Source organism: Cyrtonyx montezumae, unplaced genomic scaffold, assembly GCF_038088225.1.
Source record: "Cyrtonyx montezumae isolate F1298 unplaced genomic scaffold, pur_monq_1.0 scaffold_21, whole genome shotgun sequence".
Lineage (NCBI taxonomy): Eukaryota > Metazoa > Chordata > Aves > Galliformes > Odontophoridae > Cyrtonyx > Cyrtonyx montezumae.
Window position 1 is genome coordinate 6,248,593 of NW_027071948.1, and position 234,974 is coordinate 6,483,566.

General features: G+C 54.6%; 13 protein-coding genes across 33 annotated transcripts; 9 read left to right on the forward strand and 4 right to left on the reverse strand.

The window, feature by feature from the left end:
* The first annotated feature begins 4,739 nt into the window (after positions 1-4,739).
* On the forward strand, positions 4,740-13,194 carry PHC2 (polyhomeotic homolog 2). 3 transcript variants are annotated; one of them, XM_065738211.1, is made up of 15 exons: positions 4,740-4,826; positions 7,010-7,195; positions 7,385-7,543; positions 7,615-7,692; positions 7,764-7,925; positions 8,889-8,993; positions 9,063-9,276; positions 9,640-9,962; positions 10,405-10,513; positions 11,061-11,263; positions 11,342-11,471; positions 11,548-11,665; positions 11,747-11,882; positions 11,955-12,261; positions 12,355-13,194. In XM_065738211.1, the coding sequence occupies exons 2-15, from the start codon at positions 7,052-7,054 to the stop codon at positions 12,507-12,509; spliced, it is 2,343 nt and encodes a 780-aa protein (XP_065594283.1). In that variant the 5' UTR covers positions 4,740-4,826; positions 7,010-7,051; the 3' UTR covers positions 12,510-13,194. The 3 variants fall into 3 exon arrangements, with proteins under 3 accessions (XP_065594283.1, XP_065594285.1, XP_065594284.1); XM_065738213.1 differs by having other exon boundaries at positions 12,012-12,261; XM_065738212.1 differs by having other exon boundaries at positions 11,551-11,665.
* Positions 13,195-14,837: 1,643 nt separating this feature from the next.
* On the reverse strand, positions 14,838-24,519 carry ZNF362 (zinc finger protein 362). Of its 5 annotated transcripts, none has more exons than XM_065738215.1 (9): positions 24,450-24,519; positions 22,470-22,554; positions 17,023-17,086; positions 16,679-16,925; positions 16,228-16,543; positions 15,894-16,118; positions 15,499-15,577; positions 15,209-15,367; positions 14,838-15,119 (listed from the first exon to the last, which is right to left on the reverse strand). In XM_065738215.1, the coding sequence occupies exons 1-9, from the start codon at positions 24,457-24,459 to the stop codon at positions 15,003-15,005; spliced, it is 1,302 nt and encodes a 433-aa protein (XP_065594287.1). In that variant the 5' UTR covers positions 24,460-24,519; the 3' UTR covers positions 14,838-15,002. The 5 variants fall into 5 exon arrangements, with proteins under 5 accessions (XP_065594287.1, XP_065594288.1, XP_065594290.1 ...); XM_065738216.1 differs by having other exon boundaries at positions 22,470-22,688; positions 24,450-24,494; XM_065738218.1 differs by lacking the exon at positions 24,450-24,519 and adding an exon at positions 23,496-23,557.
* An 11,748-nt stretch (positions 24,520-36,267) lies between these two features.
* LOC136049739 (E3 ubiquitin-protein ligase TRIM62) lies at positions 36,268-39,383 on the forward strand. Its single transcript, XM_065738220.1, has 6 exons — positions 36,268-36,378; positions 36,915-37,349; positions 38,003-38,098; positions 38,215-38,471; positions 38,538-38,653; positions 38,735-39,383. Exons 2-6 carry the CDS (start codon positions 36,942-36,944, stop codon positions 39,283-39,285), a joined length of 1,428 nt encoding a protein of 475 aa, XP_065594292.1. The 5' UTR covers positions 36,268-36,378; positions 36,915-36,941; the 3' UTR covers positions 39,286-39,383.
* Positions 39,384-39,764: 381 nt separating this feature from the next.
* SVBP (small vasohibin binding protein) lies at positions 39,765-40,886 on the forward strand. Its single transcript, XM_065738223.1, has 2 exons — positions 39,765-39,950; positions 40,031-40,886. The coding sequence occupies exons 1-2, from the start codon at positions 39,834-39,836 to the stop codon at positions 40,115-40,117; spliced, it is 204 nt and encodes a 67-aa protein (XP_065594295.1). The 5' UTR covers positions 39,765-39,833; the 3' UTR covers positions 40,118-40,886.
* Positions 40,887-40,888: 2 nt separating this feature from the next.
* TMEM269 (transmembrane protein 269) lies at positions 40,889-43,875 on the reverse strand. 2 transcript variants are annotated; one of them, XM_065738222.1, is made up of 7 exons: positions 43,824-43,848; positions 42,841-42,885; positions 42,234-42,381; positions 42,066-42,163; positions 41,850-41,993; positions 41,581-41,781; positions 40,889-41,457 (listed from the first exon to the last, which is right to left on the reverse strand). In XM_065738222.1, exons 1-7 carry the CDS (start codon positions 43,846-43,848, stop codon positions 41,348-41,350), a joined length of 771 nt encoding a protein of 256 aa, XP_065594294.1. In that variant the 3' UTR covers positions 40,889-41,347. The 2 variants fall into 2 exon arrangements, with proteins under 2 accessions (XP_065594294.1, XP_065594293.1); XM_065738221.1 differs by lacking the exon at positions 42,841-42,885 and having other exon boundaries at positions 43,824-43,875.
* Positions 43,876-45,215: 1,340 nt separating this feature from the next.
* CELA3B (chymotrypsin like elastase 3B) lies at positions 45,216-47,894 on the reverse strand. Its single transcript, XM_065738253.1, has 8 exons — positions 47,824-47,894; positions 47,662-47,741; positions 47,160-47,257; positions 46,892-47,026; positions 46,677-46,813; positions 45,982-46,127; positions 45,751-45,903; positions 45,216-45,286 (listed from the first exon to the last, which is right to left on the reverse strand). The coding sequence occupies exons 1-8, from the start codon at positions 47,861-47,863 to the stop codon at positions 45,266-45,268; spliced, it is 810 nt and encodes a 269-aa protein (XP_065594325.1). The 5' UTR covers positions 47,864-47,894; the 3' UTR covers positions 45,216-45,265.
* A 982-nt stretch (positions 47,895-48,876) lies between these two features.
* HSPG2 (heparan sulfate proteoglycan 2) lies at positions 48,877-77,818 on the forward strand. Its single transcript, XM_065738246.1, is given in 92 exon segments — positions 48,877-48,946; positions 51,109-51,250; positions 51,324-51,407; positions 51,535-51,594; positions 51,704-51,813; positions 51,893-51,951; positions 52,432-52,592; positions 52,737-52,871; positions 52,874-53,086; positions 53,155-53,274; positions 53,340-53,471; positions 53,559-53,703; positions 53,822-53,973; positions 54,053-54,199; positions 54,269-54,432; positions 54,507-54,683; positions 54,770-54,966; positions 55,048-55,195; positions 55,267-55,394; positions 55,476-55,562; positions 55,645-55,703; positions 55,770-55,837; positions 56,002-56,142; positions 56,241-56,417; positions 56,486-56,665; positions 56,742-56,860; positions 56,939-57,050; positions 57,122-57,235; positions 57,325-57,452; positions 57,537-57,614; positions 57,696-57,745; positions 57,833-57,921; positions 57,998-58,138; positions 58,220-58,411; positions 59,128-59,220; positions 59,291-59,371; positions 59,457-59,687; positions 59,798-59,911; positions 60,003-60,130; positions 60,195-60,281; positions 61,024-61,255; positions 61,441-61,546; positions 61,622-61,722; positions 62,200-62,380; positions 62,545-62,604; positions 62,764-62,886; positions 62,968-63,108; positions 63,198-63,340; positions 63,416-63,551; positions 63,655-63,800; positions 63,878-64,016; positions 64,102-64,262; positions 64,509-64,647; positions 64,764-64,915; positions 65,049-65,187; positions 65,273-65,424; positions 65,511-65,649; positions 65,730-65,881; positions 65,981-66,119; positions 66,200-66,351; positions 66,433-66,571; positions 66,659-66,810; positions 66,885-67,023; positions 67,109-67,252; positions 67,326-67,460; positions 68,024-68,205; positions 68,282-68,474; positions 68,552-68,731; positions 69,683-69,943; positions 70,017-70,194; positions 70,276-70,373; positions 71,111-71,377; positions 71,458-71,570; positions 71,653-71,800; positions 71,869-71,985; positions 72,225-72,309; positions 72,387-72,531; positions 72,603-72,702; positions 72,781-72,890; positions 72,968-73,076; positions 73,175-73,273; positions 73,955-74,176; positions 74,591-74,823; positions 74,901-75,078; positions 75,181-75,303; positions 75,377-75,430; positions 75,533-75,608; positions 76,218-76,296; positions 76,383-76,444; positions 76,523-76,606; positions 76,672-76,775; positions 77,344-77,818. Coding segments are annotated over 92 exon segments (12,297 nt in total). The 5' UTR covers positions 48,877-48,898; the 3' UTR covers positions 77,508-77,818.
* A 526-nt stretch (positions 77,819-78,344) lies between these two features.
* USP48 (ubiquitin specific peptidase 48) lies at positions 78,345-102,414 on the forward strand. Of its 3 annotated transcripts, none has more exons than XM_065738227.1 (27): positions 78,345-78,522; positions 79,069-79,189; positions 79,363-79,513; positions 80,656-80,783; positions 82,223-82,347; positions 82,672-82,780; positions 84,019-84,152; positions 84,377-84,459; positions 84,737-84,916; positions 86,938-87,060; positions 88,975-89,124; positions 91,255-91,455; positions 92,658-92,772; positions 92,910-93,040; positions 94,331-94,402; positions 95,809-95,933; positions 96,084-96,206; positions 96,820-96,881; positions 97,358-97,468; positions 98,081-98,208; positions 98,411-98,517; positions 99,741-99,845; positions 100,413-100,565; positions 100,798-100,923; positions 101,152-101,200; positions 101,422-101,448; positions 101,552-102,414. In XM_065738227.1, exons 1-27 carry the CDS (start codon positions 78,389-78,391, stop codon positions 101,572-101,574), a joined length of 3,096 nt encoding a protein of 1,031 aa, XP_065594299.1. In that variant the 5' UTR covers positions 78,345-78,388; the 3' UTR covers positions 101,575-102,414. The 3 variants fall into 3 exon arrangements, with proteins under 3 accessions (XP_065594299.1, XP_065594300.1, XP_065594298.1); XM_065738226.1 differs by having other exon boundaries at positions 78,346-78,522; positions 86,935-87,060; XM_065738228.1 differs by lacking the exon at positions 99,741-99,845 and having other exon boundaries at positions 86,935-87,060.
* A 1,925-nt stretch (positions 102,415-104,339) lies between these two features.
* RAP1GAP (RAP1 GTPase activating protein) lies at positions 104,340-109,612 on the forward strand. Its single transcript, XM_065738225.1, is given in 19 exon segments — positions 104,340-104,403; positions 104,525-104,571; positions 104,652-104,690; positions 104,770-104,955; positions 105,418-105,512; positions 105,590-105,668; positions 105,748-105,801; positions 105,903-105,986; positions 106,057-106,157; positions 106,243-106,372; positions 106,611-106,838; positions 106,911-106,997; positions 107,078-107,212; positions 107,914-108,019; positions 108,022-108,157; positions 108,223-108,297; positions 109,062-109,339; positions 109,410-109,465; positions 109,548-109,612. Coding segments are annotated over 18 exon segments (1,917 nt in total). The 5' UTR covers positions 104,340-104,403; positions 104,525-104,532; the 3' UTR covers positions 109,557-109,612.
* On the forward strand, positions 109,557-110,259 carry LOC136049785 (uncharacterized; the record flags this gene model as incomplete). Its single annotated transcript, XM_065738279.1, is given in 6 exon segments — positions 109,557-109,611; positions 109,614-109,918; positions 109,921-109,966; positions 109,969-109,994; positions 109,997-110,102; positions 110,105-110,259. Coding segments are annotated over 6 exon segments (693 nt in total), but the record flags the coding sequence as incomplete, so codon positions are not given.
* Positions 110,260-111,378: 1,119 nt separating this feature from the next.
* Positions 111,379-118,970, reverse strand: ALPL (alkaline phosphatase, biomineralization associated). The gene is made up of 12 exons (XM_065738229.1): positions 118,897-118,970; positions 118,002-118,102; positions 117,802-117,921; positions 117,572-117,687; positions 116,298-116,472; positions 116,049-116,224; positions 113,788-113,931; positions 113,635-113,704; positions 112,536-112,670; positions 112,141-112,332; positions 111,945-112,064; positions 111,379-111,845 (listed from the first exon to the last, which is right to left on the reverse strand). Exons 2-12 carry the CDS (start codon positions 118,060-118,062, stop codon positions 111,577-111,579), a joined length of 1,578 nt encoding a protein of 525 aa, XP_065594301.1. The 5' UTR covers positions 118,063-118,102; positions 118,897-118,970; the 3' UTR covers positions 111,379-111,576.
* A 776-nt stretch (positions 118,971-119,746) lies between these two features.
* Positions 119,747-127,752, forward strand: ECE1 (endothelin converting enzyme 1). 3 transcript variants are annotated; one of them, XM_065738232.1, is made up of 18 exons: positions 119,747-119,856; positions 120,373-120,459; positions 121,465-121,600; positions 122,222-122,434; positions 123,229-123,353; positions 123,442-123,657; positions 123,790-123,981; positions 124,499-124,641; positions 124,720-124,834; positions 125,053-125,160; positions 125,327-125,425; positions 125,512-125,589; positions 125,979-126,082; positions 126,301-126,411; positions 126,547-126,614; positions 126,693-126,883; positions 126,969-127,064; positions 127,300-127,752. In XM_065738232.1, exons 1-18 carry the CDS (start codon positions 119,854-119,856, stop codon positions 127,474-127,476), a joined length of 2,262 nt encoding a protein of 753 aa, XP_065594304.1. In that variant the 5' UTR covers positions 119,747-119,853; the 3' UTR covers positions 127,477-127,752. The 3 variants fall into 3 exon arrangements, with proteins under 3 accessions (XP_065594304.1, XP_065594303.1, XP_065594302.1); XM_065738231.1 differs by having other exon boundaries at positions 119,839-119,856; positions 125,053-125,163; XM_065738230.1 differs by lacking the exon at positions 119,747-119,856 and adding an exon at positions 120,046-120,084 and having other exon boundaries at positions 125,053-125,163.
* Positions 127,753-130,688: 2,936 nt separating this feature from the next.
* On the forward strand, positions 130,689-227,430 carry EIF4G3 (eukaryotic translation initiation factor 4 gamma 3). Of its 10 annotated transcripts, none has more exons than XM_065738237.1 (35): positions 130,689-131,264; positions 152,007-152,082; positions 158,394-158,537; positions 171,831-171,926; positions 176,360-176,392; positions 185,073-185,252; positions 185,684-185,798; positions 187,912-188,012; positions 188,989-189,111; positions 190,659-190,746; positions 193,012-193,839; positions 195,044-195,132; positions 196,244-196,493; positions 197,543-197,700; positions 198,835-198,960; positions 199,898-200,008; positions 203,325-203,495; positions 204,458-204,655; positions 205,364-205,510; positions 205,795-206,031; positions 208,029-208,133; positions 209,066-209,198; positions 210,248-210,342; positions 211,226-211,319; positions 213,048-213,165; positions 214,235-214,458; positions 215,803-215,918; positions 217,437-217,609; positions 219,677-219,802; positions 220,723-220,804; positions 222,615-222,713; positions 223,636-223,782; positions 224,706-224,787; positions 226,272-226,418; positions 226,939-227,430. In XM_065738237.1, exons 1-35 carry the CDS (start codon positions 131,074-131,076, stop codon positions 227,118-227,120), a joined length of 5,385 nt encoding a protein of 1,794 aa, XP_065594309.1. In that variant the 5' UTR covers positions 130,689-131,073; the 3' UTR covers positions 227,121-227,430. The 10 variants fall into 10 exon arrangements, with proteins under 10 accessions (XP_065594309.1, XP_065594314.1, XP_065594311.1 ...); XM_065738242.1 differs by having other exon boundaries at positions 190,662-190,746; XM_065738239.1 differs by having other exon boundaries at positions 158,409-158,537.
* Positions 227,431-234,974: the final 7,544 nt, after the last annotated feature.

The following is a 234,974-nucleotide window of genomic DNA, read 5'->3' on the forward strand; positions in this document are numbered from 1 at the left end:
AGCACCCAACCCTGCTACAAGCCCTCTGCCAGCCTGTTCCAAGCCCCTGTGAGCAATGCCATGGGCTGGAGGGAATGGGAGGAAAATAATGCTCTGGAGCCTCCAGAAATTTGCTGCATTGGATAGCAAAACCTCATTGCTCTTGGGAAGAGCTTTATTAATAGCCAAGCTTGCACACGGCCACAGATACTTGCACAGATGCAATTTAGATCGATCTGCAGTGAGGCTGGGTGCTCTTGAACAATTGAACTGACAAATCTTCCCAGCTCTGATGCAAAACAGTGTCATTGTCCCAGCACAGGGAGCTGGGAACATCTTAGGGATGCTTGGGAAAGGCTGCTGGCCGCTGAGGATTCAGCCTATCTGATGGTTTTGCATGCCAGAGCAGCCCCTGTGCCCACGGTGGCCAGCCTGCTCTACAGGGCAATGCACCGAAACCAGGGGCTGGGATCAGGCTTCTTGGGACTTGCTAAATTGTGGTGCTTCAGTCAAAAGATCAGGACAAAGACTGATGGAGGCCTCTGCAAGCTCACTGAAAGCCCATTGCAAACCCATTGCAAACCCAACGTAAATCCATTGCCACCCCAATGCACAGGTGTGTTGCTATCAGTTCCCTGCAACCCACACTGTTGCAGAAGACATCCAAGACCCAGCTCACCAATCTGCATCTCTGCTTGAATTGCCTTTAATTAAAGCTTTTCTTTTTATATGACCGCTACTGCCAGGGCACCAGATCTGCCCTTTCTCTGTGTGAGCTTTGCCCAATAGGATCCAGGCTGCACAAACAACATGGACCAGCCAAGGACCTGGCCAGAAGTTTGTCAAATCCAAAGTAATTTAAAAAATAATGAAGGAGAGGAGGGCAGAGCAGGAGGATGAAGATCCCTGCCTGCTGTACAGCTGTGCTCCTGCTGCCAGATGTTGGAAGAACAATGAAGAAAGAGAAAATAAAACCTGCTCTTTCGGCATCCCACCGCTTGCTCAACTTCAGCCCAACCCAGCCAGGTCAGCAGAGCCCACCGACAGCCTCGCCAGCCCTCGTTAGGGCTCATTAACGAAGCGTCAGTCTCGCCGCGGCTGTGGGGGCTGCGGGCCCGAGCTGTCAGTGCCCATTAGGAGCTGGGTCCTGCAAGCTGGGAACGGGATGGGGCTGGGAGGATCAAAGGCGGTGGGTGTCCGGCTCCAGTGGGGCAGAATAATTTAATAGAGAGGCTTACCCGGGTTTTTTACACTATACTTTTTTCTTTGCTCTTACCAGTGCTGATTCTGCCTGTAAATCTCTGCTGCAGCCCCTCTGCTGCCCTCCTTCTTCCCAGCTGCACCACGGGGCAAAAACATTACAATTTTTGTTTCCACTTTGACTTGTAATCGTTGGTAAAACCCACATCTTTACTTCCAGTGCACCTAAAGCCCGCTGCTTGCTGGCTGGGGAATGGCAAGCATGGGGACTGCAGGCAGCAAGCAGCAGGACCACAGCCCCACAACCCCATTCCTACAAGCCTCTTTCCAGCACGCAAGCCCCTACCCAGTGTTGGTGCCCATTCCCCAGCACTGCAGCCTCGGGGTGTTGACATGCACCAATGCCAAGTGCCCTGCCACGCGCACAGAATCGTCCCGAGGAGCGCCTGGCTCATCCTGCTTCCACGTGCTGGACAAAATTCACACTGCAGCAGCCAGGCTTCGTCTGACACGATGCAGTTCCTGCCACCTCGCTGCATAACCCGACAGTGCACAGGGTCACGTATCGGATCAACCATGAGCAAACGAGAGCTGTTTGCTCCAATGTGGGCTTGTGGATACTCACAGCAAAGAGAAGAGGGGGCAGTGATTAATGCGGGTAAAAGAAGGCTTTGATTGCAGTGAGATTAACACATCACTCCAAAGAAGGTCTACGCCACTAAGCTTGGAGTGGTTTGGGATGGTGAGCGGGGCTGGACCAGGGGCTGGAGCTGACACCAAGTGGATGGAAGCTGAAAGTTCTGCTCAGAGACAGCTGACAGGAGGTTTGAGTTAAAAGACTGTGAGAAAACTCCCCAGCTGTCCACAGCACTCACAGCCCACCAAAGTCGTGCAAAAATTTCCTTAAAAAAGAAAAAAAACCCAACCAACCAAGCTGTGGCCATGCTGAGCCCTGAGGGCGAGCTCTCCTCTCCCACAGCACATCCCACAGCCATCACAACCACGCATGGGGTTGGAGCACCCCACAAAAAAACTCCCAGGGGGGGCTTTTCTCAGCGCCCAGCCCCGCTGAGTCCTTTCAGAGCCGGCGTTTGCCTAACTCCCCCCAGAAGCTCCAAACCCCGGCGGGATATCCGCTCCCTCAGCCTCCTGCCGGGACCCAGCACAAGCCAGGGACGGAGGCGTCGATGCTGCGTCACCAAGAGATTTCCTTTGGAAAACTACCTGCATCCAAGGAGCAGCAATACAACAAGTCCAAAATGCGACACGGCACACTTGCATAACCCAGCCGTCCCCATCTCTTGCTCTGCCATCCCTGGACCCTTCCCAGCAGCCTTCCCTGGGGGTGATGTTTTGGGGACATGTGGGCTGACGCTGCTTTGGGGGATGCCACTAGCACCCACTGCAGTGCTCACGGGGGAAGAATTTGGGAGCAATTTGATCCAGAAAAGAAGTCAGGGGAAACACAATCCCTAGGAGAAAACAACTTGGGAATATATCTCCCAGGACTCACGAGGGGAGGGGAGGGCTTTGGGAGTCAGACAGCACTCTTAAAGCGGGACACATGGTGCTCAATGGAACCGGGATGCGGCATCCCTGCTGCACCCCACATCGGGGCAGGCACGGGGGCACCCCAGGATGCTCGCAGGAAGCTCGGACCACCCAAAAGGGCTTTTTGTCCCCCGTCAGAGCTGACACGCCGCCTGCGATGCTGCCGGGCAGCGGGATGCCGCGGGCCCACCCAGGGGCTGCAGGTAGGCGGATGTGAGGCAGCTCCGGCAGCGGCCCCCGCTCACATCACCAAATATCCGGCCCCATTGTTCGCGGGGATGCGCCGCGTCCGTGCTTTGTTCCCCCCGGCACCCGCGCGCCTTTGTGTCCGCACAAATATTTGTGCCCTCGGAGCCCACGCGCGGGGCGGCGGGAGGGGACGCGCAGCTCCGAGCGGCCCCGAAACGCGTCCGGAGGGAAATTTCCAAGTGGAAACCCAACCCTCGGCGCGTCCCGGGCTGAATGGCCGCCCCGCTGGGTGCAGACAATGAGCGTTTGGGCTTTCAAGCCGATCCCGCCCGGCTCCCCGGTGCGAGCAGGGAGACGGCACCAGGAGCAAGGCCTGGCCCGGTGCTGGGCTCCGTGCTAAGCCTGGTGCTAGGCCTGCTGCTGCCCTTGCTGCTCGGTCCTGCGCTGGACCTGACGCTGGCCTTGGTGTGCCTTTGAGCACAGGGCCGCATCTCCATGCTGCCCTGCACGCGGGGGTGTTCGTCACGGGGATGGCACCGCAAAGCACAGCGGCGGGGACGGCGGCCGTGGTGCGAGGACAAGAGGGAGGCCTGCAGCTACGCCAAGCACAAGCTGGCTCCTGAGGGATGCCGTCCCCGTGCCTGTCACAGTGCGGCCATTGGCTTCCCGTCCTCATGTCCATGCTGACCCCACGAGTCATCTCCTTTGTGGGCTGAAAAGCGTGCAGTTTGGAACACGCGCTGCTAGGAGACTATGGCAGGCATGCCCATAGTGTGTCCCGTGGCGGCTGCACCCACTGCCCAGCGATAATTGCTGTCTCCTTGTATGGGAAAGGGAGCCAAAAAAGGGAAAAATGAAATACGCTCAGCCCCACTCAGCAGACTCCATCGTAGGGCGGCCACTGCCCCCTGGCGGCTGCAGCCACACAGCCCCACTGCGAGGCCCTGTCCCTCCAACCCGGGGCAACTCTATCCCGAAGCCCAGAGGGTTGGTACTGTGTCCCCACACGTGGCTGGCACTGCTGTCAGCGCACCAAGGGGACGCCACAGTCACAGCCAATCCCGCGAGCCCCCCCTGCAAGCCCTCGTGCTGCCCAGCTGCGAAATCCCAGGTACTTCCCGCAAACCCACGCATCTCGCACGTGCACACCTACAGGTCCCCTCTGCAAACCCACGTGCAAATCCTCCAGCCCCGCATGCAAATCCCGGGGTCCCATCGCACATCCAGGAGCACTTCGGTTGCACGCATTGCTCGTGGCCTTTGAGACTCAGCGGGTCCAGGGCAGCCTTGTTTTCTGCAGACTTGCCGCATGCGCCCCATCTTCTGCAAGCTCGCCACGTGCCCCCTGCTCTTTGCACCCCACCTCTTCCACTCCTCCCCTTGGCACCCCGCTTTCTGTAGGGCTGCTACGTGCGCCCGTCTCTTTGCACACCAGCTCCTCGTGCCCCGCTCCCCACAAGCCCACCCACCCAGCATCCCCCCCCACCTCCCCCCGCCGCGCCCTATGGGGTCGCCGCTCCCGTTTCCGGCCCCGCCCCCTCGCGGGGCAGCGCGCGGGCAGCCCCGCCCCCCGTCGCCATGGCGCCCGGCCCTCCCCCCCCTCCCCCCTCCGCCCCGTTGCTATAGCGAACGGGAGCCGCCGGTGCGGGGGGCGTGTCCGACGGGCCGGCCCGCTCTCCGATTGGCCAGGAGGCGCACGTGACGAGCGGCGGAATGCAAATGAGCGATGGCCGCGCCGCCGCCTGAGGGAGCGCCGCGCCGCCCCGGCGGGAGGGCGGCAAGCCACGCCCCTCCGCGCTGACCACGCCCCTCTCCGGTAGCCCCGCCCCGCCCCGCCGGCCCGCGCGGCCGCAACCCCGGGAGGCGCCTCCGTCATGGCCGGCGGGAGCCGGGCCGCGGGGCCGCAGGTACGGAGCGCCGAGCCCCGCCGCTTTGTCTGGGCCGCGGGGGGGGTGGGGGGGGGGCGGGCCGCGCACGCGTGCGGGTGTCGGTTGTCCGCGCGTCCCGGCGGCCGTGCCTCAGTTTCCCCGTCGCCGCGGGGGGAAGTGGGAGGAGGGGGCTGGGGATGGACGCACCGAGCTCTGCCGCGCGCCCGTCCCCTTCCCCGCGCTCCTTCCGCCCCGGGCGGGGGCTCGGCCCGGCCCCGCGCGGCCGCTCCACGTGCGGCGGTGGGAGAACCGAGGGCCGCCCCGTGGGGCACCGCGCGCCGCTCGGCCCCGCGTGGGGTTGGAGGGCACGGAGCCCCGCGGCGTCCCTGTCCCACACCCGACGGGGACGAGCGGGGACCGACGGGGACGCTCCTCGCCACGCTCTCTGCTCCGCCGTGGCCCCACGCGCGAGGTCGCCCCGATGCACACAGCGATGTCACAGCGCAGCTCCCGGAGAAAGCCACGGCCCACGCGTCCGACCCCTGCGGCGCCAAGACCGGAGCACGGCGGACGTCACGGCCACGCCGCGGGCACGCAGCCACCGGCGGGGACTTCGGGAGCCACCTCCGGCGTGGCACTCCGCCGTCCCACCTGCCGCCCCGAGCGCGCCCCGTCCCGCGCTGGCACAGCAGCGCCCTCCAGGGACGTGACCCCGCGGCCTCCTGCCACCGGCACGGGGGCATCGCGCTGCCACGGCCCCCTGTGCTGCGTTTGTCCCTGCAAAACTGTGACCTGGCCACCAGGCTCACCTGGCGTGGCCACCAAGACCACCCGCTGTGGGCACCGTGGCTGCTGTCCATGGTGGAGCGCCCGACGCTGCTGTCCCTGGTGCTGGCGGTGGCACCCACCGTGGTGGCACCCGCCGTGGTGGCACAGGGCCTCGGCTCTCTTGCCGGTTATCGGAAGCCCATGGGAGCATGGGAGGCCGCAGAGCCATCGGGTGCTGGGGGCTGTGTCCTGGAGTGTGGGCACAGCCCTTGCTGGGAGTGTGGTGATGGCAGCTGTAGTGGTGGCAGCAGTGCTCCTGTGACCCTCCTGTGGCACCCAGCACTTGCCCCTCCATCCCTGTCCTCCTGTTCCTCTGTCCTTCCCTCTCACCCTTCAGCCCTTTCCTTGCACCCTTCCCTTAGGCCCTTTCCTCTTCCCGTCCATCCTGTTTTCCTCCCTACACTCCCTTCTTTCAGTCCTTCCTTCTGTCCATCTTTCCTTCCCCTTTATTCATATCCCAGTTCTTTCTGTCCATCCTCTCTCCTTCCTTTTATATTTCTGTCCATCCTTCCACACCTCTGCTTCCATCCCTGCCCTCTCTTTCTTCATCCCTTTCCTACTTACTTCCATCCATCCTTTCATCCCTCTGGTTCCTTTTATCCCTCCTTGTATATTTTTCCATCCGTCCATCCATTCTTCTCTCATTCCCCCTCTGCTTTCCTGTTCACTTCTGTTCATCTTTCCCTTCTTCTTGTCCCTTTCATCTTTTGCATCTGTCTTTCCATCTGTTCTCCTTCCCTCCCTTTGTCCTTCCATCCTTCTGTCCATCCTTCTATTTCTTCATTTGCTCTGTCTTTCTGTCTCCCCTTTGTCTTTTGCCCCTTCCCTAATTCATTCAGTTTGTCCTTCTGCTCATCCTGTGCTTATATCTTTCAGTCTTACTTCTTTGGTTCTGTTCTTTCCCTACTTATTCCTGTCCTCTGTCCCTTTGTCATTTCTATCTGTCCCCTCATTCCTTCCATCTGTTCCACCTTCCCTTCCTTCCTCTTTTCCAACCTCCTTCATCTTTTTTCTACCTTCATCCACCTTTATTCCACCCATCCCTCTATCTACCCCTTCTGTACTTGTGTCCCTATCTATCTTTCCATTCTTCCCTCCTGCCCTTTGTCCCTTCCAATTTCCTTCCTTCCCTCCCTTCAATCCTTTACCTCCTTCTGCTGTTGCTGGCTGCGCTTCTCATCCATCATTCTGTCCATCCTGCTTCCTTCCATCCTTCTCTTCCTCCCCTCACACTTCCCTTCCCTTCCCTTCCCTTCCCTTCCCTTCCCTTCCCTTCGGCACTGTGCACTGAGCATAGGGAGCAGTGGTCCGGGGGCACGCAGGGCTGCTCCCATCTTCCACCCTTGTGCCCCCCACCCCGTGGGACCCCCGACCCACCTCCGCACTCTCCCCAGCTCTAGGCCGCCCCAGCCGCCCTGCGTGGCCCTGCCACCGCCATGGAGAACGAGCAGCTCCCGGCACCTCCTCCCTCCAGCAGTGCTGGTGGCACCGGCACGACGCCCAGCAGCACCGGCACCGCGCGCCCGCCCGCCCCACAGATCTCCGTCTACAGCGGCATTCCCGACCGCCAGACCGTCCAGGTATGGCCGTGCTGCGCTACCCCTGACCCTAAGGATGGGGGTGGGGGGGGTACTTGGCTCTTCCCTTGGGTTTAGAACAGCAGCGCTGCATGCATCGGGAGGCTCTGGATAAAGGGTGAGGTGGAGCAGTTTGGGGTACCGGGCTGGCTGTGGGGTATTGCGTCCCACGTTCCCGCTGCTGCCCCGCAGGTGATCCAGCAGGCCCTGCACCGGCAGCCCAACACAGCAGCACAGTACCTGCAGCAGATGTACGCCGCGCAGCAGCAGCACCTGATGCTGCAGACAGCCGCGCTGCAGCAGCAGCACCTCACCAGCGCCCAGCTCCAGAGCCTGGCGGCCGTGCAGCAGGTACACCCCCCCAGGGTCACCCCCAGCTGCCGCAGTGCGATGCACACATAACGCTTTGCTCCCATTCCCAGGCCAGCCTGGCAGCCAACAGGCAGAGCGGCCCCTCGGGCAGCAATGGCACGCAGCCGGCACCGGTGCAGCAGCCCACGGTGAGTCCCTGGCTCCCCAGGAGCACCCCGCTGCCCCCACCCTGGCCCCAAAACCCTCCGTCCCGTTGCAGATCAACCTGGCCACGTCGCCAGCGGCCGCACAGCTCCTGAACCGGGCACAGAGTGTCAACCCCGGGGCGTCGGGCATCGCGCAGCAAGCCGTCCTGCTGGGCAACGCCGCCTCGCCCGCCCTCACTGCCAGCCAGGCACAGATGTACCTGCGGGCACAGATGGTAAGAGGCACCCGGCCCCACGGTGCTGTGGGGCAGCTGGGAGCAGATGGGTGGCTGTCGCTCTGCAGCAAGGTGGCCCAGACCCACAGGAAGCAGATGCTATAGGGTTTCTTTTGCCCCACAGCCTATAGGGTACCCATCACTATACTGTGTTGGATGTATGACAAACCCTACAGCGGAGCAATGGACAACTAGAAAACCTATGGGTTCTGTAGGGTCTGTCACCTGGCTGTGGGGCAGCCAGGCCCTGTAGGGTGAGCCTGAGCTCACAGGGGGGCCCTTTGTGCTGCTGGGGGGTGCCAGGTCCCCCAGGTTGCCCATCGCTCCACCACGGGGTGAGCAGACCCAAAGGGTGTCCATCATCTGTCTGTGAGGTGCAAGGCCCCTGAGGGAACACCTGACCCCAAAGGGTGAATATTGCCCTATTTTGAGGTGCCTAGGCCTTGTGGAGTGCCCACACCCCACAGGCTACCCACACACTGCTCTGGGGTCCTTGGACCCTATAGGGTGCCAACTGTCCCCACCCTGGGAGTGGCTATATGGGGTGTCCATCCAATGGGCTGTGTGAGCTTCAGAGGGTGTCCCCACCCAGCAGGCGGTACCCAGACCTCAAGAGATGGCCAGATCTATAGGGTGCCCCTTACCCTCATTGCTGGGGACCCATCCCAGGAGGGTACCTTCTGCTAGGGCAGGGGGGTGCTGGGACTTACGGGACACCTATGCTCTATGGAGTGTTCCTCACAGCACTGGAGATGCCCAGATCCCATAGGAAGCCCCTGCTCTGCTACGGAGTGCCCAGACCCCGCAAGGTCACTGAAGGGACAGGGGACAGCAGCACTGAGCAGGGACAAGGGCAAGGGTCCCACATGCCCCACACTTTTGCCATTGCATAAGGACATGGGGGGATGTTCGGGATGCCCCCCACACCCCTCAGGGACACACACTGCCATTCTCTCCCCCTAGCTCATCTTCACACCCACGGGCCCTGTCAGCACCGTCCGGCCTGAGAGCCCTGCACCTGTCCCACCACCGGCCCCACCGCCCGCCCCACCACCCGCCACCCCCCAGGTGAGCCCCCCCTGCTCCCCACACCTCCCCCCCCACCCCCCCCGCCCCACTGACCTGCTGCCATTGCAGGTGCACAGCCTGGCGCTGCGCCCCGCCGGCCCCCACCTCCCTGCCCTCGCCATGAAGCCCCCTGGCAGCACCCCACGGGTTGGGCCCCCACGGGCCCCCCCACCCGAGAACCCCAGTGATCACCTCAAAAAGGCTGAGGGCCCCGATGCCCGCACCCATCCCCTGGCCCGCACTGCTGCTGCCCCTGCTGCCGCCCACCCGCTCGTCACCCCAGGTAAGGCACTGTGCTGGGGGGGGGGGAGCTGGGACACCACTAGGTGCTGCAAGGGCAGCAGGCATTCACTCTGAAACCTAATGATGGCCCACCCCAGTTTCCTGGGCACCCCGTCTGTACTGGGGATCTATACAAGCCCGAGTGCCAGCGCTGGTGGGGCAGAGGGGGAGGAGGTTCCTCCTCGTGGTTCAGCTCTGGAAGCTGTTGGGGTGAGCCAACCTCAGGGTGCTGCTGTTGCCCCTGTGGGATAGCCTCACCCCAGTCACCAGTGAATGCTGCCAGGTTGAGGAGCACCCTCACTGGGAGGGAGCTCAGGGTGGCACTGCTAACGAAGCCCCTCACCCTTGTCACCCCCCTCCTCAGCCTACACCCCACTGCAGCCGCCCCAGTTCCTGCAGCAGCCGCCGAAGCCAATGCAGCAGCAGCAGCAGTTCGTCATCCAGCAGCAGCAGCAGCAGCAGCAGCTGGCACCCCGCGTGCAGCCCCCCCCAGGCCCGGCTGCCCCCCAGCTCCAGCCGCTGCCCCCTGCCAGCCCCGGCCCAGCCCCCCCACCCAAAGCAGGAGCCCCCCATGGCACAGGGGCCGAGGGTGCAGCCCCCAACGGGCACCCCGGCTGCTACGGAGCACCCCGCAAGTTCCAGCACGCCTCCGCCGTCATCCTGCAGCTGCAGCCCGCCGGCAGCACGGTGAGGGCCCCCCCGCCCCGCAGAGCAGGGCAGCGTGCATGGGGCCACCTGTGTGCACGCGGGTGGGCGTGCATGTCAGCTCCGTGCACACCTGCCACCGGTGTGCCAGGTGCACGTGTGTGTGCATGCACGTCTCAGCTATGCACGTGGGTGTTGCATGCGTGCACGGCCTGTGCCTGCTGCGTGTGCGATGCGCGTGGCCCACGCACCTGGACCGCGTTTGCACGCGCGTACGTGGCTCACGCACAGGCACGCGAGCGCCTGTCTGCTGCCTACACGTGCACATCTCCACCCGTCCCACACACGCGTGCAGCAGCGGCAGCACCGCCCGACCCGGGCACCTGCGTGCACACGCGTGTGCCTCACGCGGACGCCCCGGCCCCGCGCACCCCCGCCCACGTACGGTGTGTGTTGGGGTGCGCTGACGCCGTCCCCGCCGCAGCCGCCGTTGGGTGCCGCAGAGTCCGCCCGCCGGGACGCGCCTCCCGCCGCCAGGAGCCCGCCCGGCCCCGGCCCCGAAGCGCCTCAGGAGGAGCGCGGCCCCGCGCACGGTAAGCGCGGGAAACTGAGGCACGCGCGGCCACGCCACGCCCCTCCCCTCAAGGCCACGCCCTCTCGCCCTGCGCCGCGCCTTCGCGCCGAGGCCCCGCCCACATGGCGGAGCGCGCACGCGCGGCCGCGGCCAATGAGAGCGCGGGGCGTGGTCGTCGCCCGGCCCCGCCCCGCCCCGCGCAGCCGCCGCCGCCGCCCCGGCCCGGCCCGGCCCCGCTCCGCCTTTGTCCCCGCTCCGCCGCCGCCGCCGCCTTTGTCCCCGCCATGGGACCGCCGCGCCGCTGAGCGCCGCCGGTGAGTGCGCTCCGACCCGCTCCGGCCCGGCCCGGTGGGCGCTGACCTCACTTCCGCATCCGCCCCCGGCCCGGAGCCGCCGCGGCCCGGTCAGGTGAGGCCGGCGGGGCCTAGCGCGGCCTAGGGAGGAATGGCGCGGCCTAGCGGGCCCGCTGCTGCGGCCTGGCGGGGCGGGGGGCGGCGGGGGCGGGCGGCGTCGCGTGGAAGCTGACGGTTCCCTCCCCCTCCCCCCCCCCACTCCCACGTCCGCAGAGCCGGGCGCGGAGCGCGTGGATGCGCCGCCCGCCGCCCCCGCCCCCGGCATGACCTCGGGCAGCGGCAGCGCTGCCTCCACCGTCGCCGGCGCCGCTCCGCACAATGGTGAGAACAAACCGCCGCAGGCCGTGGTAAAGCCGCAGATCCTCACGCACGTGATCGAGGGCTTCGTCATCCAGGAGGGCGCCGAGCCCTTCCCGGTACGTGGGTGTGGGTGTGGGTGTCCTTGTCCCTTCCCCCCCCGCCGCCCCCGGCCCCACTGACGCTGCCACCCGCAGGTGGGCCGCTCCTCGCTGCTGGTGGGGGGCCTGAAGCCGCAGTATGCGCAGGAGCTGCTGGCGGAGCGCGCCCCACAGCACGACAACACCACCACCACCGACTCCGAGATGGAGGAGCCGTACCTGCAAGGTGAGGGGGGGCACCCCACGGTGGGACCCCGTGAGGACTTCACCCCTCCCCGGCTCAGCGCCCGCTGCTCTCTCAGCAGAGTCCAAAGAGGAGGGGGCCCCCCCGAAGCTGAAGTGTGAGCTCTGCGGCCGCGTCGACTTCGCCTACAAGTTCAAGCGCTCCAAGCGCTTCTGCTCCATGGCGTGTGCCAAGAGGTACCAGGGCCCGACCCCCTGTCCTGTGCCCCTCCCCAGCCCCGCTCTCACCCCTCCCCCCCCACCCACTGCTGCCCGCAGGTACAACGTGGGCTGCACCAAGCGCGTGGGGCTGTTCCACCCCGACCGCAGCAAGCTGCAGAAGCCTGGAGGTCCCCCCCACGGCCGCCGCCGCGCCTGCAAAGTGCCCACGCTCAGCAAGGACACCAAGAAGCAGGTGAGGAGGGGGTGTGGGTCCACCCCGTGGGGTGTAGCGGGGCCGGTGCTGCCCGGTGGCTCTGTCCTGCAGACGCCGGTGTCCCTCCCACCGGGTTCGGGGCCGCTCTCGGTGACCGCATCGCTGCAGCTCAACCACAGCCAGGAGGACTCGAGCCGCTGCTCGGACAACTCGAGCTACGAGGAGCCGCTGTCACCCATCTCGGCCAGCTCGTCCGCCTCCCGCCGGCGCCAGGCTGAGCGCGACCTGGAGCTGCGTGACATGGAGCTGCCCGACATGCATGTTCGGGAGCTGGCGGGCATCGGGCACCGCTTCCTGCCCAGCGAGCCCAGCAAGTGGAACGTGGAGGACGTCTACGAGTTCATCCGCTCGCTGCCGGGTGAGGAGCGGCAGGTTGTGCTGTGCAGGGCTCTGTCAGCTCAGGGCCGTGCTGAGCGTGTCAGTGTCGCGTTCCCCCCCACCCCCCCCGCAGGCTGCCAGGAGATCGCAGAGGAGTTCCGCGCGCAGGAGATCGACGGGCAGGCGCTGCTGCTGCTGAAGGAGGACCACCTGATGAGCACCATGAACATCAAACTGGGGCCGGCCCTCAAGATCTACGCCCGCATCAGCATGCTCAAGGACTCCTAGAGCCGCGCCGCCGGCTCACGTGGACGCTCCCGCCGGGTGGGGAGGGGGGAGGGGGCATAGACCCGCGCCCCCCCCCCCCACCTCAGCCCTGCCTGTCCCGGTTGGGGGAGGGGGGACACCCATCACTGAGCACAAACAGCCCCGGGGCGGCCCCCCCTCGGCTGCGGGGTGTGTACATATAGCCCATAGCGATAGCGGCCCCACTCCGGCAGGGAGCCCCCCCGGCACAGCACGGCGCGGCGGGGAGCAGCAGGACGGTTGCCTTAATGCGTGGCCCCGCTGGGGTCGGCTGCCCACCCCGGGGTCGGGGGGACGTGGGGGGGTGCCTGCCGGGATGGCACTGCCCCCAGTGGGGCTGCTCCAGGGGCACCTCAGTTAAAGGACGGAGGCGGTGGGGGCTCAGTCCCCCTGGCAGGTAAGGACCCCCCCCCAGCCCACACCGCTGCCGCCGACCGCTGCCACGGTCTTTCTAAGAAAAGGAGGAAAAAAGAAAAAAAAAGGAAAAAACACAGAAACCACAACCCCTTTTTTTTCCCTGTTTTTGTTTCTAATAAACACTGAAAAAGAAAACTGATCCCCCCTCCTCCTCACCCCAATGCTTTGCCTCCTCCTCACACCCCCATCCTGGGTAAAACAAGGCACAGCACAGGGACAGCGTCGTGGCTCAGGGCTTTGTGTCACTTCCCATCCCACCTCCCCCCCCCAGTCCCACAGAGCTTGGCTGCTATGTCCTGCTGGTGGCCGCCCCGGGGGGGGGAACACCTTTTGTTCCCTTTTTGACCCCCAACCCTGGTGGCATCCCGAACAGAGATGGCACTGAGGGGCAGTGAGGTCCCCTGTGCCCCCACTGTCCCTGTGCTGCCCCTGCCTGGGGGGGGCCAAAAGCTGCAGCGAGGGGCACAGGGATGGTGTCCATGGCCACGGTGGGGTGACCCTGAAGCTGACGTGTCCCTGGGGATGGTGGCCATGGGGACAGTCCCGAGCTGGTGGCTGCTGTGTGGTGGCCCCAGCACGGTGTCCTCGGAGGTGGTGGTGGCCACAGTGATGTGGCCTCAGAGGGTCTGAGTGTCCCCCAGAGCTGGTGCTGGTACCCATGCCACTGCCCCAGCAGCGCCTTTGTCCCTACAGCACCAGAGCTGCTGCCTTCCCCACTTCAGCAGCCACCATCCCCACATTGGAGGGGCTTTGGGGCCACCCCCCACCCCCCAGTTCCAGGTGCCACCTTTGTCACCGAGCAGCCCCACAGCCCTCCCGCCATCCCCACGTCCCCGCTGCAGTGGCACCACACAGAGCCCAGCTTTTGTTTCCTTTTCTTTTATTCTTTCTTTTTTTTTTTCTTCCCCGAAATGGGCGCTGCTTTGCGGGGACGGACGGGGGGAGGGGGGGGGAGGGGGTCCCGCTGCTTTCCAACCGCCAGCAAACACCTCCCCCCCCACCCCCCCCGCCGGCTTCTCTATGAGCCACAATGCAAGACAGTGGGGAGGGGAGGTGTCTTTTTTTTTCCTTTTTCTCCTTTTTTAATAAGGTAATCGCTAGCTCTAGGGACGCGTGGCCTGGATTTCCATCGAGGAAAATAAAAAAAAGGCCCCAAATGGGGCAGGGGGGAACACTAAGGAGGGGGGGGTGTTAACAGTGTGTATAAGAGGCGTATTTACACGGTATTAACATGCTGACAAAAAAGGTTACAATATTGAGTATTGTACAACACCGAGTGGGAAAGGAGGAGCCAGGGGCAGGATGGGGGGGGGGCAATGAAGAGGGGGGGAGGGAAGGCTTGGGGAGCTCAAATTAATAAACAGAAGGTAATAAACACCCTGGCAAAACAATGAGTTAAGGCTTAAAAAGTGTATAAAAAAATAACACAGTTAATATCCAAAACGGAACCGAAGAGTACATAATATAGATGAGTTTCTGTGGAGTCCGTCCGCGGGGAGCGGGGCCCCCCCGGCTCTGTACACGGGGCTATGTACACACAGAGGCACGCGGACCCCCGGAGCTTCCCCTGCTGCTCCCGGTGACGCAGTCCGGTGTGGGGGAGTGAACCCAGAGGGGAAAACGTCCTTAAAAACCAAACGCAACCAAACGGAGCGGCACCCCCCCCCCAAACCCCCCCCCACACTCTCTCCCCTCAAAGCCCCATCTGGCACAGTCCTTTGGGGGGGGGGGGGGGAGGGGGTCCGGCGCCCGGCGTGCTCCGTTTTGTCTGATTTTGTTTCTGTGTTAGCAGCACCAACTTCTTGGCCAATAAATATATATATATATTTGTATCCAAAATGAGAGGAGGCGAAGGGCGGGGGTTGGGGGGGCTGAGTGAAGGATAACCCCCCCCTCCCACACGCTCCCCCCAGCGAAAACTGCAGAGATTCAAAGTGCTCTGAAACCGTCTTTGGATGTCACCAAACCTGCAGCCCCTCCCAGGGTGGGGGGGGCCGGGCCGGGGGGGGCTGACACGGTGCCACCCCCCCGACAGCAGCGGGGCGGGACAGAGCCCGCTTAGATGAGCGAGATCCGCACGGGGATGCCGGGGGACTCGGTCCTTTGAGGCGAGTGCTGGCTGACGAGGTGCTCCACCACGGTGTGTTTGGACATGTGCTTCATCAGGTACGTCTCCTGCGGGGCAGAGGGACAGAGGGTGAGCAGCGGGGCCTTTGGGGGGGGGGGGGCTGCACCGTGCCGTGCCCCCAGTGCCCTCCTCTCACCGAGGTATAGGCACGGCCGCACATGCTGCAGCAGTACGCCTTGGCGTGCTTGATGGCGTGCGCTGAGAGGTGGATCTGCAGCGAGGCCGAGTCCGTGTAGGCCCGGTAGCAGTTCGGGCACTTGTAGGGCTTGTCCTTGTTGTGCTGCCGCTGGTGAGACTGCCAGAGAGCGGCACGGGGCCGGGTTAGGGGACACGGGACTCAGGAGAGCCCCTAGCCCTCCCCGCTTTGCTCCCCAGGGGGTTTGGAGCTCCGTGCCCCCCCCCCGCTGTCACCCAGGCACTGCTGACCTGGAGGTTGGAGAGTTGTGTGAATGCCTTCTCGCAGCCGGGGTGCGGGCACTTGTAGGGTCTGTCACCGGTGTGGATTCTGTGCAGGACGTGCGTACAGTGGGAGGGAAATGCGTCAGGCACCGACCCCAGCAAAGCTGGGAACCCTCACAGCCCCAGGCCCTGCAAGGCCCCCAGCACCCACACAGCCAGCAAACTCAGCAGAAACCAAAGATGGGACCAGAGACAGCCACGCACACAGACAGCATCCACTTATGGGGCACAGGAGACCCAGAAGAGCTGCGTGGGGTGGAGACACAGCCGGAGAAGGACGAGGGGAGGAAGGCGGCATGAGGTGCTGAGTGGACACCCCACCCCACTGGGGACCCCCAACCCCACACAGCCCCTCCCGGCACCTGGTGTGCTGCTGGAGGTGGGACAGCTGGCGGAAGGACTTCTCGCAGTAGGAGCAGTGGTAGGGCTTCACGCCCAGGTGGATGCGCAGGTGCTGGGCCAGGTAGGAGGCATTGGCGAAGGATTTGGAGCAGTGGGGGCACTTGTGGGGTTTGGCCTCTGTGTGCGACTTGGAGTGGATCTGCATCTCTGACTTGGTGAAGAACGTCAAGGGGCAGACCTTACACCTGCGGGGAGAGCCCGTGGGGCTGGGCTGGGGCAGGAGGCCTCGCAGCACCCCACTGCCACCCCCCAATCTGCAGCAGAGCCTCAGCCCGGCTCCAGGCACCTGCTTACCTGTACGTCTTGCCCTCTTTGGCCGTCTCCCCTGAGGCCAGGATGGGGTAGGGAACCACGAGGACGGGCGGCCCCGAAGGGTTTTCCGCCTTGATCTTCTTGCGGCCCCGCTCTGCCTTGGGGGCCCCCAGCAAGCTGTGGCCTTGGATTGTCTTTATGGAGTCGAGGAGGGGCGGGCTGGTGATTCCTGAGATAAGGGTGGGCGAGGAGGCGATGAGGCGGCTCTGGCTGGTGGAGGTGGGCGTGGAAGGGGTGGTGGTGCCCGTGCTGGACTCAGAGGTGCTGACCGTGGGCGCACGGGACGCCAGGCCCAAACCTGGCAGCAGAGACAGGCAGGCATCAGTGGGGCACACGCTGCTCACCCCACGCCCTCCCCCTACACTTGAACGATCCACGGGGAGCAGGACACAAAGCAGAGCCCCCAGAACCCCCCCGAAGCTGATGGTGGTACCTGTGACGGTGCTGGTGGCCGGCCGAGCGTGCAGGGCCACGTCGGGCTGCGGCACCGCCTGCGGGTGGAGGCCTGGCACCTGCTGCAGCTTAGGGAGGGACATGATGGACTGGCTGCTTTCAGCAGGTGATGGGGGCACCAGGAGGGGCTGCTGGGAGGCCACAGAGGTGGGGGGCAAGTGTGGGGGCCGGATCTTCTCTGCCATCAGCTGCTCCTTGATTTTGTTGATCAGGACGAGGTTGTCCAGCTGGCAGGGAAGAAGGAAGACAGAGGGTAAGAGGTGTCCCTGTTCTGTCCTCCCCTGTGCCCGTCTGTGCTCCCTCCTCCCCAAGCACTCCTCTTACCTGGCTGGGCATGGTGGGGGGAGGCGGCCAGAAGTAGGGGTTGTTGAAGCGAGGCTCCGCCATCCTGCGGGGAGAGACGGGCGGTTATGGGGGCAGCATCCCGGCAGCCCCCCCAACCCCCCTGTGGGGCTGTGCAACAGCTCTCCCCATGGGAGGGAGCCCCCAGGGCCCACCCTGGGGCTGAGCCACACCGACAGCAACACGGCAACCTCCAGGCGATGGTTTCCTAGAAAACCTTCCAGGAGAAGATGGAGCAAGGAAGAGAGCATGCGGCCCCAGGGCAGCTCCCTTCCACGCAGAGCTGACTGCTGCTGGAACCACAGCACCTGCCCAGGGCTCCCCATGTCACCCACGGGCTCCCACGCGCCCACAGGTATTGCTGCTGCTCCCCAGCACCTCGGGGAAGGCTGTGAGGACAGGACGGCACGGCGCGAGCACGGCAGCGACGCACAGAGCCCGAGGAGCCCCAGAAAGGGCACCTGCAGCGACCGCAGGCGGCTCGGCGCTCACTGCAGGACCAGCCCGGCTCACAGCACGGCCGCGGGATTGATGGAGACGCTGAATACTTTGGAAAAATGGATTAAAAAAATCCATCTTCACTTAATAGGAAACATCTGAACGGGGATGGCAAGAAAATGACGACAGCAGAGCAGCCCGACATCAGCATCGCAGTCAGAGCCGGAGCGCTGAGGCACAAAGCACTCCCAATTCCTCCCTGCCCCACGCACCCAGTGCTGACATGTTCAGGCAGTGCTGCTGCTTTGGCTGCACCCTGAGCTCGGAGCAGGCCGGGACCTCACCGTGTCCACGTGTGGCTCCACGGGAAGGAAGGAGCTCCTCAGCAGCTTCCCCAGCTCGCTGGGTGACAGAGCTGCAGGGAGGTGACCTCCATTTGGAACAGAAACCAGGCCACGGCGGGAGAAAGCAGAGCGGCACAGACCCATCCCCGCCACAGCCGGCACCGGGAGGAACCAGGCACGAGATCGGCGCAGGCTGCCCGCGGGACGCTGCTGGAAAGGAGGGCAGGGAGCTTGGGGACAGCAAGGCACAGAGCGGGACCGACCCACCCACAAGGCATGTGGGGATGTGACCACAGCACGGGATGGTAGTGGCCACGTGGCAGCATGTGGTGCGGAGTGGCTTCAGGTCCTGGAAACAGCAGCCCTGCCCAGGGACCTGGAGCTGAGAGCAGGATGGGAGCTGCTCATCAGGAGCCTCACAGAGGACCATCCCGGACTGCTCGGGGCACTCAGAACGAAGCAGACTGGATCACAGTACCCCCAGGTGTCACTTCTGAGCATTCACCTCTCTTGTGCTGGCAGAGCCGTGCACAGGGGACCCCATCCTGCACCAGTCTGTGCCAGTAAATGCTGTCAGAGGAGACAACTCACTGCTTAATGTGCCTGTACCAAGGCTCCAAGCCTTCTGACACCCCTAGGTGGGGTTCTCCTACCACTGCCAAGACCCCAAACCCACCTCCACAGCCCTGAACCCCACCACCATGGCTTGAACCCGAGCATCATGGCCTGAATCCCACCAGCATCACAGCCTGAATCCCACCACCACAGCCAGAACCCTACTATCACAGCCAGAAATCCTACCACAATGGCCTGAATCCATGCACTACCACAGCATGAACCCCACCATTATGGCCTGAAACCCACTGCCATGGCCTGAATCCTACCACCATCACAGCCCAAATCCCACTGTCATGGCCCAAGCTTCACCACAGGTTGAATCCCACCATCACAGCCTGAAACCCACCGCCACGGCCAGAATGCCACTACCATGGCCTGAGCTCCACCATCAAACCTGAATCCCACCATCACAGCTTGAATCTTACCACCATGACCTGAACCCCACCAACATCACAGCTCCAACCCCACCACCTTGGCCCAAGCTCCACCACCACAGCCTGGATCCCACCATCACAGCTTGAATCCTACCACCATGGCCCTGAATCCCACCTTCATGGCCTGACGCCTACCACCACAGACCAAATCTCACCACCATGGCCCAAGCTCCATCATCACAACCCACATTCTACCACCATGGCCTGAGCTCCACCACCAGGGCTCAGCCAGTGGCTGTCCCGCAGCGTGGGAAGCTGCAGTGCCCCTTCGATCCTTGCCTGGCCAGACTGGGAAAACAGGAAGCCAGAGCTATGATTAGAAAAGGTTTTTTGGAGCCAACCCAGCGAGCCGCTCCTCTGCCCTCGCAGCAGGTGCCCCGTGCCCTCTGTCCCCCCACCATCCCAGACCACGCAAAGCTCTCACTGCCCCATCTGCTCAAAGAAATGGAAGCTCCCAGCACAGCCTGCAGCTGCCACGGGGGGTGGAGGGGGAGCACGACCTGCTGCAGCTCCCCATCCCGCTCCACCTGAGGAGGTCTTATCTAACAGCAAGGCTGCCACAGCATTTGGAGCACTGCAAAGCTGCCCAGAATAAAGGGAAAAGAAACAGTGGAGGTGCCAAAAAAATCCCTGCTCCTGTCCCAGCTTATTTTTATAAATTGTGCAGTGTTTCATCTGGAGCAAGGGGGGGACTGCTCCCCCCTTCCCAGGGCTGCACTTGGACGGCTGGGGGAGGGGGTAGGAGGGGATATAAAGCAGATGGAAAAACACACAAACTCCCTTTTCCTAAGATTCTCAGCTAACTATGAAAAATGGAAGCTGACACACGGCAAAAAAAAAAAAAAAAGGAAAAAGAAAAAAGGAAAAAAAATCCATTAAAATGGAAATGATGAAGGGTGGGGAAATGCCGCAGCGCTCCTCCCCCCGGCTCCTCAGGGCACGCGTGGACGGATGCGTGCCCACGGGGCCGGCAGCGAGTGGAGGAGGTGCCAACCACGGAGGACAGGGCCGCCCAGGAGGGCTCCACCAGCGGGCACAGCTGGAGTGCCCAGGAGGGGAAGGAAGCGGAGGGAGGTGGGAAGAGCAAGCAGCGGATGCGCGGGGAAGGGAGAGGCGTCGTGGCGGAGCGAGGCCCGGCGCCGCGTGGAAGGGGAGGGGTGTGCAGGCGGCTGCAGCGAGGCCCGGCGCAGACAAGACATGGTGCACGCCGTGTTTGGTACTCACAGGCTGGCCTCAGAAGCCAGATGGCCGCAGCTGCCTGGGGAGACGTGTCGATGAGGCTCCAGATTGATGGAGGTAGATGATGGCACAGGTGGGTACGAGCGCCAGGCCCCGGAGCTCACTATAGCCTTCCAACTTCCTACCAAACTGCCGCTAAGTCAAGCTACAGTTCTCTAGGGAACGTCTCTACTTTGGCAGCCCTCTCTGTCTCGCCTTCGCTGAAATAAAAAGAAACAAGAGATTCTTTTCACGGACACGGCACGGCACCGCTGCGACAAGGGTCAGCTCCCAGGGACCGGTGCCGCTTCGGCCCTCAGGGTGGCCAGGCCGGCAAGTGGCCACAGGGCCACCTGGCACCAGGTAGGGCTGCAAACGGGGCGTGGGGAGGCAGGGAGGGGATGGGGAGAGCCGAGAGGCATGCCTCGGAACCGCGGGGGTGCCAGCGGCCAAGCGAGAAGCCAGCCCTCCACCAGCACAGCCTTGCTCTCCCAAGCAGGGACCCCGGGTGACAGGCGTCGATCAGGAGCAAGCCGGGCACCGAGCAGCAAGCACGAGACCCCAGAGCCTCAGAGCGCAGCAGGCAGAGCAAAGGGCCTGGTGTCCCCAGCTGTCCCCGAGCTCAGGGTGCTCACCGCCATCAGAGCACCCTTAGGAAAGGACACGGGGACGTGGCACCAGCACTGCCGTGCCACCCACTGCCCCTCGTCCCCTTTCATTTGCCGGCGCTCCATCTGTTCTCAGCCACACAGGTCCGCCCGCATCCTGCCACACTTTCCCCCAGAAGCACAAGGCCACAGTGCTGCCATGGGAAGGGGCTGCACCATCCCCACCACACAGCCAGCGCCAGCCAGAACCCAATCCACGTCTCCACGAGCAGCCCCCGCCTGCAGCAGTGGCTTTTTGGGAGAAACCAAGGGCCCGACTGCAAAATCCCCAGCCCAGGGCCTCTGGGTGGTAAGCAGCAGCATCAAAGCTGCCCGCGTGCTGCCGTGCTGTGCCCGGGCGGGCTCCCCGCGCCGCAACACGCCGTCCCACTGCCAGCCCCAGGGACCGTCCCGCGTGGGCCCTGCACCCACGGCCCCGGCTCAGCTTTTCCTCAGCAGGAAGAATTCACCCTAAGGCAGAAGGCAGCAGAAGGAACGTGAGCTGGGGAAGCAGAAATAACACACGTGAAACCCGGGGCAGGAGGCTCAGAAATCCCCGTTCCAGAGGAACGGGCTCGAGGGATCGTGTGCCAGAAGAATTCACCCAAGATGGAACCAATTAAACCCCACGTTTCCGCCCCCCGAAGGGCTCTAACTGGTGTTTCTCATTCAGATTTCCTTCCCCGAGCAAAATCAACTAAAAGCCAACAGTGGCTGGAGCAGAAAGCCCATCCCAACGGGGCCAGGGGTGCAGGAGGGGGCCCCAAGGAGGGGGGGTGCGAGGAGGGATGCGTGCCTGCACCCCATGGGTCTGCCCTGGGAATGGAGTCGGACCCCCACATTCTGCCTTCAGGGCCCCAAATCCCAGAATAGCCCACAGTGCACGAGGAGAGCACAGAATCCCAAACAGAGGAACACGGGGCTCTGCTGCCCAGGGTGGGGTCCCCAGCACAGGGGGCTTCTGCAGCCGCCCCGCAGCCAGAGGGGTGAAGCAAGCACTGCAAAGAGGACAGGGAGAGCGGGGCCAGAGGAGCCACGAAGGGAACCTGCTCTGTCTAGAGCCATCCTGGAGACCAGCATGGGGGGCAGGCGGGATAGGCCGCCCGGCTCACAGCCTCCAAAGATGGGTCACAGCTGTGCCCTATGGAAGCCAGCAGAGACCCCAAAGCCACACTGTTGGAGCCCCACCACCAGCAGTGCCCACCTGCCTGGGCAGAGGGACGAGCAGTACTGCAGGCCCAGCAGTGACATCGCAACAGAGACAGCGGGCACCAAACCCCCAGCACCCCACAATGCCACGTGCCATCCTGGCACCCACACGGCAAAGCGGAGCCACACTCAGAGCCGGGCACCGTGACAGCGCGGCCGCAAAGCAGAGCTGTGCCCCAGGGCCAGGAGAGGAGCAGCAAGCGGTCCCCCCCTTCCCCCCGTCCCAGCCCCACTGCCCCGACCCCCACATGCAGCTGTCACAACACCGGCCAGCCGCCGCAATCGGGGGAGAATGGGATTCCTGGGGGAGAACGGAGCACTGAGCGCAGAGAAACGCGTGGACTGCCGGCCCTGGGAGAGGGGATGGGGACCGGGCTCATGCTGCGAGCAGGACCCCGATGAACAGTGGGCTGGGCCCGGTGTCCCCTCCCCACACCCCCGGGCAGGTGACCCGGCCGGCAGCCCCCACTGCCCGGTGCCGGAGCGCAGCTCGCTTCCCTCGAGAGCGCCGGTGTGCCCACCTCTGAGAGTACTGGCGTTGCTTCCCCTTATCCGCGTCCATCTCCAGATCTAGCTGGGAACCGGTGCCGCACGCGGGGCGTTTCTCTACGGGGGGACAAGGAGGACAACTTCACACACCCCGAAAAACACAGACACGCGAGCTGCGGGAGCGGCCGAGCGGAGGAACAAAAGCGGAGTGGCTCCCACCGACCCAACCCGTGGGAACGTAGGGCTTTTTCCTGAAAGCAGACAAAAAGAAAAGCCGTGTTTTCATCCCGGGGTGCCCCGGTTCGCCCCGACGTGGGGGAGGCCGGCGGGGCCCGCAGCCATCCATCCCGCGGACTGCACGCCGGGAGGGGGCCCAAAACTTTTCCCTCGCCTCTCAAACCCCGCTCCCGTGGGCTCAGGGCCGGGAGCAGAGCCCGTCCCCACGCAGCGCATCCCACGGCGCGGGAGGGAGGAAAAAGGCCGAGGAACGGATCCGGGGCCAAACCGCAGTTCGCCGCCGGCGCGGTCGGGGATTACGGACGCATAAATACGGATGCGCGCATCCCCACGCTACGGCACGGCCGAACCCACGCGTGCAGGCGGACACCGAGCTCTCCGGGCACCGCCGCCGTGGAAATGCGGGTCCCCCCCCCCAAAACGTTCCTGCCGAAGCGCCATGCAAAATATATCCCCCCCCTTCCCAAAAACTCCTCGCCACCTCTCCCCTCCCGGCTCTGTTAAACCTAAAAAATATATATATGTGGTTAGCAGGGAGGGAATGAAATGAAGGGAAAAGGGAAAAAGGAGAGGAGTGAGGGGGGGGATAAATAAATCAAGCAGGCAGCAGCCCCCCAGCACACACACACACACACACCACCGCCACCCCCTGCGGACTGAAAGCCCCCCATCAACAAAAAACAGAAATAAGAAAAAATAATAATAAAAAGAAAAAAAAAAGAGGAAAGAAAGCAGCTGTAGCAGGGAAGGGGGGGGGGGGTGGCATGAAATGAAATAAAAAAAAAGAGAGGAAGAGAAAAAGCGACGGAGGGAGAAGCGACCAAGAGAAAGGCAGCCGAGCCCCCACGCAGCATCCGCTGCTCCTCGCCGAGCACCGCGCACGGATGGGTCCGTTCGGCTGCAATTAACTTTTCCATCAGACCCTCCAGAGGGAGAAAAAGAGAAAATCCAGCAAAGCGGGCATCTTCCTGGCTGCCCCCCCCCCTTCCTCCTCCTTCCTCCTCCTCCTCCTCCTCCTCCGGGGCTGGGAGGGATGGGGGGGGCACACGCAGAGGGGTGCCCCCCCCCTGGGGGGGGGGGGGGTTGGTGGTGGTGAGAGAAGAGGTGGGGGGGGGAAGAAATAGAAAGGGGAAAAAAGGGAAAAGGAAAAAAAAAAAGCAAAAACACGAAAAGCACAACACGAGAGAACAGCGAAGTTGGGCGCGGAGTGAAGTTGCTCCTGCCCGGGGGGGGCGGGGGGGGTCCTCCGCAGACAAAAAGGCCGAAGGGAGGGGGGTGGGGAGGGGGGGATGGGGATGGGGGGGGCGGCCCCCGCTCCGTGCCCCTCCGCCGCCTCTCCACATTCTCAGACGGTTTTATTAAAATTCGCAGACAAAAGGAAAACAAAAATGGCAGCCCGGCTTATTTTTAAAGCGCGGGGAGGACGGGGGGACGCCATGTTCTGCAGATCCGCGGTTACGGGGAGAAAGAAAGAAAATAATAATAATTAAAAAAAAAAGAAAAGAAGAAAAAAAATTAAAGGGGAAGAAAATTAAAAAAAAAAAGGAAAAGAAAGAATAATCTCGAGGAGGAACGCGGCAGCACCGCCCTGCCCCCCCCTCCCCCCCACCCACAACCGCTGTTTACCGGAGCTCGTACCGGGGAGGGGGGGGGGGTACTATTATTTTTTGAATGCGGGAGGAGAGGTGAAAGGGGGGGGGGGGGAGTGGGGAGCAGGGGGGGAGGGGGGAAGAGGAGGGAAAGAAGGAGGAAAAAAAAAAAGACACTTCCTATACCAACAGCCATGCTCCCGCGTCCCTCCGCCGCCGCACCGAGAAAATGGGCGCCCCCGCGCCGTCCGCCCGCCCCCGCGCCTCCGCCCCCGCCCAACCACGGCCCGGGCCGGGCAGCACCGGGCTCCCCCCCCCCCCCCGCCCCGACCCGCCCCCCGGCACGGCGCGGCGCCACGGCGGACTGAGGGGGGGGAGCGGGGCGGCCTCCGGTTCTCCTATGCCCGGACTCCGTGTCCCACAGTCCCCCCCAGCACCCCCCAGTTCCGCTCAGTACCCCTCTCAGAGCCCCCTAGTCCTCCCCCCTCCAGGGCTGCCCCCACCCCCCTGTCCCAACTCCCCTCACTCCTGAGGACCCTCAGCCCCAATCCGGGGCTGTATTTGGATTGGGAAGGTCCCCCCAGGGACCGGGTCCCCGACCCCCACGTTGCTTTCCCAGCCCCCCAAACGTGTCCCGCAGAGGAGCGGGGTGCTCCGTTCCCCCCGCCCCGCTGCGTTATGGGGCGGCTGTGCCACCCCCCCCCAGCCGCTCTCTCCAGACTAAACAAACCGGGCCCCGCAGCCCCTCTGCTCCGAGCGCTCAGCTCACGGTCTCTCCCCTCGGGGTCGTGCACGAAGAGGAGGAGCGGGCCGTGGTGGTGCTCCCGACCCTATTTAGCACATGTGGGTGCCCTGCACCATGCCCCGAAGCACGCCGAGCCCTTCTCCCCGCTCCGGGGGCCGCAGGGGTCGGAGGGCCCGTGCTTTTCTGCGGGAGGGAGCAAAGCGGAGGGGTTCCCACTGTGCTCCGCAGTGCCGTGGCCTCACACCCCCCATCCATCCCTCGAGGGCCGCAGGGTGATGGGGCAGTGCTGTGGTGCTGCTGCAGCCGGTCTGCTTCCTCAGCACCTCCGCGTCCCATCTGTGTCCCCACCGCTCTTCTTGCACGGCCTGGGATCACCCGCTCCCCGCATCCCCACGTTCAACGCTGCCCAACGTTTTCCCATCTTGGGCCGTCCCCACATCCAAATTGCCACCCCACAATGACTCAACTCATCCCGAGCTCCCGGTCCAGATGTCTGCTCCCAGCAGCTCCTGCAGCAGTGGTGGGGCGGGAGATGGGGACATTTGGGACTGTCCCCACCCCCCCTGTGGCCGCCGGCGTCCCTTTGTCCCCTGCCACCCCCTGGCTCCAAGTTCCCGTCCATCTCCATATGCAGGAGGCACTTCGGGCACTGCTTTCACATTCTGCCCCATAGATGTGGGGCTTCTGTCTGTGCCACACCCCCGGGGGTCTGTGGGTGGATGGAGGACACCCAGACCAGCAAGTGGGGACATGGCCGTGGGGCAGGCGGGGCCGTGTGGCCATGGGGCAGGCCAGCCAGCAGACATCTCCTGGGGATGCTGCATTTTGCAGAGGCTGCAGGAGCTCTCCCAGCCGTGCATTGGGTGGATTCACACGTGCCCCCCCCCCCCCTCGCAGGGACCCCCATCCGCCCTGGTGGAGCTGCAGGTCCTGGGGCTCTGCATGCCCACCTCCCATCCCTGAGCTGCAAAATGGCACCGCGGAGAGGAAGCGGAGCTGGCTGCAAAGCTCACGCTCACGAGGAGGTGTTCAAAGGCTCTTCTGCCCCCGGGGCAGATCCGACCGCAATTAAAAGGGAAGGAAGGCAGGGAGCGCGGAGATGCCGCCTTCGCCATAAATCAGCTCTGCGGGCGCTGGGGCGGCAGCTCCGCTCCACCTGCTCTGCCCGGCGGCACTGGGAACGGCCGCAGCTTTCCCGGGGATGGGAGGTGGGAGATGGGGCACGGGGCGGAGCTGCGTGGGGCGGCCACGGCGGGCACAGATGGTCCTGAGCTCGCACACGATGCCCACGGGCACGGCCCGGGACTGCGCGGAGCTGAGCAGCGGCCGCACTGCGATGCAGCCTGGGGAACTGTGCGGGAAAAGAGGTGGACAAAGGCTGCGGAGGATTAGGGTTGGGGTTAGTAAGGTTGGGGGTAGGGTAATGGTAAGGGTTGGGATTATAGTTAGGGGTAGAGTTAGGGTTGGGGAGTGGATAAGGTTTGGAGTTACCGTTAGGGTTAGGGATAGCAATAGGGTTGGGATTAGGGTTGGGGTTAAGGCTAGGTTTGGGGTTAGGGATAGGAATAGGTTTGGGATTAGGGTTGGAGTTGGGGTTTGGTTTTAGGATTAGGGTTGGCATTAAGGCTAGAGTAAGGTTAAGGGCTTTGGTTAGCATAGGGTTAGGGATATGGTTAAGTTAGGGTTAGGGTATGGTTTTAGGTTTATGGTTCCATTTTATCTTTGTGTTTTGGTTTGGGGTTTATGTTGGGGTTATTGTTTTAGGCTTAGGGTACAGACTGGGGTTAGGTTAGAGTTACCATAGTGCTAGGGTTATTGTCATTTTTCATTTTGGGTTAGGGTTATGGTTAGAGTTAGGGTTATTGTAAGGTTATGGCTAGGGTTAGGTTTACTGTTGGGATTAAATTTGTGGTTAGGTTTAGGGTCAGGGTAAGGGTTAGGGTTACCGATAGGATTAGGTTTAGGGTTAGGGTTTGGTTACTGTTACAGTTAGGGTTTATGTTGGGCTAGGGTTGGTTTTAGGCTTAAGGTTTGGGTTTACATTTAGGGTTCAGGTTGGTGTTCGTGTTGTTCTCAGGGGTTTGGTTGGGGTTCAGGTTAGGGTTAGGATTAGATACTGGGTTAGGGTTAGGGTAGAGTAACAGTTTGGGTTAGAGTAGGATTAGGTTAGGGTTAAGGTTAGGGTTAGGCTTAGGGTTAGGGTGAGGTTGAGGGTTTGGGTAAGGGTTAGGGTTAGTGTTGGATTTAGGGTAAGTGTTAGGGTTAGATTTAATGGTTATGGTTAGGGTTAATGTTAAGTTTAGGTTATGGTTTTGGTAAGGGATAGGGTATGGGTTAGGATAAGGTTTAGGATTATGGTTAGGGTTAGCTTTGTACTTTGTGTTCAGGCTGGGGTTGGTGTTAGGGTAGTGTTAGGGTTAGGTTATGTGTTAGGGTTTGGGTTAATGGTTAGGGTTATGTTTAGGTTATGATTCCGGATAGGGTTAGGCTTAGCATTAGGGTAATGGTTAGGGCTAGGTTTTAGGCTAGGGTTACAGCTAGGGTTAGGGTTATGGCTAGGGTTAGGGTAATGTTTAGGTCATGGTTTGGGGGATAGGGTTAGGGTTAGGGGTTGGTAAAGGGAAGGGTTAGGATTAGGGTTAGAGTTAGGACTAGGGTAAGAGTTGGGGGATAGGGAAGGGTTAGGGTTAGGGAAGGGTAAGGATAAGAGTTAGGGTTATGGAAAGGGTTAGCTTAGGGATAAGATTAGAGTTGTGGTTAGGATTAGGGTTTTTGTTAGGGTTAAAGGAGGATAAGGATAAGGGTTAGAGTTAGGCTAGGGTTAGCATAAGGGTTAGGGTTAGGTTAAGGGTTAGGGTTAGGGTACGTGTTGGGTTAGGGTTATAGTTAGGGTCAGGATTAGGTCTAGGTTTGAGGTTAGGGTTAGTGTTGTATTTAGTGTTAGGGTTCAGGTTGCAGTTAGGGTTCTGGATAGTTTAGTGTTAGAATTAGGGTTAGGGTTAGGCTTAGGGTTGTATTTATTGTTAGGGTCCAGCTTAGGGTTAGGGTAAGTGTTGGGTTGAGGGTAGAGTTAGGGTTAGTGTAGGGGTTAGGGTTAAAGGTTACAGTTGCGATTAGCATTAGTGATAGGTTACGGTTAGGGTTAGGGATAGGGTTAGTTTTAGGGTTATGGTTAGCGTAAGGGTTGAACTTAGGGTGGGGTTGGGGTTAGGATAAGGGTTAGGGTTGGGTTTAGGGTTACTTTAAGGGTCAAGGTCAGGGTCAAGTTCAGGGTCAGCGTCAGGGTTAGGGTTATGATCAGTGTTAGGGTTATGGATAGGTTCAGTTTTAGGGTTAGGGTTAGTGTTAGGGATAATGGTTAGGGTTAATGCTTATGGTAAGGGTTAGGGTTAGGTTTCGTATTAGGATTAGGGTTAGGGTTTTGGTCAGGGTTAGGGCTTAGGTAAGGGTTACAATAATGGTTAGGGTTAGGTTTGGGTTAGGGATAGGATTATTTTATGTTATGGTTTTGTATAGGGTTAGAGTTAGGGTTAGGGTTTGGATTAGGGTTAGGATTAGGGTAAGGGTTGAGGATAGGGTAGTGTTAGGGTTAGAGTAAGAGGGTGAGGGTTAATGGTTATGTCTAGGCTTAGTGTTAAGGTTAGATTTTAGGTCGGGGTTGGGTTAAGGGTTAGGGTTGGGTTAGGGTATGGGTATGTGTAAGGGTTAATTTTAGTGTTAGGATTGCGGTTAGTTAGAGTTAGGGTTAGTGTTAGGATTTTGTTTAGGTTATGGTTTGGGATACGGTTACGGTTAGGGGAGGGTAAATGTAAGAGTTAGCGTTAGGTTATGGTTATGGTTAGGATAAGGAATAGGGATAGGGTTAGGGTTAGGTTAAGGGTTAGGGTTTGGGTCAGGGTTAGGTTCAGTGTTGTGGTTAGCTTTAGTATTGTGTTAGGGTTCAGGTTTGACTTAGGGTGTCATGGTTTTATGAATGTTGGTATTGATATTCCACATCATAACACCACGTAGTGCACTGAGAGTTAAAGAGCTGCAGCTCTGTGGATCTTCGATAGTTATGGGGATACCTGTCTGAGAAGAGAACTACGTTCCCCAGAGGGATTTGTGTTGCTTTGTATTTTTACGTATTTCTGCTCAGAGGGAAAGATAAAAACTGTTTGGTTGTCATGAGACACTCTCTTTTCCTTTGAGGATCTACCCAGCAGTGGGTGCTGGCTGCTGTCTCGCTTTCAGCATTAGCGTAAGGCCTTTGGTTTACTGGACACTCTCTCTTGCTCATTTTGTTTGATTTATTAGCTTCAATTACAATTATATTGCATTATATTGTGTTCTTTTTCTTTTCGATATCTTATTCAGTAAATTAGCTTTCCTCCTCAGATTGTTGCCGCTGTTTTGTTCCTAGGCCCATCTCCCTTTTCCCTTTCCCCCTCTCCCTTTCCTGGGGTGTGGGTCTGTGAGTCTCCCGCACCAATCGTCACAGAACCGGGCCGAACCTGCCCGTAAACCGTTGACATTTTTCGGGTTGATCTCCAAAGGAAAGAGAGAGTCTTCAAACTGAGAGGCAGAGTCTCCAAACTGAGAGGCAGAATCTCCAGGTCGAGAAAGAGTACCTCCTAATCAGGAAAGAGAATCTCAAGACCTGGCAGGACTGTGTCTGAGCTGAGAAAGAAAGCCTCCAAACTGAAAGGGAAGATCTCCAAGCAGAGAGAAAGTATCTCCAGTCCGAGTGAGACATCCTCCAATCTGAGGGAGACGCCCTCCAGTCTCAACAAGACAGACTCCGAGCCGTGCTATGATCACTGAGACTCACCAACCTGATCAACCACCGGTGACGCCAGAATCAATGTCAGTTGCCCCTGTAAGAGCATGGAAAATGAAGAGCCTCAGCTCCCTTAGAAGAGAAGACAGAGGAGGAGAAGAAAGTAGAGGAATCAGACACTGTAAGAGAAGAGGAAAGAAGAGGTCCAGAGGAGTGGTTCCAAGCTCTAGGGTTTCTAGTAGGAGGGATGAGACTCCCAGCAAGATCATGGTCACCAACGCCTAGGAGTGCAATGAGTCCTGATAGAGCAAGAGATGAGAGAGAGATTGTTACCATTACTACTCAGCCTCTGAAAATGAATGAAATTCAAGGTTTGAGAAAAGACTTTACACGTCACTCAAATGAACCTACTGTCACCTGGTTACTACGCTGTTGGGACAGTGGGGCCAACAGTGTGTGGCTAGATGGTAGCAAAGCTCAACAGTTGGGTAGCATTGCCAGGGACTCTGCCATTGACAGAGGCATTCGTACATGCCACAATAGACCCTTCACTCTCTGCAAGCAGATGCTGATAGCCATGAAAGAAAAATACTCCTTCAGAGATGATCTGATGCCTGAGAAAAAGAAATGGACTGCTACAGAAAAGGGTATCCATTATTTGAGAGAATATGCTGTGGAGGAAGTGTTACATGACCCCACATTCATTCATGACAAACCATGACAGTTGTGGAAAGGGTTAGGGTTAGAGTCAGGGGTTTGGTTAGGGTTTTATTTACTGTCAGGGTTCAGGTTGCAGTTAGGGTTGTGGTTAGGGTTAGGTAAAGGGCTAGGGGTGTAGGGTTTGTGTTAGGTTTACTTTTAGGGTAGGGTAAGGGAAAGGGAAGGGTTAGGGTAAGGGCAAGGGTTTGGGTTTAGAGTAGGGTTGGGGTTAGGGTTAGGGTTGCTGTCAGGGTTTGCGTTAGTGTTAGGGTTCGGGTTTGGTTTATGGTTGGTTTTAGGTTTATGGTTCCATTTTATCTTTATGTTTTGGTTTGGGGTTTATGTTGGGGTTATTGTTTTAGGCTTAGGGTACAGACTGGGGTTAGGTTAGAGTTACCATAGTGCTAGGGTTATTGTCATTTTTCATTTTGGGTTAGGGTTATGGTTAGAGTTAGGGTTATTGTAAGGTTATGGCTAGGGTTAGGTTTACTGTTGGGATTAAATTTGTGGTTAGGGTTAGGGTCAGGGTAAGGGTTAGGGTTAGGATTAGGGCTAGGGTTAGAGTTAGGGTTAGGATAGGGTTAGTGTTATGGTTAGGGTTGGAATAATGTATTTTGGTATTCATTGTATTTGGGTTAGGCTTCACACTGGGGTTACTGTTAAGGTAAAGTATGGGGTTGGGATTAGGTTTAGTGTTCAGGTTTAAGGTTTGGTTTCTGCTCTGGGGTTTATTTTCTGGTTAGGTTTTTAATTGGGTTTCTGTTCAGGGTTAGAGTTAGGGTTGGTGTTGGGGTTTGAGTTATGGTTGTTTTAGGGTTAGGGTTTGGGTTGGTGTTAAGGTTGCGGTTAAGGTTGTGGTTAGGATTGGGTTTAAGGTTGTAGCTAGGGTTAGGCTTCAGGTTTTGGTTAGGTTTAGGGTTAGGTTTAGGGTTGGGTTTATGTTTAGGGTTTGGGTTTAAGTTTAGGTTTTGGGTTGTGGCTTGTATTAGGATTAGGGTTTTGGTTGGGCTTCAGGTTAGGTTGAGGGTTAGTGCTGGAGTTGGGGTTAGATTTACAGTAAGGTTAGGGTTAGATTTACAATTGGGATTAAGTTCGGGGTTAGGGTTAGGATTAGTTTTAGGGTTAGGGTTTGCATTTGGTGTAAGGGCAGGGCTTGGTTTAGAGTTTTGATTGGGGTAATTGTAGGGGTAGGATTGATTAGGATTAAGGTTGTTCATAGGGACTGGTCTGGGGAAGTTTGCCAGGAAAGCAGTGTGGCATGGAAGTTACATGGGAAAACCCAGCTGCGCAGTCAACCTCCCATGTCCCTAAGCAGTCGCCCTTCCAGGTTGGCCATGAGAACCACGTTGAGCCCTTTGGTGCTGGGCAGCCCTGCTTTGTCCCAACCGGTGGCAGTAGCAGGCACCAAACGGAAATCCTCTGGGAAGTGCCTCCATCCATCCTAACCTCCTTTTTTTTCCTTTTATTTGCAAGAAATCTCTCTGTTTCGAACAAGTGGGGCTGGAGAGTGAGCGCTGGGCTGAGTCCGGCAGCAGAGCCATCAACCTGCACGGACAGTCCCTGCCCCATAGAGCACTCCCTGCAACGCCCCACGAGAACTTGTGCAAGAGGCAAATAATCCCAGCAGGCAGTGGTGAGGGCTGGAACAAGTCGGTGCAGCACTTCCCGAGGTGTTTCCCAAGCGGGGGACGCACATGAGCTCACAGGCAATGACTCACGGGCGTCCGCGTGAGCGCGAGGGTGGGTGGGCAGTGCCGGAGGTGGGAGCGTGGAAGTGCCGCGGCGTGGGTTCCTCACCCTGGCACTGATGGGGTGAAAGCACTCGGCCCAAAAGCACTGAGAACTGTGTGTGTGTCCCTGCAGCTGCTGGCTGGGGACTCGCAGAGGTTTGGGGCGATTGGGTGAAAGAAGGCGGCTGTGCGCTTGTTTCCCTTCTCCCCCTGTAAGTGGGCGGGACATTTGGTTATAATTAGGCAACGAGTTAATTAGGATTAATTAGTTAATGTTTGCAAAGCACTTAGGCGATGAAAAGCGCCAGCGCAGCGAGGCTTTGTGCCTCCTGGAGGGCTGTGGGATTCCCGGGCACGTTCCTGGAGACCCCGGGTGCCCCGGGGCAAAACCCCTGACATCCCAACCCACAAAGAGAAGAGCCCACAGCTGCACAGAGCAGCAACGGGACCGCATCCTGCTCCGATGGCAGCAGCACAGCGGCTCTCGAAGCACAGTGCAGGAACAAGCAGGTCCCCAAACCCAGGTGGTGTGGGCTCATCCAGCATCCCCCGTGCTGCCCGTGCCCTGACCCACCCCGGGAATATCTTGGCTTTGCAGCACCGTGGGAAGGAGAGCCCCAAAACTTCACCTGCCCCAAGCACGCAGCTCCCAGCCCCGCACATCTGTCTGGTGAAGCTGGAACCTGCTGTGCTGCTGGGAGCCGGCCTGTCCCAGCCTGCCCTCCCCGCCTGCACCCCCAGCAGCACCCTTTGAACCAGCAGGGAAAATTCCAGCGGTTTGGGGGCCTCCCTTCCTGACGGTGTCCTCCGGGCATGGCACACTGTGCAAGGCACGCGGCACAGAACTGAGCGCTCGTGCAACCCACAGTGATGCTTCCCAGCTCACGCACACTCCGCTCCCTCCCAGGGGTGACTCAGTTTCTGATGGCCCCTTCCAGCCATAACCCTACCTCTAACCAAACCAAATCCGAACCCTAACCCTGATCCTAACCCTAATTGTAACCCTAACACCAAACCAAACCCTAACCCCAATCTCAAACCTAACCCCAACCTAACCCTAATCCTAACCCCAACCCTAACACAGATTCCTGGTCCCTCCTCTTCCTCACCAGCTCCCAGATGCAGAAGAACGTGACCCAAAAAAGCAGGGGATGCATGCTCTCGACTCACCGACTGCAGCATGTGCCTGCCTGCTGCTCACATGAGGGTTAGCAGGAGATAACGAAGCCAATTTAACAATTAACTGGGATTAATTTCCCTGTTTGCCCTAACACACGCCCTGATGTGCAGTTTCCTTTCATCCTCGCAGCCCCAGTCTCACCCAAAACAAGGCTCCGGCAGGGAGCACTTCCCTTCCTGTGGCACTAATGAAGGTGGCTAATGAGCAGTGGGGCGTGCACAGGGGGAACCCTGCTCCTGATGGAGCTTCAGTGGATGACCCTGCAGCCTCTGTGGCATCTCCTGGTCATCCCATAGTGTTCCATCAGCAGAAGTTCCGCGTTGCCCAAGTTTCTTAGTCCAGTCCCTATGATTACCTATAACCAACTATTATGCTACCCCTGAAGGTATCACTAACCCTAAACATATCACAGACCCTAACCCTGAACCCAGCAGTCTTGTGACAACCCTCAGCCATCCTGGTTCCTCATGGGCTCATGCCTACATTGGTCAAGTTTCCCTATCTGGACTCTATGAAGAATCCTTAACAAAATAATTAACCAAACCCATACTCTAAGCTTTACCCTAACCCTAACACCAAGTCTAACTGTAACCCTAACCCTAAAACCCTAACTCTAAAACCCTAACTCTAACCTTAATCCTAAACCTTATCTTAAGCCTAACAGAAAACCTAAACTTTAACTCTAAACCTAATCAACTTTAATCCCAACCAACCCCAAACCTAACCCTAACATTAATGCTAAGCCTAACCCAAAACTAAACCCTAAGCCTAACCTTAATCCAAATCCAACCTCTAACCCAAGCCCAAATCAAAACCCCTAAGACAAACCCAAACCCTAAGACTAAACCCAAACACTCACCCTTAACATAAGATGAATGCTAACCCTGAACCTAACGAGCTCTAACCCTAACCAACCTCAACCCAAACCCTTACACTTAAACCAACCTTAGCACCTAACCCTAACCCTAACCATATCACAAACCTTAACCCCACAGCCCACAAACCTGCAGCATCCTATGTGTTCATGGGCTCAGATTCTGCACTGATCAAGTTTCCCAGGCATGTCCCTATGATTTACCCCATAAACAAACCCCACTTGGCTGAGGGTAAAGTGCTGCCTGTAGGTTTGGGGGGAACACAGGTGGTGCCCATTGGTCTGGGGTTCCTCCCCTGGGTGCTGATGGGGAAACTGAGTCAGGGGAAGATAGAGGACAGGGGTCAATGAAACACCCAAATCCAACCCCAAACCCACAGTGCTGCTGCTGGGTCCAGCCCACAACAGGCAGTGCATTTGGGGTTGGCTTGGAGTTGGGGTTGGGGCTGAGGTTAGGTTTGGAGTTGGGGTTGGGATAGGGGTTGGAGCTGGGATTGGAGTTTGGGGTCAGGGTTGGGATTGCAGTTGGGGTTGGAAGACTGAGGCTGGGATTGGGGTTAGAGTTGGAGTTGGGGTTGGGGCTGAGATTGAGGTTGTGGTTAGGGTTGGGGTTGGAGTTGGATTTGGGGCTGGGATTAGGGTTAGGGTTGGGATTGGGATTAGGGTTAGGATTGGGATTGGGGTTGGAGTTGGGGTTAGGGTAAGGGTTAGGGTTAGGATTGAGGTAGGGGTAAGGGTTTGGGTGGGGATTATGGTTGAGCTTTGGGTAACAGTTTGGATTTGGGTTAGGGTTAAGGTTAGTGTTGGGGTTAGGGTTGAATCTGGGGTAGGTGTAATGCAGGTACGATGCCAGCCGGGCCACCCCTTCCCCGCCCCGCCGGCTCTTTGATGATTTAATTCCAAATTTCTCCCATCCCCAGCAGGTCCTGGCAGGACGAGCAGCCCTGCATTCCTCCCGCAGAAACACGGGCAGAAATAACAAACCCCTGTGGTCGGGGTTTTTTTTTTTCCCTCTCTGCTTTTCCAGCCTTCGGGGCCGTCCTCCCACCCGGGCAGGAACAAAGCGGGCGGTCATTCCGCCTATGGGGGGGGCTGGGGGAAGCTCAGTGCTGCCGTGTTGGTGTTGGCTGCCGGCCAGCTGTGGGGCGGCTTTGTGCTGCCCCCGAGTGTCCCCGTCCTTCCTCCCATGGGGTGGGGGACACAGGAAGGGGAGACGCCCCCGGTACACCCCCATCGTTGTTTGGGGACAATGCTTCGGTTTAGGGATGATGTTGAATGTTGGGGGCGAGGATTCGGTGTAGGGACAACACAGAGTTTTGGAATGATGTGGAATTTGGGGATGTCGCTGCATAATAATGCTTCGTTTCAGGAATGATGCTAAATCTGGGCACAATTATTTGGGTTAGGGATGATGCGGACAATCCAGAATTTGGGGACATTGCTTCCGTTTAGGGACGAATTTGGGGTCAGTATTGTATTTGGAATCACTGCTTCAGTTTAGGGACAGCACTGAACGTGGGGACCGTATTGAACTTGGGGACAATGCTGAATTGGGGCACAACTCTGAATTAGGGGGCTGTGCAGAATTAAGGGGGTGACACCTGCGCTGCTAGGACGCCGGCGGCCGAGCTCCTCAGCGCTGCGCCAGTGCTCCCCCCCCTGCCGCCCACCGCCCGTCCCCTGTGTCTTGTCAGGGATAATAACACGGCGGGGGAGAGCTCGGGACCGGCGGAGGGAGGGAGGGGGCGCGGCCCCTTTAAGAGCTCCCCCCGCCGGGCGGTGGTACGCGCCGCAGGGCCGCGCCGCGCGGGGGACAATGGGGCGGGGCGGTACCACTGTGGCTGCGAGCGGGGGGGGGGGAGAGGGGAAGGCAGGAAGTGCGGCGCGTCCCCGCCCCCTTCTCCTCGCCCACCCCCCGCCCGGCGCGGCGGGGAGCGGTGTGTGCGGCGGCGGCGGGTCCGCTCAACCCGGGCACGGCAGTGGGCAGCGGCAGCGGCGGCGGCTGCGGCGGGGTGAGGCCTCGAACCCGGGCCCTGAAGGCGGCGGGGCGCGGAGCCGGGGGCGGGATTCGAACCCGGTCCGTCCGGGTGCGGCCTCAGCGCTGGGTGCCCCCACTGCAGCCCCGCGGGTAACAGCAGCCCGACCCCCAGCATCCCCTAACCTCTCCGTATCCCCGAATTCCCCCGCGTCCCCAGTACCAGCCTCAGCCCTTCCGTATGCCCCTGACGCCCATCCCACCTATTGTATCCTCATCCCCAGCATACCCCCCATCAGCCTCAACCCCCCAAATCCCCCCCGTTCCCCACCCTCACATCCCTCTGCCCCCAGCATCACCCTCAACAACTTCGGCTCTCCTGTATCACCCTGACCCTCCGCCCCCCTTACCTCCCAGCATCTCCAGTACCAACCTCAGTCCCCCCGTATCCCTCTGACCTCCAGCATCACCCACATCTAATTCAGCTCCCCCATCACCCTGAACTCCACCCTCCATATCCTCTCACCCCCAGTCTCCCCATTGCATCCTGACCCTCAGCCACCTCATATCACCCTGACCCCCACTCCCTTACCAAACTGTCCTGCTAATTTCAGCCTCTCCCCCAGCCCTCCCATTTTCATCCCGCCCCCCTTGCAGCGCTCTCACCCCTTCGATCCCCCCTTTTGCAGCCCAGCTGCCCCCCTGCAGGCCCAGCCATGGCCTGCAGCCTGAAGGACGAGCTGCTGTGCTCCATCTGCCTCAGCATCTACCAGGACCCGGTGAGCTTCGGCTGCGAGCACTACTTCTGCCGCCGCTGCATCACAGAGCACTGGGTGCGCCAGGAGCCGCAGGGTGCCCGCGACTGCCCCGAGTGCCGCCGCACCTTCACTGAGCCCACACTGGCCCCCAGCCTGAAGCTGGCCAACATCGTGGAGCGCTACAGCGCCTTCCCCCTGGACGCCATCCTGGGGGCTCAGCGCAGCCCCTTCCCCTGCAAGGACCACGAGAAGGTGAAGCTCTTCTGCCTCACTGACCGCGCTGTCATCTGCTTCTTCTGTGATGAGCCAGCCATGCACGAGCAGCACCAGGTCACCAACGTGGACGATGCCTTTGAGGAGCTGCAGGTGGGTGTTCATCTGTTTGTTCCTGGACATCCACCCCCCCGACTCCCACTGTCTGGGATGCTCTGTCCGTCCATCTGTGTGCACTGTGCAGCACAGTGTCTGTCTGTCCATGTGCAGGACAGCCAGAGCTCTCTCTGCTTGTTTGCATGTGGCTCTGGGGTGCTGCTCCTGATACAAGCCCACTGTCTATCCCCACAAGCGCAGTCTGCTCCTCTGTGCATCCATCCATCCACACCATGTGGCCATCCACCCACCTGTCTGTCTGCCTGACCCTCCACCCACATGTGTCTCTGCTGGGCTGTCCCTGAGGATTGATGACCAGAACCCCTCCTGCCCCACACAGGACCCCACCTCACAGCAGCACCAAGTCCATTCCATCCCCAAACCCACTGTGCTGGGGCAGCTTTTTGCCATGTGCTGACCCTCACGGGCTCCTATCATCGCAGTGCCAGCTTAGACCCCAATAGATATCTATGGAGCTGCCCCACAGCTCTCCCAGCACTTCAGCATCGCGCTGCTGGTGGCTGGGAGCAGAGCACTGCCTGAGTGTGGGGCGTGCACAAAGCTTTGCATTTTCCCCACACCCCTTGGAACGTTGCTGCTGTGTGGTGGGGCTGGGGTTGAGCACAGGGTCAGAGCGTGCTGTGTTGCAGCGGGAGCTGAAGGAGCAGCTGCAGGGTCTGCAGGAGAGCGAGCGAGGCCACACCGAGGCCCTGCACCTCCTCAAGCGGCAGCTGGCTGACACCAAGGTAGGAGCTAGTCTGTGGGGACGTGCCCCAAATCCCTTCCCCTGCTCCCTCCCCACACACACTGCTGGGATGCTGACAGACCCACTGAGGCCCAGCCGTGCCCCACACCTCCTCAGTCGTCGGCCAAAAGCCTGCGGGCCACCATCGGGGAGGCCTTCGAGCGGCTGCACCGGCTGCTGCGGGAGCGGCAGAAGGCGATGCTGGAGGAGCTGGAGGCGGACACGGCACGGACACTGACCGACATCGAGCAGAAGATCCAGCGCTACAGCCAGCAGCTGCGCAAGGTGCAGGAGGGCAGCCAGATCCTGCAGGAGCGCCTGGCCGAGGCTGACAAGCACGCCTTCCTGGCCGGCGTCGCGTCCCTGTCCGAGAGGTGGGTGGGCTCCGGGGGCCCGGGGGTGCCCGCAGAGCTCTGTGCCCATTGCTGCCCATCCCGCAGGCTGAAGGGGAAGATTCACGAGACCAACCTGACCTATGAGGACTTCCCCACCTCCAAGTACATGGGGCCGCTGCAGTACACCATATGGAAGTCTCTCTTTCAGGACATCCACCCAGGTAAGCGTGAGGCTGGTGGGGGTCAGGAGGGGCACACTGTGCTCCCCACACCTGGGGGTGCTGATGCCCGCCCTTCCTCAGTGCCCGCAGCGCTGACGCTGGATCCTGGCACGGCCCACCAGCGCCTCATCCTCTCTGATGACTGCACCATCGTGGCCTATGGCAACCTGCACCCGCAGCCACTGCAGGACTCGCCGCGCCGCTTCGACGTGGAGGTGTCAGTGCTGGGCACACAGGCGTTTGGCGGTGGCGTGCACTACTGGGAGGTGGTGGTGTCCGAGAAGACGCAGTGGATGATCGGGCTGGCGCACGAGGCCGTCACCCGCAAGGGCAGCATCCAGATCCAGCCCAGCCGTGGCTTCTACTGCATCGTCATGCACGACGGGAACCAGTACAGCGCCTGCACCGAGCCCTGGACGCGGCTCAATGTCAAGAGCAAGCTGGAAAAGGTGGGCGTCTTCCTGGACTACGACAAGGGGCTGCTCATCTTCTACAACGCCGACGACATGTCCTGGCTCTACACCTTCCGGGAGAAGTTCCCCGGGAAGCTGTGCTCCTACTTCAGCCCCGGGCAGAGCCACGCCAACGGGAAGAACGTCCAACCACTGCGCATCAACACTGTCCGCATCTAGCGGGACCCCGCGGGGTGGTGGCAGGGGGACGGGGCCGCATCCCTGCCCGCGGGGTGCAGCCGACTTTGGGTACTGGGCACGGCATGGCTGGCATCCCCATCCTGGCTGGAGTCCCCGTCCTGTGCTTCCACGCGGCCCCGCGGGTCCGGCCCTGCTCCGGCCGCTGCAATAAAAGGTGCATTTGGAGGCGAGGGGCCGCGAGGTGCGGTATGCTGTGCCGTGCTGCCCTGTGCCGCACCGCGGCATGGTGCCGAGGGGCACGGGGCGTGCAGAGGTGCCGGACGGGGCAGGCGTGGCCCAGCAGGGCTGGCACACGGGGGTACGGGAGTTCGGGGCGCGATGTGCGCCGTGCACGCGCAGCTGCGGCGGTCCGGGCGGGGCTGCCCGTGCCGCTCTCCTCCCGCCCGCCGGGGGGCGCTGTGGCACCGCGAGCGCTCTATCCTCCCGCTCTCGCCGGTCGCGCACGCGCAGAAGCGGGGCCGGGCCGCCGCCATCTTGCAGCGGGCCGCTCCCCGCCGGTCGCGGCGCCGGGCCGGGCCGGGCCGGGCATGGAACCGAGCGGGGCCCGCAAGGAGCGGCCGAAGGGCCGCGAACCGGCGGCGCGCATGGAGAAGGCCAAGCAGCGGTCGGCCCAGCAGGAGCTGAAGCAGCGGCAGCGCGCGGAGGTGAGCCGGGCGGGCCGAGCCGGGGCCTCAGGCGGCGCCTCGCGCTGCGCCTCAGCGCGGTGTGCCTCCATCCCCCGCAGATCTACGCGCTGAACCGCGTGATGACGGAGCTCGAGCAGCGGCAGTTCGACGCTTTCTGCAAGCAGATGCAGGCCGGCGCCGAGTGAGGGCCGGGTCAGCACGGAGCGGCTCAGGGCGGCCGTTCCCAGCTCGGTGTCTGCGCCTTCGCCCTGATCGACGCCTCCTCTCCGTCGTTCCCTTCTTGCTTTCCTTTTACCTCCTTTTTTTTTTTTCTAAATAAAAGCGGCGGTCGTTCCGCCTCCCTCCGAACGCACGCCTTCCCCCGGGGCCGCAGAGCAGCCCGAGCCCTCCCTGCAGTGCGGGGCTCTGCGCCAGAGCAGCTGCAGCCGGCGGCCGCCCGCCCCACGCCGCACCCCGCGGGCCCTCCGCCTGTTTACAGCAGCCGTATCTCTGGGGCTCTCGGGGTCTTTGTGTCCGCCCGCAGCTGCTGGCACTGCAGGATCTCCTGGGGCCGTGGAGCCGCTGATCTGCTCCGCTTCCTCTGCTGCTCGCCGAGGTCTGACCTTCGCTTCCTCCCCCCGCCCACACGCCCCGCTCTCGGCCGCGGGCAGCTCGCCGCTGTTGTGCAGCTTTTTTATTTCCAGAGAGTTCAGCCCGTGGGTTTCAGGTTCCACTTTTCCCTTCCACATTCCTTCCTCCCTCCCACACCTCATCAGCCGGGCGCAGAAAGGAAGAAAGAACACGTTTCAGATGTTATTTCCCTATGGTGACGTGTCAGAAATAAATACCGGGGCACTCAGGGCCGTGTTTTGCAAGGAAGAGGGGCACCCTCAGGTGTGATCGGTGGCCGTCTCCCAACCCTCCCTGGGCTGCCTGCAGCAGGGGCTGCTTCCTCCTCGTGGTGAGGATTTGGGCGCCCTCGCAATAAATTACTATGTACAATGGGAATGCATTGGTTGCACCGCCATCGCCGTCCGCGTCCCAGCTGGTGGGACTGGCACCCGGGGAGTGGTACCCCGGGAAGGGGGCTGAGCTCTGGTGCAGGGCTGTTGTTCTTCTGGCTGGGATACGGGTGTGCAGGGCAGGTTGGAGCCCGGCCTGGGTTCTGCTGGCTCCAGGAGTTCCCCTCTGCGGGAGCTCAGCTGTTTTCTAAGCAGGCTCCACCACAGTAGGAAACCTTCTGGGGCTGTAGTGCTGCGCCTGCTGGGTTTGGAGTCTGCTGCTTTGGCTGTCCTCCACAGGAAGAGATGATGAAGATGGGGGGGGTGAGACAGCCCGGCGCTGGCACCAGAGAGTGAGGCAGAGGAGAGCTTTACTATGCATTAAGTGGAGGTTAAGGTGGAGCGGTCCTCTCCGGGGCTGCTGTCACTTGGCCCTTAGGTTTTGCAGCTCCAGATGGCAAAGGGGAATATGATGTACGACACCGACCAGGCGAGGAAGTAGATGGGAGCAACCGTTGTAGGTGAGAACAGGACAGCAGCGATGCCTGCAGGGGGTACCATCAGCGCTCAGGGCGGAGCGGTGCGCCCACACCTCCCTGGGTCGCTGCTCCAGGGGAGGGCTGAGCACCCTCTGCGAAAGCAGAATGCATTTTCCCACTGCTCCTTACCTCCGGCGTAGATCGCCTTCTTCCAGCTCTGTGACTCCAGCACCTTGTCGTGGGGGTAGAAGCCGCGGTCCACCATGAAGAGGGCCGTGGCGATGGCAGCAACGCGCAGCAGCGTGACGTGGCCGCCCGTCAGCAGGAAGGTGCTGGCCAGCAGCGAGGAGGCATAGGGGCACGGCAAGCCCCGGTAGGTGAAGGGGATCCCTGCAGGGTGCCACGCACTCAGCTCGGAGCCCAGCGGGGTGCCCAGCCCCATGAGCCCCGAGCCTTACCGCTGGAGAAGAAGCAGAGGCGGGCGAAGACGGCCAGCACGTAGGCGATGGCCAGCAGCCCATCCAGCACGCCGCGCGGCTGCAGCAGTAGTGCCGTGGCCAGCCCAAAGGATGTGAAGTCGGCGAAGTCATCCAGCTTGGCTCCTGCGGGAGGTGAGTGGGTGAGGGGCGGCCGGCGGCCGGCAACCCCGGCCCATCCCCGGCCCTCGGGCTCACCCAGCGCTGAGCAGGCGTTGAGCTGCCGGGCGACGGCTCCGTCGGCCAAATCGAGCAGGAAACCCAGCAGCAGCAGCCAGCAGGAGCAGTGGTACTGCCTGTGGGGGAGAGAGCTGTCAGCCCCGGGCCGCTTTCCCTGCCTGCCCCCTCGGTCTGTGTGTCCCCCACCTGTTGAGGCTGCAGAGGATGGACGAGAGCCCCACGATCAGGTTTGCCATGGAGAGAGCGTTGGCCGCATTTTTCCGGATGAACTCCAGCGCCTGCGCCCGCCCCGCTCGCCTGCTCAGGAACAGCTTCTTGGCGTACTGGAAGACACCTGTGGGGCACCAAGACGCCGGTCAGGGGCACAGGTTGGGGCCGGAAGCTGTTTAAGCGCCCGAGGTAGCAGGTCGGTGCTGGGGGCCGGGCCCCCTCTGTCCCCCTCCGGCTCTGGGAAGGGGACGGTGGAGGGTTGTGGGCAGGAGGGTTCGCGCAGCGCTTTCCCCCTCCTCCTCCTCCTGCTCCTGCACTGCTCCCCAGACCGGGTTGTGCAAGCCCCTGCCTCTGTCCGCCCGCGGGAGGCGAAGGAGAAAGTAAAACGCTTCCAAAATAACAAAAAATAACAACAAAAAAAAAAGAGAAAACCAAACAAACAAAGAAACAAAAAAAAGCCGAACCCAAGCTCAGAATAAAAGCCAACCCCAGTGTTAAGCTCTATTGATCTTATATACCTATAGGGCTACGCTTTAGAGAAAGTGTTTAGGGTCATGTCCTACTAGTGTGTTTTGCACCCTGCCTTTGCCGTGGTCCCAAAGCCAGGCAAGCTGGTGAGATCCTTCATCTGAAAGAAAACAGCACGTCAGAGCACAACAAGAGCCACAACCGCTCCCCCCCGCCGCCCCGGCATGGCCGGGTCCCCGCGCTCCCTCCTGCAGGAAGGAAATATTCCACATATTCCTCTTTTCTGAGCGGGGTGGGGGTGCTGCTGCCAATGACCTTTGGCCACCCCACCCCGGGCCACACTGCTGCGGTTTGGGGCCAGGCAGGTGTGTATGGAAAAACACCCTGAGGAGGCAGGCAGGGGGAGGTTCCTCACCCCTGGCCCCTTTTTTTCTGCAAGAAACAGCGTTTTGGGGGCACTCAGCCCTTGGGTCACACCATGCCCCTCCATGGGGCCGAGTGCTCTTAGAGTTTGGGCTCTCCCCGTGCTGTGGGGAGGGGAAAAATGGGTAAAAAGCGGCACTCTGGGGTCTGACCGAAGTGGCTGCAGGTCCGAAGTGGAGCAGTGCCCAGTGCACAGCACCGAGTTCTGCAGCATCACAATGCCGCACAGTGCCATACCCAGTCCTGGTGCTCCCAGCCCCAAAGGCACACATATATGTGTGGGGGAGGAGTGGGGTTCAGCCCCACTGCCAGCAGTGCTCTTTATTACTGTTTCTGGGGGAAAAAAGCCCTGGGTTTGTCTCTTTCCGCATTGTCCCCGTGTGTGTTAGGGTCACCTGCTCCGAGCAGGGAGTTCGGGGGCAGGTTAGCACGAAGGCGGAGCAGGCTCAGCTCTCACTTCTCTCCGTCCCCTGTCTGCAGTGCTGCAGTGCACCCAACCGTGCACAGAGCAGCTCTGCGCCGTCGCCCGAACAGCTGCACCCCCACCACCCCACCTCTGCAAGCCTCACCCCACCAGCGTCTCCCGGGAAACCCCCAAACACCCCAACCGGCCGTTTTCCAAAGGGAAGCCTTGCGCCGGGCCAGGGGACGTCGCGGCATCAAAGCAGAACTTACCGACCGGCGGTGACACCATCCACATGGCTGCGGCGTGGGGAAACTGAGGTAGCGGCCGAGCGGGCGCAGGGTGCACGGTGGCGACACCGCGTTATATAGGGACGGGCTTTGCCGGGAACGGGCTGAGTCACCCGTGGGGGTGGGTCCGGCCAGAGGACACGGGGGTTTTTGGAGGCGGCTGGCACCATGGCGAGGGAGGGGCCGCCCGGGGCTGCACGGCCGCGTGCCCGTGCCAGGCTCACAGTGTCCACGCCAGCCTCGCAGGAGCTGTGCCAGGCCCTGCAGCGCCTGTGCCAGGATCAAAGTTCCCAAGCCAGGCTCATGGTGTGCATACCAGCCCCACGCTGCCCTTGCCAGGCTCTCAGCGCCCATGCCAAGCGTGCAGCACCCATGCCAAGTTTGCACCACCCATGGCAGTCTCACAGCACCCATAACAGCCTCGCGCCAGCTGTGCCAGCCTTGCAGAACTTTGCACCACCCATAGCAGCCTCGCAGCACCCACATCAGCCGTGCAGCATTCATGCCAGGCTCACAGCACCCATTCCAGCTGCCCCCTGCCCAGCCCACCCACCTGTCCCAGCCTCGTACGGGCGGCACCGCTTGCACAAGGGTGTCACGAGCTGGGCTGGCCTCAGCAGCCAGAGCAAAGGGCCCCCCTGGGGAGCAAAGGTCCCCTGCACGATCACAGGGGCCCATAAAACCCTGCAGCCCCACGCCTGCAGTGGGACGTGATGGGGATTTTCCACTGGGCTCAGGGTGGCCCCGTCCCCGCAGGGATGTGGGGCTCCAATGGGATGGGGTGGGATGGGGGGGAGCGGGGGCCCCATGTGTGCCGGGCACCGTCAAAGGGCCCTTTGTTCCCGGTCACGCGCTGTGGATGGTGGTTGCGAGGATACGGCCGGGCCGGGAGGGCAGGAGGCGAGAGCCGGGCACGGAGCTGCTGCCACGGCCATGTGAACAGACCGGGACACTGAGAGGGGACCCCTCCCCATGGCATAGGAGCACCTCGGGGCGCCTGTTCCATAGGGCCCAGGTGTCGGGTGCACGTTCCTGTGGCACTTTCTGGGGCAACCACCCCCACGGCTTCAGGTGCCTTCGGGTAGAGGTTGGAGCCCATCACTGTGGCATCGGAGCACCTCGTGCCCACCCCCACGTTATCTGGACATCTCTGGGTGCCCACTCCCATGGCACCGCAGGACCGTGAGGGGACCCTTCCCACGATGCATGGCATTCTCATGTGCCCACCCCCGCGGTGCCGCCGCACTGCCTGTGCCCGCTGTGCCAGTGCCATCTGCTGGCAATGCGGCCGCTCTCACCTGGTGCGTGCCCAGCAGTGCACCATGTGTGCCCCCCCCACTCTCCCTCCAGCACATGGGACACGCAGTGCCAGCTCTGCAGGTTTATTTGCATGCTGTGACACAGGGAGGTCGCTGCTGCCCCTCTCAGCTGTTGTTCGCTATGGTCTGGGAGAGAGAAGTGGCTCAGGGGGAGCTCGGCAGCTTGGCACCCCGATATCAGAGCATCATGGCACCCTGGTACCCCAACACCTCAGCAGCCCAGCAGCCCTGGCACTGGGACACCCCTGTGTCTTGGCACACTGGTACCCCAACACCCTGACACCTTGACACCTTGGTACTCTGACAAACCAGTGTTCCAGCATTCTCACATCTCAGAACCCCAACACCTCAATATCCCAACTCCCCAGCATTCCAACACCCCAGCACCCCAGTGCCCTAGCACCCCAGCAGCCCACTCCCTCAGCAGCCCAACTCACCAGCATCCCAACGTGCCAACATTCCAATGTGCCAGCATCCCATCACACCAACACCCCAGCACCCCAGCCCCCTGGCACCCCGGTACCCCACTCCCTGCCTGTTCCACCATCCCCACACCCCAACACCCCACCATCCCAGCACACAGTGTCTACCTCAGCAATCCAGTCCTCAAAGGCAGAGACACGGGTGAAGACAGTGGGCTTCTTAGGAGTGTCACAGCCCAGTGCAGACACAAAGCTGGCGATGCCGTGCACCTCCCAGTGCCCATCCTCAGCCTGGCAGTTCAGGGGGCCGCCTGAGTCGCCCTGGGGACAGGATGGGGGTCAGGATGGTTTGGGGTGCTCCAACCCCCTTGTGGCGGTTGTGTGCAGCACAGCACTCACATTGCAGCCAGCCTGCTCAGCACCACCAGCACAGATCATCGTGGTGCGGATGGAAAGACTGCCCCACCAGTCAGGCTGTGTGCACTGCTCGTGGTCCACCACGGGCATCAGAGCATCCTGAAGTTTGTCTGGCAATGGTCCTCCCGCTGGCAATAGGGACTGCGTTAGGGACCTTGGTGGACAACACTGTACCCAGCATCCTGCTCACCAGCCTCAGCCATCCCACATCTATTCCATGTCTATCTGTGCCCACTCATCCATCCATCCATCCATCCATCCATCCATCCATCCATCCATCCCATGTCCATTGCATATTCATCCCACACAGAATCACAGAATTGCAGGGGTTGGAAGGGACCTCAAGAGATCGAGTCCAACCCTCCTGCTAAAGCAGGTTCCCTACAATAGGTGGCACAGGTTGGCATCCAGACGGGTCTTGAATATCTCCATAGGAGACTCCACAACCTCTCTAGGTAACCTGTTCCAGTGGTCCGTCACCCTTACCATAAAGGTACCATATAAATACGCAACCATCCTTCCTTCCTTCCTTCCTTCCATCCATCCATCCATCCCACATCCCTCCATCCCGAATCCATCCATCCATCCTTTCCCCTCCCAAACCAGCCTCCCACTGTTCCCTCCACGCCCCATCCCCTCCCCTCTCCCTCCGCCCCTCCCCCCGTCCCGGCACGCACTGCTCAGCCGCCCCCATCCGCTCAGGTAGCAGGGGTATCCGTTGGGCAGCACGGTGCCTGCAGGCGGCAGCCTCCCCGTCTGCACGTGGTTGTTGAGCACGGCGTTGCTGCGCAGCTTCAGCAGGGCGATGTCATTGCTGCGTGCAGGGACACGTGTCGGGAGGGTGAGGTCCCCCGCTGGGGACAGCAGCCCCGCGCCGCGGGGCCCCACTCACCCACAGGCCACGCAGTAGCTTCTCCACTTGGGGTGCACGAAGATGTCATCAGCGGTGACGGGGATGCGCTGCTCAGGGCCTTCGGTGGAGCTCATGTCGTACTCGCCCAGCACCACCTCGTAGGTGAGCGTGGAGCTGCCGAGGGGACAGCGCGCCCACTGATGCATGGGGCTGCCCATCCCGCCCCATAACAACCTCTGTGCACCCTCAGCCCCTCAGCGCTGCACCCCACCCCCCCCTGCGCCCCACCCTGCGGCGCACGGCTCACGAGATGCAGTGTGCGGCCGTCATCACCCAGTTGGGTGTGATGAGGGTTCCCCCGCAGGTGTGCCGGAAGGTTCCATCGCGTTCATACTGCAGTGAGATCTGCAAGGCCGTGGGGTCAGCGTGGTGCCCCCATCCCTGACCCCTAAACAACCCTAACCCAAACCCTAACGATAGCCCTAGGCCTGACTCTAACCATAACCCCAACCCGAAGCAGAACTATGCAGTGATAACCCCAACCATAACTGTAGGCCTAATTCTGAGCCTAGTCCTCACCATAACCCCAACCCCAACCCTGACACTAACCCTAACCCTAATCCTAACCCAACACCAGCCCCAACTCGAACAGTAACCCTAAGCCCAACCCCAACCCCAACCCCAGCTCCAACCCTGACACTAACCCCAACACTAATCCCAACAACTACCCCAATGCTAAGCCCAACCTTAACCCTAACCCTAATCCTAAACCTAACCCCAACCCCAACCCATCCCCCCACACCGCTCACCTGCCATGGCCAGTTGTATGGCAGCGCATCCTGCCCGTTCACCACGCGTGAGCTGTCCGGCAGCACGGCAGCACGGCAGCCTGCACAAAGGGCGATTGTCAACGGGGGGGGGGGCACCCGGACCCCAAAGTGGAGACGACAGCGGTTCTGGGGGCAGCTTACCTCCGGCCAGCAGCAGCACGGGGATGAGGAGCACCAGCATCGTGCTCAGGGCTCGGCCAGGTGGCACGGGGTGCCTGCCGGCCTTAAATCCCCCCCTTATCGGGACCCTCCCCGGCCCAAGGCCGCCCCTGGGAGCGGGCAGCCGGTGCCCAGCTGGGTGGTGTGGGGTGGCCCTATGGGGTCGGGGCTGCGAGCTGTCCCTGTGGGCACAGTGCTGGAAGGGGCGGGGGGGCGGGGATGGTGTGCCAGCACCCCGTGGGGGGCACAGCGGGGTGCTACCCCATGGGAGCCGTGCAGGTGTGGGGCCGGGGTTAACCATTAACGCCCAGCCTTGGGGGGGGGCATGCACGGATGTGGGGGCCGTCACCGCCCCCACGCAGTCCCTGCACAGCCTCTTCCTGCACCCCCATGGCCCCATCTATCCAATGTGCTGCCCCACAGCCCCCATAGCTGCCCCCTCTGAGCACCAGCAGTGCTCCCCCCCGTGCTCTTGTCACCCCCACACCCTCATAGCCCCCCATGTCCCCTACCGTCCCTACGTCCCTTGCACACCCACAGCTCTAAGCAGAGCTCTATGCAGTGCTCCTGTGCCCCCCTCGGTACCCCACATAGAGGAGCTGTGGGTCGATAGGTTGTGGGGGTGACAAGAGCGGGGGGGGGTGGGGGGCACACCTATGGGTGCTGCAGGGCAGTGCATAGGGGAGATGGGGCGGCAGGGTTGCATGAAGGGGCAGCATCTGCGACGGCCCCACTGCGCCCCACAGCTCCGGGGCCGCCCTCCCGCCCCCCGGTGTCCTCATGGGCAGTTGCCCCAGCGGTGTCCCCTCGTTCCCCCCCCCCCCCACGCGCGGGGGTGGACCCCCACGCAGATCCGCGCGTGTCGGTGCCGCCGGGCGTCCCCACGCGGCCCCGCTCCCGGAGATGCCCCCATGTGACCCCGGCGCGCCGACCCCACGCTCCCACCCCGTGCCCCGTTTCCCCGTGGGCGCGTTTCCCGCCGGCCCCGCCCAGAGGCACAGCGCGGCGGGGCGGAGCGGGGCCGGGGCGCGGAGCGGGGCCGGAGCGGAGCGGGGCGATGGGGCGGCCGGTGCCCGCCGCGCTGCTGCTGCTCGCGGCGCTCGGAGTGAGTCGGGGGGCGGCACCGGGGGCGGGGGGGGGAAGGGAGAGGGGGGCGAGCACCGTCCCGTCCCGTAGTTGGGGTCCGGGGGGAGGGAGGGGATGGAGTCCCGCGTGGGCCGGGAGCGGCGCGGTCCCGGGGAGGAGGTGGGGTCCCCGCTGGGGTCCCGTCCCGTTTAGGAACGGGGGTCTGGCGTCTCCCCCACGTGACCCTCCGCGGGTGGCGGTGGGGTGGGGGGTGTCTCGCTGTTTTTGGGGCGCTGCCCCCCCCACCCCCCACACTCTCTTAAGTCGCACCCACTCTATATTTACCGGGTGACGGCGGAATGCAAAAATAGCGCTCCCGAAATACGCCCGGCGGGCTCTGTGGGGGGGTCCCGTCGGGTGGGGGGGGCACAAAGGCGCTGTGGGTCGCCCGCCACCCCCCCCACCCCGTGTCTGTGCGTGCTGGGGGGGAGGTGTGGGGCTGGGACGGTGCCCGGGGCGGCGGAGAACAGAGCGCCTTTCTGCTCGGGGCCATGCTGGCACGGCCCCCCCCGCGTGGGGATGGGGGGGGCACACGGGGGGGTTCGCTCATATGGCCAAAGAAGGCCCGGCCGGGCCGCGCGGGCGCGGGGGGGCCCGAATCGGGATAAATTAGGCAATGCCGAGCGGGGAGGAATGCACCCCCCCCTTTCCCCCCCCCCCCGACGCCGTTACCCCCCCACAGTGTCCCCGGCCGAGCGCTCCCACCCGCAGCTGTTTCGCCCCCATATCGCTGGGGGGGCGGCGGGGGGGGTCACGCAGCTGTTGGTCCCCCCAGGGGCGTCCCGTCCAGCTGTGCACTGCCCCCCCCCTCGGCCCTCGGGAGGAAGCGGTGCGGGGAGGGACAGAGGGGGGAACACCAGCTCTTGGCCTTGGGGAAACAATGGGGCCGGGGGGGGGGCGGCTATTAATAACCCCCCCCCCCCCCCCCCCGGTTATTATTCCCGGCCCCTCCAGGCTGGGCCTTCCTGTGCTGCGTCACCCCCGCTTCCTCCTCTTCCTCGCCACGCAGGGGGGGCCAGGCTGAGGGGGTAGTGGGGGGGGGGACCCTCCCCCCCCTTTGGGGCGTCGAGCGGAGCCGCACGTGGCGCCGGCGGACGTGACAGCGGGGTGGTGCTTCCTCCTCTTCCTCTTCCTCCTCTCCTGCTCCCCCAGGCCCGGCCGCGGCTCCGGGCGGGATTGTGGGATGGCAGATGGAAAATGTGAGCGGCGGTGTCCGGCCGGGCGGGAGCCCGGACCCGCTTCCGGAAACCCGAGAGGGGACACGGCCCTCCCGACCCCCCCCCCCCCCCCCCCGCGCCCTGCTGGCGTCTGTCCCCACCGCCCGGCAGCTGGGGGGGGGGGGCAGCTCCCACCTATGGGGGCACAGTGCACTGTGCCCCGACGCAGTGCGTGCGCGGGGAGCTGCAGCAGAGCACCCGCAGCTCAGTTCATGCATGGGCACACGGACGGGAGCAGCCCTCCAACCTGGTGCGTGCAGGCAAAGCCTCATGCCTCAGTTTCCCCGGCTGCACCCCCCACCCCCCCCCCCACAGGTTATTTTGGGGTGCCGCCGTCTGGGCCACATGGGGGCGGGGGGGGGCATACACATCCATTGTGTGGGTAAATCCCACCCCCCCGGGCCCCGCGCAGTGCCCGCTTAATCCACCCGCTGTTGTTTGCACAGCAAAGTGCTGCCCCGACGGATTCCTCCCGGGCACTGTGTGTGTGTGAGGGGGGGGGCTCGCTGCCCCGCTGGCTCTGCTGGGTGCACACACACACACACACACACACACACACACACACACACACACACACACACACACACACACGCGTGTGCGTGGGGTTGTGCCCGCTTGGTGTCGGATGCAGCGGTGCCGGCACAGATGCAGTGTGTGCAGCCCCGCGGTGCCGGGTGCAGGAATGCGGTGGTGGGCGGCGATGAGCTCATCCCCCCCCACCCCTTCCCACCCCCCCCCCATCACCCGCCGTGACCGCAGCGCACAGCTATGCAGCCTGGCCCGGCCGGCAGCGGGGGGAGCACGGTGATGGGGGAGCACGGTGATGGGGGAGCACGGTGATGGGGGAGCACGGTGATAGGGGGAGCACGGTGATGGGGGGGTAGCATGGTGACGTGGCTCAGTGCTGACGGCCGTGCCCCCCCAGGTGTGCCACGGCGCGCGGGGCCCGGCTGAGAGCTCCTTCCCCGAGGACACGGTGTCCGACCATGTGGGTGGCACGTGGCGCCGGCGCTACTACGCGCAGCTCTCCGACGATGAGGACCTGCTGGCGGATGAGGCGTCCGCGGGTAACGCTGGGTGGGGGGGGGGGGGGCACGGGGCTGTGCGTCCCCCAGGCGCTGAGCGCGGCCCTTTTTGCAGATGGCAGCGGGGAGATCGGCAGCGGGGACCTGGCGCAAGTGGCCGAGGGAGCCCCGGTGCCCGGTGTGCAGCTGGCACCCACCGGTAAGGGGACTCTGCTGGGTGACACCGCCGCGTGACACCGCCATGCTGCGCCACGCTCACGCTCTGTTTTCCATCCTCTCCGCTTTCCTTCCTCCTCTCCTCCTCTTCCTCTTCCCCTCGGCCGCAGCAGCCGTGCCCCCCCCGGCGGGCATGGTGGTGGCTGAGCCCGAGGATGACCCCCCACTCAGTAAGTGTCGCTTTGGGGCTCTTATTCTTTCTCGTGGCAGTGTTGGGGCTGGTTGCCATGAGGGGGTGTTTTTTGGGATGCTGACCCCCACCCCACGTTCCCCCTGTAGTTTATTTCCGGGCACTGGTGAACTTCACCCGCAGCATTGACTTCAGCCCCAGCCTGGAGGACCCCAACTCGGCGGAGTTTCGTGAGGTGTCCGAGGCCGTAGTGGACACGGTGAGGGGCTGGGGGGCTTTGGGGTTGGGGGGCACCTGGAGGGGGGCATGATGTGACCCTGCATCTCTCCCCTTAACAGCTGGAGTCAGAGTACTACAAGATCCCTGGGGAGCAGATGGTCAGCGTAGTGTTCATCAAGTGAGTGGGGGCATAGGGGGAGCTTGAGGGAGGGGGGGGTTGGGTTTTATGGGCATATTTGGGGTGCAGAGGAGGTTTGTGGGTGCGGGGCAGTCTGGGGAGCAGGATGCTTGGGGAGTGTGGGGGAGGTTTGGGGCGCTGGGGCAGTTGGAGGATGGATGGGAAGGTTTGGGGTGCAGAGAAGAACTGGGGGTGATAGGTAATCTGGGTGCAAGGGATGTTAGGGGAGATGGGAAAATTGGGGGTGATGAAGGGGTTTTGGGGTGCTGGGATGGTTGGAAATGATGGGGAGTTTTGGGGCACGGGGAGGACTGTGGGTATGGGTTGGTCAGGGGGTTGGGGTATTGAGGGGATGGGGTGGTTTGGGAGGGATGCAACGTTTCGGGGAGGTGTGGATTGCTGAGGGATGTGGGGGTGTAGGTGACACGGGGGGATTTGTTGGGGCCACGTGGGGCCGTGGTGCTGACCCTGTGACCGCAGGGAGCTGGAGGGCAGCGTGTTCGTGGAACTGGACGTGGGCTCAGAGGGCAATGGGGACGAGGAGCAGATCGGTGCTGTGCTGCGCAGCGTGGTGACCGCCGGCTCCATCGCCTCCTACATCACCTCACCCATCGGCTTCCAGTTCCGGCGCCTGGGGGCCGGTGAGTCGGGGGGGGAACCCCCATAACCGGAGGGCATAGCACACCAACACGCCTTGAGCCCCCCCCTTTGCCGTCGTCGCTCTGCGGCGTCTGCGTGTCGCCCAAATCTGGGGACCCTGTGCCCTGACTGCTTTCCCCCCGCAGTGACCCCACACCTGCGCCCCTGCACCCCCCTGGAGTTCCCGTGTGGCAGCGGCGAATGCATCTCCAGTGAATACCGCTGCGACCGCCGCCCCGACTGCCACGACGCGTCGGACGAGCAGGGCTGCGCCGAGCCCCCCCCCCCCCAGCACCGTGCCCCCCAGCACGGCACGCCCCGCTGCCACCACCCGGCCCCTGCTCACCGCCCCCCCCCGGCACCCGCCGCCCCCCACCGCCGCCCCACGGCTGCCGCCCCGCTGAGACCGCCTGCGCCGACGGGCGCTGCGTGCCACGCGATTACCTCTGCGATGGAGAGCGCGACTGCGCCGACGGCAGCGATGAGGAGGGCTGCGGTGAGTGCTTGGGGCGTGGGGATGGTGGCGGTGGTCCTGCGGCACTGACCCCCCCCCCGGCCCCACAGGCACCCCGTCTCCCTGCGAGCCCAACGAGTTCAAGTGCCGCAACGGGCACTGCGCACTGAAGCTGTGGCGATGCGATGGTGACAACGACTGCGGGGATGGCTCAGATGAGAGCGGCTGCCGTGAGTGTGGGGTGGGACGTGGGGCCGCGGGGCGTGGCGATGCCTGACAGCCCGTGACCCCACAGCCACCAAGGTGCCCGGCATGCCCTGCGGCCCCGACCAGTTCAGCTGCGTGGTCAGCGGTGCCTGCATCCCCGCCAGCTATCACTGCGATGAGGAGCCCGACTGCCCCGACCGCTCCGACGAGGTCGGCTGCAGTAAGTGGCACCTGGAGACGCCGTGGCACGGTGCCGGGATGGGGTGATGCCACATGGGGGGGTGACACGCGTTTCCCCCCCCCGCAGTGCCGCCGCAGGTGGTGACACCGCCGCAGGAGTCGGTGCGGGCGGTGCCGGGGCAGACGGTGAGCTTCACCTGCGCGGCCACCGGAGTGCCCACCCCCATCATCACCTGGCGCCTCAACTGGGGCAGCATCCCGGCCAGCCGCAGGTGGGCGGGGCTATGCCGAAGGGGGCGGGGTTTTGTCGGATTGGGGTGTGGTCTGTGTTGGGCGGGGCTTCTGCTGGGGGCGGGGCCGGGGTGGGCGGTGCACTGATCCTTCCCGCAGGGTTTCCATCGTGAGCGAGGGCGGGCAGGGCACGCTGACCATCCGGGACGTGAAGGAAGCCGATCAGGGCGCCTACACCTGCGAGGCCATCAACAGCCGTGGCATGGTCTTCGGCATCCCCGACAGCGTCCTCACCGTCACCCCGCGCCCTGGTGAGCGTCCCTGGATGCTGTCACCACCCCATGCAGTTCCATCCCTGAGCCCTCGGCCGCATCCCACCCTTTCCCGCAGGTCCCTGCCCTGAGGATCACTTCCAGGTGACGGGCACGTCCCGCTGCCTGCCCTGCTTCTGCTTCGGTGTCACCTCCTCCTGCCACGCCACCGCCCGCCACCGCCACCGCATTCAGCTGAGCTTCGATCGCCCCGATGACTTCAAGGGTGAGCGATGGGGATGGAGGGGCAGGGCACGGGGTTTGGGGGTGCGCGGGGCTGAGTCTCTCCCTGCAGGTGTCAATGTGACGGTGCCATCGGCCCCATCCGTACCGGCACTGTCGGCCACCCAGCTGCACGTGGACATGGCCACCGAGGAGTTCCAGCTCTTGGACCTGTCTCGACGCTTCCTGGCCCTCGACGCCTTCTGGGCCCTGCCAGCCCAATTCCTGGGTGACAAGGTGACCAGTGTGGGACAGCGGAGGGGCTGGGGGGCATCCCGTTGCCACCGCTGACCCCGTGCTTCTGCTGCCAGGTGGATGCCTACGGGGGAGTGCTGAGCTATGGTGTGCGCTATCGGCTGGGCCGCGGGCCCCCTGAGCCAGCTCCACGCCCTGACGTGCTGCTGCGGGGCCACGGCCGCCAGCTCCAGGCACGCACCATGGCCACCCAGCCTGATGTCCTCAACCGCCGCCGCATCCCCTTCACTGAGGTGGGTGAGATGGGGATAGGTGCCAACCGGCACCAGTGGTGGCAGATGGCACTCCTTGGTGACGTCGGTGTCACCATCCCTGGCAGGACAACTGGGAGGATGAGACGGGCACACCAGTGAGCCGGGAGCTGCTGCTGATGGTGCTGCAGAGGCTGGAGGGCATCTTGGTGCGGGCGGTGTACGACGGGCGCATGGCCAGTGTGGGGCTCAGCGATGTGGCCATGGATGTCACCGGCCCCAGGGACACTGGCTTGGAACCCGCTGGGGACGTTGAGGAGTGCAGGTGATGGGCAGTGGCAAAGCAGTGCTCCCACAGGTGTAGTGCCACCACTGTGGTGCCACTGTCACACCGCTGTGTCCCCAGGTGCCCTGTGGGCTACACAGGGCTGTCGTGCCAGCGGTGTGCCACCAACTTCGAGCGGGTGCTGCAGGGCCCCTATCTGGGGACGTGCTCTGGCTGCAGCTGCCATGGCCACTCCAGCACCTGCGACCAGGTCTATGGGCACTGCCTGGTGAGGATGGGGACGTGGGGGCAGTGGCTTGGCTATGGGATGGTGCTGCTAAGCCCTGTGCTGCTCCCCAGAACTGCCAGCACAACACTGAGGGTCCCCAGTGCGAGAAGTGCAAGCCCGGCTTCTTTGGTGATGCCACGCAGGGCACGGCCACCGCTTGCCGCCCCTGCCCCTGCCCCTACACCGAGCCGGCCCGCAGGTGGGTGCTGCCCTACAGGGGGCCCAGTGCCACATCCTGGCCCCATGTCACCATCCCCACGTCACCATCCTCTCACTGCAGGTTCTCTGAGTCGTGCTTCTTGGACACGGATGGCCAGGCCACCTGTGATGCCTGTGCTCCTGGCTACGCCGGTCGTCGCTGTGAGAGGTGTGTGTGCAGTGTGGGAGCAGAGCACCACATGGGAGCAAGTGCACCCCGGCTTCCTCCCACCACCCCATGTCCCCCACAGGTGTGCCCCGGGCTATGAGGGAGACCCCATCCAGCCTGGTGGCAAGTGCACCCGCATTGGTGAGTGTCCCCCCAGCCCCTCTGTCCCCTCTGTCTCTGCCCACCCTCACCCTCCTCTCACTGCAGGCCAGGAGCTTGTCAAGTGTGATGCACGTGGGGGCAAGGACGCGGTGGGTGGCACGTGCCGCTGCAAGGTGGGTGTCTGCCTGCCCCAGCCCCTCGGCACCCAACCCTGACCCCCATTGGACCCACTCCGTTTCCCCCCACACCCAATCCAGTCCCCTCAGCACCCTCTGTAGCACCCAGCTTCCCCATCCCCATGGCCACCAGTTTCCCAATGCCTGTCCCCCTCCCGCAGCCCAACGTGACGGGGCGACAGTGTGACGAGTGTGCCGTGGGGACGTTCCACCTGAGTGATGCCAACCCCGATGGCTGCCTCAAGTGCTTCTGCATGGGCGTCTCGCGGCAGTGTGCAAGCTCCTCCTGGAGCCGTGACCAGGTAGCCCGTGCTGTGCCACGGCGTGCCGTGCCGTGATGCTCTGTGCCACGCTGTGCTCCAGTGTGGGTGCCCCTGTCCTTGTCCTCCTGCGTCCACAGGTCCGTGTCACCTCCGAGGAGGTGGCACCGCTGCACCTGGCCAACCTGGCGGGCACGAGGACAGCGATCAAGGGCTCACGCTTCGCCGCCCCGGGAGAGCTCATCTTCTCAGACTTCCACACGCTGCCTCGTGACATCTACTTCTGGGTGCTGCCCACATCCTTCACCGGAGATAAGGTGCTGCAGCAGGGACAGGGGGACTGCGGGGTGCCCCCCGAACCCGGCTGAGCCCCGTCCCTGTGCAGGTGACATCGTATGGGGGTGAGCTGAAGTACACAGTGACACACCGTGCTCCGGCAGGCGCCCAGCTGCTGCAGCAGCAGCCCGACGTCCTGCTGCAGGGCAACGGCATCTCCCTCAAGTACTTCTCCGATGCCAGCCCTGCGCCCAGTGTCCCCACCACCATCACCGTGCCCTTCCGTGAGGTGAGAGCCGATGTCCTCCTGGGGTGGGTGTGGGGGCTCCGGGGGCATGTGGGTCACCGCGGGGCTGTGCCGGCAGCACGCCTGGCGCAGGGCGGATGGGCGCGATGCCACCCGGGAGCACCTCCTGATGGCCCTGGCCGACATCGACGTCCTTATGATCCGTGCATCCTACTCAGATCAGCCAACAGAGAGCAGGTAGCGGGGCAGGTGACACTGCCTGGGGATGGGGGATGTGCAGGAAGGGTGGTGGGCACATCCTGTCTCACCCTACAGGCTCACCGATGTCCGTCTGGACGTGGCTGTGCCCCATGCCACTGGCCGGCCACCGGCATTGGAGGTGGAAGACTGCACCTGCCCCCCTGGTTACCGTGGCCCCTCGTGCCAGGTGAGCCCCCCCACCGTCCCCGCGGCCCTGGGGACGCAGCTGGTGGCCCACACCTGTCCCTGTCCCCGCAGGACTGCGACGTGGGCTACTCACGCAGCACCAGCGGGCTCTACCTGGGCACCTGTGAGCGCTGTCAGTGCCATGGGCACGCCACTGAGTGCCACCCCGAGACCGGCGAGTGCCAGGTGAGCGCAGTGCTCTTGTGGGGATGGTGTGGTGGACAGGGCAGGGACCCTTCCCTTGTGCCACCATCATACTCTCCCCACCATACCAGGGCTGCCGGGACCACACGGAGGGTGCTCAGTGTGACAGGTGCCAACCTGGCTATTACGGTGATGCCACCCGTGGGACTCCAGGCGACTGCCAGCCCTGCCCGTGCCACGGGCCCCGTACTGACAGCCAGTAGGTGCCCCCCAGTCCCCTCCATGTCCCCAGGGCTGCCAGCTGGGGCTCACCCGTGTGAGCCTGTCCTCCTGTCCCATGTAGGAGCTGCTTTGAGGACACGGACGGGCAGCCCACGTGCAGTGCCTGTGCTCCAGGACACACCGGGCGGCGCTGCGAGAGGTGTGGGGGACGGTGGTGGTGAGGGGGCACGTGGGGGTATTGAGGACCCCTCTCACCATCTTATTTTCTCCTTCCTCAAAGGTGCTTGCCTGGCTATGTGGGGGACCCATTGCGGGGAGAACCGTGCCGAGGTGAGCCTTGGGGAGGGGAAAACACGGTGTGCCTGTGCCAATGCTGGGAGCCCTGGTTAACCTCTTTCCCCACCCCATCACCCCCAGAGCCAGGGGCTGCTGGTGGCCAGTGCCAGTGTGACACGCAGGGCAGCACCAGCGAGCAGTGCAGTGCCAGTGGGCTGTGCCAGTGCAAGGTGAGCTGCATCCCCGCAGTGAGCACTGTGCCCCCATCACGATGGGGATGACAGCATCACCTGCCCCATCCCACAGGCCAACGTGGAGGGCCCACGCTGTGCCAGCTGCCGCCCCCACCACTTCCACCTGAGTGCCGAGAACCCGGCGGGCTGCCTGCCCTGCTTCTGCATGGGCATCGTGCAGCATTGCACCAGCACCTCCTACTCCCGTGACACAGTGAGTCCCCATCCCCACAGCTCCCTGTGGTCCCTGCCATCCCCCAGGGTCCCTGAGGCACTCAGTCACCCCATCCCACAGGTGAGCACTCCGTTCTCTGCTGGGAGCTGGCAGGGCTTCGTGCTGGTGAACCGGCAGCGCAGCACCCGCGTGGCCACCGGCTTCAGTGTGGAGATGGGCACCCAGGGGCCCCAGCTCACCTATGGGCGCTTTGCAGAGCTGTCCCCCGAGTCCTACTATTGGCAGCTACCCCAGCCCTACCTGGGTGACAAGGTAACAGCCTGTGGGTGTCCCCACCCTGAGGCTGGTGGGGTCCTCTGGCCCCAGCTCAGCTGTGGTGAGGCCTCCCAAGTGCCTCCTCCTCCCTCCTTCCTTTTCTTTCCTTCTTTCTCTACCTCTTCTGTTTTCACTTTTTTTTCTCATTTTGCTCTTTTCTCTACCTTTTTTCTTTTCTTTATCTTCTACATCTTTTCCGTTTTCTCCTTTCCTATTCCCTTTTTCTCCTTTTCTTTCCCTTTCCTCTTTCTGATTTGCTTTTCTGTTTTCTTTTCTACCTTCCTTCTATTCTGATTCCCTTTGTTTCCTTTTTTCTCCTTCCTTCTTTCTTTTTCCTTTCCGCTTTTCTCCTTTCTCATTTTTCCTTTCTCCTTTTTTTTATCCTTCTTCCTTTTTCCTTTCTCTCTTTTGTTTCTCCTTACTATTTAATTCCTCCCTCCATTTTTCCCTTTCCCCCCTATTTTTTCTTTTTTTTTCTCTTTTCCTCCTTTTCCCCTTTTTCCTTTCTCCTTGTTCTCTTTTTCCTTTTCACTTTTTCCCTCCCATTTCCATGTCCTCTTTTCCTTCCCTTTCCCCCTCTCCCTTCCCACACCCCACTTCCCCACACCCCTTTCTCGGTGGAAGCCCCCGATTCCCCCCTCCCTGCTGCCCTGAGTGGTGGTCCACACTTGCACCAGGCCCCCCAGTTCCCACCACCCCTTTCCCACCCACAGGTGGGCTCCTACGGAGGGCGGCTCCGCTACACCCTGACCTACACCCCAGGGGGCCGGGGGGGTCCCCTGCCTGATGTCGACATCCAGATCACGGTCAGTAGATAATTATGGGAGATGGGAGATGTTTGGCAGCAGGATGTGCTGACCCCCCCTTCACGCACAGGGCAATGACATCACGCTGGTGGCCTACCAGCCCGAACTGCCGCCCCGCACACCACGTGCCTTCGAGATCATTTTCCGGGAGGTAGGAAAACTGGGCTCACTTGGTCCTCATCCTTCAGGGGGGGTGCCGAGGCGATGCCCCCCCTGACATCACCCCGTGCCCTCAGCACCACTGGCAGCGGCCGGACGGGCAGCCAGCCACACGGGAGCACCTGATGATGGCACTGGCTGACCTCGACGAGATCCTCATCCGTGCCACCTACACCAGCAGCACAGCCTGGGCTGCCATAGCTGCCCTCAGCATGGACACGGCTGTGCCCCCCCGGCCTGGCCTGCCCCCAGCACCAGAGGTGGAGGAGTGCCGGTGCCCACCGGGCTATCGTGGCCTGTCCTGCCAGGTGAGCTGGGCCCACAGGTCCTGTGGGTCCAGACTGCCCTGCCCTGCCCTGCCCTGCCTGCAGCCTGATATGTGGCCACAGCACTGACCCTGTCTTCCTCCACCCCACAGGACTGTGCCCCTGGCTACACACGCACCGGGGGCGGTCTGTACCTGGGGCACTGCGAGCTCTGCGAGTGCAACGGCCACTCCGACAGCTGCCACCCCGAGAGTGGTCTCTGCTCCGTGAGTTGGGAGGGCTGCTGGCAGCACGCAGCACTTAGGGGTGTTGGGGGCACCTCCCAGCACCATCCCCCCGCTGCCCTGTGCCCCACAGAGCTGCCTGCACAACACGGCGGGGGACTTCTGTGAGCAGTGCGCGCCCGGCTTCTACGGGGATGCCACCGCTGGCACTCCTGAGGACTGCCAGCCCTGCGCCTGCCCGCTGCTGCACCCCGAGAACCAGTGAGTGCTGGGGGCTGTGGGCACGGGGAGGGGACGGCCCCATGCTGCCCTCTCGTCCCTGCAGGTTCTCCAGGACCTGTGAGAGCTTGGGAGGTGGTGGGTACCGCTGCACCGCCTGCGCACCGGGATACACCGGGCAGTACTGCGAGCGGTGAGTAGCACCGGGGCATCCCGTGGGCCCACCTTAATATACCCACCCCTGTGTCCTCGCCCTGAAGTACCCACTCTGATATCTGCACCTCGGTGTACTTGATATGCTCACATTTATGTCATCGTCCCAGTATTCCCACCCCAACAAGCAACCTGGACGTCCCCACCCCCTATCCACACCCTGATGTCTCCACTTGATTGTTCTCACCTCAGTGTGTTCACAGTATATTCTATGTTCATGTCCTCACCTCAGTCTCTCCACCCCAAAATACCCATCCCAATGTCATGATCCAGATATAATCACCCCAAATCCCCATCCCAATATCTCTTCCATATTCTCATCCCTGCATCCCCACCTGAACATTTACACCCCGATATCATCACTCCAATCCAGTCTCTCTCCTGTATCCCAACCCCTGTGTCCGCACTCCAACATCCACACCCCAATGGCCCCACCTCAGTATCTTCACCCCAATTATACACAGCCTGACATTGCTGTATCCTCACCGCAGCATCCTCACTTTGATTTCTCAACCCAGTATCATTACCCCTTGTCCCTGCCCCAGCCTCCTACCCCAGTACGGTCACATCCTCACCTGAGTATCCCTTACCCCATCGTCTCCATCCTGATTTCCCTCCCCCATATCCCCACACTAACATCCTTTTCTCAACACTGTCATACCCTCACCCCCGTATCCCCATCCCACTATCATCCCCTGCATCCTCCCTTCATGTCCCTGCAGGTGTGCTCCAGGCTACACAGGAGACCCCAGCGTGCGGGGCCAGACCTGCATCCCGCTGGGCTCGCCGTCCCTGCTCGCTGTCCGCGTCCACCCTCCACGCACGGCAGTGCCGCAGGGCAGCGCGGTCACACTGCGGTGCCAGGCCAGCGGGGAGCCCCCCTTCTACTACCACTGGTCCCGGGAGGATGGGCGGCCTCTGCCCAGCAGTGCCCAGAGCCAGCGGCAAGGCAAGGTCCTGGGATGGGGACAGGGGTGGAGGCAGGGGTGGGGACAAGGGACTGGGACAGGGGTGGGTACTGTGGGGAGCAGAGACGAGAGACTGAAGGGAATGGGACAGGGATAAGGCAGGGGTGGGGATGACAAGAAGAGATGAGGGTGGGGACGTGGGAGTCTCACCCACCCCGTGCCCCAGGTGAGGAGCTGCACTTTGCCAGCATCCAGCCTTCAGAGGCCGGTGTCTACGTCTGCTCCTGCCGCAACCTGCAGCACAGCAACAGCAGCCGCGCCGAGGTCATCGTCACCGGTACGGCACGGCAGGCGGCGGTGGTGACGGGGGATGAGGATGGGGATGGGGCTCAGACCTCCTGTCTGTGCACAGAGACCCCCACCAAGCCCATCACCGTCACTGTGGAGGAGAAGAGGGTGCAGAGAGTGAAGCCTGGGGCTGATGTCACCTTCATCTGCACAGCCAAGAGCAAGGTGAGCAGGGGGGGTGGGCATCCACGGGAGCCCAATGGGTCTCAAAGGGGACGTGGGCACCTGTGAGTGCTCTATGGGTCATTTGGGACATATGCGCACCCCTGGGTGCTGTCTGGGCCATTCGTGCCTTTGTGGGTGCCCATGTCACCATACAGCCACCCTTGGGCACCCACATGGCCACAGGGGACACACAGACACCCCTGGGTGCCTACCTGGACCCAGGGTTCATGGACACCCCTGAGTGTCTTCCAGGCCATAATGGTCCCAAAGAAGCCCCTGCACCCCCTTACAGCAGTGTATGGCGCACAGTCACCTCTGGGTGTCTACGTGGGGGTGGGAACACATTTAAGTGCCCATCTATCCCCATGTGGGTCCCCATGGTGCCATGCAGGCACACAGACACCCCTAGGTGCCCATTCAACTGTGTGGGTCCCACAAGCACCCTTGGGTGCCTCCTCACCCCCTGTCCTTTCTCAGTCCCCTGCCTACACCCTGGTTTGGACACGGCAGAACCACGGGACACTGCCATCACGTGCCATGGACTTCAACGGCATCCTCACCATCCGCAACGTGCAGCCCGAGGATGCCGGTGTCTACGTGTGCACCGGCTCCAATATGCTGGACATGGATGAGGGCACAGCCACGCTCTACGTCCAAGGTGTGCTCCCCTCCCCAAGCCCTGGGAGGCACCTCCCAACGGTCAGGGGCTGAGCAGGGCGAACCCCAAGCATCATTAGGGTGAAAACTCCTCCTGGGAAAGCTGGAACCCAGATGCTGGGATAATGGGCCCCACCAAACTTAAACCTGAACTTCCCTTCGCAGCCCCCTCTAAGACCCAGATGTTTTATGGACCTGTTGAGTTTATGGAGGGGCACAGACCTGGTAAGTGACCACAGGGGGACCCGTTCGGGGCCACGCACACCCCCCTGCCTGCTGCACGCCAGGCTACACCGCTTACCCCACACCACGCCATTGCTCTGCTTTGTGGCACACTCTGGGGGGCACTGGCACACCCTGAGCCCCTGCCACGTGTCACCACAGCTGCCACCACCACCGCTCCCACCGCCAGCGTGGAGCCGGCGCAGCTGAGCGTGGCACCAGGGCAGCCAGCCGAGTTCCGCTGCGTGGCCACCGGCAGCCCTGCACCCACCCTCGAGTGGCTCGGTAGGTGCCCACCACGCGTGGGGACGTGGGGACAGGGCTGGGGGATGCAGTGGGGCTGACGTGGTGCCTGTGTCCCTGCAGGTGCGCTGCCACCGCGGGCAGTTGTCCAGGGCGGGACGCTGCGGTTCAGCGCTGTGGAGCCGTCTGATGAGGGGCACTACGCGTGCCGTGCACGCAGCAGCGCCGGGCAGGACATGGCACGGGGTTACCTCCACGTGCAAGGTGAGCGTTGCACCCCGATGTCCCCAGTGTCCCCTGTTGTCCTTGTTGTCCCCATCTCAGTGCTGGCACTGAAGCCGTGCTGCCCACAGGTGCTGATGAGCCGCGGGTGCAGGTTAGCCCGGAGCGGACGGAGGTGCAGGAGGGCTCGACGGTGCGGCTGTACTGCCGCGTGTCCGGGTCACCCGCTGCCACCATCTCCTGGGAGAAGCAGGGTGGCACCCTGCCGCCGCAGGTGAGCTGGCTGCAGCACCCATAGGTGCTCTGGTGGCATGCCCGAGGCGCCGCTCACCCTGTCCCCATGCTGCAGTCCCGCTCTGAGCGCACTGACATCGCCACACTGCTCATCCCCTCCATCACTGTCGCTGACGGTGGCATCTACTTCTGCGTGGGCTCTAGCGCTGCCGGCACGGCCCGTGCCAGCATTGAGGTGGTGGTGGTGCCAGGTAAGGCTTGGGGATGCAGCTTTGGGGATGCCATAGGGGTTGAGGACAGTTTTGGTGTGCCCTGCGTGCCTGCTGCTCCTACAGCCTGCCTCGATTCCTGTAGGAGCTGCACCACCTGTGCGCATTGAGTCCTCGTCACCTTCTGTGACAGAGGGACAGACCCTGGACCTCGACTGCGTGGTGGCAGGATCTGGCCACGTCACCGTCACCTGGTACAAGCGCGGTGGCTCCCTGCCCGCAGGCCACCAGGTGGGACACAGGGAGCAGAAGGTCTCCCCAAATCCTGCCCTGTGCTCCTCTCTCTGACACTGACATGTCCCCTCCAGGTATCAGGGTCCCGTCTCCGTGTTCCCCACGTCACCGTGGCGGATTCGGGCGAGTATGTGTGCCGGGCAAGTTCAGGGACCAGTGTTCGGGAGGCATCTGTCATTGTCACTGTTGTGTCCAGTTCTGGTTTGTCCTATGGTGAGGCTGGGCTCTGCATTGTGGGTGCCCATGGGTGGCCCCAGGTGTCACACCATCATCCAGCCATCACTCCCTCCCCCTCCAGGCCCACTGGCCTCAGGTGGCCAGGCTCCCGTCAGGATTGAGGCATCCTCCTCCACCGTGGCCGAAGGACAGACCCTGGACCTCAACTGTGTCATTGCCAGCCCCTCGCAGGCCACCGTCACCTGGTACAAGCGTGGCGGGTCCCTGCCTGCCAGGCACCAGGTAGGGCACAAGGGAGAGTCTGCCCCAGGGTGGGAAAGGTTGGAAATGATTCACATCCCTTGCGAGCTCAGTTATTACTGTGCAAGCCCAGGTGGCCTCTTGAAGCCCCAGCAGCCCCATGCAGGATGTCCCCCTGTCCCCCTGCAGCCCCATGCAGGATGTCCCCCTGTCCCCCCGCAGCCCCATGCAGGATGTCCCCCTGTCCCCCCGCAGCCCCATGCAGGATGTCCCCCTGTCCCCCCACAGGTCTCTGGCTCCCGGCTGCGCCTGCTGCTGGTGACAGTGGCCGACTCGGGCGAGTACGTGTGCCGTGTGAGCAGCGGGGCCACCACCAAGGAAGCCAGCGTCATGGTGACGATCCAGCCCAGCGGGGCCGGCTCCTACCGTGAGTGGGCACTGTGGGCTGTCCCCATGTGCTGCAGCACTGAGCTGGCTCTCATGTGTTCCTGCCAGCAGGGCTCAGCTGTGGTCACAGTGTCACCCTCCTGTCTCTGTCCCCAGCCTCGGGTGGCACGACACCGCTGCGCATCGAGTCCTTGTCCTCCACTGTCACTGAGGGACAGACCCTGGACCTCAACTGTGTCATCGCCAGCCCTGCACAAGCCACTGTCACCTGGTACAAACGCGGCGGGTCCCTGCCAGCCAGGCACCAGGTAGGAGTTGCATAGGGGACACACCCAGGGTGTGATGGTTGGGTTTGACCTGTGGTTCCATGCAAGCCCGGATTTCCTCATGTAAGCCCGAACAGCCCCACGTGGAGTTCAGTGTCCCCCTGTCCCCCCGCAGGTCTCTGGCTCCCTGCTGCGCCTGCTGCATGTGACACTGGCCGACTCGGGTGAGTATGTGTGCCGTGTGAGCAGCGGGGCCACCACCAAGGAAGCCAGCATCATGGTGACAATCCAGCCCAGCAGGGGCAGCTCCTATCGTGAGTGGGGGCTGGAAAGGGATGGGGACGTGGGACCATGTCATTCCGTGTCCCCAAGGGGTGACTGTGCTGCCCTCATCCCCAGCCTCTGGTGTCACACCCCCGGTACGCATCGAGTCCTCATCATCCTCTGTGTCTGAGGGACAGACTCTGGACCTTGACTGCATTGTGGCCAGCCCAGGCCAGGCCACTGTCACCTGGTACAAGCGCGGTGGGTCCCTGCCAGCCAAGCACCAGGTAGGTGGAAATGTCAGGGGAGCATTTTGAGGCAGAAAGAGGGGTTTTAGGGTGTCGAGGTGTTCATCTGGTGTGTGTTCCCCCAGGTCTCGGGCACCCGTCTGCGCATCCCCCAGGTGTCAGCGGGCGATTCGGGCGAGTACGTGTGCCGGGTGACCACGGGCAGCGTCACACATGAGACATCCCTCATTGTTACCATCCAGACCGGTGCTGGCTCCTCATATGGTACTGGGAATGGGGACTGGGAGGGGACACGAGGGCGTGACTAGGGGGTGGCTGCACCCACTGACCCCACTGCTCCCCAGCTGTGGGCGTCACGCCACCTGTGAGGATTGAGACTTCATCTGCCTCCGTCACGGAGGGACAGACCCTGGACCTCAACTGCATGGTGGCCGGGCAGGGCCACCCCCAAGTCACATGGTACCGGCGCGGTGGGGCTCTGCCCCCCAACAGCCAGGTAGGGTGCAAGGGCCTGGTGTCGGATCAAGGGCTCAGCCCCACACCCCGTGCTGTCACTGCTCACTGGCACTGATGTGTCCCTGCTGTGTCCAAACAGGTGTCAGGCACCCACCTGCGCCTCGCCCAGGTGTCCGTGGCCGATTCGGGCGAGTACGTGTGCCGGGTCACCCTGGGGACGGCCACGCAGGAGGCTTCTGTCATCGTCACCGTGCCGAGCAGTGCTGGCACCTACTACTGTGAGTGCAAGTGAGAGGGAAGCACTTGGGGACAGATGTGTGCCACCACGGTGCTGAATGCCCCCGTTCCCTGTCCCCAGCCCCTGGAGCCTCCCAGCCTGTGCACATTGAATCCTCGTCCTCTGCCATCGCCGAGGGACAGACCCTTGACCTCAACTGCGTGGTGGCAGGATCTGGTCCCACTACTGTCACGTGGTACAAGCGTGGCGGCTCCCTGCCTGCCGGCCACCAGGTAGAGCATGGGGAGCTGGGGGTCACCTCAAAATCCCGCCCTACTCTCTGGTACTGACATGTCCCCATGTGCCCCCAACAGGTGTCAGGCACCCGCCTGCGCATCCCCCAGGTGTCAGCGGCCGATTCGGGTGAATACGTGTGCCGGGTGACCACGGGAGGTGTCACGCAGGAGACATCCCTCGTTGTCACCATTGATGATGGTGCCAGCCCCTCCCACCGTGAGTGCCACACTCTGGATGGGGACGTGGGCATCATGCTGGTCCCTGGTGCTGAGAGGGACCTTACCCTTAACTCTGCTCACGCAGCCTCCGGTGTTACGCCGCCTGTCCACATCAAGTCCTCAGCATCCTCTGTCACTGAGGGACAGACCCTGGACCTTGACTGCGTGGTGGCCGGCCAGGGCCAGGCCACCTTCACCTGGTACAAGCGCGGCGGGTCCCTCCCAGCCAAGCACCAGGTAGGTGGAGATGTGGCAGGGCACAGGCTGGTGACCCCACGTGTCCAGCTGATGCCACTCCCTGCCCCCCCCAGATGTCAGGGTCCCGCCTGAGGCTCTCACAGCTCTCTGTGACCGATTCGGGCGAGTATGTGTGCCGGGCAGACTTGGGCAGCACCTCCCGCGAGGCCACTGTCGTCGTCACTGTCACCTCACGTGACAGCTCCAGCTACCGTGAGTGCAGCCACAAGAGCGCCGGTGCCCGGAGCAGTGCGGGTGCCAGGGGCAGTGTGGGTGACCCTGTCCCTTGTCCCCACAGGCCTGCAGAGCCCCATCATCTCCATCGACCCGCACAGCATGGCCGTGGCCCCGGGCGAGGATGCCACCTTTAAGTGCCGCATCCACGATGGTGCCCGGCCCATCAATGTCACCTGGCGGATGGGGCCAGGCCAACACCTCCAAGGTACAGTGCTCCCTTGGGTGGCCCAGCCATGGTCCCCGTGGTGGCCCAGGCACTGAACCTTTCTCTTCCCCAGACAATGTGAAGATCAGTGCCAATGGTTCTGTCATTTCCATCACTGGTGCCCACGTGGGCAACCAGGGTGCATACCACTGCGTGGCCTCCAACCGCTTCGGCGTTGCCAGCAGCGTCGTTAACCTCCTGGTGCAAGGTACGAGTTGGCTGCGTGTCCCCATCTCTGTCCCCACCTCCTCCTCATGCTCCAGGTGCTCCCAGTGTGGTGGTGTCCCTTTGTCCCCATGTTGCTGTCCTCCACATACTCCAGCTGCCCCCAGGATGGTCATGGTGTCTCCATCCCCACTCTGATGTGTCTGTCTCCATGCTGATGTCTTCTTTTTGCCACCCTGGGGTGGTGGTGTCTTCATCCCCTTACAGCTGTGGTGCCTGAAGGGTGGTAGTGACCCTGTCCCACTCCGGGATGTTTTCCAGATGCTTCTGGGGTGGTGGTGTCCCCATCCCTATGCTGACATGCTTATCAAGTGTCAGGTGCCCATGGAGTGGTGGTGTCCATGTCCCCATGCAGATATTCTTCAGATATCTTGGGGTCCCCTGGGGTCCCTGTACCTCCACCTCCATCCCTGTGATGTTCTCCACGTGCTTTAACTGCCTCTGGAGTAGCAGTGTCCCCGTGCCCATGCTGATGTCCTCCAGGTGCCCCTCAAGTGGTGTTGTCCCCACACCCATCCCCACACTGACACCTTCCCCTTTCTCCAGGTGCCCCCACAGTGTCGGTGATGCCCCCAGGCCCTGTGACAGTGAAGGAGGGCAAATCTCTCAGCCTGGAGTGCCTGGGCCGGGGTGAGCCACGGCCACTGGTGCGCTGGAGCAGGCTGGGCTCAAGGCAGAAGGTGGATCACCAGACACTGCTGCACATGGACAGCCAGGCCGTGCTGCAGGTGAGTGGGAGATCCCAGGGTGCTGTGTACTCCAGAACATCTCAGGTGCTCACTATCCACTCTCTACCCTCTCCAGCTCTCACCAGCCAAACCGGAGCATGCCGGCACCTACATCTGCACAGCACAGAGCGCCCTGGGTTCAGCACAAGCCCGTGTGGATGTCAGTGTGGAGACAGCAGAGAGGCATCCCGGGGCCCCCAGGGTCACCGCACCGCCCACTGTCACAGTGGTGGCTGGGGACACCGCCACGCTGTACTGCTCTGCCACAGGTATGGCATGGGGACGGCCTCCGTGGGCACCTGCCTGAATGCCCTGCTCCAGATGACACACGGTGACATGCCCACAGGCGAGCCGGAGCCCAGGATCGAGTGGTCAAAGCTGCGGGCACCGCTGCCCTGGCAGCACCGCGTGGTGAATGGCACCCTGGTGATCCCCCGCGCCGCACAGCAGGACTCAGGCCAGTACATCTGCAATGCCAGCAGCCCCGCAGGCTTCACTGAGGTCTTCGTCACCCTTGATGTGGAGAGTAAGGGGCTGCGGTCGGTGCAGTGCGGGCCCACCTCCGTCACCCACCCGCCCTTTGCTGTTCCCTCTCCATTTGTCCATCCCTCACAGCTCTGCTCACGTCCTTCCCCGTCACTTCCTACTCTCCTCTCACATGTAGTTCCATCCTCACTCATCCATCCCAGCATTTACTGTCTTCCCCAGCTCCTTGTGGGCATCTTCATCCATCCGCTTCTCCTTGATGTTTGCGTTGCTTTGCCCATCTCTGCACACATCGTCTCTCTGTGCTCACGCTGCCCTCCATCCACTGTTCACAGAGGCACCTGTTTCTCAGCCATCCAGCACTCATCCCTGCTGACAGCTCTTTCTGGTTCTGCACACGCTCTTCCATCCGTACACAACTCGTGAAGCTGTCCTCACTCATCCGTCCTGGCACTCAGCCACATGCATGTCCATCTCTACTCACACTGCTCCATCTATCTTTTCCTTGTGGATCCATTCTTTAACTCTCATCTGCACACTCCTCTTTTGCTGCTCACTACTCCATCCATCCCTTCACTCATCCTTGTCCCATCCATCTCTTGTCCTTCTCAGCTGGCGCTCCATCCGTCCTTTTCTCTTAGAGGTGTATGTAACGCATCTATCCAAGCACTTACCACTGCACACATCCACCTTCCTCCACAGCCCTTCCTTGGAGATCCATCCACCTCTTCTCCCTTCCCTGTGCACATCTCTCTTTCCCCCACCCATCCCCTTCTCTCATTTACATCCCAGCACCCATCCCCACCCACATCCACCTTCACCCACGCCCCTCCATCCATCCCCTCCTCTCACATTCACCCACCCCTCCCCCATCCCAGCACAGCTCCATCCCCAACCCACCCACACCCTCCCACTGCTGCTCTTCGTGCCCCACTCGCTGACACCTCCATCCCCATCCCATTCTCACCACACTCACGGCCCCGTTCCGCAGCCCCACCTTACGCCACGAGCCTTCCTGAGGACAGCACAGTGCGTGCGGGCGACGCGGTGCAGCTGCAGTGCCTGGCCCATGGCACCCCACCACTGCTCTATGCCTGGGACAAGCTCAATGGCAGCCTGTCCCCCCGCGCCGTGCCCCGTGCCGGCCTCCTGCGCATCAGTCCGGTGCTGCCCGCCGACGCCGGCACCTATCGCTGCCTGGTCACCAACCGCGTGGGCACCGCCGAGACCTTGGCCCGCGTCGCTGTCCACGGTGAGTGCCCAGGTGCCCCGTGATGTGCTGGGGATGCCCTCCGTGCCGGGTGTCACCTTTACATCCCGTGCAGGTGGCGGTGATGGCGGCAGTCCCCTGGTGGTGCGGGTGACACCGGGGAGCCTGGTGAAAGGGGTGGGCGGCACGGCCGAGTTCGCCTGCGCTGTGTCCGACCCACGGGCGCACCTTGAGTGGCTGAAGGCCGACGGGGAGCTGCCCCACCAGCACAGCGTGCGGGACGGGGTGCTGCGGTAAGGCGGTGCGGGGCAGCGTGGGGTGTGGGCAGTGCCCCGTGGGTCCCACACCTGAACGTGTCTCCTGTGTCCCCGCAGGATCCCGGAGCTGACGCAAACAGCGCAGGGGGTGTACGTGTGCCGGGCCCGCTCTCCAGGCGGGCAGGCGGAGGACAGGGCCACGCTTACCGTGCAGGGTAGGAGCCCGCCGAGCTGACCCTGCAGACAGCAGCACCTCATTACCCCTGAGCCCATGCTGACCCCAGGCCCATTGACCCCAGTGCTTCTCCTTGCCCTGAACACATGGGCACCTGCTGAGCCTGCCTCACTTTCCCACAGGCTCCCTGGTCCCCTCATCATCACCCCAGGCCCCTGGGTACCCTTGTTTTCTCCCTGTAGGCACCCTCATACCCCAACCCTTCTGCATGCTGCTGGCACTCTGGTTCCCCTTATTTTCCCCATGCCCTCTGATACCCTGGTACACCCAGTTTCTCCCCGTGCTCCACAGCATCCTGGTTCCTCTGCCTCTGCATGCCTACAGGCATCACAGTATCTCTGTTTCTTCCCACAGTCACCCTGATGTAGACCTATTTCTTCCCATTCCCCTTTGCACCCCACTGTTCTCCAATCTCTCACTGTTGTCCTCAGGCACCTCAGTGCCCCCCATCTCCCCCCACCCATGCACACCTTGGTACCCCCCCATCTCTCCCATGAACACCTGTGGGTCCCCCAATGCCCCCTGTCTCTCCCTATGCCCACAGGCACCCTGGTACCCCCCCCTATTTCCCCATCTCCATGAGTACCCCCAAACCCCTCATCTCCCTGTACCACTGGGCACTTCTCCCAATTTCTCACCTTGCTGGTTGCCTCCCCAAATCACACAATGCTTCTCCATGCTCAGGATCACCCCAAAACCATCCCTTTCTCCCCCAAGCTCTGCCCAGGGCCCTGATTAACATCCGGACGGCGGTGCAGACAGTGCTGGTGGGCACAGAGGTGGAGCTGGAGTGCCTAGGGCTGGGTGAGCCACAGCCCCATGTCACCTGGAGCAAAGTGGGGGGCCGGATCCGCCCGGGGGTGCTGGTTCGTGCTGGTACCCTGACCTTCGAGCGGGTGGAGCGTGTGGATGCAGGGCAGTACCGCTGCACTGCCACCAACCCCGTGGGCACCGTGCAGTCCCACGTCATCCTCCACGTGCAGGGTGAGTGCAGACAGGGACTCGGAGTGGGGATGGTGTCCCTAATCCCGGCACTGGGAGGTGACAGCTCTGTCTGTCCACAGCTGCCCCACACATCGCCGGGCAGCCAGAGGTGAAGGAGGTGTCGGTGGGCTCGGCAGCTGTCCTGCCCTGCTTGGCATCTGGCTTCCCTGTGCCAGAGATCAGCTGGAGCAAGGTGAGCAGGGATGTGCAGGCATGGGGCTGTGGGAAGGCGGGGATGGGTGTCCCATGGGTGCTGAGCCCTGCTGTCCTCACAGCTGGAGGGGGAGCTGCCGGAAGGGGCGCGGGTGGAGGGCGCGGCCCTGATGCTGCCGGCTGTGCGCCTCGAGGATGCTGGTGTCTATGCCTGTGCTGCCAGCAACCGCCGCGGCCAGGAGACGGCCTTCTACGTGCTGAAGGTGCGAGGTGAGTACCAGACAGATGGGCTGGGGGGCACTGTGTCCCCATCCCCGCTGAGCCCCATGTCCCCGCAGAGCGCCTGGTGCCTTACTTCACGCAGACGCCCCGCTCCTTCCTGCCGCTGCCCACCATCAAGGATGCCTACAAGACCTTCGAGATCCAGATCACCTTCCGGCCCGACGCTGCTGATGGTGAGCGCTGCCGGGGCCCTCTGGCCCCCCAAGCCCAAGTGCTCCACAGTGGCCTGCTCTCATTCCTTCTCTCTCCTCCTCCGTCTGTCTGTCCTCCTTTCCATCTTTCTTCCTCCTGTAGCTCTCATCCTGTACTCAGGTGAGCACCCACCCTGGGGACTTTCATGTTTCCCACTCCCCAGGGTGCATTAGGGCCACCCTGCACGGCGGCCGTGCTCACCCCACTGTGTCCCCCATAGGGATGCTCCTGTACAACGGGCAGCGCAAGAGCAGCGGCGCCGACTTTATCTCCTTCGGGCTGGTGGGCGGGCGCCCTGAGTTCAGGTGAGAACACAGTAAGGTGCTGCCAGACGGAGGGGCAGCACCCCCCTCACCCCATATATGTCCCCATTTGATGGTAGGTTCGATGCTGGCTCTGGCATGGCCACCATCCGGGACCCGACGCCCCTGCACCTGGGCAAGTACCACACCGTGCGCCTCTTCCGCAACCTGACGCGTGGCTCGCTGCAGGTGGATGGGCATCCCCCCGTGAATGGCACTTCTCAGGTACAGGGTGCGGGCACCCCATGGCTGTGGGGCGATTTGGGGCGGCCGTGCCCACACACCTGTCCCTGCAGGGCAAGTTCCAAGGGCTGGACCTGAACGAGGAGCTGTACCTCGGGGGGTACCCTGATTACACTGTTGTGGCCAAGACAGGGCTGAGCCGCGGCTTTGTGGGTATGCAGTGGGACGGGGGGTGCAAAGGGGACAGCACTGGGGACGGGGCTGAACGTGTCCCCTTGCTGTGTCCCACAGGCTGCGTGCGCCAGCTGCGCATCCAAAACGAGGAGGTGGCCTTCGGGGAGCTGGACCTGCAGGCGCACGGTGTCTCCAACTGTCCCACGTGCCAGGACCAGCCCTGCCAGGTGAGGCCGGGCACAACGCGTGCTGTCCCCTCCCGTGGGTCCCGTTCCTGGTGCTCATCCATGTCCCCCATTCACAGAATGGTGGCATCTGCGAGGACGCAGAGAGCAGCACCTACATCTGCCGCTGTCCCCACGGCTTCACCGGCAGCAACTGCGAGTACTCACAGGCCCTGCACTGCCACCCAGGTGGGTGCCTGCTCCTCAGGGGGTGTCACCTGCTGCCCTCTGGGTGCAGGGACTAGCGGGGCTCATTGCCTGTCTGTATCCCCCCTGTCCCCATGCAGAGGCGTGCGGGCCCGATGCCACCTGCATCAGCCAGCCGGACGGGCAGGGATACAGCTGCCGCTGCCACCTGGGCAAGTCCGGGGAGAGGTGCACTGAAGGTGGGCACGGCGAGGAATGGGGTGGGACAACACCAGGGACAGGGGCGTGGGGCTGGGACCCTTCTGGGAATGTGCATCGGGAGGGGAACACCCTGGAGACGGGGGCATGGGGAGTAGGAAGAACAACTTGAGGACATGGACATGGGAATGGGGATGAGAATGACTTTGGGGACAAGGGCAAGGAGCTGGGACTCCATGGGGACACAGGTGTGGGGCATGGGGATGACAATGGGGAGACAGGTATTGGGGTGGGGATGACACAGGCATGGAGCTGGGACCTCCCTGGGGACAGAGGCGTGGGGCTGGGGATAACCTCAGAGACAGGGACATGGGGATGAGGTGACCCTGGGGACACAGGCATGCATGGAGATGACTCTGGGGGAACAAACAGGGGGATGAGACCCCCCTGGGGACATGAGTCTGGGGCAGGAACATTGAGATGGAGATAACCCCAGGGATATGGACATGGTGTTGGGATCAGCCTGGTGACACAGGCAGGGTGGAAACAGCAAACTAGTTGCCACCTGGGGATGCGTTCATCATGGACACAGTGGGGATGGGGAACTGGGGACCATCTTGGGGACACAAAAATGGGGCTGGGTACCACTCTGGGAAATGGGGATGGTGGAGTCAGGGGAGAGGGGCACCACAGGAAGAGGTGCTGAGGTGTGGGTGCTGCAGGTGAGGCCGTGAGCGTGCCGTCCTTCGACGAGGTGGGTGCCTTCGTCTCGTACCCACCTCTGACCAATGTGCACCATGAGCTGCGTGTGGAGGCCGAGTTCCTGCCGCGTGCACCCGACGGACTGCTGCTCTTCAGTGCTGGCAAAGCTTCTCCAGTTGAGGACTTCGTCGCCCTCGCCATGGTCAGCGGCCACCTTGAGTTCCACTATGAGCTGGGCTCAGGTAGGCTGGCACGGCACAGCGGGGCCCAGTGTAACCAAAGGAGCTCTGATGTCACTGTGTGGGTCCTGACCTGGCTAGGGTGGCCTGGCATCGCTGGGGTTCCCAAGCAATATGGGGTTCCTTGGTGTCAGTGGGGTCCCCAGGAATCACTGATGTCACTGAGGATCCCAAGCATTACTGCCCCCCCTGCAGCATCAACTGGGTTTCTTGGTGTCACTCAGGTCCCTGGGCTCTGCCAGATTCCCCTAATGTCGCCAAGGAACTTTAGCATCTCTGGGGGGATCCCCAAGCATCATCCAGGGCATCTCTCAGATCCCCAAGCACCACCAGGGTCCCCAAGCAGCTCTGGTGCCCCCTGGCCTCCCTTGGGGTGATAGTGATGCCGAGTCATGGCATCATCCTGCCACCCTGCAGGCACAGCAGTGCTGCGGAGTGTCGAGCCGGTGGCACTGGGCCGCTGGCACCGGGTGACAGCCGAGCGGGTGCACAAGGACGGGACGATGACGGTGGACGGTGGCGCTCCGGTGCAGCGCTCCTCACCCGGCAAGAGCCAGGGACTCAACCTGCGCAGCCCGCTCTACCTTGGAGGCGTGGAGCCCCCCCTGCAGCCCCCCACCAATGCCTCCTTCCAGGGGTGCATCGGCGAGGTGAGCACCCCAGGCACCCTGGTGTGGGGTATCCTGGCTGTGGGGTGCCCTGAGTTAATCCCCTGTGTCCGGCGCAGGTCTCCATCAACGGGAAGAAGGTGGATCTGTCCTACAGCTTCCTGCGCAGCCGGGGCGTGGGGCAGTGCAGGCAGAGCTCACCCTGCCTCCATGCACCGTGCCTGCACGGCGGCCGCTGCCTGCCCCTGCCCAGTGGCAGCCCACCCTTCCGCTGCCTCTGCAGTCCTGGCTTCAGTGGTGAGCGCCGTGGGGCTGGGTGTGTGCATGCCGTGTGCGTGGGTGTGGAGGTGCTGGGACCCCACGTGCCCACATCACCATGTGCCACCACCATGTACCCAGGGCCGCGCTGCGAGCAGGTGTCCGACCAGTGCCTGGAGCACAACCCCTGCCTGCATGGTGGCACCTGCAAGGACAACGGCTGCATCTGTCCTGAGGGCTACGCTGGCCCCTACTGCCAGCATGGTGAGCTGGGGGCGTGGGGACATGGGGACACGTGGGGATGTGCCACCGGTCCCCATCGCCCACTTTCCTGCAGGTGTGGCGCTGTCAGAGCTGGATCAGGACTGGCAGGAGGGCAGCGGTGGCAGTGGTACGCTCCCCAGAGTGCTGTGCAGCTGTTTTCCCCTGTTTGCACCCAATCCTGCTGCTGGGGATGTGCTCAGCAGTGCCTCCTCACCCCATTTCCCCGCAGACACCCCCGGGCAGTTCAGCGCCGCATTCCATGGGGACTCCTACCTGGCCCTGCCTGGCCACCTCTTCCCCCGTGGGTGAGTGACAGCTGGGACAGGGACCCCTGCAGCTTTGCAGCCCCATTGCATCGCAGCGTTATACCCTTCCCACTGCACAGCACCTTTCCTGTGGCACTGCACCCACAGAGGGTGCTGCACCCCTTTCCTGCAGCATTGCACCCGTTGCTGCATTGGACCTTTCTCCTGGTGCTGCACCCATCCCAGCACTGCGTCCTTCCCAGCACGCTGTACCCTTGCCACCACATTGCAGCATTGCCCCTTTCCTGTGGCATTGCACCTCTCAAGGCTGCTGCACTCTCCTGCAGCATTATGGTGCTGCATCCCTTCCTGCAGCACCACAGCCATGGTGACTTTGCACCCCTCCTGCCGTGTTGCACCTGTTGTACACACATTGCATTCTTAAACCCATTGCTCTGTTGTACCTACTGCATCCTTGTACTCATTGCATTCTTGCACCCAGTGCATTCTTGTTTCCATTGCATTCTTGCACCCACTATGTTGTACCTGCTGCATTCTTTAGTCCATTGCATTTCTGCACCCTTTGTTTCTTGTTCCCACTGCATTCTTGCACCCATGGTGATGCGCTCTCCCAGGCTCTGCACCCATGGCTGACCCCTCTCGTTGCAGCGCCCCGGATTTGCAGGACACCATCGAGCTGGAGCTGAGGACAAGCAGCACTGAGGGGCTGTTGCTGTGGCATGGGGCGGTGAGCGGGGACACAGCCAGGGCATCCGGCCCCGGGGAGGGGACAGGGTTGTCCCCATCCCGCTCACGGCCCCGATATACCCACAGGAGAGTGGCAAAGCCAAAGACTTCGTGGGGCTGGGCCTGAAGGATGGGCACCTGGTGTTCAGGTGAGGGGGGGTACAGGCGTGTCCCTTGGGGTCCCACGCCACCTGCGTGTCCTTGTGCTCAGCCCTGTGTCCCTGCAGTTACCAGCTGGGCAGCGGTGAGGCCACCATCATCTCTGAAGACCCTGTCAATGACGGCGAGTGGCACCATGTGACAGCAGCCAGGTGGGGTTGGGACCCAGTGGTGTGGGGGTTGGGTTTGGGACACAGACGCTGATGCTGCCCCACAGGCAGGGTCGGCGCGGGTGGCTGCAGGTGGACGGGGAGGAGCTGGTGCTCGGAGAGTCCCCAGGAACCAATGTGATGGCCAACACGCAGGGCAACGTCTACGTTGGTACGGGGATGTGGGAAGAGGGGTGCAGGGCATGGGGTGGGACGTGGCACGAGATGGGACATGATATGGGACACGGGATGGGGTACTTGGTGGAGCATGGGATGTGAGATGGGGTGGGACATGGAGTGGGACGTGGGACATAGTGGGCACACCACAAACAGGACAGGATATGTGATGGGACATAGTGGGGTATGGTGGAGGGAGGACATCGACTGTACGTGGTAGGACATGGTGTAGGTACAGGATGGGACATGATGGGACACACAGGGTTTAGCACAGATGGGGGATGGGGTGTGATGAGGCACTGGAGACCATGGGACAGGACACGAATTGAATGCAAGATTTTACATGGTGTGGCATGGAATGGGACATGGGATATGGGAGGGGTCATACGATGAGGTATGATATGGGACATGGGACAGGACAAGAGAGGGGACATGGAAAGGAGATGCATGGTGCTGGGACGTGACATGGGACGTGGGACAGGACGTGGGAAGCAGACCTGTGTGGGGACTGGGGTGCCATGTCCGCATGTTCCCACACTCACGTGTTCCCCCCCTTCCTGCAGGCGGTGCCCCAGACCCCCGCGGCCTCACAGCCGGCAAGTTCCTCACTGGTGTGTCGGGATGCGTGCGGGGCCTGGTGCTGGCGCCCGCGGGGACCCCTCGGCACCCCACTGACCTGCGGCACGGCGCAGTGGGGGGCTCTGCTGTCGCCCCCTGCCCCTCCTAGCCCCCCTCTCCCCCCCACACAGCCTGGGGGACAAGTTTTGCCGGGTTTATTGTTATTTTTCCAAAAAGCCACGAGAAGACGGTGCTTCGCTGCCCTGGGATGGCTCCGGGGAGGCCAGGACCCCACAACAATGTTTACACCCCCCCTCCCCACTCCTGACCCAAGCCACGCTGGGGCAGCCAGGCCGCTCAGGTGCCTCCTGGGGTGGCATCTGGGTGGGGGGCGCAAGGGACAATCCTGGGTGCTGGCGGGGGCAGCGGGCCCCCCCAGCACCCCCGTGCTGGGACACCCATTAAAGGAGAGAGAACGAGCGTGGGGGCTGTGTGTGGCTACGATCCAAAATCAGGGAAGAACAGAGCACAGGGCTGGAGGTCATGGTGGGGGGGGGAGGAAGAAGCTGGTGCTCTGGGCGGGATATGGAGGTGTGGGGTTGGTAAACGGACACTGGGAGGTGTGGGTATGGGGTTGAATATGTGGGGGCGTCTGGAGCAGGTGCTTGGGGTGTGGGGAGTTGTATGGATCGGGTCAGGGGGCGAAGACATGAGGAATCGGGACAGGCGGATGCAGCAGCACGGGAGGATCTGGAGAGATTGGGTATAGGGCCTCGGGGAGCGCGGACGTGAAGGTGTGAGGGGGTACAGACGGGGGGCTCTGGGACGACTGGGTGCGGGAATGCCGCGCGCAGGGCCCGGGCCGGAGTGGAACACCGGCCGGAAGTAGGCCCCGCCGGAAGCAGACCCCATCGGAAGTAGGCCCTGCCCGTCATGTCGCGCGGGATGTGATGTCAGCACCTCGCGCCGCGTCGGGCGTCACCGCGTCGTCACGGGCACTGACGGCGGCTGCGGGAGGGGCCGGGCCGGGCCGGGCCGGGGGCGGCGGCGATGGCGCCGCGGCTGCAGTTGGAGAAGGCGGCCTGGCGTTGGACCGAGACAGTGCCGCCTGAGGCGGTGACGCAGGAGCACATCGAGGCGGCCTACCGCGTCGGGCTGGAGCCCTGCCAGCGCGGCGCCTGCCGGTACGGCTGGGCCCGGCCCGAGCTCCCGAGCCCGGGCTTCGTTCCTTCCCCTCCCCCGCTCCGGGGTCCCTCCTCCTCCTCTTCCTCCTTCTCCTCCTCCTCTTCTTCTTCCTCCCCCTCCCCCTACCGGTGCTGGGTGGCAGCCGCCCTCCGCCATTTCGGGGCCGTGGCCGTCCCTCAGCTCCCCCCGTTGCCTCCCACACCTCCCGGTGTTCTCTCTCGCATTATCACCGGAGATGAGAGGGTCTCTCTCCCTGTCTGCGCCCGGATACAAGGACCCTGCAGTGGTGGGAGCCTGGCACTCCTCCCTGGGACCCCCCCCCTTTTGCTCTCTCCAACTCTCAGCCTACCCCTGGGACTCCCTTTCCATCCTCTCCCCATGAGATTCCCCAGTTCTCCCCCAGCCCTGTGTTCTGGGGAGGTGTGGGATGCTGTGAGTCCCCACTGTTGTCCCCACAGTCACTTTCTCTCTCCCTCCCCCCCCTAAAAACCGAGGGGCTCTGTCCCTTCAGCGGGTGACGGATGGCCCTGGTGATGGTCCTACAGGAGGAACTGCCGGGGGAACCCCAACTGCCTGGTGGGCATTGGGGAGCACATCTGGCTGGGTGAGATCGACGAGAACAGCTTCCACAACATTGACGATCCCAACTGTGAGCGCCGCAAGAAGGTACAGCCTGCCCCCTGCCCCAGGGCGAGGCGGGGGTCACACCTCCTTGTCCTGCCTGTCCAGCCATTAGTGGGATGCGTGGTGCTGCTGCGCTGCTCCCACCCCAACTGCTGCATTTCCACTCGCTCCTCGGCAGCGCCGAGTGACAACTATTGCTTTCTCTCTCACGCCAGAACGCCTTTGTGGGCTTAACGAACCTCGGTGCCACGTGCTACGTGAACACTTTCTTGCAGATGTGGTTTCTTAATCTGGAGCTCCGGCAAGCCCTCTACTTATGTTCCAGCAATGAGCATGCAGCCGGAGAGGGCATCCCCAAAGATGAAGGTCAGTGGTAGCTTGTTACAGCATTTTATTTTCTTTTTTTTTGCTGTGAATGAAGTGGTCTTCCTCGTTTTCCTCTAAAATCTGGTGTTGTAGACTTTGAGAATGAATTTACGGTGTGAATTGATGGCTGATGCTACAGCTGTTGGTTCCATCTCTGTGTGACTCTTCAAATCCTTCACTCTACTTTTTAGGAGCAAATCAGGTTAAACCATCCTTTATCATTTCTTCTATCACAGTGGTTGGATTTTGCTGAAAACTTGCTTGGGGTTTCTAGTCTGAAAGCTGTGCTCGGTGCCAAGAGAGGCAAGGATTTAGGTGCCAGGTGCAAGGGGCTGTGGTGCTGCACCTTCCCCATGGTGCCATGCTGGAGGTGTGCTCTGAGCTGCCGTTTTTGTGGTACTTAGTAGACAGCATCTTTCTGTTTGGTTTAAGCTGTTTCCTGACAGCTTGTGTTGGGTGCTGTGGGATGTTTGGCCTTCGCTGGGTGGTCATCCAGCAACAGCTCAGCACTGACTGCTCTGCTCACTGCCCCTTCTCACACTGAGCTGGGGAAAAAAACTGTGAGGAGAGATGTAGAACTTATGAGTTGAAGTAAGAACTCTTTACTAAGGCAGAAAAGGAAGAAGGAAATGACTGTAATGATATTTTAAAAGGCATTTATAGAACAAGTGGCGCACAAGGCAGCTGCTCATCACCCACTGACCGATGCCCTGAGCAGTGGCTGCCACTCCAGCCTCAGTCTTCTAGTTCCCCATAATGCCATTTTTTATGGAATATCCCTTTGGCCATGTTAGGTCGACTGTCCTGGTTCTGTCCCTCTCAGCATCTTGTGCACTCAAACCCTCTTGTTTGCCGGGCAGAGCGAGCAGCTGAAAAGTCCTTGGCACTATGCAGCACTGCTCAGCAACAGCTGAAACATTAGGATGTTATCAGCATTGTTTTTGTCATAAGCATAGCACTGTACCATACTATGGAGAAGATGAACTCTGTCCCAGCTGAAACCAGGACACAGCTGTCATCACTGATATTAACTACTTCAGATCTCATGATGGTTTAAAACAGCTCTACTGAAGTGTCATTTTCAGTTGTTCTTTATACAGGTAACTTGTACAACTTATCTTTTTTGTTTTTTTTTTAAATAGACTATGAGCCTCAGACAATCTGTGAACATCTGCAGTATTTGTTTGCCTTGCTGCAGAACAGCAAAAGACGATACATAGATCCCTCTGGGTTTGTCAAAGCACTGGGCTTGGATACAGGCCAGCAGCAGGTAGGCTTGAGCGGTGCCTGCAGTTACCTTCTCTAAAGATGCGTGCAACTGCCCTTTTAGGTGTTATTTGAACATCTCCAAGCTGGGATCTGCTGCTCAGCTTCACTTGTGCAAACACAAAGGGAGAAGTGCTCCAGGGCCTTCCTGTCTGGGAGGGTGAAGGAGGAGCAATGGGACCAGCACATTAGCACCTGCTTCAGAAGCACTGAGTGTGCTGCAGGATGAGTGTGTTTCCCAGGTTGTTTCCCAGGGCTTTGTGATGCAGAGCTCCTCGGGGACCTGAGGCTCCTGTGGAATGAGAGCTGAGGTCCTGCATGAGTCTGTGAGCAGAGAACTTGCTTTTGGGAGAGGTGAGCACCACACAGGGCTGTTGTGGAAGCTGAAGAGGACAGAAGAGAATGGCTTGAAAATGAGGTTTGAGAAGGAAAGGAGGACAGCTGGGATAAGAGCTGGAATGTGGGCACGTGTTGCCTTGGGAGGATGAAAGAGGGGAAAGTTGCTCCTCATCCCTGGGAAGGACGTGGCTGTTAGTGACCAGTGAGATTAAAGGCTAGCCAAGTGCCACGTGCAGTTGTGACAGTGGTAGGAACCAGAGAGAGGAGCTGTGGGACCATGGCAGGCACAGCACCGAGAGGAGAGGAGAGGATAGTGGGCTGGGGTTTGGTGCTGAGGGCAGGTTGAGCATGAGAGGTGAAAGCCTGCTTGTTTTCTGCAGGAGAGAGCAGGGGAAAGCAGTGCAAAAAAGGAGGGGAGTGACAGCGCAGAAAGCAGGCTGCTAGGGGGGAGAGGGATGCCCTGAGGTGTGTGCAGCAGCTGCTGGGCCTTGCAGGAGGAAGGGAGCAAAGCTACAGGGCAGCTTCTCAGTTTTATTTTCCCCATGTTACTCAATGCAGGCAGCTTGTATTGTGTGCTGAGGCTTTGAATAATGAGCATTAACAGTTCTGCAGGAGTGGCGGGCTGGAGAGATTGACTCCCACCTAGCCACGCTGGGGCAGGGAATGATTAATGCTCTGCGAGCTGCTCCTGCGTCCCCTTCAGAGCCGCTGTGATCTAGCAGGGCAGAGCAACGTGCAGTGTCTCCACAGCTGGGCAGCAGGAGCCAATGTTGACACACCAGGTGGAGCCACAAAGGGATTGACGCCGTTAACGAGCCGCTGTTTTCCATTCAGAAGCCTCCAAGCTGCGGGGCAGAAGTCAAAGCCACCCTAAGCTGCTGGCCCAGAGCCAGCCTCACTCCCGCTGTGCTCTCGCGCTGGGGGCCTTGTGCTCCTTTTAGGCAAATTCCTCATCTTTAGTTCTCCCGACTGGTCTCTTTCTATTCAGGGCACGCTGAAGTCTCTGTGCAGTCTGTGTGGAGGGCTCTGTAATTTGCAGTAAATTAGCAGTGATTGTGCTTTGTGCTGTGGCGTATTGTTAAAAGCCTTGGCTTTCTGTTTCAGGATGCCCAGGAATTTTCCAAGCTGTTCATGTCTCTGCTGGAGGATACTTTATCCAAACAAAAAAATCCAGACGTTCGAAACATTGTTCAAAAACAGTTCTGTGGAGAGTACGCATATGTCACAGTGTAAGTATGTGGTCCTTGGGAAGAAACGTTTAAACGTTTCAAGAGAATATGAGGAGAAATGTCCCTCCTAACAGCCGGAGCAGGCAGGTAAGCTGCCAAAATGCTGTGTAGGAGGCTTTTAGAGTTGTATGCAGGTGCTCCAGGTTTTCCTGGTAGGTGCTGTTATCCTGCATGCACCATCCTTCAGTGGTACCGCATCAGCTCTGACTTTGGTTTTTGTGCTGTTACAGAGCTGCATGGGGAGGGTTACTGGTGGCTGGGGAGTTGCAGCACACCACCTGGTGAACTTGTCTCACACATTTGTGTTTTTCTTTATTATTCTAGCTGCAACCAGTGTGGCAGGGAGTCCAAACTTGTGTCTAAGTTTTATGAGCTGGAGTTAAACATCCAAGGGCACAAGCAGCTGACAGACTGCATAACGGAGTTTCTCAAGGTATGGGCTCGTTGGTTTGTGAGCTGTGCTGTTCTTAGCGACGTGTTCCCATTCCTTCCATCAGCTAACAGCTTCTGAGGTCGGTATGGGCAGCTGGAGCTGAGGTGCCTCAGTGAGATGAATGCAGAAGGGAATGCTTTCCTGTGAACCCAGAAAGCGAGGACCCAGTCTTGCACTCCAAGGCAGGGAGCAAGGAGTGGCTCTGGGCAGGATTGCTGCACATGGGCGTGTAACAGCTTTAAGAAGCACTTGGAAGCTGTGTGTTTAGTCAAAATGCCATCCTGGGAAGGCTGGGAAAAAGCCCCCAAGCTTAGCCAGGAGTACCTGCATGCTTTGTCATGGATAGCATTGGGAGAATGGCTGCTTGTTGTGTTTTCTATATGGGTGCTCATCTGCATAGCAACGGAAGGCATTCCCTACTCTAAAACATGCTCTCAAAAATACTAGCAAGGCCCCAGAATAGCTGGGGAACAGCTGCAAGTGCTCTTCATTTGACTTGAAAATCTGCTGGGGTCGATGGTTGCCATCCTGTTAAAAGCTTGAGGCTTGGGTGCAATTATGAACCTGAGGGCAGAGCTAACCTGCAGCATGATGCTGCTGTGCTGACTGGTTGCTCTGCTTCTTTAAGGTGTGCTGGGAAAAACAACAGCTTTGTGTGTGCACATGAAGGGGCAACTGCTTGCAGAGGGCAGTGCTGCTGCCTTGACGTGGGGAGCTTCCATCTGTCTGGTCCTCCTTGCAATGAAATAGTTGGAGTTAGAGTTCTGAGGCCTTAGCTCTGCCCAGGCACAGACTTTCCTTTCCCTGGCTGATGTGTGTTTTGCTGAGCCCAGAGGACTGTGGTTTCCATTCTAAAATGTGGCTGTACATTAACTTGGTCTGCGTGATCTTGTAAAAGGACAAATCCGTTGTTTTCTTTCTCCTTAGCCCTCGTGGTATTAAACCAACTTGATGCACTTTGGTCAAGTGGAGAGCAAACCTGGTAGCCTTGTTGGCAACGTTAGAGATTTAAAGTGACAACAGTCTGCTATGACTGTGCTGTAAAGTGCCCTTGTTAGCTCAGAGGATTGCAAATTTCCAACCTGTAGATTAGTTTGGAAGGCATCTGTGTGTAGGCTTAAATGTTTAAATGTTCAAGTGCTTTCCAGTCTCACTTGGGCTCAGGGGCTGGCTTCAGGGTAACCTGTTCTCAAGATCTTTCTTTCTGCTCACCCCTCTCCCCCCCTTCCCCTGCTCAGGAAGAAAAACTAGAAGGGGACAATCGTTATTTTTGCGAAACTTGTCAGAGTAAGCAGAATGCCACAAGGAAGATCAGGCTGCTAAGTCTTCCATGCACACTCAACCTGCAGCTGATGCGTTTCGTGTTTGACAGGTAAGCCTCTTTCTGGAGTGCATGCTGTAAAGGCAGCAGTGCCTTGAGTGCTTGGAAGCCCTCTGGAAAGCCATCTGCTCTTCTCTTTCTGTGTTGGTTTGAGATGTTGAGGGTTGAGTGCGTGCATGAGCTTCTTTTGGGATACTTGGTGGGCTTCAAGGGATGTGATGTGAACTGTTATTGTTGTCCCCTGAACTGAAGCTTGGCTGTTTGCCTTTGCACAGACAAACTGGCCATAAGAAAAAGCTCAACACCTACATAGGCTTCTCTGAACTGCTTGACATGGAACCTTTTATGGAACAAAAAAGTGAGTAGCACGCTGTGGTAGTTGTCAGTTACCTCTGCCTCTCAACAAACAAGAGGAGATCTTGTCCAAATTTGCTTTTAGCTGGGGAATTTGTCCAGAGCTGTTGGAAGCCTGAGCAGCAGCTATCTGTCCAGCTGAGCAGCTTCAGGAGCTCTAGCTAGTGGAATGGAGAGGGGCTTGGAGAGAAAGCTAGGTGCAGCCTTTGCACACTGCTCTGCAAAAGGCTTTAATGCTAGGAAAGAAAGCAAGGGCTAAATAACTGCTGTTTTCTTCCCAGATGGTGTCTACGTATACGAGCTGAGTGCTGTGCTCATACACAGAGGTGTGAGTGCATACTCTGGGCACTACATTGCCCATGTGAAGGACCCACAGACAGGAGAGTGGTACAAATTCAACGACGAAGACATCGAGAAGATGGAGGGGAAGAAACTGCAGCTGGGGATTGAGGAAGATTTAGGTAAAACCTTTAAGTTGTGAGTGCCTTTTTAAAATAACTCTTTTCACAGAGGCTGAATGCTGTGGAGGCCCTGATACACTCGTAAAAGCAAAAGAGCTCCTACACGTGCTGTCACATTTTAGGGGTAACATGTGAAACAGCACTTCTGTTAATTGCTGCTGAGTGTTTACACATGCCTCGTGATCTTTCCCTTTCCTCTAGTATTTCTCTTGCTGCCACATGGCAGATAACACTCTGATAAGCCAGGTGCTATCAGGGTGGAGCAGCTGCTTCCTTGGCCAGTGTGCAGGAGGAGGCTGGGGAGCAGATAACAGTGTGACTTTCAGTTTCCTTAATGTGTTTTCATTTCTGCCATGTTGTTTCATTCTTTGGCTCTATTAGGAGGCAGCAAAGAGTCTTCACACAAATCTCAGTCAAAAAAAAATCCAAGATAGCCCTCTTCAGTTTGCACTTCTTTCTTTTCCTTCTGTTCTGCTGCTGTCACCTTACCCTGTGCTATTGTCCTCCTACAGTGCCACTAACCCATTCCCAAAACACTCTCCCACCTGAATGCTTCTGTTGCACTGTGTTTCCAGTGCCAATCATTGGACTTGATGAAACACTGCCTTTTTAAAAAGCATTCTTAAACAACAGCTGAATGGAAATAGGCCCTTAGATTTATTCACGTTCCAAAGCCTGAGCACAGCCGTGGGATGTTAGCTGGCCTGTCCTCCTGCCTCCCATGCAACACCTGCGTGATGCCACTTTATTTTCAGCTCTAGGTAGTAAACACCTTCTTGCATTTCGTCATGGTGTGCATCATTGCAGGCTGCCACCAGAGCAGCTTTGTCATCCTGTTTATGTTTGACTGTGCTCTCTCAAGCCAATTGTGAAGCTGGCTAGACATCTAGTGGTGTATGGGGGGAAAATGAGCCCTGAGAGGCAATAAAAGGTTCTAAGCCTTTTCTCTTTAACCTCACAAGTTACCCAGAGGAGCAGAATAAGATGCAGATGACCTGCTGTGGCCTTGATCCTGTAAGGGGCTGTACTTAACCGCAAGGGAGTGTTCTTGCTGAAGCACGGGGCTGCTTGGGTGGAAGCAAAGCATGTCTGGAAGCTTCTGCAGAATCACCAAGTGTTAAGCAAAATAGGAAAGTGCTGATTTCATTTGTCTACTTCAAGCAAAACTGGAATTTAAGAGTTGTCTTCATTACAAATGCATGCAGCAGCGGGAGGAGGTTGGCAGTGCAGAGCAGAGATCTCTTGTAGGGACAGTCCTGAGGCCTGGCCTTGCTCATGGGAGCAACGCAAAATACTTGGAGAAAATGCAAAATAAAGACCATTTTGGAAGTCCCCTGGATGGTGTAGCAGATGTATGAGATTTTTCTCCAGGATTTGGGAGAAAAACAAAACAACACTTCTTAAAAACTATTTCAATATTTAGTTTATAGTTTGACCTACAGAGGTTTGGGATTTTTTAGTTTGTTTGTTTTTGTGTTAGTGCACAAGCTGGATTTTGAATCTGTATCTTTTTTAGATAAGCATGCTTCCTTGCCTGGCAGTCTGGAAGCAGTCACTCTTGCAACATGAGCTTGCATCATACAACAGCTGCTCCCAGATGAGCATTTGCACAGCTGCTCTCTTCACCAGAACTGCCCAGCAGAATGGTCCCTGTGCTGATTTTTACATCCATGGTCATGTGCAAGTAGATCTCTTCCCTTAGGATGTGACCCTGTTCTTCGGTGTCAGGACACCAGCACTAACAGCAGGAGGCAGAGGAGGAATGTTTGTGCAAGAGCTGCTTTTGGCTTGACAGGGCCAGGCTGGGGAGAGAAGAAAGCCTCTCTGATGGAGGGTGGTTTACAGCAGGGCGCTAATTTAGTCCCTCTAGCTGTCCTGCTTCCAGGAATGCTGGAAGGAATTGGGCTTGCTTTGGGCTAAAGGTCAGGCTGGCACCAGCCGGGTGGCCAACTCAGCCCGTTAAAGGAGAGTGCATGAGCAAGCTCATGTATTCACTGTGTTCTGCTTCTGTGCCACAGCAGAGCCTTCCAAGTCTCAGACCCGTAAACCTAAATGTGGGAAAGGGACGCACTGTTCGCGCAACGCTTACATGCTGGTGTACAGGCTGCAGACCCGGGAGAAGTCGCTGACAGTGGAAGTACCAGGTAAGGGAGCACACTCCCAGCCTCTCCAGCTCTTCTCCCAGAGCACATCCCTGCTCGGGGCTGTGCTCGAAGGACCTTTTGCTGTCTGGCACTGCACAGTGACTTGCTGTCACAACGTTGGTCACGTGCAGCAAAATCTTTGGACTTCCCTGGCACTTGGATCATGTGAACCTGGTAACATCATCTCGGCCTGCTGGGGCACGTGACCCAGGGGTGTCCTCTGGGAGGGGGTCAGGAGGAGGTGATGTCCCACTCGGGTTGACTGTCAGCAGGGCACACAATGTGTTAAAGGGGAGTAGTGCTGGCAGGTGGCAAGTGTCTTCTACAAGTGCTTAATCTCTGCCAGATCTGAATTGATGGCATAAAACCCAGAGGCTGTGAGCCTTCAGCGAGAGTTCTGTGCGAGCACGTTTGTGACTCGCTCTAGAATTACCGGGGGTGGCAGAAACCCCTGTAGATTTGCCCTGTGGAGTTAACGATGCTCAGTGTTTGTGTGCTACTCGATGTTAATTAGGCCTCTGGTGCTGGTGAGGCTGCAGGTGTGCTCCTCCTGCTCCCTATTCTGTCCTGTTGGAGGTGTTGCTTCCCCTCAGAGCCGAGCTATGTGTCAGCATCTGGTGTCATTGGGTGCAGGGGTGGGGGCTGCTGGTGAGGGTTGAGCTGTACAGCTTTCTCTAACCCCTTCAGGACCCTCCCTCCCTGCTTCCCCCCCCCAACACTTTAACTTTTCAGCCCCCCCGCTCCCCCACCATTCCAACCTCAAAGCCCACCCTCCAGGCCTCGCAGCTTGGTCCTCGTTTGTGCCTCAGAGCAGCCTTTCAGCCTCTTTGCTGAGCTCTTTTAGGCTCTGTTCCCTCCTACCCTTCTGCCCAAAACAATACTCGGCGGAGCTTCCCCACCCAACTCTGAATTCCTGAGTAGCCCTGTGGTTGCCTTTGTTTCACATGGAGGCGTGCCAGGTACATGGAGCAAAGGGCAGCCATCAAGCCTGGTGGTTTTGGAGTGGCTTCATGCAACTGCGAATTCAAGGCATGTTGCTTTGATGCCATTAAAAACTGCTGTTCCAGCATGGCAGAGGAATGCAGCCTGGCTCCCCAGCTCTGACCTGAGGACAAGCAGGTTGGGCTGATGACTTGTAGTGCAGTGTTTTCCCAAGGCAGGTGCTGTGCTCTCTGGCTACACAGGTGTTGGTGTTTCTGAAATATTATAGCTCTTCAAACTAATTCTAAATGGGAAAAGGCTTCAGATAAGCCATCCAGTGCCCCTCTTTCAGACTAGCATTCCAAGGGAAGCACTTTATCTTTCTCCATGCCAAGTTTTTTGTTTGTTTGTTTTTGGTTTTTTTTCAGTTGGTAACAGCAGAAGTTCCCATTACTTCCACCTCTGTGGCAAGGTGAAGGTCTGCCCCACATATCTCTGATCTCATCAGGGCTCTGTGCCCTTGTGTTTGCAGCACAGGGCCTGCAGGTACACCTGTGGGATGAGAAGCTCTCATTTCTGCCCCAAGAGCTGCTGCTCCTTGGCAGGCTGAGGAGCTGCTTGGCAGCAGGCAGGGCAGTGCCTGGGGCCGGTACTGCCGCAGTGTTCGCAGCCTCTGCACTTCGCGCGGCCGCCAGCACTCGGCGTTGGCTGCTCAGCAAACAGAGAGCTTCTGCAACACAGCCCTGGGTAAATGATTTCCTTGGGTGCTTTGAGCCCTGCAGGACAGCTGCATTTAATCATCTACTGCCATAACTATCGCAGAGAGCAATGTCCATGCATTTCGCTTTCAGAAAGACCTGATACATCTGCAGCCTCGGGGGAATTCTTAGCCTTAATTGTCCCCAGACAACTGATGGTGGTGGGGCTAATGACTGTCACTGGCATTTCTCCTCGAGGTGACAGGTGGCTGTTTCTTCTTCCCTTTACCCACAGCTTTCCTGCAGGAGCTGGTGGAACGAGATAACTGCAAGTTTGAGGAGTGGTGCAACGAAATGGCCGAGATGCGCAAACAGAGCGTGGCCAGGGGCAAAATCAAGCACGAAGAGGTGAAGGAGCTCTACCAAAGGTTACCTGCTGAAGCTGGTCTGTAAGACATTGTGGTAGTCTTTTGTAGTCGCCCCTTGCTAAGATTAGTGGTGCTGTGTAATTAACCTGCAGCCTGGCCCTGTGGGCTGAGTGCTTTGCTGCAGGCAGCTGCTGCGGCCCTCTCTGAGAGGAAGGCGATTGCTGCCTGTTGTTGCTGTGTGCATGCTTAGAATTTGCTTCCCTTCACTTGTTTATCTGCCTTAACTTATTTTTCTCCCTTTTTGCTCATTCTAATGGCCTTTGGCATTGCTAATTCCCTTCTTGCTCTATCTCCATCATTCTCCTGTGCACTTCTATGCATTGTGACTGCTTGCTTCTGCCTGATGAGCAGCTCATCTTGTTAGAGCTCAGTGGTATCGAGGCAGAATAACTGCCCAGTCTCCAATTGCCAACTCATGTCAAGCTGTGGTGCTGTTGGTCTAAATTAACCTGCAGGTAGCAGGGTACAGGAATGCTTGGCCTCCAGCAGAAAACAATTTGATTTATCATTGCTGAGGCTTTGAAGCTGCGTGCCTGAGCTTCGTAGCCTGTCTGATGAGTGACTGAGGTTAATCCTTTCCTCCTGCTCCCTGCATCTTGTTGCCTTAGCATGTCTGAGCACCAGGATCCTTATCCCCTGCTGCCTTTCTCTCCTGTCTTCCTCAAAGCAAGCGTGCAGGAGCTTGCTGTCTGCCCAGTGTGGGGGAATTCCCACCACTCTGAGTCTCCTAAAAACTCCCAGTGATTGGAATTAAAGACTTCCAGATGTTTGTGTGGCCTGTTAGACAGTTTGGGTTGTTTTTAGCTTTTAGCTTACTCGGTGCTCAGAAGCAGCAGTGAGATTTAAAGAGCTGAGCAGCAGACTTTGGCCAAGGACTTAAATCTCTCCCCTGCTCAGTCTGTGAGCCCAAGCTGGGAACATTGGAGCATAACTCACGAACCAGGGGGTGTCACAGCTCAGCTGCAAGGCTGAGGGGTATTAAAATGTCACCCATAAATCAAAGCTGCGGTGGATGGTCGTGATGGAGGTATGAATGTGCCATGAGTCACCATTAGAAAGGAGCAACGAGCTCAGCCTTGGTGTGTTTTTGTTCCCTTCAGAAGCAACAGAATAGCTTGCTCTTAATGTTCCTAAGATGATAAAGGAATAAAGCTCAGCTCCTCTGCTCCTGCTTTAAGGTGCTGCCCTGGGGGCAGTGCTGCCCTTGCTGCTGTCACAGCCTGAGTGGGGCAGTGCTACACAGAGCTGCTGCAGACCCCGTCCCTCAGGAGCTCAGCTTCTCCCTGCAGCTGTGCAGACACATTTTCTGCCAGCTTTGTAGAGCCTGCCCCAGGAAATATAAAAGAAAAGCCCGTCCTTTCCAGGGGAGGAGGCTTTCATCCCAAACTAGCAAAGCCTTTCTGACAGCGCTGCAATTCTCAGGAGGTCACGGCTGTGTAGTTCAGCAGCATTGCGTAAGATGGAAACACTGCTGCTGGATCCTGCAAGAGAGAGGGTTTGACACCAGGGCTCACAAGGACCCAGCAAAGGTTTGAGGGCCAAGTATTCTGCTGAAGCTTCTCTGTTGTTGCTCCTTGGTGTGAAATGATGGATGTGTGTTAATTTGAAGCAGGCAGAAGCACTGAGATGAGCTGCATAGCTGTGCTTGCATTTCCACGTAACCTCAGCAAGCAGCTCCACAATGCACCACTCTTAACATAGCTGTACATGGTGTGTGCATCACCGGGGGTCTCAAGGTGGAGATGCAGGGATTTCCATCTCACAGCTTGTACCAACCTGACCCACTGCTGACCCGAACCCTGGCTCTGTGTGAGATGCTTCCCCTTGAGCAGACAGGAGTGAGCATGCTGCTCTGCTTCAACAAAAAGAAATCATGTTTGGACTAAAAAATTTGACCAAGTTACCACTTGCACTGTCAATCTCTTCCGTCTCTCTGGGCCAGAGTGGTAGGAGCAACCCAGAGGGCTGGGCACAGGAGCTGTGTCAGATGTTTGCCAACTTGTACTGCAGAGATATAACCAACTGCCATAGCCTGTTCATTTGTGAAAGCACCATTGAATATCAGAGTAATTATAAAATGCCATCTGCTGTATCACATGGTGGCTGACATGTATGGGCTTGTTTCTCTCCGTGGTTTTCCCGCCCAGGTTCTCCATACGACTTCATCTCTCTGGAATGGCTGCAGAAGTGGCTGGATGAGTCCACTCCTCCCAAACCCATAGACAACACAGCGTGCCTGTGCTCGCATGGGAAGCTGCATCCCGACAAGATATGCATAATGAAGAGGATATCCGAGTACGTGGCTGACTACTTCTACAGGAGATATGGCGGGGGACCCAGGCTGAACGGTGAGATGTCTGGCTTGCAGGTCCCCCCTTCTGCTCCTGGTGTGCTGAGCATGTGCTCGAGCTTTGCTCTGGTCCCAGGCCCTCTTTGGGCCATCCTTTATTACCATAACTTTATTTCTGTGCTGCTATTTCCGAGTGCTTTGTTTTTGTTTTTTTTTCTTAAATCACTTAATTATATTAGCATTCAAACAAATGCAGTTAGTCTGATTGCATGGCTGGTTTCAGGCCTGAGTCCTGCTCTGCCTATGGAGTACTGTGCACAGACAAATTCCTGAGAAAGCAACTCAGCTGATTCTGTGAAATAGCACAGCTTGCATGTGTAACCCCTCAGAGACTTCAGAATGATTTTTAAAGCCTGATAAAATGGCTGCCCCTCCCTTCCCCCAGCCTGTCCCGGGCTGCCTCATTCTCTGGGAACATGCACCTGTCAGTGAATGTGCTGGTGCTGCACATGTCTGCCATGCGTGTGATTCGTGGGGAGGGCTGGCCTCTGCAGTATCTGGGCATCTCTGAACTGAGCTCCAGGCTTAGTTTCTTTTATAAAGGAGCTCAATAGCTCCCACTGAGACCAGATTAGCTCGGCTCCTGTCAGGCACTTACAGGGAAGAAATGCAACCAGCAGAACATCCAGTGATGCAGGCAGGTCTTATGAAAACAGGGCAACCTTTATCAGTCAGCTGGAAGGTCACCTGCAGCTTCCTCACTGAAGATGATGGAGAGGGAAGGATCTGGGTGTGACCCTCTGGCTTCCCCTGCTCCTTTCCCAAGGTGTAAGCCCAGATGCAGGGCTGCTCCTGGTCCAGCACAGCATTATAGGAGGTTTGGAGCTTTTATTTGCTGATAGCTGGCTGGGTGGCTGGGAGCCCTCTCATCCCATGAGGGCACCTTGGTCTGTACAGCACCTTCATGCCACAGAAGTGCAGTGACGTGGCCTCAGGCCCCTACTTTCTGTCTCCCACATCTACATGTCTCTGTGAGCTCTCACAGCTTTTCCTGCATTCTGGTACCAGGGAGCTGGTGGAACAAACAACACCTCAGCTGAGGAGTTTTACCATAGCAGTGAACTTGCTTACGTACCACATCTCAGGTCATGATGCAGGGTGACCAGCACATGCCTTCCTTCTCTGAGCTCTCAAATCAGCTAGGTGCTCAGCTGTGTGTGCTGGAGTGTAACACTGTGTTTCTTTTATCCCCATTGCCAGTCAAAGCACTTTGCAAGGACTGTGTGGTAGAAAGGTGTCGAGTCCTACGTCTGAAAAACCAGCTAAACGAAGACTATAAAACGGTCACCAACTTGCTGAAGATAACAGTCAAGGGGTATGTGAGTCCTGGTGCCTTCAGATGTTGTCAGAGATGGTTTTTAGCAGTGCTAACCGATGTGTAAGGTTTTCTTCCCCCAAGTTTTTACTGTTGGGGCTGTGATTTGCATCGCTGACGCTGCTGTCTCCCCACAGGAGTGATGGGTTTTGGGTTGGAAAGGCGTCCTTGCGGAGCTGGCGTCAGTTGGCTCTGGAACAATTAAATGAGCAAGGTGAAGACACAGAGCACAGCAATGGAAAACTGAATGGAAATGCACCAAACAAAGGTAGTTCTGCTGCTGTGGAGCTCCACCAGCTCTGACTGATCCCTCCTAACAAAAGACCTGTCAGGTGTTCCGGCGTGTGGTGTTTTACTTCCCTTTTATGAGCAGGGAGGGAAGGCACTTCGGGTGGTTTGATATCACACAGCCTTAATTTCAGGAGCTTTTTATTTGATAAGTTTCAAAACTGCTGGGTGATCTTCGTACCCAGAGAAGAAGATGAGGTAATAAGTAGTTGTACACAGCTCTGTAAAATTACCGCCCCAGACACATGATCTTTTCATCTACTTTTATCTGAATGAAAGTGCAGAGGGGGAGGAAGAAACATGAAAATTATCTTGGGGATGTTTACTGCAAAGGCCTACGGATGAAACAGCACAGCTGGTAGAGCAGCCCTGGCAAAACACTGCTTAGGAAAAAAAACACCATGAATTGGATTCTCTTCTATCCCTGTATCATTCGTTTGTGACGACGTGTGGGATTTATTTGCCTTCTGTTCTCGAAACCCTTAGAAATTGGATTCCTTTTGAACTTTTTTTCTTTCATAACTGAGGGCAAGGAGCTTATTTGGGTTGAAGTGGAGATGATCAGCTAATTGCATTGATCTTGGGCTGGAGGGTTCTGAGAACATCAGATACCGCAGCGATGCTATCTGCTGCTGTTGGGGCTGGTGGCATCATTGAGAAAAGGGCACTTCTCTTCCCTGCGTCAGCAGCTGTTGCTGTCCCACATGCTCCCGCAGGGGTCACCTTGCTTTCAGAGCTGGTTGCACCTCCCAGAAGTGCACTGTAACTGCTCACGAGCCGGCTTGCTCCTTAGCTGCATTGCTTCAAACTGTTACATTGCTGTTTTTTCTGTTTCTCCTGCTTGATGGTCAGTGCTTCTGTCTGTAGAGCTGCAGTTCTGAGCTCCGGTGTAGCAGTTCTCACACTGGGTGGGTGTCAAAGTGCAGAGCAGAGGAGGCCATGCTGTGGTGCTCCGCTCTCGCCTGGAGGTTTGGGTTAGCTCTGAGCAGTGAACCCCTGCAATGCTGCAGCTGGAACAGATGCACCCTTTGTTGTCTCACAAAGGCTGCTCTTGTACTCCATGCACTTCAAAGCACTCCTACATGCCACGCAGCCTGGCCTGCAGGCACACAAAGCCCATGTGTTGGAGAATAACAGAATAACGCTTCCCAGGTTTCCCTAGATTGAGAGTTCTGCTGAAGGGAAAGCAGCATCCTTCCCCCAAAGGTTTCCCCTGTCTTGCAGAGAGAAACTGTGCCATCTTCTTATTTTTATTTTTATTTTTAATTAGATGAATCAAATGAAGATAAGAGAGAGGAGGAAGAAGAGTTAAATTTTAATGAAGACATTGTATGCCCACATGGTAAGTCTGTGGGGGCTGGAGTTGAACATTTCTGTTGTTGCCCACTGCTCCAGATGTTAACCTCCTAGCCTGGGAGCAGCATGAGCAGAGCAGTTACCACAGAAGCGTGTTTTTATTCTCATTTTCACATGTTTCTTGACATTTCAAAACTCGGAGCAAGTGGTGCAAAGGACACAAGCACAGTCCAACCTCTAGGGAAGAACCTGGGTGCTGCATGGGGCTGCAGCAGCACTCAGAACAGTGGGAGATTCTAGAGAAAGAAAACGGCATCAGATCGTTCTCTGTTAGGAGCTCAGCCCAGGAGCACATACCCAACAACTGTAGAAGCTCTGTTGTTTCTGTTTGCAGCTGGGGCACCCAGGCATACTGATTCCCCCACCTGCTGTGCTTTGGTGTCCATTTACATCAGGCTGTGACCTGATGTTGGCTGTTGTGCTCGGTTAGCTGCGCTGCTGTTTGGGTCGTGTTGCTTGTCCGACGTGCCCGTGTTCTGCTGGAGGCTCCTGCTGGCAGGCATTGTCAATTAGCAGCACAACTCCCGTCATTAGGGCTAATCAAGGCTGTAGGGTAATGGCTTGATAAAGCCGGGCGTTGAAGCACTGTCTTGCTACCTGCTTTTCAGAGAGCATAGCTCCAGATTTCCAGTGCAGCAAAGCTGTTGCTGGCAGACAGGAGCACAGTGCGGCAGTGGAGCACTCAATGCAGGCAGGCAGTGTGGAAGCAGGCTGCTGGGGCTGTGCAAGGGTTAGGATGCTGAGTTGCTCATTGGCCTGATACTTTGTGCCATAGTGGGGCATGTGGGAAATCGGAGGGTACCTGCCTGGTTGCGTTTCACCTGCTGGAGGTAATCTTTGGTTCCTCGTGGAGAACAGCCCTCCTATCTCTGCACGCTTCAGGCATTCCTCTGGAGTGTGTGGGCTGAGGTGTGGTGCAGGTATTTGAGCCTGAGTTAATTGCAGGTTGTGAGGTGCACAGGGCAGCTGAGGTTGCGTAGCAGTGATTCTGTTTGCTGGGGGTGCAGGAACTGTGCCACGGGACATGGGTTTGTCTGCAGCCTGCAGAATGGTCACTGTGAAATCACAGCCCCGTAGCTGTGGCCAGAGAGCAGAGCCCAGTGCCCGCATTGGGTGGTCCTTGCTCCTGCAGGCATCTCCCCTCCCAGCCTCCCCATGGGCTCTATTCATCCACTGTTTTAGGCCCTGAAACCGAAATGTGAATTCAAGTCTTTGTTTTTTTGTTTGTCGGAGCAGGGAAGTGATCCCTGAGTGACTTTGTGTATTGGGCTCTTTTTGCTGACACGAATGCCTTCCCCCACTCTGATACCTGGTAATCTTCTCAATCTGGTTTGGGCTGCAGCACGCTGCTGAGCACAGCAGGGCACAGCCCTTCTGCCCCTCTCCCTGCAGGTGACCTGTGCATATCTGAGAATGACAGGAGGGTGGTGTCGAAGGAAGCCTGGAAGAAGCTCAAGCAGTATTTCCCAAAGGCTCCCGAGTTCCCAAATAACAAAGAGTGCTGTTCCCAATGCAAGGTATCTGAATTGCAAACATTACCCTTCTGCTGGCTGTAAATACATGGCCACGTGTCTGGTTTCCTCTTCAACACTCCCCAGTGCAGTGGGGAGAAACAGAGTCAGCTCTGAATAGCTGCTAGGAAATGAAGCAGCAACTGTTTTGTGCAGATTTTGGAGCGGGAAGGAGAAGAAAATGAAGCTCTGCACAAGATGATGGCTAGTGAGCAGAAGACATCCCTCCAGAATCTGTTCCACGACAAGTGCCGGCCTTGCCTGGGCAGCTGGCCACAGGTAGGGGACGGGGGGGGGGGGTTGGGGCTGGAGGCTGTATCTCTGCTTAGCTGCTCAGGCACTGAGACCCTGCGCTAGGGACGTGGGAGTCCTCGTGTGCCAGCACAGATGTTGCTGGCCTGGAGTCAGCCAGACAAGCAGGGATGGTATTTCTCAATGGTTACATCCATCTGTGGAAGTACTGACCCAGTGCAGCCCTGCTGAGCTTGTTCTGAAAGTGGGGGCAGGTGGGGTGATCTCCCCCCATGCTCGGCTATGCAGAGGGATCTGCTTCGAGCCTGAGTCCGTGCAGTGGCACTTGGCCACAGAAACTCCAGTGCCAGAGAGCTGTTCTAGGGAAACAACCGTTTCCTGCTATGAATTAGAGGTAATTGGATCTAAAGCTGAATTAACTTTGTAATAAACACAAGATTAGTAATGTAAGTGCTCGGTACTTCGTCTCAGATTATTTTACTTGGCTTTCCCAGTGCACTTGGATGGAGTTGTCATGGTAAAAATGCTGAGGTCTCAAAGAGAACGTGTGCTGCAGAAAAAGCTGAACAGTCATTGCCTCTCTACTGTTGGGTTAATTAACAGAAGGTTGTGGTTTTTTTTTTTTTCCCTTCCCTTCCAGGAGACAGATGAGCTGTATATCGTTTCACAGTTCTTTGTAGAAGAATGGAGGAAATTTGTCAGGTAACTGGCCTGAGCTCTTTGGTGCTTTGTGTTTGGTTTCGGGGGCTACAGGTGGTGACTTTGCTTTGAGTCAGTGTTGCCCAGAGCTGCATGCGTGGAAACAAGGAAGCTGATCCTGCAGGACTTGGACCCTGCACTCGTAGCAATTGTAATACATTGTGAGAATCTGAATTTCCTTGTTTACCATGCCTTAACCAGATGGTCAGATTAGATAGTAACCTGATTAGTTTTTTCATCTGCCTGAAGCTGTATCCCAGGCAGAGGTCACCACTTGGTCCTGTTGCTGTGAGATGCAGTGGGGCAGGAGCATGGGTTTGCAGTGCACGGGAGCTCTGGTTCCGTGTTGGTGGCAGTTCTGCACTCCCCATTGGAATGCCACCTGCATGTACCCACTTGCCATTTCCTTTTCTTGCTGCCTGCAGGCTTGTGCTTCCTTGCTGTCCATGCCATAACCTCCTGTTTCTTTGCCCAAGCAGGAGGCCGACGCGGTGCAGCCCTGTCTCCTCGGTAGGGAACAGTGCTCTGCTCTGCCCCCACGGGGGCCTCATGTTCACCTATGCTTCCATGACCAAAGAAGACTCCAAGCTGTGAGTTCCTTCTCCTCTCACCTCTGCCTTGCCCTGCAAGCCCCGGGGAGCTTCTCAAAGCTCACTGAGCTGCAGTGATGCAGGAGCACGTGCTCCCCCTGAACAAAGGGAGCACAGCTGCTTCCTCAGGCGTACCTTAGCGTACATCTCCATGCAGGGCGAGACCCAAATTGTCCAAGGTTGCTAGCTCAGGAAAAAAGAGCTTACTTAAGCTTGGCTAGTTCCTAACAATAGCCGACCCAGAGCCTGACTGTGGATCGCAGCATCGAGCTGCTGAAGCTTTGCTTTCCCTGAGAGTTTCCCCTGGAGCGCTGGGCGTCGGGCTGGAGTTCATGCTCCACAGCCTTGCTTCTGCAGCGAGGCAGAACTAACAGCAGCAGATCTTCCACTTCTCTCCCCTCCGGCCGTGTGCTGGGCATGGCTGGAGCTCAGCAGCATCACTAAGGACACGCTGCTGTGCCCCCATTACCTTGAGCACACCAACCCTTGTGTAGCTGGGGCTGTGGGTGGGTTCTGCTGCTTCTGTTGCCTTAGCAGACTGGAAGGAAGAGGGGAGGATATCGCAGCTCGGTGTTCCCGTGACATGAAGCACGTTCTTGTTTCTTTGCACAGTATAGCTCTCATATGGCCCAGTGAGTGGGAGAGGATTCAAAAACTCTTCGTGGTGGATCATGTCATCAAAATCACCCGCATGCAAGCTGCCGGGCAGCCCGAGGGAGCACTGTACAGCTCTGAGCCCCGTGAGTGAGCTTTCCCTGCCGCATCTCTCCTTGGTGCTGCCAGTACCTGGCTCTGCTCAGACAGATCTCTGCAGCTCCTGTGGAGCTCGGCGGGCGCCCCTGGTGCCATGAGTTTGTGAGGAGAGGCACCAGGCAGGTACACGCGCTCAGTGTCTCCAAGGAGCTGAAGCAATTAAATGCCTTTTCCTTTGTGCCTCCCCAGAACTCTGTCCAGAATGCAGAGAAGGGCTGTTATGCCAACAGCAGCGGGACTTGCGTGAGTACACCCAAGCAACCATCTACATCCATAAAGTGGTGGATAATAAAAAGGTACGGATCTCTCCCTTGGCCCTCTCTCATCCCGGTGCTGTTTCCTTGTTCAGAAGCTGCCCCAGCTGAGAGCCCACGTGGCCAGATGAGTGGCTGTCTGCAGGCAGGGCCAGGCGGCTTACAGGCTTCTGTGCTGATCTCTTTCTCCCTCCCAGCCCTGTTCTGGGGGAGCTGAGATGGAACCTGGAGAGGTCTGAGCTCAGCCAGCAGAGCAGAGCGCAGTGCGTGGTCTGGAGCCAGGGCTGTGGCTTTGCAGCCTGCCTGGGGGCTGGATCCCAGCACCGTGCTTGGCTCTGTTGCGGAGGAGGGCTCTTTGTCATGGTGCTGGACAGGGCTGTGAGAACAGGCAGCTATTCTTTGTCTGGCAGCTGGGGCTGGCGGAGGGGGTGAGAGCTGGCACGCTGCTGCCTCATTGGTGGGGCACTGCCCCCAGCAGCACTCAGAGCCACTGCTGCCCTCCTGCCAGCCACTGCTGCCCTCCTGCCAGCTCTCCCTCACGGTCAGGAAACCACAGCCCCGTGCAGTCAGCATAGAGCAGCACTGCTGGAATCCAGAGCACCCTGGGGACGATTGGTGCTGGACAGTTGGGAGCTGCAATCTTGAACCCCAAGCGCATGGATGGGGAAGGGAGCTGTGAGGCAGCGGGGGGGCGGAGCACAGCTGGGCTCCCTGCAGACCCCGGTGTGAGCACCCAGCAGGGTGAATGAGGAGCGCGTTGCATTCTGTACATTGGTGTCAATTATTTAGATTCCGTTTACTTAGGAGCTGCAGCCCACGAGTAATGGTGGTGAGTGCCTCTTGTTGGGCTGCTGCAGGGACGGATAAGTGTATAATTTACAGATAATACTCCTTTCTCTGGGTTAGGGCTTTCGTAATACACTTAGTTGAGTGGAGGAGCAGCCAGCTAATGGGAAGGAAATCAGCGTGGGCCCCTGAGACGTTCCCTTTGCCTGGAGAGGTCTGTAGCTGCAGGAAGCAGGATGTCCCCGCAGTGGGGTTTGCTTGGCAGCCAACAGCTGCAGTCCAGCAGAGCAGCTCGAGAGCTGTGTCTTCTCCTGGGCCCGGTCCCCATGGCTCAGTGCAGCTGGGGGCACATGGAGCAGATCCCTGTATTTCTCTAGCTTGGTTCATTTGATCAAGGTGGCATCCTTGAAGTGTTGAAAGCTGTTTGCTGTGATGTGACAGTCTGGGTTAGTTACAGAGAATGATTTTTATGACTTCAGGTAATGAAGGACGCTGCTCCAGAGCTGAACGTGAGCAGCTCAGAAGCTGAAGAGGAAAGGGAGGAAAACAAGCCAGAGGGGGAGCAAGACCCAGATTTTAACCAGGTAGAGATCAAAACACTGCAAGGTTCCTCTGCTCTGCACCAGCCTCTTGAGTCAGCGTGGTGGAACAGCCCTCCTCTGTTTTCATCTTGTGGGACAAAGCGGGAGAGCAGCAATGCCTCAGGTGTCCCATCCTAATGCACGGTTTTGTCTCCATTTGCATTACTGAAGCCAGTTTTGTGCCTGCACTCTTTGGTTTTAAAGCCAGCAAAGTCAGAGGCCTGTGCTCAGAGACCTGCACACTCCCAAGCATCGGTCGCTCGGTGTCAGGGTCACCCCAAGTCCTCTTAATACCAGTGAAGGGACACACTGGGGGCTGTGCCCCCCAGCAGCAGGGCACTGTTGGCAGTGTCTTGTGGTGCAGGTGGTGCTCTTTTTTAGAGAAGGGATCGCTGCAGCATCGAGGTAAGGTCTGTGCTGGTGCTATAGGAGCAGGAATTGAGGTTCCTTTGGTCGTCTCGACGGCATTACGTGTGTCAGGTGATCCCCAGGCAGTGCTGCAGCCTGGGAGGGAGCTGGTGCTGTGCAGTCCCCGTGGCCACGCTCATCACTCCTGGCTCTTGCTTTCAGAGCAATGGTGGTGCGAAGCGCCAGAAGCTTTCACACCAGAGCTACATCTACCAAAAGCAAGGCATCCGGCGGAGCACCCGGCACCGGAAGGTCAGGGGGGAGAAAGCACTGCTCGTTTCTGCTAACCAGACACTGAAAGAGCTGAAAATACAGGTAAGGCAGTTCTGCTGCAAGAAACGTGTGTTCTCAAATAAAAAAAAACAAAACAAAAAAACCTTGAAGTTAATAGTGAGGAGAGTGCAGCTGGGAGGAGATGGAGGGAAGAGTTTAAATCCCCAGTGGCAGCAGAGGCATGTGTTTGTGTGCTGCACGCAGTGTTTTTGTGTAGCTCAGCAGAATGTTTTTCCTCCACACAAAATCAGCCTGTCTCATTGTGTTGGCACAGATCATGCATGCATTTTCAGTTGCTCCCTTCGACCAGAACTTGTCGATTGATGGGAAGATGCTGAGCGACGACACGGCGACGCTGGGCAGCCTGGGTGTCATCCCCGAGTCCGTCATTCTGCTCAAGGTGAGGAGGGAGGAAGGGACGCAGCGAGCTGAACTGGGGTTTTGTTCCATGAACAGGACACATAATAGCTGCCTCCCTCCCTCCCCCCCTTACTCGTGCCCACCCTGGCCCGCTTTGCTGAGCTCCTCCCTGAGAGCTCTGGCCCTTTTTGGGGAAGGAAGAGCCTCCTTAAGGAGCACGACCCCGTGCAGCTCTGCCGGGCACCAACCTGTCTGCTTTGCTTTCCAGGCTGATGAGCCAATTGCGGATTACGCAGCGATGGACGATGTGATGCAAGGTGAGGGGGGGACCCCCGTGTGCTGCAGTGGGGGGTTGGGATTTGGGGGCCTGCGTTGCTGCCTCTGGTGGGGGGATGTAGGGGTAGCTGAATAGGGTTGCTTTGGCTTGGGGTTGAAACGTGAGGGGAAAACAGAGATGCTGAAGCTTTCGTGTGGCTGTTGGCTGGAGGTACGGCTGAGTGCCGCTTCTAACGTGATGCCTCTCTCGTTCTGTCCCCAGTTTGTATGCCTGAAGAAGGATTTAAAGGTGAGAATCTTCCCCCCCACACCTCCTTTTTCTGAAGCCCACGCTGACTTGTGCTGTGCCTTGCCGGCACTGTAACTGTTGGTGCTTGTCTCCTTGCCCCCAGGCACTGGCTTACTCGGACACTGATGGCTTTACAAGCGCTGGCAGACCAGAAAGGAAGAGGGTGTGACATGGCAGGGCATTTAAAGAGAAGGTGGATAAGGGACTGAACTCTTGACTCTTCCAGAAGGCAGAAACCCATTCTGAAATGACTGCCCCCAAAATGCCTTATGTCAAAGCAGATTGCACTGACGGACATCCTGACTTCAAGAGAATGCTCCCCATTTTATATTTAATAAAGCAACAGTAGGGTTGGAAAGCATAGCAGCAGAGGCAGCCTGAGCTGTGTGCGGGCACGTGTTTCCAGCGGGGGTATCGTCTGTCCCAGAAGGAGCTGTGGTGCAGTAGATCAAAACCACCTCGATCTGTTCTCCGCTAACTCTTTAGGCGTACTCTGCTTCCAGCTCGTGCCGTCTTTGATCCACTTTTTCAGTACAGCATGAAAGTAAAGAAATTGTTCGTTGTGAGGAATGTCTTGGTCCATTTCTCCGTGCTGTGAGCCCTGTGCTCCTGGGCCGGGCTGCCCTCCCCGCGCCGCTCACCTTCGCAGCTTCACTTCCAGCCGTGGCCGTACGGTCTCTCTCTGTGAACTGTGTTTTTAGAAATGTGGGCTGTTTTAATTATTTTTGATAACATCTCTCTCTGGTCCGTTACTGCCAAGAGCGCTCCCCCCGTCGCTTCGGACCCCTGGGGCTGTGTCAGCCCCACTCCCCATGCCAGAGGTTTTCCCTCTGTTCTTGTTTTCAGGAATGCACTAATTAATTTTTTACATCTCCAGCTCCCAGAAGCGATCTCCCCCTCTCCCCAGTTGCGTGTTTGTAGCAGGAACTAGTGTACCACTTCCAGACTGTAAAAAGAGGGGGGAGGGGGGGGGGAAAGGGGCACTGTTGAGGTATCTTCATAATAAAGTTAGACGTTTCCTGTTCTGCCTGAGGTTCGTGTCTGCTGCTCGGTGTGCCCGCCTCTGCCCTGTGCAGGTTCTCCCTGTGCTGGGAATGGTGCAGCTGTTGGCACCCCCTGTGCTCCCGTGCCCCTGGCAGCCCTTCCCCAGTGGATGCAGTGCTGGCTCGGGATGTGGGACTGAGCTGCCCCTGCCAGTGATGCTTGGGCAGCTGTGGGGCTGAGCTCTCTGTTCCTGTTGGCACTGGGCCCTGGGAGCCCTCCCCTTGGTGCTGGCACCTGGTGCCCTGCAGCCTATGCCAGCCTGTCCCTGAGCCCCCGTGTCCCTCCTGCATCCCCCGTTGCCACCACTGGTGCTGTAGAGGGGTCCTTGGGACGCCCACAGTATGGGGGCACGGGGGTGCGCAGAGGTGGACTTTGGGCTCCAGGGATGGATGGACTGATGGAACCGCTCAGGACAGCAGGGATGGGAAGTTGAATGGTTGGAGGGACAGACAGGTGCACTCACTTCGGACACCATGGATATATGGATCCACTCTGGACACCGGAGATGAGAGGTTGGATGGGTGGAAAGACAGGAAGGCAAACTGCACACCAGGAGTGAGAGGATATGAATGGACAGATGGATCGACTCTGGGCATCGGGGATGGGAGAAACAGTGGTTGGCAGACAGACTGGTCACAGAGGATGGATGGATGGAGTCACCCTGGGCACCAGGGATGGGTGGGTGGGCTCGCTGTGTGCACCTGGGATGGGAGGATGGATGGATGGATGGATGGATGCACGGATGCACAGATGCACAGGCAGGTAAATGGGTTCACTCTTGCCCTAGGGATGGGGGGGGACAGATCTGGGAGCACAGTGAGTACCGAGGATGGGAAGACGGGGCACTCTGTACACGGACAGACGGACTGCGGGGGATGCAGGGTGTCGGGGGGGGGATGGGGCCGCCGGGTCCCTCTTCCCTCTGCCAACCCCTTTCCCACCGCGGGTCCACGCGGCCGCTGCCGGTTCCGGAGGCGTTCGCTCCGGGGCTGGGATGGCGGTGCCCGGTGCCGGTTCCGGTGCCATTCCTGGTGCCGTCCGCCCCCGTGCGGGCCGCCCCGCCCCGCTGCACGTGACGCGGAGCGGCGGCTGTGAGCGGTGGGGCCCCGCGCCGCTGCGCTCCGGTACCGGTACCGACCCGGCCCCGCGCCGCTCCTCTCTGCTCCGGTCCCGCCGCCCCCGGTAAGCTCCGCGCAGCCCCCCCGGGCTGTCCCCACCGCCGCTGTCCCCGGGGCCCCGTAGCAGCGGGGAGGGGGGGGGGGGGAAGGGAGAGGGGGGGCAGGCCCGTGACCTTCAGCCGGTACCGGTACCGGGAGGGAGGGGGGATGGTTCGGGGGTGGGGGGTGTCAGCCCCTGCGTGTCCCCAAACCTCTCTAGTATGTACCCTACAAATTGCCTCCCCCTTTCACCCCAAAATCTGCCCCCCACCCCCCCAGCCCTACATCCCACCCCCCCCTCCCCCATCCGTATTCCTGCAATCTGCCCTCCTTGTTGCCCCCAGTCCCCGGCCTGGCCCCACATTTGGGTGCTCCCCTCCCTCCCCCTCCCCCCCCACTTCCAGAACAGCCCCATGGGTGGGTGTGGGGGCCGTGCATTCCGCGGGCTGTGCGCGGGGTGGGCGCGTTTTTCGCAAGGGGCGGCTGGGACGGGCCGCGCTGCGCGGGGTCCCTGCCGCTGTCCGTGGTGCTGCCCCGCACCGCTCCCTCCCGCCCGCAGAGGGCGCGCCGCGGGGGTCGGGGGGGGGCGACACACACGTGGGGAGGGGGCGGTGATGGTTTGGGGTCCCCCCGCAGCCGGACACCCCCAAGAGACAGCTCCCAGCACCCTGTCTTCCCCAGGCGGCGCCACGATGGACCCCCCCGCCCCCCCCCCGGCCAGCTAGCTGCTTCCTGCAGGCACCTCCACCCCCAGGTGAGACCCTTCAACCCCCCCCTCCGCCGCCATGGGTAACCTCCCGGCACCGGGATGGATCGCACGGCCGCCCTGTGCCTCCCCCCGTGCTTGCGGGGTGCCCCATGGCCGTGTCCTGCAGGCAGCAGCATGGCCCAGCAGCATCGCGCCGTGCCCCCCCCACTCAAGGTATGTGCCAGTGAGGGGGGGGTGAGGTCCCACAGCAACCGCGGGTGCCAGCAGCGCCTCACCCCCCCGTTGTCTTGCAGACAGAGGAGGACTACATCCCATACCCCAGTGTGCATGAGGTAGCATGGCCATACTCCCCAGTTTGGTGGGGTTGGGTGGGTGGGGGTCAGGGGGCACCTGGCTCAGCTGTGGGTGCAGGTGCTGGGCCGGGAGGGGCCATTCCCGCTCATCCTGCTGCCACAATTCGGGGGCTACTGGATCGAGGGCACCAACCATCAGCTGAATGGGGCCCCTGAGCCCCCCCCCAACCCGGCACCTGGCACCCGCGCGCGGCTGGAGGGCAACCACACAGCCAAGATCTACCGCAAGCACTTCCTGGGCAAGGTGGGCACCGGGGAGCAGGGTCCCTGTCAGGGTGGATGTCACAGGGGTCCCATGAGTGTGGGTGCACGTGGGGATGGATGCTGATAGACATGGGGTCCAACGGTGTGGGTGCTCGTGGATGAGGTTCTCCATGCAGATGGGCGCATGTGGTGATGGAGACCCCAAAAGTGTTGGTGCTCACCAGGGGTGGGTGGTCGTGGGCATGGGGGACCAGTGAGGGGGGAGCTCATGGGCATGGTGAACCTACATGTACCTGTGGGGTGGGTGGTGCACGAGGATGGCTGTCTTCAGGCACGGGAACCTCATAGACAGGTGCTCATGAGTCTATACTGGGGTTCATGGGACAGTGGGAGATGGGTAGCCCCCCCATTCCATGCGTGCCCATGAGTGTGAGTGGCCACTGGTGGGGCTGTGGGTGCCCCATGTGTGAGTACCCATGGGTGCCTCCCTGACTGCCGGCAGGAGCACTTCAACTACTACTCCCTGGACCCTGCACTGGGCCACCTCGTCTTCTCCCTCAAATATGATGAGCAGGAGCACCTCCACCTGCTGCTGCGGTGAGCAGGGCTGGGGGCACCCATGGGTGCTAGATGAGTGTGGGCACAGCATCCTGACTCCTCCCCTCAACTCGCAGCACCCGCTCCCGCACCCTGCATGACGTGGTGCCCATCTCCTGCCTGGCTGAGTTCCCCAACGTGGTTCAGATGGCCAAGGTCGGTGCCCCCCTGCCCAGCAGCAGTACCTATGGGTGCCCCCTGCACCCACTCCTCAGTGCTCTCCCTCCCCCTGCAGCTGGTGTGCGAGGACATCAACGTGGACCGCTTCTACCCTGTGCTCTACCCCAAGGTGAGTGCAGTGCCAGGGGGGCAGCAACCACTCTAACCCCAACCCCAACCGTGATCCCAACCCTACCCCTGTCCCTAACCCACTGCCCCGTGCCCCCCCAGGCCTCCCGCCTCATCCTCGCCTTCGACGAGCACGTGCTCAGCAACCACTTCAAATTTGGTGTCATCTACCAAAAGCTGGGGCAGGTACTGGGCTGTGGGCCAGGGTGGGGATCTGGGGAGGGTGTCCGGGGGGCACCCACTGTTGTCCCCGCAGACCTCAGAGGAAGAGCTCTTCGGCACCACGGAGGAGAGCCCGGCATTCACTGAGTTCCTCGACGTCCTGGGGCAGCGGGTGCAGCTCCGTGACTTCAAGGGGTGTGTGCAGGGTGCGGGATGGGGACACCCCTAAGGACATTCTCTCCTTCCCCCCCAAATTCCTCTCCCTTTTAATGCCATGCAGCTTTCGGGGAGGGCTGGACGTGACACACGGGCAGACGGGCAGTGAGTCGGTGTACTGCCACTTCCGTGACAAGGAGATCATGTTCCACGTCTCCACCAAACTGCCCTACACTGAGGGCGATGCGCAGCAGGTGGGGGGCAATGGGGGTCGTGGGGACACTGCTGGGCCATGAGGGCTTGGGGGGGTCATTTTGGGGTGTATGGAGATGCCAGTGAGGCACAGGGGTTCCTGGGGCTGGGTGCCAGAGGGGCACAGGAGCTGCTGGTGCCCATTGGGTATTTATGGAGTGTGCACAACCCCAGGGGGCAGCCCCAAGGCTCAGAGGATGGCAAGGCCAACCTTGACCCTGTGTCCCCACATCCTCACAGCTGCAGCGAAAGCGTCACATTGGCAACGACATCGTGGCCGTCGTCTTCCAGGACGAGAACACGCCCTTCGTGCCCGACATGATCGCCTCCAACTTCCTGCACGCCTTCGTGGTGGTGCAGCTGGAGCCCGGCGGCGCCCAGGGGCCCTTCTACAAAGTGTCAGTCACCGCCCGTGATGACGTCCCCTTCTTTGGGCCACCGCTGCCCGACCCTGCTGTCTTCAGGAAGGTGAGCTCCCGTGGGTGCAGCGCGCAGAGGATCCCCCATTGGCGCCCACCCAGCGCCACCGCTGCCCCGCAGGGCCCCGAGTTCCAGGAGTTCCTGCTCACCAAGCTCATCAACGCCGAGTACGCCTGCTACAAGGCCGAGAAGTTCGCCAAGCTGGAGGTGCGCGCCGCAGGGGCTGCGTCTGCAGGGGGTGCAGTGCCGGGTGCTGCGCGCGGCCGTGCTCAGTGGGTGCTGTGCAGGAGAGGACGCGGGCAGCGCTGCTGGAGACGCTGCACGAGGAGCTGCAGGGCCGCAGCCAGGCCATGCTTGGGATGGGCCCCGACGAGGAGCGCCCCGACAACGGCTCAGCCCCGGGCTTCTTCGAGTCCTTCAAGGTGGGGCCGGGGGCTGCTGGGGGCCGGGGCCTGCTGGAGGGGGCGGGGCCATGTGCGAGAGCACCGCCCCCTCCGAGGCCACGCCCCCTCCACGCCCTCGGGTGCACGCCCGATGCTTGAGCACAAAGCCACGCCCCTTTCCCGCGGATCCACGCCCACTTGTCAGGCCACGGCCCTGGAGCACGGAGCCCTTTGCTCCACGTGCTACGCCCCGCCCCTTCCCTAAGCCCCACCCCTCCCTCGCTCTAAGCCCCACCCACCCACCTCCCGCCGACCCTCGTCTTTCGATAAGCCCCGCCCCTGCACGAATCCTGCCCTCCCATAGTCCCGCCCTTCGCTTAGCTCTGTGATCCCATAGGCCCCGCCCCCTGATAAGTCCCGCACCAGAACAACGCTCCGCCTCCATCCTGGCCCCGCCCTTTCCCAAGGCCCCGCCCCCATGCTGTTCTAAGCCCCGCCCATGCCCACGCAGCCCCTCCGCCGCACCCTTCTCTAAGCCCCGCCCTTCTACACGCCCTGCCCTCCCATAGGCTCCGCTCCGCTAGGCCCCGCCCTCCCCCAGCCCCGCCCTGCAGCACTGCCGCATTCCCCCCGCCCCGAGCGCGACACGGCCCCGCCCCCTCCCTCTCAGCCCCGCCCCTAGCGCCGAAGCCCCGCCCCCCGTTGCCCCCAAGCCCCGCCCCTGACGCGTGCCGCCGCAGTCGCTGCTGGTGCCCGGGAGCCGCCGGGGCCGCCGCGGCAGCGCCATCGGCCTGGGCTCGGTGGAAGAGGTGCGTGGCGGGGAGCGGGGCGGGGACCCCCGCGCAGACCGACCCCGCTGAGCGCCGGCCGCCCTCAGGCGCTGCTGGTCCCCGGGAAGAGCCCCTCCCGGCGGCGGCCCGGCCCGCTCGGCTCGCGGCGCTCCAGCGCCATCGGCATCGAGAGCATCCAGGAGGCGCCGGGCAGGTGGGGATGGGGGCGGGGGGACGCGGGTCGGCCCGGCCGCCCATCACCGCTCGACGCCTCCGCAGGGACGGCCCCGCCCCGGGAAACGACGGCGCCTCCTCCGCGCACAGCTCCCCCGAGAGCCGGCGGCACCACGACAGGTCCGGCGGGGGACGCGGGCACACGTGGGCAAGGGGACGTGGAAGCATGAGGACAGGAGACACGGGGACATGGGGACGAAATGACACTGACGGATGGGGACATGGAGGCGTAGGGGGACAGGGGCTTGTGGGCGTGCGGACATGGAGACACAGGGACATGGCGATGCAGGAATGTGCGGAGATAAAGACACAAGAACATGGGGACATGTAGATATAGGGACACAGGGATGGACACAGGGTGCAACGAGACTGTGTGTCACATGAACAGGGTGGCAGTGACATGTAGATATAGGGACACAGGGATGGACACAGGGTGCAACGAGACTGTGTGTCACATGAACAGGGTGGCAGTTGGACAAGCCAACAGAACAATGGCAGAACAGGGGCGGCACAGGGGCATAGTGATGGGGACAGCGTGGGGACAGGGTGGCACAATAACAACACAGGGATGGGGAGGCTCAGGGACAAGACAGCATGTGGACAGGGTGGCACTGGGACAAACTGGCACCTGGTGGCACGGGAACTGGGTATGGAGCACAACAGCACAGGGTTGTGGTGGCCAATGAGTGCCGTGGGGTGGGGACAGCATGGCACTCAAGTGGCAAAGGTCTGGGTGGCTCAGGGACAAGTTGGTAGGGATGGGATGGGGAAGCACTGGGATGAGGTGACACCAGGATGGAGTGCTGCTGGCACAGGGTCCCATTGGCACAGGGACGAGGCAGTGTGGGGATGGAGTGGCACAGGGATGGCTCTGTCCCTCGCAGGGCAGAAAGGCCGGAGCCTCTGCAGGACTTCTCCCGCTCATCCTCCAGCGCCAGCAGCTTTGGCAGTGTGGCTGAGGAGCCAGACGAGAACCCCGAGGCGGGCAGGGTATGGGGTCAAGAGGCCGAGGTTGGGGGAAGGAACGTGGGTGCTGGGGATGTGGCACCGTATCAGCCCACCCTCTGCCCACAGGACAGCCGCTCGCCCTTGGGGACCCCCCGGCAGCGTGACGCCTCTGCCAACCCTCCCTGGCCAGAGGAGCCTCCCGGCACCCCGCCAGGTACCCACCCCTGTGGCACTGGGGCACTGGGGTCACCCATGGGTGCTCAATACTCACCCCCTCTCCATAGGCAGTGCTCACCACCCCGAGATCAAAATCCAGCTGGAGCAGCCCCCCCCTACCCCGGTGAGGCTGAGCACCCCTTCCCCCCCATGACCCTCCTTGGTGCCCCCTGCTGTGGGCATAGCCCTTACAGTTCTCTACACAGGGCTCATAGCTGCCCCCGAACCCCAGGGGGGAACTGCTGGAGGAGGGTCCCCGCTGTGCCCCCCCGCAGTGCCCCCCACTGCTCGCATCCAGGAGCCAAAGCCATCGTCCCCGCTGCGGGATTGGGTCCCCCTGTGGGGTCTCCCCCCAATTCCAGACAATCTCCTTCACCCCCAGTGTCCCCTCTGGGTGGGGGGATGGGCGCAGCAGCATACACAGTGCAACGCCCCCCCCCCAGCCCCAAATGCAGAGTGGGGCCAGACCCAGGGTGGGTGCCCCCATCCCCGCCCATAAAAAAAGAAGAGGAAATCCCACAGTGTGGGGGCTCAGAACTCAGCAGGGGCCACATTGCTGCCCACCCCCCACTTCCCTCTTCCAACCCCCAATTTTATTTAGGGATAACAGCTCCAGATTGGAGGGGGGTTGGGGATGTGGGTTTTTTTTTTCAGGCACCAAACCCCCCCTTCACCCCCCCAATTGTGGTTGTGTTTCTCGTATCAATGTACAAATAAAGGTCTATTTATCGCTACAGATGGTGCTGTGAGGTGGGGGGGAGGGGGTCCCACTCTCTGGGGGCTGGAGTGGGGGCCAGGGCTGAGGGAAGGCTGAGACTTTGGGGCCAGGTGCCCATGTTTGGTGTTTTTTTCCCTCCCTTTCCCCTCTCTGAGCCTTTTTGCTACAGATCCCCCATTCCCTCGGTGGGGTTATTTTAGTTTTTTTTATTCCCCCCCCCTCCTCCTCCCCCGACCCCAATCCCCTATTTGTGCTGCAGCGGTCGCACCGCTTGGCGATTCCCTCCAACCCCAAACCGCGCTCGGACCCCAAATTTAGCGCAGCACCGCCCGTTCTGGGAAAGCCCAGCGCCTTGGGGGAGGGGGGAAGGCAGGGAGGGGGTGGGACATGGTTTGGGGTGGGGACACCGCAGCCCCACTCTCGTGCCAAGCGCCGTGCGACAACGCTCTGAAGTTTGGGGGTGTAGGAAAAACAAAGCGGAGGTTTATTTAGAGGGGGAGGGAATAAATAACGGGGCCGGCGCTGGGAAGCTCGCGGTGCTTTCCGAGTGCCCCTTTCGGGCTGCTCGGGGATGTGCAGCTCCGGGAGCTGCTCGGAGGTTTGTGGCACTGCCTGCAGCTGCAGCACGGTGCTGGGTGGCATTGCACGCGCACGGTGACATTTGCACGTCCGTGCAAGGCACCGCTTGCTTGCCCAGCGCACGGTTTGCAGGGCTAAGCTGGCACACGGCTGCATTGGTACACGCAAGGCTCCATTTGCACGTGTGTGTGCGGCAGCTCTGGCTCACCCAAGGCAGCATTTCCAAGTGCTGGGATGTGCAGGGCCCCGTGGGGCTGTGTCAACCCCCCCAGGACCCACTGTGTGCACGTGACCCCGTCTGCACCCCGCAGCACCACTGTTCACCCTTTGCATCCCCAGGGCACCACGGCTCCCATTGCATGCACACAGCCCCATGTGCACACCATTTACACACACAGCACCCTTTGCACACCCAGGACCCCTCTCTGGCTGTACCCCACCCCCATATCACCCCAGTGCCCCTTCCTCTGCCCTCTAGCCCCCAGTTGCCCATTACCAGCCCCTAAGGAGGAAGTGAGCAGCCAAACCCCTCCACTACCCTCTCCGTGCAGTGCTGAGCCCCAAAACCATTCCGGAGCTCAAGGAACAAAAGCGCTATAGGCGCCCACACATGCAGTGAGTTGGGCACTGGCGTTAGGTCTCAGCAGACCCTCACCCTCCCCATCCCATCCCAGCTACATTTTAGGAGGGTTTTGGCCGCAGCCCCGAGACCAAATCCCACAACGTGCCCAGGATGCTAATGACAGGGGAGGAAGGGTGTATTTACAGGGGCATGGCCCAGCGCGCCTCAGCGGCACCAAAACCGCCGGCGCTGCTTTGCTTTGCTGCGCCGCAGTCTTTCTTTTTGCTCTTTTCCACCCCAAAAAGAAAACTTCTCCTCTCCATTCCCCTCCCCCCCCCCCCCCCCCCCACTTCCCCTTCCCCAAACCCGCTTCGCTTTAGCACAGGAGGTGGAGGAGGAGGAGGAGGAGGAGGAGGAGGAGGCCAGGCAGGAGTGCGGTGGCAGCGGCGGAGCGGGCGGAGCTGCAGTGTGCGCGGTTGGGACCGATGCAGGCGGCGTAGGCCATGGCGTGCGGGATGTAGTTCTGCTCGTGCACGCCGTGCAGGAGGTGTGCCATGGGGCCGCGGGCAAACACCGCCACATCCTCACCGCCGTGCGTCTCCTGCCGCAGAGGGACGGCCGCCTGCGCCTGGTAGTTGGCGTGAGCTGGAAGGGAGGGGGGATGGAAAGCACTGAAACCCACCCACGAGCACGCAGGCGTCGGTGCAGCTGTGCTGCTGTGGGTCTCAGCCCCATGGCACATACCGAAATCCACAGCGGAGACGTTCTCGCGCTCGCCTCCCACGATCTTGTATCCGGGGCCATTGCCGTACAGGATGGAGGTGAAGGGTTTGCGGTCCACGTCGCTCTGCATCGGGGCCAGCCCTGGCGGCACACACGTGCCGGTGACACCCCCACCCTGGGACGGGGGAGGGGGGGTGGAGGGTGGGAGGGTGCTCACCGAAAATGGGATTCCCGCGTGGGGTGTAACCGCCGAAGGTGAAGACATGCGAGTGGTCGGCGGTGACGACGCTGAGTGTGTCGTGGGGGGAGGTGAGGCGTCCCGCCAGCCCCACGGCGCGGTCCAGCTCCACCGCTTCATGCAGAGCCTGCTTGGCCTTCCCCTCGTGGTGCCCATGGTCGATGCGGCCGCCTGCAGCCACCCCACAGCGCTGTGCCCCACGGCGCTGCCCTGCTGCAGCCCTGTACCCCCCAATCCCCCTTCTCCCCCCATCGCTCTCTTTACCCCCCTCCTTGCATCCCACTTTTATGACCTGTCACCCACTCCTTCCCCCTTCCCACCCTTCTTCTGCACCTCACTGCTTCCCCATCCCACCCTGCACCCCCCCCCCCCACCTTCCACCAGCAGGAAGAAGCCCCGTGGGTTTTTCTGCAGCATCCTTATGGCCACAGCCACCATCTCACTGAGCGATGGGTCGGTCTCGTTGTTCCTGTCCAGCTCGTACACCATGTCCCCCGGTTCAAAGAGACCTGGGGACAGCAATGCTGGAGGTGGGGGGGGGCTCCACAGAGCCCAGAGCCTCTTTTGTGCTGGCTCAGGCGTTCTGCCCCACACCGGATCCCATTCCCAGGACGATTAGATAGGGACAGGGATGCTCCCAGCCCTTCCTTCCTCCTGCCCGGTCAGACCCAGGGAATGGCAGCGGGTTGGGGTGAGCGGTAGGGGCAGGGGTAGGGGGTGGGTTTGGGTTTAGGCTAGGGATAGAGGTAGGGTTATGGTCAGAGTTAGGGCTAAGGGAAGAGACAGGGGTTGGGATAGGGGTTCAGGTTGGGGTTAGGGTTGTGGTTAGGATAAGGGGTAGGCACTGGGGTAGAGATATGGTTAGGGATAGAATTAGGGTTAGGGATAGAGTTAGGGATAGGAGTGGGGGTTGTGGCAGAGTTTGACTTTGGATTAAGGTTGGGCTAGAGTTATGGGTACAGTTAGGGGTAGGGATTGGGGTTGGAGTTGGGTTTGGATTAGGGGTAAGGTTTGAGTTTGGATGAGGGTTAGGGCTAGGGTGAGGGGTAGGCTTAGGGGTAGGGTTGTGGTTTGGGTTAGGGGTAGGATCAGGGCTAGGGGAAGGGGTAGAGGTTGGGACAGGAGTAGGGGTTGGGGTAGGGTTTGAGTTTGAGTTTGGATGAGGGTTAGGGCTAGGGTTATGGTTAGGATAAGGACTAGGAGTAGAGCTTAGGGGTAGGATTATGGTTATGGTTAGGGTTGGGGGTAGGGGAAGGGGTAGGGTTATGGTCAGGGTTATGGTTATGCTTAGGGGTAGGGTGAAAGGTAGGAGTAGGGTGAGGCGGAGCAAAAAAGATTGTGCCCCCAACAGGATGGAGATTATATCCCTATAAGGGTGGAAGTTTTGTCCCTCAGGGGTTAGAAATCCCACATCTGTGGGGTCACTGTGCCCCGGGGATGTCCCATGTCCACAGAACACCAGAGGCCACTCACCCAGGAGGAAGTCAACACGGCTGAGGTTCAGTGCCAGCAGCTCCCTGCGGTGCCACACGTACTTGGCGACCTGTTGGGGTCACGTGGGGTCACCTCCTCGTGGGGACAGCCCCCCGTCCCCAGCACGGGACCACTGCATGCCCCATCCCACACCTTCCCCGTGGGCTTGGCATCGTGCCACGCCTGCACCAGGTCCCTGCGGTCCAGGCGGGTGCCACGGTGCCGCTCCTCCTGTGGGTACTCCACGTCGCTGGCATTCTTGGGGAACATGTACTTGCGCCCACCCCCCAGGATCACCTGTAGGGAAAATCCCAGGTGAAGAGACGTGCTTTATTATTTTATTATTATTATTTTCTCACGTAAGAAAAGGAGACAGAGACAAACCCCAAAGATGCTCCAGGGTGCCCAGGAAAGCCCTGATGCAACCATCCCGAGGAATTTCTGGCTAGAAATAACTCTCTCCCTCTTAATCTCTCCCTGTTAATTACCCCAAGGACAGAAATAGCCATTTCCAGCAGTGGTGCTGGTCAGGGATGCTACTGTAGGGTCCCCATGTGACCCCGCTGGAGCAGACCCCATCCCGCAGCGGCTGTTTGCTTTGGAGCACCCGATGTTTGCCCGCTGGTATTTATAACTGGGCTGAGATTTATTTCTTCTTTTCATTTCCCACTTCTGCCCCCCCCGCCCTTCCCCATTCAGAAGGTGAATTATAAAGCAGCAAAACAACATCACCAAAATTATTAAAGGGAAGAAGAGGGAGAAAGGGAAAAACAAAAAAAAATCTCTTCCCCACTATATAATTATTTCCAGCCTGAGACAAAGTTAAAATTATATTAAAGGGGAAAAAAAAACAAAACAAAACAAAAAAAAGCCACAGAAGAAGGGGCTATTAACCAGCTAAATAACAGGCTGGGATGTTTTGCTTTGGGGCTATTTTGAAGTACAGAAGCGTATTTATTTACAGGGCTGAATTTCTGCACAAATCCACAAGAGGGGCAGAACTGAGGGAAAAACACAGCTTTTTGGGCACGGGAAGCGTGAGAAAGGGGTTTGTGTCTCACTGTGAGAGCAGGGTGACTGCTGCGGCTGTGCTGCCCTGCATCTGTGGGTGGTCCCAGCCTGACAGCCCATCAGTGGTGCTGGCCCCATACCTATCTGCAGTCCTTGTCCTGTGCCCTCTGGGGGTCCCAACCCCTCACCAACTGGGACCCCAGCCCCACACCCACCAGTGGTCCCAGCCCAAAACCTACAGAGGATCCCAGCCCTACATATTCTTCTCGGGGTCCCAACTCTGCACCCTTTGGTTGTCCCAGCCCAACATCTACTAGATCCCAGCTCTTCAGCTATTGAGTGGTCTCAGATGTAGTCTTCTGGAGTCTTGGCCCTAAACCCACTAACAGTCCCAGCTCCAACACCAATTGAACATCCCAGCCCCACATCTTGGGGTCCTAACTCCACACCATTTGGTGGTCCCTGTGCTATATATGCCAGGTCCCAGCTCTTCCCCCAAGAGTAGTCCCACCCCAACATCCCCTGGAGGTTCTGACTCTTCAGCCATGGGTAGTATCAGCTCAACACCTCCTGGAACCCCAGCCCTGCAGCCATTGGTGGTCCCCACCCAACACCTATAGAGGATCCAAGCATTATATCTTCTTCTTGGGATCCCAACTCTGTACCCATTGGTGGTCCCAGGGCAGTATCTGGTAGATCCCATCTCTTTACCCATGAATAGTCCCAATCATAATCCCATAAGCTCCTGGAGCTCCAGCCCTAAACCCATAAGTGATCACATCTCCTGTACCTATTGAGGATCCCAGTCCTACATCTTCTGTGGTCCCACCTCTGCACACTTTGATTGTCCCAGTGTAGTATTTACTAGAACTCAGCTCTTCACCCTTGAGTAGTTCCAGCCATTGTCTCCTAGAGTTCCAGCCCAAAACCCATCAGTGATCCCAGCATCAACACTGACTGAGGATCCCAGCCCTACATGTTCTTGAGGTCCCAACTATGAACCCTTTAGTGGTCTCAACCCTATATATGCCAGGTCCCAGTTCTTCCCCCATGAGCACTCCCAGCCTAACATCCCCTGGAGGTCCTGACACTTCTCTCATGAGCACTCCCAGCTATCACCTCTTGGAGCCCTAGCCCTAAACGCATTAGTGACCCCATCCCCAATACCTATTGAGGAGCTCAGCCCTACATCTTCTTGGGGTCCCAACTCTGCACCCTGTGGTGATCCCAGCCCAACACCCACTCCCTTCTGTGCACCCTTGATGTGTGTGCTGTACCCCCTCATTGCACTTAGCTGCTTCTAGCTTCATTTCAGCCCCTTTTCATCCCAACTCTGCACCCTTTGGTGATTCCAGCCAAGTCCCAGCCCCTCCAGGTCCCGGTGTCCCCAGTGCCATCCCCACCTCAATGTCAGGGATGTTCTCCACCAGCTGCCGGGCGATGTCTTTGCAGCCACCCTCCAGGGCGTCCGGGGGCATCTCTCCATCCGAGTACCAGTCGCGGTTGGCCGAGTGTGCGTAGGCAGCGCTGGGCGTCGCGTGGGTCACCCGTGTGGTGGTGACAATGCCCACTGCCTTCCCTGCACCACAAATTCACAGAGCAATGGTGGGAACATCCCCAACACCCAGCACCCCCAAAACCCACCTCCTCACCTTCATCCTTAGCCCAGCGGAGGATGGAGGTCACCTCCTGGCCCTTGGTGGTGTTGCAGCGGTCACGGGTGACACCGGCACTGACACCCACCGTCCCCTCGTTGGCTTTGACGCCGCAGAGGTATGCGGTGGCTGTGCCCGCGCTGTCGGGCACCTGTGCGTTGGTGTTATAGGTCTGGGGGAATAAAGAGACCTCAGTCATCATCCTTACCACCATCATCCTCACCACTGTCACTGTTCCCAAACCGGGACTCCCCTCCTGCACTGCTCAGTGCTCAATATCCGGGACTCCCCTCCTGCACTGCTCAGTGCTCAATATCCGCTGGGGTCACAACTCTGCACCCCTTGGTGGTCCCAGCCCAACGTTGATTAGGTCCCAGCTCTTCACCAATGGGTAATCCCAGCCATGGGGCCCCGGACCTAAACCCATCAGTGACCCCAGCACCAATACCTATGGAGGATCTCACTCGATATTTTCTTGGGGTTCCAACTCTACACCATTTGGTGGACCCCACCCTATATATGGCAGATCCCAGCCCTTCCCCCAAGAGCAGTCCCACCCCAACATCCCCTGGAGGTTCTGACTCTTCATCCATGGGTAGTGTCAGCTCAACACCTCCTGGAGCCCTAACCCTGCAGCCATTGGTGGTTCCAACCCAACACCTACAGAGGATTCCAGCCCTACATCTTCTTGGAGTCCCAAATCTGCAGCCATTGGCAACCTCAGCACAGCATCCACCAGACCCCAGCTCTTCAAACATTGGTGGCCCCATACATCTCCTGGAGCCCCCACCCTAAATCCATCAGTGATCCCAATGCAACACCTACAGAGGATTCCAGCCCTACATCTTGCGATCCCAACTCTGCATCCTTTAGTGTCCCCAGACCAAGAACCATCCCCTTTTGCGCACCCTTTATGAGCACATGCTGCATGCTCTCACTGCATTTTGCTGCTTCTAGTCCTTTTTCAGCTCATTTTCAGTCAACCAGAGAAAACCCCCTGCATCTGCACTGCCATGAGCATCCCCTGCAGGGATGGGCTGAAAGAAGGGGTGGAGGCTTGTGACTTAACAACAAAAGGAGCCTTTTCCCCATCAAAACAGCCCTGGGAGGAGAGGAGGGGTCCTAGCCCCCCCTGTTCGCATGGGTGAGCCCTGGCACAGCTCTGGGTACAGGACACCAGCCAGCACCACTCGCCGCCCATGACCTAATTTCAGCTCCGCTCGATGCCGCCCGTCCGCCAGCGACCTTGCAGCTCCTGCTGCCGGGCTCACCTTGGCCAGGGCGACATATGGGAACTTGTCCATCTCCAGCAGGCTCTCCTCACCCTTACGGTGCTGCAGTTGGCCCTTTAGGATGCGCGCAGCCGTCACGGTGGAGACGCCCATACCTGCAGGTGGGCCATGATGGGATGGCACAGAGCGCGAGCTGTGGCACCCCACACAGCAGCACCCAGCGCGGTGCGATGCCCTCTCGCTGCACCCTGGCCAAGAATCCCCCTCACCGTCACCCAGGAAGAGGATAAGGTTCTTGGCCACGTTCTGGTTGAGGTGCTGCAGCCGCAGTGCGTCCCGCAGTGTCTCCTGTGCCTGCTGCCGCCAGTACTCGGGGTCTTTCTCCCTCTCTGTGGGGCATGGGGTGCTCAGTGAGCTGCGTGACCCCAAAGGGCACCCAGCTGGGGTGCAGCCCTAATGAGCCACCTACCAGGCACAAGTGATGCTGAGCAGAATTGGGCCAGGAGAGTGAGGAGGAAAGCCTTCATCATGCCCCTGCAGTGCTCCTCTTGGGGAATGGACAGGAGAAAGCTGCGGGGCAGCACACACTGTGCCTCAGTTTCCCCACCCAGACCTTTGCCCCGGGGCTCAGCCAAGCGAGGACAGTGGGAAATGTCCCCCCCCCCTTGTGGTCACTCCATGACCCCACCAGTCTGTGGGGCAGCACCACGCTGCCACCAACCACGCTGGAGAATGGGGGCACGGCCCCACTGCCCGCACCCCATTGCACATTGGGGTCCTCGTTGCACAGCTCTGTCCCCACATTGTGTCCCTATCCCCATTACACATCCCTGTCCCATTGCATGCGTGTCCATAGCACGTTGGGGTCCCCACCACACGTCCCGGTCCCCATTGCACATCTGGGTCCTCCTTTGCATGTGTGTGTCCCCATGTCCCCACAGCATGCCTGTGTCCCCACCACAACTGTGTTCCCACTGTGTCCGTATCTTCTTTTGATTATCTGTGTCCCCAGACACCGTGGCATGCCCACGTCCCTCCGTTGTGTCTGTGTCCCATCTCACACTCACGTCCCAATCCCACGGCCATGTCTCCATGACACATCTGCATCCCCACCACACACCTCCATCCCCACTGCCCCTCTGTGACCCCAGAGCAGAAATCCCCCTGCACACCCACGTCCCCGCCGTCTGCCTGTGAGCCCGTTCCACATCTGCGCCCGTGTCCCCGTCACGAGTCCCGCGTCCCCGTGTTCCCGCTGTCCCCGCCATATCCCCGTGTCCCCACCGCACATCGACGTCCCCTGGCGCAGCCGTGCACCCACGGCCGCCCCCGCCCCTCGGGGTCCCTGTGCGGTGGTCCCTTACCCACACGGGGACGGCCCCGCACAAAGTTGGGCGCAGTCGCGGGTCCCTCCCGGGCGCGGAGCGGAGGAGGCGGGGGGGGGCAACGGCCTTAAATCCCCCCGGCCCCGGCTCCGGCCCTCGCCTCCTCCTCCTCCTCCCCTTCCTCCACCCGCTGCCGGCACGGGGGGGGGGGGTGGGGGTGGGAGGCAGCAAACTGGGCTTACTGGTGCCCTCTGCCGGGTTTTACTGGGAGGACTGGGAGCACTGGAGGGGGCTCAGCGAGGCCGATTGGTCTGGGGGTGTGGAGTCCCTGCGGTCCGCTTTGTGGTTGCGCTCAGCCTCGCTCCCCTACAGCCCCTTTAGGGCAGTCCTCAGATGAACCCGCGTGGACCACGTGGGAATGATGGTGGGGTCGGAGTGATGGGGTCGGGGCGGCGGTGTCGGGGATCGAGTGGTGGGGTCGGAGCGATGGAGTCGGAGTGACTGGGACGGGGGTACCGCGTGGAGCCGTGGGGCGCTCGGTGCTCCCCAGGAGGGGGCGGCCTCAGCCCAAAAATGCGCTCCGACGTCTGCAGGGAGCCCCGACCCCATGGGGGTGCAGCCCCGGAGGCCGCACACGTGCGTGCAAGCGAAATCGCACCCTGGCATCCTTGCACGTGCTTGCACGCGTGCAACGCGGTGGGCTCGCACCGTGACACGCTCGCTTCCCAGTCGTGCAATGGCGGGACGTCTGTGCACCGATGCGTGCCCCCTCTCTTGCACAACTGCGCGGCCACGTGCTCGCAGCATCGCGCTCTCAGCGTTGCACACTCGCAGCACCGCGCATCCGAACTCGAACCGCCGTCCTTCCCCTCCTCCACCCCCTCCTCACTGCGGGGCGGTGCGGGGCAGCGCGGGGGCCGGGCCATCTCCGCGGCCGCCCCAGGTGCACCCCCGCCCCGCGCCGCCCGGGGCCGCCCCGCACCGCCGCACGCAGCCATGGTGAGCGCGTACCCCCCCCCGCGCCGCGCTTCCCTTTATCAGCGCTAATTACCCCCCTCCTCCCTCCCTTTCCTCCGACCTTCCGGGCATCGCGATGAACTGGGGGGCACCCGTGGGTGCGGGGGGGGTCCCCGGCCGTGCGGGTACAGGGTCGGGGTGTGGGGGGGGACCGCGGCGGGCGGCGCCGCGATGGCGGCGAAATGGCGGCGGTCTCGCCCCGAGGGCGCGGTGAGGGGCTGCCCCCCCCCGCTGCCCCCAAATCCCCGAGTCCGGATTCACGCGCGGGGTGGGGGCGGCGGTGCGTAGCGGTGGGAGAGGGGGCTGTGCTGTGGGGCCGAGCTCCGCGTGGGCTCTGCGGGGCGGGGGGAGAAGCGCCGTGCGGGGCGCAGCGGAGGGCGGCCCCGCAGGAGCGGTGCGGAGCTGCCCCGGAGCTGAGTGGGGCCCCGCGCCCAGGGGGGGTCTCGGGGACGAGCGCTGCACTCCGCCGCTCAGTGCCGCGCTCCCACCGCCCCGCAGATGTCCACCTACAAGCGGGCCACGCTGGACGACGAAGAACCCCTGGACTCCATCAGCGAAGGCGATGGATACCCCAACGGGTTCCAGGTAGGGGCCGGTTTGGGGGGGAAAGGGGAAGATCGGGGTCCTGGCAGCGCGGGGCCACATTTCCCGGGCTGGGCGAGACCCCCTTGCGCGGGACGAAGTCCGGTGCTGCCGTGCCGCGCTCACCGCCCTTTGCTCCCGTCCCTTCTGGCACCAGTGGGGCTGCATCTCTGGGCTTGTGGGGCATTGCGTGGGACATCCATCCCCTGGGGCATCCGTTCTGCAGGACATCCGTCTCGTGGGGCATCCGTCCGTCCATGGGGTGCCCATCCCGTGGGACATCCATCCCGTGGGGTGTCCATCTCATGGGGTGCTTATCCCAAGGGACATCCATCCCGTGGATCCGGCTCCACCTCAGCCGTCCCCGCGGCACCCTGGACCCCTCCCGGCCCAGCAGTGCGGGCAATTACCGTGGGACGGAACTTTGTCCCCGCACAAAGGGGATTTTAGGCTAATGCCTCCCTGAGCAGCGGGAGAGCAGCTTAATGAGGGCAGCTGGCAGCAGGAAAAGAGCCCTTACAGAGAAAGGTTCGGGGCTGGAGCCATGCTCCTGGCACAGCCCCTTCCACCTCTGCCCACAGCAGCGTTCCCCACTCCAAAATCAGTGTTTCTGTCCCCACGCATCCCTGCACTGTCTCATCGCATGCTCTTCCTGGGGATGTTTTTGGTCACAACGGGAGAATCCTGTTCCGGCATTCCTGTCCCCACCCTGCTGAGCACCGGGACCACCGGGACCGCTGGGGTGGCCGTGGCCGTGGGGTGGCATGGGGCGGCAGGTTGATCCCGCAGCCGCGGACGCGCTTGCCCTGCTCCCTTTCCTGCCATTGTGCCGCCCTTCCTGGCGGCTTTCTGGAAGGCAGCTGCAGCTTTTCCCAGGCTGGAACGCGCCCGCTCCCTCTCCGGGGCCGCTCGGTGCTGCGGGGTTTGTTAAGGGGGAGGATGGCGGATGCGGCCGTGGGGTTTTCCCCATGTGCCGCCGACGGAGAAACGGCGCTGCTTTTCCCGCAGGTGAATTTCTCCAGGAGCAGTGCGGGGTGCTGGGCCCAGCGCACACGCCCCGAGAAGCAGCTGGTGGCTGTGGTGGCAGTGCTGGCGGCCGTGCTGGGAGCGTGCCTGCTGGGGCTTGTCCTGCAGTACCGAGCCCGTGAGTCTCGCGCCGTGACCCAACCCCTGGGGGGCTGCTGGGGGGCAGGATGGGGTGCTCACCTTGGCATGAGGTTCCTGGGTACAAGGTAGCTCAGGTGCAGCACGGAATGCTCAGGCACAATGTGGGATGCTCATATGCATCCCTTGCCCCAGGGCAGGATTCTTGGATCGGACAGTATCTTTCACCCCATAGGATGATGGTGGAGCACCCGATGGGATATTTGGGTACAAGACGAGGTGCTCAGCTCCTTCACCCCTTAGCAAGGTGCTTGAGCACTGGGCGGGGTGCTTACCTGTGTCCCTAGCCCCGAGGTGGGATGTTTGGCACTGAGCAAAGGGCGAAGGGGAAGATTTCTGCCTGCACCCCTTTGCTCAGGGGTGGGACTGGGACCTGGCAGGCTTCTTGCTTATGGGATGAGATGCTCTCCCTGTTCATCACCCACGGTGGGATATTGAGGTTCAGGATGGGGTCCCTGCCCATGTGTCATTCTTCAGGGTGGGATGCTCGTGCACAGGGTTGCTTGCCCACACTGCTTCCATGGATAGCATGCTGGGCGAGCAGTCAGTGCTCTCTGATGCAGCTGAGGGCTCCTTGTGCTGAGCCACTGGTGCCCCCCAGGGCCGCCCGCCGTGTGCCTGTCAGAGGCCTGCATCTCCATCACCAGCTCCATCCTCAGCTCCCTGGACCGCACAGTGAACCCCTGTGAGGACTTCTTCAGCTACGCCTGTGGGGGCTGGGTCAAGGCCAACCCCCTCCCCGACGGCCACTCGCGCTGGGGCACCTTCAACAACCTCTGGGAGCACAACCAGGCCGTCATGAAGCATCTGCTGGGTGAGCAGCTCTCAGCAGCAGGCCTGCTCCTGCTGTGGCTGTTCTGGGGACAGGCCTCAGGCGCTGCTGCTTCGTGCAAACACCGCGGTGCAGTGGCTTATCCAGGGGAGGGTTCATTCAAACTCTGAGCAAACAAGTGCTCCTTATCAGCACTTTCCTCCATGCCGGGCACTGCAGTGGTTATCTGGGAGCAGAGCTGCCTTTTGGGGACGGCTGTGTCCCGGCTCTTCCCGCAGCAGTGTGAAGGCAGCAGGCCCCCGGCCAGCAGCCGTGCTCGGCATTTCCTTGCATTCCTTGAGCCCAGGGACCCAGCACACAAATACACACAGCTGGGGAGCCAGAGGTGCAGGCTGTGTTGTGTGGAGAGGAAAAACCCCGAGGAAGCAGGGTTTTAGGGAAAGAAAATAAAAGATAGTTTTGGAGGCGGAGGAGAAAAATGGGTTTATTGTTCTTTCTTGTAGAAATAAATAATGCAGCCTGGGGAGCAAGCTGGGACTGCCAGCACGGGGGCAAGGGCAGCGCGGGGGGCTGGGATGCTGGGAACAGCAGAGTGCTGGAAAAATACTTGTTGTTTTTCTTTCTTTATCTCTCTCCTACAAAGAACTGGAGCTGCTGGAGAGGGGGCAGGGGCAGGGCTGGGGCTGTGGGATGTCCCAGGGGCACACAGAGTGATCCGTAGCATGCTTTTGGAGCTGTTGTCCAAGGCGGGGCTGAGCATTTGGCAGAGGCCTGGGGGCTCTGCAGCCCCCCCAGTGCCACGTGCCCCCACAAGCCGCCCTGGGTGCATCCTGCAGAGAACACTACGGCCAACGTGTCGAGCGAGGCGGAGCGCAAGGCGCAGCGCTACTATCAGGCCTGCATGAATGAGAGCAAGATTGAGGAGCTGCGTGCCGCCCCGCTGATGAAGCTCATCGCCAAGGTGCGTCTTTCCCTGCAGCACAGGCACGAGGAGCTGCCCTCCTGCCCGCCAGCTCCCTACGCTGACGTGCCTGACTGTCTCTCCCCAGCTGGGCGGATGGAACATCACCGGGCCCTGGGCCGGGGGGGAGAACTTCAACAGGACCCTGCGGGAGGTGATGGCGCACTACCGCATCTCACCCTTCTTCTCAGTCTACGTCAGCGCGGACTCCAAGAACTCCAACAGCAACGTCATCCAGGTGGACCAGTCAGGGCTGGGGCTGCCATCACGGGACTACTACCTGAACAAGACGGAGAATGAGAAGGTCAGGGTGGTGGCGTTGGGGATGGAAGAGTGAATGATTGGAAGGACTGGGAGAGTTGGGCTGGTTGGGGCTCTCAGGTGCCCTTGGTCACTGAGGTCACTGAGCTGTGGGTGATGCTCTGTCCTCTCACAGGTGCTCGCCGGGTACCTGAACTACATGGTGCAGCTGGGCATGTTTCTGGGCGGCACCAGTGAGGAGTCAACGCGGCAGCAAATGCAGCAGATCTTGGAGTTTGAGACAGCTCTGGCCAACATCACCATCCCGCAGGAGAAGCACCGGGACGAGGAGGTCATCTACCACAAGATGACAGCTGGAGAGCTGAAGGTAGGAGTGCAGTGGGGCTGAAGTGTTGCTGCAGCCCTCCCTGGAGCAGGGCTGCACAAGGGGTGATGCAGCTCTTCCAGAGAAGGCCAACACCAGCCTAAACTGTTTGGGAAGTACTTGTGCAATAGTTTGGCCTGTTCTCCCACCTCAGCCCACTCCTCCCAGACTCCAGAGTGCTGCTGGGACTGGCGGCCGTTCCACCGAGGTGCAAACACTGTCCTGGCTGCGCTGCCCTGCAGACGTCAGCCCAGCCACTCCCCTCATCCCTAAAGGGCCATCATGTGCCTCCCTCCCACCCCTCTGTCAGCATTTTGACACCCGCCCAGCTTTCTTTTCCTTTGCGGGAGGAAATTGTTTAGTCCTCTCCGACCTTTGGAGGATGCTGCTGCTATGGGAAGTAGATTCTTCAAAATCATCCAATTCTGTCAAACAGAGCTGATGTGGCAGCTACCAGCTCGGGAAGAGGCTCCCATTGCTGATAGCTCTTCAGTCCATAGCAGCAGCATGGCTTTTGCAGGATCTGGCACCGGCTGTGGACTGGATGCCCTTCCTCTCCACTGTCTTCTATCCTGTGGAGCTCAATGAGTCAGAGCCCATCGTGGTCTATGCCAAGGAGTACCTGGAGCAGGTCTCTGACCTCATCCTGGCCACAGATAAATGGTGAGAGACCCCCCCCCCTGCCACATGGAGGGTTGCCTGGGGTACATCCTGCTCCCCACTCACCACCTTTTGCCACAGCCTCCTCAACAACTACATGATCTGGAACCTGGTGCGGAAGACCAGCCCCTTCCTTGACCAGCGCTTCCAGGATGCTGAAGAGAAGTTCATGGAAGTCATGTATGGGACGAAGAAGGTGAGTCCTGGTGCCTCCAACTTACTGCACTCCTACCAAAGAGCGACAGCATTCTTTAGCAGAGACCCCATCACATTGCATCCAAGCGTGGACATAGGGTGGGTTTTGGGGTCATAGCTCTGACAGGTGATGGGTGCAGAGCTAATTTCATGGTATGAAGGCTTGAGGGGCTGTGGCCATGCTGTGCCCCCACTCATGACCACCTGCTGCCCTTGCAGACCTGCCTGCCACGCTGGAAGTTCTGCATCAGCGACACTGACAACAACCTGGGCTTTGCCCTGGGGGCCATGTTTGTCAAGGCTACCTTCGCCGAGGACAGCAAGCAGGTGGTATGTCCCCACTGCCCCACAGGCAGCATGTAGCCTTGCTGCTGGGAAAGCTGCCTGTTATGTCATCCCAGCCTTTCTCCCCACACTGCAAAGGGTTCTGCGTTGGTCCTTTGAATGGAAAGCCAGCTCTCTGGGCCAAAACACGCTATTTTGTTTTGTCTAGGCAGAGGAAATGATCACAGAGATTAAAACAGCCTTCGAGGAAAGCCTGGAGACCCTGCAGTGGATGGATGAGGAGACGAGGAAGTCAGCCAAAGAGAAGGTGAGAGGCACTGGTGGCAGCAGTGGGGAGGCCAGCCCATCCTCCCACCCCAGCACCAAAAGCACCTCTGTCCTTGTCACCCACAGGCGGACGCCATCTACAATATGATTGGCTACCCAAAGTTCATCATGGACCCCAAGGAGCTGGACAAAGTATTTAATGATGTGAGTTACTCAGAAGGATGATGACCCCTGGGTCTCCCATTCCAGGATGTGCAGGGTGTGCGTGCCCATGGCCGTGGTCCCAGGTCAGCCCTGAGCCCACATCCCCTCCAGAAGGGTCTCACTGTGTCCTTGGACCCTCTCTGGAGACTTCCCGGATTGCTGCAGCTGGTTTTAGGGTGGCTGGGACTCCTGGGATCCCTGCCTGGACACTGAGGAGCCAGTTTCCGTAATGGTGATTCATGACCCTCCTGGGGCTCTGCAGATGTTGGAGAGGAGGAGAAATGACAGCAGTTGTAATTCAGCCAGCTCCAGAGGCTCAGATGTGACCGTGTGGGGAGGAGTGGGGCCAGGCACACACCACATACCACTCACATCTTGCTCTCCTGCAGTATGATGCCGTGTCTGACCTCTACTTTGAGAACGTCATGCAGTTTTACAACTTCTCAGCCAGGGTCACTGCTGACCAGCTCCGGAAACCACCGAACCGGGACCAGTAAGTCCTCTTCCCTGCTTGGCATGGCCACACTCTGCTTCTCTGCTGTGGTCAGTGGGAGTATCACAGTATCTCCTCATCCATTGGAGCACTGGAATTTGTTTTTTTTGGACTGTGCTGGTTATGGGAAGTTAAAGCTGGGCTCGCATCTCTGTGCTGTGATAAATGCGTGGAGCTGGAGCAAAGTACATCAGTGCTTCTTGTCCTTGTCTCTGCAGGTGGAGTATGACACCTCCAACAGTCAACGCGTACTACTCTCCCACCAAGAACGAGATCGTCTTCCCTGCCGGCATCCTCCAGGCCCCTTTTTACACCCGTGCCTCTCCCAAGTGAGAGCCTGGGGAAAGTGGGGGAGAGGGCAAATCAGGGTTCCCAGATTTCCTCCTTTGCTAAAAGTCGATGCTGAATTGCATGGCTGCGGGAGCGGCAGCTGCTCTCTAAATCTCGGTGTTGCCCTCCTGCAGGTCGCTGAACTTCGGTGGTATTGGCGTGGTGGTGGGCCATGAGCTGACACATGCCTTTGATGACCAAGGTACGGCCAGGGCTGGGTGGACAGGCTGCTGGTGGGGCAGCCAGAGGGGTGACCAAGGACTCAATGTGTTTATGGCAGGCCGGGAATATGACAAGGACGGCAACCTGCGTCCCTGGTGGAAGAACTCCTCGGTGGAGGCCTTCAAGCGGCAGACAGCATGCATGGTGGAGCAGTACAGCAACTACACCATCAACGGGGAGGCTGTCAATGGCAAGCACACCCTTGGAGAGAACATTGCTGACAATGGGGGACTCAAGGCTGCCTATCGGGTAGGGCTGTGGGGCTGGGGACGGGTGGCTCGCTGCAGTTGGGTCTGTGCCATCCCCTGAGCACATCATGCTCCTCGGCCTCCAGGCGTATCAAAACTGGCTGAAAAAGAATGGGGAGGAGGAGACTCTCCCGACCCTCGGCCTTACCAACCACCAGCTCTTCTTCGTTGGCTTTGCACAGGTAGGCAGCAAGGATGGGTGCGCGGGGTTTTGGGGCTCCACCCATCTATGGCTTTCCTTCCATCCTTGGAAGCATGTGCACACATAGTTCTGGGAGAGTGTGACAGAAAAGCTGAAGTCTCCAGAAATGCCCTGGAGAATGAGATTGGGGAGGTGCTGGTTGAAGAGCAAGCCAGGCCTGGCAAGAGCAGGGTCCTGCAGACATCAGCACTCTCACCTCTTGCCCTTTGTCACAGGTGTGGTGCTCAGTTCGCACGCCAGAGAGCTCACATGAAGGGCTCATCACCGACCCACACAGCCCCTCGCGCTTCCGCGTCATCGGCACCGTCTCCAACTCGTGGGAGTTTGCGGAGCATTTCAGCTGCCCCCTGGGCTCCCCCATGAACCCCCCCAAAAAGTGCGAGGTCTGGTGATGGGCAGGCACTGGGATCTGGCTGCATTGTCCTCTGCCAGCAGCCGAATTTCCCTATCCCTCCAGGAGGCTCAGACCACTTAGTGCAGCGAGCTGCCTGGCTCTTGCTGGGCATCGGTATCATCCGAGGTCCGATCTGTCCACTGTGAAAACTTCTCTTACCCTCACTCATTTGTGAAATGACTTCGATGTGGGGGGGGTTTGTGTCCCACCATGACAAGGCCACGTGCTGGGGCACTGCCCCGTATTTACACATGCAGCGCTAAGCTCTAATGGGAGCCCTAACCCTGAGCCCGTGCTGTCCTCCCGCGAGGAGATAAAGGGAGCAGCATGGTGCTGGCAGGTTGGGCTGTGTGTCTAAATACACCTGGCACACCCTCCTCTCTCCAAAGATGCGCACATGAGGATGGTAGATATTTTAAGATGTATTTTGGGATGGGGGAGGTGGGGGGGAATATATATATATATTTTTAATGCATTTTGGAATACACTGGAAAAGTTCAGGGAAAATACATTTTAAAGCCTTTTTTTTATGCAAAGGTTTAGTATATTTATTAATGTTGGTTTTTTTTTTAATATATATATACTCAGTGCAGCTGTAGACACAGTGCCCTACAGTCCAGGTTGGCTGCAGCCAGCTGGCCCTGCAACCTGGGGATCTCCAGGAGGGACTGTCCTCTGAGGATGCTGATGGGGACAGGGCCTGGGGACGGGCTCGGTGGAGCCCTGTTGGACATTTGATTGCAGGAGGGCTTTGCTGGGATGCTGCATCTCATGGGGTTAGCTTTAATTTCTGAGTGCAAAGGGAAAAGTTGATGTGCCAAAGATGTAAGCGAGGTGGGAGTGGTGGGAGTGAAGCTCCTGGGCACGACTTCTGGCCGTCCCAGGTTCACAGAGCGCAAGGATTGCACCACTCCTGCACCCTGCAACTCCTGTCCCTGCAGGGGAGCATGGTGAGTGCAGCTACAGGAGCAGCCCTGCATCCCTCCCGTCCCCATGAAGAGGTTGGTCACAGCCTCCCAGCCCAATACTGCTCCAGACAAGTGCAGGAGGTTCTCACTGCCGCTTTGCTCACTGCTGTGCCCCTGAACCCAGGAGCTGTGAGCCCTGCGAGTGCCACACGGCCCATGCTCCATCCCAGCAGGGCTGGGGCTGCTGCAAAGCTGGCAAGGTGGGCACGGGAGCCTCCTCCAGGGCTTTTTAATACTCTTGTTTGCGATTTGGAGAAGAAACCACTGGCAGTATCTCAAGTGCTGCGTGCTGTCTCACGACACCTCTAGAGAGAAAGCAAAGATGTAGAGGGATTTTTAATATTTATATGTAAAAGGGATATGGGGGGGGAATTTTTTTTTGAATCTATTTTTTCACCCTACATGTGGAGCTTATCATAACTGAAATAAATACTTTTTACTGCATCTGGAGGTGTTCATGACTTTTTTTTATTTTATGTTTTACTTTCTGGTACCAGGGAGTGTCTCACATCCCACCTGCGTTTTTCTCCCCATCTTGCTGTTTTTACTGTGTTCCCCCTCCTGCACTGAACAGGAATGATCAGAGCACGCTGTTGGTTCACATGCCCTTCATGCTTTCCTGCAGAGCCTGGAGACCAGCTGAGCTCTGCTGGAAATGGTGGCACGAACCCGCAGAGGGCGGTGGAGCCGAGGCAATGCCGTGTGCTGTGACCAGCAGGATGGAGTAAAACACTTTGGGCCTGGATCTGTCCCCAGCTGCAGCGTGCTTAAAATGCAGCAAAACGCAGCAAGCTCTGTGGTATAGCTACACTTATCCCAAGCAAGCTTTTCCCCGTGCACAGCCGGCTTGTGTACTTGTCCCGGTTTGCAAGGAGCTGTCCGCAAAGCACAGGAGGGGTTTTGAGGACAAGCACCAGCTCGCACAAGCCTCCCCAGCCCGCTGCTGCTGTTTGCCCATGTGGGGGCTGGCATGGCCCTGGGGTGACTCAGCTGCTCGTGTGCCAGTGCCTGCTGTGGGCCTGCCTTATCTTGGGTGGTATCAGTTTTGTTTTGCATCAGCTATGCCCTGCAGGGCTGAGCCCAGGCAGGAGGGGGGACTGTTATATGGGTCTAGCAGAAAAAAAAGCCCTTTTCCACTAATACCTCAGTTTCCACTAGTTCCCTAAACCTTACAGTCTCTTTTCCTAAGCCCTTCAGCAGCTATGGTGCTCCTTGCTGTGTGGTTGTGAGCATCTCTTGCTTGCAAAGAAGGATGAAAGTATCAGTGGGGCTGAAAAACTGTTGGCAATGCTGCAGAGCTGGAGCTCAGTGCTGCGAACTCAGGCAGCACAGGTTGGTGCATCAGTTCCCAGGTGCTCACCAAGCAGCACAACAGATAGGAGGAAAAGTTCAATGGAGGGGGACTGCAGGTGGGAGGAAGGGCATGGATCCAGCCAGCGCTTGCCTGGGCTTGCCAGTTCTGTGGGTTGCACCGGCCAAATCATCCTGTGTGGGGTAGCGTGGAAGAGAGACAAAGCGTAAGCTTTTTCTTGGTAGGAAAAGCCCCACAACAGAAATGGCAAAGTGACGACCCCTGAAGAGGCATCAGTTCTGTGAGCTCTAGGCAGAGCCGGGATCTCACCGCTTTGCACGGCTAGCACACTTCAGGAGACAATACGGTGAAAACGCTGTTGATTTTATTTTTTCCTCATTCCAAAGAGGCAAAACGATGCAAAAATAGGAAAGCTCTTGAGCTAGGAGGCTGTTCCACGGCTGTGCTTACAGGCACTATTTCTGCAGGGCAGAGGGAGCCATAGACGTCAGATCGCTCTCAGCGTTCGTTTCCCTCCGCGCCAGGAGCGGCGCTCCCACGGAGCACGCAGCTCCAGCCCCCCGCAGCCGGGAGCTGCCGAAGTCTCTCCGGAGCCACTCGGCCGCCGAGCCGAAGGCGCCCGAAGCCGCCGCCGCTCCCGAGAGGCTCCGAAGAGCCCCGAGCGCCGCCCGATTGGGCGGGAATCTCTCTTCCGAGCCCGTCCGAAGCTTCCCGAACTCCCTCGCGTCCGCGGCCTCCGGAGCGAGCCGAAGTTTCCCGAGAGCGAGGGTCGCGGGAGGCTCCGGGCCGGGGGAGGGGCGGGAAGGGGAGCGAGGCGCGTGCGCCCGCGAAGGCCTCCGGAAAGAGCCGAGGTTTCCCGAGCGCGCCTCGCCGGCGAGTGGCTCCGGAAAGAGCCGAAGCTTGCCGAGCGCCGGCGGGCCGAGCGTCCGTCCTGCCGGACTGTTGGAGGCGGCCGCAGCGCCATGTTTGATGCTCCGCTACTTCAGTGAGGAAAATCCGCCGGCATCGCCCGAGAGCCGTCGCCGCGAAGGGCGCCGCCGCCCCCGGGGAGGGGCACCGAGACCCCCCGCCGCCGGCGGCCCATGAGCAACGCGGCCTGAGCCGCCTCCCCCCCCCCCCCCCTTCCCCGCCGGCCCCGCGCCGTCCCCTCCCCGCGCCGAGCCCTCGGGAGCCGCGTTGTCACGGAGACCGGCGCCGGTGCCGGCCCGCCGCGCTGCCCCGGCCGCCGCCCCGGCCCCCGGCCCGCTGCCCGCTCCCGCGGCCCGGCTCTCCCCCGGCCCCGCTCCCCGCCGGGGGGTGGTGGCTCCGCTCGGCGATGAGTTTACCGCAGAAGGCGGCTTTGAAACCCGGTGCGGCGGCGGCGGCGGCGGCAGCGGGGCCCGGCCCCGGGAGCGGGGCGACGGCGGCAGCGGCGGGGCAGCCTCCCCCCCCGGCTCCCCCTCACCCGGCGGCGGCGCCCGCGCCTCACCCCGCCATCAGGGCCCTGCCCCCCGCGGCGCCCCAGCAGTATCCTTTGCCCCCGGTGGAAAGGGGGAGGGGGGGGAGGGGGTACCGGCGCTGCCCTTCCCTCGGCGGGTGGGGGTGGCGGGGGGGAGGGGGCCGCGGGTGTGTAAGTGTGTGTTGGGGGAGAGGGGGGTGCACCTGCTTCGGGGAGTGGGTGAGGGCCGCCCCCAGGGTTGGGGCTCTCTGTGTGTTTGTGGGGGGGGGCCTTGTGTGTGTGTATGTGTGTTGTTCCTCCTCAACCACCCCCGGTGAACTTTTAATTGGAAGCCGCGCTGCAGGTAAGTGCTGCGGTGCTGGGCTGTGTTGTGTTGTGGTGGGGCACAGCCCCCGCTGTCCGCTTGGGGCTGCGCCGTTGGATGCCCTCCACCCGTGGCACTGGTGGGGGAGAAGCCGTGTTCTGACTTGCCACGAGGAGGCTGAGGCCCTTCCAGCGGGTGTGAGGGGTTTCGGGGAAGTCCGTGGGGCCAGCAGCACCCTGGGGCTCTGCTCTGTCAGCCCCTAGTGCCCCCTGCCCCATAGCTGGGGGTCACTGCAGTCGGCATGTGAGCCCAGCTTGGGCCACAGTGTATGTGGCTGCTGCTGGTGGGGTGTCCTCCGTCCGAGCGTGGAGCTGTGGGATGTGTATGCTCAGCGTGTTCCCTTCGTGGAAGCATTCGGTTGCTCTCGCTTTCAGTTTTGAGGTGGGAAAGCAGGGCCCTGCTGTGATCAGTTCAGGTCCATTGTTTTGGTGAGCTTCCGGCTGGAGCCTGACCACAAATAACACACTGCTGAAGTCATGGGGCTCCTGGCGCTACGGAGTGTTTGGGTCAGGTGGGAGCTGGGAAGGAGCCGGTGTGTGCTGGAGGGCCGTGCCCTGCTCCCAGCGTGCTGCTGGGATCCTGACGTGGGTTTCCGTGGGGAAAGCAGTGCGGAGCTGCTGTCACTGCCACCAGCAGCGTTTGGTGAGTGAAGGTGCTGCTCTGAGAGCTGCTTGGTTTGGGTGCAGGCGTTATGGCTGCTCTGGGGGGGGCACCCAGTACAGCGGGTGCTGCTTTGGGTGCCTGGGATTGGGAACATGCTGCCTTCACAAAGCACACACCTCTAGTCATCACCCAAACCGCTGTGTGGAGTTTGGGTGCTTCTCTGAGCTTGGTGGTGGTCTCTTGTAGGCGCATGTCAGGAGAACACTGCTGGGGAGTGAGCTTTGTCACTGGTGTGTGTGGGGGGATAGAAGCCCTGCTTGCCTCTGGGGGCCTGTGGGAAGCAGCACGGGCGAAGGTGTGCATCCAAAGCGAGAGGTACAGGGAATGAAGAAGTGTTGGGTGGACAGAAAGCAGTGCCATGTGTGAGATACCAGCAGCACTCCTGAACTTCTGAACTGGTAACCCGCCCTTGTCACAGGCACAAGTGCTGGTGCCTTCCTGGTGAGCTGTGTTCTAGCATCACAACTGCCTTTTCCTGGGCTGAAAGTTGTGTGTGCTTCCGGGTGGTAAACAAAAGCTGTTACCTTTTTATCAGCACTGTTCCAAATTGAGGCTTCAGGAGTGCAGTTTGCTGGAGGTTTACCGAAGTGCAGAGGGTCATCTGAGTTCAGCCTTATTTTTAGCTCCGTTTTTTTTTTTTTTTTTTTTCTGTGTTGGTGCCACTGTTGAGACAGTGTTACCCTGCAGCGGCTGAAGTGGAGGTGCAGATCTCGGCAGTGCTTGGCTGGGCCCTACTTCTCTGCGCCACAGCACTGGGGCTGTTGGCTGATACAGGGCATCGTTCCATGACAAAGGAACGTTATGTATCTGTAGGTAGATAGATGGAGGTGCTGGCTTGGGCTTTTTAAACTACAGCTGTTTGCAGGTGGTGAACTTTGTGTCTTTGGAAGCATGTGGTTTTAGCATCACATGGAATTAAAGGGCTGTATGTATGACTGGAAAAGCAGAATTGATGAAGAGAAAGCTGTGTGGGAAAGAGGTTTTCTTACTTTGTGTGCATTTTTAGGAAGTGAGTGGAAAGAGAAACTTACAGAGGATTTAAAAAGATTTCTTGAAGGAAAGCAAAGCTGGAGAGTGATGGACATGGAGAAGAGTGGTGTTCTGCTCGGAGTTCTGTTATATGCTGGATGAGAAGTCAGTGGGCCTTGAGAAACTCAGTTTTCAACGTAGGAGTAAGTTGGACCAGCATCACGGCTTTAGTGGTGGTCAGGCCTGGCTGTGGGCAGAAGCAGTGTCCCAAGCTGTTCATGTGAGCCCAGCAGCCCTGGCCCTGTGTGGGATGGATGGGGTTGGCCTGTGTCACTTTGAAGTGACACTCTGGGGAAGTTTTTATGAAATGTCACCCTAGTTCTGCCCACCTTTGCTTTGGCTGTCAGGCTGCCTCTGAGGAGCAGGTTCACGTGCATCTGGTTGTGCTGCAGCAAGGCTTTCTCCGTACAGTGCAGAGCCAAGGAGGTGTGCTGTGGGCTGCCCACTCCCTGCAGGCCTCATGTTTGTAAGTTGTTGTGTGTTCAGTGGCACGGTGCTTATTCCCTACCCTCTATGTTTTCACTTATGCACTTCTGAAGTTATTTTTTGTGTGTGTTACAATCATCTGCTCTTCAAAAACTCCTCGTGCTGCGAATTAATGTGGTGGATCAATATAATTAGGTCAACAATGTCTTCCCAGCCCAGACACGAGCAAACGCTGCGCTGTAGAGGACAAACAGATTGATATGTGCTGCACTCAGAGCAGTTGTTTTTAGGTCTTTCTCTTTCCTTTCCTCCTGTTTAGATTCCATTTCTGAGAAGTGGAGAGGAAGGGTTGGCATTCATGGCTTTTTTTGTCTGTGTGTATGCAGCACTGTTTCTGTGCATGGAAGATCTGGATTTGCAAATATTTTGTGGGTAACTCAGCGTGTGCTTCTCTTCCCACAAGGTGCCCCAGCTGGCCATGCTCAGGCCCTTCCAGCAGCCACTCTCATGGTGGCTTCATCAGGAGATATGTGCAGAAGTGGAGGAGAACCACAGGAACACAGGATGGGGGTGGGATGCATCTATCATCCAACTGGAGCTTTGGGATAAGGGTGTTTGGAGTGCCAGTCATGAAACAGGAGAGGTGGGAAGGAGGGGAGGAGCTGGGATCAGGGGTGCTCCTCACTTCCCACGGTCAGTATGAGCCCTGAGTTCAGGAACGTTCTGAAACCTTGGCTGAGTAAAGGTACACAAGGGAGAAGTGTTTCAATTTTGAACATACTTGAAGCCTTCAAGGCCATGGAGCCATTAAGATTGGGGAAAAAAACTTGCTGTGATCATCGAGTCCGACTGCCAACCTATGGTTCAGCTGTCAGCCCATCTTCATTCATGGGAAGACATGTGGTAGGAGAGCATCCTCTGAAAATGCAGCAGCTGGAGAAACTTCTCTGCAGCGGATGAGCAGGTATGGGGTGCAAGCATATTGCCAAAAATAAAGTGCCTTTAGACCTCGTCCTTCTCCTATGCTGATAGTCCCCAGACTTGGCACTTGTTAGTGTTCTTTCAAGTAAAAATAGCTTTAATTTATTTAATGACAAAAGCTAATCATGTTATAGCACAGATGTGTCACTTTACAGGCTTTATAAGATTTTGTAGTGAAATGTCTTAGAGAAAGCCGTTCTTCCAAAAATGGGATTTGCAACAGCTTGTTTTCTTCTCGTGTCTGGAGATGTGCCTGCATGTGTTCTCTGGCAGAAGGCTGCAGGACAAGGTTGTTTTACTTGCAGGTATATATATTTTGATGTGCAGTACTGATTTCAGAACAAGAGTTTTATTTTCATCCATGGTAAGAAGTTGACTGGAGAGTGATGGGAGACCTAGAACAACCAAGTGCCCTTCTCAGTGTTGGGAAGTAGGATGGCCATCTGTGTGTGCAGACTTTGTCTGTCATCGTGTCGGGCCTGAAAGGCTCTTTCTTGTCACCAGCTCGAGCTGGGCTGCGTGGAGTTAGTGTGTTTGCTCTGGTTTTGTTTCATGGTAAGAGTTAGCAGTGAAGGCCTCTCTTCAGAGGTAACCTGTATATTCTTTTTCTCCCTAATCCAGCATTTTCAGGGCTAGTCAACTGTCAAGTTTAGTTGTGCATAAATCCTTTAATATGATTAGAGTTGGTGGAATTTTCACTTTAAGGAATTAGAGATGGGTAGTATTGCTGCATTACAGGCGTTTCTTTAATGGGAAGCTGCATCTGTGACTAGATGTCTGGTTGTAATTGCACAGGCTTTACTGGAGTGAATGAACAAGAGGGACTGGTGTTTGCTGCAGGGCTCGAGGTGCCGTGCTCTGGATGAGTGCAGGGAGCTCATGTTGCCATTCTTAAGGGAACGTGGTTGGTGTGATTTCTCACTGTTCATGTTTGTACTTTGTGGTATTTCCAAGAACTTCTTGTAGGCACAGTTTTTCTTCGTGGACAGTGGACTTGGTTTTGCCTCCCAAATAGGAAATGATGATGTCAGACAGCTGGAAGGAGAAAATATGATGGGTTCCTAAATAAATAAATAAAGGATCAAAGGGAGGAAAGCAGAGTGAGCTTTTAGGCTAGTGATATTTCTGAGAACATGTCATCCTTGTGTTGTGTTCTGTGTGCTGAGATGTGTCCCAGAGCATGCTCTCTCTTTGTAGCAGGTGATGACACACTGTTGCTGATGGGACTTGAGTCAAATTGCTGCCGGGCACATAACTAGGTTAATGGGACAGCACTTTCCTCCTTCCCGAAAGGAAAATTACACGTTCTTTATTCTTACTGTACCTTAAAAGTTGTTTTTACCTCTGCTTGCTCTTCAGTCATCTGAGATGGCCAGAAACAGTCTGCTTTCCTACACAGAGCAAGGCCCCAAGGCTTCCCTGGGTTGTATCAGATCTGAGTCAACCCCACCACCAAAGTAGTGCATTTCTGCTGTTGTTTGTAACACCTCTGTGTATTCTTTATCTGGGTGTGAGCTGACTTATGTAGAGCTCCTTGGGCTCTAAACACACCCGAGGAAAAGCAAAGTGGCTTCTAAACTGCATGTCTTGACGGAGAAACGCATCCTTGATTCTTGCCCGGTGCCAGGAGCTCCTCTGAAGCCATTGGGGAAGTGGCGAAGAGAAGCGAGTAGAGTTCAGGCAGTTGAACATCTTGAATAATGCAGGTTTTCCTGAGCTGCAAAGCCTTCGTGAGGTGGAAGCTGCTACGTGTGCTGGTTCTCTCTCAGGTTGCCAAATAATGATTCCCCGTTTGTTTTTGTTTCAGTTTGAGTTAAACCTGAGAGCGACTGTGTGTGAGTTACTGAATTACCAGGAGCTTGGTTTAAATGCCCGTGCTCCTACTTTCTTTTGAAAATCCATTTAAACTCATGCTACAGCTGTGCTAATAGCAGCCTGAAAGAGATTTCCCTCTTTTATGCGTTATTATGAAGTCAGAGAAGTTGCTGTGTCCTGAGAGAGGTTTTATTTTCTGGGCTTGATTTGTTCTTTTAGTGGAAAGGAAAAATGAGGGAAGTCTTCTGTCCTTTCAGGCTGAGCAGGGAGACTGCCTACAAGGACTGGGGAGGTGTTTTAGCAGTGCTGATTGCAGCTCTGCAAGTTGCTGCATTTGAAAGGCTCCTAACTTCCTCAGTGAAGGGAATATCTGTATGAAGGAGTGTGTTCCTGCCCATAGGTGTGACAGCAGGCACCTGGTCTGGCAGTGTGCAGCCAATACCCGGGGTAGGTGCAGGACATGTGTTGTGTTTGCAAGGGAACTTGGCAGGGTGCAATGGCTGAGGGTAATCTGGGCCATTTATCTGGGAGAAGTCAAAGGCTGAAATCAAAAAGCACTTAAAGCGTGTTTGTTGTGACTTCTAACGTGAAATCTGTGTTGCAGTTTAGGCTCTGGAGCGCACTGAGAGTGCAGTTGTAGGAGTGGCTGATTGCTGCCCATTTCAGGTTGGTGTAGAACATACTCTTGGGTGTGCTTGTTGAGCTGGTGAGGCATTTGGCTTGCTGTAGGATGTATGGTGAGCTTCAGTTTGAGGCATCTTTCCTTCCATCTTTTTCTTCCTGACACAAATACAGATACTGCTTACTGGATGTTCTGTCTTCCAGTGCTTTACTTTTCTGGGCTCTGTATTTTGTATTCTGGAGCTGTAAAACAAATAATTCACATGTCAGCCTGTCTACAGCTCAGGCTGTGTCTCCTTCAGTGAAGGTGTTTTAAGGTGGATTTTTTGAGTGCTTTTATGTCTCTTTCTGAAAAGAAAAAGATGCCATTTTTGTTGATACACAAATATTGCCAAGTGTAATCTTGTGGGATGCTCTGTGAGCTTAAACCGCTCAGCTTAATTGTATTGATTACATTTCTGAAACCCTTTTCTTAATTATAAGAAAAAAACAAACCACGGAACTCCGTCTGCACAACTGCACCGCTTCATTTTTAAGCGTTTGGGTCCGAGTTTGCCTGCTGAGTATGGCTGTGCAGGATTCCTGTTCTGCCCCCCAGAACGTGAGATCCAGCTGTGCTGCAGGGCTGTGGCACCTGCTGCTGCAGGCGTATCAGAAACGATCGCTCCCAGCGCTTGGCACTGTCCCCATCTCTTGCTGAAGCCAAAGCACACTTTATCCACTGAGGCTGACATTAAGATCATTAAATAAATGAATGAATTGTGCTGTCACCAAATTCTGATCCTGGCAGACTGAAAACATGAATTTTATGGTGGAGACCTCTGTCCAGAATGTCTTATTGAATGTCCTGGATGTCAGCAGTGGGAATAGTCGGTGAAAGCTTTCTAGTAAAGTGTGCATGCCTTAAAGAGAGTTACAATGAGGAGAGCAGGAGCCTGAATTACCAGGCAGCGGTCATCCTGGTTGGGTGATCATCCTGGAGAGCACCTGTGAAAGGGAGCAGAAGCTCTGCCTGCAGCACGGGGATGCCTCCCTCTGTGTTGGGATGTGCTGAAAGCAGGGACAGCTCTCTGCCTCCATTGAGGAGTTGGCATTCTCGCAGCTGAACCAAAATGTGCCAAGGTTGCTTGGGAAGAGCTCAGAGCAGCCTGCTGAGCTCTGCTTCCAGGAGGAGAAGGCTGAAGTGTTTCCTCAGAGGAGGAGCTTGGGCTGCTCTTCCTGGGGATCTAGATCCATCCTCAGTGTTATGTGCTTTTGTTGATGGGTAGAGGACATCAAAGGTCAGTCATGCTTGGTGTGGGTAAGTTGCAAATGTTCCTGTGCTGCACAGGAAGAAGGAGAAGCATGGTTTGATGGAACAGTGTGGTGTATAACTGTGTCCTGCTTGTACCACAGCCCTGGAGTCTGACACTGGCGTGTGGGACCTCCAAACACCTGCAGATGTGGGGCAGGAGGAGCAGAGCCAGGGGTGCTGTCTGCTGTGGCTGCCGGGCCTCTTTTTGGAGCTCACTGCTGGCTGGAGGAGCAACGTGCCTCCTCTGCTCTGCACCACGAGCAGCCTGAGGTGTTTGCTTCAGTCCCCTCCTGTCCTGAAGTGTCCAACACAAAGCTCAGTGCTACCAGGTGGAAGCAAATCCTTTTCTTCCTTTCCTCCCTGCACCTGACTGTTCTTCTTGATGTCTCCTGCATGCAGAGAGGTCTGCGCGGACAGAAGGTCTGGATGGGTCCTGAGCTTCCTTCCGTGCATGTGGGGCAGTGCATTGGATCTGTGCATCTTCACTGTGTCCCACTGTGCATCAGTTCAGAGCAGTGTCACTGCAGAGCTGCTTCATGCAACAGAGAGGTGAGTGTAGAAATCTTCCCTGCTAGCCACGTGGGACCAGTGCAGGCAAAGCTCACTTTGTATGTGAGAAATGACATGGATCTCTCTTCTGCTCTTTAGATTCTGCTGGGATAAATGTATTGCTGCTATGGCTCTTTTTTGTCGTGCACCCTATGGAGGTGTGCAGGAAGCACACTACTGAGAGCCCATGCGTGGAGAGCTGGATGTGTGGAGTGTTGGATCACAGAGGCCTGGAGCTCCTGTCCAGCCAGGCTGCTTTGGGCCGTGGCTCTGTAGAGGGGGGCTGAGGTATTGCTCTGCTGTTCTGGGAGCTAGGCTTCCAGGATTGCCTTTTGGTCTGATGTGAGATTTGAACTTGAAAGAAGTAATTAGCTCTGTGCATGGCAAGAGGGTACTCACAATTTCATTTCATTTGATGAACCACTGAAATAAAGATTCTGGAGGGGAATAGCAGGCCTTCAAGAACTGGGAGCTGAAATGAGTGTTCATGCTCACAGGAAGCATACTCGTGGAGTTTTTGGAAGGACAACCAGTCTGGGTGACAACACTACTGTCACTACCATGGTTCCTGACAGACTGACCAGCAGGGCGTTACATTTTCCCATGAAGCTGCAGTGTGAGGTATTAGAAAAGGTAGGAAGTATGGCCTGGTGAGTGGGTGCACTGCAAGGCTGGTGAGTCGTGTGGCCATCACTGTAGAGAAGATAGTCATGCCTGTGTGGGGTTCTTGGCTGCTGGAGCAGCTGATCGGGGTTTGTAGGGCATGAGGGATGTGCTGGGTGGTCTGGGGGCAGTTCTGTGTGAATGAAATGCCCATGAGGGCAAGCTGTGTTTTAGTAAATGGCAGCAAACAGTGCTGAAGTCTGGGCTCTCAGGTGAAAATCGCCATGGGTGACCAGTGCTCCAGTGCTTGAGTCTGGCTTGGGAGATTTTTCTTTTTTTTCTTCTGATCTTGTAACAGCATGCCCCAGATGCAGGTAATTGCTGTGCTGGAGGGGAGCTGGAGACGGATGGTTTCACTTGGTGTGATCAGTGTAGGGAGGGCAGGCTGATAGTGACACTGAAGGTTGTGGCAGGCTGTAAGCTGGCGGGCTGAGCTGCAGTCTGCCCAGAGGAGGGTTTGTCTGCTAAAACTGGAGAGGTGGGATTTTTGGTTTGGTTTTCCCTTTCTCATGGGGTATCTAACGATCTCCCATTGGAAAAGCATGGTGTTGTATCTTTCTATCCAGCTTGGTATTGCCCTTAACGCTCCAGTTCCTGCCCTGCTTTGGTTTGGGACTGGCAGAGCCTGCTGCTCTGTGCTGCTTGCCTGGCTGTCACCTGGCCCTCTGCTTTCTCTGCCTGGACTCTAGTATTCTCATCTAGCTGTGTCTGCAGTAAAAACTCAGTATGGAGATAACTCTGCTTGCATTAAGTAACTGTTCTTGAAGGATGGAAGGAAAAAAAAAAAAGCAAGACATGGAACAAACAATCCTGACCTGTTCTTGCTGGAAGGCTGCTGGCTGCGGTGGCAGTGCTGTCCCAGGGGATGTGATGAAGGGAACTGTGGTGTTCCTCACACACTGGCTCTGCTGCTGCTTTATGCAATGCTGGCCTACATCACCCCACCTTGTGCTTGCCCACCACTTGGGGCTTGTGTGTGTGTGAAGCTTTTCTTTAAGTGCTTATCTCCTATGAAAGATTAGTCTCTTCCCTTCCTTCCCACTCTCCCAAGTGACTGGGTTTTTTTCACTCAGGGCTCCTCCATGCTCACTGGTAGTGATGGGCTGCCCACCAGCCACATTTCCACCTTCTCCATGGCTGGCTGCAGTCAGTCACTTCGATGAAGTGACCCAGGAAACTTTTCTCTGCCCACGTTCTCTTCTCCCACCCCTACCATTCAGTCTCATCTGAATGCTGTAAGCAAGATTCACTCTACTGAAGCTGTAGGAATCTGATGTTTATTGTGCTGGTGAAGCTGCGGGGTGTGGTTAGCTCGGTGGAGGCTATGGTCATCAGCTGGGGCTGAGCAGCAGCTAGAGCCTTATTTTGGCATCCTCTTCACTTTCATGGTGAAGTTTTCAGCATGCAGTCAGCTCTGGTGTATGAGCTTGGGGAGGTTTGGTGCCAGCATGCCATCTCCATGCTGAGCCCCTCTGTAAATACGGCTTAGTAGTTACCAAATGCTTGGTTACCAGAGGCTGGTTTAGAAGAGCCTTGGAAAGGAAAGCAGTGCTAAGGTAGCTCTCTCTTCCAGTAATGTGTTCATTCTTTTTCTTTTTTCCTTCTGTTGCAGCTAATTGCAAAAATAAATGCAGTTTGCAGTATGCAGAGGACCTTTTCTTGCTGCACCGTACTGAGGAATGCCTTGTGCATGGTGGTTTCTTGCCTCCCAGCCTGGTTTGTTTTTAGATGCCGAAGGGCATTTTGAGACTCTTATAACTTCATTTTACATCATGTTTATGTGAAACAGACAAAAAAAAAATCCAGTGCTCTGCCAAATATTTCTGTAAAGAACAAGCTTCGTGGATAATCATTTTCATGTTCTACCTGCTCCTTGCTGTGTTACGGTTACAGAAGAATCTTCTCTACCCTGAATAAAGGCTTTGAGGGATTAGCCTTCAAGTAGTCACTTGAGGCAGGTTGATTAAGAAATATCCTCAATGCTAGATTTAATCAAGGTTTGAATAATGGAGTTACGATTGACTGTTGCTCCTGGGACCTGGCAAACTTTCAGGTTGGGATCACTGTGCTGCTCCCCAGGTTATCTGTTCTGTCACTCTGAAGTGGACCGAGCCAACTGCCTTGAGACAGCATGGAGCTCCTCTGCTCCTGCAGTGACTGTGGCACGGCTGTATGGGAGGTTGAGTGAGTCCCGAGTGCTGGAGGGGAGCTTCCTTGCTTTGCTGATATGCCCTGAGTCTGCAGAGAGAGCCAGGACTTGGGGAATTCCTCTTAAAAGTGTGAAGTGCTGCAAAATGGTCTTTGTGCTGACTCAGAAGTGGTTGCCCCACAAATAGCAATGGGCAGCACGTGTGCTTGGCAGATGTTCCTTGGTGCAACATCACTTGTTGAGTGATAATATCAACTTCCCCTTGGGAGCATCCACATCAGCGTGGGCAGAAGGCTGAAGCTCACATGGAGGTAACCGCATGGTGCTCTAAAGTGAAGAGATCTTTCCCCATAGGCTGGAACTGGGGAGAGGTGTCTGTGAGGTGTCTGTGCTGCCTTGGGTGGCAGTGGGGACTACTTGCAGAACTTCCCATCTCAGAGCAGGTTCAGGCAGCTGTGAAACATGACTGAGTCAGGATGAGTGAAGTGGTTAAAAGCTCTGTGCCCCTTATGGTTCACAGTTCAGTGAAAGCAAGGGATGGAAAAACAGGAAACCATTATGGACTCTGCTTTGAAGAGGCTCGCTTCCTCGCTGTGCTGTTTGTCCATGCTGCCCTGCTTGGGCTGTATGGAGAACACTGCCCTGCAGCCTCATCCTGTTTGAAACCTGAATGCTCACATTTCAGTGGCTCAAAAGGCGTGTTGTATTGGCTTCGATCAGTACTTGTGGGCTGTACAAAGCTAAGTGAAGTGCAGCAGATAGATCTAGATTCACCTGAAGATTCACCAGAGTGTGCCTCTGTGCAGGTCTTCCTGGTGCTCATGTGTCTCTGGTGGCAGCATTACAGCTTTGCAGTGAAGGGGTTTGATTGAAGTTGCTGCCGGAGCTGAGTGTTTAGCATAAAGGTGTTAAAAAAGGAAAAATGAAGAGTTGACATAAGAGCATGCTGGAAGATCCTGCTCTGTGCAGCTGCAGGTACTCTGCTGTGTGCAGCATGAGAAGTTTTGCTTCAGAAGCTTTTTCTTCAAGTTCCTCTTCCCCACGTTATGTCCCTCTCCACCTGCAAAGAAACAAAGGAGGGTTTGTGCCCGGAGCATGGGGATGTCCGCAGCACAGTGCTGCCCTTAATGAGGCCCTCCCCACTCTGCAGTGCTCCAACAGATCGGCACTTCCAAAAAGATCTTTATCGTAGCAATTGAGAACGGGAGTCCTTTCTGTATTGAAAGACCTGAAAGGAAATGGCATCCTGTGCAAACTGTGGCTTTGTGCATGCTCATGTAATGGGCTATCAATCAAATTTAATTAAAACCGCGGAGTTTCTCTCCCTTTTAGTTCAGCTATGGCACAGGGAAAAAAAGTTTTATCTTTACAAGCTGCTCTCACAGAAGTTATTGCTGTGATTGCAGTTAAGCCCTTGCCTTAAAGGCAACAAAATTAATTTGCTTGTTTTTATAGAGAAATTTCTTGCCTTTTGGCCAACTCCAAAAATAGCTGTGGAGTCCCTAGAAGTGAAACTTGTGTGTGAGCTTCAGTACAGCAGCATCAGTTGATGCAGAAAGACAGGGTTTTGCCAGCCAGCACGTGCTGCTTTCTTCCTGCAGAGCCTTTCTGTAGCTCCCTGAGCAGCAGAGGGTGCACATCGGGGCTGCATGGCACGCCAGGACCCACGTCAGGCTCCTGCAGCCCTGCTGGTGAGCGGGCAGTGCTGGGCTGCTCAGAGCTCGCTGTGTTGGAGCAGCCTGCACCCCTCACAGCCTGGCAGCTGAGGAGACGTCCCCTGAAGAGACAGTACCCTTCTTCCTCCCACCCTTGCTTTCTTTCTGCTATATATTGGGCTGCTGAATAGGCTTGCATTGACCGGATAACAAAGAAGTCTTTCAGGCCCTCCCTTTAGCCACAGCTAGAGTGCTGTGGGCTTTTGTTAATACTTTCAGTCCCTGCTTTCTCTTTCAGCAGCCCTCGCTCTCATTGTTAATATATTTCAGGAGCTGCGATGATACTTCTGTGTTCGTTTTGTTTGCTCAGTTTGCAGGAAAAGTTGCAGAGAGACAAGAAGGAGCACACCATCTCACCCTGCTCCATGCTGCACTTCCCTTCCACCTTTCATAGAGAGCAGTGGGTGCTGCAGGCAGTCCCTGGCAGATCCCCGTGGAGCAGGATGTGGCTACGAGGTGTGGGGGTGCTCACTGGCCTCCCCCTGATGCTGGGTCCGCCTCCACGTTCTCCTGGTTAGTTCTGGTCTGGCGTTGGGCAGCTGAAGAGGAAGGCTCTTACTGGCACAGCTGGTTCTGCTGAGTGGCAGTTAGGTGCTTGGAGGGTGTTATTCAACAGTTGTGAATTCATTCATCTCAAATGGATGTAATGTGCAGCTTTGTTTGTCTTGCAAAGCAGATGGATGCATGTGTGTGTTCCCTCCTACCAGCAGGTAGAGATGAGTGAAAACTAAGCTACGTTTCTGTGTCTGTGCTAGTAAATCTGAAAGCTGCTGGAATGCACTTTATAATCATTCTGAAGCATCAGTATGGGATTTAATTCCTGGAAATAAAACGTTAGGAAGCAGCTGATTGAAAGGGCTGATGCAGAGCAGGCATGCAGAAATAAAGGTGAATGCTGCCAAGAGGGAGGTGGAAGGTGTTAGGGTTTTCCTTCTGTGTTGTAGACCATCGCTGGAGGAGCATACCCCCAAACCAGGTATGTTGTTGGAGGCAAACTGAGCACTGATGCGTTTGGCAATGAGCTCCTGCTCTTAGTGCTGTGTCACTGTGCCCACAAGGACTGCTGTATGCTTTGAAGCATCTCAGCACACCTTTTTTTCCCCAAACAGTTGGATTCTCAGCACTCTAAACCACTGTTCAACAGTATGAAAAAATGCATAGTCTTCCACTCAATGAGAGCATAAATGGCGGTGCTTGGAGCAATAAGTGTAACTGTATCTCTGCACCTTTTAAAGGATGGTGTAATGTAGCACCCGGTAGCAAATATGTGATGAGTGGGAGGAAGGGCATTCAGTGCTGCAGAGGGGCTCCAGCAAGTGGCACAAAAAGTACTTGTCACCAGAGCAAGGTGTATTTCATTCTGGATGGAGGATGGCTCTGACTTTGGAAGGATGGATGCTGAGCGCACAGTTTGGGACTGGGTGGGCAGGGGAGCCCAGGCAGTTGGTCATGGCAGCAGCCATCCTGGGATTTGCTGGTTGGGAGTGAGTGGCAGCTTGACTATCCCTGTGAGGAACAGGTGCAAACACCCTTTCTGTTGGGCTTCAAGGCTTTCACTTCTTTGGGGACTATGGATTTTAAACTGACTTTAGATACAGACAGTGATAGAAGAATGGAAGATATAAAAATGTGGGTTGGCATCCCTACCACCTAGCTTGAGGGATGCCATACATTCCTCTTGCAGTATACCTGAGCAGTTTGAGCACGTATTTTTCAGGAATGCATTACTACAACTTTTTAGTAGTATTTTCTAAGTCATATACCCCAGCATGTGAGTGAGGCCAGTACCTCATGACACCACTCTGTTAAATGGGATTGAACAGATTTGGAAGTGCTTTGCACAGTAAAACATGGATCTGGTGGATGCCATCACTCCTGGGAGGAAGCTCTCAGTGTTATTGCAAATGTAACTTCTTGCTTGGAAGGTTTCCTTAGCCCTGTGTCCCCCAAAAATCTATTTCATTAATTACTCAAAAGGAGTTACTGTAGCTAGGGACAGCTTCCCATGTGGTCAACTGCACACTGCAAATGCTCCTTGTACCCTGATAAATGTCTTTAGTTCTGTTTTTCTTGTCAGAGGGTCTGGTTCTGGGTTTTTTTCGGTCATTCTTCTATTATTTTTTTCAGCTTTTGTTGGTAGATGGTGGGGGTAACATCACTGTGTGGCACTGTACCCTATAGGAGAAGTGTGAATGTTAAATCAAGCACTGTCTGAATTCCTCCCAATTTCCTGTACAAAGAGATTGCTCCATGTCTGGAAGGCTAGTAAATAAATTCAGACTCTCACGGATTGAAAGGGAAACAAATCTCAAGTCTGTGGAGTCTTCATCATGCTTAAGAGGTATAGAATGTGTCTGAGAGACAGCACTTTAACTGTCCTTTCCACTTCTTTGAGTCCTGAATTTTCTCAGCTGATAATAAAAGGACTTTCTTTCCTTGCATCTTCAGTGAGTGAAATGTGGTGGCAGAGGGTTTGCCATGAGGTGTGTTGTCCTGACCCTCCATGTCCCTGCGTGTGCTCGCAGTGAGCGGTTGCTGTATCCTCCTGCAGGCCTCAGTGGAGGGCTCTTGTAATCAGAATCTTGGGCTGAAGAGACTTGGCCTATGTTTTGACCTTGGGGTGTCCTTTTCACTGCTGCTCTTTTTGTATCTTTGATGTTAACAGTGGCTACTGGAGTACAAAATAAGAGAGACTGCATCAGAAGTAAATCTCGATTTGCTTGCTTTTTTACATCGTTGCACTAGGTGTTGTAGCACTGCTTTTCACACAGACTCTTCCATCTCAAGTGTCTGTCCTCTTGAGATTTGCTTACTTTTTTTTTTTTTCCATAGAATCACAGAATGGCTTGGGTTGCATCCTCAAGGATCACCAAGTCCCTAGGCCTCTGCCACAGGCAGGGCTGCCAGCCACTAGATAAAGTACTAGACCAGAAAGCCCAGGGCCCCATCCATTGTGGCCTTAAAGACCTCCAGGGATGGAGCATCCACAGCTTCACTTGTATTTGTTTGAAAATAGGAACCTTCTTGGAAGCAGGTGCTTTGTGTGGGGATGTGGATGGTTTGGCACAGCCCCACAACAAAATGCAAGCATCACAGTTCAGATTCAGAAGATTCTGTTCCTTTTGCCAAATAACCATTACATCTGAAAAGTTTTTCCAAGGGCCACAATCCCAGATTGTTTTCTGTATTCACTAATGTAATGAATGCCCACTTCTTACATTCCTCTGCCATCATCCAGCTATATCTTCCCAAAGAAAGTGCAACTCAGGTGTCCCTGCTTGAGGGCACTGTTGTGGCCCCAGCTGAGACCTCAGCCCTGCTGTGAATCGCCAGCAGCCATCATGTAACTGAGTGCTGGGACTGCTGCAAGCATGGGGACCCAGGATGCTGCGAAACAGAAATGCTCACAGTAACGTTGAGCAGGGGCTGTGGGCTGAGATGCTAACGTTCTGCTGGAGCTTTGCAGCCTCAGTGTTTCTTTTGCCCCTTGGCTGCCAGCCCCTGCTCTTGGGATTTTCCATGTTGGAAACATTTTCTGGTACAGTCAATTAAAAGGGCTTCTGTCGGTTTGCCTCGATGTTTTAAGAAGCATCTCTGAGCAAGTCACCCTAAAGTCCATGTAATCAACAGCAAAAGCCTTTGATAGAGCCGGGGCTGAGCGCTGCAGGCTGTGGCAGGTGTGGGGAAGTGAATCAGAGCTCAGGTCTGCAGATCCCACTGGGGATTTCCACTTGGATTTCCCCTTCAGCAGAGCTGATGGTTGCGATGGCCATGCAGTGGAGGTTAATAGTAAGTAGTATGAGGGGGAAGTGAGCCTGCATTAGATGAAAATCAAGTTACTTTGATCCTCCAGGGTATCGGTGTTTTCAGTCAGCCCCAACATGTGAAAATCTGTGAGTGGCTCAGCTTGGCATGGGCACCTGTAGAATCTTTCATTTGGTGAAATTCTGATTTACAGGTCCTTACAAGTTAATTTTCAAATTAACCAAAGTGCTTTGGATTAATGTGAGGCTGGCCCAGCTTCAGGGCAGCTGGGTGTTTGGTCGCATTGCTCTGCATTCTGACAGCGTGGATTTCAGCTGGGATGTGGGGGGGTTCTGGCTTTGCCCCTCGCTGGGATGCTTTTCGTGGTACTGTGTTAGGGAAGGTTATAGAGTAAGGGATCCCTGCAGGGCTGGGGTGTGAGAACTATTGGAAGGCTGTGCGCGGTGCTTTGGGCATGCATGAGTAATTGTTTCCACTTAAATCTGCTTAAAAATCTGCATTACTCTGTTTTTGCTGTGCAACTTGGGGAGGCTTTAATTGCCCCTGAATGAAAGAGGCCTTGCTGTTTCCCCATGAAGCAGATACCCGTGTTGACGGGTAGGGCTCCTTGCTCTGCATTGGACAGCCCCTGGAAGCTGCAGCAGGCAGGACTGCGCTCTGCTGAGCAGCACAGAGCTGTTCCAGCCTCTGGGGGCCTTCCTGTCTAAATGAAGGCTTGGGCCCGGCCTCCATGATAACACACCGTATCTAGCATAAATTCAGAGCAGAACGCAGACCATTTTCACAAGCTGCTGCTATGTTTTTCTTTCTCAAGCTGTGCCAGGTAACTTCATGCAAAGCACGACCACTTTCTGAACGAGGAGTGCTGGGATGGCTGGTGGAGATTTATGGAGCCAATGCTCAAGGAGCTGTGTGCACCCGTCCACTGCAGATGTAAGGGTGCTGCTGAGGTGAAGGGCTCTGGATGCCATGCATGGGAGAAGTTTCAGATGGAGGGTAGCTTCGTAATGACTGTAGTTATCTTCTGGCTCACCTCTGCAGGGATGAGAGGGTGTGAGGACTTCCGGTAACATCCCATCCCTGTGGGCATGGCAGGTGTGATAACTTGGAAAACCTAGGTTCCTTGATTTTTATTTTTTTCCCTTCAACTGCTGCCTTTTGTTTGTCCTGTCCATTAAAACTGTGCCCTACCTGCAAGTTAGGGCCCTGTGCTTCAGTGGTATCACATTCCTATACTGCTCTGCCTGCACTAAGCAGGTTTCTCAGCACCTGAGCTGCTCCCAGCTGTGATCTGTCATTCCACAGCACTCATGTAGGTGCCTATAGTCTTCTTTCCTAAGGGCACTTAAAATCCTTAGTACCAAACCTCTTGTCCTTTGGGTCCAATACCACTGGGGAGGTGCAGGTGCTGCCCCTGGGTCTGTAGCTGTGAGCCATCCATACGGGTGTGCAGTCACACTGCAGGGTCCTTATAAACCTGCTCTCACTGCTATGGCTCCATGGGTCATAAATGCTGCTCCCGAGATGAAATGGAATTTTAGGGTTGTGTCCCTTGGCATGTTCTCCATGCTGCCGTGACTTTCCATCTGAAGGGAGCTGATGAAATCTATTGACTTTTCCATCTCTTAGAAAAGTCTGTATATTGTAAGAATAAGATATGAATTGGAAAAAAAAAGCAGCTGCTGCTGCTGTTTGGTGGAGGAAGGTGGGCCTATGAACAAATATTTTCAAGCACGTTGGCCACTAAAGAGCTGCTCATAGCTGACGAAGAACTGTGCTCCTACCCTGCGTTCTCCTTGCTGGCCTGTTACAGAGCACAGCTGTGATGCAGGGGGCATCTGTGGTGCTTACAGTTGGATCCTCACCTGGCTGCAGCTCTGTTGTGGCCGTCCTTTGCAAACTTCCTTTTTGGAGATGCTTCAGTGCAAGCTGTGGTGGGACAGAGCTCAGGGCTTCTGCTGGAGGCACCCCTGTCCCCAGGGCTTAGAAAGAACTTTTTCCACCTGAAGAGCCCTGTCCAGGTCAAATAAACAATTTCCTTTGGCACTTGGGTTGACAAAAGGAGGCTGAGTAGCACAAGCAGATTTCCCTTAGAGATGTGCTGGTGTTGGGTGTGCAGTGCTCTGGGTTCTGTTGCGTTTGCATGGCCGTGGTACCCATGCTGACAGCTCCTCCTGCTCAGGGCTGGGTGAGGCAACAGCTGTGGGTGAGTTACGTGCTGCTGAGCCATCTCCAGTTCTCTTTAATTTAGAGATGCAAAACTGAGCCTGAAAGTAATGAGCTTCAGATAATTAGGTGCTTGTCTGCAGGTGTAACCGGCGCGGCTGCCTGCAGCCACAGCCCTTAATATTGCTGATTTTTATTTGGAAGCATTGGGGAATGAATGAGATGCTGGAAACACCACTCATTCACAACAATGATAGGTTCTGCTGTTCTCTTCCTCCCACCCCCTTCCCTTGGCTGAAGGTGAGGCTGAAGGGGAGTGCAGTAAGGATGCTGGAGGAGGGGTTTGGTAAACGGGCACTGAAAGTGCAGGAGTTGGAAGATGGAGAGATGTGTGCAGTGTAGATCATGTGATGTTATGGCAGACAGAAAGGGGCAGGAAGTGTCTGGATTACTTAAAAGGAAGTACTGAGATTAATGATACGTAATTAGGTAAAAAGCTTGATGAATTTCAGGAGAAGTTTTTATTTCCAGGGAGAGCGCTTGTTGGGAGCGTGGTGTGGTCTGGGTAAGCACTGACAGCCTCTCACTGCCTGCAGCATCTGGATTGTGGTGGCACTTGGGAATGGCGCTTAATGAGATGCCCTTAATTGGCAGAGGAACAGATGAGCCCATGGCTGTGTTATCACCAAGCAGGGATAGAGCCCTGTGAGGGACCGGGCAGAAGTGGGGAGCTGCCCACAGCAGTGCACCTGCAGGCACACGGCTGTTACAGCATCGGAGAGCTGCTCACTGGGGCTATTGTTGCACATGTAAAATAGCCCATACCTGAGAACTTCAAGAGAATTTGGTTTTACCATTTAATACACAAATAAGGTGATGGATTAAGAGGCCAGTTGTTGATCCACTTACATTTTGTATGTCCTGACAAATGGCAATGCAGTTGCAAGCGTTGACTCCACATGTTGCAGTAAGGGTCTTTCTATCAAGCTGTAAAATGTTGAAACAAGCTCTATCATGGCTTTTGCCGTGAGATCCTTCTGGTTATAAGTGATTGCAGCAGGTGGATCTCGCAGCATGGTTTGCATCTGCTTGCAGCAGTAGGGCTGTAGCAGTGTGCTGCTGTTAAGCAGCCTGGTAGTTCTGGGCAGCGTACCCATCGAGAGCCCCATTGCTGCCATTCTGCAAGCACCTTTTCATGTGTTCTTTTATCGGAGCAGTCAGCAGTCTGTCCTTGATGTCAAGATTAAGGGTGGGTGTAAGGAGGACGTGGTTTCTTAGGGAATTCTGTGCCTGCATCTCTGACTGCAGTTTGGTGTGCTCGTGTCGGGAAGAGTTGTTTATTTTTTGGTGTCTCGTGGTGGGTTTTGCTGGTTTCAAGTAACAGCCAGGTGCGTGGTTGTGCCTGCTGCTCTGTGGGCACAGGGAGCAGCTGCTTTGGAGCAGAAAGTCGGGAGAATTTGCAAAATTCCTTCCTGAGGAGTTTGTGCTGTGATGGAGTTCCCCTCAGACGTGGAGCGCTGATGCTGCCTGGCACTGCCTGGCTGAGGGGCTGTTACATTCCATGCATCAAGAAGCTGCAGGTGGTGCTGAGGGTTCGGATTTGCTGTGGTTTCATACTGTGTACACTCGCTTGATGGCTTTGTCTCATATTTTCAGCTATTTAATGCACAGTTGTGGGACAAGCAGGACCACGTAGTGGGGTTGTTTAGCCCCAGGTGCTGGCAGAGGGCTTGCTTGTGTTGTACAAGAGGGAGATTTTGGCAAGGAATTCCTCCTGGCTGTAAGTGCTGTGTGTTTGTTGGTAGTTCTGCATAGCAAGGCAGCATGGGCACTTGTCAGTGGGGGCTGAATTCCACAGGTAGCAAAGGGTGCTGCGGGCAGGCTGTGCTAACCACCTCGCTCATGGGCCCGGGAGCACCACTCTGCCCATCCTATCCCATTGGAGCCTCAGGAGCACGGTGCTGCCCACCTAGTGCCTGTATTTGCCAGATGCCAGGTGCAGGAAATAAGCACTTTCTCCATCCTTTGGATCTCATTAAGGCTTACTGGAACTTAAGACACTTCTGCCTCCATCAGTCTTGTGTCTAGATCAAGTCCTGTAGCAGAAGGACTTAGAGGTTTCCTTTTAATCTGATGAGAACCCTCGCTTTCCAGAAGAGTTTGGAAGCAGCTGCCCTGGTGACAGCCCACCCAGCCCTGGGCACAGGCAGCGAGCTGACTGCTCAGAGATTATTTTCCCATGGCTTATATAAGTTCTAAAATAAGAAAATAAATCCTAACCTGCTTGAGGATGAAACAGTTTTTCCAGACTCAGAAATGATCCCTTTTGGAGTAGGGATGGCTCATTTGTTTGTTCCTTTCCCCCCTTTATTTCCTCTGGATTCCCACAGTACATTTCCATTCAGGAGAACTACAGCAGTTTGCTCAACACCAAGACTTAAAACCTATTGGCAACAGCTTCAATGGATGCGCGGGGAGAGGACTTACTGCCGTAGAAAGGCAAATGCAAACAGGGTGAATGTGGCCACGGCTCTGCGTGGGATGGGGGGACGAAGTAGTGTGCCCCCCACGTGCATCCCCACACTGCTTTCCTTAACCCACTGCCCGCAGGATCCCCCGCGGCCCCGTGCAGCAGCCCCTGGAGGAACGCATCTTCACGCCAACCGTCTCTGCCGTGTACAGCACTGTGAGTATCTCATGGCTCTGCTGGGTGCTTACAGCACCGGAATTGCCTGGGTTCCTAAAAATGATGCTGAATGAGCACTGTTCTCTTGCATGCAAGTAGGTAAGCAGTGGTGCTATCTCCAGGAGTTGGGATTCCTTCCTTTCCTGCTAGGTGTAATTCAGTAGAGAGCAATGGGTTTCCTGAAGCGGAGCGGTGGTGGGATGAAGGTGTCCTGCATGCCATGGGTTGGCTCCATCCCTTCTGCCTCGTGCTGCATGTCCTGTCACAGGAGCAACCTAGGGAGATTGGGTTTTCACACTGAATGCTCCATTTGGAGCTGCAGACAGATGTGATGACACAATGGAAACCTGGGATAGGTGCTTTGGCTCGCTGCCCTGTGCTTGTTGGTAAAGCTGAGTGATTGAGGAGATTCATCTCTGGGACCTAGTGGTGTTTGTGAATGTACGACACCATTTTCCTTTGATTCATTTCTTTTTTTTTTTTCCCACATGGCAATAGATGGAAGCTCGGTGTTTTTTCTAAGCTATGCTAAATCAGCAGGGCCCTGGGAAAGCACCATTTTGCTTTTCTGGTGGGAGAGTGCAAATATTTTGAATGCCAAAAAGATGCTTCCAAGCAGCTCCTTATTATTTGGACAACAGGAAGAAAAGCTGTGGATGCAAGGAGTTCCCTCTGTGTTGTGCAGTGAGCATAAGTGCTTCCAGAAGAACACAGACTGCTGCACAGGGGCTCTTCCTTCCTTCATCACCTCTGTGCCCAGGGGTTCCCTCTTCCCAATTTTTTTTCCTGTTCTTTGTAAGGATACAGCGCCATTTTATCTGTCTATGACTGAGGGGGAAAAGATGACTGTAAAAATGTAAATTGGTGTAAAATGTGAAAGTAACTCTAAAGAACGAGCTAAAATGTCTTTTCAGTGTGAAAAATAACCCTCTTTTGTGTGGTGCAGGTACAGAAGGCAGGGCTGGCAAGGCCTCTATGCTTTTAGAAAACACAAGTTTGGGAGAAAATGTCCTGATTTAGGGAGAGACATTTTTTAGTTTGGTTCCATGAGAGCTTTCCTTCCAAGCCCTTTTGGCAGATGTAGAGTAAGTACTGGAAAGCTGAATGGGGATGAAGGACACGCAATTGCAGCTGGTCTGGGATCTCGGAGGTGTTTGGGTGTGCCAGAAGAGCTGCTTCTGGGTGTAACATTTTGGGTCTTTCCCTGTAAGCAGCTTCCTTCCTGGTGGTTCCCAGCAGAGAGATCACTGCAGTCAATCCTATGCCTGCTGTGAAATCCTTGACACCTGTGATAAAAGCCCTGAGCATGGGGTTTGTCCATAGTGATGGGATGAGCTCCTAGCCCACCTTCATACCCTTTAAAGGGATGCTGAATGCAGTCCTGGAGAAAGAGATTACGGAGGATTAGCAGCCCCAGCTCTGCGTGCTGATGGGCTCAGGAGGCCACCCTGGCCCCTTGGGGCTTCCCAGGGACTCTTTGTATTGGTCTAGTCATTAAGTTGGGTGCTGTGAGGAAAGAGGTTCTGCCCAAGTCAGTTTTTGCTTCATCTTTGGGATGCTTGTGATGTGCCCCCTGTCCCTTGTGGACTTACCTGAGAGTTTCCTGGATGTAGCTGTGTGCCTGAAGCTGTGGACTCAGAAGGGGAAGAACAGTGCAAAACCTTGCTGAAAGCAGATTTTAACCCAGAGGGTGTTGAAGCCTGAGTTTACTGTGAACATTGTCTATTATTTTCTTTATAACATGGTGTATGGGAACCACTGAATCCACTGATGGATCATCTGAGGTGAGCACTGAGTCAGCCATAGGAGTACAGGTGAAGGCAATGCACCTGTGTGACCAGAAGGGATGGAGTCTGTCTCCACCTCTCCTAGATTCCATTTAAGGGCTGACCACCACTGGGGAAGGGTCTCTTTTGGGAGATCCCTCTTTTGTGAAGTTTCCCCCTGCAAGCCTTGATCTCTGGTGGTGGGTGAGCATTTCCCTTACTATTGTCTCTTTACCATCTTGATAATCTTTCTAAATTACACCATCTGTCAAATATCTTGACTGACAATACCATTTGGTATTATTCATCTTGTTTTCCACCCTACATTTGGCAAGCCAGGCAGGCTTAAACATTAAAAAATGTCCTTCCGGAATATCTTTAAATGGGGCAGGGGGGAGAACATTACCCCTTAGACCAAACTATTCCAGGACAGATCCCAGGACTTCTGGGATCACCATGTTATGGATTAGCAACCATCATTGAAAATTGGGGTCCCCTGCAGGTCATGGAAAATACTTCTCCATCCCACTTAGCAGATTATTTTCAAGGTTTAAGTAAAGATATACTAATTACAAAGGAGCACCAGCTAGCTGCATCTACTGTGGCTTGGCTTTATTAATGATATTAAATCAGACAGAAATAACAACCAATAATTTAGAAAACGAAAACTATTATGTGATCACATTGAAAAACTGGAACCACAACTGGGCATACTAATGGTAAAAAAAAAAAAAAAAAAAATCAACCAAAAAACCAAACACCAGGCCTAAATGTCCCAATGAAACAAATGCATAACATTTCAGTAGATGACACTCAGGTCCCAGAGGCAATGGACCTGGGTAATTCAGGGAATAAAATTTCTAAATCGCATCTCAAAGCTCCATCCATGATGGATCCCTCTGAGATCCGTCCCCTAATAATGCAAAAAACCAATAAGGTACAGGATAGACTGAGAGGGTGCTCCCTGCTTAGTTGCACCATGCTGAAACACATCTGCATGTTTCAGCATGTCTGTGTGTGGCAAATGAGTTGATGGATTTAGTACAAAGATTCTGTCAAAAGCCCAGAGAGGGGTGCCATCGTGGCTGCTAAGGTTGTGGGATGCAGGAGCAGAAAGTGTTTTGGTTAATGGAACAGAAATGTCCAAATTGGCATCTGTCACTCCACACCCTGCCCTTAGGCAATGATTATACACTGCTATTCAATATACCAATGAAAATCATTCCATAACAGATTGGTTGATGGCAGCATGCCACTTAACCTGGCTGAATAAAACTGATATACCTTTGCATACAGGTCTATGGTCTTGTATGGAGGACTGTCAAACTTATATTCATCAACTGGGCATGAAAGAAACAGTGTATTCAGAAATGTTTGAAAGCCCAGATATGGAAAAGCTTACAGTGGGAATGAGGGACCTCATTTTAGAACAGGCTCCTTCCCATCGTTATGGAGCATTGGTCTCAATACTGAACCCCTTAGTGGCTTCAGAGGCTGTTGTCCAGTAAGCGGCCCGGTTAGTAGTGGACTTGGGAGAAACAGAGCACCTACAGACAAGGCACAATGTCCAAATGGTAGAGGAAGCTGAGGTCCTCCCAATTAGAACTAAGAGGGCTGCCCCACGAGCCCCGCGATTGGGCCCCATATGGCTGTCCTGAAAAGCAACATTTAATGATCTGATACAGGCTGGGATCACCTTTGCCAAGATTGCTGGGCAGCCCAATTATATTCTGCTTCAGTTATGGAAGCAGTTAAGAAATGATCAGAAATTTCAAAGTACTCCCAGAAAATCGGGAGTATGGGTAATACAGCAGACACCTACTAAAACCTGGAATTTAGAAGACTTCATAGTACCAAACAGAAGAGATGATTGGTGGTTTTGGAGTAGAAACAATTCCAGATACCCAGTCATGGTTAAAATTGGGGGTTGGGTATCTCCCACCCCAGGATTATAAAGTGTCTGTTGCTCCAATCCCAGAATACATTTTGGGCATAGACATTCTGTGTGGTCTGGCTCTCCAGACAACTGTGGGAGAGTTCAGACTCTGACAGAGGTACATTAGTGTCCAGGTAGTACAGACAATGTTGAGAGTTGGACGGAACATGGAGAATGATGGTGGATTATAGGGAATCGAATAAGGTCACGCTGCCCATCCATGCAGCTGTACCCAATATTTCTTCCCTAATGAACACACTCAGTAGGGAAATCAAAACCTACCATTGTGTCCTGGATTTGGCAAATGAGTTCTTCATTATTCCATTATTTAGATCAATCTGCGTCTACTTGGGGAGGCAGGCAGTGGACCTTTCAGGTCCTGCCACAGGGGTACATGCATTCACCAACATATTGTTATAACTTGGTGACACATGATCTAGCTTATTGGAGAAAATCTAATAATGTCAACCTGTATCGCTACACTGATGATCTCCTGTTAGCATCTGACTCACTGGAGGTGGTAGGACAAGTGGCAGATTCATTAACTGCCTACCTGGAAGAAAGAGGATGGGCTATAAAATCCTCAGAAGGTGCAAGGTCCAGACCTATCTGTAAAATTTCTGGGGGTAGTCTGGTCAGGAAAGACCAAAGTACTATGCCGTGCCATCATAGATAAGTTTCAGGCATTCCCAGTCCCTACAACACCAAAGCAGCTGCAGGTATTTCTAGGTATATTGGGATATTGGTGTTCCTTTATACCTCATTTGGCACAGCTGCTGAGACCTTTGTATGGACTCATGAAAAAGGGGCAACTATGGTCTGGAGGAGAACAGAACAGGACGCTTTTCAGCAAGCAAAACAGGTGGTTAAATATTTGATCCTACCCTCCCAGCTGAATTGGATGTTCATGTTACTCGGGATGGCTTTGGCTGGGGCCTGTGGCAACATCAGAGTTCTGTTTGGACCCCCATTGGTTTCTGGTCTCAGGTCTGGCATGGAACAGAACAGAGGTATAATATGATTGAAAAACAGCTATTGGCTGCTTGTTCTGCATTACAGGTGGTAGAGCCAGTAACCCAAACAGCTGAAGTCATAATTAAGACCACCCTGCCAATTCTGGGGTGGGTAAGAGGTCTGACCCACCTTCCTAAGACAGGAGTGGCCCAGGCACAGACAGTGGCACAAAGGGTCGCCTATCTCAGTCAGAGGAGTAGTCTGTCTTCATCACCACTGAAAGAAGAACTTCAAAAGATCCTAGGCGCAGTGACGTATCACAGTGATGCCCCAAAGGAAAGATTGGTCGCCCCACCACAGAAGAGTCCTGTCCAGGAGGGAAAATACCCCATTCCTGAAAATGCCTATTACACAGATGGGTTCAGCAAGGGCAACCCGAGCAAGTGGAGGGCAGCAGCATAGCATCCACTGACCATAGGAGCACAGGTGAAGTCAGTGCACCTGTGTGACCGGAAGGGGTGGAGTCTGAGTCCACCTCTCCCAGACCCCATTTAAGGGCTGACCACCACTGGGGAAGGATCTGTTTTTGGAGGTCCCTCCTTTGTGGAGTTTTTCCCTGTGAGCCTTGATCTCCAGTGATGGGTGAGCATTTCCCTTATTATCGATTGTCTCTTTGCCATCTTGATAATCTTTCTAAATTACACCATCTAATGAATATCTTGGCTGACAATACCATTTGGTATTATTCATCTTGTTTTCCACCCTACACACGGGATTAAGGCTTCCATAAAACAAAAGATACAGATAACCTAGCAAATTAGTATGCAATTTTCTGTATCTATTTTTAGGAGAATAATTTCATCTTTGGATTTATGGACATCTTCTTAACAGCCTCAGCTAAGTTTGTGTTGCAGAATGTCCTCTGGTAAACAGAAAGCCAAACTCAGGCATGGTGGGTTCGAACATCCCAGGACAGAAGCTGTGCCCTTATGGACTTGCTGCTTTTCAGCTTGATGTCGTGCAAATATCTAACCTGACTATGGTTTATTTGTAAATGTGCTGTACGTAGTATCTGGGGGCCTCAGGAGCGCCAGGGTGCTGTAAATCATGCAGTAAATGCTTCTGGGCTGTTTCCAAGCCTTGAGAGGTTGCACGTTATCATTGTTGCTGATAGTGCAGCTGTTTCAGGGTTCGAGGTAATGTTTAAGAAAGCACTGATGTTTGGAATGTATCAGCATGACTTGGAAGAATGTGTTGTTGAACTCTGTGACTTCTGCTCATGCTGCCTTGCCCCTTGGTGCTAATGCTCAGCTGAAGGTGGAGATCCAGGGCTTTGCCCCTGCTTTTCTGTCACCCTGCAGCTCTTTGCAGGATCAGTGTGGTTGGATATGTGTTGTGGGAAGCTGGGGAGATTGCAGCCTGGAGCCAGAGGGGTGCTGCGCAGCACGGCCCCAACATTCCTCCCCATCTCCATGGTGGCTTCGTATGGTGCTCGTGGTTTTTGGTCTTTCCCCAGTTTCCTCAGCTGTATTAATTGACTTGTATAGCGTTTCACTGAAAACGATAATGATAATAATGTGCTGCTAGCTGCTTTCTTAAGAAGAGTATACAGCATCTCTGCAGATTGGATTACTAATGTTCTGTTTTACTAACAGTTTATCTCCACACAGGTAACACAAGTAGCAAGACAGCCGGGTCCTCCTGCCCCATCCCCTTACACTGCACATGAAATAAATAAGGGACACCCAAATATTGCTGCAACACCACCAGGACATGCGTCGTCCCCAGGGCTCTCACAGGTAAGAACACCAGAGCAGCAGGTTCCCAGCCACCCGCTTTTCCTCTTATGTAGCTCTTGGCTTTGCTGCTGAAATTCCACATATCTGTCTTATCTGTGACCAATAAAAGCTGATGAAGTCTGGCTGCTGAGGGCAGGCTGTTGGGCAGGGTGGCACGCTGGAATGGGCTGGGGACAACTGCATGCTGCTGCCAGCTGGTGGTAATGGCTGTGCCAGGGGAAGAGAGCTTTCTGCTCTTCCTGCCAGACTCTCGGTTTGGGTGAAATATTAAACCCCAACTGACCTTTCAGACCGTGAGATGTGTGAAAACAAATGAGGTCATGTGAGGAACACTTCACCTTGATGTTCTGCATTCTAGATAAAGCTTAGTGATGCGTGTCTGACGGTGCTTGGTGGGAAACCTGTGGTTGTGTTTGAAAATGTGAGAACACTTCTATGAAGTGGGAAGTTAGAGGTTGAAGTATCTATTCAGGATCACAAGTAGCTTGCGGGCATCACTCAGCAGTCTCTGGGCTGTCCCTTGTGCTTTTGCTGCGTGGCTGTTGGTAAGGAAGTCTCTGGTTTGAAGGCTGAGCTGAAAAGCACAGCAGGGCTGCAGAGCAAACCCCGTGTGTTGGTCAGCTTGTGTCATGGATTACAGAGCTCGTTCCTGGTAGGCATTGTCAACAGAGGGAAGCTAATCATGGTAGATAAGAAGGGAAGAAAGAGGACATTCTAGGCAGCTTCTTAACAAGAAAACTCTGATCAAGCTTTTCTCTTCCCTTAATATTTTCCTGTTGAGTCAGTGCATACGTAGACGGCAGGCTGTGTGCCAGATGAGCGCTCCGGCCAGCCAGGAAAACGCTCGTTTCCTGTTCTGCTGGCTCTTATCCTCTTGGAAATGAGCATCAGCTGGCTTGTGTCACTGCGCTGCTGCGAGCAGGAGTGCCCTGACCTTGCGTCCTCCTCGGGGTTCAGGGGTTGCATGTTCTTTAGCTGGCATGGGGCAGCCCTGCTGCTGGGCAGGGGAGCAGTGGGGGCTGGTGGGGGCTGCAGGGGCATGAGTTGTGCTGGCTTGGCTGCACAAGGTTGGGGCAGTTCTGCGGCACCGCCACAAAGCTGGGGAGGGTTTGGTGGCAGAACAGCAGCAGTAGTGCTTTCTGTTCTTTAGCAGCACGTGCTTATCTGTCCCCTTTGCTGATGTGTTTGGGTCATCTTTAAAGCTGTGGTTTGTGGTTGTTTTCTTTTTTTTCTTTCTTTTTTTTTTTTTTTTGCTCTCAACCCTAGAAATCTGAGCGTTCTCTTCTACTCTCACTTCAGCCTCTGGTCAGATGTTGAGTTGCAGTGTATCACAATAACCAGTTTTCTGGTGTAGGAGGGTATGAGGTGGAAGTGTTACCTATTTATTGCATCTATCATTTTTCTCCTCTGAGTTTCTCTGAATGCCCTCTTGTGTTTGTGTTAAGAGATGAGGTGAGTTACTTGTTTCCAGATGATCTTTTTTGGGCGATTTCTGTAGTGAGTTCATGTATTTGTTTTCATTTTGGTATATTAGTCCCTTAAATCTCTCATCACATGAACGTTCTTCTGTGCTATAATCATTCTTTTCATCTGTTCAGACCCCCTGAACTCCTGCTGTTTCCCTTTTGAGATAGAGGGCCCAGAGCTGACACAAGGCTGTGATGAATGGTTTATTCCCAAGTTCTGTAACAGTAAGAACAGCAGGAATGAACTGGCCTGTATCTCCACAACCCATGCTGTTCTTGGTTGAGCTGGGTTTTCCAGTTGTTCCTGATGTGTGTTCTTGATTTGAGAGGAATAAAGACTGTGAAGAGCAGAGCACTACATTTGAGTAAGAGTCTGGTTAAGACATCAGTCATTTTTCTCCATGCCCAAGAGTTAATGAATATTCTTAAAACTGGGCCTTTTCAGGGTAGGGACAGCCAGGTAGGCAGCAGTGGATGAAAACATGTGTGCTTTTGGGCTTCAGATACTGAGATCTAAAAGCCATTTCACCACAGTACCAGTGTATGTGTTGCTTGTGTGGTCCCAGACTGCTCCGATGCTGTCAGCCCAGCACTCTGCAAAGAGAATGCTCCCCATACAGAGCAGTGGGACCACTTTGTAGGTCTGCAGACATCTGTGATGAGCTCCCAGCATGGCATGGAGAGGTTGCTGGGCCTGGGGAAGCACAGTTGGGCTGGCATGGGCTGCGACAGTGTACAGGGTGGATAGCATCTGCTGTGGGAAGAAGAGCCAGGTGTGGATGGATGCTGTACTTCTGTAGCTGTCTTTCCTTCGCCTTCATTTAAAAGAACAGAAACAGATGGCTGTGCTCTGTCTTTTTCACTTAACACAGCCAAACAGGAGAGAGGCTTGTGGTTCAGCTTCCACAGTGACCTGCCTCTGGCACTGTACTGCCCTTCAGAATTAGTTCTGCAGCACAATGAGAGGAGCTTGGCAGCACTGAGAATCACTCCCACAGTAAGAGACAGCACTTCTGCTTCCCAAATTCCAGGGCCTTGAAGTCACACTGCTGTGGAATGTGCCAAGCTCTGCTGTCATTTGGGAAGGTGCAGCACATGTTGCAGCGGTGATGCTACGGCACATGTGGCCCCATGGATATGACATCTCACATCTGTGCTGTGTGCAGCAGGCCCTGTGGGGCACGAAAGGAGTGGTACAGCCCTGCTCCCTCACTTGGGTTGCAGCGGTCTGGAGGGACTTGTCTGAGACTTTTTCAGCATGCAGAGAAAAGGAGAAATCGTCAAAAGACAGCAGATAAGTTTCTCCCTGGCCTTGGCAACTGGAGCAAGTTCTGCTGGGCTCAGGTAGGGCACGGGGCACTGTGGGATAGTGGTTGCTGAAGCACACTGATCCCGTGCTGGATGTGAGGCTGTGCAGCGTTCACACGGGCTGTTAACACAAAGGAGCTGAGAGGCTGTAAATCTGCAGCCTGCTCTGGCTCTGCGTTGTGGTAATTTATTGTGTAGCTGTGCCTTGCAAAGGGAATGGCAATAAAGCAGAGAACTTCCAAAGCAACCAGACTGGGACTTGGAGGGAGACAGCAGAAGAGAGCTTCCCTCTGTCTGCTGGGCCATGAGAGGAGGAAGAGGGGCTCCTGCAGGCAGGAGGCAGCATGCAGTGCAGGGGCATCGGGACAGGGCTGCACCATCTTCCTCCCCAAGGCATCAGAGTGCTGTGGAGGATCCCAGGGAACAGGCATGGTGTATTCTGGTATGTGAGATGAAGGAACACGATGGGGTAATGGTTCAGAAGCAGTGCTCCAAAGAAGATACTTGGCTTTCTCTGCTTTAGCTTTGAAGTGCAGGCTCTGATGCATATGCTGAGGGATTCCTGTACTGTGGACAACTGACCAGCAACTCTTGTAACAAATGGCCACGAGTTTCATCTGTAATCATGAAAGCTTCAGGTCTTGTTCTGAGCATGCAGTGCACTGGGCAGATTGATGCTCCATTGGGCTGGCACTGCTGAGTGCCCTGTGGTGTCTGATAGGACCTCCCTCTGAAGCTGCTGTAGTTATTGTCAGCTGTGTTTAATAATGCCATATCCATTTGTAGCTATGCTGAGATACACTCACAGAAAACATAAGTGCAGAGAGCTGAGTTCTCAGGATCCTGGTATACGGAGACCTTGACTTTTAGGTGGCTGATTTAAATCCAAAACAGATTGTACTAGCTGAAGCTTGTTCCCATCTGGTTCTTTGCCTTAAGTGAAAAGAGTTTTGTGGTCTCATTCTGGTCCTCAAAAATGTTATAACAGCAGCAAGACATTCCTTGGTACCTTACAGCCTGGGAGGCTGCACTGGGCAGCGTGTCTGCATGCCATCTGTGGCATGTTATAGGCAATCCCCACACCCCTTCTTCATTATCTTGGCTCCTTTCTGTGGGAGCTGGAGCTCTGTTGTAACCATGGTGTTTATTCAGTATTTCCCTCCCATCATCAGTTCAGATATTAGATGCTTTTAATGAAGTAATAGGCCTTCTGTCCATAGCAGGTAACAGGGATAAAGAACACTAACATAGCTGTGCTCTTGGGGTGCAAGCAGCATGTCCTGCAACATACTCCTTGCAATGCTCATGTCTGTAATGCAGCTCACTGCTTCTGAGCTTGCAAGTAGTTGGCTGCAGGTGGAGGTCTGAAACATTGAGTTATTTAATAGCTGATAAACCTGAGAGAAGCATAATCTTCTTCTGGCCTTTGTGAGAAAGGCCTGCTGGAAGGGTGGCTGAACTCCGTGTTTTGTAATAGGATTAGGAGTGTTTTGATGGAGTTACAGTGCTGGGAATGTTTGCTCATGTAACATCCCTCCACAGCTGTGATGAATCCCCGTGCCTTTTACTTCCTCAGTTTTGACTTCACATTTGGAGAATTCTGCTCTGGGTTGGCTGGAAAGGCACAATATGGCTTCGAGTGCACATTGATCTGATTAGCTTCTGTAATTATTTAGCCTTGGAAACAGTTAATTTTTCTCAAAGCCACAATGTAGAGGGGATTAATGAGTTGGCATTAATATTGGAGCACTTGGGAGGGACTTAAAGCAGCCATGTTCTTCTTTTTATTTATCCTCCTAAAAAGGAAGGAGGAGAATCCATTACAACCTGGTCACCTGCACATGCACAGTGAGGACTGCAGCACAAATGCTGCCCCTGGGCAGGTCTGTCTGCAGAGCTGCCCCTTGCTGCCAGAGCAGCAGTCAGTACTGTGGCCTTGGGTGGCCAGCAGGTGAAGGTTGGTTTCGTTCTCTTCCTGCTTGAGCTTGCTTGCTCTCAGGTGTAAGCTGCCATGGGTTGGAGTCATCCCCGGCCCATTTTCCTGCTGCAGACAGGGTGATTTGAATGCAAAGCTCTCTCTTGTGGCTCCTGGGTGCGCAATCTAGCAGGAGAGTACTCTCTAATATGTCTCAGCCCCCTTTCTTCAGGAGGTTTTTGTACACATTTTCTATTATCACAATCACACGTGCGCTGTGCTTTATTTTGATGCTCTTCAGACTTTCTCACTTCTTGAAACACATTTTTGTTGATAACGTAAAACAAAATAACGTGAAATGTCTTGCCACTTTCTTACATTTCGTAATTTCTACTGTGCTATTCCTTCTGTAATAACACCTTCTGTTCCATGCTATTTAATTGATGTTTTCTTGCATGTTCCAGAAAAGGCATCATTTTCAAGCAAACACAATGTGTTGCAGAAGGCACTATGTCCTCATAAACACTGGAGTCAGCACAAAAGATAGAGCTTTGCACAGTCTGCATTTGTGAACAGTAAGGGAAAAAATACCTTTGCAACTAGATAAATGCTGGGAGAAACAATTTTGTTTGCTAGCTAGGAAAGCTTTTCAAGTGGTTTGATGCTACAGAGCCTCTCTAACAAAACCACATTCTCAAGATTCACGAAAACCAAGTGAGTGACTTTGCCACCCTTCCTAAAAATCATTTCAGAGTTGGAGCTCTCAGACAGCTGCGGTCCTTTGTGAGGAGCTGCAGAGGGTCGGCACCAGCTGTGGGCTGGGCTGTGAGAGCAGGTGGCTGTGGGCCGAGGCTGCTGTGGCTTGAGCTTCTCCAGGAGAGGGGCTCTAACCCAAGTGACCTGGTTTCGTTGTACTGTCTTGGATTTCCCTGTAGTTTGGTTTATGACCTTTCCCTTTTGTCCTGAGGTATGTGACTGAGGGTCCAGCTGTCATCTCTGTGCCATCCCATCAGCAAGAACCCACCTGAGCGTTCTCATCCTGAAGCTACAGAACCAGGTCCTCCTTGTCTGCACGATGCTACAGAACTTCTGTGCTGGTTAACAGGAGGGCTGGTACCAAATGTATGGCTGATGACCTTTCTGTCGTGGCATTGGGTGATGCAGCTTTTTGTTGGCTGTTGGAGGAAAGCCACAAAGTGGGGCTCCCAGCTGGCTGCACGCTGTGCTCCTGAGCAAAAGTGGTTTTCCTTGAAGTTTGTGTTCCTTAAATTGTGACAAGATTTGCAGGCAGGCCAATTGAAAAGCACTGCATAACTCAAGGGATTCTGCTGTGAGCCCCAGGTGTGCTCCCAACAAGAGAGGTGCTGGAATTTCTCCCCCTGACTCACAATATTGTGAGTACCTTCTTATGGAAAGTAGCAGTTCACTTGATTACATCACGGTGGTGAGCACATCACCCCTAGGTCCCAAAGCATGTACTCTGGATAGGTACTGGCATTTCAGCCAACTCAATCCACACTGGTACTTACAGATCTTACAAAATGATAATCTGCTGTGGCATTATCCCTGTCCTCATGACTTCCTTAGCAATAGTTTTGGTCTTGGCAAGGTAATGTTCTGTATGAGTAGGCTGTAATGGCCACGGTGAGGACATCTCTACCCCAGTGCCACAGAATGAACACGTGTCCCAACGTTTTCCTCCGTGACCACAGCACAGGATCTGGTTAGCAGCTGGAATGCCTCATCATTTTTATTTCTTAAAGCAGAAAGCCCAGCAGTTGTCCTTTGCTTTCCAGAGCCATGTGTTGCATTTACCTTTGCTTGGAGTGCTGTGTTGGGGGCTGCCTACCTTCAGCAGTGTGGGTGCTGAGAAAAGAACTACGATGGGAATGTGCGTGGCGATTGAAAAGACAGGGTAAGCCAGAACTCCTGGGAGGCAGCACATCCAACAGGGACGCTTTGTCTTGCTTTCCCCTTTTACCCTCCTCTTTTGTAGCATCTCTGCAGGAATAGTAACCACAGTGTCTTAAGCAGGAAGGAAAAGAACGCATATCTTGTGTCTGTGCGCCCTCCACACAGACAACCTTTGTGCAGGGAACAGGAAGCTGTTTTCTTTGCCTTCTTCCCTCGGTGGGAATGTGATTTTTGGTGTTGAAGCAGAAGTGCCTGCAGTGCTGTGCCTGCTGCCTCGGGCTCCGCTTGCCTGTTCAGCTTGCTGTGTTTGCCCTCTCGAAAGTGTGATGCTAAATCATAAGAAGCCATAAAAAGATCGTTAAAAATTGAGTGGGGATAGCAATGACACAGATGAGATACCCTGAGATAAATTGCTGCAGAGCAGTAAAGATAACAAAGGTTGAGCCATGCTTGTGAAAGAAGTAATTCCTCCCGGGTCAGGATATCCTTCTAAAGGCTGAGTTTGCTGCTGCCCAATACTTCCCAGCACAGGGAGTTCTCCTAAAGGCAGGATGCCATGATGAGGATGAGCTCATTTCAACAGTGCTGGGTCATTTGCAAATGAGCTGATGAAAACGAGAAGTTCTCACTGTGCTGCATACTGAAGAGTCTCATATTTGAACACTGAGCTGTGAGTGGGGCTCTCTGTTTAAACAGAACACCCTGATGGTGTGTTTGATTATCAATGAGTGATATGATATTGAGTATCATTGTAAATAGGGGCTAGGAGCATGTAGATGGGAATAGCTCATGTTTATCAGTGTAAGACTGAAAGGTTTTGGGCTTGGCTTGGGGGAGTGACAGGACAGCTTATTCGGGCATATACAAGTTCACGGCAGTTTATACCTTTCTTAGCCTAAAAATGAGGCTGTTCCAAAGCTGAAAGTGGAGAAAAATCAAGGTACTCCTCTGTAGGAGCAGCAGTCTGAAGGAATACTGCGGCTACCTGTGGGTGAAGTCAGTAGGTAGACGTGGAGAGATGGGATTTAAATGATTATCCTCTTAATGTTCAGGGCTGAAATGCTAAGGAGCTGCTGATAAAAAGCACTGCACGCTTGCAGTTATTCAGGTAGTAAAGTATTCTGGCTGTGGGTGAGCAGATTAGAACCAACTCACCAAATGAAGGATGTTTCAGGATTACAAGCCACGTCTCTGCTGGCATCTGTGTTTGTGAACCAAGCAGTGCAGGGATTTCCACCTGCAGCTAAGGCCTAACTGCTGTCATGCAGGCCAGTGGCCCAGGGGAAAGCTTTCTAAGAGGCTTTTCTGTGCTGAAGAGCAACCTCAAGCGCTGCTGCATCTGTACCGGCAGCCTCTGGTCCCTCTTGTGGTTTTCCTCCAGGAAAACAGTTCGTCAGATGGGGGGCCGGAGAGAGGAAACTGAGTCTGGCTCCTAAAAGTAGGGCAAGAGAAGGAGGCAGGAATGCAGTGATCTTGTGCTGTCTTGTCTCTCCTGGAGCAGTTACATTTTGTAGCAAGGAGCTGGTGTAAGAACTTGTCCATCTGGGGTTACTTTGTTCTCACCTGGAGGTGGCTTGGGTTGTCTGGCCTGTGCTGTCACCCTCCAGATGAGGAAGAGGGGCCTTTAGGCTTGCTCAGAGGTAGCTGAGAGCCACCTTTGGCCCTGTGTGCTTTGTATAGCTATAACATGCTTTGCTTCTGCTGTCATGTTCCTCCCAAAGAGATGAAAGCATTTTGCTAGCATTCAGCTGAGCTCCAGCTCACCCCAGCGAGGAGCACAGCCACTGCTGCTGTTATTGGTGAGTAACTGGGAGTCCAAAGGTTTTTCTCACCCAGGGTTGGGCCAGGGATCAACGACAGAGAAGTAGGCAGCAGCAGGCTCCTGAGTCACAGTCATGTGTTGGAACTGCAAGACCGTTTCTCCTGGTATGTAACTTCAGTAAATATAGACCCATCCAAACTCCTGCAAGTCAAGAGGATGGCTCAGGGAGCGGTGACAGAGCTGAACCCCTGCCACATCTCACTGGGCTGCTGAAGGCAGGAAGCTCAGAAGCTGCACCTTTCTGCCTGGAGATGTGAGAGTTCTGTTCCAACAAGGAAAATTTCACTGTCTGCGGGAGGCAGAGAGCTGTGTGACTCAGCTCTTTCTGAACCTGATGTGTGTACTTCTGCCTGTTTATTCCCAGTACAGTCAGTACTGAGGGCGTCATGTTACGCAGCAGGCACAGTGTTTACTAACCAGCTCGGGAGCTGATCTAAGAATAACTTTTTTCATCTGTTTTGTTGGTAGCGACAATTTCTTGTTTTATTTTTATTTTTTGCTTAGTGCAGTTGGCAGCCTGAAGCTGGAGCTCTGCACAAAAAACAAGGGAAGGGTTTTCCCCAGCAAGCTGCTGGAATACATAAACACAAATATTATCGCCTTTCCCCCCATGGATAGCAACATTTCAAACATAGAATCATGAGGATGAAAGCTTCAGGAGAGCAAATGGCTCTGCCTTGGAAGTGGAGCTGCTCCACAGTTCTGTTCCAGCTCGTGGTGCTGCAGCTGCTGAACTTCAGGGATTTCAGAGCCAGCATGTAGATGCTTCTGAACCAGGATTTGTATGCAGAGTAAAATTTATTTCCCAGCCTTCCCCTCTGTGGTAATTTATTTAGGGAATTTTTGGAGCATCTCTTCCGTTGTTCACCTCATGCTCAGCATTTCAGCCATGGTGCTTAAAAGCCACACATTTCCAGCACGACAGAATATGATTATAATTACCTTGTGTACCTATTTAAATGCTTGGCACAGGAAAAGTCCTTTTGACAGATGAATACATGTAATACTTTTAATCAACCTACTTGTCTGCAAAGTGGTGGATTGCTGTCATTTATTCTGGTGCTTGTTTTGGTAGTATTTTAGTCTGCTGTGTACTGCAGGTATCTACAAAGCACTTTTCCCATTATGCTGTTAACACAAATACCAGCTGTGGCACATGTCCATCTGGCTTGAAGCATGCCAGGGAGAAGCATGTGTTGTTATATAAGAGCTGTGAAACATGTTTAGGTGATGTTTGTTACCTTCAGGTCCCTCTGTAGGGCCTTCCACCCCCAAGCAGGTGAACGCTTCCTCCCAGCTGGGTGTCATCTGCAGGCTTACTGAGAGAGCACTCAGTGTCCTCATTGAAATCATCAGTAAAGGTATCAAACAGGATGTGCCCAGTGCCGAGCCCTGGGGAGCACGGCTGTGACCGGCTGCCAGCTGGGGGTGACTGTTCACCCTCGCTCAGTTCTCAGTCCCAGCCACGGGCTGCAGCTTCCCCAGGAGAATGCTGTGGGAGACAGGAACTTTGCTGAAGTCTAGATAGACAGCAGCCTTTCTGTGACTCCAGGTGGCTGCTTGATCACAGAAGGAGGTGAGGTTGGTCAAGCAGGACCTGCCTTTCATGAACATGTGTTGGCTGGGCCTGCTCCCCTGAGTGCCCCACACCTGCCATGTGAACTCACTGAGGACCATCTGCCCTATATGATGTTCTGCAGAACATGTCACACTGATGGACCTGTAGCTCTTTGCATCCTCCTTCCAGCCTGTCTTGGAGATGAATGTCACATTAGCAGTCTCCAATCATCTGGGACCTACCGTGCTGACCAGGACTGCTGATAAATGGCAGAAAACAGTAAAGGATAGAGATTCTCTTTGGCCATCCTCTTGCTGTTAATTTATTTCCAAAACCATTCATATTATCTTTAATGATGGTGACTAAATTTAATTTTTGTTGGGCTTTCACCTTTCCAGTTTTCTCTCCGCATATCCTAGCACCATCCTTGTACTCTTCTTAGGCTACCTGCCCCTTCTTCCAAAGATGGCAAACTCTTTTTCCCAGTGTCTCAGCAGAAGCTCATAGAATACTTCCTCTGCCTCCTCATCCATGTCTGGTGGTCTGTAAGAGGCTCCCACTGGGATGTCTGCCTTGTTGGCCTTCCACCCACCCTTACCTACAGGGACACAGCATTCCCAGCCCTGAGCTCTGCAACATCGAAGCGCTCACATGTGGGGACACCCTACTGCCCACCCTCCTTGCCTATCCCTCCTGTAGAGTCTGTGGCCCTCTGTAGCAGCACTCCAATAGTGAGTGTTCCTCTTGCATTTTGGTGATGGTGACTAAGTCACAGTTTGCCTGCTGCACAGTGGCTTTGAGCTCCTCCCATTTGCTGCCTGTGCTATATGAATGGGTGTAGATGTGTTTCAGCTGAACTATCAGCTGTCTTTGTTGGGAACAGCACTGGCTGCCCGAAGCATTACCTTGTTCTGATGACAGCTTAATAGCAGGAGGAGCCCGTCATCATGGCTGCTGTTAAAGCTCTTGTACAATTATTTTTTTATAACTTAATGCTATACTGACTCTGATAGGGTTTAAATGCTCAAACAAATTGTATACTCTGCTGCAGCGTCTTGCGTTTGCCTCTCAGCCTTGCAAGTGTCAGAAATGACATCTGTTATCAATGAAGTGGCTGCATTTGAATGTGGCACTGTGTTTAAAAATGCCTGCTTTGCAGTCACGCTGCTAAATGTCGAGTTTTTAGGTTTAGTGTTAGCTGCTCTTCCTTTTAGGAATTCCTGTTTGGAGGTGGCTCAGGATGGTGGTGGTAGTGTGGAAGTTGCATCTAACCTGAGCTCTTTTCTGTTGTGTACAATTTAAGCCTGAAGAAAGCATGTTTTCCTGGGCCTGAAGAAGTGGAGGAATACCTGATATTTCCCCCTCCTCACTGGGAGGAAGAGAGGTTGTAGCAGTCTGGGGTTAGGCCTCTACTCTTGAGATACAGGGCAGGCATGGGAGTCTTCTTCGTGTAGGATGTGAGAGGAGCACCCAGGTGGACATGGAGCTGTTGGTCTTCCCAGGGGAGAAGAAATCTTAATGTCACAATGGGCAGAAAGTTAGGAGCGAGGTGCAGCACTTCACTAGGTAGGTGATGGACAGAAAGACTCCATTTTCTCTGCATCTTGTTAGGGCTCGATTGTTCTATGCTGTGGTGAGAGCCCTCACTACAGCACCACTACTGCTGTGAGATATGTGAGATAGTGTTTATTGTACAGCATGACATGAACAGCTCAAGCAGAATCACACTTGTCAAATAAAAGGGGAAAATATTTGATGCTGCATCTGACATCTCAAAAACTAGAAGGCTTTTTGCAAATGACTTGTTAATGTGAATTAGAGGCTTTGCCAGTGGTAAGGAGGGAAGGAAATGCTGGCTTGAGAGGATTGGGCTAAGTGAGCTCCCCAGGAGGAGGGCAGCAGCAAGCCTGCCTGAGCTTTCTGCTTCCAGAGCAGGAGCTGATGAGAGCATTTCATGGCTCTTGGCCCAGTCTTTTCTGTTGTGTTGGCATGAGCTGGTGCAGAATAATATTTTTCAGCTAAATATTCTACCCGTTATTCTACATTTATAGCAAAGATCTAATGATATACTTGAAGACAGGGATTTTTTTTATCTCTCTGACCCAGAAAACGATGTGAAAATCAGGTGGAAAATAACAGTATCCTTCTGAATTAGCTTATGCAGTGAGAACACTGTCCTTCAGTGTCTGTGTGCTTGTACTTGGGTTTTGCTCAGTGATGATCAGTTTGGCTAAGTGGGGCAGCATGGGGCCAGGGAGGGTGATGCACGTTGAATCTGGGATGTGAGAAATACATGTGTCCTGCACAATGGAGGCTTCTTCCTTTCCCACATTCATCCACAATCAGCCATCAGTAGAACTCCTGTTACACCTTGGAAGGGCTGGCTGTGCCCCCCTTGAAGGCGCGGGCAGGCCTGCTTACCTGTGGCATGATTGCTATCTCAGGCACAGGTTTACAGGCTTCAGCACTGCACTTCAGGGCTTTGTGCTGTTCCTATGCCACTGCTTGTGCTGTTTGCCTGAAACTGAGCTTCAGGCTTTATGCCCCATCACCACACTGTGCTGCGAATCCTATCTTGATAGCTGTGGAACTACCATTGCACAAGTTTCTTTTTTCTTTCTTTATGACATTATTGCTTAAAGAAAAGGGGAGCTATAATTGTGGTTATTATTTTTTAAAGGAAAGGTTCCCCAAGAAAACATCCTCAAAAAGGAGGAATATCTTGTTAAAATGTTAATTTGTGTAGCTCTGAAACACTGGTTCATTGTTACTTTGGGCATATAATATGGGGGGAGAGCATCTAATGGTACAAATTGTTATACCCCATTGAAATCAGTGGAACTCTGAAAATTTACACTACCAACGGTCTGCCTTAGAGCTGTAACGTTTTCAGGCAGTTTCATTTTGCTGCAAATGGTTTATAGCAACAGTGGCTTGTAGTAAATGCATTTGAACTTCCTTCTTGTGGATTTTGAAGGATTTGGCAACCTTGGAAGCAGGTTCTGAGCAGCCTTCTGGGAACTACGTGGCCAGAAGGACCAGACCACAGAGTTTTGATGACAGAGGGGCTCTGGTGTGTGCTGGTCACTGCTTTCCATTGTGGCACTTGTGGACTTTAGGGCGGCGTTGGTAAATTGGTTGGACCCTTGACAGAGAAGGCTTTCGCCATCATAATCACCATAATCTGTTTGTGTGTTGTCTTTATCTTGATAGTAATCAACAGCGTTGGCTTGATGGTGCATTCAGTTCCCACCTTCTGGCACGAATCCGTGGGTACACTCACGTTGTTTGCTTTCTTGTTCCCTGGCAGGCTCCTTACCCCTCAGGACAGAATGCAGCTCCAACCACGCTGGTGTACCCTCAAGCCCCACAAACGATGAACACCCAGCCTCAGACCCGCTCTCCGGTAAGGCAGCCCGCCTTTGCTTTATCTCCTCTTCTCTCTTCCTTGTTTGTGTGGTTCTCTGTGTGCATGTGTGTCTGCAGCTCTTGGCCAGTTCTCTGGAGAGCTGGTTTTACTGAACTGGAAGCACACTCCAAATGGGCAAATCTTGACTGAATACTCAGGCGTTGTTCTCACAGGATAATTTTCCTTATCAGAAAAGAAGCTATGGAGAGATTCTCATCTACATTCAAATAACATGATTTATTTTTAGCGTAGTTGCTTTCAGGTTCACTTCATTTTAGAATTAGATTCATTACCAGAGTCTTTCACTTGGCTTCATTTTTTTTTTTTCTTTAAGGAAGTATTTGCTGAATGGTAGCACAAAGACCAGTAAATGAAAGCATTTCTCTGCAGCCACACTCAGCCCCCAGTGGCCTGTGGGCTTTACCTTGAATCAGAGCCACTGGATCAGTTCTAACCATTTTCTGCTTAGCGCTAGGTAGATGCTCGTGCATGGGAAGTAGAGCTTCTGTGTCCCCCCATCTTGTTGTGGTAAACCTCCTTCCATCTGCCTTGAGATTTGGTTGTCCTCCAATAGTCTTTTTGTACCGCTGTGCTAGGACAGGCCTTTGGCTCCCAGAGCTCTTCTTGGCAAATCTCAGCTCATAGTGCAGTCCTACGTGGTGCTAGGAGACCTTCTTGTGGCATCACATGCTTAGCCCTGTGCTGCAGGCCTGCTAGCTTGCTGCCCTGGTGCTGAAAGCCTCAGGTAGCCAAGGGAGCAGTAGTCCCTGCATCTCTTGAGAACCCACATATACGTAGCAACACTTCAGGTTACCTGTAAAACCACTGCACCATTCCCAGCACTCTTCCTTTCTTAGAGAAGATGAATGCTGTTGAAGCATGGCAGCTGAAGGCCTCTGAGACAGGAGCCTTCTGTTTGCCCACATAGCAGGTACAGCACAGGGCTGGCTAGCTTCCCCCATGTGGCCGCACCGATGTACATGCCCTGACCCTGGTGGTTCTGCCCCCAGGGGCTGCAGGAGGGTTAGTTCTGAGAGCTGCTGACCTCCATGCGTTGGATGAGCCAATTAATGCCAGGTTTGATGATGTTTCTGTGATGGGGACCACACCATATCCCACTGCTTCCCTAGTCCCCTGTTCTGATCAGTAATGTGGGATACTGATGGTAAAGCTCTTTTCTCAGTAAGTATATTCAACTTCTTTATCTTTAATTGTTGAAAAGTAAAAATAAATTGATATGGTTAGAACTGGAGCAAAACTTGACTGAAGAGCTGCATCTCTAAACCAGTTTTTTTGACAGCCCAGCAGAACAGTGCCAATACATTGCACAGACAACTGGAAGAGGAGGAAGGTTTTGGAACAGAGTCCGGTTTACAGGTCCCTGGCTGGAAGAGGCTGGATAAAATACTGCATTGTAAGCAATATAACAAACTGTACTCCTTCATGCAGGCAATTGTGCCGATGGCACTGTTTTATTTCTTTATTTCTTTTTTTTACCACATCTTTTTGTTGGCTGATCTACAGAAATGCACTGATTTGCTTCTTTGCTAAAAGCATGAGCTCCCATGGCAGTTTCTGCCAGGTTAAGTGGTAACAGAACATCCGAAGTTGATTTGCAGTTTGGAGGGTCTGACCTGGTAGGACTGAGACCAGGGTGACTTTGGGTTTTCTACTTGACAGATAACATTTTCAGGAGATTTGGCCAAAAAAGTGTGAAATTGTAGAGACTTGGCCTTACTGAGGAGGTACCAAGGAAGAACTTGCCTGCAGTTGTCAGCCATTTCTCTGTGGTCATGAACCATTTTTTTTGAACACTCCTGTACATGCAGTTTTTGCCATCTGCTCTGCTAGTGACCATTTCCACCCCCATTACTAAAAGCCACACACATAACATTGCATTCCACCTCCCCACCCCAAAACAAATGCAAGACTGACCGCTCCTGGGCTACTCTTGCATTTTGTTCTGGCCTTGGTTTACTTTATTGTTATTATTATTTTCATTTGTTTTTAACCTCCTTTTTTGGTGGCAAGGGGAGGGCACAGGGAGCAGAGGAAGGCAGCAGGATGGCTCTGCCACTTGCACGTGGCTCCATCGTCCCGCCGCAGTGATGCTGCAGGGGCGGCCAGAGCTCCCTCCATGCAGTCTCTGCATCCCAGGGCAATTGGCAATTGCACAGTTCAGGCTTTTCTGCTCCTCCCAGGACAGCTGCCTTTTCAATCCAACTGGCTTCACATGTTGTCCTCATTAGCTTCCTAGTGCCGTGGGATAGCGGGAATGTCAAGGTGCAGCACCAGGAGGGGGAAGAATGAAACTGGAGTTGTCATTTGCAGCAGCATCAAACCCGTTAGGTGATCTCAGCACCTGCTGCCCAGTGTAGGTCTGCCAAAGCCCACCTTGGTGTTTGTGCCATCCAGCAATGGCTCTTTACAGAGAGGTGCACACATTGGCCGTGCCCAGGTGTGGAGTGGGGCCAGCGGTGCTGCAGCTGGATTTCCCCAAGGAGCTGTCCTTTCATCCTACAGCCCTCAGAAGAGCCAAGCATCCATTTGAATCCGAACCAGCAGTGACTACAGTTTGTTCTGTTGCTTACAGCTGCTAATAGGAATGAATCCTGACAATTTGAAAAAATTCTTTTTTAAAGAAAAAAATTGAAATAAAAAAAAAAAATCAGTAGCCAATGGTGACCAGTACAAAACAGATCAGGGTATTTTTCACTAACTTTGATGTTTTGTTTTTATTTATTTATATATTTTTTCTTGTAACATGTTGCTGTTCACACTGGCATAGTTTCTGGCTTCCTAAGGTGTAAGCTTCCAGTTCTTCTTGCGAATGACTTTTTCGTGCAGAACAGTGCTAAGAGAGGCTTTTTGGCCCTCAGATTGAACAACACGAGGATTTTGTATCTCATTATTCTCTTTTTAATGCTTCTAAAACACATCTGATGTATTTATTTTTCACTGGTGTATAGCAGGGTGTGCAGCCCCACCAGAAGGGCCCCACTCAGCCTTTCCAGGGTCAGCAGTGTTCCTTCTTCTCAAACACCCAGCATTTTTCTGAGTTCTTCCTGAAGGACAGGGACCCAAAGTGCACCCATCTTTGCTAGGCATCCACAGTCCAACATTTCCCACGGCAGCCGCTGGTCAGCAGGTCTTTGGTCTGAAGAGCTGAGAATCCTTTGTGTTTTTTCTTCTCTGGAAAGCTGAGGGAGATTGTTCAGGAGTGCCTGCTAGGGGTGGAGATGTCATCTGGTGAATCAGCACAGGTGATTCTGTATATGCTCTTACATAAGTTTGTATGCGTGTTTCCTTGTTTCTGAAGGTTTTTGACTTCCCACCCAGACACTGCAGTGAGGTGAAGGTAGAGGGAGTATATGAGGCTGCTTCTTGCAGACATGGAAAGCAAGTGATAAAAATGTTTATTAGGGAGAAAATCAGCTGGACCAGTGAATATCTATACTTGCCTCTCATATTTGATGCTACTAAAGTAGCAGGGATGTGGGGCTGGAAGCCAGTCCAGTAATTAGCAGCCAGTTTTGATTGCTTTTCTCGTTAGTCCTTTTCTACCATGGAATTCGTGGCAGCCCTGGTGGTCCCAGCAGGAGCAGCAGGGGGATGTGGGGCACTGCTGCGCAGTGCTGGGCAGAGAAACGTCACAGTGGGACCTGATTTAATGCTGTGTTGAATGCTGGAACGTGTCACCAATAGGTGTACCTGTTCTCATCTGAGAGTTCTGCTGAATGCACTGAGGATTAAGAGCTGAAATACCTAACTTGGCTTCTGAAAGAGGATACCTTGTCATCTTTATTTTCCATTTCTTGCATTCATTTTTATTTCGATTTTAACAACCTCTTACTGATTGGAAAATGCTTTAATGTCAACCGAGCATGTTAAATTCTGGATGCTTTCCTACCTGTGTAACACAAGTGGGTGGGAAGTGGTTCACCCCACGCTTGGGGCTGGGGGTCCTCCTGTTCCCAGTGCTGGCAGTGCCCGCGGGGACAGCGTGGCTTAACCCCTGTCCTTCAGACAAGGGTGACAACCCCTCCCCATTATGGGCTGGGGGGCGGCTCCAAGGCCAGCTGCTTTAACCATTTACCTCCACTGTAAACAGCTGAAAACCTTCACTGCTGCTGCTTTGAGTTTTTGCCTGGGCAGGATAAGGAATGCCTGTACTCATGCCGCAGAGCACCTCTAGGCGGCCGGCAGCTTTGGCTGTTTGTCCGCCAGCTCCGCAGCAGCGCGCTCCCGCAGCGGTGTTCACCCGTTCTATCTCAGTACCTGTCTGTCACTGTCCTGCAGCAAAGCTTTGACTGTTTGTGGTTTTTCTTGTGGGTTTATTTTTGCATAGAGTGTGACATTTTGGTTTCGTTGTGGTGTTTCTGACTCTTTGTGCCTTTCCTTTTGTGTTTGTTTCTCCCGCCTTTCCCCAGTTTGCAGCGGGGCCTCGACCTGCCCATCACCAGGTACAGTACCCTGCCCCTTCATTATCATCCTAAACTAATCTGCTGGGGGAGGGGGAGGTCAGAGGCTGTCACCCACTAACCTGGGGCGGAGGCTGGCTTCGAAGCCTCATTCCTAGCTGCTAGCACCTGCATAACCCTGCTAACAAGTGCCTGCAATGCGGAGTAACACCTAGCTCCTCTTTGGTGTCACTGCACTCATTAACCACTCCACTTACACCATTTCCATAGGAATGGAGAACGTGTAGAGGCTGCCAGGTATGTGTGAGATTTGGTTGCCTTTTCGAGTCACTAGGAGCTAACGTTTCTCAAGGCGCCCAGTGGATTGCGCTGCCTGAGCTGGAGTCTTCAATGTGAGCTAGACATTCGAGTCCTTTTGAAAATCCTTCTTTTTCAACTCAGAAATTCACATTTGTACATTCCTTGTGTGATTCCTACTTATCTGTTACCATTGCATTGCTTAGTGTTTTCTTTCCTTCAGTATATGAAATCTAGACATCTTTGTAGTATTCCCACTGTATGACTTGGACATGGTTAGGAATCACTTGACTATGAGCAAAAATAAGGAATAGTTCCAAAAGTCAAGGGGGGCACTTGTTGATAGAGAGGACAAAATACCAGAGGGATCTGTTGTGGGCATGTCAGAACAGAGCTGTGGGACAAAGTTGTCTTTTCCATCAGACTCAACGTGGTCTGTGCTCTATGTCAGCATCCCTGGGGACTGGTTTATTCCCTCTTGTAGCTTTAGCAGGGACAGAGGTGGCCTGAGCCACCTGGATGTGTGGGACAGCACAGGAGAAGCACAGTGGTATGGGAAGGCTCTCCCAGCTTGGTTGTTTCCATGTCTCTCCTCCTTCCTCGAAAAGAACCCATCTCTTTATGCCTCAGCAAGCAGTAGGCAGGCATGCAGCCTTCCAGAGCAGGACACAAAAAAAAGGCTAAAAGAGTAGAAAGAGGCATTTGCTGGACTTCTTTGCTTGCAGGCAAACATGTGAGAGAGAGAGAGAAATTTCTGTGCATGGCAAGGGATTGCCTTGACAGGCAGTGGTGGAGGAATGTTTGCAAGGATTACTGTGCAATGCGCAGAATGGCAGAGTATCTTCTTTAGGTATTTTTGTTATTGACCTTAGCTTCAGCTCTGTATTGATATTATATGATATTGATAATGCATGGTGGGAGACTTCTGTCACCCTGACATTGGCTGGAAAAGCAACACTGCCATGCACACACAGTCCAGGAGGTTCCTGCAGCACATTGAAGATGACTTTCTCATGCAGGTGGTGGGGGACTCAGTGAGGAGAGATTGCTGATGGACCTTGGTCTTACAAGGACCACATCCCTGGCAGGGGTTATGAAAGTTGAGGGCAGCCTTGGATGCACATGACCATGAGATGGTGGAGTTTAGGATCTTACATGGAAGGAACAAGGCAATAAGTAGGATTGCAACCTTGGACTTCAGGACAGCCAACTCTGACCTCTTCAATGACTGCTTGGAGGTATCCCATGGGTTAGAACATTGGAAGGAAAGAGGGCCAAGATGGTTGGTTGACAGTGAAGCACCTTTTCATCCAAGCTTAAGATCTGTGCATCCCTGTGAATAAGGAATCAGGCAAAGGTTAACAGAAGAGCCACATGGATGAGCATTTAGCTCGTGGAAAAACTGGAGTGGAAGAAGAAAGTTTATGGAGTGTGGAAAAAGGGTCTGGCCGCTTTGGAAGAATATAAGAACATTATCAGGGCATGCAGGGATGCAGTGAGGAAGGTTAAAGCCCACTTGAAATTATATCTGGTGAGGGAGGTCAAGGACAAGAAGAAGGGCTTGTTTAGTTCTGTCAGTAGGAAAAGGAAAACCAGGGACAATGTGGGCCTGCTGCTGAATTAGTGGGTTCCCTGCTAACAAGGGACAATGAGAAGAAGGAGTTACTGAACATCTTTGTTTTGGTCTTTACTACTGAAACTGGCAATCAGGAGTCCCAGACCCTGGAGATAAGGGAGAGTCTGAAGGAAGGAAGACTTCCCCTTGGTCAAGGAGGATCTGGTCAGAAGTCATCGAGACAAACTTGACATGTGCATATCCATGGGTCCAGATGGGATGCAGTCATGAGTGTTGAGGGAGCTGGCAGAATGTTTACTGAACTGCTTTCTGTCATCTCTGAAAGGCTGTGGGAAATGGGAGAGGAGCCTGAAAATAGGTGGAAATCCGTTGTCACTCTTGTCTTCAGAAAAAGTGAGAAAGGGGAACCAGGCAAGTCTGGTCATCAGCCTCACCTCCATCCTTGGGGAGGTGATGGAGCAGCTTATTGTGAGTGTCCTCTCCAAGCAAGTAGAAGAGAAGAAATATCCTGTGTAGTCAACATAAGTTCAGCAAGGAGGTCTGACATAAGGTCATGCTTGACCATGATTTCATGACTGGATGGGTAGACAAGGAGAGCAGTGAATGTTGTCTGACTTGATTTCATCAAAACTTTTGACACTGTCTTCCTTAATGCCTTTGTAGGCAAGCTTGGAAAGTGTGGTGAATTGGATTGAGAACTGGCTGACTAGCAGACTGTGATCAGTGGCACAGAGTTTAGCAGGAGGTGTGTAGCTAGTGATGTTCCCCAGCAGTCAGTACACAGTCTGGTCATGTTCAACATCATCAGTGACCTGGATGAAGGGATAGATGCACCCTCGGCAAGTTTGCTATGATACAAAGCTGGGAGGAGTGGCTGACATATGGGAAGGCTGTTCTACCATTCAACAAGACTTGGGACAGACATGAGAGTTGGGCAGAGCGGGCCCTGATGAGGTTCAGCAAGAGCAGGTGTAGAGGAGGAATAACTGCATGCACCAGTGCTGGCTGGGGGATGAGGTGCTGGAGAGGAGCTCTGAAAAGAAGGACCTGGGTGGTCCTGGTGGTCAACAGTGTGACCATGAGGCAGCAGTATGCCCTGATGGCTAGGAAGGCCAGTGGGACCCCAGCACTGCACAGAGTATGGCTGGCAGGGAGAGGCAGGTTCTCCTCCCTTGTGCTCTGCCCTGGGGAGGCCACTTCTGGAGCTCTGGGCCCAGTGCTGGGCTCCCCAGTTCAAGGCAGACTGGGAACTGCTGGGGAGAGCCCAGCAGAGGGCTGCAGAGACAACTGGCTCCTGGAGCATCTCCTGTATGAGATGACAGGCTGAGAGCCCTGGGTCCGTTCTGCATGGGGAAGAGAAGGCTGAAGGAATCTGAGCAGCACTTACAGAAAGGGTGGGAGGCAAGCGGATGGGAGCAGGATCTGTTTGGTGGTGCCCAGCAACAGGACAAGTGGCAGTGGGCACAAACTGTAACCAATAAGTTCCTTATGAATATCAGAAAAAATCTTTTTATTTTGGGGGTGGCAGCGCCCTGGAACAGGCTGCCCAGAGTGGTGGTGGAGTCTCCTTCTCTGGAGATACAACCAGGAAGCTTTCCTGGGCATCCTGCTCTAGGGAATTAGGAGGGGTTTGGACTGGGGGATCTCCAGAGGTCCCTTCCAGCCCCTATGATTCTGTGATGCTTGTCAGTCATTAACAGCTACAAAATAACTACTAAGTCTTGTAATACTTAACAAATTGCTGGATGCAGAACCTGGCAGAGGAGGCTCTGTGGTGAGGCAGGTCAGCCCTTCAGGAGACGCTTGCTGTGCTGGCTGGGCTCACTGATGGCACTCCAGCACCCTGCTGTCCTAGCTGGGGTTAAAACTTTCTTTGGACCCAGAAGGTTGAATAGCAGCTGAAGTCCAATGGAAGCAATCACAATGTTTCTGATTAGAAGTTAAATGTGTATAACTAATCCTTGCTTCTAGTAACACGGCCATGGAGGCACAGCTGGCTCTCTAGCAGGGAGCAGATGGGTGCCATTGAGTGCTTTGCAGCAGTATTTTTATGTATGCTGTCCACCTGTGGCTTCCTGCACAGCCTGGGGCTGCTGCTTTGGTTTGGGGTTTGGAAATCCCATGTCCTATTGTGTGCACAGAATGTCTCTGTGGTCTTTCCTTTTGCGTGAGGCTGTTGAGTCCCTTTGTTGCTTCTGATCCTCACAACTGGAAGTAGCAGTTTTCTTTGGAGTCCAAAAATGCAGAATAACCTTTAATTTCGGAAGCAACTTCAGGAGCACATGGAATATTTTTAGAATGGATGCTTAGAAGATATATATAATTAAAAACAGAAATTAGAGTAAGTATGAACTCAAAGGTTGTATGGCTTGTAATTGTATTTGAGATGAGTTTACTGGCTGTGGCAGGCTGCCTCAGTTTGAGGTTGCAGTTGCAGGTTATGTGAGTTCTGAGTGTGGCTTCTACAATGGAAGGCACTGACTGTGTGCTGTGTTACAAAGCCTTGCGGTGCAGAGAGGTCGGAGATTTGCTCCTGGAGTTCACTTGGTCACGAGGGATGAACTGCTCAGTGGCTTGTAGCCAGCAGGTTGAGCTTTGCTTTCACTGCAGCTCTGTGCAGGGCTCCGTGGACCCATTGCAGCTTCCAGCCTTCCTGCTGTGTGAGCAGCACCCAGCCTGTGCTGTGTGATCTGCTGTCTCCGGCAGCTGCTGCTCAGTGGAGCTCTCAGAGCATTTCCCTGGGAGTGAGGACTTAGAAATCTGGAGTCAATAGAAAATCAATTAAGATGCAGCGGAGGTCTGTCAGGAGGTTGGCACTTGCTTTGGTCATCGATCTGCCAGATTGCAAACCTGGTGCCTCTTAACGGCTTCCCTTCATCAGGCACTGCCTGGGACCACAGGGCTGTGCATGGGAGGAAGATTAAAGCAGAAGATGCTTAATAAGAGAATATTGGGATGTCTATAAGGACTGATCAAGTAAGTGGCAGAGTAGTGCTGAGAGGGCAGACAGGAGATTTGTGGTGGATTTCCTTCATTAGTCGCCCTGGCATGAATAGCAGGTATGTGTCTGCAGCAAACTTATGAGTACAAGGCTGAGAAATACAGGCAGCACAGGGAGCCTGTGTGAGAAGGACTGGTGCAGTGGAAGCAAGGTGTAATTCAGCATCGCAGAAAGCAAACCCTCACACTTCAGTGCCCAGGGAAATACCAGGCATCAGCTGGGAGTGTCTGTGTGATGCCATCAATTCCAGTTGGAACAGGGAGTGCCATGTTAGGAAATAGTGGCAAAACCAATGTGTGTGATTATCCTGTTCTTGTTTTTCAGACAGATTCTGTGGTCAGGTACATGGAGGGCTGCTGAGGTGATGAGAGCTTGTTGAGCAAGCAGGGTGGAAGAGTTCAACTAGCGGAAGTGTACAGATGGGGGGTGAGACTGGAACTTGAGGACCACAACTCAGTTCTTCTCTGCTTGCTCATTGACTGGAGCATGTTTTGCACTAATTTGAACATCACTGAGACATAGCAGGGCTTAATTTTTGGAGGCAGTGGTCCAGGAAGGGTTCTGTCAGAAGCACCAGAGCACCTTCGTTCTGGCCCTGTGTAGGTATGATATGCTCCGTGCTGAGTTCTGCGCTTTCTGGAAGAAAGAGAGCCAAAATGTTTGTTTTTAACCTCCTGGCATTCTCCCGTAGGGCACCATTAGCATTACTTGAAAATGGTGTCTGTGTGGGCATGTTTTTGACCTTGCAAGACGAGTCTTTCAGCAAACCAAATCAGCATATATATACTTCTATGAATGACTTTGAATATTACTAGTTAAGCTGTGAAGGGACAGAAGAGAGGAGAAAGCATCAAAAAGTCTGACAGTGCAGTGTTTGGGCAGATCTCTTGCACAGTGCTCTCAAGCCTGATTTTCTTGTGTATTTTAATTTGTCTTAGAGGAACTGGAATAACTCAGAGTAATTCAGATTTTGCTGGACACCTGTGTGGTTTCTCCTTCCACATCCTCTGCTCGTCTTGTTTGGAGTAACAGATCTACTTCTTTTCTTGCTGTGTCCTTCCTAAATGTAATGAGAACTTTATTTTTTTCCTTCCTCTCTGGATCCAAACTCCCTCTGTGATGGTGTGGGCAGTGTTGTACAGAGGTTGTTGGTTTGATTGGTTTGGTTGGTTGGTTTACTTGCTTAACCCCAAGTTTCCTTGCTGGAGGTTTTCTTTTCGACACAGAAAGAGCTTGGCACTCCCCTGGTGTTTCTGAGTGCTTGATGGAGGGGCAGACCCGCCTGCCACCACCCAACTTGGTGTACAGAGCGTGCTTTCATTCCTTCTGCCAAGGCAGGAGAGAGAGCTGGCTTGTGTTCCACAAGGAGCAGTTTTTCCAGCATGTCTCCCCTACCCCTCGTGTTTCATGCTCTGCCAGAGGTAGGAATGAAAAGCTGTCCGTAAGCCAGCGCTTTCCATTGCCGTCAGGTTTTCCTCCACTGTTTCAGTGCTGTTACCAGCAGGCCCTGACACTGCCTGCAGGAGTACGGGGTGGCACCTGTGTGTCCCCCTGCAAGATTCCCAGTGGCTGCTCTGCTGCTGGGGTGCATCCATCTCTGCCACCTTCACTCTGGATGGATGCAGAACCGTGGTGGCTATTGACTTTTCTTCTTTCTCCTCCCCTTCTTCTTCATTTCCTTTTGCACTTTGGTCTCCCGGAGTTCTGCAACCTGCTAACCAGCATAGCAGTGGTCATTACTGAGCAGTTGGCAGTGGAGGAAGAAAGGACATGATTTCATTCATTGCTGAACCTTGGATACAGGCCCTTCCGAGGCATCCCTGCTGATGATTCTGATAAGTAGCTCTGAAAGTAATGAGAAGTGGCAAAGAAAGAGAATACTTTTGAATTCTTTTTGCACTTTGTGATGTCTTCAGGAGATTGAGGAATTGCAGAATTAAGTTAATCTCACTATAAATTTAGCATATATCTAGATGCAAGTTCCCCCTGCATCTAGACAGCCACACAGCTTTGTGTTAGTGGAGGAGCAGAGCAGCGTGTTGCTCTTTCTGTTCTCATCCTGTACCCTCACCTGCAGGTTTCTCCTGGCAGCTGCCTTCTAATCCAGGTCACACGGAGCAGTGTGATGGGTCTTCACCCAGGTTCACAGGGCTGGGTGTAAGGTGCTGTGCTCATCTTAACTGTATCTGGATTTCTGCAGCAGGGAGTGGCTTTTCTGGAGATATGATTTGGTATTGGGAACACTGTAGGTATTGTAGAGTCCTCAGGAGCACCAGAACAACCATTTTAATGTCATTGTCATGTCACATAGAGACATCACAGCTTCCTTCTGCCCTACCCAGTTCTTTCTGAATGTCGAGGCAGACAAGCCCAGCTCATGCTTTCATTCTTTATCAATTACCCTCTCTTTTTTTGGTTTTCACTTCTCATGATGCAGTTACTCACGGACTATTTGCATTGATACACTTCATCGGTCAGCTGTCTTCGGTGTGATGTATGATGTGCTAGTGTTATTATTGCTATTTTGTTTGCTTAGTAATTAAATACATGGCATTTCTTATCCTTCCAGTCTGGATGCAGAAGTGGAGACCAAACTTACAATTTGAGCATGTGTCACTGCTTTATCTGCTTTGTGTTACTGAAAGAGACCAGAACGGAAAAACGCTTGACTTAGGAACAGTGAATATAGAGTCTTTGTGTGGTATCACATTTCCTACAGTTAATTACAGTTTGTTTGGTATTTTTTTTTCTTTTCTTTATTATTATTATTATTATTATTAATTTTTGTACTTGCACATGAAACTTTTCAAGAGGAGTTTCTGACCCTGATGTGGGGTTCTGGTAGGATAGTCCTGTACCAGTTCAGTGTCCTTCTTGCTGTTTCTGTAAGAGCTTAGTCACAACAGGGCAGAAGGATGAATGGAGCTGTGTGCAGTTAGGGTGCATGTTAAATCCTATTCCTTCCTATTGATCTGTAAGCTGTTCCATTGGCTTTCTTTCTGTTTCCTGCTGCTTTCTTGCTTCGTTATTGAAGGGAGGATTCAGACCTATACAGGTAATTTTAATTCCTGGTTCTGCATGGCATAAGTGTCTCTTTATCACTCGCATCATTATTCTGTTAGTGAATGCCTGACTGTCTGCTGCATACCTTACCGACTGAGTCTGAGCGTTGCCAGGACTCACAGCTGGAGCAAGGGCTGCTGTGAATGCTCCATCTTGGGATGCTGATGCCTTTCCCAGTGCTTCTGAGTTGAGACCTGAACACATTCCAGTGGGTTCCTTGGTTTCCTGGACCTGTTCCACTTGTGTGGGGCATCACTTCATGCAAACATGGTAGAGGAGTTTGGTGCCACCTGGAAGAGGTTGCCACCCTTTTGAAAACGGAGCACAAGACAAGTCCCAGAGTTTGGTTTGCACAGGGCATCTCTGGCCTTTGTGAAGCCAGGGCTTCAGCTCAGCTGCTCTGGAGTTAGATTGGAACAGTTGCCTCGATCTTTTATTTATTGATGAAGGTGGCTTTTGGCTGTCAGCCCACCTTATAAAAACATATTTGACAGAAATCATGTTTCTGACAGTTGCTGTGAAAGTTGGGGTGTATAATTCAGTAGATGCAAACAAATAGCTGATATGAAGTTTCACATCTGGCAAAAATTGAAGGTGATAGCATGAACTTGCTGTTTACAAATAGTCAGAAATTGTCTGCAGTTTTCTGAATGCGTGGCAACCCTTTGGAAGTAGTACTGAATGGCAATATTGTCTGCCTTTGTTAATGGTGCTGCCCATCCTTCCCCAGAAGGACTGACCGACTCTTTGTTCTCTCTCCTCCCTCTCTCCCTTCCCTGCCCCAGTTTTTTCAGAGGCCTCAGATCCAGCCTCCACGAGCCACCATCCAGAACAGCAGCCCTTCCATCCGTCCTGGTGCACAAACACCAACCGCAGTGTATCAGACCAACCAGCACATCATGATGGTTAATCACCTGCCGATGCCGTATCCCATGCCTCAGGCTCCCCAGTACTGTATACCACAGGTACAGATATGTTTCACAGGCACTTCAGAAGCTGCTTAGCAAACTTTGCTCTGCCTGGATTTTCTCAATGCCTGCTGCAGCATCAGGAGAAGGAAGGAGTTGTAATTCTCATTGCGTATTTAGACCCTGGCCTTCATCTGAGCACGGAGACATTAGGAATAAATTATCTCTTTAGTTTTGAGGTCCTCTCAGAAACGGAATGAAGCCAAGCTCTTGGAAAGTGCTATAAATTTATTTAAATTGAGCAGCTCTACGACCTCTCAGGATTCATAAAAATGCAGTATTGCTGAAAGCGATGGAGTGACTTGTCTTTGAAAAGTTTGACAATCTGATCTTTATTGATTTTTGAGGATTCCTTTACATTTTTTTATGCAACAGCATGTCGTCACCCAACTCTCTGTAAACAAGTGGCTATTTTTTTTTCTTCCTAGTATCGCCACAGTGGCCCCCCCTACGTTGGGCCCCCCCAGCAGTACCCTGTGCAGCCACCAGGGCCAGGCCCCTTCTATCCAGGACCGGGTCCTGGAGAATTCCCCAACGCCTATGGTGAGTCCTGCTCGGAGATTTCCTGGGCTTGTTTTTTGCTCTTGTCAGGCTGAAGATTTATAATACCAAACTGGATTAGCTTATGTTTGAACTTTAAATAGCTGCGGGATTCGGTTGTGTCATGGCCCTTATTATTCACTCCTGGAAATATGACAGCAACGGAGTTCTGTTTGTATAAATGCTTGAGGAAAGGCTGCAACTCATAAAGCTACCCATAGTCACACTTGAGCAAGGATAGTGGCTACCTATTATTCCCTGCTAAATCATTCTTATTGATTAAGGTGTTGTCAATACATCTCGCAGCCCTGGTTTCCACTGAGCTATGCCCTCAGTGTGTGCGCAACAAGGGAGAATGTAACATCTTACGTTCCTGTGTTCCTTGTTTGGTATTTAGAAAGGGAGAAGGGCAAGCCCTGTGACTTACCTGCTGTCTGGTGCTGCAGGGTGTGTGGTTGCCTTGTGCTGTGTGCTGCGGTTGTTCTCCCGTGGTGTTCAGTATGTGTGACACCATTGCTTAGGCAGTGAGGCTCAGAGCCATACCACAAAGCAGAGGGGAATCCTCCTGCATCCCCCAGCAGCTTGTGGCCACCTCTCACCTGGCTTCCTGCACGCAGACAGGTGAGCATCTGCCTGTCCCATGACACCTCTTCCTTTGGTAGATGTCTTCTGCAGAGAAGTAATAAAGCCCTTTGTCATTTCTAGCATGCTGCTGTATGTGATACATACCACACTCACAGCACAGTTCACTCAAAGGCTTTCTGCAGGTTCTGTCAGTGCAGACAAACCAGCTCTGTTTGAATGAGCTGCAGAAATAGGTGTCTTACAGTAATGCATATCCCTGTTATTATCTTTTATTTATTTACTTTGCCTTGCCCACTTCTGGGAACCCTAGAAAGTGCCAGGGTGGCTCAACAAACCCTTCCCTTGGGGCTGCAGTGGTGGGGCAGCACAGCACAGCTGCTGGATGTGCAGCTCCTCCTTCTGACAGCTGTAAAGGAGGTGATGAGGGCAGGTGCTGCAGAAGAGAAAACTTGTGAAGATGGAAAGCACTTGTTTTTTTTTACCTGTCTGAATTCTGCAGCGTATCGTTCCCTCACTGGTGCACAAGTTTCTGTGATACACTGGGAAAGGCATTGAAATGATGAGTGAATGGAGAAGGGTAAAACTTATGTGAAATGAGTACTGGAGTGAGAAGGTTTGGTATGCAGTACTCTGAGCAGCGGTGTGCTGTGCTCTGTTTCCAGCCCTGCTGCTGCTCCAGGGCAGAAAACTTCTTGCTCTGAGCATGCAGTGAGGGAGCCTGCCCTCAGCTCTTGCTTTCCAGCTGACAGCTTGAGGAATGCATCCCTGAAGTTGCAAATCACATTGTGCAAGGCTGGGTTCACTGGCTTTCGTGAATTTCTCCACTTGCTTGAGATAGCAGAAACCTCCTGTTTTGGTTACAGGCGTTACCAAGACGTCAGAAGTACAGTGCAGATTTTCATTCCCATTTAAAGGTTAGTTCAGCTGAAGAACAAATCAGATTACTTCAGGGGGAAGTGAAAGCAAGTGATCATCTAGCATCCATGGAAAAACAGACAACAGCTCTGCATGGCATGCTTGCCCGGTGTCTGGTACATGAACAGGAGATAGCTCTGCTGCAGCACTCCTTTTTGTCAGGCACTTCTGGAGAAAACCCAGTCTCTGTGAGCCAGTCTCACTGCATGAAGTGAAGAAAATGCAGTGGTGTTGGATGTTAGGCATGCAGTCAGTGGTGTGGTGTGATTTTGGAGAGCTGTCTGTGGCCGTGCTTCTTTGTGTGACCAAGCAGAGGAGTCCCGAGGGGGGCACACGTTGCTTTCCCTACCCTGGGGATTTCAGCAGCCTTTCAGAAACTTAGGCACGTGCTCAGCTCTCACATGAAGAAGTGACCTCATCTCCTGTCTTGCTGGAGCAGCAGTGCCCGTTTAGTGAAAGTGAGGAAGAGCAAAACAGGCTGGTTTGCGGCTGAAAGTTGTATTTCTCAGAAGAAGGGCAGGAGGAGCAGAAGGACAGCTTCCCCTTCTGCGCTTGGTTTTGTTTTGTTAATGAGCGAGCTGAATCTCTCACTCATTCCTGTGCTGTCCTTTCCCAGGAACACCTTTCTACCCGAGTCAGCCGGTGTATCAGTCAGCACCCATCATAGTGCCTACGCAGCAGCAGCAGCCTCCACCAGCAAAAAGAGAGAAAAAAACGGTAAGGGAACCTCGCTGACAGTACGTCCTCTGTGTGCACTGCCATGCCAGTAAGACTGAAGGAAATTGGTGAGGGTTTGAGCTGAAACCTGACTTCTATTTTCAGAGGTGCTGACTCTTCCCTCTTACACCTACACTGCATTAGCTCCACAAAGCACTGACTTCATCTCAGTTTCTGTGCTGTTTTGTAACATCGCAGCCAGCCGGGAAGGAGTACACTTCTGCAGTTCGTGGAAACCCACAAGTTGTACACTGAAGAATATCTACACTGGTGGTTCATTCCACCACCTAAGGAATTCCCACCCACAGTGACAGCAGTTCCGGCACCGGCTGAGTGTTCAGTTAGTGTGTTTTCAGCTGTTTGATTTTGGGTAGCGTGCTCCATCTCACTGTGGAAGGGAAAAACAGAAGGGCTTTCCCCTGTCCCAGCAGCTGGGCTGCCAAGGCCACTGCAGTGGTTGGCAATGCTTCCCATGACAGGGGGTTGAAATTAGATGATATTTGAGCTGCTTTTCAACCCAGGCCATTCTATGATAATATGAGGGCTTTTTATTTTTTTCCTCTTGCACTTTATCTGGCAAGTTTATTTCTGTAGCTAAACTGCTAGATTTTCCAACTTTCACTAAGCTTATTTTCCAAAAATAGACTGTAGGTGCACAGCAAGGCATGTATTTCTTCGTAAAGTTGTGTCACACTCACTTTAAATCCGAGGGAATTTGAAGAGGAGTGCTTATGTAGAACCTACTGGGGTGGTTGATGAGAATTTTGGTTAAATCAGGTTTTAAGATGAGGGGATGACATACCATGCATTGCAAGTTGCTGGAACAAACCATGCTGCAGTGCTCCTGCAGAGCATCGGCTCAGTCCAGAGCATGTTGTGCTGAATGGGATGGCTGCATGTCCTCCTGTCTGTGAGCCCCAGGGGACAACGTGTGAAGGAAGACTTACTCAAATTCTTTCACTGTTCCAAACTGTAGATCCGGATCCGGGATCCGAACCAGGGCGGTAAAGATATAACAGAAGAGATAATGTCCGGCGGGGGCAGCAGGAACCCAACACCACCCATCGTCAGACCCACCTCCACACCAACCCCACCTCAGGTAACAACATGCCTGCGTGGCTTTGTCCTTTGTTAGAGCCAATTCTCTGTCTTCTGTCCACACCAGCAATACCTGGGTGGTCTTTCCCTAAGTTGTCCACATCCTTCAAGCATTTTTTTCCCCCCAAGTTTGCTCATTTTTAGCAGCCCATAGCCTGTAACGTGCAGAGCTGCAGCACTGCTGCCAGTCCCTCCCGTTGTGTGTGTTGGCAGCAGAGGTTGGAGCTGGTGAAGACTCCATGGAGGATGTGGTGCTTACATTCGTGCCTCCCATGGGTCATGCCTGTGGTTGGTGGTACATCTTGGATCACATTACTGTCTATACTAAAGCCTTCCTGCTTTAGCCATCTTGTTTTAGGATGCTAGAGTGACAGTAACTCAGGCTGATTGTCATGGAATTTCCTAACATGGTCTTGGCCTGTTCGGTCTCTAAAAAGAAAGAAACAAACAAAAAACCAAACCAACTGAAAAGGCATTTTTTTCTGACCTAAGGAGAAACACAAGTATCCCAAACTGTCATTTTCACAAATCTTTGAAAAACTCTGGTCTGAACCCTTCGGAGCTTCTGTGCCACCTTAGAGGTCCACATGCCATACCAGCAATTAGGTTGATTGAGATCCTGGGACTGTTTGGTCATTTCCAGGCCAGGAGAGCAGTGCAGACAGGCAGCACGGCCATGAACATGTGTCCATATTGAGCCCCATTGTCTGAAAGTGGAAGTGTGGACAAGGTGCAGACAGCCATTTCAGAGTCTTATGGGTGCTGCAGCTAATGTAAGCACTCACTGGATTGCTTCTGCACTCAGAAATCTATTTTGAGATGCTACAATTAAGGCAAACAGGACAAAATAAATGCTACTCAAGAGGAGGTTAATAAGCCTGGATTTCCTATCAGCTGTCATTTGTATGCAGAGCGCAACGGTGATGTCCAATCATCTGCTCTAAGCAAGGTATGCAAATACTTCCTTGTTTCATAGCCAGGCTTCATTTTGATTAGCTACTTGGAACCACTTTTGTTAATGCAGAAGAGCTCTGAAATAGAGCTCACCAGTGAAAGTCCATTAGTGCAACAGAGCTGAAAATTCAAGCCAGGAAATTCAAAGTTATTGTCCCAACAGAGTCTGTAATTTCTGTTAAGTGTGTTCTGCTCTGCTCAGAGGCAATAGCTGAAGAAGTTGGAAAGGGGAGTCCCAGGAAAGGGAGCAGGTGGTCAGAGCTTCTTTTTAGGGAAATTCATTCAGTGTGGATTTCTGACAGCACATCTGGAAGGAGCAGGTCACCCCTGTCCTGGGCATTCTGCTCTGGCTGGTCAGGTTCTGCAGGAGGTGCATCTTTCTCAGTGTGTGACCTTCTGCTCCTGCAGTTTGTTTCTGAACATAGGAAGCATCAGGCGCCCTCTGCACTGGCACCTCCCCTCTTTTCTCCCTGCCTCTCTGTTTTCCATTCTTCCCTGTGCTCTCCTCATCTTCCCCTTCCCTGCTTGCATTCGCATTGCCAGTTTTTCTGCTCACATGCTCACTGCCACCCTGTTTTGTCCTTCCACCCTCAGCAGCTGCCCAGCCAGGTTCCTGAGCCCAGCCCTGCACTCTATGGGCCAGTGGAGAGCACCCACCTCACCGCCAGCGCCCCAAAGCAAGGTTGGTTGGCAGATATTTCCTCCACTGTTATTTTCAGTCATTTTCTCCTTTCTTGTTCCAGTTGGAATATTTTTGGCAGGGAGAGAAGCAGGGTGGCATTCAGCAGCAATAGAAGGGGAGGGGCCGTCTCTTCCTCCAGTGGAACTTGGAACAATGTGTTGCTAAGGGAATTAATTGAAATTTGCTGATGTGAAACTGCTTAATAAAAAATGGTATTAGAGCTTATATGTCCTGAACGTTATTCCAGACCAGTGAGAAGCATGAAGCTCCTCTCACCCTCATGCTGCCCTTCGGAAGCAAGTGCATGCCAGGAAAGGACTCTTAGCAGAGAGGCTTGGCATCACGGGTGCCATTCATCGGCCACAGCAGAGCATCCTAGGGCTGAGGCGTGGGAGAGAGTAATGAGAACAAGTGTGATTGTGCCAAGAGCCTCCAAAATGGCTCACCAAAAAGAAACTGGGGCACAGACGGAACAGGTTTCCTAAAGCTGTAATGTTTCATTCTTACATCTCGGAACATGTGTTTAAAAGGGGTCTTCAGCTGTCTGCATGCAGAGGAGATGTCACAGGAGGGCAGGTGCTGTGTGCCAGGTCCCGCAGTGACACGCTGGGGCCGTTGAAAGCTTCAGTGAGTGATGTGTGTGGTGCCAGGGGCTGCACTGTGTCACAGCAGCCTTGGGCTTTCTCTTGGGATTTGCAGTCCATGCACTTTGTTCACAGTTTTTGCAGCAGTCCCTGGCTGTTGGGCTCTGCAGGTCATGCAGGGATGCAGGAGGGCAGAGCCGAGGGCTCAGCACTGTTGGTGCCCTCAGTGTGTGTGTATCACCAGGGCTGCAGCGTGCTCTGGTGAACAGCAAATATCTGCTCTGCCTCACAAATATCTGCGCTGGGACAAAGGGTGGAAAAGTGGCAGTGAGCCCAGAGATTATTTTTGGATAAATAGCGTGGAGCTGGGATGGGTTCCCATGTCCAGCAGTATCTCACCCACACTCTCCCTGCACCCCGCTGCCTCCCCTTGGTGCACCAAGGGAAAGTAAGTGGGCCGAGTCAGCTTGTATGAGTGGCTCTGATGCTGCTGTTTGGCCTTCCCAGCCCATATGCTGTGTGTGTGACCATCTCTGTGGTAGCAGGCAGGGGGAAGTCCTCACCAGGACTTCTCCAAGCAGAGATGTCCTTTTCATTGGCCAGGTTTGCACCTGGCTCTGAGATGCCCCTCTGATTCCTTCTCTTGTTGTGTTCTGCACATACTGTCCTCCTTGCATGAGGTGCAGGTTGAAGGCCATGTGCTTGAACCACTGCTTTCTAGAGGCAGTTGTGTGAATTCCACTGTGTTTTTACCTCACAGAACTTTCTGTAGGGCTCTTCAAATGATTTTTTTTTTAATTTGAGCAATCACATTTGTCTCCGGGGAGAGAATACCCAGGCAGTGTTTATAGGCAGCTGTAAATGTCAGGAATGCTCCACGAGCTCGCTGCAGCCACGTTCCAGAATCAGAGGTGACGCATTTTCTTCTCTAAACCAGTTCTGGATTGTTCTGATCATTCTACTTCCTTGGAGCCTTCAGAATCCCAGTCCAACCCTTCTGAACCCTTGGACTGCAAACACGTGGTGGCTGTGGTGCTGTTTGGTGGCAACTGTGCTTCACCCATTTTGGTTGCATGTTTCTTGAGATATCTCCTCTCGGCTGAAATTTAGAATAAAAATGGGATTGTGTCCTTCAGTCTGTTGTGCTGGGGGTTGCTGGAACTTAGAACTAACAAGTCCAGAAGAAACTGAATGTATCTCACATAGCAGTATTGCTGTGACACATGGCAGCTGTAAAGCACAGCCTGTCACCAGCTGTGGGGCAACATCCCCTGACACTGCTGCCCAGAGCTGTGTGTGCCCCATCCCTGGAGGTGCCCAAGGCTGTGGATGGGCCCTGGGCAGCCTGAGCTGGTGGGGGGCATCCCTGCCCGTGGCCGGGGTGGGGCTGGGTGGGCCTCCAACCTCAGCCATCCCGTGGGATGATTCTGTGATGTGATGTAGTGATGGTAGAAGGGATCTTGCAGGCAGCTGGCTGCTTTCAGTGCCTGTCAGCCTGTGGGGAGCAGGAGCTGCCCAGCTGTCAGTGCTACAGCCCCATACTTCTCTGAGGCAGAACCCAACTCAAGCGTGTTGCTGTCTTTTGTAGAGCTCCTGGGGCAGGGGAGATGAGGCTGGGAGAGCAACTACAGGGGGCCACAGTGTTCTGTTTGTAACGTAGTCTTGTGTTTTCCTTTCCCAGAAGAGAAGCCAAAACCAGACCCAGTATTAAAGCCGTCTTCTCCCGTGCTCCGGGCAGAGCCCGCAGCTGAGAAGCAGGAGCTGGCCGTGCCGGTGGCTGAGCCCACCCCACCACACACCCCACCAGCACCTGCCGCTGCCCCATCACTGCCCCTCATCCCGCTCACATCTGCTGCCACTTCTGCTCCTGCTAAACCCTCACCCACTGCCGACCCTGAGGAGGGATGTGAAGTCGCTTCCCCCCAGGAGGAGGCAGTGCCTCTCCTCAGCGCCGTGCCCTGCACAGTCGTGTCAGACCCTGTGCCTGCAGAGGAGCCCCGTGGTGAGGCGTGCCAGGAGCCCGGCAGTGATGCAGCGCCTGGTGATGCTCTGGTGACTGCTAGCACGAGCACAACTGATGAATTGAACGGAGTGAGTGAGAACGTTGCTGCTGCAGAGATCGGGGCTGAGGTGGCAGTGGGGGATGCCGTGCCGCACACTGCTGACCCGCAGGAACCAGGGGCAGCTCCTGGGGACCTGGGGACCGAGGTGCCCCCCAGCACCCCCTGTGCAGCCCCGTCCCCGCCACCTGCCCCTGCACCTAGCCCTCCTCCTCCTTCCATTCCTCCTCCACCTGCTGCTGTGACCACTACAGCCCCTTCCCCACCACTGCCTCTGCCTCCCAGTGCCCCCCCTGCTCAGGGAGATGTGGAGGGAGAGGAGGGCACAAGGACTGCTCCCAGTGAAGAGCTGACAGATAATGAGAAGAAGGAAGAGACAGAGGCCGATGGGCAACCAGAGGAGAGCGTGGAGGCTCCGAGCTTAAGCTCTAGCAAGAGTACTGTCCCAGGTAGGTGGCTGGCAGCGTGGGGCATGCAGCAGAGCCAGGGGGAGGGCTCGTTGGGGCTTCTCTGTCAGGTATTCCCATCTATACCTGTCCCTGGGAAGTCTGATTCCATCACATGGATGTTGGTTTGATCACAGAATGCTAAGTTTCATTTGCAGCAACAAAACAACCCTGGATAATTGTTCATAAAAGAAGTAGCCAGTTTTGCACGTGCATCCTGGCATCGACAACTGTTAGCCAGTACATTGGCTTTCACAATTGAGAAAGGAGTATTTCTCAAGTTGTGGAAGGTGTCACTGGGAGCGGGTTGCTGTGAGGTTGATGCTTCAGGGGGAGTGAAACATTCTCAAGTTAGGGTTTGGACTCTGCCCATCCTGTCAGGCAAAATGTGGCTGGTCAAGTGGAAGTGGTAAAGAGAGGGAGATGCTTTTCCATAGACTCTGCTGGAAACCAAAGGCTTGGGCAGCCTTTGCTTCAATCACAAAATCAGTTCTGTTACACTATTAAATAAGCATGTGTGCTTGTGTCAGAATTTAGGCTGGTAACACTGGCAACAAATCACGAGCATGTTGGATTAAAGGGTTTGTATCTTAGTGTACTGTGTGGTTTCTTTTCCCCTTCAGATGAGAAAGGTCATTAGAGTAAATCACTGCAAATCCTAGAAATATTATGTGGTATTTTCTTTGAATCAGTTGTCCAGGGATATTAATGGCAGTGGAGCTGTTAACCTGCTTTAAAATTGAATTATAAACCAAGCTCATGAGAAACGGGATGCTGGAGTGGGAGGTGTTCTGCTGGGGGATGCCACCAGGGACAGCCTGCTGATGGCTGCTCACCAGGTGGTGGTTACCTGTTATGAAGTGTCTGTGGAGAAGTGCCTCACCAGGACCTCACCTCCAACACACTCTGGTTTCTGAGGTTCTCTTTTGCCTTGCACAATCCTTGCAGTGCCGTTAATGAACTCCTAGCTGTCAGAAGGACCATTCAGAGCTCCAGCAAGGAGTTGTGGAGCAATTATTTTCACAGAATCACAGAATCATAGGGATTGGAAGGGACCTCTAGAGTTGCTTGGATGATTTTGTTAGTACTGCACTGAAACAAAGCCTCTGTGAGGCTGTGGCTGCTCCACTACCCTGCATGGTTAACACCAGCATGCAGGAGGGAAGCACATTGCTCATGTTCTGATAGATGCATGCTTGTCTTGCAGCCTCAACAGCTGTAACTGCACCAAAGACGTGGAAGAAACCAAAAGAGCGAATCCAGGCCACCGAGGAGGTGACAGAGGTGGAGGCAGAGGTGAGGGAGTGCAACGCTCTGCTTTCCATGTTCAATGATGATGTTGATGTCTTCAAAGGGTGTTTCAGAGGCACTGCTTCCTTCATCTCGCAAGGACTCAAGGCAGACTTTTTGGGGAGCATCTGCCAAACTCTGATATTCCCTAGCATCTCTTAGGCCTGTGGCTTTTGGCTGTTCCCTAGCCTTGAAGCTCCAAATTTTCTTCGTTCATGCCTAATTGAACACTCCTGGCATTCAAAAATGTGGAGTCTTTAATGCTGTCCCAAGGAGAAATGGGCTTGAACCCTTTAAAAGTGCACCATGTGGAGGGCCCAGGGCCACTCTGGTGACATTTGGGACATTCTTTTGCTGCACAGTGATGTCATTGTGATGTCAGTGCCAGAGAATGGCTATCTGATAGAGAAGCTGGGCGGGAAAAAAGCTGACATCTGTGCAAAACCGTCTCACCTGCAGTGGGTGGCAAATAGGGAGCGTCACCTTTGCTGCCATTCTGATAGAGATGGTGCAGGGAGAACCTCTTTCTTTAGTGTCCTGGGTAAAACTGGCAATAGAACTTCTCAAAGAGGGAGAGAGAGTAGAAATTGTAACCATTCAGAATGCCCTGTGCTGGTGTGTGCTGAGGAGGGGTGCTGACTGAGCTGCCCCAGCAGGTGCTCTCCACACATTCTCCTGTCATTGCTGGTGAAGTCCCATCTCTGCACCCTTCGGTATTTTCACCAGTGCTAAAGCAGAACATTGTACCATTTTACCTTGCAAACCTGAAAAAAGTGTTACAGAGGATGCAGTGCTTTAGGCTGAGAGGTGAGAGGATCAAGAGCCTCTCCCAGAGCACCCCAGCCTCCTGCCTTTTGTTTCATGGTTGTGATGTCTCCCAGGAGATGTGGATTCCTAGCACCTTCCCTGTGTGAATTCAGAATAAGGCTGTGTCCTCAGAGAGCTCTAAAATTAACAGCAAGAGAGTCAGTACATGGTGTGGTTAGCCCTTGTGTGGGGAGGGTTAGTAGAAGAAGCACACACATCGCTGTTAGGCTGCAGGGTAAATGGGAGCTGTCAGCAGCCATTGGACTCTGCAAGGGTTCTGATGTCATCTCTGTATTTCTGTCTGCTTCAGCCTAAAGTAGAAGAGGAGCTTTTGAGTGACAAAGTACTTGAATCTGAACAGGACAATATGAGCCATGGGTTTCAGCTTGAGAGAGACCCCTCTGAACTTAAAAAAGTGAAATCTGTGGAAGAAAACGGAGAGCAGGAAGCAGAACCTGTCCGTAACGGTGCTGAGAGCATGTCAGAGGGAGAGGGGACTGACGTGACCTCGGGCTGCACAGAGGGCTCCGCCGAAGGGCCCGCGCTACAGTACAAGCCAGGTAAGCACGCTCGGGCTCCCGCAGGTTTACGTGCCCTCTGCCTTCTGGGATTCACAAACCCATGGACTCAGGGAAGCTGCACGTGAGCAGACACAGTTGGAATGTATGGAAAAAGAAGGAGGCAAATGCTTGGTCATCAGTTCAGGCTCTGCTGCTGAGCTGTGGGCGTGCAGTTTTTCTGATTAAAATACACAGAGTGGGCTCAGAGAACAGCGGTGAGTGCCCCATTCCTGGAGGTGGCCAAGGCTGTGGATGAGCCCTGGGCTGCCTGAGCTGGTGGGGCAGCCAGGCCACGGCAGGGGTGGGGCTGTGTCGCTTCTGAGCTCCCTTCTGTGAGTGTGACACTGCACTCTTGTTGCTGGTCAGTGCTGTGTACAGTCTGCCTGGGGGTGTCCTGTCATTCACTGAGACCACTCAGAGGCCCAGCACTCTATAAATGCACCTTATTAAAAGAGACCTTGGGACTGTCTCACTTTGCTGTTGCTGCTGATCTTTAAGTGATTTCTTATTCAGGTGAAGCTTTCTCAAAATAAATTAAGTCATTTGCTTAGGAGCCTGGAAACTACGAGTGTGAAGCAAATTAAGGAAAGACCTTGAGAGGAGATCTGCTTGAGAGGAGGCTTCTGTAGGGATCAGGGTGCTGAGAACCCAAAATTAGTGATAAAGGACTGAAATAAAGAAATAAGATAAGGCTTTAACAGCAGATCTGAATGGACAGATCAAAGCACAGCAACGCTACCTGGCATCCGTGGAGCACAAAGATGGCATCTCCTGCAGATGTGAAATGTAAAGTGAGATGATGTGGGCTCCAGTTGGGGTTAGTTATTAGCTCTGTGTGGCACTGGGCTGGCTGTGTGCACCCAGTTGCTTATGTTCTTTTAACATGATGTATGTTTCTCTCCTCGCTGCCTAGTGGACTTCGAAATTAAAATTTAAGCCCAGTTTCCTACACAGCATTAGCTAACTCTGCCCTTTGGATTTAGCAGAAACACATCTTTGAGAGCGGAGGTTTTGGTCCCTGTGAATCTCAGCAGCTTCTCTCGTTACAGAGCAGTGGAAGCCCCTGGACCCAGATGGGAAGAAGCAGTATGACAGGGAGTTCCTGCTGGACTTCCAGTTCATGCCTGCCTGCATCCAGAAGCCAGAAGGGCTGCCTCCCATCAGCGATGTGGTTCTTGACAAGGTGAGAGGAGAGCCGATCAAACAGGTGCGTGCAACCCCTTTGGTTTTGTATTTTTTCTTAATGTATTAAGCTCTCTGATGCATGCTTCGTCCTTCACTGTTTTGGCAAAGCCTTCTTCAGGAAGGGGAAATACTTGTCTCATGTCACATCACGAGATTTGTTGACTAGTGAATGAACACAGGCGATTTAAAATCTGAAGCAGAGATTCTTAATGGGCTGTATCCTGGATTACGTTATCCTGAGCTTCTTTAAAATTGAAAATGCTGCCTTACAGCCACTAAGACCCAAGGATGTTAGCAAAGCAAGAGCAAAAGGAGAGCCAGTGTCTTTTATGAATTCAGTTCTGCCACTAGGAAAGCATAGCCCTGCTTGTGGGCAAGCTGTTGTTTTCATCTGAAACAGTTGTGTTTGTACTTATGAGCAGGTCTAATAAAAGATGATTAATACATTGGCTCTCAGAAAGCTTTGTGATTTTAACCAGCCTTATTACAGGTGTGCCTTTCCCCCCGTACATCTGCTGGGCGGGCTGCCAGCAAGTCCCTGTTCCCATCTCTTTTAGAGCTGTGCAGTTCTAGTGGATTTGGGTGTAACCAGTGCAGGCTTGTTCTTAAGATTCAAGCACAGCTCAGGGTGTAGGTGATTCTCACATGTAGAAATGTTTCCACTCTGAATTTCACGCCCAGACAAATTGTGACACGCAGCATTGTTCTCAAAATGATTCCATCTACCTGCTAGTTTTCTGTGTTGGCTTCTCACTGCTCTGTCTGCTCTTGGGCTGCCTGTGCTTGGCCAGCTGTCTGTTGCGTTAACACCACAGGGATTTGTTTGAGGGAAGGTGGCAGCTTTGAGATCCTGAACCAAGAGGGTTATGTTCATTGTGCACAGAATGGGCCTGTGCTGCCATAGTTTTATCTTCCTTAAATCATGTTCAGCCTTGAAACGTTTCTGAACGCCCCATACTTCTGCAGTAGCCACCTGCGGAAAGCATTAAGTGCACTTTTAGTGTAATGGGAAAGTATCATACTTGCCTGGTTTGTTAAAAGAGTAATTTGGATATTAAATATAAATATTATGGTTATAGCAGAGGCTAAACCTCATAGAGCTGCGGTAGCTGCAGCACCCACTGACAAGGCCATATTTCTCTGCTCCATGATACAGGTCAACCAGCCCAAATTGCCACTGAGAACTCTGGACCCTCGGATACTGCCTCGAGGCCCAGACTTCACACCCGCCTTCGCTGATTTTGGGAGGCAGCCTTCTGGTGGAAGAAATGTGTCTGGAAGTGTGAGTTTTACCCAGCTTGCTAATTTAACTGATCTTGGCACTCATGAAGTCCATCCTCACGTGTTTGGGCATTTTCCAATATTCCAGTGGTTCTGGTTTTGTCAGGTTTGAATGCAAGGGAGATATTTTCTTGGCTGTCAAGGTTTAGGAAAATAGGCAAAACTCTGTGGATGTCTTTAATTGGTATGTATTGGTCTTAATGTGGACTTGATCTCCTCCTTCCCCTTTTCCTTCTTGAGAGGTGTGGAAACATATTTCCATGCTGTGGATTTGTCAGTCACGTGTGGAGGTGCACGTATGTCATACAATGACATGTTGCCATACTTTGGTCACTTAATTCCTCATTTTTCTGCCTTTTCCTCTGCTTTCCTTACACCTTCCTTCTTTGCCCTTTTCCTGGCCTTCACCCTGCTTCTGAATTCCTCCTTGCTGTCTGTGCTGTCGTTCTTGGGGCTGCAGCCAGGTCGGAGCTGCCTCAGGTGCCATCACTCATCTTCCACCCCTCTCTGAATTCATTCAGTTTGTTTACCTGGTTGCATCCAACAGTGTATCCGTCACTTGCCATTCAAATCCGCTGGTTCCAAAGACTGAATAAACTTGACTTCTGAGTGTGCAGACTTCTGGATTTTGGAGCCAAGCCCCGTGGTCATACTGCAGACTTTGGGTTGCTGTAGTGCTTCTGGTCTGGGAGCAGTCTCGTGGCTGGTGCCTCGGTGCTGGGCCACGTGTCCTTGTCTTCGAGTGGTCTCGGTTTGTCTCAGAGGACAGCGTGGTCCCAGGGCGTGCCGCTCTCTGAGGTTGCCGTTGCTTGCTGTGTTTAGTGACGCCGCTGTAGGCTGCAGGTTGTACCCAGCACTGTCCATCCTTCCGTGCGCTGATGTGCTGAGCCCTGTGGCACCGCAGGGTGACACCACTGTTACTCTTTCTCTTTTCACAGGCCTGCAAAGTGCAGAGCGGCCCTGGATTGCCGTCCCTGGCTCGGTGCGGTTCCCCAGCATGCCCTCTCTTGGTCTCGCCTCACCCACCATTGAGGAACCTGCCAATAGGGGTAAGCCACATCCCCCCTTCTTTCCCCATCTTTGCACCTTTTTGTAGAGTTTGTTGTTTTTTTTTTTTTCCCTAACGCCCTGTTGATAATGAACTACTGGCAGAAGGCTTTACAAAAAGGTGCAATATTGTTTTAAAAGAACAAAAAAAAAAAAAAAAGAGAAACAAGACTTGCATTGTACCCCTCTAGGCAGTCTTCAGTGGTGGGTGGGACAGCACCAGCTGAGGGCATGCTGGGACGTTGGCCTGAGCGGGATCCGCGAGGGGTCTGCACTTTGCAGACCTATGGAAAGGGGGAGAAAAGGTAAGTGCTGCTTGCCCCGTCCATTTGGAGCATCCCGCACATAACATACATCCTACATCTGCACCTTGAAGGGCAGCGCCTCTCTTTGCATCTTCCCCAAGGAGGGCCGGGAGGGGATGTTGCTGTCCTGTGGTGTTGGTGTGAAGGATGAGCGCCTTTCAGCCCAAGCAGAGGTGGCTGTTAGCTCCTTGTGGCGCATGGCAAAGCCCGTGTGTGCGCTGTCTGTCTGCTTGGCCATCCCACCTCTGCAGAGGTCATGCTCATATGCCATCCAAAGCCACCGCGTGCTCCTTCCCCTTGAAATAACGTGCTAACAAGCTTACAGCACGTGGAAATCTCTCATTTTGCTTCCTTGGCTTTGTCTTTCCCCCCTTCTTTTCCATTCAGTGTTTTGTGTTACTGTTTTCAGGCTGTAACAAACACCAGCTCAGATGGGATCAGGAGTGCCATTATGCAGGAATGAAACAAACAGCTTTTCGCTGTAGGGATGAAGGTAGAGGTAGAGCCGGGTGCCACCGGGGAGAAGTGCTTGGTCCTTCAGCTACACACACCCCCACTGGCAGCTCTGGGCTCCCTTGTAGGGTCCTGCTGCTGGGAAGCTGTGTTGCTGTGCTCTGTACTCCCCTGAAGGGAAACTGTTCCCTGCTCCCACCTGTCCCCAAGGGAGAAGCAGCTCTGTAGTTTCTTGGATGCTGCGGTGTCCTTACCGCAGCTGGAGAGCAGCAGGTGTGAGGCTTTGGCTCCTCAGTGGGACCCGTCCACGCCTCTGCTCTCCTTTTTGCCCCTGTTGATCTGGAGGACAGATTAATTAGCAACATGTGCTAAGTGCCTTTCATGTAAAATACGAGTGTGGTGCAAGCTGTTGTGCTGCAGTCACCGGAGTCAACGGAACTATTCTTCCTCACGGGGCCTGGGCTGTGACAGGAGGCCAGGCGTGAGCTCAGTGCCTCTTTCTGCTTTGTAAATTTGGAACAAAAAATGGACAGCTCTTCCTGTTCAAAGTTTGTGATTTATATTTTTTATCTCACATTCAAAGGAGGCCTCTGTTCACTTCTAAAACTTAATCAAACACTCAGCCACTTTGAACTGAATTTATTTGCATGTATTAAAAAAATAATCTTAAACAAAGCCTTTGTTTTATTAACGCCTGTAAAGGTGTGGTCTCAGAGGCAGCAGATTGGAGTGAGCTGTGAGGACAGCCTGCATCTCCCCCTGCAACACGCTGATGTTCTCCAGGGTGTGAGTGCTGTCTGCACCACCAGCTTTGAAGGGAGATGTGATCAGTGCCTGCAAGGAGGTTACTCAGGAGCTGTGGTGGTGCCACACTCTGTGGTTTGGTGGTCCCTCTCTGTGCCAGAGACATGGGACAGCTGCCACTTGCCTCTCTTGGGGCACAGGTTATTCCAAGGCTTTGGGTTCTCAGGGTGCATGGCCAACTGGAGCTTTCTGTGGCCATGGAGGTGTGTATTGAGATCTGGTGCATCCAGCTGGCAGCAGCAGCTCATCTGTTGCTTTTCTTGTCTGATTTTTCAACAGAAAGGAAGCTTCCTTGTCACGTGGCTGCACATTTGCGGTGTGGTGTTTGTTGGGGGGTAGCATCTGTGGCTGCAGATGGCACGAAGCAGTGCAGGCACAGAGCTGGGTGCCTGCTGGGGGTGGGTGGTTGCAGGAGGGTCTGCAGGAGCGACCCACAGCTGCTCTGTGTCCAACCACAGGGAGAGCCACACTGCATCATTGTACTGCTGCGTTCTCGGGAGCTTGGTTTCTTTGGTGGCTTTGTTCTGGTCATGGTGTGCACCCAGGACTCTTTGCACAGTGTCCCATGTCTGTGTGGTGCAGCCCTCTTCTATCCACACCTACCGAGCGTGCCACAGCACAGGGCTGTCACCTTCTGACAGCATCCCATCTGCTCACACCTACCTTGCTAAAACCATGTGCTTCGAGTTGCAGATAGTAGTTAACAGAGGGTGGGTTTCTTGTTTTCAGTTGCACAGCAATGAATTTGGGGCTGATACGTGGCCTGGGAGGCAACATCTAAGATCAGTTCCCATGTATGTTTAGTGCAGTTGTCAGAATAACAGAGGTGGTTGGGCCTCTGCAGCACTGGCTCGGCCGCTTTGCTGAACAAAGATGTGCTTTAATGGTTCGCACAGAGCTTCCTGCTGTCCACTGAAGAGATTAATTACTTCTGTTGAAGAGAACAGGTTTTGGTAATGGTATTTTACTGTGCTAATTTTTACATGGAGTTAAGAGGTTTCTAATAAATGAGTTTGGAAATGCGAGCACCGTGGGGAAATAATAACCTCAGTACCACGTGTGATGTGTACAGTCCTTACCAGCTCCCAGGTAATGGGTGGGGAGTTTGCGGGCACAGCTGATGGGAACCTCCCCACTGCTGGTGGCTCCCATAGTGACGTGGGGGAGTGGGCACCCTGCTTCTCTTTCTTTTTCTGTGAAGGTGTGGAGTTCAATCCATACCTGTTAGAATTCACACTTTCCAGTGCAGGAGCAGCACCGATGTTCATTGCGCTTTATATAATAACTGTCTTAAAATGGCTCTCATGTCTGAAGCGAGCTCCAGTAAGACTTAGTGTTTTATCAGAGCTGCTGATTAATCACTGCCTAATTGCTTGGGATGACGTGTTTGAAATGCACCAGTAAGGACTTACCTAATCCTTCAGTACCTCGGTGACACAGCTCCTGGTTTCCATGAGGCTGAACTCAGTCCCACAGTGCTTACGTAGCATCTGGGCACGGCCGAGGTGCGGGCATGGCTCCGTAGGCAGCGGTTGGCCCCGTCTGCTTCGGGAAGGGCTGCTGGGAGAAGCGTGCTCAGTGCCCACGTGGTCCCTGCAAGCAGCTGCAGTGCTGCGTGGCTGCGGAGGGAGCCCTGAGCATCCCAGGACGAGCTGGTGGCTGACCTGCCACCCTCAGTGTCTGCTGCTGTATACCCTGGAGTGCTCTCAAGACACGTGCTTAAAAGGGGATGTAACAAGGGATGTTTTTGTCCTAGTTATTGAATGTTGGACCGAGAAGATCTCAGCCGGGCCAGAGGAGAGAGCCCAGGAAGATTATCACAGTGTGTGTGAAGGAGGATGTCCACCTGAAGAAGGCAGAGAATGCCTGGAAGCCAAGCCTGAAACGGGAGAACCAAACCGAGGACCCTGAAAATGTCAAAACCCAGGTGAGAGCATAGCCAGCGCTGCTCCGAGCGAGGCTGACTGCAGCCAAGGAGAGGGGATAGTTTGCCTTGGCTGTTGCATAAAGGCAGTGCATTGCACCTGGAGTTGCAGCTTTCCTCTGCCTTTATCTTTTTTTTTCCCCGTGTTTAGAGTTTAAATGGCGAATACCAGACAACCTACTACCTCTCATCCAGGGTTGTTTTTCTATTGCTGTTCTAGTCAAGTATTTCAGACTCCATTCTAAAGCAAACAACCTCAAGCTTCCAGCACAGAACTTGCTTTGCATCCCCTTTTAGACTGCATTTCTGAACTGAGCATCAGTCACGCTGAGGTTCCTCTGTGGGACTCCCCTAGCTCATGCTGCCCAGCTCAGCCGTGCTTTCTTGAAGCTTTCTCTGTGTCTCTCTCCCACTCCTTCCCTCCATGTGGCATCCACAGTAGGTGAGGTACTTGCCTTGTGGTAAAGCTTCTCATTCCTAGGATAAGTGGACATAGCCATGGAGGACACTGCAGTTCTGTCCTCGGGGTTAGCAGGAACTTTGTTGACCTAGTTATCATCAAGGTAGTTTTTTCTTTATGCCTTAAATATGGAAAAAGTTGTTTGTGTCTGGGTGAGGGAGGATGTAACTGCTCCCTGTTAATTTATGTTTTGTAGATAAATTGATAGCAAAGAAGAATATTTCAGCTGGGTGACAGCAGGGCTTTGTGCCTCAGTTGTGCTTGAAAGGAAAGTACTTGAATGTTCCCAGAAACCCTGCACAGCGGCTGTGAGCTGAGGCAGCCCATGGCTAGCTCAGGGCTGAAGCTGAAATGCACACAAATGAGTGTTTGTCTGTAACTCAACTTTCTAAAAGTTACTACAGCACTTCTCTGTTCTCCTCAAAAATGCATCCTAGCTCGTTCCTGAAAGCCACCGTGTGCCTGTTTGGTTGGTGCTGCTCCTTAAGGCTTGTCTGTCATTTAGGAGCTGTTCCGCAAGGTACGAAGCATCTTGAACAAGCTGACTCCCCAGATGTTCAATCAGCTTATGAAGCAAGTTACAGACCTGACAGTAGATACTGAAGAGAGGCTAAAAGGAGTCATCGACCTGGTCTTTGAGAAGGCCATTGATGAGCCGAGCTTCTCAGTGGCATATGCAAACATGTGCAGGTGTCTCGTAACGGTAAGAGCTGCCTGAGTCCAGTGGGAATCACTCCTTGGAGTGAGCACTCTGCACCTTATCCTCACCCACTGATGGGCGTTAATATAAGCATGGAAAGAGCAGAGTTGAATGTTAATTTCTGAACTTAAATAATAAAGAATTTATGTTGTGCATTTCTTCCTCTACATTTGTTGGGCATGGCAAGCGTTGCTTGGAGTGACTTGCTGTTTGGAGTGGAAGGCACCAGGCATTTTGCTGTGCCTGGCTGAGAGATGATGTGAATCATGTTTAGAAAGTCTGGTTTCTCCCTCTCATTCGGAAGGGGAGCCCAGGGTGCAGAGCCAGGCTAGCTTTCAGATGCTGACTTGAGGACAAACCAGCCCCCTCCTCCCCCAGCGATGATTTCCATGGCATGCCATAAAGGAGCATGGCCCCAAGGTCTTCCATGTGCAATAGCAGTGTTTTTAAGCAGTGTGACTTTAAGGGGTGTAGTGAATGTACCCTGTCTCCAGGTAGAGGTGGTATCAGCCAAATTCTGAGTGTGGCTTTACATATGGAATCTAAAACGACTGGAAATTGTGGCACGGTGCTTAACTGTCACGGCTGTGCAAAGTCGCACTGCTCAATACGAAGTACATAGTGAAATGTAATGGGTGGCTTATAGCACACCTCGCTTGTGCATGGACCTTAGCTGTATTTCTGCTGATGTTTTGCTTCCTCTTCCTGCAGCTGAAAGTGCCCATGGCAGACAAACCTGGGAGCACAGTAAATTTCCGCAAGTTGCTGTTAAATCGGTGCCAGAAGGAATTTGAAAAGGACAAAGCTGACGACGATGTCTTTGAAAAGAAGCAGAAAGAGCTTGAAGCTGCTACCACTGTAAGTGGAATATTTCCCCACAGACACTCGAGAGCCCTTAGAAAAGGATCTCTTTTGAAGGCTGTGGCCAGTTTGGGGGGAATATCAGGGTAGTTTTATTCTGTTGTTGTGGCTGAATGTAATAAATACTTGCCTTGATGAGTGTGTTTAGAACAGCTGCTTTTTGGCTCTTAGGAGAAAAAGAGTAAACAGGAACAACAGCAACTGTGGTTGTAAAACTGGCTCTTTTGAAGAGTCCTGTGCTCTTTGAACGTGCTTTTTAAAGCTGTTTTTCTGCTTTACAGCCAGAGGAGAAGACACGGCTCCATGATGAGCTGGAAGAGGCCAAGGACAAAGCCCGGCGGAGATCCATTGGGAATATAAAATTCATTGGCGAGCTTTTCAAACTGAAAATGCTGACAGAGGCTATCATGCATGACTGTGTGGTAAAGCTGCTAAAAAACCACGATGAGGAGTCCCTCGAGTGCCTTTGCCGCCTGCTAACTACCATTGGCAAGGACCTGGACTTTGAGAAAGCAAAGGTAGGGAAGGGCCAAGAGCGAGAAATGAGGCTGTGTCTGGGCAGGGGTGGAAAAATGAGTGTGGGGTGTTTTTATTTGAGGATTTTTTTTCATCTGGAATTTTTTGCATGGCACGAGGATGTCAGCTGCTCCTCTGCACGTTTCGTCACTGCCTGGCCTTGCTCCTGCCTCCCTGCCCCTAGCTTGTAGATTCTGTGCTGTTTGCAGAGCTGGTTTCCAGTTGCAACTTGTTCCCAAGCATTTAATCCAAGTTCACATTCTTAAAGTGCTCACTGTATGCTGTGGGTTCCTAAAACATTATGTTGTTTCTAAAACATGAAGCTGGTTTCTTTCCCATGGAGGGTTTGTAGAAATCTACTGTTAAATGTATTGTTTTGGGTTACATTTACCAAAACCTGGTGAGCTGCCCAAACCCCCAAACCTGGAAATTGGCAGGTGTGTTCCTTCTGTGTCATCATCTCCAGCTGTGCTGGAATGGAGCAGCTGTTTTGCAACTCACTGCTCTGGGGTCCTCCTGCCCGACTTCCCAGCAAATGCATATGCAACAGGGAGTGTTGTGTGATCCAGGAGCTCCTATTGGTGCAGGCAATCTGCAAAAGCTTGGGATGAAACAGCACTGAAGGCTTTTGCCAGAAATCAGTCGGGCTCAGCTCTGGAAACAAACTGAGCTAATTGCTTTCAGCTGCTCAGCAGAGGGAGGGAGTGCTTTTACAGCACAGATTGCAGGGATTGCAGTGGGTCAGTCCTGATCCATATGGCCACTCCTTGGAGAAGCAGTTTCCCAAACTGCCGTGTGGGGCATTGCCCAAAGCAGTATAGTTTGCCACTCATCCCCCAGGCTGTATACCTTGTGTCATTAACTAGCAGTGTGTGCATTGTTTGAAAGTGACAGAAAGAGGGATTTAAATTTCTCCATGTGCTTTGGGAAGAAAACAGTGTCTGACTTCTGAGCAGTAGCTGAGGTCACGCTGGATGAATCCTGGACACTGTTGCAGCCTTTGTTAGCGTGGAAATGGTGTAACAGTGGGCTGGGTGTGCTGCCAGGGCTGCAGCCCATGTCCTGTCCTTGTAGTTGTTCTTCATATTGGGACTGAGTGAGAATCCCTCATTTCATGGAGCAGATGCTGTATGTGGCGGTGAGTTATGATTACATTTTCTGGAAGAAGTCCACTTCAGATGTTTTTCCCATCATTCATGTCTTTGGAAACCTTTGCTCATATGGCTGAAACTTTCCAGAGCAAGGCTGGGACCAAATTTTAGTAAAGTTTTTCTTGTTTGTGTAGGTGTAAGAAAAAGGACTTAGCAGGTTCTTAATGCGGAGAAGGGGAAACATATAAAACTGCCCTTTGTGCAGCCTGGCAAGCCAAATCCAGACTTAGTGAAGGCTTTCCACTTTGTCTTAGTGAAGATTTGGCTTCTTTACGTCGTGACTTTTTGGGAGAGAAGCCATAGGATGGCATGTAAGGGTTCTGGGGTTCTGAGCTACAGCTCAGACTGGAACAGCTTCACACCATGCATCCACTCTTTTGCCTGTTGACCCCACCTGGGACATGTCTGGGAGGTAAAGCAGCAGACCAATGTTTTGTTCCCATTCAGTCACCTGGACCCGTTTTCCTCGGGCTGATATGGGCACATGTGCTCACAGTTAGGGCAGAGCTGCTCTTCCTGGTGCCAGCAGGTTGCAGGAAGACAGAATATTGATTTCTTTAATGTGTGGCAAATTTCTTCTGTGCATGGAGAGGATTTAGATGACCTGAGTGATGAAAAGTGAGGTGGAAATGTGTGCTGAAGGATGGGAGTGCCTGCAGACCTGTGCCTCATTTCCTGCACAGTGCACATTCACGTCCACCCCACACAGACTCCAAGCACACCGTGAAGTCTGGGTCCCAGCTGTGCTTCTGACATAGAGGTGCTGCAATCCAGAACCTGCTGCCTCTCAACACAGGAAGTGTTTTCATTATCTTCCAAAACACATTGATGATGTTTCTCTTGTGCAGCCTCGCATGGACCAGTACTTTAACCAGATGGAGAAGATTGTGAAAGAGAGGAAAACGTCTTCAAGGATTCGGTTCATGCTGCAGGATGTAATAGATCTAAGGCTGGTAGGTACCAACCCAAGCAACAGAGCACATTCTCTTGCACACCTCTTGCTGGAACAGCCCTCACACGAGATCATGCAGTACAGTATTTACAGGGTGAGATCTGTACTCTTTGTTATTCAAAAGTTTGGCTGTTCAGTATGTTTGTCTTTTTTTCTTTTGTCTTAGTAAAGTCCAGGGCTGACAGACAGATGTACTGATTTACTAAATACTGCCTGTTCTGGTTCAGGTAATTAGGCTACAGAAATGAAAAGTTGGAGACCTCTTAGTGCAGACACAAAGCAGACAGGGATCTGCGCCTTTTGTAACCAAGAGAGGGTTTTGAACAGTGCCAAATTGTTAGACCTGGGCTCTCAGTGAAGAGGGCTTCTGACCATAGGGTTCCTTGTAGCTGGTTGCTCAGGAAGGCATCTAGGTGAGTCTTGAATATCTTCAGAGAAGGAGATTCCACGATGTCTCTGAGCAGTCTGTTCCAGGGCTCTGTCACTTCTGTATTTTCAGATTTTCATATTTTTTCCTCAGCCTTGGAGGGAGGGCTCCAATGAATGCTGCCAATAGTAAGCAGAGAGAGAACCACAGCGCCCGCCATCTAGCCCATCTCTTTCCTCTTAACCTAGAAATGTGCAAGATGATAGGGATTAAAATGTCTGAAATTCAGTTGTGCCTCCTCACAGTCAGGTCTTCACTGCAGCCTTCAATCCAGTAGATAAACTACAGCCAGCATGCCAGTGTTACACAGCTCTGACCTTGGTGCTGGGGTAACCACGTCAGCAGCGTGACCCAACTCCACAGAACTTCCCAGTCCCTCGGAGTGCATTATCACTAACATGTCACAAGGCTTAGGGAAGCTTAGGCCTCGTTCACTGTGCTCAAAATAACTCATTTACAATGCTCCACTCCCAGAAATGTCATGACCACATTTGTTTCTCTCTCAGTGCAACTGGGTTTCACGGAGAGCTGACCAAGGCCCGAAAACTATTGAGCAGATTCATAAAGAAGCCAAGATAGAAGAGCAGGAAGAACAGAGGAAGGTCCAACAACTCATGACCAAAGAGAAGAGGAGACCAGGTAAAAGAAAAGTCAGGTTTCTCTCTTCACTCATTTCACATCCAGTGACCACACTCAGAATCCTATAGAAAAGAAGTAAGTCTTTTTTTTCCAAAATGCAACTGGCAGAGGGTTTTGGGGCCATATCATGGCTCACCATGGATTGGCTGTTTTTTGGACAACTCCCTCGGTAAAAAATAAACATCTTAGGCTAGTAGTGCTTGGGTTTCATGTTCATGCCAGCCATACCAGAAATCTGTTCTAACAAGTTCCTTTTTGGGAGCCATATTTACTATCCATTTTTGTGTACAGCAGCACTTAATTTCAAAAGAATAGCATCTGATTTTGAGAGTAACCATATTGTCTTCAGCAGTTAAAGTTGTGAGGTGTTAACTCTGCCTGAGAAAGTGTTTTAGCATCACCTTGAACTGCTTGCAGCCCTTGAAGTTGACACTACCTGAAGATGAATTTAAAGTGACTGATGCTTTTCAAAGGCATAGGACCAAAACAGGCAAACCTGCTTGGTTTCTGAGGCATTATGATCCCTTCTACAAAAGGGACCATAAACAAAGAAAATGTGGGCAGACTTTGTTTCCGTTAGCCTGAAGTTGTTGTCAGTAGAAGGTAAGGAACTGCTTGGATGGTTCTGCATCTTGACTGGCTCTGGCACTGTTGAAATCTGTGCAGTGATTGCAGGCTTTGGTTAGCCAAGGCATGTCTTCTGCTCCTTTGGTGAACTTGTTAACACACAGTATGTGCAGCCATACTGAAGCAGAATGAGTGTGAACTGAGAAATTGTTCTGTGAACCAGAACCTGCCTTGAAAAATACTGTTTGTTTTTTTTTTAATGTTATGACTGTTCTTTAACAGTAGTGAGGCAGACATAGATACATCATGTTAATCCAAAGAAACATTCTGAAGGAGGTGATTTCTGCACAGAATTGTGGTCAGGCTCACAGAAGCATGCCATCTTCTTTTCCTTCTCATTTTGAATTGGGAGACCCACAGTCTCGCAGGGCACCATGGGGCCAGCAGGGAGGAGCTGAAGGCAGTGTGTTTGTTGTCTGCAGGTGTCCAGCGGGTTGATGAAGGTGGATGGAACACTGTGCAGGGGGCAAAGAACAGCAGAGTGCTGGACCCTACCAAGTTCCTTAAAATCACCAAGGTATGTGCCAGCACAGTGCTAATTCAGAGCAACAAGGTGCCAAGTCTTAACTGGTTGCATTTGTGTGTCTCACTAAGGAGAACTCAGGCTGACATAAATGGGTGTTTCCCAGACAGTCCTGTGTTAATAGCTCTGCACCTGAGCTTTGCCCTCAGTGTCCAGATGCTCAGAGAACCCTAAAGCAGGACCTGGAAAGACTACAGCTCTTCTGCAGATCATGCTCAGTTTGTTTCTTGTGAAAGTTGTAAAACAGCCTTCAAAGCTTAATTCACAAGGAGGAGGCCTGCTTTTGTCCTTCTGCTCTGTTTAATGCAAGTGCAGTACAAATAGACCAAGGACCACAACTGCTGCATTGTTGGAGGTGGGAGGAGTTTGCACAAAAAGATCTTTAGAATCACAACCTCTTCATCAATAAATTCACCTACAGAGCACTGTAAAATCAGTGTTCTTGTCAGACACTACTGTTCCCTCAAAATTCTACAATTTATTGTCATTCTTTGCACTCTGAATTCTATTAACTGTGCAGATGCACCCCAGGGCCATTCCTGATGCGTGGAGAGCTGTTTTACTCATCACACAAACTGAACATCTTCCAAATACTGATATGCTGTACTTTTTCCTCCTTACTGAACTAAATAATTTCTAATAAAATGAAGGTCGTGGTCATTCTTGAACGTCTTTCACTGACATTTTGGAAGCAGCTGTTTGTAATGACCTTTCTTGGTTGCATCCTCTGTTTTTGGTTAAAGATCTGTGTTCCAAAAATGCATTTAAGAGTGTTTTAGTATTCACAAGGTGGACACTTTTACAAAGTAAATACTCCGTTTGTGAATAAGGAAGCAAAATATTCTCCTGTAACCATATGTCCTGATGTGTTTTACAGCCCACAATAGATGAGAAGATTCAGCTTGTGCCTAAAGCCCAGTTGGGCAGCTGGGGAAAGGGCAGCAGTGGTGGAGCAAAGGCAAGCGAGATGGGTAAGCAGGGACACATCCTCTCCTTCTGCCTTGCTACCAGCTGTCAGAGGACACCTTTGGAATCACAGAATGGTTGGGTTGAAGGGGACATTAAAGGTCATCCAATTCCAACCCCTGCTGTGCACTGGCTGCTCCCCATCAGCTCAGGCTGCCCAGGGCCCTATCCATGGCCTTGAGCACCTCCAGGGATGGGGCAGCCACTGGGCAGCACTGCCAGGGCCTCACTGCCCTCTGAGTGAATACTTTCCCACTGACATCTGACTTGAATCTCCCCTCTTTTCGTTTAAAACCATTCCCCCTTGTCCTGTCACCATTCTTGTCAGGAGTGGGTTGGTGGGAGCAGTCATAAATGCATTCCCTAAATTGTGGTGTACTGCAATGATAACAGAACAGTGAACCCCCTCAGTAGGACTCAGTAGGTTTGAAGTGGGATTCAGCTGTCATAGAATCTTAGTATCATAGAATCACCAAGGTTGGAAAAGATCTGCAAGATCATACAGTCCAACCGTCCACCTACCACCAGTATTTTCCCACTAAAATTGTTCCTCAATTTCCCACTAAATTGTCCCTCAGTACAACATCTAAACATTTCTTAAACAACTCCAGGGACAGTGATTCAAACTGAACTCCCATGGACTTGAGGCCATTGCCTCTCATCCTGTCACTAGTTAGATGAGAGCAGAGGCCAACTTCACCTCACGTAACCTTTTTTCTGGAGTTGTAGAGAGTAATGAGGTCTCCCCTGAGTCTCCTCTTTGTTTAGGTGATGTTTGTTACCTTCAGGTCCCTCTGTAGGGCCTTCCACCCCCAAGCAGGTGAACGCTTCCTCCCAGCTGGGTGTCATCTGCAGGCTTACTGAGAGAGCACTCAGTGTCCTCATTGAAATCATCAGTAAAGGTATCAAACAGGATGTGCCCAGTGCCGAGCCCTGGGGAGCACGGCTGTGACCGGCTGCCAGCTGGGGGTGACTGTTCACCCTCGCTCAGTTCTCAGTCTCAGCCATGGGCTGCAGCTTCCCCAGGAGAATGCTGTGGGAGACAGGAACTTTGCTGAAGTCTAGATAGACTGTGTCAACGAGTCTTCCCTCATCTACCAGGTGGGTCACTCCACCATAGCAGGTTGGTCAAGCAGGACCTGCCTTTCATGAACCTGTCCTGTCCAGGCCCCGTCCACCAGTGGTCCCACACATGCTGTGTGATCTCCCTGAAGATGACTGCCCATTTAGTTCAGAAGAGGAAAAGGTGCTGCAGTCAGGGGTCTGATGTTGAATGGTGCAAGAGGGATGTTCACAGGAGCCCTGAGTTGAGCACAGCTCAGGATATCTGTCTGTGCTGGTCCAGTTACAGCCTCTCCTCTGTTCAGCTTCAGAGCAGAAGAGGAATGAGGCCATGTCATGGGTTAGCACCTGTGCCTCTGAGTGCAGTGTGCTGCTTCTGACAAATAGCATGAGCTCGTTTCTCACTCTGAGAAATCCCTCCTTTTGTTTTGTTTGTTTGGTTCCTTAGGGTGGGAGTGTTGATTTTGTGTGTTTTCTAAGCAATCAGGTGGAGAAGGCTCTACCAGCACTAATTAGCACTGAGCAGATGTGTCCCCTTGCTTTGCCTCCAGAGGCAAAGGACAAGAGAGCAGGGGCAGCCCTAACAAATGCCTTTGTGATGCTGAGGTGCTGGCCTGCTGATCTTGCCATTCCTCATTCCTCTTCTCTGTGTTGTCTCTGTGGTCTCCCAGACTCCTTACGACCAAGTGCCACTAGTTTGAACAGATTTTCTGCACTGCAACCTCCAGTCTCATCTGTATCTGCCTCATCTGCATCCTCAGAACTAGATTCTCGCAGGGCCTTAACGAGGTAAGGTTTTTTTCTGCTGAGTTTTCCCTTCTGCTCTCTGTATGCGTGCTCTTCTCACCCACTGCTCTGGTTTCCAGAAGCACACAGAACAATGAGAATTTCACAGAGCTTCCAGGAATGGCAGGGTCATTTTTTCCCCATGTGTATTTTGAGCTAACTTAAAATTCATTCATCTTTCGTAGCATATGAGAAGCAAGCAGTATTTAATTTTAAAGGAGTCATGAATGTTTTAGCTCCCACTTTGCAGTCACCCTTTCTAAAGGGCACACATGCGAGCAGTTCATAATGCATTCCAAAACGTTCAGATAAAACATTTGCAGTAAGTAGGTACAGAAGTTGAACTCGGTGGTCATGTGTTCAGCCAGGTCACTCTGTTGATCCTACAAACGTGATTAAAGTCTTGCACAAATGTAGCAAGGCTCTTAGAGCTCTCTGGCTGTCCCTGGCCCCATCCCATCAGCTGTGACCAAGCCTCTGCCTCATGCATATGTAAGGCCGCACAGTTCTCACGCACCTGATTTCACTGGGACTGCAGCCACTCCAGTCTGTAGCATGAAACATGAATTAATCCTTAATAATTCATTAATTTGAGACATGCTTTATAAATGTGTGGTTCATTGGAAGTGTCACCAGTTCTTCCTTGCAGTACACACCAGCTAGCACGCTGCTGCGTTGGTTCCTTGGTCGCATTCCATCCTCCATCAGGTACAGCTCTGGTTACCTGGGGTCTGTTCCATTTTGGCTCCATTTGAAGTTCTTTTTCAATAAATGAGTGAAAATACACCACTCATCACTACTTTACAGTGAAGCAGTGTCTTTACATCACAGATTTCACCGCTGCACATTTAAAATGGGTGCTATAATGATTTCAGTGCTTTTCTGTGTGTTCTCTGGCTCTGCTCGCTCACTCTGTGTTGGATGTGTTTGTGCATCCCTGAGACTTGTAATTATTATCAGTGGAGCTGCAGCTGTACAAAGTTGAGACAGCAGTCCTGCCAGGCTGGGGATCTGTCATTACCAGGACTGCGAGCAAGGGTTACTCATCCTGTGATGTGTTTTTGTTCTGCAGTCGTGGGAGCACAGGCAGGGAGAAGAATGATAAACCTCTCCCACCTTCCCTCTCCCGCCCCAACACCTTCCTCCGGGGCAGCAGCAGTAAGGAGCTGCTGCTTGACAATCAGGCGCAGGAGGAGCAGCGGAGAGAGATGCTGGAGACCGTGAAGCAGTTGACAGGTGGCATGGAGATGGACAGGAACAGCACAGAGGCAGAGAGGAGCAAAGCCAAGGAGATTGGTAAGCAGCTCTTCCGTGCTCAGGGGATCTTGCTGAATGCATGGAAAGGTTCACAGGAGAGTTGCTAAGTGGAAGTGATGGGTGTCTGTGCTGTGTTTTGAATGTTTGGCCCACAGTGATGCGCTGTCGAGCTGTGCTAGCTGAGAGCCTCCCAGAGGTTTGAAACACAACCGCTGCAAGCAGGTTTTAGTGTCATCTTCTGCCACCAGCTCCAACTTGGATTTCCTCAGAGCTGAAGGCTGCAGGGAACAGCAAAGCACTAGAGCATGGTGTTGTCCTTCCTGCTGGTACCCTGTTGCTCTTGCCACCTGTTTCTGGGATACAAGTCCCCAAAATCTATGTCAAGGAGCATCTTAGTATCTTTTCTCCTGTGATTAGTTGCAGAGTCCAGGCTTGAGCAGAATCAGCTTGTGTGCTTGGAGTGGCCCCCTTGATTATTTAAAGGAGATTTGCCTTTGCATTTGTTGGTTGTTCATCCCCAGCTGGTTACAGAATTTGCACAACCAGAGGATAAAACGAATCATGGGTCCAGCCTGTAGGCACTGCCAAGGATGTAGGCTTGTCCCCAGAGCAGAGCAGAGGAGGGAACTCGTTGTTCAGAAGACAGAATCCCCAGGTAGAGCTTTTTGCTCCGCTCGTTGCCAGCCCTGGTTTCATGCAGGACTCAGTGCAGCATGGTGCTAGCATCCACTGGGACAGCCTGTCACCTTGTCAGAGCTGCAGCTCCCACTTTTTGATCCTGATTTACCAGCAGGGATATACTGAGGACATTTAAGATTACATTCCTTATGGACACAGCTTTTGCAATAAGTACTGGATTTTCCTTCTTGCACATAAAGCATCCATAATCTGCTGTTTGAATAGGAATGGTGAGCAGTACATCTTGACCCCCACAGCACAGCACACAGTCACTGCTCTTGAAGATTTGGGGGTTTGAGAATGTTACTCACAGCATGTTTTAAAGGTACAGTGTACCCTCAGAACTGCTGTAACAGCTCCAGGTTTGATTATTTAATGCAGATAGAGTGCTTTGAAGGTGTTGCATCCCGCTTCACTACGCAATTTCTACAGAAAACTACTTTACAGAGTTACTGGGTGCTTGCAGAAGGGAGATTGTAACCAAGTAAGAAGTGATGCGTGCCTGATGGTGAGCCAGGAAGCACACCCTGTACAGTCCTCACAGTCCTGCTTGCAAACTGTCTTTCGGTTATTGCAGTAAAGCTTGCTGTGGACAGCAGCTGGCCAGCCAGCAGGGTTGATTCTGTGACTTCTGTTTTCAAACCATCATCTTTGGAAACAGTTCTGATTTTTCTTTCCCAAATGCTGTATTTCTGCTTCCACCAGCCAAGCCAGAAGCTCCCTCAGCTCCAGTTCAAGAGAAGCCTTCGCTATCAGAGGAAGAAATTGAGAGAAAATGCAAATCTATCATTGATGAGTTCTTGCATATTAATGATTTTAAGGTAAGCAGCACGAGATTATTGCTTAGCAGAAAAGTCTGCAGCTATGGGGCCTGAGGATGTTTCCCTGCAGAAACAGTAGTACCCAGTTCTCCTGGGATCACAGCAGCACTGGGATCTGGTGAGGTCTGGGTGCAGCAGCTCCATGGTGTTTTCTGCCTTGCTAGTAGCAGGGAAAATGGGCCAGTTTGTGTATTGTAAGCAGCAAGATGTATGTGTATCTGTCACGAATCACTGAGCAGCTCCATAATAGCAGCAATTTTGGAAGCAGAGAAGCTAGTGGGAAAATAAACTGATGTTTTCATTTAGTTATCAAAGCATGTGCTGTTCTGATCTGGAGGCAGATAAAGCAGTACTAAATATTGAACAAACCACTCCTGCGTAGTTTTAATAAACATTGAAGATTACTGAGCAGCTGTCATCACTTCCTAGTTAAAGGTTGCAATTTTGTTTACTGGGTAAATGGATTTTTAACCTGTCCAGGAAGTTTGCAGGAAGGGGTACATTTGCTGCAGAGCTGATTGGTTTGATCTTTTGCTGAAATGACATTTAAAAACATAGAAAATTTGAAATGACAGTGCTGGGGAATTCCTGGCTTGGCACCCTCGAAACAGAATTGCTGTTTGCATTTCGTCGCGTTTCTGATTAGAGTCAGAAAGGGGAGTATCCTTACAGAGATTTGTTTGGGGCTCACATGTGTGCATCTGGTTCAGGAGTACATCAGATTGAGGCAGCTTGATGCAGTGAGCGTTACTTGATAACGTTGGATTCTGGGCCCCTTTCAGATGTGGTATGTGACAAAGTTTCTGTCAAATGCAGCTTTGTCTCGCATTAGTAGGCCAGCTCTTGTGCTAATGTAGCACCTGGCTAAGGAATAGAGCTGTGGCAGTCTATATTTAGGAGTGTTTTATTTGCATGGGTTGCAAAATGTTCGTGCCAGAAAGTGGGAGCTTTATACCAAGAACATTTTCCTCTTAACATTACCCATGTTTTCTGCTGCTTTGTACAGTGTGGTGGTGTAACATAGGCATTTCTATTCCACCAGCCCAGTTAGTAGTGAAGCTAACCTGATGTCTTCTTTTTCACTTGGCTTGATACGTTATGGAATAAAAGGGATTTTGGTGGCATCCAGAAGACAGTTTCTGTCCCTACACTTAGCTGTGAAGAAGTGTTCTGAAGCATGAGTGTGTATTAAAAATTCTGTTGCTTGCACAGTGTAATTTTGATCTTTTTTTGATTCCCGTTTGCCATTGCAGTGGTGATTTGTGGTGAGATTCCACAGCCTGGTTTGACACCTCTGCTTTGCACCTTCACTATATGTTCATTTCTAAAGTGAAACTGAAAGGCAGTTGATCTGAGCTGCCATTAGAACAGCCCTCGTGCCATGTGCCAGCTGCTGAGCAGCACACCCTGAACTGGCAGCAGACATCCTGATATCCTCCTGTGCTGCTTTTTGTTTTGTTTTGGGATCTCCCAATGTTTGCAGCTCAGGCAAATGATCCTGCGTGTCATTCCAAACAGGAAGCGATGCAGTGCGTGGAGGAGCTGAGCACCCAGAGCCTGCTGCCTGTTTTTGTGCGAGTGGGAGTGGAGTCGACGCTGGAGAGGAGTCAGATCACCAGGGATCACATGGGCCAGTTATTACATCAGTTGGTGCAGTCAGGAAAGCTAAGCAAGCAGGATTTCTTCAAGGGGTTTGTATTCTGCGCATAGAAAGCAATGCTTTTCTTGGGTGTTCAGTGCAGATGAGCACTATTTGTGTTGGAGAGGAATGATTTCTCCTTGCGTTGGCATCCTACCCTCGACACACGTACTTTTTGGGGGAGCATTTCCACCTGGGTGTGCTTACAAGTAATACAAATATTTTAGTGCATTTTTAATTGTTTCAAATGCTTTAATGAACATAAATGTTTTTGTATTTATGTATTTATTTCTGTATTTAAATGTGTGTGTTTAGATTTCTGCTTTGCAGTGTATTTGTCAGTGTTTGCCTTTTGGCTAGCCATTGAATGTGATTAAAAGGGGAGGAAAGAGTTAAAAATCTTGACGTGACATTGGTGCCTGGGAGCACTGTAATCCAAAGCACTGTGCACCAGCAGCAGCAGCTGTCCCGGGCTTCACCCATACAGTGCTAGCTCAGCTCTGAGGTGTAGGTACATCCTCCAGGGTCCAAGAGGGAGGGATCATGCAGGCCAGATGTGGTATCAGACAGGATAGACTTTCCTCAGATCACCTTTGGCCACTGGCTTGTTTCAGCTCCCAGATGGTAACTGCCTCTGGATCTGGTGCTCCCAGCCTGGATTTGAGTGCTATCCCATTGCAAAAGGGTCAGTGTTCCCAGAGCTTCCCAGGTACCAGCTAGTCCTTGCTAAGCTTTAGAACAGTGATTAAAACGGATAACCATGAAAAGCAGCTGGAGAACAGGTAGATGAAGTAATGCTCTCAGATGCTGTTTTCCTATGTATTTAGCCCTGACTTGCTGCTTTGGTTTGAATCACATCTTGTCCTGGTGCTGCTGACAGCAGCAGCAGTGTTCCCCATTCACTCATGTCTGGCAGTGAATTTCATCATGAGGAAATCAAGTGGCTCTTAGGAGAGGTTTAGGCAGCTTAAGTTCAAACCGTATGGAGCAGAGGTAAGAAAATACGTGCACAGGGAGTGCACCTGTCCGTGTCCATGCAGTCACTGATGGCTGAGACATCTTGTCTGAAGTGATACGTTTCCACAATGGATTATGATTAGAGCTGTTCCTGCACGTCCAAGCAATTGTGATGCCAAGTAACCTGGGATCATGTTGAAACAGTGGGATGTGTGGTTTGAATACAGCATAAACAAAGTAAAACAGCTCCTGAGGACGATAGCAGTTGACAAGTGCCCTTTGTGGTTTCCAGTAGGCACATGAGAAAAACACTCAAAACCACTACACTTATTGATGTGCAACAGTTACTGTTTAATTAGAGGTTATGTGTGGTGGTCGCAGCATGGGCCTGGGGACATACAACAGGAAACCAGTTGCTGGCCCGAGCACTTGAATAAACCAGAATTGAATTAGTGGCAGAGGGCATAAGGAACCAAGCAAAGTAGACAGCTTCTGCTTAGAAGTTGGACCCCAGAATCTTCAAGCTTTTAAGAAAGAAGTGAACCATGATCAAAACAGACAGGAGAACCAGAAAAATGATCATCTTCAATCAGGCTGCAAAGCGAAGCCCTTACCAGGCTTTAATCTGGAAAAAGAGTTCTGAGCTATGCTGGCAACTGTATCCAGAGCTGGGGAGTTTTGTAACTCAGCCTGCTACATTTTCTGTTCTTGATGTCCATTCTTGGGCAGGTTTAAGCAAGTAGCTCCTGGAGGAAGAAGCCAGCTTCTTCTTTGGTAAATACCTGGGTTTTTTTTTAAGAAGGCTCCATTTAATGGATCTTGTGAACGTGAAAAGCAATTTTGTCTGTGAAGTTTTACTAGTTAGTAAACAATATGTTCCTGGGATATAAAAACTACTATCCATGAAGCTTTCCTGAATGCATCATCCCTAGCTGCTGATTTTACAGAGGACAGAGCTCTTTCCATGTTACTGCCTAAAGAAATCAGCTCCTGGCAGATTCAGTGCATGTTCAAGCACGACATGCTGGATGTGTTCTTTCTTGTCTTTGTGGTTTCTTTTTGTTTTTAACAGAGGATTTTTAAAATGCAGATTTATTTTGCAGGAGTAGTGTCAGTTTGAGTTGTATTTAATGCTTGACATTTTTCTTTTCTCTTTTTTAAGGTTTTCAGATACCTTGGAGATGGCAGACGATATGGCCATAGATATACCCCATATATGGTTGTACCTCGCTGAGCTGGTGACCCCCATGTTAAAAGAAGGAGGAATCTCTATGAGAGAACTTACACAGTAAGCAGTGCTACTCTTCTTTTTCAGTGACAGCTGAGCTGCAGCTGTCTGCCTGGCTGTGCCATATTTCCACAGCATGGTTGCTATCAGTAGATGAAAGACAGACTGCATTAAAGGTGCACCTTCCCATGTTAGCTGCTGCATATCCATTGGGATTTAGGTTTTGCACCGAAAGCTGGGGTGGGAAGGAAGCTTGAAGGTGCTCTTCAGCCATGCTTCAAAGGGTGAAAGTTTTACCCATAAATGTATTTCTATCTTGTTTATTCCAGCTGAAGTAGTAGATAACCTGATGCTGTACAGTCAGTGCCATTCAAATGCATGCTGATGCTCTGAGAATTAGATTTGGAGAGAGAGAGATGTCACACAGGTGTCCTTATGTCTCAGAATTAATAACAGCTGTCTGGGCAATGCCTTAAACACAGGCACAAACCTGGCTGGCAGGGCTGGAAACTGCTCCCAGGACTAGAGTTCCTCTATTTTGTACAGTTCATTATGCACTGGGGATTAACTAGAAATCAGTTGAATGGTTCTGTTCTTAAGGAAGTAGTATATTGAGAAAATCATGACAATTTTTTTCCACAAAAGCTATTATGCTGTTGGGTCCTGCTACCCAAATGCAGCACCCCACAGAAATTGAGTGGATTTGACCTCAAGCAAAAATGAAGAAATTATTTTTAATTAGCCCTGTTGTGCCAAGCACACTTGCATCACCAAAGCCTTTTTTATTAGCTGTGCTATCTAGATGAAATCCTTTATCCCTGACAGAAGTTACAGCTGTTTTCCTACCTCCGTTTGATTGTACCCCTTGCCTTGCATTCCAGATTTGGAATACTGTTATATGAGCATTCAGTTGTCTTCAGAAAAAAAAAGAAAGAAAAAGAAATGATATGCAAATATATCCCTTTGTTCTTTTATTTTAGAGAATTTAGCAAACCTTTACTTCCTGTGGGAAGAGCCGGGGTCTTGCTTGCTGAAATCTTGCACCTTCTATGCAAACAAATGGTAAGTGTCCAGGAGTACTGTTCCTATGAGCTGGAGGCAGCAAGTATGTGTCTATGCATGAAACCTACCTGCTCACGTTTCCCACTTGGAGTTACTTAGGGATGGGTCAGCCAGTCCAGATAACCTAGGAAACCTGCTTCTTCATCCCCAGTTTCAAACCGAGCCTTGTGAGGTTCCATAAAGTTAACTTTTTTTTTTTCTCATCACTTTTCCCTTTTGCAGGTACCTTTGCACCTGGCTTCTTCCAGAAGCTAGAGTGCTGAAATACTGCAAGAGGGACATTCTCAAGGTATTTCTGGGCTGACCAGAAACAGCAAGTGCCGGAAATCTTGCGAGAGAGCTGTTCTTGCAGACCGGAGAGGTTCTGAGAGTTCGGATAAGCTCCAGATGGCCTCTCAGACTTCTGGGTGCTTATCCAAACTAAACCTGCCAACTCTTAAGACTCACCCATCACTAGGGGGTAGTGACACCTTTTCACCCTGTGACTTCTAGAGCTCTCTTACACATTTCACAGTTGTGTGTCCAATCAGTTTGGTGGTTTCCCTATATAACTCTGTCTCCATTTTTGTCTTTTTTTTTTAATCCAGCTAATTACTGCACTTTGAATAGTGTCTATTTTAAACACGTTAAAATCCTTCGCTTTTATTTTTGGTTTTATTTAAGCATGCATTCAAGTAAGAGTGATTGTTCCTAGAGCATTTTGAGCTAGCAGTGCCAATAGTGATATTTTATTGGTTTGTTTTTGTCTTATGCTTATTTGGAAAGCAGTGGGTTTTTTCATTCAGTTAGTTACTTCATTTTATTTTTTCTCCTCTTCTGTGAGAGCTGCTCTGCTCTGGGGGCTGAAGGACAAGCTTGGGTTTCTCTTTCTATCATAGCTTTATAGTTCTCTTGTCCCAGCCAATATTTGAACTTGGGTATTTCAGGTCAGGTGTTTCCTGCAATAGCAGTCATCTAATTCAGATCCTGATGAATTGTAGCAGAAATTATGCACAATTAGCATTTAATAATCTGTATTGGAAATTTAAGATTGTAATCTGCTTTGTAAATGGAAAATCGGGCTGCTTCTGTCAGTGTTTAACTTGGGCTACACAGTGACCTCCATGTGCAGGTGCTGTTAAGTCAGTGATTTTGCAAAGCCTTTGGGTGAAAAGAGCTGATTGTGTTCTTGTCAGAATTCTATCCACGCAATGCTAGGCAGATAGCAAAAGGTCAGCACAGCTTAGGCTGTACGGTGTGTGCTGCAAAGGAGCTTTTCCTCAAAGTTTGCAACAGATTCTCAAAGTTGAACAGTTGAGTACTTTGTACACAAATTGGAGGTTTGATCTGTGAACAGAAAACAGCCACGTAAATAATATTTTTCTAGAAGTAGCTTATTTGCCAGTGCCTTCATGTCAGGGCAGCGTGGAATGTGCTACAGAAGTTCCTGACAGGGTCAGAAGAACCACACTCCTCTGTCTGCCAGCTTTGCCCTGCAGCCATAGGAAACTGTGCCTTACTCAGGCATGTCCTTTCTCTTAGGTAATTTCTGGCTGAAGCTGTTGCAAACCCCATGTGTCACATTGTGCCTTGTTTATTACCCATCACCATGGCGTCCAACCACTTTACGAATTACATATACCTGTGGCAGGATTGTGTATATGGTTTCTCTTGCACGGGATTTCCAGACATTTTTACATTATTGCTAGGCATCTTGTTTGTAGCTGAATGGTTCTTTATTTCTCCTGACACAGCTGCATCACTCCAGCTTGTGTAAGCTCCCATGGCTGTCTCTCAAGTCTTTCAAATGGGCAAACTGTTTGTATTTTAGAGCCATAAGAAAGTGGGAGCCTTATGGAGGGAGACTGGCCTCAGTTGGAAGGACTACTTACCTGAAGGGGAGGATGTACATACCTTTCTCATGGAACAAGTGAGTGAAGAACAAGCCTCTGCTTAATGACTTTGCCACACTGACTTGTATATATCCCATTTGTTAATCCCCTTCCATCCCATAGCAACTGTAAGAGCAGGATGAAGAGTCTCTGAAATGAGGTTATATGATTTCAGCACCTCTTTCTGAAATGCCAGCAGGACTGGGTTCTCCTCTGTGACCCCAGGCATGCATCTCCTACCAGCTGGCTTCAGCTCATAGATGTATTTCTCCAAAACAGAGGTGGGAATTCAGGAATGAGTTTTGTAGCAAGACAGACTGTGTGCAGAAGGGTCAGAACAAATGATAGCATTTGTTTGCTGGTCTCACCTTGCATTATGATCCCAGAGGGCTTCAAAGCAAAGAGGAGCAAAGGCTGACAGAGGGCACCTTGCAGCCACTTGTTGTGCTCCTATGAAGGACCTGGAGGTCTTTCCTGGTGGCTCCAAGTGACTCACTACCCTGTTTTAGCTCTTAAGAAGTACTGTGCTGCAGGAAATGAAATGGATTTCCAAAGCCTGACGATAGATGGGGACACTGCAGATCTTCTGTCATGTTTTGCAAGAACTGAGGCATTAGTTGGCATTAGATTTTTTGAGCAAATTCTGAATCTGGTAATTGCATTCCAGCTCCCTGAAGTTAGAGCTGAGCAGCATGCACTTTGTTTTGTGCACACTCCTGTTGTGCAGGGCTGGAGTAGTTCTGGGATGCGTGGTTGTTTTTGCTGGATAATGAAATTCCCACTATTGTAAAATGCTTTGTAGTGTTTGGAACAGAAGAAAGTATGTAAATCATTACAGCCTTAACTTTGCATTTGAAAAATGTGGAAAACAATGAAGTGTGGCTTTCTGCCTCAACTTGGCATAACTTGATGTAGAAAAATCTATTTAACTAACTCTCATCATTGCTTCTGATGTTGCAGAAGTTGGAGTTCACAGAGTCCGACTGTTCCAGTTCCTCAGAAGCACTTTCAGAGAAAGAACTCTCCACAGAAGAGCTGAACAAGCAGCTAGAAAAACTCATTGTTGAGGACAAGGCGAATGATGAACAAATCTTTGACTGGGTAGAGGTACAAAGGCTGTTTTCACCCACCGGGCACACAGTTCATTAACTGCTTTTGTAAATATTTTCTTATCTAAAGGAGCATCTCTACAGTCTCTCGGGTCTTCTTGCATTTATACAGTGCTAGGCCCGAGATATCTGGGACGAAAACTGCCAGGAGACAGCTTGTAAGATCTAATAGCTGGCACAGAGCCCCTTCCTCATTGCTGCATTTGTTCTGCCAAGGTGGGAAACTATCAGAGCATTTACAGCTCTCACCTGTATTTCTCTGACTGGACCAGGCTCTGCCCTCCAGCTGCATTATTTAAGGCCTATTTTGAATCCTGTGCCTGAAATGGTACTCAACTCAATTCAGTTAGCTCTCTGCTTACAGCCAAGTTTTGGTCAGCTTCATTCCAGGTATTTCTGTTGCTGGAGGAATGTGTGAGAAATGGTGTTTTCTGTGGCTGTTAGAAAATCAGAGAGCAGAACGAAAGAAGTTCTGAAAATCTAAGGACACCCACAGGCTCTCCTTGTAGTCCTGGACAAGTTATACAGCCATCGTGTGAGTTCCTTCTACAGAGCAAACAAGTCTCCATCCATGGAGCATTCTATAAAATGTGTTTTAAAAGCTCACAGCAGATGTAGAAGCAACAAGTTTTACTCTATTACTGTTTCATGGGTTTTTTTTCTTGAAACTTTTGATGAGTTATGTGAGTAATTAAATGATACATTGGTCATAGGAGGACTTTTGTTGCATGTTGGTGTACTTGAGCTGTTTTCAAGAAATAAGTGGTAAAGTTGAATTTTTGCACGGGGGTGAATTGGATTCCTACTGCAGCAGCTTTTGTTGAACTTCCACTTCCTGCCAAATTCCAGCAGTAGAATTTGGAAATGGTTCCTCTTATGCACCAACATGCTTTTAACTGGTCCATTTACTCTTGATTTCAGGCTAATCTAGATGAAAGCCAGATGAGTTCACCTACATTCCTTAGAGCTTTAATGACAGCAGTTTGTAAAGCAGCTATTATAGGTGAGTAACTAGCAATGTAAACACCATACCAAACTTGCAAGGAGTTAGTATATACTTATTTTCAAGTTTATATCACTTTTTTCTTCCCTCTGAAACTGCTTTTTATCATGCAAGATTTTTGAACATGATTGAACTCTGGTGTTCAACAGCAGACATCCATTCCCCTGCAGTGGCCAGGTGCTTCCCTGGTTGTGTAGTGCTTGGGACCCTGGCATGGCCCAGTGACCTTGCATGAGCAGACATTTCAGGTGACTCTGAGTAATGCCAGGTTCATCGATTTTTCTAGTGAAGGTGAAAATGCTCTAGACGTTATTAAGGTAATTAGCATTTCCACTCCTTTGCCAGCAAGCTTGTGTGAGCACTCTACGATCACAGTTTGCCACGTGTGAGTTGGAAACGTGGGTTGCAGAACAGAAGCCAGCTTGTATTGCTGCCTTGTTAATCATTTTATGTCCAAAGCACATTGTGTTTTTAGCAATGTGTTTGTATGGGTTATTTGAAGGTACAGCAGTTGCAGTGCATGGTTTGAAATAGAGGAGGCGGGTTCCTAAGTCAGACACATGAGCCTCAGCCTTGCCTCAGGGGTGCTCTGCAGACTGGTCAGTTCAAGTTGTTTTCTTTAATTTTACTCCTGGCGTCTGGTAAGGCAAAAAAACTGTGCTTGTAAAGCACCTACTTTTGCTCCTATCTGTAAGAGTCATGGCTCAGCAGAAAGAATGGACTGAACTTCATCTCACTGCAAGGCTGGAGTGGAAAGACGCAGCACAAAACCTTTCTGATGCCACTAGTGTTAATGGAGATGTGACGCAGGATTTTCTGACAAGTGTTGGGAGAGTTGCCTGACAAATCTTTGCTGGGGGTGTATCAGAAATGTTTTCTGTTCTGCATTTTGGCCTTGCTTGTAATAGAGGGTTTTTTTCTTTTGTTGTCAAAAAAGTTCACTGAACTGTGTTGTCTGATCTACTTACAAAGCTGCTAATGTATCTGTGTTGCTGATGAACTTCTAACATATATTTTTATGTATTCCTGGTCTCCTGCATCAGTGTGCAACTGGTGGTTCTGTTTATGCTTTGGTACTTTCAGGGAAAAAGAAAGAAAGAAAAATGAAGTTACCTAAAAGCCTTTTAGATAGCTGAAATTTTAGCTCTAGACATTGGACAATTTTAGCTAGACAATTTTAGCTCTCAATCATTGGACATGCAGCTGTCCGTGGAAAAGAATAAAATAATGAGTTGTGCTGCAAAGTTAAGCTGAGGCAGGCTCATTAGTGCTAGGATCACTACAGGTAGCAGCTGCCTTTGGGGATCAGTAAAAACCAAGACTTTCAGAAAAAGCCTTGATCAGAAATACTTCTTATTGTTTCTCATCCTCTTGTCTCTCCATGCTAACCGGTATTTGTGATTTCTGTTTGAATAAAGATGATAAAAGATTTACTTCTGCTGCCATCTAGCACAGCTGGCCCAATTTTCTTCTCTTCCCTTCAGCGGACTCTTCTAGCTTCCGTGTGGACACTGCTGTTATCAAACAGAGAGTGCCGATCTTACTCAAGTACCTGGACTCAGACACAGAGAAGGAACTACAAGCACTTTATGCACTACAAGCATCAATAGTAAAACTTGATCAGCCTCCTAGTAAGTGTTGTCTGTGTACTGGGGATTTAAACCGCGGTGGCCTACAGAAGATTTTCTTCTGCTAATGTCTGGCAGTAGAGTCTGGAAAGAAGTGCTTTTCCTGACAACAAAAACAAAGTTTTACCTTTGTACGTGGCGGATAAGATAACACAGTGTACAGTGGTTTCTGCTTATCCAGATGCCAGCTTTTAGAGAACTGCAGCCCCTCAGATGCTTGGCAGAGGTGGGCTTTTCTTTTGCTTGCTCCTATAAACAGCTGTGCAGAAACAAAAATCTCTGTAATGCAAAGAGGACTAAAATAACAGTAGAAGGTTAACCCTTGTCTGGAGGGAGCTGCCTTCCCCCTCAGCTGTGTCTGAGCAGCCAGGAAGCAGTCACTCAGGGGCAGATCTTTTACTTGTGTCTGCCTCTCCTACATTAAATGCCACATTAATCCCCTTATCTGTAACCACGTCTTTGTCTGCTGGCTTAAACTGCACAGTCCTGAGAGATGTTTTCTCCCCTGATTCCATTATTGCAGATTTGTTGCGGATGTTTTTCGATTGCCTGTATGATGAGGAGGTGATATCAGAGGATGCCTTCTACAAGTGGGAAAGCAGCAAGGACCCAGCGGAGCAGAACGGGAAAGGAGTAGCACTGAAATCTGTCACAGCGTTCTTCACATGGCTACGGGAAGCCGAAGAGGAGTCGGAGGATAATTAACACTTAAAATACAGGAAAAACAAAACAAAACAAAACAAAAAAAACAATTTAAATATTTTTTTAAGAAGTTTCACGTCTTCGCCAGTCACAGTGCAGCAAGGCCAATTCTCGTGCAGAGCCCCCCTTCCCCCACACATGCACAAGTGGGAGAGGTAACAATAGATAACCACAAAGGTGATCATAGAGGAAAGAAAAGGTACTTGAAAAAAACAGTAAACTTCGAACCTGGCAGGAGCACTAAACCAAAATACATGTATTATTTATAGAAAATATTTTCTGTTTTAATCTTTTTTTTTCTTTTCTTTTTAAACAAGGACTCATAAAAACACAAAGCAAAACAAACCTGTTTAGCAAAAAAAAAAAAAAAAAAAAAAGTTTAAAACTTTTAATTTATTATTTTAAGGACTGCAAATGCCAGTGTAATTTTTAAATTTGCAGTTTCTGTAAACAAATTGTATAATAGAACAAAAGCAGATAAATAAATTTCCCTCCCCGTCATATGCACCTCAGTTTTGTTTCAAAGCATGATAAATAGACAAAACTTCTCAAGGGTGCTGGGGTAAGCTAGATGAGGAAGAGATCAATTTTTTTTTTAATTGTCATCAGATTTTTCTGCCTGCCTCTCAGCTCGCTTCAGAAAAGAACATAGTGCATTGCCTTGGATCAGAAGGAAGTGAATTTGAGAGAACGGCCACGGACCACAGTGCTCCAAAAATAACTCATTCAGAACAGTGCTACCCTGGGGAAAAAAAAAAACAAAAAAACAGTACTAGTGATACTTTCAAAACCTTTAGAGCAACTTTAAGGCTTGTAAATACATAGAACAAATATTTAAAAAAAAAGAAAAAAAAAGAAAAAAAGAAATTGACTCGATACTGTTTCTTTTCACTTTCAAAATATAAAGAACAAAATAAAGACAAACGTTGCAAGTTTAAAAGAAAGTAAAATGACTTCTCCTTTGACAGCTGCTGAATGTGCGCACCACCTCAGCGGTGCTGGCTTCCCTTTCATTGTGTAGATCCTCGGTTCCAAATTGTGTACATATAGTGTGTGTATGTATGTGTGTCTACCAAAAAAAGAGGGGTGAGAGCAATTGTTTTTACAACAGCAACAAAAAGTGGGGGGTTGCTGCGTGGGAGATGATTTCTGCAGAGAGAACTTAATGGCCAGTGGCAGCTGGCTGCTGCAGCACTCCGTCCTTGGCTCGCAGCAGGTTGCTTTGAGGCTGGAGGTGTCTGCAGGGCTGTGCCTGTTTCTTCAGCCATGTGAGTGCAGTTTGGAACAGTGGCATTGTGCTGTGGACTTGTGACACGGCGACTCCAGAGGCTGCAGCTGTTGGAGCAGAGAACCCCAATAGCCCCTCTCCGTGGCTCATGCATCTGTTGCTGCCCAGCCCCCAGCACTCTCTTCCACACCTGCTGGCTGCCCTGCTGTTCCTTAGAAACCCAAAAACCCAGAAGGGTGAAAAGGAGCATGACCTACGAGAGTCAAGATGTGGAACAAGAGCAACGGGGGATGCAGTGCTCTTCCCAGCCCTGCCCACCCTGCCTGAAGCCTGTTCACCGAGTGCTAACCGAGCTGCTGCTGCTGAGTGCATTAAGTCTCCTGGGTGTCTCCCACCAACAACCAAAGATGACCTGCTGGCTCTCACTGTGAAGAAGCATCTGCCATCACTGAGTTTGTGAAGCCCTAAGATGTGAACTGTGGTCCGTGGACCGCAGGTAACCTGTGGAGCATTTGCTGGTGGTCTGTGCAGCACTAGCTGCTCACATGATGCTGTCTTTTTTTCTTTCCAGCTGCTAAATTGCTTCTTTTTAATCTTAAAAAAAAAAGAAAAGAAAAAAAAAGGGGGGGTGGGGGGAAGAAAAGGCAAAAAAATATATTAAATACTTTCCTAATCTTACTTTCACATGTAAACAATTGCTGTGCTTGCATAAGGATGTTACTTGATCACCAAGGGAAGGGAAGAGGGTGCCTGCTTGTGGCTGGAGAGGGAGATGTCTGAGAGACACTTTCCCTGTTATTGTGTTTCATGCAATGCATCTGAGCTAGAGAATCCATGGCCTAAAACCTAAAACACTAGAGCATTGAGCATTGTTTGGGTTTTTTTTGTTGTTTTTTTTTTTTTTTTGAGCGACAATAAAACACTTTTCTCTGATGTTTTGTTAAAAAAAGAAAAGAAAAGAAAAGAAAAAGGAATTCTCACCCTTAATATATGCACATGTATGTATCTGGCTGTCTGATGCCCAGCAGTTCCTCATCTGCAGCTGCTCCCCTCACCTCCAACCTGGGGCTCACCATTCTGTGGCACTTTGCTGGGGCAAGGCTTTGTAAAGCTGTGGGCTGTGTGTGTGCTCTTCTTGCAAAAATTAATTTTTGACCCCGAAGAAGAGTGGGTGTGTGATGGTAGCAGTGAAACAGTTCAGTTAAGAAGGTGCAAGTTTGTGTATAAATTAGGCCAAATATCTGCTCAGTTGTGCAGCGCTCACACCTGATGAATTCTCTCTTGGAGGATGGGCAGTGTTCATGTACTGCTGGGAATGTGTGTGTCCTATGCCAGAGCCACTTTTGATGTGTGTGTGATTTCCTTGAATCAGAAAGGTAGAAATTGCTAGAGCCTTTGAACACTCACGTGAATAAGAGTGTGCCAGGACAGGGATGTTGGGGGAGCTTGAATCTTCAGGCTGAAGGAGCTGGAAAACCATAGGCTGGAAGGGAGGGCAACAGTGAGCATGTAAATGGAGAAGAGTCTCTCCCCTCCTTGTTTGAGCCTTTAATAGTAAATATGCCTGTGGAGTGGGAACCTGCCCTTGTAAATGTCTTACAGCAGGAAGTAAGTTTTCAGAGGTTTTCAGAATGTTTTCAGAATTACCCAAAGGCTCTGAAAAGGTGTGTTTGCAATGCAGGAATTTTCATATCTTCTTAAGCTAGAGGAATAAAGCTGTACATGGAGTGCTGTGAGAAGTGTATGCACTAGACTTAGGCCTCCAGCAGTGGATGCATTGCCTTGAGGCTCAGCTTCTCACAAATATCACCTGAAGGAGCACATCTGAAGCCAGACTTGGACCAGAATTGCTTCCTCTGCCCACCTTGCTCTGCTTGCCACATGCTGCTTGCTTACCTGCAGGCTGAAGCTGCTTTTTGTTTGCCTTTTAATTCTGCACAGATGTAGCCATGGTCCCTGAAGATCTTTGCAACACGTCCTCCCTGTAGGGTGTTAAAAACTGTAAGAGATGCGTGGAACAGAAAGGAGGGTAATTAATCATAAGAAGTTGCCTTCTTATGTGATTGATTTGCAGAAGCCTCAGTCTACACACATGCATGTTGTTATTGTTACAGCAATAAGCAGGTAGGACAGCAGATATCCCCTAATGTGCTTTAATTTTTTTCCCCTTCAGTCTTGGTCCTACAAAGCATTAACCGCAGTGTCTGGGCAGGCTCTGAACATGGCAGGGAGTTAATGCAGCTCAGCAGGAAAAAGCTGCATTAAAAGCCATTTCCACTGCTGGGAGCCCTTCTTGTTGTGTGTGTGCTATCAGAGGCGCAGGCGAGGAGGAGCAGATGCATTGCTTAGGTCTCTGTTTGCCTTTCTTGCTGAAAATGTCCCTGAACCTGAAGCAGTCAAACAAAATATCCAGGCCAGGTGTGTGCCTAAAGCTGGTTTCTTTCTAGGAAAGTGTTTCCAGGGCTGCATCAGCCATTTCTAGGAACCGAGGTCAGGGAATACGCAGATAACAGACCTTGCACTGCCTTCTTGTGTTACCACGTTTCAGTTTTTAGCCTTGTTTTCTCAAGCAGACCTCGGGGTACAGCTCTGCCTACATATTTTTCCCTATAAAACTGTGCCTGCGTGTGCTGGAGCCAAGGAGCCCAAGGTGCCTGGGTTGTGGTACGGTGCTACTCATGGTCACACCTGGGTGCTTTCCATTTCTAAACGAGGCAGCAGCTCCCAACAGCTTGTGACAGGGATATTACAGGTATTCTGCAAGTGAGAGCTGTCCTGAGAACAGCCACAGCCACTTAGGGCAGGTGCAGGGACGTGGTTTTGCCCAGGACCAGCACTCCCTGGTGGGGGAGCTGGTAGCTAAACTCGAAAGGAATTTGGCAGTAGAGGTGGTTTCCAGCATGCACAAGGCAGATTTAAGCTTGTAGCAAGTCACTGGTCTTCGCTGCATCTCTGTGACCCAGAGCTTTTGTTTCCAACATACAGATTGTTTCCTCTGAGAAAGGCAAAACTGGGCCTCTTAAAAATCCCCATTAACTTGCTGACCTTCCTTAAAGCCAATTGCAGATGCTAGCATCTGTTTGCCAAAGGGGTGGCTGTGATGGTTCCTGTATGTTGAGTTCCAGCAGGAGTTTTTCGCAGACAAAGGGACCTGAAGCTGGCTGGTTTGTCAGAAGCAGAGAAGTTAGTACAGCTGTGCCCCTGGCACCAGTCACTTGCATTTGATTTGTTTCACAGATGCGAGAGGGTTCAGTTGTTAAGCAGGAGCTTAGAATCAGACAGACATCCCAGAACCCTCTTGTGCCCTCACAGCTTTTCTAAAGACCACACCAGGGAAATGGTGATAACTGCAGAGCAACCTCAAGACACTCAGCTCCCTGTGAGCGAGGTGGCTGTTGGCCACAGGTAGATGTGCTGGTGGTGCAGTGCCGTGAGGTGGGAGTGTGGTCATCCTCAGTGAGGAGGAAGCACCGGGCAGAAGTTCAGGCTGGCAGGCACTGAGCTCCCACATGATGTGCTTGGTCTGGCAGAGAGCTTGGCCTTTCTGCTCTTTGGAAGACATTGGCCCACTGCTGCTACTTAACCCTAGGGCAGCTGAGCAGCATGTCCAGCCAAATAACATCAGCAGAAGTGCCAGCTCTTCACCTGCCACTTTCTTTTAATAAGGTGCCAACCCAGAGGCTTGCGTGAGAGTCCACGTGCTGATAGAAACCCCAAGCAGTGCTCTGACGTGTGGCCTGAGTGCCACACACACTTCAGCAACTGTAGGATGGAGCCTGAGGCTGAGAACCCCAGGGCTGTGTGGCTGCTCCACAGATAGATAATCCTCAAGGAGCCATAGCAGAAAAAGCATGGCAATAGACAAGCAACCACAGCAAGTGAGAGATTATTAGATTGAATAGCCCACTCAGCTTCCAGCAGCATGACTAAACCCTTACACATATCTGAGGAAACTTCATTAGAAGTTTTCTACCCTTGTATTTTCCATGGGGGCTCTGCATACTGCCTATCCTAACAATCATGGAATTGTGGTTTTCTGAAATAACTCCTGCTTATTTAAATGCAGCTGTAGCAATGCCCTGACCGTGATCTATGGAAAGTTTTGGTCATGTGGTGCTGGTTTCTCTCCCTCGTTTCCAGCTGCTAAATTGCACTGAAAAGAAGAGAGAAATAAAAGCAGCTCCTGCTCCATTCAGTGCCTTCCAAAGGGGAGTTTGTCCAACTGTGTCATTGCTGTCCCAGCTGCAGGGATGTTTGTGCTGTGACTGCAAACTGGAAGGGAGGAAGGGGTTGTAGGGAAGGCAGTCAGTGCTTTAAGGAAGTTAGGAAATCTTTGTATTCGTGTGAGAGGAGAAAACTTTTGCATGCTTGGCTGTTTTGTTCCAGCCCCCCGTGAGGGTTAATAGCAGATGCTGTCACAAAGCGCAGTTCTAAGCTCATGAGTGCAGAGCATTAACAAGCATGGATGAGTGCACTGTTAGAAGTGTTTTACTACAGCACTCCAGGAAAGAGCTGAAAAAAATGATGTCAACTGATACTTTTGGGTCTTGCCTGTGGAGGAAAAGGGGTCATTTCAATGTGTGAGAATAAGCTATTCTGAAATAATGCTGTGTGCAAACGCTCTCTGCCTTTAAAAATAGCCTTAGATGAATGAGCTGTCTGTCCCGGCCACCTCCTGATTGTTTGTGTGTGACCAAGTTGTGCTGGGAACCTGCGTACTGCATCAGAACAAGGCAGCATAAGAAGGGAGCGGGTGCTCAGAGCTCCACAAAGCTGTGGCACTGCTGCCACGTCAGTTTGTGGTGATGGGCACAGTCCATGGCATTGTTCTCCTGCTGAACAGCTCTGCTTTGGGTCTTCAGGGCAGAAATAATTCTAGTGATCTGTCACAAAAGCTCAACATAACAGTGGGCTGGTGGAACCCCTCCCAGCTGCTTCATCTGAACTGCTTTCTTACAGCATTAGTGCCTGCCTTGGGATCAGCTCAATGAGATGCTTTTTTCATGCAATATAATAATCAAATATGAGGAATTTTACACATCTTCTCTGCACAACAGAGGACTTCAGTGTTTTGCTCATCCTCCAAGGAAAGGTGAATGCATCTGACTCATCTGGCTGCCTCCAGCATCACAAGGTAGTTCATCTGAACAGGAGCCTGGACTGTGGGTGTCAAATGTCAAAGAAGAGCCAGCTGACAGGATTTCCCATGGAGAGGCAAGTGAGCCAGTACTAGATCTGACTGCATGCTTCAAGCAAGAGCTATCGCCAAAAAAGCCTTAAATTCCTGCTCAGCCCAAGGGTTTTGTTTTCCCAGCAAGGGTTGCTGGCATGCTGCTTGCTCTGTTATGGCTGCAGGACCAGCGTGGAGGCACAGTCCAGCCAGGCCACTGAATATGCTGGGCGTGCTGCTGATGGCAGGGGCATGCAGTGCACACATAGCAGCCAAAAATGAGCTTTTGTAGCTGCAAAAGCATCCCAGCTGGGAGGTGTTTCTGACAGTAAGTTATTACCTGTCTGGTTGAGAGGAACAGCCGCTGCCTGCTCTGCACTGCAGCCTGCTGTGAACCAATTTCATTATGAAACAGTATTTGGTTCAGAGAGTGGAGGAATTTAACAAGGCACTCACACAGAATTACAGCATCACAGAACTGTAGGGGTTGGAAGGGACCTCCAGAGATCATCGAGTCCAACCCCCTGCCAAAGCAGCTCCCAGCCCAGGCTGAACAGGTAGGCATCCAGGTAGGTCTTGAACGTCTCCAGAGAAGGAGACTCCACCACCTCTGCGTGCAGCTCCAGTGCTCCATCACTGCACTGTGAAGAAGTTCCCACGCACATTTGTGTGGAACTTCCTATGCTTCAGTTTGTGGCCATTTCCCCTTGTCCTATCACCACACACTGCAGAGAAGAGTCCGGCCTCATCCCTTTGCCTCCCGCTCCTTAGATATTTATAGACATGGATCAGATCCCATCCCAAGGCTGAACAAACCCAGGTCTCTCAGCCTTTCCTCATGAGAGGTGTTCCACACCTTTTATTATGTTTGTAGCCCTCCACTAGACTCTTTCAAGGAGATCCCTGTCTTTTTGTAGCTGGGAGCCCAGAACTGGACACAGTATTCCAGATGAGGCCTCACCAGGGCAGAGTAGAGGAGGAGGATCACCTCCCTGGACCTGCTGGCCATGCTTCTTAATGCACCCCAGGATCCTGTTGGCCTTCCTGGCCACCAGGGCACATGCTGGCCCATGGCCAACCTGTCATCCACAGGACACACAGATCCCTCTCCTCAGAGTTCCTCTCCAGCAGCTCATCCCCAACCTGTACCTGTACTCACATTTCCACTGCCAGATACTAACTGTGGGGACACAGCTTTGGGAGACGTGTGTTTACCTACGATGAAATGCCAAGCTGGTTGACTTCAAATTGTCTTTGTCATTTTCTCCTGCCAGCTTGGGGTAAAATACATCACTACCGTGATGCCAGAAGTGTGATGGAAAAGTCACAACTTCCAGACATTGATCTCAGTGATGACCATATCTGCCTCATTATCATAAGGATCTATTTCAGATTAGGGCATCTCAGAAAAGCAGCAGCCTGATGAGGCTGCTTAGTCCACAGCATTTTTCAGCAAGGT

Coding starts and splice junctions, on each gene's coding strand:
- TMEM269 (XM_065738222.1), bottom strand. CDS start 43,848: ATGTGGATGGTGTCACCGCCGGTCG. Junction 42,382..42,840: donor GCTTTGGGACCACGGCAAAG/GCAGGGTGCAAA, acceptor GGTGCCCCACAG/GTGTCTTCCAGTACGCCAAG. Junction 42,164..42,233: donor ATCCTCTGCAGCCTCAACAG/GTGGGGGACACA, acceptor TCTCCCCCACAG/GCAGTACCACTGCTCCTGCT.
- SVBP (XM_065738223.1), top strand. CDS start 39,834: ATGGAACCGAGCGGGGCCCGCAAGGAGCGGCCGAAGGGCCGCGAACCG. Junction 39,951..40,030: donor AGCAGCGGCAGCGCGCGGAG/GTGAGCCGGGCG, acceptor CATCCCCCGCAG/ATCTACGCGCTGAACCGCGT.
- USP48 (XM_065738226.1), top strand. CDS start 78,389: ATGGCGCCGCGGCTGCAGTTGGAGAAGGCGGCCTGGCGTTGGACCGAG. Junction 96,882..97,357: donor GAATGGAGGAAATTTGTCAG/GTAACTGGCCTG, acceptor TTGCCCAAGCAG/GAGGCCGACGCGGTGCAGCC. Junction 101,201..101,421: donor GATGGACGATGTGATGCAAG/GTGAGGGGGGGA, acceptor TTCTGTCCCCAG/TTTGTATGCCTGAAGAAGGA.
- EIF4G3 (XM_065738234.1), top strand. CDS start 134,157: ATGCTCAGGCCCTTCCAGCAGCCACTCTCATGGTGGCTTCATCAGGAG. Junction 189,112..190,658: donor CCACACCAACCCCACCTCAG/GTAACAACATGC, acceptor TTCCACCCTCAG/CAGCTGCCCAGCCAGGTTCC. Junction 210,343..211,225: donor AGTTCCTTAAAATCACCAAG/GTATGTGCCAGC, acceptor TGTGTTTTACAG/CCCACAATAGATGAGAAGAT.
- ALPL (XM_065738229.1), bottom strand. CDS start 118,062: ATGATGAAGGCTTTCCTCCTCACTCTCCTGGCCCAATTCTGCTCAGCA. Junction 117,922..118,001: donor CTCAGCATCACTTGTGCCTG/GTAGGTGGCTCA, acceptor CATGCCCCACAG/AGAGGGAGAAAGACCCCGAG. Junction 111,846..111,944: donor CGTCTCCGCTGTGGATTTCG/GTATGTGCCATG, acceptor CCTCCCTTCCAG/CTCACGCCAACTACCAGGCG.
- PHC2 (XM_065738211.1), top strand. CDS start 7,052: ATGGAGAACGAGCAGCTCCCGGCACCTCCTCCCTCCAGCAGTGCTGGT. Junction 9,963..10,404: donor TGCAGCCCGCCGGCAGCACG/GTGAGGGCCCCC, acceptor TCCCCGCCGCAG/CCGCCGTTGGGTGCCGCAGA. Junction 12,262..12,354: donor GTTCATCCGCTCGCTGCCGG/GTGAGGAGCGGC, acceptor CCCCCCCCGCAG/GCTGCCAGGAGATCGCAGAG.
- CELA3B (XM_065738253.1), bottom strand. CDS start 47,863: ATGCTGGTGCTCCTCATCCCCGTGCTGCTGCTGGCCGGAG. Junction 47,027..47,159: donor ACGGCCGCACACTGCATCTC/GTGAGCCGTGCG, acceptor TCCCCTCGGCAG/CTCCACGCTCACCTACGAGG. Junction 45,904..45,981: donor CTGAGCAGGCTGGCTGCAAT/GTGAGTGCTGTG, acceptor TCCTGTCCCCAG/GGCGACTCAGGCGGCCCCCT.
- ZNF362 (XM_065738215.1), bottom strand. Junction 16,926..17,022: donor CCCCCACCATGCCCAGCCAG/GTAAGAGGAGTG, acceptor CTTCCCTGCCAG/CTGGACAACCTCGTCCTGAT. Junction 15,578..15,893: donor CACCTCCAGCAGCACACCAG/GTGCCGGGAGGG, acceptor CGTCCTGCACAG/AATCCACACCGGTGACAGAC.
- LOC136049739 (XM_065738220.1), top strand. CDS start 36,942: ATGGCCTGCAGCCTGAAGGACGAGCTGCTGTGCTCCATCTGCCTCAGC. Junction 37,350..38,002: donor ATGCCTTTGAGGAGCTGCAG/GTGGGTGTTCAT, acceptor GCTGTGTTGCAG/CGGGAGCTGAAGGAGCAGCT. Junction 38,472..38,537: donor GTCGCGTCCCTGTCCGAGAG/GTGGGTGGGCTC, acceptor CCCATCCCGCAG/GCTGAAGGGGAAGATTCACG.
- ECE1 (XM_065738230.1), top strand. CDS start 120,046: ATGGCGGCGAAATGGCGGCGGTCTCGCCCCGAGGGCGCG. Junction 123,982..124,498: donor TGACAGCTGGAGAGCTGAAG/GTAGGAGTGCAG, acceptor TGGCTTTTGCAG/GATCTGGCACCGGCTGTGGA. Junction 124,835..125,052: donor TCATGTATGGGACGAAGAAG/GTGAGTCCTGGT, acceptor CTGCCCTTGCAG/ACCTGCCTGCCACGCTGGAA.